The sequence below is a fragment of the Aythya fuligula genome, chromosome 2 (assembly GCF_009819795.1).
Source record: "Aythya fuligula isolate bAytFul2 chromosome 2, bAytFul2.pri, whole genome shotgun sequence".
In the NCBI taxonomy this organism is placed as follows: domain Eukaryota; kingdom Metazoa; phylum Chordata; class Aves; order Anseriformes; family Anatidae; genus Aythya; species Aythya fuligula.
This window is the reverse complement of record NC_045560.1, coordinates 51,954,779-52,243,136: the sequence shown is the minus strand read 5'-3', so window position 1 is coordinate 52,243,136 and position 288,358 is coordinate 51,954,779. Positions and strand designations below refer to the sequence as shown.

The 288,358-nt window shown below is 40.6% G+C and overlaps 6 protein-coding genes across 10 annotated transcripts; 3 read left to right on the top strand and 3 right to left on the bottom strand.

The window, feature by feature from the left end:
• Positions 1-21,781: 21,781 nt before the first annotated feature.
• On the top strand, positions 21,782-43,423 carry RNF182 (ring finger protein 182). Its single transcript, XM_032182224.1, has 2 exons — positions 21,782-21,814; positions 42,450-43,423. The coding sequence occupies exon 2, from the start codon at positions 42,686-42,688 to the stop codon at positions 43,421-43,423; it is 738 nt and encodes a 245-aa protein (XP_032038115.1). The 5' UTR covers positions 21,782-21,814; positions 42,450-42,685.
• A 25,933-nt stretch (positions 43,424-69,356) lies between these two features.
• MCUR1 (mitochondrial calcium uniporter regulator 1) lies at positions 69,357-84,827 on the top strand. Its single transcript, XM_032182601.1, has 9 exons — positions 69,357-69,497; positions 69,779-69,892; positions 71,200-71,303; positions 73,701-73,802; positions 75,305-75,346; positions 77,614-77,685; positions 80,784-80,837; positions 81,959-82,073; positions 83,324-84,827. Exons 1-9 carry the CDS (start codon positions 69,398-69,400, stop codon positions 83,377-83,379), a joined length of 759 nt encoding a protein of 252 aa, XP_032038492.1. The 5' UTR covers positions 69,357-69,397; the 3' UTR covers positions 83,380-84,827.
• Positions 84,828-118,533: 33,706 nt separating this feature from the next.
• RANBP9 (RAN binding protein 9) lies at positions 118,534-156,378 on the top strand. Of its 2 annotated transcripts, XM_032181336.1 has the most exons (14): positions 118,534-118,605; positions 126,057-126,168; positions 137,731-137,783; positions 139,282-139,449; positions 142,520-142,542; positions 144,492-144,676; positions 145,419-145,531; positions 146,878-146,986; positions 148,356-148,546; positions 150,148-150,295; positions 152,013-152,134; positions 154,217-154,368; positions 155,057-155,168; positions 155,564-156,378. In XM_032181336.1, exons 3-14 carry the CDS (start codon positions 137,735-137,737, stop codon positions 155,692-155,694), a joined length of 1,503 nt encoding a protein of 500 aa, XP_032037227.1. In that variant the 5' UTR covers positions 118,534-118,605; positions 126,057-126,168; positions 137,731-137,734; the 3' UTR covers positions 155,695-156,378. The 2 variants fall into 2 exon arrangements, with proteins under 2 accessions (XP_032037227.1, XP_032037226.1); XM_032181335.1 differs by lacking the exon at positions 118,534-118,605 and having other exon boundaries at positions 126,113-126,168; positions 152,013-152,086.
• A 407-nt stretch (positions 156,379-156,785) lies between these two features.
• NOL7 (nucleolar protein 7) lies at positions 156,786-160,983 on the bottom strand. Its single transcript, XM_032181337.1, has 8 exons — positions 160,777-160,983; positions 160,620-160,680; positions 160,474-160,523; positions 160,333-160,361; positions 159,369-159,453; positions 158,324-158,445; positions 158,170-158,247; positions 156,786-157,153 (listed from the first exon to the last, which is right to left on the bottom strand). The coding sequence occupies exons 1-8, from the start codon at positions 160,962-160,964 to the stop codon at positions 157,092-157,094; spliced, it is 675 nt and encodes a 224-aa protein (XP_032037228.1). The 5' UTR covers positions 160,965-160,983; the 3' UTR covers positions 156,786-157,091.
• Positions 160,984-161,261: 278 nt separating this feature from the next.
• SIRT5 (sirtuin 5) lies at positions 161,262-167,137 on the bottom strand. Of its 2 annotated transcripts, XM_032181866.1 has the most exons (9): positions 167,046-167,137; positions 166,667-166,805; positions 165,594-165,727; positions 164,581-164,806; positions 163,459-163,546; positions 162,702-162,755; positions 162,169-162,292; positions 161,519-161,634; positions 161,262-161,418 (listed from the first exon to the last, which is right to left on the bottom strand). In XM_032181866.1, the coding sequence occupies exons 2-9, from the start codon at positions 166,779-166,781 to the stop codon at positions 161,343-161,345; spliced, it is 933 nt and encodes a 310-aa protein (XP_032037757.1). In that variant the 5' UTR covers positions 166,782-166,805; positions 167,046-167,137; the 3' UTR covers positions 161,262-161,342. The 2 variants fall into 2 exon arrangements, with proteins under 2 accessions (XP_032037757.1, XP_032037758.1); XM_032181867.1 differs by lacking the exon at positions 167,046-167,137 and having other exon boundaries at positions 166,753-166,803.
• A 2,631-nt stretch (positions 167,138-169,768) lies between these two features.
• KIF13A (kinesin family member 13A) lies at positions 169,769-283,406 on the bottom strand. 3 transcript variants are annotated; one of them, XM_032180872.1, is made up of 40 exons: positions 283,302-283,406; positions 283,056-283,146; positions 242,267-242,279; positions 231,876-231,936; positions 221,829-221,921; positions 221,074-221,254; positions 219,966-220,053; positions 218,520-218,654; positions 217,541-217,653; positions 212,119-212,230; positions 211,550-211,762; positions 209,840-209,950; positions 208,629-208,763; positions 207,360-207,490; positions 205,569-205,655; positions 205,299-205,465; positions 199,223-199,433; positions 194,771-194,933; positions 193,980-194,120; positions 192,247-192,396; positions 191,526-191,690; positions 190,716-190,889; positions 190,018-190,169; positions 189,776-189,908; positions 189,509-189,655; positions 188,504-188,542; positions 187,055-187,154; positions 186,841-186,967; positions 185,912-185,967; positions 184,534-184,658; positions 183,378-183,554; positions 181,939-182,031; positions 180,948-181,100; positions 179,936-180,013; positions 179,354-179,401; positions 178,792-178,903; positions 177,722-177,873; positions 177,074-177,178; positions 171,941-173,012; positions 169,769-171,058 (listed from the first exon to the last, which is right to left on the bottom strand). In XM_032180872.1, the coding sequence occupies exons 1-40, from the start codon at positions 283,354-283,356 to the stop codon at positions 170,775-170,777; spliced, it is 5,943 nt and encodes a 1,980-aa protein (XP_032036763.1). In that variant the 5' UTR covers positions 283,357-283,406; the 3' UTR covers positions 169,769-170,774. The 3 variants fall into 3 exon arrangements, with proteins under 3 accessions (XP_032036763.1, XP_032036761.1, XP_032036762.1); XM_032180870.1 differs by lacking the exon at positions 177,074-177,178 and having other exon boundaries at positions 283,302-283,405; XM_032180871.1 differs by lacking the exons at positions 177,074-177,178; positions 188,504-188,542 and having other exon boundaries at positions 283,302-283,405.
• Positions 283,407-288,358: the final 4,952 nt, after the last annotated feature.

The window sequence follows — 288,358 nt, the reverse complement described above, 5'->3', positions numbered from 1 at the left end:
TTGCTCCATTGCTTAGACTTTATGCTTTGATAGCCTTCTCTGGGAAGGAGTGGTCACATGGTCAGGACAGTTCAAGCTTTAGATATAAAATTTGTGAGTAATTGCTACTTAGGAATACTTAAAATAGAATGAGAACTACATTTAATATTGATTTGAACTTTGGTTTACTTCTTTTTGAAAAAGAACAGATGCTGTTTGTGTGTTTCCTAAGAGGCAGATTAAAAACACTCTAGAGAGCACACCTGAGCCAAAGGTCAAGCTTTCTCAGCATGCCAGCCAGCTATGAACCGCTCCGTGGTTTTTCAATTTGGTAATGAAGGCTTATAAAGTAGATTGTAAAGAAATTATGTTTTATTTATTTTTATGTAAACTTTTACAAACTACTGAAATATATGTTTGGATTTTTTTTTTCTTTGGTGGCCCACAAGAGGATAACATCTGTTTTTCTACCTACTGTATTATTTAATTTGGAAAATTCCAAGTCTTCCAATAAATTGGTCTGGCAGCTTTCACAGCAGATTTACAAGTTGAGTCGTTTCCAGTACCAGCCGTGCCTACAGTTCTGCCTTTCTGAGAAGCCTATTTCTCTCAAGACTTGAGCTTCTTTCCAATTAAAGTCTGAAATGGCTTTGCCATATCTTTGGGCCACTGTGCTCTTATTGTAAAGCACCTCATTTAATTAATCTCATTGCCATCGGCTTTAAAAATGATGGTGTTCATGCCTAGGACAAGCACTCCATTTCTTCCATGGGAGGCTTGGTTACTCCAGAGAGAGTTGTGCCAATTATGTCAGGGAAAATCATCTCTTCAAAATGCTCCATGCTGGCCCTAAGCAGAGTAGTAAAAATGTGTTGGTGAAATAAAAACAGTGATCTGTCACTATGTACGGCTGGAACGAATTACTGAAAAGCTCACTATGTTCCTTCCTCATCCTCTGAATCCACGTGGGCATTACAATTTAGGCTGTGTATTGCAAAAGCAGAAGAGAAATCAATGTTGCATGAGCATTTAAAATGTCAAAGGGACCCAAGCAAGCAGTGGATGTGTCATTTGTTTATGATAATTTCTACTTAGAGCTTATTCTAAACTGTAAACTGTATCTTAAGCTAAAGATCTGTTTTGCTTATCTTCAGGAAGGATCAGAGCAGTTTTGTTGAGGAATGAAGGGGAGAAGTTACTTTTTTTTCAGGAAGAGCTTGTTATTGCCATTCATCCAAAGACAGAGCAACTGTTAGCTGGTCAGTGTGAGTGATTTTCTTAAATGAAGGTGGGACATAACAAATCACAGGAAGCCTGGCCACGTTCCCAGGAAATGGTATAGCATTTGTCTTACATCTGTCTAAAGTGGCCACCCAAAATGTCAGCTTCCCTCGGCAAAAAAGCAGAATTACATGAATTTTAACATACCACAATAATTTCAGTACCTAGCTACATATGCCATGCAGACTGAGACATTTCCTACTGGCAGTCAAAGCAGAATGTTTAGATTATAAATTATTCTCGATGGCGCTGAAGGATGAATGTCAAAAACAAGTGATACTAGAGGGAAATCTATGCTAGCGGAATTCAAAACCCATTTTGAAAGGCATACTCAGCCTGAAGAAATTGATGGAATGATATTTTTCAGAAGCCCTTGTTTTTCTCCTTTCATCTGCAGTTTCTAAATACAGATCTGTAATATTTTCCCCACGCATTTGAAAGATCGGGATTTCTCCTGAGGTGACTTCCTAACTTTTTCAAACACCACTTCACCCTTGGACAAAAATATTTGTCCAGATATTTTGCCACTCTAAAGTTTTGAATCAAGTAAGTTATCTTTGTGAATTGCCTGGTTGGGCAGCTATAGGTTACAAAAGCTCATGTTTCATGTTCTTTATCTGATAGAGACAGAAAAAGAGACAGGGACCAGACAGTCAGCAAAATGGGCCCAAATATCTCTAATCTCATTTTTCTCTCTTATTTTCTGCCTTAGGAATGGTTGCACTTCAGAATGAATATCACAGTGGTTTTGTTTTGTTCTGGGTTGTGGGTTTTTTGCTTTTTTTTTTTTTTTTTCCTAAATATTTCACCAGTTGTAGTTGCTCTAGAGCTTCCCAAGTTGACATTTGAGTATAAATCATTTCTCAGTTTTTATTAACAATTGATGTGAGAGGAGAGCAGTGAGAACAATGTTGGGATCTTAGTCTCAATTCTCTTCAGTTACTGTTTTCCAATTACTCTGGGTATAAAATGTGAAAAAGAAAAAAAAAAAATGTAGGTGGATAACCTGATTTTGTTTCAGAAGTCTGTGCTTTATTGCCTGGTGTAGAAGTGGACACTGCATTTACAGAAAAGAAGGGTTGTGAATCTGCACTGGTTGTTGAATCCTCACTGGGATTTTACCTTCTGCCAGTTTTCCTTTTCATGTGAGTTAACACAGCAACCAGCCTTCCTAGCCCTGCAGTGGATCAAAATCTCTGTGTGGACAACATGAACAATCTGAAGAAGGAAGAAGGTGTACTGGGTCTGGCTGGAATGTTAACTTTCCCGGCAGCAGCCCATTCAGTGCCGTACTCTGTACTTGTAGCTGGAACAGCAGTGTTATCACACCAGTGATGTGTCTACTGCTGAGCAGCAGTGGCACAGCATTGGGCCTTTCTCTAACACTCCTAGGGGGTGGGCAAAAAAGTGAGGAGAGAAACATCACTAGGGCAGCTGACCTAAACCAATCAAAGGGATATTCCATACCATGTGGTGTCACACTCAGCAATAAAAGGTGGAAACAGGAAGAAGAGGGGAGGGGTGGGCTGTCGTTGAGAAGACGTCGGTCCTCCTCTCGAACACCGGCTGCGTGCGTTGAGGCCTTGCTTCAAGGACGTGGTCAATCATCGCTCATTTGTGGGAAGTAGAGAGTAATTTCTTTCCTCTGCACTTCCATATAGCTTTCATTTATTTTGTTTGTTTATTTTCCTCCCTTTTTCCCCTTTCCCTTTTATTTCCCCTTAGTTAAATTGCTTAGTTCATGGTAGTCTTTATTTAATTATTATAATTATTTCCCTTTAATTAAATTATCCTTATCTCAACCCGTGAGTTGTTCTTTGCTTTACTTCTCCCCCTCCTTATCTAAAGGAGGGGGAGTGAGAGAGCGGTTGTGGGGTTTAGCTGCCCAGCACGGTAAAACCACCACAGAAGGAGGTGAGGTCAGGAGAGAATTGGGGGAATTCTGGCAGGAGCAGGCACAGAGAGAGCTACATTTCTCCAGGCTTCCCAGTGGTCCATTTCAGAACAGGGCAATGCTGGACATTCATGTTTCACCTGCTTACTCTTTTCATGTCCCTAGATTCAGCCTTACCAACCAGCAAAACACCCCAGAAGCCATGAATTTAGCCTTGGCACTGTGTTGCACACACTTACCACTGAGTTGGTTTTGTTGAAAAGACAGAGCTGTGCTTCCACCATCAAAAGTTGGTCAAGATCACTGGTGGGGGCAAGTGGTCCATCTGCAGACCCTAATGAAAACAAGGTTGCTGGTTGCTTGCGTTCTTCAGAAATTCACTGTGAGGTACATAACATGTTGGAAATACACCTCTCTCTCTCTTTTTTTTTTTTTTTTTTTTTTCCTAGTGGAAAAACTGATGCTACGTGGCAGGATGGGAGCAGTCTGGGTATGTTGGAGGATTCCTTGTACCTTAAGTGGAGGCAAAAGGATAACATGCAGAATTCCTATTTTGATGAACTGACTCTAGGTGGCAACAACACGCTGCACAGCCTTCCTAGTCAGTCAAAGACTATTAATGCTGCTTACACAGAGGCAAAAAAAAATGATAGCACTTTCAGTAACGCTTCTAGAAAATATTCCAGCTGACTGTACCAGCTGCAAATTGCTAGAAACGTTTCCAGATTCTGTCAGTTTTCATTGTAACAGAGGACCTGTTTTTCAACATGTATTTTGAATAAGATGCTGCATGTTTCATTTTGTAGACATAATACTGCAGGTGTACAGAGGAAAATTAGCAAACTATTCTCTTTTGGTTATCCCACTTGGATGGGCAATCTCAGAAAGCACATCCTGATTTTTAATGATGCCTGTAAAAGTGCACAGATGGGTATGTACAAATGCAGTTGTGTAGCATTCACCAGCAATGCTCTTGAAATGCCACTTCATCACCTCGTCAAAAAACAGCCACACACATACCTACAGAAATGCTTGCCACATTCTCTGTGTAAAGCAGTATTATCTGCCAAGAGATTCGTAATGCCCTATTTCATTCCCTCTTCACTATGTATCCAGCTTCCTGGGCTTAGCAGTAGATAAGCAAACACTTGCACTCCATAAAAATTTTTAAGTATGATGAATTGCAGTGTTGTGGCATTTTTCTCAAAAGTCAGCTTAACTGTTAACTCCACTGACCCCTAAAATATTTAAATCTGTTATTGATGTGTTCATAGGCACAGGGAGAAAGCAGAGAAAAAAAAATAATAACAGTTTTGATTACCCATTGCAGCAAAGAACTGTCAATGTAATCATACAGTATACTAATAATGACCACAGAAAATCTTTCAAGTGTGATAACATCATGTTTGTAGTAAGGCCAAAGTGTCTGGTGGCATCTACAGGATCTGATAAGTTTCTCTGTCATAGTGGTAAAGTGCGAAGCCCTGTGATTAAATGAGCTTTGTATAATTGACCCATTCACTTGCATTAATCTCCTCTGGGTCTATTTCCCGTACTTCAAACCTCTAATCTGCTTTCAAAGAGAAGAACTGTCCTTCAAAATGTAAAAATGCATCACCTGGAGGCAATTTCTTCCTTTCTTACTGAAGTGTGGAAATTCCCTTTAAATGAGACTGAGTCAGCTTTCCAGATTTACAGTATTTAAAATCAATATCTTATAACCCTCCACAAACCTGGTACATTGATATTTCAAATAAATATGTATAAATGAATTGGTATTTCTTCCTACTTTGATTAAAAATCTTCTTTACTTTAATGGAAGTTCAGTTTGTTACATCCACCCAGTGACTTGATTGTTTTCAGAAAATAATTCTTGTGCAAAAATACTTAGTAGATTTAATATTTTTGAATTATACATGGATAAATACTGTTTCTTCCTATAACAGATGATAATAAAGATGTAATAGAAACTTCTATTTGTATTTCTGTTACTTGAGAAAATATCACACTAATAATAACATGATACTTAATATTTGAGGAATAGCTAGGAATACGTAAACCTATCTGGGATAAGGGTGCTTTGAAAAGGAGAAGTAGAATTCACTGACCCTTTAAGTGTCAAGCTACTTTCTGTAATGCTTATTCTTATTAGTTTTTCTTCCTTTAAATTAGGCAGTAGTTTCATTACACATTTTTCAAAAAGTGGGGATATAAGAGCAAATGCAAGGGAAACACAGTTGGAAAATCTGGTTATATCTGTGATATACTGTCCAAATGCTTATCATAATATATCATTTTTTGTCTGTATGAAAACAGCCCTGCTAATTATGGTGGGTGTTTTCAGTTTTATTTGGAGGAATCCACACTTCATATCAAGATCCTAGGACCATTACTCAGAGACACAGATACCGCCCCAAAAGCTGAGATGTGTTGCATCCTGAAGTATTGAGTGCAACAGCACTAAAGAATTATTTTGGACAAGTGCTGAGATGCTTCTCAACTTGTCTCCCACACAGCTTGAGGAGGCTCTTGATAAAGTATCATTGGGTATAGCTATTGCAACACCTATCTTGCACTAATCCATGCTAACCCTCAAATGCAACAAGTGGAACTTTCATTACATGCTATTGCTATTTCCAGGAGTCCTTCACCTTGAGGCATCTGTGGCAGACAAGGCTTCTCACTTCTGTTCTTTTATCCACAGACATCCCATATATCACCTCTACTTTCACATGTTTGCAGCCTTCATTTCCCTCATGTACGTGCATGTTCATATTTTTTCATGCAAGGTGCCCCATTCTCCCCCTCTCCTGCCAGAGTAGGCTCATCTCACACTGCTTAGAAGAAGTATTTTCATGCCACATTCCACATCTTTTCCCAAAAAGCTGAGTGTGCGTTAATGGTCTCTGCATTGGTTTTCCACCTTGATGGCTTCTCCCATCAGGCTGCTACCCAGTTTCTGTAGCCTTTCTCCCCTCTCAGCATCAGTGCTCTGCTGATCCTTCTCCATTGTACTTAAGCTGCGGTTTCCCCCTTTGCATTGTCTGTCCCTTTCTAATTTTTGTCCCTCCTTCTATTTCTTATTCCTTTCTCTTCTTTCTTTTTCAAGGTTTCAACAGTTTGAACACAACTGGGTTACACAGCCAAGCTAAAATGAGTAATGCATTGAGAGTAATGTGCTTTTCTGCCATCAGCTTGTTCTTTGATCCACAGAGATTTAACAAAGTGCATTGAAAATGCTACCTGTCCCTCATGCAAATAAAATATGTTGCTTGCTGAAAGCCAACAGATTTCCAGATAGAGCTAGCTAAGACATGCTAGCAGCTCACCAGTCTTATCCAGTACTGACATGGGCAAAATCAATGTGACTACAGGCAGTGAGAATTAAAATTGTCGGAACTGATAACTGCTAAATCATGTATTCTTTAACTCTTCAGTATAAAACTGGAGGTTTTATACTGAAAGGGTCTGTACTACCATCCTTTACCTTTTGCAGGGCCCTCCACCCTAGTTTTCATCCATGTCAATGAGCTTTTCCCAGTGATGACTGCAATTTTTCCTGAGACATCTGAATAGGTCACATAACCAAAACTTACCACATCACACCTAAGCTGAAGCTGTCATGAAGTTGTATAAAATAGCTTTGTTTTTTTCAACCCACCATTGAAACATTAAAACCATAAATGACGTCAGATGCCAAGATATGTTTGAAGATGAAGCATCATGTCTTAAAAATAGTTTTTAGTACATTATTAGTATTATTATTATTACTCAAATAAGGTCAGACATTACTTGGTACAGATTAAGGTATCTTATTTTATAGAGGGAGCTGTCTTCTGTTTCCCATGAAACAGTTTGCCACTGTTTAGGTGCAAGATGAAATGCCATTCTCTACAGTTCCAGCAGTCCCAGATAATCAACAAGCGAAACAATATAACGTACAAAATAAAACCAAATGTCTATGTGTCCCCATAAATGTACATTTCACTTTTTTAACCCACCTAAAAAAGTCACTTCAGCCCTTGTTTAAACTCAAGAGCTGTATCCTTTTCAGAAGAAGTTTTGTTCAGCAAACTAGTTCTCACATTTTCAGGAGCTCTTGATCTTACCCAAATTTTATTTGGTAGACCACCATTATCACGGAATACAACAGCCTGTTTGCTCATCATGCACATCATTCTCTTTCAGATAGGTACTCCACATTTCCCTCCTCATTACAAGTTTTCAGTAATGAAATAACTCTAGTTATTTCAGTTGAGTAGAAAACTATAGTGGATCTATATGGTACTCTCTCCACAGGCTGTAGAACAGGACAGAAAATACCCAAAACAACCTTAGAAGAATGTTATTGATTATATACCCCATTTATTTATTTATTTATTTTCTTATCAGGTAAACCTTGAAATGAAAAAAGTGGAGTAGGGGATGTCTCCAAATTAAATTTAGAGTGCATCAGTTGACTCTTCCGTAGAAGAATAGTACTACAAAATTGTGTCTTGTTTTCCTAGCCAATGCCTAATTTTCTGAAGTTCTTTCCCTCCCCTCAAATTCAATTCAAATCATAGAACAAGCCTCTCTCCAAAAATTTTGTCTTTGTTTTTCACTTTGGTTCTCCAGTAGTCTGTTACCATACGGAATTTTTTTCCACAAGGCAAGCAACATTTAACACGAGTTAAATTTATTATATTGCAAAACTAGTTTAAGGAGAGTAGTAATTAATTAATGACAAATCATTGATTCAGATATTGAAATTACTGTTGGGGGCTTACAGATCTTAGTGATGCAGGAACATTTATTCAATATTATTCTGCTGGCAGTGGCCTTCTTACTATATGCATTATTAAATCCTCCTCGATGTGCAGTTAACAAATGAACAAGAAAAGAATGAATTCAAAGTAAAGACGAAGTTGACAGGAAATGCTGAAGTGTCTTTGTTTGGTTTTCAGGTTTTAGTTTTTTAAACCCCAAAGCTGCAGCTTTTTTTATTTTCTTTTTTTTTTAACCTTAAGAAGCAACAAAATGTGATTAACGCAGGTTGTAAACATTAGGGCTTCTTGTTACTCTCACAATCTAATTAACACTACCCTACCAACTCCTTTGCATAATACAGAAAATACAGGATATGTTCTTCCTCTCTTAACTAGTACACCTACAGAAAACTAAGATGGTAGCTCATAATGTGAAATCTACAAATTTCATACCACTTACAGATACGGAATCACATCCCAGGGAAAAGTTGAGCTCCATTAGACTGGTATTTTTCCTTTACTTTCATTTGGGTTCAAGGGTGGGGAGTAATGGTTCATGAACATTTTTATGGAAATTCATCCTAGTTTAGAAAATCAGAACAAAACATTACACAGATAGTGTTGGTGGCAAATGACTACTGAAATGCAATTGCTACACTTTTCTGCAGTTGCTTTAGCGTGCCATCATCTTTCATGATGTGGATGGGAAATGCAAAGGGAAACAGCTATTGCTGGTACCAAATTACTGCACAGACTCCAGCTGTGAGACAGTAATTGTTTTTTTATGTGAGTCAAGACAAGATGGGCACATTTTGAATCTGTTAAAATGTAGTACAGGTTGGTCAATCTACTCGAACAATCTCAGTCTGGTTTATCACACAAATAGCATGGAAAAATAGTGATTTCTGAGTACTGAACAGATAGCTTCAGTCTGAGGACTTGATTGGATGATGTAGTTTATAAATAAGAGGGTAATAGGTGTAGTAGTGCTCTGCAGCACTAGCATCATTAATTCACCATCAAGTTTAAGCATTATTCAAGTTCATCTATAAGTAATGTCTGTGTGAGGTATAAGTAGTTTTCAGCTGTCTAAACATCTTGGGATATGTGTAGTCTCGTCACATTATCATCTTTCCCAAGATATGTTTAAGCCCCCTCTTTTTTTTGCCAGGCACAGTTAGTGTGTGGCTGCACTGGAATACCATTATATGAAAAATGTATCTCAAAAATGGGTTAGTCTAACGTATTATGGAAAAAAAAAAAAAATCTCCCAATGCCTCCAGTAAGATTTAGGGACTCTGTAGGACTAATGTCTGCAAGATTTGAGATTAAAATATTGAAAGTGACTGGGGATTGTAACATATGAAAACAATAGAAATGTTCTTTCTCCAAAGTACCTAGCTTCTGTTGGTTTTCAGCTATTAAGTTTGCATCTATTTGAGGAAAAAAATAAGTAAGCGTTACATATTCAATCCACCCCAGGTCTGAGGTGGGTTAAGGACTAACCACATAGCAGGTTACAGTACTGTATTTGAGTGGTTTTCAGATATGAATCAGCTGGTGGTTGGCAGACTATTTAGAGCATGGACCCAATACAGGACGACACCCGTCACTTTAGATACCTGAGTCCCTAAAGGCCAGATCAGCAACTAAGTTTAAATTGAAGGCTTTGCCTTTTCCCAATATTGCAGTACTTAGATGATCTGTGATCTGTGGAGCCAGAGAGGATACTCACATAGGCACAAATGTGTGCCTGTTGGGGGGCATGTTAATCCCTACTGGATGAGAAAGTGAATCTGCATATCAAATGAGAGCCAGTTTGTTGTGTCTTCTCCCACTAATGGCCAGCAGCAGATACTTCAGAAGAATTTTAGAGAAATTCAGTAATTTGCCCAAGGGGAGTTTCTGTTAATGCTCCTTCCCCTGTCCCTCCTACCTCTGGCTTAATTACAGGCTTCGTGAAGGTTTCTATCCCTTCTTTATACATGTTTTATATAATCTAATCCTTTCTTTAAATTCTATCTCATGTAGCTGAATGCTTTCACTTTAATAGCTACTATTTCCTTTCATCACTTTAAAATTTGTATCATTTTAATTCCACTGGCTGAACTCTTGTTCTTAAATTATGAAAAAAATGGAACTAGAAATGCAGCTTTTATCTTCTCTCTGCCATTCATTATTTTTTATAAAGTTCTATCATGTCCTCTCTTATTCATGCCATTCCTAAACAGGTTTAATCTTTCCAGTTTCTCTATATACAAAATCTTCTCTGTTAGCCTCTAATCATTTTCATATCCTGTCTCTAGATACTTTCAGCATTTGCAAAAATCTATTTTGTTGTTGAGTTCCCATAACTGAAAAAAGAATTCAAGATGTAGCAGATAAGTGATCTGTGGGAATTATAATATTTCCAGTCTGATTTTTTTCCCCACTAGCATTCTGTTCACTTTCTAAACACTGCTGTCCATTGAGCTTTCCACAGTAATGCCAGGATCACTTTTTCTGAGCAGTTGCGCTCAATTAAGATCCCAGTAGGCTGTGTGAATAACACAAAATATTCCAGCCTGATTTAAGTTTTCCTATCATTAATCCCTTTAGCTGCTGTGGTGTTTGTTCAGCTCCTTAAGTGAGGGCTTTGTTCACTATCTCTGAGGCTCTTTCACACCAAGTGAAATTAAACAACGGCATGTGTTCTGTATGTCACCACATCGTTTTACCCCTTCCCAAATCAATAATATTTTTAACGTGTTCTTTTAACTCGCGCATTTCCTCGAGATGCCAGGTTGTCACAGGCAGCCTGTACATGCATACCCTTGGGACATATCTATGCTGCCCCCCACAGTGAGTGCAAACACAGCCAAGCATGCCTGTAATGGTATAGCACCGCACTTCAACTCACACCCTGCCTGCTTCTCAGCGGGTGACCTGGCTGCCTTGTTTAGAGTCGCTTGGGTATCTCAGCATGGCACTACACTGCGAAGGGCAGACATGAGCCTAGTCATGTTGAAAGTCAACCAAATAGTACTAATATTTGCTTTCCAGCAGTTTTGAATTCTCAGCAGTACCTTCTCTCCCACCACAAGGCGCCTTTATAAACCTCTGATAATTATTTTTTAAAGGATATGCTTAAAGTCTGCATGCATTTACACGTACTTCATTTTCCTTACACCAGTATTTCCTTGATATAGTAAAAAAAATGTAACATAGCCTTGAAAAGAAAGGAAATTTTTCTTTTACAAAGCCGGAGCCTAGGGGTTCATCCCCTATCATAGCATATTCATGTTTTATTACTTCCTTCAATTATCAATTCAACTCATTTTCCAGGGACTGAAGTCTCTAATTTCCAAGAGGACTGCCAGCCTATAGACACAGGAAAATGGCTTTTCATTGTCTCCTGACAGAATTATTATTACAATTATTACATTATTTAAAATTTACATTACACATGTCTAAAAGGCTGCAATTAGATTAGGCCCCATTGTGCTAGCCACTATACAAATGTGTAACAAATGGTATTCCAAGCCCTCAGGAAAAATACTTAATTCTAATGTAAACTCCTTGGGGCAGAAAATATGTACATTTTTATTCCATGGGAATACAATGCATGGCACTGGGGTTCTCCACCAGTGCAGCTGCACTGCAATCCTAATAAAAATATTAGTAATGGTAATTAATAAAAGTATTACATATTGTTATTTCAATTCTACCACATCTTAGCAACCTCTTTTTTCTTTTTTTTTTTTTTCTTTTTCGTAATAGTGTCCTAAAAACATATTTAATTCCTTTTGTTGAAGACTTCTTTATTTGTTTTAGTGCTGTGCTAGGAATACTTTGCTCTGCTTACCGGGAAAAAAGAGTCCGATGGAATAAGTATTTGGTGGGATGAATGGTGTTCATAGTGAGGACAAATGGCAAGAGAGAGGGGACACCATCAAAAGCTGTTCTTCTGTGAATGTTAACACTTGTTCAATGTTCCACGATGAACTCCTTTGGTACACTGTGTTACTGGAAAAAATCCTCCACGCTGAGAAAGACGCACATGTCACTACTGAGTCAGAAGTTGGCAGTGGACATATCAGCACACTTTTTTTTTTTTCAAATGTTCTTTGTTTATTTTTTTTTTTAATTATTTTTGTTGTTGCCCTACCCCATGGAAGTATACACTCTAAAAAATGTTGCCAGAAGGCATTCCAGTTGTTGACTTAGAAGTATTGTCCTCAACACAAACTGGGAACAAAACATTAAAACACAAATGCACAATAGCTTAGTGTTAAAGTGTTAGAAAATTGTAATGTTCATTACCAGTGATTAGTAACTAAATTGCAAGAATTTAGTATTTTTTTCTGTTGCAACCCCCCCAACCATAGAAATACCATGACTGCAAACAGTTTGAGTACCAAACTGGCCTATTTGCAGTTAGTGCCCTACCTTGTTACTGTGTTCCAAAAGTTAGGTTCCAAATGACATAAAGCTAGTTAAAATTAAATACATTTCAAGTAGCGTTTTAAAGAACAGTTAAATACTTTACGAGAATGAGAATGGTGAGCTAAGGGTCTGTCCTAAAGCTACAGGTGACATCCATCTACAGAAACAGCTCATCTCTTTCAGTAAAATATCATCATAACCTTGATATGAAAATTAATCTAGAAGGCAAAGATATCTGCACAGTACTAAGAATAAGATGCATCTGATTGTGCCTGCCTGCAAGCCCTCAATTGTCTCAATTGCACCTTCTGGAAATCTTATTAGCTACTTTCAGCCTAGAGAGGGAAACCTGTTTTGAAGCATGTGTGTAAAACTGCATTGAAGAATAAAAGCCCCAAGAACATGTGAAATAATATCACTATTCAGGTGCTTTGTGTCAGTGAAGACTAGAGAGAAAGTCTGTCCTATAATTTTTTTAGCCTATCCTAGGCTTCCACCTGGGAGAAAGTGCTATGAAAATCTTTTGTAAGAAAAATGAATAGGCATCATATCAATAGCATTGTTTCTTGCTGTCAAAACAATGACCATTTATTTCAGCGACATTTGTGTTGATAAAACCCTTTCTTTTTGAAATACATGTTAAGTTAAATAGCATCCTTACTTTTACAAAAGGTTTTAGAATATAAATTGCTTTCCAGAATTCAGGCTTTTTTAAAGAACTCTATTCATTATCAATAGTGTTCTCCCGTGTGATTAAAAGGATGAAAATATTTTATATAAAGGAAAGAGGAGCAGAACATCTCTTACACTACAGGAGCCAGCATGTGGCAGGTCTTTTATTTCTCTCATGCTTCTTCCACCTCAGTGAAAGTGTATTTGCTAAAGTAAATTATTTCATTCAGCTGTGCTAGGCTGACTGGACTTATCTCTTTTAACTCTAGAATTAGTATTTAGCATGCAAATTAGACAGATAAATAATGTGGTGACCCCCCCTGTCTTTCATACCCAACCTTCCGTCTCCCTCTCTTGCGCTGTCATTGTCATTTGGCTGTGTTGTGATCTGCCAGCAGTTCTGCTGTAAGCGCGTTGTTTTGTGAAGAGCTCCTGGGGGGAAGTCTTTCTTGTCTTTGGCAAACTCTTCCTAAAGAGTATTTCTGCAGTGTGCCAGCAGCTTTTGGCACAGATTCATCAGCTCACAGTGACTTGCAGTGCTGATACTTAATAGTCATCCCCAGTAGCTTAGCAGTGGCAGTAGCTGAGATTGATAATGCAGTCTCTGCTCTGCATCTCGCGTGTTGGGTTTCTTCTGTCTGGTAAACTTGGAAGACCAATTTAATCTATATAAACCAGAGATCCATCTTTCACTTTGGAGGATGTTTTATCAACTTTACTATTATTGAGAGAAATTGTGTAGAGAATAAATTCAACAAATTATTACCACTGAGCCTTCGGTAGATGAGGAGGAAAGGAAGAATGAAAGAGGGAAGAAGAACTGCCTCAGCTTTTGCCTGTTGTACAAAGCAGGGAGAAAGAAAGGACATGAAGATGGGTGTCTGTGACACGGAGAAGGCTGTGGGAAAGCATGTTGCCCTCAGGGTAAAACAAAAGAGACCTGAAAAGTCAAAGTGTCAGGACCCAACAATACTTCCCATCCACCTGGCCATGAGGGAAATGTTAAGACCCCTGCCAGAAGGGGCAGATGCCTAAGTTTCCAAGCTTGTCCTTTCCAGGCACTGCTGCACTGGCCAAGCAGATGAACACTATTCGTTTTATCCTGATTCATTCTTGTCCTCTCCCTCCTCTTCCTTTCTACCACACGCATTTCCCTTCCTGCTGCCTGCCTGCATGGCAGCCAGGACAGCCAGCCCTGCTCTTCCCTGTCCCTTAGGCCAGCAGATGAAACAAGCAGCAGTGAACAAAAACTGCATGCTCAGTTCTCACTTCTAAGAGGTGATCTTCAGGGGTCCCAGCACACCCCGAAAGCAGCTCCTCCGCAGAGGATTTGGAGCTAAATCACTTAGAAAATGTCATGTAAATAAGTTAAGAGGCTTCAGACCAAAGGGGCCACGAAGGCCGGGCGGTGGGAGCCCAGGTCAACCCCCGCCATTTCATGGCGCGGGCACCCACCGCCCAGCATCCCTGCCACCCCGGGGTGCCCGAGGGGCTGCTCCCCGGGCGGGTGGGAGTGCGGGCGTGTTTTGGGGTGCCCGTTCCCCTGAGGAACAGCCTGAAGAGCCCCTTCCCGGCTCGGGGCGGCACGTTGAGGCGAGGCTGAAGGCCGGGCTGGGGCGGTGCCTGGCTGCAGGGTGGTGAAGGAGGTGAAGGAGGAGGAGGAGGAGGAGGAGGAGGAGGAAGAGGCCAGGATATTCCTGAATGAACGTCTCCCTCCCTCCTCACCCCACACCTCCGCCCGCTGCCCGCCTCCCGCCCGCCACTCGCCGGCCCCGCTGCGAGGCGCAGCCAGTTTCTATAGCGACGGCGCCGAGCCGCCGCTCCTCCGAGTAGTAACAAAGCCGGCTGCCCGCGGCCGCGCCGACACGGAGGGGAAGCGGCTCCCGAGGCCCCCCGGCCGCCCTCCGCAGCACCCCGGCAGGTAACGGAGCAGGGGGGAGCCGGGCTGGGGGGAACCGAGCGGGCGGCGGCGGTGAGGGGCACGGAGGCGGCGCGCTGGGTGCCGTCGGGCGGCGGGTTGACCTGATGTCCCTCCGAGGGGGGCGTACGGGGAAGCGACCCGGGCTCAGCTCCTTGCTCTGCAAACGGGGGGGCTCGGCTTTGTACCCTTTCCCTGAGGGCAGCCCTGCCAGGATGACCCCTGGTAACGAGAGAAATGCTACTGGTGCTGCCGTGACCCACCCTGTAAAAATAGGCTTTGCCTATCGTGGGGTCGGGAAGTTTAATTTGTTTGGCTTGGGAAAGTAACGTGGAATAGGGTGGTAGTTTTGCAATGTGTTACTTGTAACAGACCTTAAGCCTTGATGTTGAGGAGTAATCGTGAAATTGCTGCTTGGTCTTAGGAGTAACTGTACCGAAAGGTTTTATGCGAGATGAGTTTGTAGCATTCAGAGGTGATCCCCATTAGAAGACGGAGTTGAGGTGTGATGGTAGGGATGCCAAAACATCGTGTCTGTTTCTCTTGGACAGCCAAAGTTAGACAAGAAATAGACATTCTTGGCTCTTGAGGTAGTAATGTCAGTGGGACGACGGGAAGGTCATGAGCAGGACAGTTGCCTGAGCAGTGCTTATAGTGTCCTTGTGTACATACGTGCATCTGTAGCACACGTGTTTTAGCAAAAGTTGGAAATTCAGAGCAACTTCCCAATGATAACAGAATGGCTGTCCTTGCATGATAAGGTCCTAAGGAGCAGCCATTGTGGTTCACTGATGAGTGTTTTAGGAAATAGTCCAGTGGATGGTCCAGGGCAGCATTGTGCCTTGACAGAGATGCAGCCAGGAGGACCCTCTACACAGGATCTTCTGAGACATGAACAAGAAACAAACTGGGACCGGTGTGTGAGTTGAGGAGGGTGTGCTCATCATAGTTACTGATGGATAGACAAGAACTGAAATTTTAAGTAACAAGTGATCTAAATATCAGATGCCTTGAGATTTAAAACACTCTATGTAAGCTAATATCAGGATATTGGAACCCCATAGCTAATTAAGTATCGACTGGAGGAAGTTTTGGAGATACATAAAAAATAGTGACTACTGAATGAAAGGTGGAGCTACCAATACCATTTCAGTAAACAAGGTGAAAATATGTTGTTGGGTAGAAAGAGAAGATACAGCTCTCTTCAGCAATTGTGAGCACAAACAACATATAAAATTCAGGCTCCTTTTCCTGCAAAAAATGTATAACTGAAATTAAATTTTAAATGAGGGTTAATCAAGGTGAAGTGTTTTTACCACATCTATTTGCTATAATATCTCATTTAAGTTTTATATTGAGAATTTAGATCTCTTAAAAGAAAAATTCTGGAATTTCTTATTTATTTGGATTGCAGTGACTTGAACAGTGTTTATCAGTTTTTGTCCTTTGCTTATCGCAGAAGCGTCACGACAATTGTTTTGTTGGAAAAAGTTATAACCTTCTGAACGACCTCTGTTTTTCATGCAACACTGAAAAGCAAACTCTTGAGTTTATTAAGTGTGTAAAAACGTAGACCTCAGATTAGTTTAGCATGATGGAAAATAGTATTTCAAGATCATACCCTGGGCTATCTGAAATTGAATGCACCTAACAGGAAATAAAAGGTCAGCTGTGTATAATAAAGACCTGGGGACTTCTATTCCCTTGCTGCATGGCAGAGAATGAGAGAAACATCAGAACTCGATACAATCCTGCTTTAAAAGCTAAAACGACAGGCAAAATGTTTATGGTTACACAGCTACGTGACATTTCAGTCCTGAAATTGTTCAATGTGGAACAACTGCAGACTCGCCTTGATGAAGTTTAGGGTGGGGGATATAGTAGTTGAGGCAATACCAGAAAGGAACAAGACAGCTCGCTGTAGATGCGTCCCATAGTGTAGCCTGACATGTATAAGGGCTCCTAATGGTCTGAGCAGTTCTAGCACTTAGATCCTGTCTCTCAGACTGTGTCATTTTGCACCTTCCTGACCTGATGCCTCTCCATCCAAACAATTTTTATAGGAATCCTCTTCTGAAATTGTCGTGACAATGCCTTCTAAAACTCTGCACTCCAGCAGTGATATAATGCCACTCACTGCAGGAACCAGTACTCACCACTATTTCTCCTGCCTAAATCAGTCTCAGTTTAATATATGTTTGTCTATATTTTAGGTTTGATGACTACGTTAAGTGGATTTGCTGGAGATATACGTATGCTTGCTGTAGCCAGCAGCTATTTCAGGTATACAGAGACACTTATCACCTGCTGCCTAGGGGGTTGTGATTTCAGTCCTTCCAGCAAGGTTGCTAAGGAGTACCAGGCATCCTCTGAGAGCAAAGCTCAGGAAATTCTCCTGTGGCCTTTGCATGCAATGTGTGCTGAAACACTTATATCCAATATAAACTGCTGTTCCAACAATAATGTAATATAGGCAGATGTGTACCTTAGCACAGGTACATGATACATTACCATACAATAGTTGTGAATTCCCAGTATAAAGAAAACATTTTCAAGTGTGAGAATGATGTTGTAAGCTGCAAAGAACTGAGTCCTCCTGAAAATCTGACTTAGGTTTCAAATTCATTTGCAATGACACACAAAGAAGTACAAGCTTTTTTCACAAAGATGTGCAGCTTTTAACCTACTGCAGCTCTACAATTTTTTTTAACCTCAATCCTTTGTGGTTTCACTCTTTTCCTGCAGAGAAGATGCAGCACAGCAGTTTAGGCACAAAAAATGCCATCATCAAGCATAACTTTCCTTTTCCCATTTTATCTTTTTCACTGTATTTCACAGTCTCTTCACATCTCTTTCACAGTTTAATCTATTTTTTCGGGTCTGGTGGGGCTTAAGCTAAATTATTTTGCAGTGAGTGGTGGATAGATGTTCATGTGAGGGTTTACCTTCAGTAAACTGGCAAATGGATAGAAGTCTTTACTAACTCACCAGACAAGATCCATGTAAACATCCAGTAAAAGTTTAAATTGCACAGCTGCAATGTAAGTTTCATCCAGGTAGCATGAAAACCTGAGATGCTCCAGCATCTGCAAAGTGCTGAGCAGACACTTGAAATTCATTGCAGGTTTTCCAGATGTCTCTTGCAGTTTCTGGGAAATTTAGCTGAAGTGTAGCAAAGTTACGACCTTCAGAGAGCCACAAGTGGTTTGTAGGCATGTATTGCTTTGAAAGCAATGTCTATAAAGGTTACTAGTACTGGTGCTACCATGTTCAGGGATTGAAATTGGAAGGGGCATATATGGATATCTCAGCTTTCTTGCCTCGGTTGGGAGTTGTTTAGGTTTTAGGGAGAAATGGCAACCTGGTAGAAAGAAAGGGATGTGACAGTCTAGGCTTGAGAATAGCTGTAGAAAAACCCGAAAAAAAGCAAAAGGTGTTTTGGGGCTGCAGTGAGGAGCAAGGTAGGGTTTGATGTGCAGCCTGTGATGGAGACATAGCCCTGGACTCATAGAGCATGGTGGGAGAGAGCTACTTGTGAGGAGTCAGGCTGAGGTAGTACTAGATCAGGGACGGGCTGGTGGAGGCCTGGCGAGAAAAATCCATGAGTATCATGTTGTGTGCTCCAGTTCTTTCCAGTATGTGGCCTAGTTAGGGTTAGGGGCTGAAGGCTTCTGATGTCCTTATGCAGCCCTTTGTAAGCATTCAAATAACATCTGTAGCAAAAGGTGTTGGTCAGGAAACCCAAATCTTTCCATGATAGTTTCAGGGCAGGTGGTGCTCCAGGCAGGGGAACCATTTTTGGCAGGCAGTTGACAGCAAAGAGACAAAAATCCCATTTCAGATGATATATGGATAGCCAATCTGTAAACCTCATGCAGATGGGCTGCTATGAACAGAGAGGAAATATTCCACCCTTGGTGACTCACGAGCAGTGACCTGATCAGAGTCTCCTTGAAAAAAGCATCTGACCTCGGAGCTTCTATTGTGTAGAAGAGTTGCATGTAAAAGTATGGGTAGACCCTGCAGCAGCTACAGTGCAGGTACTGAGAGGAAGAGGTTACCAGGAACCTGCCAAAGCCACTTGGTTCCTGATATGTTAGGAGATCTGGAGTATCATCTGCACAACAGTATTCTGTGGTGGAAACAAACCCACTCAAACCTAAAGCTGATCTTGGGCTTTCACTCTTAAAATAATTCTCAAAGTAACTCTTAGAAAAGCTTGAAAAGGCTTGTCAGTGCTTCTGCCACAGTAGAAAATACTTAGCTTAGGTAATTAGAAGTTTACAAACACTTGAAGGAGAAATTTTAGGTAGGATTTGAATTGCCCTGCATCCAGGTGAAGCATTGTATAACATGCATGTTATGAGGGCTTTTATCTTCCTGTATCTTTTCAGTTCGATGAATTACATTCATATGCTGTTAAAGTGACAGCCAAATGGAAGTGGATGCAGAAAGAAGCAGAGCTATGTCTGGTGCTAGATTTAAATGGCATACAACAAGTGAGTTGTGGGGCCACAAATAAAGAGAATAAAACATTCACTGAATAACCACCAGTTATCCTGCACACTCAGCGAAGCCTCCTCTAGAAGAAAATGTTGTGTGTTTGTGTGACTGAAGCTATCGTAATGCGTACACTCAATAGAAAGCTGATGTTTTGTAACTTGGTAGTACTTGGCTCTGCTTTACAAATCACAGCTAAATATTACAGCCATTTTACTGTGTCCACTAAATCAAGGAATGCTTTTGTACCTGATGCTTTGTTCCTGTAATCAAGTTGCCTCTCATTCACTGATAAGCTAAGCAGATTGAGCTCTTTAAAGCCTTCACTGAAAAGAGTTTTTTTCAGTTCATGAATAATTTTTAGTGACTGATCTCACTGTTCCTGACCAATCATTCAGTATCCTTTTAAGCGTGTGAACAACAGAACTGTGCAAAATATCTTAGTTTGACCCTCACCCAAGCATGAATGGTACTGTATCTAGAGGAAAAACAGCTGGTTTTTGCCCCCCTTACCCATCCAATGTTGCCAAATCCTTGTTGCTAAGCTCTCATATGTGGTGATTTGTCCTGTGTGACTTCTAAATACTTTTGGATTATTTGCTTTCCAGTAGAGAGTCCCTCATGCTCAAGGACTGCTTTGATAATTCCAGATTTCGTATCTGGTTGCACTCAGGGGCACCACTAGAGCCCTTCACTCTTATAAATTGTGGTGGTTTTACCCTGCTGGGCTGCTGAACTCCACCACAACTGCTCTCTTATTCCCCTTCCTCAAATAAAATAAAATAAAAAGAGAGAGAGAAAATATGATGGAAAAGACTAAAGGGTTGAGATAAGGACAGGGAGATCACTCGCCAATTATCATCATGGAAAAAACAGACTCGATGTAGGGAAATTGATGTAATTTATTGCCTATCGCTAGCAGACTGGAACAGTAAGAAAATAAAAGCAAACTATGAATACCTTTCCCCCATCCACCTTGTTCTACATCCCTCCCCCACACACACCCCAGACGCGTAGGGGAAGGAGGACTGGGGGCTGCAGTCAGTCCATAATGCTTTATCTCTGCCACTCCTTCATGGTCCCTCTCTGTCCCTGCTCCCCGTGGGGTCCCTCCTACGGGATGTCATCCTTCCCAAACTGATCCTACATGAGCTGCCCACAGGCAACAGCTCTCCAAGCACTGCTCCCACACAGCTCCGTCCCACGGGGTCCATCCCCCAGGAGCAAACTGCTCCAGCACAGATCCCCCACGGGTGGGCGGCAGCTCCCCCCAGCCCCCTGCTCCTGTGTGGGCTCCTCTCCACGGGCTGCAGCTCCGGCCCGGGGCCTGCTCCTGCGGGGGCTCTCCATGGGCCGCAGCCTCCTCCAGGCCACATCCACCTGCTCCACCGGGGGCTCCTCCACAGGCTGCACCATGGAGATCTGCTCCGTGTGGGATCCATGGGCTGCAGGGGGACAGCCTGCTTCACCAGGGGCCTCTCCACAGACCACAGGGGAACTGCTGCTGCCTGCCTGGAGCACCTCCTGCCCTCCTGCTGCACTCACCTGGGGGCTGCAGGGCTGGTGCTCACTCCTCTCTCTCCCAGCTGCTGTTGTGCAGCAGTTCTTCCCTTTCTTATATCTGCCCTCACAGCAGCCCAACGAGCATCGCTCCCTGGCTCAGCTCTGGTTTGTGGGAGGTCCCTTTCGGAGCTGGCTGGAGCTGGCTCTGATCTGACATGGGCCATGCTCACAGAGGCCACTCCTGCAGCCTCCTGCTACCAAACCCTTGTCATGTAAATCCAATACATAAAGTTAGATATAAGGTTGCTCAGTATTGTTCAATATTTTGAAATAAATCTTCCTGTTTCCTCCATGGCAGACCTGAAGTTGTCCCATCCTCCCTGTGGGTGTCTTGAGATAAGTCCTTGATGTTTATGCTATTAACAGTGACACCTTGAATAGCAGTTGTTAAGTACATGGAAATGAAAAATAATCTTTCTAGTCTGATCTATTTAAAAAGACAGAAAAGGAGAGCGTCTTCTGACTGTATAGCTTATGTTCTTCATTGGCCATCAGGTGATATTTTACACTTGAGAAGACAAGCATGGGCACCTGCTCATTTAAAGATCAGCTAATGATGAAAACTTCATTTCTAACCACCTCTGCCTTTTAAAAATTAGGAATAAACATCTATCTACTAAGACAGAAACTTCCCTCTTTATGCTGTAAGTTTCCCTTAGTCTAAAATATAGCAGTTTATGATTAAGGTGTTAATGTCTTCCACAGGACAAAAAGTGCGCAGAGAACATACCAAGGATGAATCATCTGTTTTTATTATCAGTCATTCAGGCAATGTGGTGATGGATGGATGAATAGATAGAGGCCAGATCTGTGAGCCAGCTCGGCATCTGGCAGGTAAGTTCCTGGAAGCTCACCAAAATGTGTTCTCAAGAATCACATCTCTATTTTATATGTTATATTTTGCCAAATAATATCCTAGAATACAAATCATCTTCAGACAATAAGATCATACTTGAGCATACATAATTCCATAATTTTAGTGGAACTTAAGCACGTGCATACTTGTACAAGTGTTCAAGAATCTGAAGAAGGATGCTTTCCTGGATGGGGAGATAGAGAAACAGCTCTTACAAGACTTAAAAAGAGTGAAGCTGAATGGAAAATTAATGGCATGCAGGTGATGTAAAAACAGAACAGTAATATTGGGTGTTGATGGATCCTAAAAAATTCTCAGATGAATTAAGTTTCTAGTAAATCTTATGTCATCTGTCTGTTAAGAAGATATGAATCTGTCTTATGTGACTGCTTTGCCTGTCTCTGTCACCTGACAGGCAAGTTAAAGCATTTTATAATCCTGGAATGGAGAAAAATTGAGTGTAGTGCTACTTCCCTGTCCTTCCCTTGGTGTAACTCCCAAGACAACTTGTCCCATAGTGGTATGCTGTGCTTATGGACTTAGCAACATTTGCATTATAACGATTATTTTTATGAATTTGTTGTAATGTGGCCAACACAACTGAATCATGCTGAAGTGTGTTTGTTAGGGACTGAATATAATTTTCAATGTTTTTATCTGTATAAATATAATGCTTCAGTAATGCATCTTGATATAGTCTTACTAAAATACAAGTTCTCATTGATTTTGGGTCAGGGAGGAGGGAAGCATGTCACCATAATGAAAGAGAAAGAAGAAAGTAAGTAAAAAAGTAAGTAGAAAATAAGTAGAAAGAAACTTCTTGGGGTTATTCTTTTTCATGCAGTTTTCTTATTCAGATGTGGCTAGGAATAAGTTAAACAGCCTTCTGAATTCATTCCATTAAAATCAAGTCTTCTGCTTATTTTTCTGTATCAGTGAAGGAAAAATATTCGATAAAAAAGGTTTGTCAGTAGTACAGGTCTTGTAATTTGTTTTTCAGTATAAATAACATTAATATCATGATGCTTGACTAGCTGTTTGTCTTGTGTGTGTGTATATCTGAAGTTCTGTAGGTCTCTTGAGAGGGCGAGGTAGGTTTTTTGCAGTTATAGTTCACACAGACACATGCACATACAAATTTATATATGCAAATATATATATGCATACAAATTTATATATGCTACCCTCTCAAGAGAGCCATTGTATTTGCACAATTTAAAATACTTGTGCGTGTGCGCACATTTATATTTGCCAGATAGGCAAAGGGTGTCGATTGACATCACAGATACACTCGTTGCTCAAGGCAGAGAAACAGTTTCACACAATGTGACCAGTACTGAGCCTCTTTGGACATAATTCTATGTAGACGTCCAAAAGACAGTGTCTACCCACTGACCTTGAAGTAGTAATAACTTGTAACAAGCAATAATCCAATCCTGCTGCATATTTGCTGCCTCCTCCTTCACTGCTTCACTCTGCATATCTTTCAATGGCAGTTTTGTGTCTTTAAACTTAATTTTGTCACAACTCTTTTCATTTGTGGTCTGTGTGAGTGCAGGAAAGCCAACCTCACGAGAAAACATATTTTTATTTTTTTTTTTTTTGAAAGGATTTTCAAAATCCTTTATTTTAATCCTGTTATTTTAAATATTGTATTTTGCTGCTCACATAGTAGCAGTGTAAAGTGAAACACTCTTAGATCACAAAAAGAAGCATAATATAATGCTATGACAAATAGTAACTCCCAAGACAGAAAGAAAATATACAATGGTCAGTGTCTGTATTGAGAAGTAAGGTCAACATCGCACCATTACTTCTGACCCGGAGCTCTTTTGATTGCATTTGAACATTTATATTTGTATTGGGAAGTTCGGAGAATTGGGGTGAGAGAGAGCTTCAATGAACCCTTGCCTTGATGTTTGTATATGCATAAAATTAAAACTTCATGTGTGTGTTTATAGCCCTTGCTATACAGAATTTAGGGTCTAAACAGGCAGAAGTACAGCAGGTAGGATATGTCAGAAAGTTGCAAAGAATATAAATGATACTTGGCATCACTTTTTAGTTGAAATTGATTGGAATGGTATTCTCTTTTTTGTGCATTTTGTTCTTGTTTTTGTGTTTTTGTTTTTTTTCTATGTAGGAAAAATGGAAGAAATGGGTCTATGGGGGAAAAATACGGATGAGGAGAGGGGGAGAGGGATTTCTGGACTGATGTGTGGTTGAGAATGAATTTCTATTCTGGCAGTATGCGTGTTAAAATGTCTAACTTTGGACAACCAGTACACACTGCAATGATTATAACAAATTTTGTAGAGAATACATTGAAGGAGTGTAGAGCTCTCAGATAATAGACAAAGCCTGAAAGACTTGTTGAAAAATTCAAAGTGAATCCATAGATTGCAAGATCATATTGTTCCGAGGGGAGAAACACGTCTTAGGAAGGCAATTTCATCAGCATTCATAGCACTAAGCAGTGGCACAGTTCCCGCAAAGCCTGCTCCAGGAATGGCGTCATTTGTCCACGCAAGGCCACTCGGACTGGCGTGCAAATACTGAGCAGCTGCCCCGCGCAAACCCAGCGGCCTATCCAGCAAAAGAAGGGTTCCAGTCAGACATGTGAATGGGTATTCAACCCTCTGCAAAAGAAATTCAGCATGCCAGGCAGCAGACAGCGAGCAGCGTGCCTTCAGCAATGGGCAAAGCTCTAACAGGCGAGCCACGGGGAATTGTCATGGTAGGAAATGGGCCTGAGGCCTGTTCGGCCAGCCCTGTGGTTCTCACAAGGACACTGACAGAGCTCCCTGCCTGCCTGCAGCTCCAGATGTCCACAAAGCTGTCCGTTTTTGTCCAGTTTCTCTTTCACAGTAGCAAAGAAGGGCAGTTCCACTGTCATGCTGGAGATGGTCTGTGGAGAGCTGGAGGCCTGGAGCTGGGAGCTGCAGTAGCATAGCACTGCTCTGCAGCACCGCGTGCCCTGGGAAGACTGGGGTTGAAAGCTGTGGCCATTGCTGCTCCAGCAGCTGGTGTATAGGCTCTGGGGTATGTTAGGCAGATATACACACTGATTGAACCACTTTTAGATTTTCTCTTAGTTACCTTTTGAGCCTATAAGGGCAGTCGTTAAGGAAGAGAGGAGCAGAGAGGCATCTTTGATCTCCCCCACCTAGATTGAGTGAATTAGCTAAATGGTGATTATCTTGCATTGTGCAATCATTATTGTTCATCACTCCGGCAGGCCGGAAAGAGCAATCATCATAGTTAACACAAGGCATTGTGATAACAGCATTGCATCCCAGCTTTAAACTGTTTACACTGAGCTTCTCTGTTACTTAAGTAACTCCCTGATAATTCTGTTAAATCTTTATTTTCTTCAGTCTTGAATCAGCATTTAAATAGAGACATCCTGTGTTCTCTGGCTTGGGTTTGGGTAGGAGATAGGTTTCTGTATTTGTGTGCTGTCTCCCTCAATATCCCTTCAGAGTACTGATTGTAGTACACAACTGTGACCAAATACTTTTCATGAAATGTCAGATACAATAACATTTAGCTAGAGGATTTAATATGCTACTTGCAAATGAAAACATTATCAAGGTAACATTTAAAGAAATATATTGAGTTACTTTGGCATTTTCAGAAATGCTGTGTTTTATGCAAGTTGATCAGCAGGCATTAGCAACAGTATTCTACCTTGTGTGATTTCTTTTATGAGGAGATGGTAGTGCTCATTTTCAATGAGAAAATAACAATCTCAGTTTTTATCCTGGAGTATTGTATATCTCTGTTTTCCCCAGTATACAGTAAGGTATTCAGAAACATGGAAGTGTAGAGTGTGGGAGGCAAAATGTTTCCTCCTCTGTAAATGCCTTGTATGTTAGACCTGCTTTTGAAAATCAGAATCATTAAAGAAGTCCTATATTAGAAAAAAAAAATATCTGAAAATGTGAGCATTCATGTAAAATATGCATGCACGTACACACACACTTTATTTGATAGTGCAGTTCATGCACAACGGGTCAGTCTTGTTTGTGTGCATCTTTTAATGTTCTTTCACAGTACCATGAATGTGTGATGAATAAAGGCCCATGGATGAAGACAGGCATACAAAAACTCTACCTTTGCTAAAGCTGAGGGCACTCCCTGAATGGCCAGCCTCTTAGAGGTAGAAAAGAGATGGATAACTTGGAGTCTAATCATCCCTGAGTGTGGCAGTGACCCAGCTGGCAATTCCATATAGTTAAGGGGTAAAACGTTATCTGCCAGATGGACTTGGGGTGTATTTAATAAATCTAGGAGCAGTAGCAGACACTTCCAAGCTGGTGTGCTCTTAATTAGGAATTATTGAGGATGAATTAAGATAGCTTTGTTTCTCCAGAGCAGCACAAAGTGGTTTGTACTGGCCACAGGAGGCAGATGTCAGTACCTCTCAAACTTCTCACATACTCTATTCGACTTCCTGCTGTCTTACAGCCTTGTGTGGCTTTTAAGACCTTCCTCATCATCTCGTTTCCTTTGTGTGAGGGGTAGCTGTGTGGGTATGACAGTTGCCTTTTATCTGCCCCTAGAATCAGTGAAAGAGCCAGCGGGGATATGAGCAGGTTCTTTTCAGTGAGTCAGGCTTTGGAATGTGTGCCTAGCGGGGGTTGTGGATAGGATTGTGGACCTTATCACCGGAGACATTCAAAACTGAAATGGATAAGACCCTGAGCAATACACCTTGAGAACTGTCTCTACTTCCGTAGAGAATTGCAATGGGAACCTTGATTGGTATGAATAGGGTGTGGAAGCACCAGGAGGAACAGCAGGAGTTGTAAGGATAGCTGGTGATGGCACCCAGATTAGCAGATCATCAAGACCACAGCACACATCTGCATAGGTGCAATTTTTTCCAGACACCAATATCAGGGGATAAAAGTCAGTGAGTAAATGCTGATGACTCACAGAGGTGGGACCCCACAAAGAGGCTGCTCTCTGTTGGTGCCTAAAGACAACAAAAGGTGCATCCAAAGCAGCACATGGTTGCCCATCGAAAAGAAATGGGGAGATAGGATGTAGACTGGATAGCCAGCATACCTCATCCACCATGTCATTGCAAGGAATGCATCTTCACCCTGAATGCTGGGCAGACTACCTAGTTACATATATCTTGGTGCAACTGTTACACAGCATTGCAATATTGTTTTCTAGACTTTTCAGGAAGAGAGGTTTGGACCAGGTATCCTCCTGAGGTTCCTTTCCAATACAAACTGTTCTGTCATTTTGTGATTTAACTGCAGGAATTAGTGGCGTATGTTCCACAGACTCCACAGCACAGGAGGTAAGATCAGTATAGCTTTATGGTCCTTTCTTAAATCTCACGTTTGGGATTTTGCTTTTGTTCCAAATACTTATGTCCTCACTGGAAACACTTAAAGCTTTTGGTTTTCTTTTTTTTAGAAATGGTTTTGAGTCACCCAGGTATAAGAAAAATCCTGAAGCATCTTCAGAGCATGAAAGCTACAGTTTCATTTCCCCAAAAGAGATTGTGTTAACCGTCTGTTAAATAATCTCAAGACTTGAAAAAATTCCATTCAGTGGGTCTTTTTGGTCAGAAAGCTGTAAATCTCTGAAGTTCAGGGAGCTGGGACTGAAATGTCATCTCAGTCATTGCCTGGGATGGGATCAGTCATAAACAATGAGGATTATGTAGCCTCTTTAAATATTATATATATATATATATATATATATATATATATATATATATATATAAAATAATGCCCAGACTGAACTCCTCACTTTGCAGGCTTCATCTCATCTTGTTTTTCATTGTGCTGACTCTGAGGCTGGAGCCACAAATTATCCCTACTGTTGGTCTCTGCTGTAATGCTGTAATAGACCCATGTTATTTGGAATCATGCATGTCTGTCAGCTCCACTGCAGCCCAGGTGTTGTGCTTGTTAGTTTGGATGTTTGAGTAAATACTGATTCTTTACAAGCACTAAAAGACTTGCTGTGAATCCCATCATCCACTCCTTGCCCACTCTTCACCCTTAATAGAATTTCCTTTTAAGAGAACCAAGCCATTTGTCATGTTGGCCTGACAACTCAGGGAGTAAGTGCTGTGAATGTGTCTCTTCCCTGCATCACTCCCCTTCCACTCCCAGTCTCTCCTGTGTTTTTTGGTTTTTTTTGGTTGGTTGGTTTGGTTTGGATTTTATACCTACTATTTTGCATCACTGAGCTTGGTTTGGTAGTGAGAGAATTTGGTTATACAACAAAATCTAAACAGCTTTATCCTACATTTTACTTCGGCTACTTTTCTAGCATTTCACTTTTTTTTTTTTTTTAATCTGGTATTTCCAGTATCAAAATGAATTCTAGGTTTTGTTCCTATGTCCCCTCCTGCTTTATCATGTTGGTATTTATCATGTTCATTCTCATCAGCATGGTAGGCAACAGAAGCCATATGATTTCTCCGTTTATTTTTACATTGTTCAATACCATGTTATCCTGTTACTGATTTTTGTATAACACAGAAAATTTTCCTCATCTCCTACCTCTGCCTACGGCTTAATATTGAGGGGTCTGGAGAACAAGTTTTACGAGGAGCAGCTGAGGGAGCTGGGCTTGTTCAGCCTGGAGAAGAGGAGGCTCAGGGATGACCTTATCGCACTCTCTAGGTACCTGTACAAGAGGCTGTAGCAAGGTGGGGGTTGGTCTATTCTCCCATGAGAGAATATTCTCCCTGCCTGGTGACAGGACGAGGGGGAACAGGCTGAAGTTGTGCCAGGGGAGGTTTAGGTTAGATACTAGGAAAAACTTCTTTACCAAAAGGGTTGTTAGACATTGGAATGGGCTGCCCAGGGAAGTGGTGGAGTCACCATCCCTGGAGGTCTTCAAAAGAGGTTTAGATAGAGCTTAGTGACATGGTTTAGTGGAGGACTTGTTAGTGTTAGTTCAGAGGTTAGACTTGGTGATCTTGGAGGTCTCTTCCAATCTAGATGATTCCGTGATACTTTGGTTCCTGTAACTTGTAGCGCAGAACCTGTAACCTACTCTTTACCAGCTGGCTTGACACTTTTATTGCTTCCCTTCCACATACCTAAGCCCCTTCTATCTTGTCTGGCCGTCTTCCTAAACCATGTCATTCTGAATCTTTAAAACTCCCCATAAATTCACCTTGTGTATCAACTCAAACTTGCTTTTATTACATTCGAACCTTCTTTCACTCTGTGGGCTTCTGCTCCATAGCATGCTGATTTAGAAATTTATTTCTGTAGATTTTCTTTACTTGCACTTACCTCCCTCTGTCCACTCGATACATAAAACTCTTTCAGATTTATCATACCACTGCTGTCTGTTTTCTCTTGATTCAAGACTCCCTTCTGTAAGGATCCCAGGAATCTGAGATAGCAATCTTGCAAATTGTATTTTTTGTGTTGCACACACGCAGCATCATTGACTCAATAGAAATGAGTTCCATGGCTTTGCACAGGTATAAGCAAGGGTAAGAATTACTGCAGAGTGCTTAGAAAAAATAGTGGGCATTTACTTTGAAGGGCCCTTTTTGTTCCATTTAAATTCAGTGCTTAATGACATTCTTATTAAGGTGTCATTGCAAGATGTCATCCAATCTTTAAAGCCAATTGTAAAGCATAATACTTAGTTTCCTTTTTTTAAGTGAGTCAAAAGCTTACCAGGTGAAATGGTTATGGATTGCTACTGCTGGTGAGTAGGATCTTTCAAAAGCCAATGGTCTAGTGCTACAGTGGTTCCACCTGCTATATTCACAGAATATGAGACAAATGAGACCAGTGTTTCATTTGGACATGATACCAGTTCTGTGTGAGTGCATCAAATACTGATCGAACATTATGTGAATGAAGTAAGTCCTTCAGACTCGATATCCTGCCAGTGAGGCCGCCACAATTTGTGTATTCATAAACACCATCAGTGAGATCTTGTCTGTTCCTTTCTGCACGTCCCAGTGTATTAAAACAGGTTTATCATTTTGGGTAGGGAACAGTCTCCCCCAGTTTTTATGAATTACTAAATGACATCACATTTCTTTACTGAGGATGTCTCCTGTCTGGATTTAGATACAATAAAGCACAGATGTTTGCAAGACTTCACAATATGCATATATAAAAAAATATAATTGCATGCAGATAACTCGAATATCAGAATACATGCACTGCATTTAGAACAAGAAAGCAGCTTTCTCCTCAGAAGTCAATCTTAGATGTGTATGTATAACTTTTTGTTGTTTAAACACGTAACTTAGCATTTTCAACTAATCTGGAAACTGGATAAGTTGTTTAGAGATAACCTCGTCAAAGAAAAGTTACTCCTGTAAAGTCATAACTACAACAGATCAGTTTGGTCATTTGTCCTGATCTGGCATATAAAGCTGTGGTCATTGCTGTGCGACATGTGGTTGTCTTTTTGCAGCAATCATTTGGTCTGGTGAATCCACCTAACTTAACGTTCCCTCTCTGAGTAGCTGCTTCTCCCTCAATCCACCTTTTGTCTTCTGATCCATCCACATAGCAGTGTTCTGTAACAGCCTGCAGAAATTGCATCTTGTCTGGGAAAAATCACAGCAGCTAAAGTTTCTTAAACCTACCGCAAGCCTTGTTTCTTCAAATATGCAAGACGTTAATTAGCGTAACAGAACTTAGAAGTCTGGCATCTGAATGGAGGAACACCACCAGACATGATATGAATAGAAATGTTAGTATAAAGTTTTGAGTAAGTGCAGATGAAAGTCTCCTCATCAATCACTTACCAAGGATCTGTTGTGGCAAGGGATCTCATATGAGTAAGGGATCTCTGCAGCAGACATGACCTTGAGAGGGATCCCTGCTCAAGGGGAGATCCTGTTGTGCAGCCAGCCGCCATGCCAAAGAGCTCAAAAAGCTCTGATAAAATCATAGATGTACCCGCTGTTGCAAAATATGCCCACCACAATTAATGGGAAATGTCCTTTAGGGTGTGCTTTCTGAGGGTGCCCTCCAGAAGCAGAGGACAGATACGAGCTCAGAAGCAGAGGACAAATATAAGCTCAGATGTCCTCAGGGAATAATTATTTGACTCTGAAGAAGACAGTAGAACTGGATCTCACTCAATTTCACTGAGCTCCTTCTGTCAAGAAGCCAAGCCCAAGGATAAAGGTACTCGAACTTGCTATAAATTGTGGTCCATGTTTGCAGAGATGTGAGAAAGTCACAGGGTCACAGTGGATGCTACGCTGCCTCTTGAACTGATTATTAGTGCAATACTCATAACCTTAACAGCCATGGTCTAGTAGGCTATCAAACAGCAATATGCTATATTGGTGCTTCAAATATGGAGCTTTCCCTGGAAAAGTAATAGCATAAATGAAAGCCAATGCTTCTCACCTGTTAAATAGATACAGTATAGATACAGCTTCAGTATTCTTTTTTTTCTAAATCATCACTTTCTTGCAAATTATATGAATTCAGTACACTGGAAATGAAGGCATATTGAAATATGTGTTATCCTGTAATGTCTAGTAAATAAGGTCACGTACTAACTCATCTTTCTAGTATCCCTTCTTGGAAAAGAGACTTATGTAGTAAACAGGAGTCTCTTGAATGGTCCAGTTGCTTGTGTAAAAGGAGAGCAGAAGAGCTTCATTATTACAATTATTTTAACAAAAGGTTGTCATTTAAAGCAATTGGTATTTTAAAATGTTCTTGGTAATGTTTCTGTTCTATAAAAATATCTTTTCTTAGTTAGTAGAAGGCAAGAAATGTTTTTAATTTTCTGCTTTATTCCATAAGCCTCAGCCAAGCTGCTCAGTTGCGCTACAGTACTAGAAAAACTGATAACCTTGGGAATACTGACTAAAAAGCTGCTTTGTTGCTGGGGTTTTCATTATGTTCAAGGAAATCCAGAATTTGTGGTCTATTTTCTAGTTTGAACTTGCACTAAAATTCCCATTCATCATGTCCAGTTAAGAAAATACCAAGGTCTGGCCTCAGTCATTAATTTACACTAAACCAGGTTAATAGCTGAGTGTAGTAAATCTCAATGGACATTTTATTTTTGTTTTTTAAAACCTTTAGAATTCCCTTTTATTATTTATGTCCTTTCTAATTATTTTAATAGACAAGCCACGTTTCTGAGTATGACTTGATTACTTCCTTAATTCCTGAAGCAATGTTTGCCATTTCTGTATTTTGTGCTTTAAATGTACTCAGTGAGTACCATTCAAACATTTTGATTTAGTTCAACATTTCAACTGTTATTATATAGTTACAAATAAGATCAAAATGCCATGTGCTCTGCTCAAAGCAACGACAATTTCATACCCTCCACAATTTTCCAATGAAAATTGACCAGTCTAATTCTTTTGGATGATGGTAAATTAGGAAAGCCTCGGTTGTCTTTGTCCTACAATAGAATTAGGCAACTCTTGCTGAAACACTTTTTCCAACTGCTTTGCAGATTCAAATTGATCAGATTTAGATTTGATTGGATTAGCTGCCTTTGTGGCAGTATATTCCTATCAGAAACATGTGAGAGGGATGCACAGTCTAAGCTGCTGTTGGTTGTTTAAGAAGATTCCTGTATTCCTCAGTGGCATAAAATAACAGCTGTGCCTATCATTTGATACAAATCAATTCAACTCTTTCATCTGTGTTTTTCAAATATGTTGGTTCTTTATTTTTTCATGTACCAGCGTCTAGAATTACAGGTGTGCATGCAGTAACGTTTCTGAGTATTTTTCTGGTTTCTTTACATGCAGTAACCATGCAACTGTGAATCACTGCTAGGCAGAAGTGGAGTTCCTGTAATACTTCTTCATTTTCAGCTGAAGCACTCAGATTAAAAAAAAAAAAAAAAAAAAAAAGAAAAAAAGGAAAATGATAAAAAGATCATTTTCTTATGACCATACGGGTCATAGATTGTAATTTGCTTACTGTTAGTATAAAAATATAACAAGAAATTTTTCTTTTTTATTGTTTCAGGGAACTTTCATTACCAAAGAAAAATGCTTTTTAAAATTAGCTGAAAATAAGGCTGGTTGGTAAAGGGTAATAATATCAAGTGCTTGGAAAAAATAGGCAGTTAAAAGGAGTTTAGCACGTTTGTAATATCGTTTTCCTTGTACATAAATCAGGCCAAATGGCCCTTTTACTGCAGATATTCAGTAAGAGGGATACACGTTATAGTCAAAGCTAATGTTCCCAATTGATACTTGTGTGTTGTGATCATTCAATTTCCATGAACACAGATGAAGACATAGAATTTAGCTTGTTGACAAGTGGTAAAGCTCTACTAATACTGTATTTTTTCATGTCTGGATTTTTGTGTGCTCGCTCTTTTAAAAAATATAAAAGATTCTTAAACATTTTTTCTTAGTTATATCATTGCAATTCTAATCTTGCATAATGCTGTTGAGTGAAAATGGAATTTCTGCCATTGTTTGACATGCCAACTATTGCTACATTGCCAGAATAATTTTCATCCCAGCCATAACTATTTTTAGATAGGTAAGTGAATTAAATTAAATACTAAAATCACAATTCACTATATCCAGGTTGAATTACTGTTTCCTGAGACCCATCCCTTTTCTTTTCAACCTATTGGAATAATCTGCAATGCAGATTAACTAGGCCCAGAATAGTTGTTTATAGGTGTAAATCTCTGTTGAATACAGATTATTTTCACCTATGTTTTTCAAACTAATTGAAGTAACTAATTGAAGCAGGAAACCTTGTTACCAATTATATGTAACTGACGCGTAACCTTCGGTGTCAGTACTGTCCTGTATAATTCCCCCACCATTTTTATTTTCTGTTTGTAATAACATAGAATAATAAAATCTTTTATATAATCATATCCTCAAAAATGTCTGAAACAGAATGAACCAACTTAAACATCCTTAAGTGTTGGGCAGATTGCTCTTAATGGCAACAGAAGAAGAAAAAAGTACAGATTTGTTCTATTCTGGGATTATTTTTAGTTCCATTAGGACAAAGCTAATATAACATTTCCTATTTAAATCTTATTTTGAAGGTTAATTGGAACTTAATATAATGCATTAAAATGGTTCCCCTGTGTGAAGAGGAATTTCTCATGGAATGATGTAATCAAGATTAATTTTCCGTGATTTTGTCTCACCTGGTTGCTTCCAAATTATGTAACAGAAAATATGCCCAAAGAGAAGAAAACCAGTTCAGTCATGTTTGGGGGATCTTTCATGTTTTTGTGTGTCACTCAACATCTTCTAGTGCAATGGTAATTTTATTTTTTTTTAAGTTATTTGTTTGTACTTCTGGACTTCTTTCAATTGCTTACATTCAAACATAAAATAGCATGCAAAACAAGGAGGTAAACTTCCAGATATTCCAAAATCTAATATAAAATCGCAATGTCTTTTAATAACACGTAATTCAAAGATAAGTGATAGATATATGTGTCATGTATTTAAATATGCCTATAATAAGAAATCTGGGCCAGCTTTTTACTTCTTTATCATTTTGTGTCTTTTCAAGTCATATTCTACAATCAGTGTCCTACAGTCTCTTGAATTCTCAAAAGAGCTTTTAAAGGACACAAAAACTGAAGCAAAATAAATGGAACTACATCTTATTTGAGAAAACTGCCCCAAAACACCCCTGCTATCAAAGAAGAGAATGTCTAACCTTTCTCTAAATTAATGGTTTTAAGGTAATGAGTTGTGACATGAAATATTTTCTTATTGGAACAAATTACTTCTTGGTTTCAGAGTCATAAAGGAAAAGCCACTGGCAGTGAGAAAAAAGTACAAGAGAAAATGCCAGACCAGCCCAAGTAAGCAGGTTGTGAATCGATTAAGACATGTTATAAAAAGTAATTTTGTTCAACAGGCATATTTCTAGAATTAAACTTGTTACAATTTTAGATACAAATTTCAAGCCTTTTCTTTCTACTTATTCATTTAGTATAATTAACAGTCTGTTTAAATGGACAACTATTAAAAGAACAGATCCTTTGTCCTTTAGTGGTTTTATTCTTAAAGAGGCCACAAAGCAACCCACAGCCGTATGTCACATTAAGTAGTCATTCAGTGTATTGCTATATAAATTGCTCATGAATTATATATGAGAAAAAAAAAATCCCAAGAATTATTGGAAGAGGTTTTGCTTGTGTCTACAAGCCTAACTAATAAAGCATTTCTTTTCTACATCATAGTCAATTTTAAGATTCATATCAGTACTGTAGTAGCCTCCAACTAGAATGAAAGTCATTCAGGAATAGTGTGGTTTCAATAAGGCGTTCACTGTTTATTCATACCATTTTCCACTACTACCTGACACATAATGCAAGTTATTGGAATAACAAAAAAGTATTGCAAATGATATTGCTGAGAGGAAATGGAATCTGGTGATATTGAATGCGTACATGCAAAGGCTGTAGAAGGTACTCTAAGAGCCAGTATCATAATATAGAACAGAGTGAACCCTGTGTCAGCTGAAAATATCTCTCTGCTTACTTTCCAGATTGGTGGGGGTGCAGGAAGAAAAAACTCAAACACATTAACTGTTTATTTTTATTATTACTATTTTAGATAATGCACTTATGTTCCATGACTTCTTATGCTAACTGATCAGAGCCCCATTAACTCTGCTTTGAAAGTGAAAAGCTCTGATCTCCCAGATTTGGTATTTTTTTTTCATATTATAGTATGGTAGAGGATTAAGAGAGATCAGGCAAAGACTCCAAATGTTTTAACAAAAACTTCTTATAAAAATAATTGTATTTGATATTAGTTACTTGTGAAGCAGTCAATAATATAGAAATATTTGTTGCGTGTATAGCAGAATCTCTCTTCTGTGTATTTTGGGGGTTTCTCTGAGAAATTACCTCATTTCCTATCCCATTAAAAACTGCTTTCATGAAAAGGCATTTTTCATAGCAGTTTATACAGCTGACCATAAACTAAATGTGGCTCAGTATGCCACATTCTGTAGCTTTTGTGCAAAGTCACACATTGATGAGCGCTGACAAGGAAATGCCCATTGTTAAAACCCATCCAATGTTAGTAGAAATGTGGCATGAAGCAGGTTGGACATGCAATAGCTGCTGGCACTTTTAATATCCTCTATTCAAGTGTGAGATTAGTAAAGCAGTTTGGGTTTTTTGTTTTGGTTTGTTTGGGATTTTTTTGCATTGTGCTTAGCACAAGCTGGAAGAATCTATGCAATGGTCATTTCCTGCTGAGTCAGAATGCTGCAAAGCTGTTTGAATGTGAATGCAGTGGTCCACTGGAGATGGTTGTTTCCTGGTCTGTGCTGGAGAAGAGGTTGCAGTTTGTTTGGGGAAGCCAGAAGTGACCAAAGAGCTTCTTTGAGTTTTCTGAAGGAAAGTATTTTGATATGTTTCTGAAATGCTTCTTTCAAAACACAGTTTCTCTCTTTAGCTGCTTGGCTTTTTTTTTTTTTTTTCCGAGTGAATTTCTAACATTTGTGAATATGTGGTTGCTGGAAGAGATAGCACTTCAGAGTGTTTAGCAGATAATATTGAAAGAGGCTAGAAAATAACAGATCTGTAAAGATAACTCTGGATTACTTAACAGAAGTAATTTTAGTAAATGGGATTTACCCAATATATTTGTCTAAACATAAATCTTAGCATATGGGTATTTCCATCCAAACCAGAGAAGTTGGACTACTTCCTCTCTTTCACCAGAATCAGACTGAAAGATCTCCCAGCTGTATTCCTGCTTTACTACTAATTTTGTTGCCCTCCCTTCCACCAGTTTTTCCCCGTGTGGAGGAGAATTTTCCTTGCAAATGAACCTTTGCAAGAACTTCTTTTTCTTGGAAAGTAAGTCTCTATGTATTTATTTCTCCTTCTGTACTTTTTTCATTCTCCTGTTCCCTAAATAGAAATAGCTTGCATATAGAAGAAACACTTTGAAAACCTTTCAGAATATCACTTTGGGTAGCTCTATGGATGATGATATCATATGCAATTTAATTATTGACCTCGTGTTAATTTGGCAATATTTCACATATAACCTATGGTTACATTAACAGAAATGAAGTGTTAGAGATAAAGGATAAAAGGTTGGCTTGATAAACTGGGCAAGGATGATCTTTCATTAGAGAAGGGAAGCACAAATTTCCCATTTTCTTTGCCAGGCCAGCATGACTGAGCTCTGAGATTGAGAGTTTCATCTACAACTAATTGTTTCTGGCCCCTCATCAGCACATTTTGCCTACAGAATGTTTGACAGGCAAGTGCAAAGAGCAGCCGTAACACACTGAACAGCCCATTCACCTCACTCCACACCTGGAATGAAAGCCTGCAGCCTGCTTCCAAGCCATGATTAGTAGCAATCTGATGGATGGACAACAGCTCGTTCAGGCTGGTGTAGTCCATCACGCTCTGTCTGGCCATGTCTGGGGTGGCACACAAGAACATGCTGTTTTTATTCAGTCTGGTTCTGTGGATGGCCTTCCCTTGCTCTCAGGGGGTGATACTCCCCCTGCTTCTGGGGCAGCCCTCCAGCAGTCTGCTGGATCTCTGCAGAGGCTGCTGTCATTCTGCCATCTGGTCAGGATGCCTCTCTGTCTTCAGCTTTTCTCCCTTTTTAGTAAAAAGGTCAAGTAGATCAGACTTTAAGGTACAGGCCAGGTGGCATGGGGAAGAGAGGGAGTTGGAGTAGCACCAGGACTAAAGTGAACAGGAATGATGGATTCATTGCTGCAGTCCTTACCAAGACAGAACTCTTACAAAAGGCAAGTGCTTGTCATAGAATAATAGATCTGCTTGTTCTTGGGTAAAGTGCAATGGATGCTGTTATCATTGAACACATCTAGCTTTTTTATAGTTTGCTCTGAAAGCTGCTGTTCATAATAGCCACTGGAATGAAAAGTTCTGCAGTTGGACTGTGTTGATCCCATCAGAAATGTTCTGTGGAAGACAGAATAGCAAAAGGTATCTAAGCTTTCTTGTAGAAAGGAATTCATACGTAAAATAAAAGAGTGATCATCTACAAGACATGTTTAGCTACACAAGCAGCTGTTGGTCTGATACCGCAGTCAAAAAAAGGGCAAAGCTGCTCATACAGACCACATAAAGTGAATTAAGGATACCAGAACACTGAATCATGGAATAATCATAATAATAAAAAAGTGTCTTAAAGAAGAGGAAGACAAAACACAAACACACTCCCTTTTTCTTCATACTACTGCAGCTTCTCTTGCTTTCAATACACACAGCAAGCAGATGTATGTGAATTGCTACCTTTTTGGTAGGGAACTGGAATTCAGAGGTGCACCAGTTGATCTGTTCCTTTTTTCCTTATTCTTATTTCCTTATTCCTTATTCTGCCAGTTTCTAGTAAATATTCACCTGGGATACGTCAAAAAGACAAGGCAGAAAATCTTAGACAATAAGTTGCTTGAAGGAGTAATAGTTGGCCATATTTCTCAAGAAATTTCTAATTTTCTCAAGAAATGGGGTCAATTTGATGTCAAATTTCATTAAAAGTTTTCAGTTTTCTAATATTTTTCCATGTCTTTGGTTAGAGAGCTTTTTAGGGTACGTGGCATATTAAGCTCAAAAAGGTATCAGTCTTCAACATAGAAAAAATGAGTGGGAAAGTAGGTATTGAGGAAAAAAATAGAAAATTCCCTAAGAAATCAGGTAAGAGAATAAGATGGAAGCAGGACCTAAACACAACAGATCTGAGAAGGTAAAAATAAAAGAAGTCTGAATATTAATAGGAATCAGTGGATACATTTTTGTTTTCAAAGGAAAGGATGTATAAATGCAAAGTAGCAGTCAGTGCAAATCACGCTAGAATACATAAGGAAAAATGCAACATCTGAATCAAAGAAAATGGCAAACGATCACTGATGTTTTAATGTGTTAATATGTTCTGAAGAGGCTGTGAAGAGAGAAGTGTACTGAAAGTATCTCTGTTGTACAGTACATACAGTAAAAAGTTTGAAAATAATTCGTATAATAGCTTATGAATGAAACTACAATGGGAGAATCATTGTTGTCTGGAAATGAAGCAAATGATCCCAATTTACTAGTTGGGACTTGGAACAGAGTCCTTACTCTTTCTATTAATGCTAAATTTGGCAACATGATGCCAGTCTACAGGGAGGTCAGGAAGGAGGATCCAGAGAATTACAGGCCTGTCAGCTTGACCTCAGTGGCAGGGAAGCTCATGGAGCAGATAATCCTGAGTGCCATCACAAGGCTATCACATACAGGACAACCAGGTTATCAGACGGCCAGTCAGCGTGGGTTTATGAAAGGCAGGTTCTGCTTGACTAGCCTGATTTCTTTCTGTGATAAGATAAGCCGCTTAGTGGACAAGAGAGAGGCTATGGATGTTGTTTACTTGGACTTGAGCAAAACATTTGATGCTGTTTCCCACGGCCATCTCCTGGAGAAACGGGCTGCTTGTGGCTTGGACTGATGTGCTGTTTCTTGGGTGAAAACCAGGCTGGATAATGGGACCCAAAGGGTCACGGTGAGTGGAGTTGAATCCAGTGGGAGGCTGGTCACAGGTGGTGTCCCCCAGGGCTCAGTACTGGGGCCAGTTTTGTTTAACATTTTTATTAATAATCTTGGTGAAGGGATCGAAGGCACCCTCAGTAAGTCTGCAGAGGACAGCAAGTTGGGTAGGAAGACCCTGCAGAGGGATCTGGATAGGCTGGACTGATGGGCCACATCCAGTTGTGTGGCATTCAACAAGGCTCAATGCCAGGTTCTGCATTTGGGTCGTAACAACCCCATGTAGCAATATAGACATGAGGAAGAGTGGCTGAAAAGGTTACCTGGAAGAAAAGGATCAGGGGTTACTGGTTGACAGCCAGCTGATAGTGTGGCCATCAGGACTAGGGAAGAAATTGTCCCTCTGTGCTTGGCCGCACCTCAAATACTGTGTTTGGTTTTGGGCCTCTCACTGCTAGAAAGATACAGAGTTACTGGAATGTGTTCAGAAAGGAGCAAGAAGATGGTGAAGGGACTAGAAAGCAAAATATAGGAGGAGTGGCTGAGGGAACTGGGACAGTTTATTCTGGAGAAGAGGAGGCTGAGGGGAGACCGTATTGCTCTCTACAGCTGCCTGAAAGGAGGTTGCAGCAAGGAGAGTGTTGTTCTCTCTCCTCAGGTGCCAAGCAATAAGGGGCAAGGCAAGGGCCTCAAGTTGTGTCAGGTGAGGCTTACTTTGGATATAAGGAAGAATTTCTTCAATGAAAGGGTGTTTAGGCCCTGGAATAGGCTGTTCAGGGAGGTGGTGGAGTCGCCATCCCTGGAGGTATTTAAGAAATGTGTGAACATGGCATTTAGGGATATGGTGTATCAGTGGGACACAAGGGATCGGGTCGATGGTTGGACTCGATCTTAAGGGATTTGTCCAACCAAAATGATTCTGTGTTACTGATCTGAGTTCACCTCAGGCACAGAAAATTAATGATACTCACGATGTGAAAGTTCAAAACTATAACTTTGTTTGTTGGCTTTTTTCTTAACTTTTCAGCAGTACCTGCCTTCATGTGGGTTGGCATTTCACTTTCTTAGGTCTGTTGTGTGTTTTTTTTTTCTTTTTTCTTTTTTCATCCTTTGGTATGTTAGTATCTGATGACATTTATATATGCCAAAAAGTTATCTAAAAGATGATATTTGGAATGAAATAAAAAGGGTAGTGGAATGAAGAAGGAATCCTGAAGTGTAACGAAGGATAAAGGATAGGTTATAAGAACAGTAGGAGACGTACTTTTTGTCTTGTGGAAAATATTTACACTCTGAAAGTTATGGATCAACCTTCTAGTGTTTGCATTGCCTAATTTGTGGAGCACACTCCAAATATAGTCACAGTATGAATAACAAAAACAGTGGTGAGGTAGAGATGGAAACTAAAAGCGCTAAAATAAGATGGAAGAGGCAGAAAAAAGAAATGAATGGGGTGGGGGCGGTGTCTGTTATAAATTCTTACAGAAATATGTTTTTTCTTCACTGTGGTTTTTTTTTGTTTTGTTTTGTTTTGTTTTGTTTTTTCTCATTATTGCAATGTCTGTAGTGTTAACATCTTTGTTTTAAAATCCAGGAGGTGTGTTTTAAAAATTCAGTCACTAATAGACCTAATATTGTGCAGAGCATTAAGAGACAGAATGGCAAATACTCCAAGCACAGTAAAAGCAAAAAGCCCATGAAAGAAATTTTACTATACATTGTGATTGACAGGTAAAATGCATTGATGAAAGGAGCATACCTCTTGAAAGAGGGAACTTTTTGCCTTGTAGGAGTGAGTAAAAATTTACTAAGGAAGATATAAGTTATACTGAAAGGAACCAAATATTTACTAAAACCAAGAGTCAAGAAACGAGTTTATTGAAAGAGAGCCACTTCTTTCATATTGCATGTGCCTGCAGTTTACTGGTAATACAAGAGGCAGTTGGGCCCAAGTGCTGACCCATTGCCAGGGCAAGTTTCTTGCTACGAAGAGTAGCCTGGCAGTGAAGGAGAGAGCTTGAAAGCCTGCAAAACTGTAGTGCCACACCCATCTTTGTGAGGAAGCATCTGCTTGAATCTGGGAGAAGTTTATATCCTCTGGCAGATATCACCATTTTGTGACTGCTGGTAATTATAACTCCCCATAGCCCTGGCTAATGTTTTGTTTTTAATACACGGATTATTTCCTGAAGTCACAAAAATGTGTGGTTACATAATACAACAAAACATTTGTTACGGGAGGCTGATGTGTCTGGTGGCAAAAACACTGCACAGGACGGGAGTGCAGCGGAGCAAGCATGCTACAGGCCACTCCTTAGCGGAGGTGTGAAACAGCTGTCACAGCCATAAAACTCTTGGAAGCCAGTACATCTGGAAAATGCCCTTGAGAGACACGTTAGCCTTCACCCTAGCGTTTTCATGGTCTCTGATCAGCTCTGTGTTTAGCAGTTATGTGAATAGACAGAAAAAGGAGTTGTTCCTCAAGCAGCAAAATTAATAAAGCCTGATCATTTACAAATTTGACATACTTCCCCATATACTTCTTTACAAATAGCTACAGTCCTTTTCTGTGTCCCCTTCTCCCCCTAAAACTCTTCATTGCTCCAGAGTATCACCAGTTTCCTCCTGTGTTTCACTCTCTGCTTGAACATCAGGCAGCACGTGGCCTGCTCAGAGCAGAAGCTGGCTGTGTGCTGACTGACCATTGCCCTCCGGGAAGAGTGATTGTTATAAACCTCTCCTCCCTCCTCTACACTACTGCTGGTGTTCACTACTTTTTTAGAAACTTAATTATCTTCACTACTGCTGCACCTCCGCCAATTTGTTTGAAATTGGACAGCAGGTTCAAAAGTTATCGAGAAAGACAAAAAGCACCAGAGGCTAGGTCTCATTTCCTTAGGAAACCAGGGTTTAAACAAGCAGTCACAAGTCTGTAATTAGATTGCATCTTCTGCTGAGAATTTCATGGGCTGAGGGAATCAAAGTTATTCACAGAGAAGTTTTATCAGCATGACTGCCACATAGGTCTCATATGCCATAGAAAAAAATATGCTGTGGAGCTATTTTTAGCAAAGGAAGCTAAGCTTGTAAAAAGTATAACTTCCTTGTTTCACCTGCTTTTTCCTTTTTTTATTCCCACAGAAATTCCATGTTGTCTTTTTCAGATGGATGCCTGGCTAAGAGAGGACACACAGTACAGAATCTCTAGCAGAAGCTGAAAATGGATGACTTCTACTGATGCTTTTTGATAGCTTCATCTCCTCTTTTCCTGTCTGAGATGGGTGATACATTCATCAGGAAAAGGTTCTAAATAAGACTGAGTGAAATCTTTTATCCCTTGACTCCTCTTTCCACAAATCTACAAATCACCAGAAGAAATGACCAGTCAACTACCAGAGGAGTCTGTGGAGACCCAGAGCTCAGATGAGCTTGAGTGCAAGATCTGCTACAACCGCTACAACCTGAGACAGAGAAAACCAAAAGTGCTGGAGTGTTGTCACAGAGTGTGTGCCAAATGCCTTTGCAAGATCATAGACTTTGGTGATTCTCCTCAAGGAGTCATAGTGTGCCCGTTTTGCAGGTTCGAAACGTGCCTGCCAGACGATGAGGTTAGTAGTCTTCCTGATGACAATAACATCCTTCTGAATTTAGCTTGCGGGGGAAAGGGAAAGAAGTGCCTACCAGACAACCCAACAGAACTGTTGCTGACTCCCAAAAGGTTGGCATCTCTGGTCAGCCCTTCTCACACTTCTTCTAATTGCCTGGTTATAACAATCATGGAAGTACAAAGAGAAAGTCCCCAGACTCTGAGCTCGACGCCCGTGGTGGAATTTTACAGGCCTACAAGTTTTGACTCTGTTGCAACCGTGTCCCACAACTGGACAGTGTGGAACTGCACATCTTTGCTCTTCCAGACCTCAATTCGGGTGCTAGTTTGGTTGCTAGGTTTGCTGTACTTTAGTTCCTTGCCTTTAGGGATTTACTTACTGGTATCTAAGAAAGTCACCCTTGGGGTTGTCTTTGTAAGCCTTGTTCCTTCGAGCCTTGTTATTCTCATGGTTTATGGATTTTGCCAGTGTGTTTGCCATGAATTTCTAGACTGCATGTCTTCTTGATAACACATACAGTGAAATAAGATGCATTGCCATGTGTAGCATAGTTGATTTAGCCTGTCTCTGTATTCTTATTTATTCTTATTGTTGTCCATACCACTAAATGGAAGCAGTGACCCATGTTACGCAGTTCTTTTTTATTTGATTATTTATTGGTTTTTGTTTTATGTTTTAGCTAAGTAATGGGCATAAAATTTACATGCTGATTTTAATGGGCTGGGTTGTAGAAAGACATAAAGGAAATTTGGTGCCTGCTCCTGCTGCCACTATTCAGATGAGTAACTCTTTGCTTTGTATTGGCTTGATCATGTAAGTTAAAGCTGCAGGATCTGCCATAGAAGAAATTAGTACAACAGGCACCTTCCAGTTCAGAGTACAGCATCTCTTAATGCAAAGCATCTCATGCTCTGGAATATCTGTCATTTCTGGTAGCAAATGAAATCACTTTGTTAGTTAACACTAGATGAAAAATAGCTTACCATTTCTTTTTCCAGTTCTTGTTACAGCAAAAATATTTGAGGGATGCCCAGTGGTCAAAGATTTTTTGTGTTCTGAGACATGAGGAACCTTTTTTTTTTTTTTTTTCCCCATGCTAAAAATGTGTCTCCAAAACACTTTCCCCAAACAGAAGCCCACTTTACTTGTCCTGTAGTTGCAGCTTCATCTGAGAAGCTGCTGCTAATGAGTACTTTCAGGGACCCAGCCACACATTTGCTCTCTTTTAGGGGTGCTTTTTAAGTGTGCATATGCCTTAGTTTTTCTTTGAGGGTTCAGAGATATGCAGACTTCTCCATCTGTGTTCCATAATGATTACCCTCCCTCCCAGCATTTCCACCACCACATGACATTTCTGACCCTTTAGCCCTTGTAATAGGTTTTCTGACCAATTTCATGCGTAACTACTTTTGGGTAGTTAATATGGAAAGTTTCCCTTACATGACTTCAGCTGTCACAATAGATCTTTATTACTGATCACTAGGAAATGAACCTGCAATGACTAATACACATTTCAGAAAAAAATCTGACATGGTTAATGTGGTGTTTTGTTTGTTTTTATTGTTTTGTTTGCTTTCAGAGCTCACAGAATGGGCACTGTAAGGAGGTACTATGACTTCTGGGAGGATTCTGTTTAGTGCGTTGTCCTTCATAATGTTAAATACCCTGAACTCCCTCTGTCTCCCTTGTGAGCTGACAGCACCCTAGATATGGCAATTAGCCTGACTGGACTAGTTGAGTTCAGAAGAATTACTGATGATTTACCATTCCACAAATACAATGAGGCCCTGTGAGGTTTGCCTGTATGTTGCATGGTTTAGGCTACTTTTTCCAACTACTGGAAGGGCATAAAAATAAGAAATGTTTAATTTTTGTGTGTGTAACTAGGTCTAGTCAACACCACAGCTGCAACCTCATTTTTCTGAGCACAGCAGGGTGAAAACTGAGAAGAACCAGTTGATCAGTGCAAGCACAGCTTTTGGATCAGGCGCAAGATTTAGTAATCTCAAGGCAGTGTAAGAGGGAGACGGGTTGGCTGCATGAAGACTGTATGGCCTAACAATATATTCACAGAGCAAACTGACTTTGGTAAAAATGAGAACTGCCAACGGGAAAAGGAGATTATAAGTGGTTGTTGTGTCTATCAATGGGATTTGAAGTCAAGTTGGTCCAATTTTTGTAGATGGTACAGATGGTGTCTACGGTTTCATTCCTATTGAAATCATGGGGAAAATGTGGAAATGTGAAGGTCCTGCTTTTCTTGACACTCGAATTTATAATAGTGCATATATATGTGTGTGTATGTATATATAGACACATATGTAAGAAGAAACCATATAGCAAAATAATAGTTTTCAAGTGTGTGGAGTTACAGAGCTGTGTACTGAATGATGAAAGGAAATGTTTCAGACTTTTCTGTAATCGCTTGATAACAATTAGAACTAAAATACTTTCAGAATTCCTAGAAATGACTATTCCGAAGTAATTGTTTTTAATGTTTGTTGTAAAGCACATATGGTTAGAAGAGCTGTCATCTCCAATCCAGGTATACTGCAAGGTTTGACTCGTCTATGAACTCATAAATTTTAAATATCCAATAACAATCATGTCAAAAAAGCAAGAAAGAAATCTATGTGATTTAATAGTACTTCATAACTTTGGGAGAAGATGTATTTGTAGTGTTAGGGCTTTATGTATTTTAGGGTTTGTTCAATTTGTCTGAATATAATATCTCTAATAAAGGGCTGGCTAATACAGGAAGTAGGTTTTGCAAATGTGTGATGTATCTGTATTGCCTCTGTACAACGTGTCTGCAGTGCTACCTGTTGTCTTTTTTTTTTTTTATTTATTCCATTTGATTATGATTATTTTAGCTCCATCATCAGATATTTTGTACTCTGTTTTAAAACAGAGCCTAATCTTGTCAGGATTGCAGTGGTTACATATCACAGCACAAATAAATACACTCATTATTATACTTCACTATTTTTAAGACTGCCACCCAGTTAAATTTATGCTGTTATTTTAGACCGTGCTGCAATACTAATCCACTCAAAAATGCGAGTGCAGGAAAACATACTGATTGTGTAGCTGTTCCATTGCTCAGCCAGAGCACATTATTAAAGCTTCAGTCTCATAAAATTCCTGTATGACTTATAATATGGCCATTGAGAATTGCCAGGAGGTCTAAATCTCAATTATTTGTAGAAAAGACGTGAAAAGATATTGCTGTGAGGCTGAGGCTAGAAGAACTTCAGCTATTACTATTTAACTGTTTGCATTCTCTGCCATCCTTAAGACTCAGAAGTGAAAACTCATGACCTGTGTCCTCTGTAGTGGAATAGTTCTGCTGAAGTCTGTATAACTGGGGCTCGAACTAAACCCTGCCCACCAGTGTTTCCCTCCCTTTCTGTGGCTTTTTGCTCTCCGTGGACAGTTATGTCTCCTGTGATGGTAAAATCCCGCTACATTTATGCCAAGAGAATCCTCTTTGAGTAGGATCCTGTTCCTGCTTTGCCCAGAGACGTGACTCAACAAGGGACAAGGTGTTATAAATTCATTACCACAGGACTATGTTACCCCAAATAAGGTGTTTGTTACCACAGGATTATTTTACCCTAAAAGGTGTGTGTTTTTTTGTTTTGTTTTGTTTTTCAATTCCTACTTATCTTACCCTGTGACTGCAGACTGCACCCTCACCAGCTGCCGGTTTATGGTACGATATATAGTATAGGCCAAGGGCTGGGGCTGAACGATACAGAAGCAGTCACGGGGCACAGCATCACGAGGATGTTGAGGTGGACCAGGACCTCATGAGGGACGAAGCTCTCCTGCAAACACACCTGAGCCCAGAACATGAAAAATGGTGACCAGAAAGTGTGTTACGTGCGGAGCAGGCTGCAGGGAGCAAATGGGATGGTGCAGGAACGTCAGGGCTGTGACTTACGGGGCAGCAGGCTGTGGGTCCAGCCGTGGGGTTTAGGGCCAGCTGTGGGGATTAAGAGGGACTGTGGGACCAGGGTGTGGAGTCCCAGGGCTGAGGCTGTGGAGCTGTGAAAAGCAGAGAGGGGCCTGTACCTGGGGCAGAGGATGTGCTTTAAATGATTTAGGGATAGAGCTGCCAATACAGGTCAAAGTTTTTCATACTGACCCTTTTATTTTTCAAGTTCATTTAGTAATTAAAAGTTATTTGGTACTGCTACTCTGGTTGAATATTTTCATTTTCCAAATGCCAGAATATTGGCCTTTGTAATTAAAAAAGATGCTTAGATTTGGACACAGGCCCCCTATGACGTTAATGACTTAAAGCTTTGTTCTTGTGAACACAATTGACTGAAATAAGGACTGGTGTCTTTGATTTAGCTGCATTGTGAGCTTTGTCCTACTACACTTGACTATATGCCTGCAAAACTGTATATGCTTATATAAAACACAATAAAATAGGTGAAATCTTGTCCAAATAATGCAATCAGCAAACTACAGGGCTGCCAGCATTTTTTGATGCATCCAAGAATAGACACTCTTCCCCATGGGCTCTATCATCTAAAGATAGCAATGGGTCCAGCAGCACGTAGACAGAGAGACAAGTACAGAAGAGGAGAGCACAGCTTTCCAGCTAAAAGGCTATGGATCACCCTAACCAGAGGAAGGGGAGCTGAGAAGATTCACAGGAGAGCAGCTGATGAGTTTGAGGCACCTCCTTGTGACTAGGGTGTGGGTTGCAGCCAGGGTGTGAGAGTCAATGGGGTGCAGAGGGGAAATAGCAGCAGATTGTTGAAACAGTTTTGACGTCAAAGCAGGCCGAACACATGGCTACATTCTGCCTTCTCCTGGCTGGTCAGAAATGACTGCAAGACTGCCCCACACCTGAAGACCACCACAACCTGACACCCTCCCCTGCCTTTCCTCTGTGGCAGCTCACGGTGGTTGTGGATCTTGATTTCTGGTACAGCAGGTATAAGCCATGGTTTCATCTTCCTGCGGGGATGACGGGTAAAAGTCCACAGTGTTCTGCTCTCAAACTGGTTCATTTTAATCGTCCTAAGTTTTCTCAGATTTTGTTGCAGGATTTCTTCGTATTTTTTATAAAGCAAAACAGTGCAGTTTATTTAAATGGAGCAATGCTTTCAAGCAGGAAAAAAACGGGGCAAGAAGAAGAACTGAGAATTGTGAAATCATTTTAGGACATTCAAAGTGATGGAAAGACGCTTCTGAGAGTCAACTTTTACTTTCATTCAAGCAGATTAGATGTTATCCTTTGAGTGACATCAGTAAATATTTAGTGCTGGAAAGTCCTCATGGAGTTTTTAAGTCTGTCAAACCTTCGGCACAAAACCTCTGCTTTCTGCACAGCATCATTCTCTGCCTTTTGCATCACCCCGCCTTGTCAAAAGTTGAAGCTTCACTTTTTAAAGAGTTCTGTCATAGAGGATAAATCCCCAGCACAGGGATGCTAAATCATCTTTCTAGGGACGTGTGTGGCAGTAACAAAGCTTTCAGTGCTAGACCTTAAACAAAGGGAAGTCATCTCGCAGCTTGAATTGGTAGCATAAATTTCATTTTGAATCAAGTTTCATTGTTCTTGGCAACGCTACAACTAAAATCATTTTATTGTATTTCTGCTTCTTGCCTGTGTTATATGAATGTGGTTTGCATTTAAAAATATATTAAATCATAAAAATCAGAGATGGGTGGAAAAAAAAAGCCTAAGAAGTCATTTTATCCATTTCCTCTCTCCCTGTAGAAAGGACTGCTTTCTCTAGGCTGGTTTTAAATATCTCAAGTGATGAGGCCTCCACCCCTTCCCTTAAGGGACTTTTCAGCCATTTAATAGACATCTTTGTTAGGAAACATTTTCTTTGTACTGAGCCTGTTTTTTTTTTTTTTCTTCTTCTTCATTTTTTTTCCCTTCTGCATCATGTAGTTCCTTTATGCTGTGCCCACTGTTTTAACTTCTGTGAAATCTGTGAAATGTATCGTATTTCTCTCTTTCATACCACAGCTGAATAATTCATAATCATTGTTGTTCAAGCAGTGTAAGAGATAAGCAACCAGTTGCTGAACAGCTAATAATGCTTCCCTGGGACGGCATGCCATGTATCAGTAAACATTTCCTGGCAACTCCTGGCTGACACTTCTTTCTACAGTAGGGAGTGAAAAATGTCAAGCGAAACTTGAAGAAATGCGTCTTCCCAAGGGCATCCACGGCAATCGTACTGGCATTTCAAGAGGTGCTGAGGCAAGCAGCCTACTTCTTTAGATAGAGCTTTTCTTTCTAAAAGTGGATGATTTTAAATTTAAAAAAAAATATGCTTTTAAAAAGCATTTAAAAGTCCTTTTCACAAGGAAACCTCTATGTGAGAACCACACTATATCAAAACTCTTAACTTGTTGGGAGACAAGACTGTATTGATTGCCACTCACTGCGGAGCAGTTTTTGCTGACAGCTTTGCTCAGATGAAAAATTGAATTCAGTGTTAAGGAGAACAGTTTGAAAAGATGCCTTTGCAACTGTGTCTCTGGAATCAGATCTGTGCATGAAAATGTGACTCATCTTGACAACAGAAACATTACATTGCCAATTTAATTACTGCATCCTAGATAATGCTCTGCCTATCTCAAATGACTGGAAGGAGCAGTGTGACGAAGGAAGCCCTAGGTGGACAGGTGTTCTTCATGGGGTTTTGCATTCAAAAGACACTAACTTAAAAAAAAGAAGTACGACGCTTCATGAACAGACGCTGATCCTGGGTCAGGTGAATGATCTGCTGATTCAAGAAAGGTCTCTGACAGTGACTGGTGGTGGACACATGCCAAAAATACTAGCAGCAGCCCCCACAGACAGTGAGCTTCCAATATACCTCCTCACTTATGGCAACGTGCAGTTTGGAGACCTCTCAAGATGGAGCTTAACCAGTGCCTGTGGGTTAGATTCTTGCCTTTCGATTTCTGTGAATTCCTTTAAATGCTGTTTTTAACCCATTTATATTTTTGGTGTCCATGAAATCCAGCAGTGAGTTGCATAATTTAATTACATGCTCTGTGGAAAAGGTCTATTTTGTCTTTAATGCTCCTAAGATGCTAGCTGTGTGTCCTCAACTTTTTTGCTCTGACAAAAACCAGTTCCAAGGGGTGATTACACATTGTTCATTTCCTCTGTGCCATTTCTATAAATTATCCTAGAAATATTTCCCTAGAAATGTTAATGTCATGATTTTATCCTTAGTGCTTCTCAGGCTGCCTCTTCCAAACTGGAGATCCCAGCCAGTTTGACTTCTCCATACATGATACAGCAGCCTTTCCATACCTGGCACCAGTCATTGTGCTGCCTGAACCTGTACTGAACCTTTTCTAGTGCTGCTTTCTTTGCTTCAAGGTGGAGAGAAGCCCTCAGAAACAGGTTCTGAAGGCAATCAGTGTCATTTGTTAGTAAGTCAGGTAGCCGCCTGAGACGTCTGTACTGCATTCTACTTGCTCTGTTTACACAGCCCAGCTCAACTGGGTGCAGGAGACGGCAGACTCCAGGAGAATGCTTAATTTCATTTTGGCACAGGCTGTACAGGTTTTAGCTGTATTAAATACACGGCCTGACGCTGTTGGGCTGAGGAGCCCCTCATGGGCAAGCGCTGTGCCATGCCTTCTCTGCTACACAGGCACACCTACCTCACCCACATGCTTCACCCATCCTAAACTACCACCTAGAGCTTTTCATTGCATAGATTGTTTTGTTTTGTTAAATACGTTTTACTTAATCTTTTATTTCCTCAAGGCTTGAACCCTAATCTGTGTCCTTGGCTGAGATGGTGGAGGTGGCAGGAACAGAAAACACCGTTTAGAAATTAAACCCATTATATTTGGTCCTTCGTATTGCCAGTTAGGGTAAAAGTTAGGGATCCGTGCCTTCGGCTCCCAGGGATGTTAGGGGCTGAGCAGCTCTGTGTGACGGGCCCTAGGGAAGGTCTAGTTATCCTTGCAGCCTCCGGAGAACTTCCTTACGATGCTCTTTACACTGATGTTTTATCTTTATTCCTGCTTTTACTTAGAAAAACTGATAGTTTAAAAATAAACAAATAAACAAATATCTAGTTTTCCTCATATCTAGTTTTGCCCCTTTGCTCATAGGGCTGAGCAAAGAATAAAATTCTGAGCACAAAACTCAGGAACTTCATGAGCTTCCAGGGTCAGCTGCAAATCTGTTTGTTTGTTCTGGTAATAAAGCACCAATAGCTAAATAAAACCAGGTCAGCAAAGGTGTAAAAATCACGCAGGCAGTCAAGAAAGCTTTGCAAGTAGGTCCTGAAAGTGAGGGGGACAAACAACTGGGTGTAACCTGACAGGAGACTGCAGGCATCAAGTGCAATGACAGGCAGAACGTGTGCAGGCTTCAGAGAAATATTGACACACTGCAGTGTGTAACTTGTGGTCCAGCTCTGGAAATTGAGAAATCAAAAGGTTTAAATGTATTTTGCTTTAATGTGTACTTTGACTCCTAGAATCCTCTGTTTTAAGTTGCAGATCAGCTTGAGGTTTACCAAACGTAATACATAAATTGAATTTTATGGGAAGGGTGTGATTGGTGTAAGTTTGCCTTCTATGCTTGTGTTTTTTAGTTTTATGAAGAAAAGTCATAATGTGGGGGGCTTTCTTTTATTAATTTTTATTTCAGGAGTGGAACAATGAAATACAACGTAATCTTTCAGACACAGAAACTATAACTTGAAAGTAAATGGCAAAAGTATAACTCCCTATCTGAAATAATGAAGCACTAATGTAAAATGCAATTGTTTCACTCAATAAAAGTTTAATTTTTCAGTACAGGTTTGTCATGACAAGCATATTTCTTAATGCCTGGATTTGGACATCTTTCACTGCTGTTATTCATTAGATCAGTTTAAAAAACAGATTAAAGGTGGGAATCACGCAGCTGCGATATGCGGTCTTTTAGTAGGGAGTAGAATAGAGAGATGTATTCATATGATGAGTGAGCATGCAGGAAGATCCCAGTGGTTCTGAACAAGCCCTGAGTTGCTAGATTAAGTATTACACTTAGATCTGATTGAATACTCTGTACAATTAATTTAGATTTTACCTTCTCCCGCTTGCAGAACATTGTCCCAGAAGTCACTGCTTAAAAAAATGTTATATTTTTATTTCTCTACCTCGATATATCTTTGAAAATTCTCCTTGATGGAGTGATGACGAATGTTTGCAATCTGAATGACATTGTGGATTACAGCTAGTTAAAAAAACTGGGCTGGTGCATCTTCAGCAGCATGTGACACAAATGCTGGCAATGCCTAGACGTTTATACACAGATTTCAAATTTGTCTGGAAGATGAGCATAAATGAAGATGTGTAGAGTTGGGGCAAATCAGTCTCAAACATTAATGATCATACTTAAAGGAAAAAAAAAATGCAATTTTGATGCATTTGATCCCAGGCTTCTGGAAAGTTGGATATTTACACCCAAGATCCTCAAAGAATGACCAACAAAATGGAGGTCAGAACAGGTGCCAAGCAGGGTTACCCACAGCAACATCCCAGCCAGGTTTGCAGCCAATATCTGCATTAACCCACCTGCCATTTGGGGTGTGCGTATTGAATATGAACGTACTGATCCCAACATCATTTTGTGTTTGAGTTGTTGAAAAATTCCATATTCTTTATGGTACAGGAAAAAGGCCAAGGTGAAGGTAAAAGCATAAATGGAAAAATTTACTAGAAAAAAATGCACTGTAGGAGTTGCATGCTCCTGAAAAATCACCTAAGCTTTATTTACTAACCAATTGTTTCAGCAGTAAAAGAATTTTTCTATTGACAAGTGGTGTTTTTTGTTTTGTTTTGTTTTGTTTTGTTTTTTTCAACTGCTGCCAAGCACAAATCAAGGGATGTTTATTTCAGAGCATTTGTCTGACAGAGAAGGATTATTTCTGGCAAGTACTGTATCTTGTATTAAGAAATCAGTCAAAACAAGAATGTGAAAATTACTTTTTAAAAGTTATTTAAAGCCACCATGCTGGGTCTCAGACATCTAAGGATACAGTGAGGGCAGATTTAGCTGGTCTGAAAAAAATACATCAATGAAAGCAGCAATATATTTGCTTCTTTTAAGTTCCTGAAGTGAGGGAAATTCTTCTGGGTCTGTGGATCCATGGATTTTTGCACAGGGAATACAACTCAGTCCTTACAATGGGCAATGAATATTTTCCCCTGACTCTTGTATAGACACCCCGAACAGTAAGACAGCATGACTGTGCAAAAAACATTGATAGATTCATTATCTGCAGGCATGTCACAATCAGCTCCTTTATTTCCACCATCAAATATGAGAAGGATTACACAGAAAAGGGAAAAAATGGAAGATCAAAGCAATGTTCTTAGTGTATTTTAAATCCTTTTGAGTTAACAATTTATCTCCTCTATGTAACAAATGGTAAATCAAAAATGCTTCAGGCATGTCATTTTTTATTTCCACTTTACACAGTCTTTTTAACATATATGAATATGATTGTTAGGAGATTTCCATAAGCATTTTTCCTTTCAGTGCCTTTTTGCAAGGCTTTGCCTTCTCATTCCTCTAGGTGTCAAAAGCTTTGGTAGCCCCCTGTGCTGGAAGCTCCTGCCATCAGCCCCACTCCAGCACTTGTGAACCAGATATGACAGCTCATCTTTGGTGAGTAGAGACAAAGACAGAAGCAGCAATAGCAGCAAAGAAGAAGCAGGTGGATTCTTCCGGGGAATGCTGTGGGGTTGCATGAAGAGAGCAAAAATTGAAACTAGCATGCCATGGATGCAGGTACGGGAGCAAAAACCACTCCAGTGCCCATCACTGTGCCCATAATGGAGAATCATGGGACATGGGTGGAGAATACACCCATGGAAGGTCTTGGGTGGGAAGGTGTATATCTGTATGTATACGTATGTATATGCCTATGTGTATGGATATATTTATGTTACTGCAGTCTCTGACGTTTTTTACTAGTTTACTTTTCTCTGATGAATTCCTCGGATGCCTGTTACATTTGATGGGCAAAATTAGTGATTACATCCACATTCCCTGCCACCTCTAGGGAGAACAGCAGTGTGTGTTGGTCAGAGGGATTGAAGGCCTGTAGCGAGATCTAGAAAAGGGCAGGAAACAAGAGTCACCTGTGATGGGGAGAATCCCTTGGGGTCAGCATTCCCCTCTGCGATATTTCCTTGAGTATGGGGTTTGCTACATGAGCTTATCATTGGTCTCTAGCTGTCTTTGTTTCGAAGAGCTCCCTTTTCTCTTCAAATTTACTGTTTAGCTTCTATAAGAACAGTGTTAAATCTTCTCTGTTAAGACTTGCCATATTTATTTATTTATTTATTTATTTACTAACACAGTTAACAGAATGGTCTAAAAGGGCAGAAAATTCACAGTCTTGTAGACACCAAATCAGTCCTGAATCTTCACATCTCCATATAGGACCTGACCAGTACGGGTTGTCTTCCTCTTACTGGGTCTGTTTTGGAGAGGTATGTTTTACATTATAACATTGCTATTAAGCAAGTGTTCAGGTAATTTCTCTTTACAGAGATGTGGATTTAAACAGCAGCTTCAGACTGTTTTTGATCCAGGACATAGTAGATAATCTGACCAGATTTCCCTACTGGCATTTAGTGTCTCTAAGCCATTTGAGCAGCTAGTAGCAGGGGGAAAAATAATAATAATTAAAACTCTGCTAGCAATGGTGTTTGTGGATAATGTAAATGCTTCCTCTGTCACCTTCTCAGTGTTTGTGACACTGAACCATTAATTATAGTCTTGTGTAATCTTGAACTAGTCATTTGGTGTAATCTAATTCTTCAAACTGATTTTTTATTTTTATTTTACTAAACCCTGAGGTTGCATAAGCTTTTCATTAGTATTAGTCAATGTTGACATCAAAATTATCACAGAATGATAGAATCATAAAATCATTTAGGTTGGAGAAGACCTCTAAGATCATCAAATCTGACCTTACAATTAGCAAGTAATTTTAGCACAATATGCTAATGTGCAAATAGAATGCTTCTTAATGAGTCTTTGGGGATTTTTTTGATCATGACTTTTTTTTCCTCTTAAAACTACAGAAGCAATACAAAGCATCTTTACCTTCTACAGGTGCTAGCTGCCCTCATGTAGACAGAATATTCTGCTGTGATTCTGCAACAGCACGATGCAATCTTCCCAGTTCAAGCAATAAAGAAATTAAGTAAGCTGTCATAATATTATGATAAGACAGATCTGTCCACAGTTCATTTGCTTTTTACAATTCATCCTCAAATGTTATATGGAACATGTAAAAAACAAAATGTTTTTGACAAGAGATGCAGATGATTTTGGAGTCCTTTGTTAGTGTGAGTGATGTTAACAGGAATAGGTGTAAATCATTGATACGTTGCTGCTCATTATGGAGATCTTTAAAGATAGTAATAAACACTCCTAGAGCACTTAGCATTGTTTAATTCAGCTCAGATAGAAATCAACCCGTAGATTTCTGTGATGTTCTGCCTTAGGTGCTTAAAATGAAAATGATAGAGAACCAGGAGCTGAACAAAAGACTGCTACCTAAGCTCTCCTAGTCCTGAAAGCCTGAAGATTGCAGATTATTACAGTGCTTAAATAATAGGGATATTTTCGATAAATCATTCTTTTACATCACTAAAGAGCCACAGATCAAAAAGCAGGGGATGGACAGTTTAGTCTGTCTGTATTACTTTTTTAGTTTCGTTTAGTTTTGTCTGTCTGAATTACTAAAAATATTACTATTTTTATATCTTTGTTTTCCCAAAATAGGCTCTAATTTTTTCATTAAATGTTCCTGCCTTTGCACCAATACTTCTGAATTCATTTGATTTCTCAGATTTTTTTCTGGATCTTTCCACATCCGACTCATAGGATATAAACACTGCAAGATGCCATAGTGCCTCTTTCTATCCAGAACACATAATCAATATAATTCTTGTGGAAGAATGTATTTTCCATCCTAAAGTGAATGAGAGAATGATAAATAGGATTAAAAAAACCTTCCAGCTAAGAGTGAATAAGAAAGGCAGTTTGAGCTAGGTTTCCTTACATGTTTGCAGCTCCCTCAGGAGTGAAGAGGAACAGATTGACATTACCAACAGCAGAGTCTGCTCCCATTTCCATTCGGTGTTTATAGCAGTTATCACAAATGGGTTCTGGGCACTGACGTTTGTTCAATGACAAAATATATAATCCAAAGGTACAGGTACTACTGAAATAAAGCACAGTTTATCTAAAGTACATGCATACATCATTGGAAAATACTGATTGCAAGATTTCTGTTTGGATGCTATAAATGTCATTAGACCATTTTCTGTGTGTCTTTCAGGAAGAGAATTCACTGTAGTGCTTTGAATCTTCCCAGACATTAATCTATCACAAGATAGATTAGTCTAGAGGTAAATTCATCTTGTATTTCAGATTCCCAGCTCCTCTACCTTTATTTCTGTTTGAGCTACTGTCTTTTTAAAACCTTATGGAAATCAATCACATGGCAAAGAACCCCAAACCAGCAGAAACTTCTGCAGTAATAAAGATGGTACTCTCAGGAGCACTTGAATGCTGCAGAAAGAGGTGGTGCATGGTGAAGAAGCTCCACTTGACGTGAACAGAAGCACTCTGAGACAAAGAAACAACTGCTAGAAGAAACCACTGGCAGTATCTCACAGCCCTGCACATAAACACCTGACTAAAAGCTAAGCAAAATGCTGCAGGTAGGCAGGAGTTTGAACAGTGGTTGAATGAGGATCTAAAACAAAAACAACAACAACAACAAAAACTTGTTTCTTAAACAGAAGAGGAAACATTTCCTATAAAGACCATGGTAAAATCTGTGCAATTAGTTTCTCCGCACAGATGCTACTCAACTGAATTCAGATTAGGGAAGTAAAAATTCCTGTGCTTGCTAGGGTTCATCTTCATTGGAAATATAATCTTCAAATTTTAAGTATAATCTCCAAATGTAGATGATCAAACAACAGCATGATTTAACTGGTAGATGTACCGAAAGAACCAACTCAGAGGTGTGTTTAATGCACACATTGCTTAAAAGCCACTTAATGCAACGTGGTAATTCTGCTCTCTGTAAACACTTCTTCACCTTATTTTTTAATCTGAAGCTTCCTTTTTGTGTCTTGAGCAGTGCACATTACTCATTCATAAGGGGCTCAAATTCCAAGTTCTCAGTTTCTGATTTCCCTGTGTGAATGGCTTACACACTCAGCTCCTTCCTATTCGGGATGAGGATGAGACAATACTGTGTACGTAAGGATATTATGAACATATTCATCTTGCAAAGTGTTTTGTTTGTTTGTTTGTTTGTTTGTTTTTTATTCTGAGACATCTGCAGAAAGCACTTTTAAAGTATTTTAAGTCTAAAACCTTATTTATGAACTGTGGAAAAGAATTACGTTTTTCCCCTAGGTAATTGGTTCTATGTGTGAAAATTGCTGTTCCCATTTCTAATGGTCTTAATGGACAAATATCTTTTCCTCCTGATATTTATTCATTGTAAACAGAGCTTCCTAGCACATCTGAGAAGAGAAAACAAGCATGTACCAGATGTTAGTCACATTATTTGATGCATTATTGTTAGGTACTTGGATATTGTGTTGATGACTGCAGTATGAAAACCTACACAGAATAGAAACTAGCAACCACAAAGCTTTCAATCTGAAGTGAAAATAGGATTAAATTGTCCAACTGTGCAGCACTGGTATTCTGTTTTCTTGTATGTAATCTGATAGGCTTTGCATTGTTCTCTGGAATACTTCATTGGGCCAAATTCATTCTTAGTGTAACTCCATTGACTTTAATAGACTCATACAAGAGCTTAGTTTGGTCTATTGTATGTCAGATGTTTTATGCATGCAGCAGCATTCCTGGGAGAAGGTTACTTAAGGATAAAAATGTTATCTTTTTTTTCTGGTCCATCTTCTAGTTGAGACCCAGGAAAGCAAAATGAAAATGTCAACAAGTTAATTTCCAGTTGCTCAGGAGAAGACGGTTAAATATTTTTTTAAAAATAGCATTTTTTTTCCATAGTTTGTTGAGAAGCATTTTTGTGATGTTGGAGGAAAAGCTGTTTTGTGTTGTTTTTGTTTTTTGTTGTTGTTGTTGTTTATCCTATATTTAATTCATTTCTATATTCATGATTAAAAAGCTTCAGTCAGCTACAAAGACTAATTAGGCTATGCTATAACAAGGATTACTGAACTATAATTATTATTTATTCGAATCAGTGGAAGAATTACTGAGGCTTAGGTTAAAGACAATAGAAGCTAATGGAGAAAGAAGCAGAGGAGGCCAGTAGTGATTTCAACTGCATATTGTCAACCACCCAAGCAGTACAAAAGTAGCCCTCTAATTGACACCCTGAAATAGGGCCTGCTGATATTTCCTCATGAGTCATTCATTTTGATCATATTTTTAAACGCAACCTCTTTCTAAAGAAATATCCTCAGAAGAAGTATATGTAGGGTACGAGCACTAGTATTCTTAGCTGATTGATGAAAGAATAAGCTACAGAGATATATTTGCCTACTATTCTCACTGGATTTATAATGTGGCATTTTTTGCTCATTCTCTGCTTGATTGCTACAAATACCCGTGGCTTTTCCTCTGCAGTTTTAACCCAGCAGTTGCGTTTAAGCTACTACCAAAAAACAGTTCCAGTGGCATTTTTATTGCAACTAAAAGTTTCAGCAACCCCAAAACAAAGCAGTGCTCACCTGAACTTCCATTCTACCTAAGGGCCTCATTCCCCTCATCTCCTCCCCTCCACATCTTCCAGCTAAGGAATTCGTTGGGGCTGGTGCAATCTACAAGCAAATCATGGTGCCATGCAACGTTTTCATCTAGCCTGATCTAGAGATCACAGAAACATAGAATCGTTTAGACTGGAAAAGTCTTCAGATCATCAGGTCCAACCATCAATCAACGTGACCTATCAAGTCCTATCACTAAGCCATGTCCCTAAGCACTACGTCCTCAGCTTTCTTGACTACCTCCAGGGATGTCAACTCTACCACCTCCCTGGGCAGCCTGTTCCAGGGCCTAACCACCCTTCCAGTGAAGAAATTATTCCTGATATCCAGTCTAAACCTCCTCAGTGCAACTTGAAGCCATTGCCTTGCATCCTACCACTTGTCACCTGAGGAAAAGAGACCAACACCCTCCTCACTGCAACCTCCTTTCAGGCAGTTGTAGAGAGTGATGAGGTCTCTCCTCAGCCTCCTCTTCTCCAGACTAAACTGTCCCAGTTCCCTCAGTCACTCCTCATAAGTCTTGTTTTCTATTCGCTTAACCAGTTTTGTTGATCTTATCTGGAATAAACCTCTAAGATAAACTGGCTGGTGCAGCTCTTCAGAATCAACAGCCCAGATTTATCTTATTCTGATCTACAGTTAAATGTTTTGATTCGGTTTTTTAAAAAAATAAAAATAAAAAGGGAAAAAAAAAAAAAAAAAAGAGCTTTTGTGCAAATTGTCTTTGCTTTTACTTGCCCCTTCTAGAAATGAAACCCAATGCCACTTAGGAATTTAGGTGCTGGTAGCATAGAGAGAAGAGGCTGGAGTTTGAAACAGCAGCCTTTTTAAGCTGCCACTTCCTCCAAGCCTTCCTTGCTCTCCAGGCTCTCAGCTACCAGGCCTGTGTTCTTGCTGTCCTCTTAAACTGATTCCCCCAAAGTCACAGGAGGTAAGGAATGTAGGGCATGGGGAGAGGGGTGTTATTTCCAGCAGTTATGTCCCACCTGTGCAGCTGGGGGAGCCAATGGTAGGTGTGACTGTGTCATTTTATCAATGCATTTTTCTTTGCCAAGGATAACCAATATGTAAAATCACACCATAGTTGTTTGTTTTTTTTCAGTAAAGACCCTGAAGTTTCCTGCTTACCTATAAATATGAGAGGTGGCACTTGCCACAGGGATCCATGAGTTAAAAGCTTTTCTCTTAACGAAAGCAGAACTGTCATTTTTGGGCTAGTGAAACCTCGGGGCCCCACCAATACTGCAGATCTCCATCACGGACGTGATGAGATTTGAGAGAAGCATTCTTTCTCCTTCACCTCCAGAAACAGGTGTCCATGGAGCCCATTTATCGGAGCTCTGCAGTGCCTTCACTACTAGCCTGGCAATCGATAACCATTTCCTTGCTCTCATCAGTGTGTCACCTTCAGCTCAGACCTGATGATACAGGTAGCAGCTGATAAAAGTTAATGTCCAGATGGATGATATGTATTGAAAACACAATTTCATATTGTTACTTTCATATAATGTGACTGATTTTTTTGTGTCTGAGCTCCAAAGTGCTGCAACAAAGATTCAGTTTTGCTACATAATCTTCTTATTTGTTTTCTAAATCTTTCATTCAGATTTATGCAGATGTTCAGTCTGCAGCTATGCAAAATTTCAGATGCTTGTAGACATACAAAACATGCCCACAAGTGTTTACATAAGCAAAATCCCCTAGCAATGCTGACTTAAAAACCTGCGCTGAGTGTCCCTGCTTCATCTCTGCATAGTCGGCTGATTAGCATTTGGTTTTTAACTTACCTCTTCAAAGTACAGTAAGTGTACAGCTTGAGTCTTCTTAAGCGCTTAGGAATGTACACACAGTAGCTGAAATGGAAGCTTAGATGTCATAGCATGGTTCCCATCTGTCCTTGAGCCTGCGTAAAAAGAAAGTGCTGATACACACTGCTGTGCTCTGAAAAATGCTCCTGGGTCCTACTGGCATACATTGCTCCGTTTCGACCACTGCTGTATATAAAAACCCCTTGGAGCAAAGACATCCTTTTTATTTTTGTGTAGTACTTAGCATCGTAATGTCCTGGTCTGTGGCTAGGACCCTGAGATGCAATGGGAATAGAAAAAATGTCATAATAAAGGCACTTGGAAAATTCTGCTCTGCTGGCTTTCTCTTGCTGGAATTTGGCTTTGCTCTTAATGAGGTCATGTGAAAGAAGCATTTATTTATTTATTCATTATTTTTGCATATGTACAAAAGGGTTCTGGAAGTGCACCCTCAGCACCTTTTACACAGCTACAAATTATCTTTATAAAAATAACACTCCACCAAAGTGCAGAGCAACCACTCAAAATAAGTAGTTAAAAATACATTTGGCAAATGAAAAGCTGGAATCACATTGCTATATCAGTGAGATTTCGTCCCTATCACGGTCCTCCCTAGGGAAAAATGAGGGTCTTTACACTGAACCCATAAAATCAGCAGGGACTGATTTCTAAAAGAGCTAAATCAGCTTTCAGACTGTGAGACATTGATGAATTCCAGGGCCTGAAGGCCGACCTAAACTCTATGCAAGAATCTGGGATTTCAGGTGACTTTCTTGGCACAGCAAAGAGAGGTGGTATCACTGCGTGTGAGACAATGATTGTGAGACATGGCCATCCTGGGTTCCTATCAATCAATGAACTACATCTATTCTTCCAGCTATTTGTGTGTCCAATATTATACCAAAATAAAAGGACCAGACTCTCACTGGATATGAAATATTTGATCATTTTCCCATCAACAGCTCTGAAAGAAAGTAGAGACAACAAAAAGTATTGGTTCATGTATGTTAGGGTCTCTCCTAGGATAGAAATGATAGCCGTCTGTTTCTGTTGCATCTCAAAGTGTTTTTTTGTTTATTGTTTTTTCTTTTTTTTTTTTTTCTTTTCTTGTTTTAATGATAAGAAAAATCCAAATACTTTATAGAAGTAGTTCTGCTGAAAGTTTTAAAATAACTTCTGTGTGATGTTTTTTTGTGAACCCAGCATTGCAGTCTGGAAAGATGTAATGGCTTAGTCATTCAGGCAGATTAGTTTTGTTTGGCATTGCAAATTGAGTTATGTTCTTTAGGAGGGGTGTTCAGTTTATTTTGCTTTAAGTATAAAATATCTTTTTACCTTGTTTTTCCTTTCCTTTTTTTTTTTTTTTTTTTTTTTTATATGCATCCACATCTGTCTCACTTTGTGGTGTGATTCACCAGATGTCGTGAGCTACATCAGGATGCACTCAGCCTGGATTTCAGAGAAGATGCTCAGCAGGACAACCCAGGCAGAGCTATTACTGATGCTGGAGGCTCCACTGCGACCTTTCAAGGTTGTGGATATCACCAGTGATGGTATGAGAGGTATGGTCATGGGAGTTATGGCAATGGGAGCTGGGAGCACTTGACAGGACCGAAATTCCCACACCTGGAATCTGCTCAGTACTCAGTGAATCAGTGCTCAGAAATGGAATAGGGTCCCATTTAAATGGTAAAAAGCTGAAAGAACTCAGACAGGGTTTAAAAGATTTAATGTCTGGGCTTGACATTCCTCCAGGAGAAAAACATATATAGCAAAAAAAATAAATAAAAATCAAACTTTCTTAGCCATATACAATAACCCTAACAGTGGGCTGACTTAAACATATAATGAGTTTGTACTTGGCCTAGTGAACTCTGGGGATTTGTACTTATTGATAAAAATATCAAAACATCAGAAAAAGCAGTCATTCACTATGATTTGGGGGCTCTACATCTGTAATAGGGGGATAATAATTATATTGCCCTTTCTCACAGTGATGCCAAAAAGAGCATTCATTAATTTTTAGTAGCTTATGTGGAATATATGTCTACATAGTACTTTCTATGAAGAGACGTAAAATGGAAGTCTTCAGTGTGTATAAACTAATAAAAAACTCTTTTCCAAAAACCCGAGCATTTCTCCTCATCTTATGGTCAAATCACAACTGAAATAATTTAATCTCCTCAAATTCAGTATGCAATTTCACTCAGGCACACTGGCAGCATTTCACATTGATTAGGTGCTCATTTCAGCAGCTGCACCTTAAAAGAACATATTACTGTACAGACCACTTTTACCAGATTTGTAAAAATTGACAAGCTTGAGCCTTTCAGCAACAACGTGGGTATTCTGTATGGTTTCTTCTGGTTCTAAACAAGGAATTATCTGCTGACAAGCAATTAGCTTTCTGCTATTATTAAAATTATTTAAAGGTATTCCTTCCATCTGTTACAATGTGTAGTTTCCTTAAACACAATAAAAAATGACACTTAAAGAACAATGTGGGCGAGAAAGGTTTCTACACAAACATGACCTACCTGGAAAACAAAACAAAACAAACTAGACACACAGAAATGTTTGTGTTTTTTTTTTTTTTTTTTTTTTTTTTTTGTAATATATTGCCAAGAATCAGTTGCCTTTCACAGATAATTACGTACTCAAAAGGATCTTACTGATGCAAAATCTTTTTATGGACTGCTTTCTTCCATCTGGAAATTTTAAGAAATGCTTTAAGGTAGATCATTGTTCTTTAGCAAAAGAAAACCTGTTACTTTCTTCTTCCAACCACAGTATGTGTTAATAATAACTATGCAGATGTACTGAAGATATCACCAGAACTAACTTGGCCAATTTACCATTCCTATGGATTATTACACAAAAGAGAAGCCCTTAACCTCTCTATTGCAGAGTTTGCATTATTTCACAGAGGGAAAAAAAAATGTTTAGCTAAAAAGAGGATAATTATATCATTATATTTCAGATTAATAATATCCTGAAAGAATCCACTAACTATCAACCACAGAGCCTTGGCCCAGAGCCAGCCTCTAGTCTAGATGTACTGAAGCATCTGCAACTGGTGGAGGCTGTTAACAGGCAGGTCAGAGCTAAGTTAAGGCAAGCAATTTCCTAAACTGCAAATACGGTCAAAGATACTCATTGCTGCCAGGAGGAAAAACAAAACACAACAAAACAAAACAAGACAAAAAAAAAATACCAACAACACAGGAGTTATGGGAAAGGAAACATGGTTGTTTATTTTCCCTGATGTACTTTTTTGTAAACAAGATTGTACCTTGAGTTTTTCTCCTGATTCATATTGGTTTTCCTTCCTGTCACAACAGCCTTACAAATCTTTGAACGCTGATTAACATCACCAGAGAACAAGGGTGTTATCCACAATGTCAGATATCCCTGCAACTCAGACTCTACTGACAGCTCCTTGGGACTTTGGCATCTTTGTCTTCAGGTATACACATTATTTTCAGGTTTTAGCATCTTCAGTCTTTGCTGGGGGGGATAATAAACAAAGAGGGGTAAACCTTAAGCTTGCATTAAACCTATATGAGATCAAATCCAGCCCAAAGACTGCAAAGACCCAATAGAAGATAATTCTGAGAGGGGGAGGTCTGGAAAGAAACAAAGGTGAAAAAAACACACTCTAGTGACATTGAAAGCCCATTTTGAAAGCAAACAGAGTCTGGGCTATTTTCACATGAAGTATATGCTAGGAGACAGATAAATGATGCTGCACAACAGTTTATGTATTCATTGCTGAAAGCATGCCACAGTTTTGCTGTGCTCCCCAAAGCTGAGTTTCTGGCTGAAACTGAGATGCTTGCTGTTACTAGTTTCACAAATACTTTTTCTATAAACATATGAATAATAGTTAGCACCATGTTTATACCATTATTACCTCTTAACTTCACACTTCTTTACTGGCCAAAACTAATTCTAGTTGTTTTTTTTCTTACCCAAACACTCTAACTTAAGAACACACCATATCAATGTTTTCCTCGCCAACCAACAAACAAGCCCATTAAAATCCTGCTGGATAAGACAATGATTTCTACATTTGAACTTATTGCTCAACTCACTTGTGTGAAACAAATGTTGTAGACCTAAATATGCTGTGCTTGCACTGCAGCATCAGCCAAAGGGGAGGAAATAGGTTTTTGCAGAGGTAGGACAGACCACTTCAAAACTGCTCTTCTGAGCTGCTGTGGGAAATAGCAACCTTAACTTTGTAGGGGTGAGGGAATGGGAGCAGTAACAGTGAGATGTTGCCAGCCAGCTCAAGAATCCAGCTATGGAGTCCAGATTTGGAACAGATAATACTTGGAAGACATCTGGTTCAGCATTTGTTCTGTGTTGGATCCTGTAGTCAACCCAATCTATCACAGAATTAGATGGAAGTGTTGTCTTGTTAAAAGGTTTCAGGACTTAGCTGGCAAAATCTGTGGTTCTTTCAAGGATGCTACAGATTCTTTTCCCTCTTGTAGAGTTTTGTTGTTGTTTGGTTGTTTTGTTGCTTTTTTTGTTTGTTTGTTTGTTTTTTGTCTTTGTTTGTTTGAGCATGGAAAACACTGAAAGAAAATGAAAAGATACAGGATACCATGCTTACTATATAATTTCAGATAATTCATTATTACTGCAGGAATGAAGACTTGGAAATTTGCTCTTCTCCATTGTCTGTATTGCATTTATACCTGTTTAAAGTAAGGCAGCTAGCTCTTGAATCAGAGTGTTTAAATTTCACACCATCAGAAAGTGTCATGTCCAAAAGGCTGGTTGTTTTTTCTCCAGCTATAACAGCAAAGAAAGCTGACAAAACATGCGTTTCTCTGCTGATATGTGACACCTGCTTTGTACAGGCAAAGGAGAGATGCAAGGCAGAGGAAAATCAAGCTTTCAGGCTTTTTGTTAGAAAGCATGGCAAGAAGTTTGACCCTGAGTTATCCTGGGGCCAGGAAGAGACTGAGCATCACTGTACAGGTAAGGCTGCTCCAAAGACCACAGCCTCCTTCTAAAACACTCTTGACAGAGCCCCAGAGTCATCTCTGAACTTCCTTCACCTCTCCTCCATGGCCCCACTGAAGGAACACACAGTGGAAACGAGGCTTCATCTCCTCCATGTCTGCAATAGCTTCACCATCGCAATTCGGATGGCTCTAGTCCAAAGAACCGTGGGAGAGGATGTCACAGAGAAAGTGGCTGAGGACTGGTGCAGGGCTTCCCTAGGAGTGCATCTAATTTCATCATTTTGTTTGGATTTTTTTTTTTTTTCTGTGCATGAAGCTCCCTCAGACATGCCCCTTATCACAAAGGAAGGCTCTGCATAATTAATTCTCTATATAATGGCCCCACTCCATAATTAATTTATTCATTCGCTTGCTGTATAACTGTTTCCCTACTTAACTGACTCACTTTGGTAATAGTTCTCTGTATAATTGATTCATACTGCTGTTGATTCTCCCCATTTTTATTTAATACCAGAAATGATTTGCTGTATAACTGCTTCATTGCTTAACTCATTATCTGTACAATTGCTTGGTATCATAATTGATTCACTGCTTAACTGTCTCACAGGATAATGAACAGCAAGTAACAGCCATCCACTTTTCACCTCCATTTCCCTTCCCTACCATAGCGGCTGCCTCCCTTCACACGGCAGCCCAAGCTGTCCTGACACCCATTTTAACCCCCCAGCCCACTTCAAAAGGTCACTGCTATCACCAGTCTTATTCTGATGACCTTCAGCATCCTTCCCCTTCCCCTCCCAGCAGCATCACACACATATTCAGCTCCGTCTCTCCTATGTACCCACAATTTGGTCTCACTCCAGTTTTAAACCTTCACACTCATCCCCTTTGTCCGTCTTTCACCAGTCTACTCCTCTCCCATCCAGTTGCTTGGAAATTATATTCTGGTCCAAAAGGTCCTGCCTTGATTTAGACAGAGGTGGTGAGTGCATCAATATCTGGTACACAAGGTCATTTGTAGGTTGGGAGGAGGGGATATTGGCCCAAACCGATCCCCATTGTAAGGCACTTGGTTCTGATAGCTTTCAACACAGATTGCATTTGTCTGCTCGTTCTACAGGTACAGCACGCCTGATGTGAACACAGCAAGATTTAATATTCTAATATAAATGCGGTTTCTTATTGCTGCCTACTATAGCACCTGAACACATATTATACCTGCTTCTTCCAAGAAATGAGAAATTATGGCGGGGTTATTTCTGACAATTGGCAGAGCTTCCATGCAGTGACACTCTGCAGGGTTTCTGCAAGGAGCTCGGTGCACGACCCCGATTTAAGACCCCCAAAGTGGCTGTTTAGCAACTTACGGGTTCAGGTCAATTGTTTTAAACCGTGGCAGGGTCCTACGACTTTGAATTGAAGTGGCACCGAGAGTCAGCACTATTAGCAGTTACTGCCATCTATGGGTAGGATCATTTTAGCATTATTCCTCTTGGGAAGCATTATTGTTTCTTCGTTATAAATAATATACCTGTTCTCATACATAAACAGATGTAACAAGATGTAACATGAGAAATCACACTCTCATCATTGATTTCTCTGCTAAAAAAAAAAAAAAAAAAAAAAAGAAAACAAAATAATGTGCAAGGACTTCACTAACATATCCACTGAAAAGAATGGGAAAAGATTTTTTAACACTTAAAATGATGACCTGCCCCAGGCTGGGAAAACAATGCCATCGCTTTTTTTTTTTTTCCTTCCTCAGTATGTTGGGTGCCTCCTTCTCTTTAAATCCATTGGGACAAACTCATCCCTGATCTATGAGCACTGAAATTACCCCAACTGCACATTTACATTTGCATATTAATTTGAATGATGTTACAGCTATTTTTTCTTTTAATTACTTCAAAATGGGAAGGCTTTCATACACCAGTGATTCTCTCTCTTTTCTAGCCTGGGAGTTTTTAGCTTTTCCCATTTAGAATTAAGAGCTGTTCAGGGCATTCATCACCCCTGACAGCTGTTAATCCCCCTCAACTCTGCAGAGTCACTGCGTTAAAATATTTGGAGTAAGTAACAGGACCATTCAATTCTATTTTGGATTGCACCTGTGCTCCTTTCAGCTCATTAGTCTTTCTATGACAGTGGCTAGTTCCACACACTTGAAGGGGAAAGTGAAAAACCTCCACAATGGAAAATTAATGCAAGGGAACAGGAGCTAGTCCCTTGCAATTGTAGGTAACTACATCGTAAAATCCTTTTCATAAGCCAGCCATATCCATATGAAAACTGATTTCAGTTTTTGTTCTCTCCTGATTCTTGTTGGGAAGCTTTTCACAAGGACACTTTTGTTGAGTAAAATCCTTTTAATTTCCAATCTATGGTTATTCATGGCCACTTTATACCATATGTTCCTTTATCAGTAACATTCTTCTGCATAAGCAGTGTTTTTTGTTTTTTCCTTTCTCTGCCTATTTTTACACTCCTGTTCTGTTTACAGATGGAAACAAGATCCCCTTGCCAGTCTCTTTTCAACCTCCTGTGACAGCAAAGTCCCTTCGCTCCCCTTAACGCTCCTGTTGACACGAGGTGATCACTGTGAATATGCACTCATCCTTCCTGTACTGCAGTGACTAGTGCTGTCATTTGCCTTTGAAATGCAGCTATACTGGAGGGGCAATAATACTACTGAAAATACCATGCTTGTTATATCCTAGGGTTGCCTTTGCTTTCTTTGCAGCCGTAGCTGAAGTTGGAGATACCTCACAGAGCTTGTTCTACCCTCCCCTCTAATTTTCACCTGAACAGCTCCCAAAGCACAGCAGATACCATTATTAGTCATTATTTCGTACTTAGCATTACTTTGCCATTTCCATCACGCCGCTTTTAAAAATAATTCCTTCTTTGCCGATTCCATTGTTGTAACCTAGGAGGGGGTTGTAACTCCATGGATTAGTGAACACTGCATGCCTGCGAGGGTCAACATTTTGGGATCCTGAGGGTGCAACCTTCAGTACATCTTTCATTTGTAGCCTCTAATGAGGAGGTATTGACTTCCACGGGACAACACTGAGGAGGCCAAAATGGGGAAAATTGTCCAAGTTGATTCCTGACATGAAGAGAAAAGGTTGCCTGCTCTGGGAGACCTCTGCAGGCAGCGGCAATGACTTTGCTCCCCTTAGAGAAGATGAAGATGGGCACCAGCACGGACTTGACCCTGGATGAGCTGGCTGAAGCAGGTCATCTAGACAACTAGGAGGTCATCTAGACAAGACCAAGACAACCGCTTGCACTCATACATGCCAGGAATTACTGCCATGCTAACGCCAGGCCCCGGGCACGCAGCATCCACGCAGAGGCAATGCCTATTAGGAAAGTTTCTGCTGTGTGCTGCAGGGGTTCAGCTGTCCTCACAAAGACACACACCAACGATTTGATCAGTGTATTGATTTATTGCAATCACTGATTTTGGGATGAGGAAGCAAAGGTGCTGCGTGCTTTTGGTGAACACCTACAGAGGGAAAATAAGCTCCCTGTGAGGGAAGTGCTGCCTGGGGAGGGATGGTGCTCGGAGCACACTTCCTCTCATTTTAACTCTCTGTAAATATCAAGTACATTTCCTTTAAAAGCAGAACATGCACACAATAAGTGATGTCTGTCTGCCTGTCTCTGTCCGTCCCCACCACCCCCAAACTCCCTCAGGAGCTTCCCGCCCGCTCCGCTTTCCTCTCCACCACCGCGCCGCCAACCACAAAGCCAACCCCCGGATGCGGAAGCGGGCGGCGGGTCGTGGCGGAAGGGTAGGCGGCGGGGCAGGGAGCCCAGCCATGGCTTTCCGGTAGCGGCGGCTTCCCCTCCTCCCTCCCCGTCGCCTCCGGTCGGCACCGGGCGCCATGGCCCGGGCCCCGGCGGCCGTGAGCGGCGGGAGGCGGGCGCTGCTGGTGCTGCGGCCCCGAGGCGCCCTCCCGCACCGTGCCGCCGCCGCCGCGTCACGTGAGCGCCGCGCGCCCCTCGCCCGCGGGGGATGGGGGGGGTAGGGGGGAGAAGGGCAGAGGAGGGTGGTGAGGGGACGGGGAGGGGGGGCACGTCTCGGGTTTGGTGGCAAAGCGTGTCGCAGCCTGTCGCGATACCCAAAAGGCGTGCGTTGCTTAATCCACGGCGTCGTTAGGATGCTCATAGGGAGCTCCCCAGTCGGGTGGGTGCCCCTCGGTTGGCTGTTTCCTCATAAAAATGTGGTTTTTTTCGTTGTTTTGTCTTCCCCTCCCCCCCCCCAGGTGTCAGCACCTCAGCGCCAGGGTCCTCGCATGGCAAGGGCAGCGCCTCCCTGCTGGGCAGCAGGAGGCTCTTCTTCGACACTCATGCGCTGGTGTGCCTCTTGGAAGAGAATGGTAACGTGCCCTGAACACGCAGCTTTTCATCCATAAGGGCTTTATGCAGAATTGCCTGGCGAATTGCCTCCCCTTGACCTGTGGTGTTAGAGGTTTGGATTTACGCGTTGTCTTTTGTGCCTTCTGGGTGCCTGCATCTTTAGGGAACAGAGCCTTGAAGCACGGTGATAACGCCCTGGTGGTCTCTCCTGGATCGCCCAGCAGCCTTGTGGTGTCTAGCTGCCTGCCCCACTAAACCGCAGCAATGCACAACAATGTGCTGTAATAGGACTGGAAATGGGCTGCCCCAAAAAAATGCAGCTTTGGAGTGTAGAACAATATAAAATACAGCTCTTCTTATGCTATGACATATGCAGTAGATTATCTTCATTTCAGTGTGATGTTACTGAGGTGGGGAAGGTCAGCACAGCTCGCTTTTCAGGAGAGGTCCCACTCCCTTTCCCCCAAACGTGTGATTGCACGTGTGCCAACCTCGTTCTCAGGAAATTATACAGCTCTTTGCTTGATTAGTATTCTGAGACATTAGTTTAATGAGCTCACAGAGCAGTTGAGTGAGCACCAAGACTCATATAAAGTGGCACGAGGAGGGGAAAGAATAGAGTGAGGAGAGGTCTCTCCTTCTGGCAATGGCAAATGATTAAATCAGCTCAGCTATTGAAAGGAACTTGCTTTCAGACCTCATTGCTGCTTTCTGACACTAACCTGCTACATATTTGAAACAATCACCCTCTCCATAATTATTAAATCTCGTTCATGACACGTTCTCCTATGTTTTGGAAGTAGGAAAGTTGAGAGTATTTCTAGGGACTATGTTTTACAATAGTTCACAACATACTCAATGTAAAGGGCTTTTTCATGGTGACTCAGAGGCTGATAAGACTAAAATCATTGGATTGCTGGGATTTGCATATTGTCAGTGGTATACGTAGGGATACTAAAAGTAGGTATTGGCTTTTGAAGGCCAGGATTCTTGTTGGTAGAAATAACCACGTGAGAGATGACACTGCATAATACTTTTAGAAAAACTTTCAGCACTTCTCTTGCTGGTATTGTAATGGTGCTATAATGGTGCTGTACTACAGAAGTAGCTATATAACGTCACAGATGTCATTCTGGGGTGGAGGAGATTGGGTGTACTGCCTGGTTGCGTTCTTTTGCTAGTGTTACGTGGAGAGAAATATGTTCTTTTTACCTTTTATGGCTGATTTTTTTTTTTTTTTAACCTCATTATGAGTATTAGAAGGTGGTATTTTCATAAGCTGTCTGGATGTTGGTATATGAATCTTGCTATGTTTTGTCTTGCTCAGGGTTCACTACCCAGCAGTCGGAGGTGATCGTATCTGCATTAGTGAAAATCATGAACACCAACCTGGATATGATCTACAAGGACATGGTGACCAAAGTACAGCAGGTCAGCTCAAAGAAGTTGTGGGGTTAAAGTCAACTGAAATCTGGCACGTCTGCTAATGAAATACGCATTGCTAGTATTATTCACTGTTAGACACTGGATTTTAAAAGTTTAAAAGTGAAGAACAAATGTCCCTATTGGGTATTGAGTTTTGTCTTGAATTTCACAAATACTTACCAGTGTTGTGATGGACCTCGAAACTAAGGAACTGTGAGTTGGTGCACGATCCACAGATAGTTTTTTGTTTTCAGCCTTACTGTAGCCTGAAATAGAATTGCTGAGAAGGATTTTACACAGACATAGGAGGTACTCAATGCGTGGATTTGAATAGTTATGGCTACTATGTATATTCTTGTCTAGATCTGTAGCAACAACATAAAGATTTTGTCTATCATTTACCATGCAGTTATGTGGTCTTTCTTGATTTATCTTTCTGTCATAATATTCATATTGTATTAGAATTCAGTTGTTTCTTTATGATGTCTTTTAGGGTGTGGTTGGTATAATTTTATATACTGGTAACATATAGGAACAGTCTATTTTAGATGCTGCTATTGAAAGCTGTCAGTTTCCTTTGTATACATTGTTTGTGGTATCTTCTAAACCCACCCAGCATGTATACATCTTGGTGGAAGTGAAGAAAATTTGCTTGGATATAGAACAATAATGCTGAGTATCTACAGAGATTCCTGGCTACCAGAAAATTTCATAGACTTGAACTGAGTTGTTAGCATTGAGGGAATGGTGGTTTTACCTGTGAGGAATTCCCTGACGTGTAAGCTAGTCAAGCCGACCATGCTGACAAGCAACATAGCTAAAATACCACCTCTTAGGCTGCTCTGTGAGGCTGGGATTCAGAGCCTCAAGTCACTTTCCAAACATAGACTCTTAACTCATTTTGTAGTGACTGGGTCATCATCTTAAACAAGAGAAAACTGCAGCTGCTGTCTTTGTGGTATAATAACCTCTGCACTGGACCGTCTCTTTAAAGAGTAGATTTTGCACCATCTTCCACCCAGTGAGGCTTCAGCCCCTCTTTTCTAGCTCTTAGATTCCAGGCAAAGCAGATATTAAAGCACTTCTTCCTGTACTGAATTTGTTCCACAGCAGATCAAAGAATACAATGTTAAAGGGAACCTTTCCCCCATGGTTGGTTGCGTTTTATGATAAGCAATCATTGCGTCTTTACCTCCATGTACAAGTTTGTATGGCATGCTCAGGAAGTATGTGTGTTGCCCTGAGTCCTGAGTAACATGACAAACCTGTAGTTTGTTACAGTCTGAATGCATAAGGGCTTATGCCACAAGAGAATGAAGAATTGGAAGAGGGTTTGAAAAACTGCAGGTGTAGCTGTTGCCATTAGCCCAAAGCTGGATATGTAAAAGCTGAAGCATTACACTAAACAGATTAAAGCCTTCACAATAAATATGTGTGTATGTATTTAGATGAGGAAGAGATAGAATATGGAAGAAGCTGTTCTCTATTTTATTGGGTTCAGTCAAGCGTGGAGAGAATGATGGGCACTTCATGGAATAAGAGAAAAGGCATCTATGGCAGTACTCTTTTTCTGGTAAATCCAGCATACTGACCCATTGTTTTTTTCCAGTGCTGTAGTCAGATAGGCTAGTGAGGCGTCTCCAGATGCCACTTAGAAATACTATGCCATAAATTAAAATAGCATTACCTGACAAAAGTGAAGTTAGAGTGCACTGTCAGATTTGTAAGGGTGTTAGTCCAGAATCAAAAGCAAGGGCCTACTTTTTAGAGGTGGATGTTCAGAGAAGAAAAAGGAGTCCCTGTTTGCAAGTGGATAGCATAGGATCTAGAAAAATGTCTACAGAGAGACCTATCCATCTTCTAAAGATGTGGAGGATGCTTGTTTTTCTTCTGTCAGTTTGGTATAAAAGACTGAGAAGAGCATTTTAAAGTATGAATATAGTGCATGATTTTGGTTAGCTGAGTAGGGAAGCAGGGTGAGCCTTCATGCAGGGGGAGGTGGAACAGAGGGCAATTACGAAAGAGCATGGTTGCACTGGGGAGTCTTGGCCTGAAAGTCAGCTTTCCTCATTTAGCACATGGACATCTCTGTCCCTAATGCCCTTCCTAGCTTAAGAATTTGAATACTTGGAAGAAACTATTTTCTATGCTATTAATTGAACTATTTTGACCCATGTTAGTACCGCTGATTTTTTTTTTTTTCAAACGTTACTAACATGTGAGCATAACTCACTTATTTTGTCACTCTCGCTTAATTTATCTTGTCTTTTGAAACGGAGATAATTTCTAAAGTTTCAGGGTTACAAATTTTAGAGTACCAGAATACCCCATTGTATTTGCATGCGCATCTGAGAAAAAGCATTGTGGTTGTATGTTCTGAGGCTTTTCTTTCTTCTTTTAAAGGAGATCGCTCTTCAGCAAGTAATGTCCCACATTGGTGCAGTGAAAAAGGACATGATTATTTTGGAGAAAAGTGAATTTTCAGCACTCCGTTCAGAAAATGAGGTAAAGATCAGTATTTTGGAATTCTAGCACTTGCTTATTTTTTCTAATGATGTAAAGAAGAGTTTTGTACCCAGGAGGTCTACTTGAGTGCTAATACGGTTAAACACCTTCGTTGATGACCTCATGAAGGGGCAGAGCGCAACCTTGGCAAGTTTGCAGGTGCTGCAAGGCTGGGAGGAGTGGCTGACCCACCAGACTGTTAAGGTCCCTCCAGATGGCAACACAGCATTCTGTGGAAATAGCTGCAAGAGCTGGGAATGCTTGGCTTAGAAAAAGAGTAGGGTCTCATCAGTGTGTACAAATATTTGAAAGGACGGTATAGTAAAGATGGAGAAGATTTTTCCACTGGTGTCCAGTGGCAGAAAAATAGATAACTGGCCCAGATTGAAATGCAGGAAATTCTGTTTGAACGTAAGAAAAACCTTTTTTACTGTAAGGTTGGTTGAACGCTGGAATAAGATACTTGGGGAGGCTGTGAAGTCCCTATCCTGGAGATAATCAAAACCCAACTGGACATGGCCTTGAGCAGCCTGCTCTAGTTGTCCCTGCTTCGAGCAAGGGGTTGGACAGGATGATCTTTGGAGGTCCAATCTCAGTTCAACGTTTCTGGGATTCTGTGATTATTATTTTTTTCAACTCTTTAACATGATCTCATGTTTTGACTATATTTAGCCAAAAAAGAAGGTGATAGTGAGAACATACGGCAAGAGGAGAGTCGGGTCACATGTTATTTCATCAACTCATAGCTAACTGAATACACACAGAACAAGACAGGCAAAAGGGATCCTTGTAGATCCTTGCAGGTTGCTAGTTCATGCACAATTGAAGGAAACAAAACAGATAATCCACTACAACTACTACTATTCCTATTTCACATGTCTTTTGAAAGAGAGAAAGTGATAGAATAAACTGGGTTGGAAGGGACCTTTAGAGACCATGGGGGGAGTTGCTGGCTGCAGTATGATTGCCATGAGGCTGCCTCTTCTTGAGGCTGAGCAAACCCCTCTGCTTCTCCCTGCTGTCCACACTTACCTTGTGTGCTCCAGCCTCCCATCATCTCGGTGGCTCTCAGCTCGTCTTGCTCCAGCATGTCAACATCTGTCTCGTACCAGGGAGAGCCTAAAGCTGGACACAGCTCGATGCAGACTCAAAAATGCTAGATATGGGGGAATAATCATTTACCTTTGTCTGTGTTTACTCTTTACTAAAACTTCCTATGCATTTGGCCACCTTTACTGCTGTGGAGCACTGTTAGCTTCTGTCTTGTGTTGCTGGTTGGAAATCTGTAGTAATGAGTGATTGTGCATCTGTGTATGTGTGGATATATCTACACGTGTACTGAGGATATAGATAATAAAACCATGTTCATTCTGCCTTCCTTTTCACATGATGCATTGTAGTTTTTCCTACATTCATTAGTATTAGGTGCACATTCATTAGTATTTCTAGATTGAGGTTGTTTGTATGCAATAATAGAAGTGTACATTTTTTTATTTTCCCAGAAAATAAAACTTGAACTCCAGCAGATAAAGAAGCAAGTCATGGTAAGATGCTCTACCAATATAATTAAGAATTAATATCCGTCTGGTTTGCTTTAAAAGTAATTGTTTCTCTTAGCGTCTTATTCTAAAATTTGTGCTTGATTGTTGTGATATATAGGACACTGAAACAGCAATTGATGGTACAGTATGGGCTGCAGCAAGGTCAATTTCATGCATATTTAATTAATGGTGACAACTGTAAACAAATCATCACTAAGTGGTGAAGAAAAAAATTATCTGAATACTTTTTCCTTAACTCAGACTCAGAAAGTAGGTAGCTGGCACATCATGATTAAGGCTGAGTGATTTAACCAGCCCTGTGTTTAGGGCTGGTTATCGTATTCAAAATGCAACACACTTTCAAAATTACAGCACTTAATAATGGGTTACAGTATTTCTCTTTTCCTGAAGATTTTTCTGTTAGCTGTTCAGAACTTAAAATAGTTTTCAAATGACTTCTTTAAGCCACTAAGTTTGGTGCCATTATGTTTGGTCCCATTTGTTTGGGAACAAATAACCTTAGCAAGAAAGCAGACTCTTTGGAGGAAACTTATCTAGGAATTATCTACAGGTTCTTATTCTTACTAGGTTTAAAGATCAATGCTGCTTTTGTTCTTTTTTTTTTCCTCTCCTGAGTAACATTCCAAATAGCTTTCTAACGTCAAAATCAAGATTGTCTCAAAGCCTTAGCTTAAGTCTCAAAATTTAGACGAGTGTGTAGTCATATGCAGCTTTTACGCAGAAAGAAAAAATTCTTGCAAAAAGCATTAAGATTGGAAACCAGGTAACTCTTAACTGTTCATAGGGAATATGGTCCTCTTACTTCAGAAATGTTGTTTCTTCCTATGATAGCCTTCTTACCTGGGAGGATGGAGCACCTTTCCTACCATAGGATTTGCCAGTGAAACTGTCAAAACATTGTCTTGTCAAGTTAGCTGACAATGTGATCAAGTTAAGTGTAGTGCCCTCCTTGTCATTTCTTCCCTATTATCTTCAATTCTTCTTTGCTATGTTAACTCCAAAAGGAGAATAAATTTCTCAGGGTTAGTCTCACGTGTTTTATATAATGCTGTGAAATACTTAATGCATCTAGGCTTTCAGTATACCATTTTTTAAAATGGTTGGCATCTGATTTTTGACTTGTAACTTATTTCTATGCAAGTAAAAAATAAGCTGAGTTAGTATATTCAATGGTAGAATATGAAGGATCTGTCATCTTTTTTTAAAGCAAGATATCTTAAATTTAACTTTTATCTGGAAATATAAAATGATTTGCCCTTGCAGTAATTACATTTGCTCATACTTTTTCATCTGAAAGACAGAATGACACAATGTTGTAAAAAATGAAGGAAAAAAATATTTCAGACTTCTCAATTTCATTGAATTGTAACACGTGCTGTAATGACATCTAATTACAACACAGTTAAAGTTCAAAAATTCTAGCACAGAAACAGTGTGATTATTGTTCATCCTGATTTAATGAAGTCTTGACTAGCTGACATTGGTCTACTTGAGAGATGCTTGCTTGTTTTTAAACTGTAGAATATCCCAGAGCATCATCAAACTCTTGCTTCTCCCACACATTCGTTAGATCAGCGGTTTGCCTCATGACAAACCGTCAGCTGGCTGGAATTCCTGCTGGGAGGTTGCATTAAAGTGGCAGCTGTCACTGCGAGAAATAGGAATCACTTAGAGCTATCCATGAAGTATATAATTTAATGGTAGTGTAAAAAGTCAGAAGTTTATAATACAATAAACGTTTTCTGAGTTCTAAACCTGTAGCTTTTTTTTTTTTTCTTTTTTTTCTGAAAGCCCTAGATATAGTCTTTAGAAACAGATTTTCTTCAAAATTGCAAAGTTGGAAACTACTTTATAACATTATCTTGAGCATCAAGATTCCTTCACAGAAGTCCCTCTTACAAGTGTACTTAGGCATGGATTTCTGAAATCAGTGAGTCATGGGATATGACACATTCCTAGCAGCACTTGTAGAAGGATGTGCTCTCAATCAGCTGCTGTTTTCAGTGTTCTGGTGTAAAAGCAGTTTAGTTTTTGACTCATTCCAGTGAGAATGAGTTCATACTACAGAACATGAGTATTTTCATGGGGGAAGGTTGGAACATTTGTACTTTGGAAGAAGATGCACACTACGTGTCTTGGGAATCAATCTGCTCTCTAATTAAAGAAAGCACAATATATTTTCCTAACTTATTTTGCTCATGAATAAATAGAAATTCATGCTCACTGCTTCATAATTTTTTCCCCATTAGGATGAAATTACTAAAGTGCGAGCAGATAACAAGTTGAACCTAAACCTAGAAAAGAGCAGAGTAAAAGAATTGGTAAGTTTTATTTGCATTCTTCTAGAAGAATCCAAACATTGAATAGTCTCCTAATTTGGGTAAGAATGTGATTTTGATATTAATCTGTAGTGTTGTTTGTTTTCAAGATACTGTTAATCCACATTACTCATCCTTAAGTTTCTATAGTACAAGGTGTAGTAGTATTGTTTGGCTTTTGTATGTCTGTCTCTTGATACTGATTTAATATCAGTGTACTACATTTAAATACAATAGATTTTTGTATTTAAATATGCTGACTAGCCACATGGAGATTTTTTCATGTTGTTAGTATAGCTCTATTTTCACACTGAATTAAGCATCCACGTTTCATTACACTTGTCATCACTGAAGATGTATTATTTCCCTATAGCTAGAGAATTTAGTGTGGCTAGTTTGTCAGGCATTACCTATTGTGAAAATAGTTGGGATTGGTTTTTATTGTAATTGATACTGATTAGGGTTGTTTTAAAGATTTGGGTTCTTTTAAACTTTGAAATATCTGGTAGAGCTGAATTTACATCCTCTTTAATTAGAGTAACTTAGAGGAAAAACTAGAAGATAAGTTTTTGCACTATATGTAGCAGTCTAAATAGAAATCTATTCCCGTAGATCTCTTGAATAGCTTTTAGGATCTCAAATTGCATAATCTAAATTGAAAGATTTTTCAGTAGCACTTTACTGCAAATTGTATTTCTTATTCAGTCCTATTATCACAAGTGCATAGTGAAGTAATATTCATCTGCGGTCTAGGCAATAAGAACTGTTAAAGTAGAAGTCATCTAACTTTTGTGTGTGCCCCTTGAAGTTATTCATAGTGATCAGTTCAGGTAACAGTTGAGTTGGTGAATGAGTATAATGACTAACAGCCTGTTATCCCCTGGTATATGCTTGAATAAAATACAAGTGGAGCAGATAAGGTCCATTTTTAAAGATCAATACTTTATGCTGGTGGTTGTGTGGTTTTTTTTTTGTTTGTTTGTTTGTTTTGAACAACTTCATACAAAATGTATGAACTGTGTGGATCCAAAGCTTTGAAATACTTTGGGCTTCAAAAAACCTATTTAAACACATTTCACAGGTGATGAATTAGGTACTACCATTTCTTTGTATATTTATGTAGAACCCTGAAATCTGGACTTTGTTGCTTATAATACTGCATCACTTCAACTGCCTCCCAGAAAAAGCAAGCCTTGCAGCTGTGAATTTTCTTTTAAGAAAGTTGATTAACTTAGTCTGTCATGCAACTACAGTTTCATAGTTTCCTTCAAAACTACTCTTACTCCCAGCACTCCCCTACTTTAATTGCCAGCTTTGTCATGCATGAACAGAAAAGGAAAATGCAGACAGATATGGGGCAGGTTGCAGCATATATGCTGAACTGGGGACAAGAACATAATCCAGTATTTTCTGTAGTAGAGCATCACTATATTTACTTGGATGCTAACGTGACTTAAGACTGAATGTCTGTCTTTGTGAGAATAAGACTCAGATTATTGAAGTTTACTATGCATTCTTACAGAACTATTATTCAGAAGAGAAATGTCCTAAGTCTAAATTGACTTAACTATTTACTTTAAGTAAAAAGTTCTTATGTTTCAGTTCTGCTTGGACTAAAATCTGAAGGAGAATATCTTAATTTGTCAACACTGATGTCAGTGTTTTTAATGTTTTGAACTGCAAATGCTTTATCTGAATAAGTTAGTTCCACTTTACATTTCCTAGTGAATTCTTTGTTGCTTAATGCACATCTGCTTGTGCCCTGATTTATATCTGCAATGATATAGATGCAATTTAGAAACTTGAAGTACAGTACAGATTTCTATTTATATTCATATTGTTCATGCATCGCAGTGCCTCTAAGCTGGCTGTTTAAAAATATCAAGATGCATCTGACAGAACTGAATTTTCTCTGCATTGTGGAAAAACATGTGGACTTAAGGGGAAATCTCCCTGTTTAATTTCAGGGTGGGGTTAACCTTGCCTTTCCTCTTTCTGTACTTGTGTTATTACAGATTTGTGTTGATTCTTCGTAGGAAAAGGGTGTATTTCACTTTCTTAAAGTGCAATTTGAAATCCCTGTGTTCGACCTAGGGAGCTCTAGCCCCAAGGCAAATTTGAATGAATATGGACATCAAGAAAGATGTTTGCAGAGTATAAATTATTCTAAAAAAGAAGTCTATTTGGCCAACAACATCTATTTAAACAGAAATTATTTCAATCCATTACACTGTTTATTTTAAATATACTACTATTTTTGATAGTGATGACCAGTTTATTAACGAGGCATTGTTCTTACGTGAAATTTTATTTCAAACCTGATTTTAAATTATTCTTTTATAAGTTTTGCCATCTTACCACTTTTAGACATTTTACATAAATATAAATTTCATTTTTTTTCCTTGTCCTTTTCAATCTGTAGAATTTAGCAAAAAAAATGTTTAATGAATTGTAGAAATGCTATTATTTGTCTCTTCTTTTCCACATTTGTAGCCTTGTGCTATTTCTTGATCTTTAGATCAGTCAGAAGTCCAAATATTGCTGTAGATACTGGAGATGCTGGAGAGTTTTTTTCAATGCTGAGGCATTTACATAGATTAATCTGAGTTTAATATTAAGGTGGAATACGCTTCCAGACTGGAGGAAAAATAAAGTGACTTTCCATGTGGGAATGTCAACAGATGAGGTTATTGCTGTGTAACTGAGCATTCTGAGATGGGAGCCCGATGACCTTAATACTCTGCACTGTAGACTGGTTTAGCAGCTGTCCTATGAATAATTGAATTGCTCCAGTAGTGGACAGGAACCATTGCATTCTACCATTATTAATGTATATCAGTGTTGCAGATGATGATTGTCTTGGACTTGTTGCACTTTGCAGTTCAGAAGAGTGGCTGAAAACCTGTCTGAATTCTGCTTTGTGGGATGACAACAGTCATCCTACAATACACTTTCTCAAGTGTTGTCAGACAACATTCTTTTTCAGATCCATTTTTTTTATTTTTACAGAACTTGGAAACCAAGCAATACACATTTAAATGGGGGGAAAAGGTTTAAAGACAATATCATGTTTACTTTTCTTTCTTTTTTCCCCTTTCCAGTATTCACTCAATGAAAGAAAACTACTTGAAATGAGGACAGAAATAGTGGAATTGGTAAGGACTTGGTAGCTAATCGTATAAAAAAAAGCTTTTTATGCTCATGTTATAGACCAGGTATTCTTTGTGAAGTTGCTCATGTGCTTAGACACTTTCATGTACAAAATGTCATTGAGATTTATTATTTCCCCGTGCGCTTCCATATTAGTACAGCTGACTGAAGTGTCTACAGAATAAAAAGGCTTTCATATATATTAATAGGTTTCCTCTGTGTCTATATAAACTGTTCAATGGTCAGTTTGTTTTGAAACTTCATGCATGTGGTATTTTCTCTAGACAGAATTTTACGTTAGTTCTTCTGAAATCAATGATTTTTTCCATGTTCAGTGTGACACACTGCTAGATTGATTTGGCTTCATTTTAGGGGGAGGCTTTTACTAAGCTCTTCGTCTTCATTTTGTTTTATTTCTGTACTATCAGGAATTAGCCATCGGAAGAAGTCTAGCAGTAAATCATTAACAAATCATTAACTGATTGAAAATGTTTCAGTAGTGCTGATTTGAAAATATCAGCACCACAGAAGGTGTTGATCTGAGTTAAAAAGTCTTGTCTTTCAGTCTTCTCTGAGTAATAACTCCATCCCATTTCTTTCATAGACGTTTGTTCTTCTGTCATAATCAGATTCTGAAGTCTGTCTATCGCTGTTTTAGTGGTAGAATTCATTGGAAGATGAAGGCACGCTTTATACATCAGAAGACCAATTCTTAGTATTTCTAATGATCCATAAATTTTCATGCTCCAGTATGTTTCTGTCACAAGAGGCTCTTAGACATCTCAATAGCTATTATAATTGAGCAGTGACTTGAACATCTGTGGGCCAAGTGACAGATTAAAGTTAATGATTATGCTGCTAGATTGAGAGAAGAAGGCATCCAGTTCTGCCCCTTTCTAGATTACATGTTAGGAAGCAAGTAGTCATGTAAGTTTACCAAGTTCACCAAATTTTTCAATTTCATGGATATAATAAGCCAGGAAGGAACTTGTTTGCTTTGAATGCAAATTATTTCATTAACATACATTTAAGGAGAGGTCAGAAATGCAACTTAAAAGAATGGGTTACATTTCTAAATTAACTCAGAACTGTTCAAATCGTTTATGTTTGTTGCTTTGTTTTCCAGCATGCACAACAAGATCGAGCTCTGACCCAAACAGACAGAAAAATAGACACAGAAGTTGCAGATCTAAAAACAATGCTTGAATCACACAAACTCGATAACATTAAGTACTTGGCAGGTAAGGAATCTGATGTTGAAACTATTAAGCCTAACAGCATTTTTGCAAACTTTCAATTGACGGTATTCACGAAGGCCCTAATTCAAATAAAATTCTTGAAGTAGTCACAGTTGATATCAGCAAGGTTATTTGTGTACTTAACTTAGAGAAAGTTTTCTGTGATTTGCAGCTTCATTTTGCATGGGCTGTGTGCTTTTCACTTTCTTTATACTGTAATAATAATGTGTGTGAGAAATCTAAAAGACTGGCTGTCAATAACGGTCAAAAAGTTCATGTATGCCTGACTTATTTTATAAAAGCAGCCTGCTGCATGTGTTTCTAGGGCTTTTGTTGGAGCTCTGTCTACAAAATGGAACAATTCTGGCTTTTTGACTGTTCATTATCACATTCCTTAAGTGCTCATTTTTCAGGCATGTATGTTAGAAAAAATACATTATTGCTCTAGGTAAATTCAATATTTTGACATTTTTCAGCTGCGTATGCAGTGCTATTAAATGAACAAGTTAACAGTAGAAGTTATTCTTCTGATTTAGACTTTTTGATTATTCTTTCACAATAGGTTTTATCATAAGGACTATCATGTCTATTCATAGTACTGTACATCAGGGATATTCTTTTACAGTGAACCATTACTGGAAAATAAAAGGCAATTTATTAAAATGAGAGGAAGTTCTTTTCCCCACTATCTCTATTCAAAAAAGTATTGAATTCCACATGGAAGTAAAACCAAATACATAAAACACAAACTTACTTCAAGTGCTACTGTTTGCAGACAATGGCAAAAATCGTGTGTATATCTAGAAACCAAAAGTTGATGTAATTCAATAGGAATTTAAAAATACAAATCAATAAGCCTCATTAGTTTGCATGTATTTGTGTGAATACTTGACTGTGATTTAATAATCCTGTTATTCAGTTCTTCATTTTACATCTGTAACTTGCCAAATTGAGGGTGTTTTGTTGTTTTTTTTTTTTTTTTTAAAAAGGTAAGCAACTAAGGTGTTTTTCCAATCTTTTGAGTCTTCCAGGCCATTTTTCCTGCATCCTCTTTTCTTCCTTCATCATTTTTGTGCCCCTCTGCCTTGAAATTGTGTTCTGTAAATTAAAAACTGTATTTTCTGACATTGGGAAGGAGTAGCAATTACACCTTTAATATTGTAGCCCGTTGTATACTTAGTTTTCTGTAGAAGTGTTCTAAGAGCTAATGATTCATTGTCTCTGTTTTCTTTCTTGCTTTTATTTTCTTTCAGGTTCAGTATTTACATGCCTTACAGTAGCACTGGGATTTTATCGTTTATGGATATAATAAAGCATCAATTTAAAGGGACTTCTACTGTCGTGCTTTCTGAAAACAAAGAACTTTTTATCTTTGCCTGGACTTCAACCAAGTCTTGAATGTTTTTATGTATTTTTCTGTGAAGCAGACTATATTGAGAATGTAACCAAAGACGTGCCTAGGATCAAATTGTACATATGTTGTGCATATTTTGAAAGTTACCTCTGATCAAAGCATGGTGTAAGCACTTCTGCTGTTTCCCTTCACTCTCAACTGCGGTACACCTTGCTGTTGAAGTGCCACATAAAGACGGGCATTCATACCAGTCATATAGGGCTGCATGCTGTAGAGAAGAATCTGCAGGAGTTACGTTTTGTTGCCTATTTAGACATGCTTACCGGTGTCAACTGCATGTATCGGACTGGAATTATGATTATTAACATAAAACGGAAACTACATTTTGTGGCTCGGAGACACTCTTGTGTAAATAAGATTTGTGTTCACGGAATCACGCTTACTTCTTACTTGTTCATACAGATGTTATGATCGAACATTTGTCTTGCTATTTTTATAATAATAGAGTCATCAGCTTGTTTTTCAGATGACCATTCAGTCAATCATCTTTCACGATAGCAGTATTTTCTGCTAGTTTTGTTTGTAATATATTTGTAGAGTGGTTTGTTTGTTTGTTTACTTGTTTTTACTAACTGGCCTTTGGTACATATTAAAAATCTGATACTCATTCCATATGCTAACTGTTAACCACTGTAACTGGAGGTTTGAAATGCAGTAAAATACACCACTGTTATTCTTATGGTTAAATGATACAAACCGTCTCTGGTGCTGCTTCCTTTATGGAAAATGTTTCTAGATAGGGAAAAGATGTTTAGCTGGTAGTTATGAAGCACTGTCATACATGAGGGAATTGCAATACTCTGGTTTTTGTTTGTTTGCTCTTCTTGTTTTATTTCAGGAAAAAAAATCGTGGTTCTTCAAATGTGGAACTTTGGTAGTGATTATAACAATGAAAGCAGTAATGAAGACTAAAAGGATATTTAATCTCATTCTGTGCAAGCCCATGTGTACTAGTAAATGCAACTGAAAGCTATGAAGGGAAGTGTCCAGTGTATCCAGATACGTACATCATTCCTCTACTGATGAAACAACGGGTTTATTAACAGGGCTGTCATCTGTGCTCCTTCCATTAAGTGAAATTTCCTAATCTTGCCTCTTAGGAGAGGAGAACAACATATGCACTAGTAACAAATGCTGTTAGAGCACAGTCATGGCTTTGCTTTTTGAAAGTAAAGCTGTTTGCCTACTTTGTGCCTGTAATCTAGTAACCATCTAAGTAACCATTTAACTTTCTTGGTGGTTGGGAGTGCCAACTTGGATTGTATCTAAGTGAGGAGGAAGAGATGGATGCCTGTAACAATACTGTACTGGCCTGAAATAAAGAATTTTGGATATTTCGTAGAGTTATGCTGAGTTTTCATTATTAATGAAACTTCTTAAATGAATTTGCAATCTTTTGATATTTTTTTAAAGGTAATTCACTGTTAGTGAGACTTTGAAAGCTAAGAATTAGCAAAGTCAACAACCACTATAACACTGAAAAGGAAAGAAAAGTTGGTATAGATGGCTATTTCACGATAATAGTTTTCCTTGTGCTAACCTAACAAACTCTCTAAATTGAATTAATCTATATTCCAGATTTTCACTTTTTTATTAAAAAACAAAAACAGAACAATATATATATATTTTTTTTGTATCGGACTTGACACGTTCTCAAATAGAGAATCTATAACTTAATTTTAGGAATATCTTGATTCCTATCTTCACAGAACAGTGTCTGTGAAATCTTTACATCTTTACCTGTATGCCTGAGCATCTGATAAATAGTCGCTTAAGTAATTCTTAGCAAAGTCAGAAAAATAGCACTTTCTGGTGTGTTTCAAACAAGCAATGACTTTAATATGTTTTTCAGGAAAAAAACAAAAACACAATTAGAAAATAATTGTTATTTCCTAGCTTACAAAGGCTAAGTTTTGTTACAGGTGGGAAGCAAATACATCAGGGTACTGCTAAATATCTCTTGGAAAGCAACAGTGAGTGTCAAATGATCACTAGGAGACCTTAGTTGGTACTCTTCCCATTTTTTTTCCTGTAATACTTTTTCTGCATCATGCTTTATAGTGTTTAGTATCAGAAGCAATTAGATGGTACAGAAATACTTTTGGTTCTCTGGTTTCAGATTTTGATTTTTCAAAGAATTTCAAAAAAATGTGAAAAGTACTGTTTAAAAACCTGAAGTTGATCCTAAAGGTTCCTTGTGTTTTGTAGAACATCTAAGAGATCCAGAGGTCTTACAAAACTGTATTTATTTGTAATATATTAGTGAGAATATATGGAATTTAACTGCTTGCCTGTCTTGCTTTACCTCTTGTTTTCAGTAACAACCTGTGAGGGAGCCATCTCCAATTTACTGGTATTAACTGAAGTGTTTACTTTCACTAAACTGTTACTGACAGTTATTGCTGTTAAATCACATGCTGCTTAGCCCTTTCTCTACTGCAGGTGCTGATTGCATCATTCATTTCCCAGAATATCGAAGAGTTATTCTTAAAAACATGAGCTGACAAATAAAGACTTATTTTTAATGTAGGTATGAAGTCTGCTTTGTGTTTTTTTTTTTTTTTTTCTACACACGAGTGTTTTGCATACTAATTTCAATACTTCTTTTATAAGCCTTATTCTGGTAGTAAATATCCATTTAACTGAACCCTTCATAAACGTGAAATCCTACCTCCTTGTACTTTTTTACAGCTCCTACTGACTTTGAAGAAAGCATACTTTTACCTGCTTCCTGTGTATTTTGTCTTACACATACTACTTCAGTGAAAAATGGCTTTTCTTTTTTCTTCATACCCTTGCTGCCATCTGTAGACCTGGCACATGAAAACTGTTTCCTTGCTTTTGGTGTGTTTTGTTTTCTGCAGTTAGCTCAATTCCTGTGACTCGTTCCTTTAACCTGCTAGTTGCAAGGTGTGAGCAAAGTTTGCTTTTGCATCTTCCACTGAGTTTCCACTAATTAAGTGGATTATCTTCAGTATGATTTTGAAAATAATCAAAGCTGTGGAATACAACTCACTATTTTACAAAACTGCCACACACAGCCTCTTTTCAAAGAGTAAGTACACTGTAAAATTAAAAAAAAAAAAAAAAAAAAAGTTTTGTGTATTGGGAAAAGCTGTATGCAGAAATTATTTATTTACTGATTAGTTTGACAGCACTTTCCTTTAAATTGCTATTCCTCTACCTTTCTCTTCGAATTGATGAGCCCTTTAGTTGTGGTCTGTCTTTTTTTGTTATTGTTTGTTTAAGAATAAAGCTCACTGCTTGAATAATTAATTTGTTTAGCCCATAAATAAGAGTTATCAGTTTGCGATCAACTCAACTGTGCCTGGAATATGGGGGTTCACTTTAATCAGAAGCAAATGTATACACTACTGGAGATGGAGAACCTGCTGTGTCTTTGTTAGGAAGCTTCCTTTGGCTTAAAACATGATTTTTTAAATTACTTTCTTTTAACCCTGTTAGCACATGTTTTAAAGCAATAGTGTTGATGCTTTCTTTTAGACTTAAATTCTAGGTCAGAACACTCCCCTAATCCTTAATGTGCAGTTTTGTAACTAGATAGAGATCACAGAGGGAAAATAGCAGTGTTTGCATAGCGTTCCTTTGAATTCTCTCCATTCCAAGAAAAGATAGCAGTTTTCTTGGGAGGATACCTAACTGTTATCAAAAACTGGAAATGAGTAATAAAGTATTGATGCAAATAGCAGTCCTGGGCCAATGTTTATGCCTGTAGTTATGAGTGTTAATGTGTTGTAACATTTCAAATGCCCTGCCTCCCTGTGCTGTTCCTTTATGCACCCTATCAAGCTCTCAGAAGTTCACTGGGTGCCCCGCTGTAGTCTGAATTGTATCAGCTTGGTTCAAGCCTTGTGAATAGTTTCTTCTTGCTGTCTGAATAAAAATGTAGTGAGATAAAAGAAGGGTGTATTTCTTAATTTTCTTAAATGTTAAGTGGCACATGTTCTGATAACTTTAAACAGAACTGCATGGTACGTGAATATAATAACAGCATACTTAACTGCAGGCAATCGAATTTGATCAAAACAAGCTTGTGTACAGGGCTCCAGAGTTTGTCTCAGAACCAATAGTGTGAGTAATAGTTATCTTGGCAGGGTGTGGGAAGGGAGGCAGGACAGGTTTCTCAGTGTGAAAAGTTGAGCTCATGATTTGTATTTTAATCTCCAGCACGCTCTGGTCCTTCTCAGTTGTTAGAAATCATGCAGTCCTCTTATGTAGGACTGTCTGCAATGCAGGTTACCTCATGAATAGAAAACTCTTTAAGTATGCTGCTTTTGATTGTGGTTTTGTCTGGATTAATTTGCGTCACTACCATTCTTGTGTCTGTACCCAGGATCTGTTTTATTATGGCAAATGTGTACCAAGTATATATTTATGAAGTTCTATTGATGCAAGAAACAAGTAAGTACAAAGGCTGCTTCAGAAGGGCCTTTTAAAGACTACCTACCACAACCAGACCCAGAGTGTGGCTGGAGATTTTCATAAATCTTTAATATTATGGCTTTCAAACAAGTCAGTTCTAATGCCTTGTGATTTACACACGGGGCTCCTTTGATTTCCTCAGCTGCTAGCTGGGCCTGGGCACTGATCCACCTTGTTGTCTGAGCTGCTGAACTTTTCAGAGAGCTTTCAAAGCCCAAGTAAATCTACAGGCATGAGCCTGCACTAAATAAGCTAATCACTGATGATGTACAGGTGACACTGTCATGTCTAGTGCACATGATGTCGTTTGTAGAGTATTCGTTTAGTATTTAATATAGTGACCTTGTCCCGTGTGTTTTATTGCAGTACTGTTCTGAAGCACTGGATCACAGGAAGCTTTTAAGAAGATGAAATGCTATGAAAGTTGGGGAAAAATACAAAGTAAGATTCATACTCCCAGAATTTCTTAGGAAAATTCTTGCAAGATCTTGCGATTTTAACTGTTTCCTTTAAAAAAGGAGCCTTGTTCAAAAATTAAGCCTTTTTAGAAGCTTCTAAGTTGATTTTTTTTTTAAATCCTCCTAGCCGTGTTCTAGTCAATGCATTGCTGCATGCTTCTTTACGTGGCTTGTTTAACTTTTGGTAATTTGATTTGGGGATACCCATGACCACTGCTCTCAAAAAAAAGCTACAGTCAGTTATAATTCTCTTTTGGCCATTCAGTAAAAATGCACCCAAGACCTTAGAAAAGTTTAACAGTATATTTTGCATTAAGTTATTTCGTAGTTGACTTGTCTCATTTAAACAGGGTCCTATTTTGCCCTAAGGTATCAGACCACGCCTGACAGGTTATAAATGTGATGATTCATAAAGTGCAGTTAACCAGGGGGTTGGGAATGTCTGAGGGAGCTAATCCCGTTTGATAGAGAGAACTGTGGCAGTCATCACCTAACAACGCAAAAATATGCTCACTGTGGAAGGTAAATGTTTAACAGTAACCATGTACCCTGTTTTCATAAATGCCTGTGTTTTAAAAGACATTTTCTGCTGTTGCCTAACAAATCAAATGCATGGCTCTGAACTTGGGCACTCCCAGCGTATTTTTCTTTGCAGCTCCAAACTTCAAATGCTCAATATGTCATCTAACTAATGTATTTTGGATTCTTTTATTTGCTGTTTGTACTTTCAACATTGTTTTCAAGTTCTTCTTTTGCCCTCAGGTTGTAGAGGGATTTGGAAGAGGGAAGGGTTGGTTTTCAGTTTTGTCTTAATGAGGGATTTAATGTGTTTAACAAAAATGTTCAATGCATTAGAATACGACCAAAGGCTCTCTTGCAAGCCTTCACTTGTTCATTGAAGTCAAAGACACATTTATATTAAGGTTTCATGATCAATCTCCTGATTGATGCTTGTTTTAAGTTTTGTACAAATTGTCTTTCAAGTAGCAATTTAAATATTTCTATAAACTCTTAGTACATCACCACATCCAGCAAAACCACAAGACCCTGAGGTACTCAAATATCTGTGAATAAAACAAGCCGCAGGATCATGTACAAACAGGTAAAAACAGAGGGGAAAAACAATTGCAAGGTGCTAGAAGTCAGTGTATTGTATAAATATCTAAGATACCGAGTAGATAAGACTGTAGCAACAGTGAAAGAAAACACAAGCAAAGCCAGTTCCTTCAGACTGTAAATAAAGGTTAACCCTCTTCACTCTTGGACAAAACCCAGCAAGAGAGTCTTCTTTAGCAACTGCCCTTTCAGTATGTGTCTGCGTGTTCCTTGAATGGCTGGTGGAGGTGTGTTTAGTCCAGAAAATGGAGGTTTACCGTGTGTGCTTTTCTGTTGTCATGGAATGAAGCAGTTTACTGCAAATATGTGAAATTTTATATAAGCTGCATTAGGCTTGGTGTGAAAATCATAGCTTCAACATGAGGGGTAGAGGGTATTTGTTTTTAGATCTCTTAAGTATGTTGTTCTAACGTGCTGTGTTTGGGGCCTGATTGCAAACTACCAAAGGATAGTTGCCCCTTGATAATTATCCTTACTGAAGTAACAGGTGGACTGGGTGGTGTGGTGATACATCCAAGTCAGAATGAGCTCTAGGGATGCTCATGAGAAGGAATTACTGCAGAGAGATTACAGACAGGAGAGAGAAGAAGAAGAAAAAAAAAAAAAAAAAAAAGTGAGTTGCTTCTGGAAGCACTGAAACCAAGGGGGGGGAAATACTTGGAATACATACACGTATTGAAATGAAAAATCTCAAGAAATGGTAATGTTAAAGAAGGCCTGTGAGTGATAGCAGGTAGCAAGTTAGTTGCTAAGTTACAAGGCAATTTTGGACAGCAGCTCTGTAGGCAAGGATGGTTTAACAGGCCTGTGCCGAATTTCTCATGTTTGGAGATGACATGGAAGGAGGATGCCAGTGTAAAACCATCACACGCAGAGCGCAGCAGTTGTGTTGCTGGGGAGGATGCAGGGAAAGGAGCTTCCTCGTATCCAGCCACATATAGGGCCAGGGCAGTGAGGAGAGGCAGCCTTTGTGCCTCACTCCATCCCACACTCAGACGGGCTCTCCAAATTCCAGTTCTGACTGGGATAATTGTACCTGGAAATCCAGCTTTTAAGAGCAGAGGAGTGGTTCCTGCCTACCTTTCATGGCACTTAGCAGGGCTGCAAGCACTTAAAAATTCTCTCCTCTCAGACAAGATCCCAGCCTGCCTGAGGATAGGAAACAATGGGCCTTGGCATAATCTTTTCTGCAATGAGGATGAAACAGGACTGCTGAATGATTAAAAAGAGACTCTAATCTTTTGCTGGGATCCTGTGGGCTGAAGGGCTTTTCTCTCTAGATGGATTCTGGCCTTTCCAAAGACAAAGAGCGGTGAATTCGGTAATGAGTCCCTAGCTAGCCAGCATAATAGATTGGCTCTATTTAAGCCTTGTCCCAGGGGACCTGTACGTGGGTTGCCTTTTATTTATTTGTGGTCTCTTTGCTACCATAGAGCTCAGATCGATGGAACTGCTCATCGAATACGTAACTAGTGTTTGTGACAGAGCCTGATAAATATATCGCTAAGTGCAGCTAGGTATTACACAGACTTTGTCTTTTTGTGCTGGTGCCATGGACTGACATAGGCTACTACCAGAAGCCTGGTTTTGTTCTTTTTAGTGTGTGATCAATATTATCAATCTGGACTTAAGGAGCTACATCTTGATCCATATGACAATTACGATTTACTGAGCTCATTTCATCATACATCCAATTTAATTTACCGTGCATTGCTGCCTCAGTAGTATGGGAGACATTTCAAGTAATAGAAAGGAAAGAATTGGAGGTGCAAGAGGAAAACCATATGAAAAGGAAGTATAATACTAACAAGGGTAGATTGTGCTAGACTAATTTGCCATCTTTCTTCGATAAGAACTGTATAACAGAGTTTGTAGGCAAAAGCAATGCAATAGATCTAATGTATCTTGACTTCAGGTTCCACATAACCTTACTTGAAGAAGTTGCAAAGATAATGCCATTAAGAAGCAATCTCATGGTGGGAAGAAAAGGACTTTTCTTGGATTCCAGTGAAGAGGACAAATTTAAACTGGATGTGTCAACAGAAACTTGACTTATTTAGCCCATCAAATAAAAAAAAACAACAATGCTGAACTGACCCTTGAGTCCACTCAAGGGTACAGTGTTAGAAGCAAATGTGAAAAAAGGAGATAATTATCTAAGGTAAAAGACACAGACTTCCCATAAGTACATTTAGGATGGAAACTATAAACATGCTCCTGACCACTAGAGAATTACATATTTGGAATGGCACGCCAATAGAAGAAGTAAGAAGAAATCTGTTTGGAAGACTGGCACAAGCAGACAAGGTCACATTGTACTGTGTGGTACCTACGATAAATACCAAAGCCAGGAGTCCATAGGACACCTACCTCCATTCCAGGTTTATATAAAAACTGGAAGGAAATGGTTGTGGTTTTTTTTTTTTTTTTTTTTTTTTTGGGGGGGGGGGGGGGTTATTTTTGCCTAGCTGAAAACTTTTACCAAAGTTGTGTGTACATTATATACAGTTCAAGTATCAGGACAATGTCAGCATTTTTTTTTTCCATGGTAATTTCAGTAGATCAGAAAAACATGTCAGTGAGTCTTAAAAATATGATTTTAAAGTTTTTTTTCAATCTTCTAATCTTCTGCCAATGCATCTGAGATAATTTACTGTAAAAGTCAAGACAGTGCTAATGGGCTACTCCCCTCTATACAGCGCAGATTTGAAAGGGGAAATGTTTAGATTCTGAAGTGCACTAAGCTTTATGTTCATCCTGAAATCATCTTTTAAATTTCTTTAAAGGTATTTTTAATGTACATGTGCATCTAATTATAGCTAAAGATAATTTGCACTTCAATTATCCTCCCTTCCTGCTAGGTCCTCGGCAGACGAAAAATCCCAGGAAAAATCTTCACTCTGGCTGCTGCCTACCTCAGCACGCTCTGACTGATCTTTTGTCCCACTCCCAGAAGTTCCAAGGCTGAAAAGGGTAAGCATGCATGTACATATATATCTATATGTATGTATATATACATACAATCACATGTGGTGAAGGTGAGGGAGGACCGATCCGCTCTGTTTTATGTTCACGGCACCCAGCCCCACTGCCTCCCTCTGAGATCTGCACCTTCCCTTCCCCGCTTGGCCCCAAGGGGTAGGACCCAGCTCCTTTCACCACCTTGCTCCCTTCCACCCTGAGCACCTTCCCAGTTGCCTCAGCTGTTCCTCACCATCCTAGTACTTGCTGGAGGCCTGAAGAAGAGTTTCAGCAGCTGGCTTTGGCCCAATGAGAGAAATAGGCCATTGCAGCTGCTTTTGGGGGAAATGGACAGAATGGAAGCCTTTCCTGGTGGCACAAGTGACCTCTGCTCCCTTTCCTTTCAGCAGGCCCAGCTGCTGGTCACCACCCAGCTCAGGCCTGGCCATGCCAGCCCCTGCTGTGCCGCAGCTCCTCCTGTGGTCCTGCACAGACCAGGTTTTGGTTTGCTTGTGGTGAAAGGGCACCTGCCCACAGCTCCTGAAGGGCCGCATCCTGCTCTCCCCAGCCACCAGGGCAGCTGCTGTGGCTGAGGTGGTCATGTGTGGTGGGGAGAAGAAGCCAGGCGATTTGGGAGGCGGATGCTTTCACCTTGCCTGCCCTCAGCTATTTACATCTCTGTGGAGGTTTCCCGGGGAGAAAGAGAACTGGCAGCTTGGTGAGGAGGCAGAGGGAGTGTGTATTGAAGAAACTGGAATAAACAACCAAACCAAAGCATAGGGTCATGATTCAAGCAAATGTGCCAGAGGGAGCACTCTGAGCAGATGATGCTTATTGCTCAATGCAGTCTAAAGTCCAAGCAGCGTGCAAATGCAGCCCAATGGAGCTTTCATAGAGCTGGGAATGGAGAGGTGCGCAGAGAGCAGACCACAGAGGAGGCAGCATGTTCTCCTCTGGAAAGGGGCAATAATGAGTCTACAGCGGCCTGGAAATATTTAGCCATATGACAGATCTCAGTGCTAGCAGCAGCTGTAGCAGCTTTCACAGATTTCTTTATTAGAAAAAATAAATCAGATGATAATTTCAAGTGTGAGATAGCAGGTCAGTCACAATAACTTGCAAAAACTGCATTGCAGCTGAAAATGACTGTGGGAAAGTTTCCTGATTAACCCTGTTGGGTTTCTTTGTTTTTTAAGAAGAGAGAAGTAGCTGAACTTCTAGTTTCCTGTGGAAACAAAACTTACGCAATCAGTATTTGTCCCATACCTAATCATTTTTGTAACCCTCTGGCAAATCAGATTTTGACCAAAGTGGAAAAAGAGATAATGTTAGACATAATTATTTTTCTCAAACGTTTCATAAAACTTGGCGGCAGGACAAGGGAGAGGGAGTCAAGTTCCTGCCTTGTCTGAAGAAAAGGCAAGAGGATCCCAGCTGGTCGGGCAGCATCCATGTACTGACAACCAGAGAGTGTTTTTATAGCTCCAGACTGTCCCAGAGCCTGTCGTCTCTTGGTGGTGACGGTGCCACAGGAGGCACGAGGGAAGCTGGGATTCTTGTGGTGAAGGGGAGGGAGATGTGGGACAAAGGACACGAATCCGTAGGAAATCAGGCTTCGTTAGTTCTGCTGCTCAGGAACAACATGTTTGTCTAACAATAGCTTTCTGCCCAAGCACATGCGTCAGAACCAGATTAGATTTCTATTTGCATACCTCTTTACCTTTCTCAGAAATGCCTCCGGCATAAAGCTCCTCAATTTCTCTTTCTTCCTGAAGGCATGGCTCTCTCCTGAAGAGTAACTGTAAAAGTTGCATCTTATTTCCTAATGGATTTATCACTTTGTTTATTTAAAGTCAGATGAACTGGGCTTAACAACAACAGCGAATGTTTTCTGCTTTTTTTTTTTTAATCCTCTTGGCTCTTCAGAGACAACATAACAGAGGGAAAGCAAATGAGCTGGATGCGATTCCATGTTGTGCATGCACACTGAGAGCAGAACCTGAAGACAGTGCTGTTGTGCAATGTAAACAAGGCATAAATTTGTCCTACAGAACCCTCGCAGCCGATGATCTGAGAGGGAAGGAATCCGATGGATTTCTGAAGCATAGGATAAGCCTGCAGCACTGACAGGAAGAACAGGATTTTTTTGTTTTCTTGTAAACCGAACACATTTTGTATGGATTTGTTGAAATAATAATCACACACAAAATAAATAAATAAATAAAAATTTACAGTCACTGTTCAAAGGAATGCTGTACTCTCTAAGGGAGGTTTTAATCTGCAGGGGGAGAGAATAGGAGCTGTGTTCTTCTTTCAGCCTTATGTCGTCTGAGGTCTGTATTACGCTCGTTACAATGATATCAGTGCTTCTAAATTAAAGTAGCAATGCCCACATTCCACGGGGACATGTGTCACAGAAATTCATGTGCTAGTAATTAAAACTGAATTTTGAAACACTGCTTCAGATTCAGACGAGAAGCTTTTTAGGCAGTTGTGTAATGGAGAAGAAAAGAAAACAAGGAAGCTTGAAGCATACTGGGGGGGCAGCCTTGATACATGCCACAGACACAATGGGACAGCCCGCACGCTGCTATCACCCCGGCCACACTGAGGAAAAGCAGTGTTTTCAAAGGGCAGGATGTGTTTCAGGTGCTGAGCTTTTATGGAAGTCCACCCAAACCCCAGCCGCATGCCCCCCACTGCTAGCCACTCTGAAAAGCCGCTCCTAAGAATAACTGGTCACCTGGAAAGAAAATGAAATGCAATTACAGGGAAGCAGACAGCACGTTATTAGATCCTACCACTGGGCTACTCAGCATCCAGCCATTAGTATCATGCCTTTCTGTCCAAAGTATTTGATGCTTCAGGCCAAGAAAGGCACAGAAAGCCCAACAAGCAGTGCTGCGCTTCACAGTGGTACGGGATAGCCCTTCCTGACCTCTCCTGGACATCAGGTTTGTCACAAGAAATACAGAGCCATTACCCTAATTGCAGTCTTAGCAAATGTAATTAATCATCAAATAGTTTTCCAATGTTTGGACAAATCCTGTGTCCGTGTTTTTTTGCCTCGAGTTCCTCCCACAGCAGTAAACTGCGTGAGCTGACAAAAGGCAGAAAGCGCTACCGCCTGTGTCCCAGGGGTGCTATGACTTGATGACATCCAACCTCCTCTTTAGCAGCTGACCTAATTCCTTCTGTTGTTGTACTCCAAGGTGTCCTGGACAAGAAAAAAAAAAAAAAAAAAAAAAAAAAAAAAAAAAAAAAAAAGCCTTTTGTTCATGGTACATTGTTGTTTTAACCTAGTGGAGTGTGTCTGGTGGAGAAACTGAGGATCCTAATTTTAAGGCTTTCCAACTTTGTTTGCCTTGTGTTTATGCATTCTGAGGCTAAAATAAAGCTTGTGCTGCACGTGTACGGCGACTAATGAATTAGCTCCAGCCATCAGCTTAACTGCTGGTGCCAAAACAAACGCATCGGCACGCTTACAACTTAGCAGTTTGGACCCACCTTCCAAACAAACACCTCGAATGTTTCACCACGCACTTGCCAATGGTGCGGCCATGTGAACCCCAGGCTGAGCCAAGGGGACCCTGTGAGAAGCAACACCTCGCCCCGAGCCGTGGCAGAGGGGATGGATGTGGTTCATCCCATGCTATTTCTGCAGGAACTTGCTGTAGTCTGTCAACATTTGCTCAGTCGCACCTAGTCAGACTGGTTTGCATTGTTTCCTGCCTCATCGTTTGTAAGTAATCTTTTTTTTTTTTTTTTTAATTTGCTGGTGCTCACAGGTGTGCTTGGATTGTTTATAGAAAGGACCAAGGTGAAAAAAAATAACAGAGTTCAGGTTTAATGGCTGGAAATCATTTGCTTTGGGGATATGTTCATTTAAACTACTAATACGTACAGCTGAGTGTAGCACAGTGCTCCAGGCTCCTCGCAGCCCTTCCCCACACAGCTCAAGTGCCAGCTCTTTTCTGTCCCAGCACGTGCCCAGCGAGAAACCAGAAGGTGGTTTTGCAATGAGCCTTTGAACAGCACCAGCCGAAACCTTTCCCCTCACTCACATGGCGAGGAAGGCTGGCTTGCAGCGATTTTTAAGCCGGGAATGCAAACTCTGGGGAGATGAGGCCTCTCGAATAGCAGTGACGGCAGCCCTAATTTAGGGTAAAGCACTCCGGGACTAAGCAAATGGCACACCAGAGGGAGAAAGAGGTCTGGAAGGAGTCTGCAGAAACTGTGGATGAGTAACCAAGGTTATTGTGCTAATGAGATTATGTTTTGCTTTGAGATCTGCTCCTGTAGGGAGAGACTGAGTCACTTTGTCTTGGCTTCTGTCACGGGGAGGAGGAGGCTTGGATTTATTTGTAATGCCCAAAATAGCTGTACAGCCTGCAGCCAGCCTCGGTTCCCTGCCCCCAAAGAGCTAGATGCAAAAGTTATGGGGAACTTTTCTCTTTATCCTCCTTCTCTACCACAGGCCAAGCCTCTTCAGACCTCCCTCACATCCCGGTAGCACACAGAACTTCCCCAGGCTTTTTTTTGGGCTTCTCCAGAGCTGTTTGGCAGCATCACTTTTCCTCTAGGGTCCAGCCTGGGGAAGCAGCTGATGGCACCAAATATAGCATTTCGTATCTGTAAAAATGCATACAGTATGTATCCTGTCACACTGATATATCACACAGTGGGAATAGCCTGCTCAAAGTCCTGTTTATGCTGTTCTACCAGCCTCCCTAATAGGAGGCTCATGGTGTTTTAACTACATCGATGCAGCTGCAGCACATGCGTAGTTGTCTGTGTAAAAACAGGATGAGAAAAAAATCCCCTAGGTAAGAGAAATTTTGCCAGCCAGCTTTAGAAAAACCTTCACATGCATAACTTTTGTTTCAGGTGTCCTGCCACTCTCTGTGTGTGAGAGAAGCCCTTGTTTGTCCTGGGCTGATTAGTCATTTGACAAGTAAGCGTGTTTACTCATAAAGCAACCTATCTAGCTGCATGCGTGACCGGACTGAGCAACCACATCATTATATTTCTGTAACTCCAGCCTGCTCTGCTGCACCCCTTTCCTCGCGTGGGTTTGTTTTATCCTCTGCTGCCTGTCGTGCCCATCACTCAGACTGTGCTCTGCTAGCACAAAGCGCGGTGCCCAAGGCACTCTTTGATCACAGATACGTTTGCTATTGATATGTTTTAGAGCTCATTCGTTCTGCGCCAAATTCAGAGGTGATGTTGATTTAAAAAATAAATAAATAAAGGAGAAAATAAAAACTCATCTTCAAGGGTATCCAAACTTATATGCAGGCTCACTCGTTGCTTTGAATATTAGGTAGAAATGTCACTAGTCTTTGTGGTTATGCCCCCTCAAATATGTGCACTCATGCAGACTGTAATAGAGGTGGCAGAGCTACAGCTAAAGAGTATCAGGCTTTGGGGCTCCAAACTTGCAAAATGTCTTTGTTTAAATTGGCATTAACAGAGCGACACACAACACCACAGTTCAGAGGATGAAGCCCTATATTAGAAAGTGCTAGGCAGAAATTCAGACAGACTGGAATTGCTGGAGTGGGCAAAAAAGTGGTTAGCGTGGTAAGTCTGTCTCATCTATTTTTTTCTTTTCTCAGCATGGTACAACCACAGTTTCTTTCCCACATATTGTCCTTAAAATATTTTAATATTTGTTTCAGTGTGCTCCAGGTGGTTGATATGCCCTTTCCTATATTTGTGATTGCTTAACTTTCATCAGCTTGTTTATCTGTTCATTGCACTTTTTATTCCCATAGTGGAAAAACAACAATAACAACAACAACAACATTTTTTTTTTCAGTTTTATCAAATAATTCTTTAATTGCTGGTAGGCATTTTTTCTTTCTTTTTAGTCTGCTGAATTAGGAGTTAACTCCAGTTTCCCATCTTGTTTCATCAAGTTTACCTGAAAGAGGGAGGGTGGAGGGGGAAGATAGCTTGCCCAAGTTTTATGAGAGGTATTATAGCTTTTCAAGCAGAATGGAAAGACGTATGAAACAAGGAGTGTCAACAAATTTCACAAGGATTAATGTTTGCATCACTGATAAAGCAGAAGAAACACATGACATGATAAGAAGTAAAAGTGATCAGGAGAGGGTGGGACAGTGAAGAAGGAAAAAATTGAAAACCTGAAATTGTGATAGCAGAAGGAGTCAAAGGAAGGATTTAAACAGGGAAAGAATATTTGTGTTGACTTTCAGTTTGTTTTAGAGGAGGATGGGGCAATTATGGATGTAGGGGAAATGAAAAGGGAGGGAACGTGCAATAATGCTGAGACTTTCAGAGAGAAGGTTGCAAAACCTGAACCTGGTCCAGATGCCTCTGGGTAGGACTAGCTTTGATTAGTCCAGGCAATGAGGTAGCACAAAAGGAAGGACAACGCTTGTAAATGGAGTAGGGGGACTGGAGTAGCATTTCAGGAGGGCTAATCTGAAGTTCAGCAGCAGCTATGGGAAAGACAAACTGGCAAAGATTCTTTCCTCAAGAAGAAGATATAGTGGCTAAAATGTAGAACTGGATGGATGAAGATAAGAGTACATATCATTGATGGAGAATACTGCCAACATAACTAGGTATTGATCCTCAGGGAGAGACAGAAAAGTGAAAGCCTGGTTAGATTTCCATGGCAAATGAGACTGGAAACAGAAGTCTCAGCTGTCAAAAGGGAGAAGCGAGGATGGAGTTGTGAAAGCCAAGGAGAGAGTGTGGAGAGGAAAGATAAAGTTGGCAGAAAGTCGACAAAAGTAAAAGACACCGACCAGTGAAGATATAAATATAGACCACGTTGTTCAAAGAAGCAGAAGTCACAAGAGCGATTTCAGTGGCACAATGAGGCAGGTACCAAACATCAGACATGCAAGACAGAGCAGAAAGGTTTGGAAGTACACACTGTACATGAGTTGGGGTAATAGTTTTGGAGAGATGAGCCAAGAAGGTGAATAAATGCTGTGCATATTGAGAATAATGATGTGCTTTTCAGAGGAGAGTCAGGGGAAGCTCTTAAGGACAGAGGGAACACGAAAAACTTAGAGAAGCATTGAGTGTGAAAAGATGAAAGGTGGTGTGAGTCTTAATATCTCTAGGAATTAGTCTATAGAGCCTTGCACTGCAGAAAGAGGGTAGTTATAGGAGAAAGAACATGCCAACAAATGTAGGGAAGAAGTTTTCGGAGACTTTTCTTTCCAGTGTCTGAAACCCAATGAATGAATGCACATACATGCTTTAGCTTCAAAGCTGTTTTTCAGACAAGCAAGATGGAAGAGAAGGAGAGAGTTAAGGGAAAGGACAGAAAGATTTTAGTAGAAGAACATGGAACCATCTCATTAGCCTAATTGGCATCATTTATCCTTTGCTACAGCATCACCAAATTCTCCATCTCCACTACTGAAAGCCTCTGTAATGAAAAGGGGATTCAGGTCACTTGACAGGCAGGCTGATGTACCTGCTGACTTCTAAGCTTATGCCTGTGTCTCTTTTGTCAAGAATGAGAAGCAAGGGGAGAAAAAAAAAAAGCAATTTTCAAAGTCAGGGTCAGCAGAGACAAGTACATCATTTGCATTTTGGATTATTAATGTGGGTTAGCTCAGCAGGCAAAGCCTAGCATACTGATAAAAGATTTCATAACAGGAAAAATAGGGTCAGTGACTGCAAATATTTCCCCCCCACACTAAAGAAAATGAAGCATTATTGGGCAGGGGCTGGGCTAGGGGGTGTGGAGAGGTGGTAATGTTCCATTTCAGCCAGGACATAAAGATGTAGGCCAGGCCTAAATGGCTCTGACCTTTTCACTGCAAAAAATAGTAATGATAAAGAGATGGAATGAGACCCTGTCCATCACAGAGGCCAGATCCCAGGTGGTGATGTTCAGCTCCTGCTCTATGGGATCCATGCGTTCGCGCATTCTGTTCCATCTGAACAGTTCACAGTGCTTTGTCCCTGGTTTCTCGCACAGAAACCCATGTGGATATGAAAAATTTAACAGATATGAGACCTTTTTGGGAGCTCCTGTAAACTCTTAAAATATAACTGGTCCTGCCCTTGCCCCATTAGCTCCAACACAGGTTTTGTCCCTCTGCTCCTATAAAGTAACACAGAGTTTACAGTGCATCTCTTCATGGATGAATGGCAGTGGAAGCAATGGGGTGGACACATGCATTTGAAGAGTGTTAGCAGGGACCACACCCTACCTGGGCAGCTCAAGGAATATAAACATATGTGCAAAATAATAATTATTCATATGCTTTTCCCTGCCTGAATCTTCTGAGTTTTTGGGCGGCTGGGGTCAGAGACTTTTAAGCCTTCTGCTGTCCACCAAGTCATTCTTTCTGGATGTGAAGCCATCCCACCACGAGATCACACAAGCACAACCTGGGGGAGGTGGGACTGCCCCATTTGGTGTCAATTTATAGGCTGGCTTGGTTGTATCAGTGCACTGCAGCCTCAGCACTAAAGCATCCACATTAGAGAATCATGGAGTGGTTTGGGTTGGAAGGGACCTTAAGGATCATCCAGTTCCAACCTACATGGTCTGCACTCCGCATCAGAGAAAATTCTTCTGTTCCTGACTCCTGACTGCCAGGCAAATTTGGCTGGACTTCTTCAACCTCTGGCTATCTGACTTTCCAATGATGTTCCCATTTTGAATGGTCATGGTTGAGTTGTAATAACTCCCTGCTTTCTCATCTCTGGAAAGCAGGTGGCATATACCCTGGCACTTCAGCTCTTCAGAAACTTGGTGATTTCTTTCCTTCTGCAGAATACAAAAATTACATTCAGACACTGTCCCCAGATTGTCATGGTGAAACACCTACAAACTGACCCATGAAAGGCTGTTACTTTTACCTGATTATATTTGCTCTGGTAGCAGAACCACAGGACAGGGATAACTGGGTAATGAATTGAGATTAATTTATGCCTGTTTTGTAATGAGACTGACATATGTTTCAGTTTCAAGCACTGAAATGAAAATATTTAAGCTATGCCATATTTTGTATTTCAATTTATTGATGTAAGTGATGTAAGTTTTTTTTATCCTTTGAATTTGCAGAACAAAGTTCACTCAGAAAACTTTTGGCACTTTCTACCATAGCTTGCAGTACGTTGGTTGTGTGTGAGTGTGTGTGTGCACATCTTGCCTGTTTCTTTTCCTTTATGCTTTATCTATTGGCATGCAGCTAAATCCAAACTTCAGCAACCTGCTCTCAGGGCTAACTTGCCAACCTACTGTCTTCTAACTGTAATTCTTTTTTTTTTTTCAATTTTGTGGACCCTGTCTCTGTTATCCCAAACAAGAGAAGTTAAAAGCAGATCAGTATTGCACACAGTCTTTTGCAATACATTTTTATCCTGCATGGGCATGATCATTTTACTTAGATCCAATGTACATTTAAGCTAGCAAATCTCATGGAATATTTAAGAAATGAGAACAAATATTTTGTCTTTAAATCTGATAACTAAAACCTAATCTGTCAAACTAAATATGTTTTATTACGTTGACTCATAGCATAGTACTACAATGTTTGTATCACACAACTACATCTACAGTCCTTTGATTTGTTTTTGCCCAAACTTTAAAAAGTAGAATAAATTTTTCTGGGTGAATAAATGTGCGCACTGACACCTTGTATTGATGAGTATGTTTCTAAATGTAGCTCTGTATGGTCACTGTGAAAGGAAAACAGGCAACTGTTCATTAATTCCCATTTTATCTCAGTTTGTTTACCTAGAGAGATATGGGCATCCCTGAAGAAAGGAGCCTCCTCCTCCTCGAGGAAGTCATGCTGTGCTGTGTCCCACAGGAAACCCTGGCCTACGGGGTCTCTGCAGCATAGCAAAGTGGACACATCTTAGGCCACTGCAGAAATTAGTGGAGTGACCTACTGGATGTGTTTTTCACAGGACCAGGGGAACATTTAAATAGTGGTCTGCAGAGGAACTGCACATAACCTGCAGCCAGCTCAGGAGGTGCTATGCTGATGTGGTCAAAAGGCAAGACAAGAGGTGGCATAAAGCACCTTCCAACCCCCGCTTGCGGAGTGCCCAAGTTGCAGGGTATCTAAACAAAGCTGATTTGTGGTAGTAGTCTTATGAGCCGCCTCTCTAGATTATTGAGAAGACTAAGGGGGAACCTGATGTCAGACAGTAGGTTATGTGGGGTCTTCACTGCAAGATGGAGACATAGCCAAATCCCACCCCAGGATGTGGAACCTAGAAATAAGGTGGATGGTGTAGTTCAGGTTAAAGATAAATTAACTTCATCACAATATTGTTCTTGGATCATATTCTGGCTTAACAGCCACAGAAGCCCTCTCAATTACTATGATAAAGGTGTAATGAAATATGTGCATGGATAATTGAGCTGATATACCTCGTAAATAGAATCATAGAATCATTAGGGTTGGAAAAGACCTTGAAGATCATCTGGTCCAACCATCCCCCTACCACCAATGTCACCCACTAAACCATGCCTCTAAGCACCATGTCCAACCTTTCCTCGAACACCCCCAGGGACGGTGACTCTACCACTTCCCTGGGCAACCCGTCCCAGTGCCTGACTGCTCTTTCTGAGAAGAAATGTCTCCTAACTTCCAACCCAAACCTCCACTGACACAACTTGAGGACATTCCCTCTAGTCCTATCTCTAGTTATCTGTGGGAAGAGGCTAACCCCCAGATCCCCACACTTTCCTTTCAGGTAGTTGTAGAGAGCAATGAGGTGTCCCCTGAGCCTCCTCTTCCCCAGACTAAACAACCACAGTTCCCTCAGCTGCTCCTCACAGGACTTGTGCTCCAGGCCCTTCACCAGCTTTATAGCCCTTCTCTGGACATGTTCCAGGGCCCTGATGTCCTTCTTGTACTGAGGGTCCCAAAGCTGAACACAGCACTCGAGGTGCGGCCTTATCAGAGCAGAGTACAGAGGGATGATCATCTCCCTGGTCCTGCTGGCTACCTATTCCTGATACAAGCCAGGATGCTGTTGGCCTTCTTGGCCACCTGGGCACACTGCCAGCTCATATTCAGGCACTGCTGGCTCATGTTTGGGCCCAAATGCATCTAGGGCAGCTCAGAGAATTCATGAGGGCTGACCAGGACATCTGCATTTGAATAGCCCTTAGAGAGGATCATGCAGGGCTGCTACAGGCAACTCCAGGAGATGCTGGTTGTGGCCTTCCCAAAAGTGTGCCTGATCCATATTCCCTCCTGTGCTACCTGTTTCACCTCGGCCCATGAAGCACCACGTCACTCATCTTCAAATTGCTCCTCAGCACTGGATTCAGAGGTTGTCTGTGTCATTCAGGGTAAACAAAAAATAAAAAATAAAAAATACTCCTGTGCTTCTCTCCCACTGAAGTCAACAGGATTTCAGACTGCCTGAAGACAAACACAGACTTCAGTCTCCTCTGAACACCGCCAAGTAGCCTGCTGATGGTAAAGAGCCGGTAGGGATCTCTTTTCTGTGTGTTTGACTTCACTCCAGCTTATTTCATGTTGCCTGTTTAGAAACTAAGTGCTTTACAGCACAAACTGTCATTTCTATGGACGTAGTGTTTAGCACAGCTGAAGCCTGTCTTGATTGGGAGCTCTGGATGCAACTTGAATGCAGATAATAGAAACTTACAATAAGACTTGAATTAATGCTTCGTCTCCCATGCTGTATGGTTTGACATCAGCGCTGCTTTATCACTGCGAGCATTCACAAAAGCTGCAGTCAGTCTGAGAGGACTCATCGAATGCTGTTGTAGAAGCATTTTGTGCTTTGTCTTGTAGCGAACATTTCCAGAACTGGACTGTTTCTTTTCCACAATGCCAGCATTGCAAATAAAGACCACACGCATTTTATGTGCTCAGAGAAGAGCAAAAGAAATCAACATTTGCTGAACAAATTAATCCGAGTTTAGTTAAGGACTAAAAATAAGGAATAAGAAGACTTTTAGCATATGCGGGCAGTCACTACATCCTTGGGTAACTGCCTTTCCTCGTCTGCCTGCGCATGGCTCTAGTTGCTAGCGGATCCTGGTTGAAATTCAAATCAGTTTCAGCATCGCTGCCGTCTCCTCTAATTGACTCCGTCGGCACAGCCGGCTGGTGGGAGGGACGGAGGAGCAAAGCAGGCAGAAAGGACCAGACGATTTCTGGCATATGCTGGGCTGCGCAGCAAAGCGCTGCGGACGTGGGGGTCTGGCACTGCACAAACGTCAGGGATTCCCCGCACCCTGCCAGGAAACCAAGAGGAATCATCCTTTTTTTTTCTTCTTCTTCTTCTTTTTTTTTTTTTCTTTTTTTAACATCAGAAGCGTTAGGCCCATGCGGTGGTTTATAACCACAGCAAGGAGAGCAGTGCAGCAGAGGAAGCTCGTGGAAAAATTCTGGCTGACTCATCCATAATTCATCTGGTGGCCTGGGGAGTGTGCACGCTGCAGCAGGACCCTGGGCACCATGCAAGGGACAGCCCTGCTGCCCGGCCACCAGGTGGCCAGATCCCAGCCCTCTCCACCCCTCTGGGGCCACAAGAGCATCGTGCTGCTCGTGTGTGTGGTGTCAGCTTGGCTCTGGCTTACCTATTCCTCGCTGGGCTGAACTTCCAGGGGCTCCTGGCACAGGGCTGGCCAGGTATTGCCAAACCCTAATGATGTCCTCGTGCAGAACCCAAAAAGTAGGCGGCTGCAACCCAGGGCAAAGTAGTTTTTAAGCTTGACCTTCAGTTTGGAGGTAGCTAAGCAACATATTCCATGCTGAGGGATTTCAGTCACCTGATTAGGCTATTTTAAAGGTATGGTTGGCCTTAAGAAACTAGTAAAAGGTCTTGCGGGTTGTTTGGAAGAAAAGCAGAAGAAGCAGGCTGAATATCAGTCCGTCTGTGATTTGCAAATGTGTGCAGTAGCCTAAACACTGGGGAGTTTGCAAGGGAAGCTTATGGAAAAGAACAGTGAGAAGTAGTGAGGAAAAAATGGCCTAGAGAAATGAAAGTAAATGTCGATTATGTGATCTACATGCACACTGACTCCTTCAGAACTGCTTCCTCTGATTTTCCAAGAGGTGGAATGAAGTCTGGAGTATTCAAAATACCGGAGGTGCAAAATAAGCTTGCAGGATATATGTGTACCAGCTATTAGTCCTGAGATCTAAATCGGATGCTGTGGGTCAGCCACACCACCAGGCAGGTGGGAGAGCTGAGGAGCACGTGTACATACACAGGCACGATGGCCCAGGGATGCCCAGCTGGATTACACATACCCCAGGATTTCTGTAGATCAAGAGGACCATGTACCATAATAACACATGCTGCAGTTTATAACTTCCACCTGAATGCTCTATAGATGACAGCAAAGAATAATTTGACAAAATAAGACTCGTAACTCATTAGCGAGCGCACAGAAGTGAAAAACAATCAGTTACATTCAGAGTCTGCAAACGTACATTTATTCTATATCCAAAAGCTGTGTTTCAGGAAATTACCAGCTTTCAAGGCTGTAACCATTGTCGCTATCCTAGATGATGAAAAAAAAAAAAAAAAAAAAAAAAAAAAAAAAAAAAGAGAGAGAAAGAAAAAGAGAGACACAACACAGAGACATAATCTAGAAAATATAGTGAGTTTTAATAAAAATACTGCCTTGCAAAAGTAAAGTTTCTTCACTACGTGATGCAGTTTAATCTCACACTTACTTTAATGGTGTTTTCATTTCTTAAATCTATTTACTTCCCCATATTTCAGTGTGTTATTTCTGTTTTCATCTCATGTGCTGCCACTGTTCCCGAGTACACTCCATTGCACAACTCTCTGTATTATTTATTTCGAGGCAGCTTCTGGGATAAAGAATTAGTCCTGGGATTTATCCACAGCCTTGATGCTGGCCAGCTGGGTGAGTTCTGGCCGAGTTGCTGCACCTCTTCACCACTGCCTTCCCAGCAGAAAGAGCAGGAGAATAACCCCTCAGTTTTGAAAGCACAAGGGTTTCTGCAGAAGTGCTACATAATAGGGGCTGTGGGAATTCTGTTTACCACTATGCTTTCACTGATGTGCTAGACTTGCTACTGAATTTTCCTTTTTTACAGATTGAAACCTAAAGACAAGTACCTGTTGAAGTGCAAGCTAAGGTATAACAGAGCTGGTGAAAGCAGACAGTCACTGGTTGCGTCTCTCCTTCAGCCTGTTCCAAACTGGACATTTGTGACCCACTTGGAACAGGTACAACCAGTGCAGACATGGTCATCTGTTCTGATTTTTGTTTTCTCCAGGTGGCCTTGGAGGGAAGGAATGAACCCTTTGTTACGTCTGCAGCCCCGAGGGGCAGGGGTGCTGCTGGGACTGCAGCAGCCCCAGGACGTAGTAGGCCTCCCTTTGCGAGGGCAGCCAGGGCGGCCTGTCTCGCACCCTGACGCTTGCTTTTTTGGTCCTGCCTGAGAGTGCTCTGAACTCTGCACAGAGCCTGTCAGGCTAGGGAAGTTCCTGTAATCTCTGCATTGGCAGAAAATACCCAGCAGCCAGATTAAATCTGCCTCACAGTGACTTTCATGTCATCGGAGGGAGGAGGCTCAAAAGAGATGCAAGCACAAAGGCCAAACAGTTGTGCTAGACGTGCATGGGTGCGTTTTAAAAGATGTTTCCTGTTTCACCCTTTTGCATGACCTTCTCTTTAAAAAAAAAAAAAAAAAAAACAACAAACTCAAATTAGTATGAAATGCATTTTCTTAAATAGTGTCAACTACAGGAAAGGTTCTGTAACATACATATCCAAGATACACTGATTACTCTACAAGAGTACTTACAGTATGTTATCTCTGAAGTTTTGAAGTTCACATTAAAAATGTCCACAGTGGGGGGATTAGTCAGATTACTACTGGCTTGCCTTTTCTTTATTAACTCATATTTATTTCCTCAGTTGCACACTCAATTCAAACATTATGTGCCCCTTAATTAGTGAGCATCTCCACTCCTGTTCCTCAGTACAGGCACTTACTCTGCACCCCAAGGTAAGTTTGCCTTGCCAGTGAGATTGCAAGGGAGTTCAAGATCCTACTCACACAAATTAGGCTGGAGGAACAGGACTAGGGCTTTTGAGCTGATAGTCAGAGATTTTTGCAGCATGAGTGTCAATGCTTTGTCCATCGTCCAAGCCCCAGTAAACAAAGGCAAAACTGTGCAGTGCCCAACATTTTGATCAAGAGTTTTTCTCGTGCATCTGTTGACTTTGCAACTGAAGTACTGTTGATCAAATTGTTTTTCTTACTGCTTTGTAATTGCAGGAAGAAAGTGTGTAAGTGGATTGGAATTAGGCACCACAACAATGACTGTAACCCTCATTTAAGGCACAGGATATGAGATAGAGGAATCCAATGGGAACCAGCTGAGGAAAGCTCTTTTGCGAGGCACTCAAGTTCCCTGAGGAGGATTTTATCCAACCCTTGAAACCTCGTGAAACCTAGTAGAGCTACACCTGTAGTGTAGGCACAGTGCAGACATTTTACCACAGCCAAGCCATGTGCAGCTTGAGTGCACGTCGCTACACTCTTGGCAGCGCCGAGGGAGCATGAAGTAGTGACTTTTTTGTGTGTATGTGTTTGTAAAAGGCAGAGGACTGAATGTTCATCCCCACTGAGGATCCAAAATAAATATATTGTGGTAACGACCTTCGGGATGTGGAAGAGAATGTTATGGCACTTAACAGAAGTAAACAAATGGAATGACAATTCAGGCCTTGTTAATTTGGCAACGTCTTTAAATTCAACACAGTAGTAGTAGCTACCTGGCCCCCTCTTACCATGCTTTGGCACCAGCACTGGAGGCACACTGCATAGGTTGTCCTTTCTTCCTGGTTAAAAATTAAAAGGTCATTCTTGAACATGCTAAGAAACTATAAGGGGTTTTGAAAAATGCAGTGCTAATTCTAGCTGTATACAACCCTTCTTTCACCCCTTCCTACCATCCCCTGCTTTTAGGACCCATAGCAAAAGGAAGAGTTCTCTTTCAGATGGTGTTGGTGTCCCTCTCCAGTACCTCTTGAAAACGTGTTGTTGGGTGTTTCATCGTTAGCAGTCATTTCATCAGAAACGTGGAGGACTCCTGGCTGCCAGAGCCACAAAATGTAAGCTCAGATAACCATCACTTGGCACTTCTTCCCGGCCAATTTTTAACTATTTAAAAATGTGTAATGCATGCTTTCACATGCATTTGTTACCAGCCACTCATTAATGAGGAATGATGAGTTCCTCATTACAGCAGGGGGTCCTCAACTTTTCCTGCATTGTTGCCCCTCTGATGTTTGCTGGTTTTGCCTGCCAGTTCAAATCCCTCCTGCCTGAGCCAACACCAAGCTGTCAGCACACACCTGACAAGGAGCATTTAAAGGATTTGTATGGCTGCACCTATACTCTCTGTGGGTAGGCATCATTATAATACTTCCTTTTCCTGCATTTTTCACTGTGATTCAATATTAATTCTGTACATAAGAGCATGCCACATTAAGAGCATGCCACTTTAATTAGGGATCGTGCTTGCATTTAAGTTGATAAAGGATTTGTATTAAAAGTTTGAAAGGGAAGTTGCTGTCTTCTCTGCTATTAATAGTATTATTGCTTTATGTAACTATGTGATTCCCATACAGTGGATAAATTATAACAGACAAATAAGCATCTCTGCCCACAAGGAACTTTTACTTCTGCATAAAAAGACACGAAAGGATACGAGCAGGAAAGTTCAATGCAGAAAACAAATAGGGGCTTGGAGGGTTGAGAGAGCACTGCAAAGAAGTAGCAAGTCTGCAAGAGCTCAAATCTTATCCTGGAGGTAGAGACGATCAGCGGAATTAGGAGACAACATTAATGCCTCACGCTACCTACTGCAGTTCCTGGATTAGAGATGAAAACTGAGATGCCTGTAGCTGAGGTGAAGAGGCTATGTCTCCTATGAAGTGTTTAATTTTGCAAGTGTATTTCCTCTTGCCCAAGCCGTGTCTCACCTCTTCCTATGAGCCAGGGATGACATGCCATTGAGTCACGTCCCACTTCAGCTGCACCGGATCTTCGGCAGCTCCAGGTCCCTCCTCTTCCAGGGCTCAACCCTTTGCCAGAGCTGCCTTCTGCTCTCCTCGCTCAGACACTGAGCTGCCAGGGGAGTGGTGAGCCAGGCTGCAGAGCCTGGCATGGCTCTGACCAGGTGATCTCCATGGCACCGGGGTGGGCAGGAGGCTGCCTGGCAGTCCAAAGCAGCTCATGTGGGACCCACATGGGACAAAAGTGAAGGCCCTTGTCCTGAGTTGCTCCAAACAAGGGGAATCACGCTGCAGGCAGAGGCTTTGGAGAGCAGAAGCATGCTTTGAGCAATATGCTGTCTCTAGAAGCCAAATATGTACTAAAATAAGGGATTATTAAAAGCAAACAAACAAACCACAAATTATACTATCTAAAATGGCATGGATTTTAATTTCCCATACAGCGAGTTTAAAGTAAATATCACACGCCTGTAAAAATATTGTAAGGACGTTATAAACATTGCAAAGTCAAGCACCCATAGTAATAAGAAACATGTTAATTTGGATTAAGCTTTGTAGCTTTAATAATTTCCTTCTGGGTGTACTTGCATCCTGGCAGTCCTCGTGTGTATGACCGCATATAACCCTTGTGGCACGCTCCTGCAGTGTGTCAGCCACTAGGCAGGAGGCCTGTGGGGCCCAGAAACCTTACATCGAGCAGAGATAAAACATGTGCCTTTATGAGCCAGTTTGCACCCTTTCTGCAATCTGGCAACAACTTTCAGAAACGCATTTTCAGGTTCTTCTGAGTCTCCAATGAACCTTGTTTAAGCACGGACCCTCCTCTAAAAAATCCAGGCTGGTCAGAGAAACAAATGAGAAAGATCTGACTTGAGCTCAGGGTAGGATTTTCATATGTGATCTGTATTTCTCTTGTTAATGACCTGGTTCTGCAGTACAACTTCACACTATGGGTTACTGCTAGAGAGAAGTAATGACCTCCTCTACAACCTCTGGCTGATACCAGCCTCCTCTAGGCTGCACTATTGCAAGGGTTAGTTCGGAGCTGGGGATGAACACTACCTGCCATGTAAATGTGGCACTCCAGGAAACGTGCAAGTTGCTAGAGCTGCGCCCTCGACACTTCAGGCAGCTAACTGGAAGGTGTAGTATAATGAGGCAGTGTTTGCCTTCACACAGTTTGGTCAAAGTTGTTTGGTATCTCAATGCCATACCATACTCGCTGCAGCAAAGAAGGAGTCTCTGACAAGCAAATTTATCCCAGAATTCCTAACCATGGAGCATTAAAATTAAGCAAACTACGTGTTTATCAAAACCTTCCTCTAATTAGCAAGAACTAGCTGAGTGTAACAAATCCATGACAACACCAAATTGTTACCTTCCTGCAATCTTCAAGTATAAAAATAAATTCCTCTCTACCACGAGACGTAACCTACTCAGGCCTGTGAGTCCAAACAACATTTGCCTGTTAGCAAACTTCATTATTCATTAGTTATCACAAGAAACAGAAAAGTGAACCGAAATCAGCAATATATGATGGAATGCTAGTAGAGCTTTTTGAGAGGGCAAAGAATTGCACTCCACACCTTTCTTTAACTTTTATGACTAAATAAATAAATAAATAAAAACAAGTATCTAAGAATACTAAATATGAGGGGATGCTTTTATTCTGTGTGTTTCTCTGCTGGCAGAAGACACTGGATGCCATCAGGTCAAGCTGGATGTTGCTGTTTCTCATGACTTCATTGCAAATCCATCAATACCTTTTTCAGCTGCCAAAGTAAGAATCCCAGGTTTTATATTGTTTTAAACAAGTTTTTAAACCTTCTGTACAGCAAAAGCTTGCAAATATGAAAGAAAGGTCTCCTAAAAGCACAGAAAACAGATGGCAAATAACCAACCACCTACCCATCCTTTCTAAATGTCTTATTTTTAAGAAAATGGGCTTTTAAGCCAATTTTGTTTGTGGGTGGGCATTGACTCATGAGTTTTGAACACTCAGCGTGGCAATGCAAATCCAGATCCAAACTTAAATTTTATGTTTCAAAAAGCACTGTTTTTTTTTTTTTTTTTTTTTTAATTTTATTTTAAAGCAACAGAAATGCTTACATTCCATTTAGTTTTCAGAATATCCAAATTAAATATGTGTTTTCAAACAATTCAGGCATTCCCTCACATTGTTACTAGTCAAAACACAAGCAAACCTGTTAGCGTATCAGTCACAGGACATTTTAAGAACAGTTTAAGCGAGCGCCTGTCAGGAACACTCATGGGGTAGCTGGTCCAGCACCAAGGGGAGTGGAGGTTATGACAACCTCTCCGATCTGCATCAGCATTTTGATTCTTAGAAAGGAAAATGGATTTATTGCTAAGGCACGTATGAGAGGGGAGGTACTGCGTGGCTGCAACAATGCTGAAGCTTTTATTTTTTACAGATTTTCACATCACCCTCTGTGGCATCCTCACACAGGTAAGCTTATAAATTAGAAGAAGCTGCCAAGTAGATAAAATTCAGTCATCTACAAGCTGATTAAACAATATTGTTGATGATGACAGAGGTTAGCACAGGCACAGCTTGGCAAACAACAATAATTGCTGATCATAATAATAATATGTGCTGGAACAGGAAGCTACTCTTCCTCCAATCTTCTGAGCATGCACGTTGCAATCATGACAGCATATATAATGGTAAGTTAATCTTCAAAACAATCACCTGCGAAATCATGACCTTGTTTGAAATATTTTAATTGCTCTGTCATGCAACTATTCCCCAAGGTTACTATGACTGAACAAAGTTAGAAAAATATTTTGCTTTTTGTCAGATGATGTACTTTGTAGATCCATGCTTTTGTACTTTTAAGATAAAGCGAGACAACTGTCTGTACATCTTGGAGGATTCTGGTATATTCAGTATATTCAGTAAATCATAACATAATGCGGTCCTATACAGTAAAATACTACTATCTGACAAGGGCAGCAGATTTTCAAGATTTCAGATTTCGGCAGATATTCAGCATTTCATGCTAGCCCGCTTCCCCTAGAACAGATTTGAAAGGGGCAAGCTACAGATTGGCAGTAGGACTGGGAGCAGCTACAACAACTAAAAATTATTTAAGCTCAGCATTTTCACCTGACAGTTTCATGTTCCTGAAGTCCATTTAAAATCTTCCACTAAGATTAGCACACAGAACATCTGAGTTTGTAGGTGTGAGAGATGCAGAGAGGAAAAAAATAGTTTCTCGTATGTAAACATCTACTTTACCAAAGAGCCAAGTGAGCTAAAGAAAAAAAGCACGATGAAACTCCATCTGTGTGCAATTCCTACAGCCTTACTCATCTGACTTCCTGGTTCTCCTTTTTGGCCTCCTTTCCCCTAGGGCCCTCCCACCTCTATAAACACCACAGCAGTAATTACACTGCCATCGGAGACTTAAACATTCTTGACATCATAACATCTCTTCTAACAAGTACAGGCCATTTCACAAAGGCCTAGCCTGGCTTTCGAGAAGTGGGTCAGCTTGACACATCCCATGTGTTTCTGAAAGCCTGCAGTCTTTGAGCTTGCTCATCTATGGTAATGGGCACCCTACCAATGAACAGGCTGGAAACAAAACACTGTCTGGTTTGCGATGGGAACTTTGCAATGTTTATCAGAAGCATGTAACTTGTAAATTTCCATCCGAAACATCATCTAGAAGACGTCCTGCTAAGCCTTGCAACACGGCAGCTTCCAGACATTGCAGTGGTGTGGCCCACCTGCCCCTTACCAGCTACAAGAGCGCTGGAAAGTGGCCAGCACCTCGCAGTTGTCCGGCTGCCGACGCACCGAGAGAGGGTGAGGGGGAAAGGAGCTCAATGTCAGGCCAGGGAGGCTGGGCAATTAGCTCTTTTCTTCTCTTGTTTCACCGTTTCCCATCCTTCAATCTCACTTTACCCCATTACTTACCACCGAGGAACTTTTTAGTCCAGGCTGACCTGGCCAAACAAACTCTTTTACTGTAGAAATTTTGGCCAGTGTGATTTTTTTTTCATTCAGTCTTCAATGGTTTTTCTTATCTTTCAACATTTAAATGATACCAACTTGCTTCCACCCTTAGTAGAAATCCACAATGAGTCAGAAAGGGATCTTGACCTGTTAGCTGAGAATCGCTTCTCTAACAGTGCAATAGTTTGATATCTATTTTCACAAAAAGAATAAATCAATGCGTCTCATCGTATTTTCTATTCTGCCCCCGCATAAATTTGTCTTGTGAATAAAACACATTTTGTTCAGCTTGGAGGGCATTTCATTTCTGTACCCATTTTGACATTTTAGTTAGAATACGGAGCTTGTAGAGTAGCCCAGACAACAGAGACTATAAAATCCTCTATTTACGATCTATCCCAATGAACAGATTTTCTGTTGAAATGCATTCTATTACTGGACAAAAAGAACAACCCATGCACCAGAAGTTGATCAAAAATAATTCTTCTTCATTGTCAAAAGAGGATATGGTAAAGAGCTACAGATAGCTTTGGAAGAAAAGCATGAAATAACTGTGAGTAAACTTTAAAGTCATAAACAAAACGCAAAGAAATCCAAAGAAATCGGATTAAAGGGATTAAATTTGGTGTGATTTTGTATAAAGCGTAAGTCATACTCTTGTGAAACTTGGGGTCCCTGGAGCTCCCAGTGCCCTTGTAGATACCAGAAAGGTAAGAACAGGTTACAGAAAACAAGCCCGATCTTGCTGTGTATGTTCACTGTTATCCAAGGACCACAACTACACAGATATAATTATATATATGAAATCTCACGAGTGAGGCATTAGCAAACACGAGAGATTTCTAATCACTGTTGGTCTAAGATAGGCACAGGTATAGTTGACTCATATGGCAAAATTATTTCTATTAGCGGATTGCTCAGTTTTATAAAAACAGAAGCACCATGTTATGTGTGAGCAGCAATATAGTAATACTGCAAATTGCAACTTGATTACCATTTGATTCAACCAAGTTAATAGCTGATGATGGCCTATAATTCGTATGATTCATTCTGGCAAGCCTTTTATTTGTCAGTTCATCAAGCCTATCCTATATATGAGCAATTAAATTAGCAGGAAAAAAATAGTCCAAATAGCAAAGGGCTCAGCAAAAAAAAAAATCCTCCAGGTGGTTTGAAGACATCCAACCTTAACACTGTTGAAATACCATCGCCTACTTCTCAGTGGTTTTCTTTTCTCATTAGGACCAGCAATTTGGCACAGTAGGTACAAAAATAAATAACACGCTGCTGATTTCCAAGTATCTTCTTGAAGCGAGGAAAATTAATTCCAAAACGGTTACAAAGAAACTATGCACTGGAAAAACTCAACTAGGAGAAATACTAAACAAAGAACAGCAAACAGTTACCATCACTACAAGTGGGTGATCTTAGATGTCAGAGAGAAAGTGGCTGGAAATTTGGCTGGCTGGCAGCTGTAACAGGCGTACTAAATCCGTATGCAACCACGAGGATCAGTCCTACAGGGGGGACAAAGGACATACACAGAAATAGATTCCCAAGGAGAATCCTGCCTCTGTTCCTTGACGACAGCCAGAGCGCTATCAGCATCACTTGCACAGATGGCCCTAGCCCACTTATGCACTCTTAATGAAAATACAAAGAGTTGCTAGCACAGGATCCAAGAGTTAAATTAACCTCAGTGGCATTGAGGCCATGCAGTTGGCTCTGTTGTGAGGAGAGGATGTGCTTACACCATCAAGAGGCTTTCATTCTTACTGATGCCATCTAGATGGTGTTGGTCGGGGGCTGCTCTCTCCTCTCCCCGAGCTCCATATTCACCAAGGAGAGCTGGTGGGATCACCAGCGGTGCCAATGCCCATGCAGCACCTTTGCCTGGAGGACCAGGGCCCTGGAGTGATAGAGGACACTGAACACCTACAGTCACCTCCAGGCCTGTCCCCAGCATGGTGACACCCCGTTGACATGGCCACAGGAGGCCAAACAAATACCCTCAACTGCTGGAATTCTTGGGTTGCATTTCCTGTCTGAAAGTAAACATAAATAAAAAACAAACATACAGAAGAAAATCTCTGCCTAAGAAATTAGGCCTAACTAGGCTGCTCTGCAAAGCAAAATCATTTCTAGCTGGTCTGTATATTGAAATTCTTTAAACATCAAAAACACACACACACACACACAAAAAAAAAAAAAAAAAAAAAAAAAAAAAAAAAAAACCCAAACCAAAGACATTTTGGTGGACTAGTTTTACAGTGTTTCAAAAGGCCTTTGATTAAATCCCCAAGCCAGAGATGACTCGAGCAGCTAAGTAATCACTGGGCAGGAAGAAAAGTGCTATCGCGGCTCAGAAACTGGAAAAGGAAAACAAAGAGCAGAATTCAACAGCTAGTTTCTGCAATGGCAGAAGGTTAATGACAGCCTGCTTCAGGGCTCTGCAGCAAGTCTCATATTGTTGCTGTATTTACTTCTGATCTAGGAAGAGAACAGTATTGTGAGATAGCAAAATTTGCAGCTGTCATAATTATTTCAGTTAAGAAAAACAAGAGGGGACTGGGATGATGAGGAAGCCCTAATGAAATACAATGGATCACGTAATGGCGAATTAAGTTCAATATTGAAAATGCTAAATAATGCATATTAGAGAGGAACATGAGTACTGCTTCTAAATCTGACAATTTCTAATTTATTTACATTGACTGAAAAGCAGAAACCAGGCATTTATGTAAATATCTGTGTGCTCTCTCAAGTCCTCATGAAGCTGTAGTCAGAAAAGCTAATAAGCGAATAGAACATTGGAGGAATAAATAGCATACTGATTAATATCGAGTACTAAAATACCTCCACATAAAGGAATTTATTTTCTCCTCTAGAATAGTCTGCAGTATATCCTGCCTCAGAAAAAAAAAAAAAAAAAAAAAGTGATGTTAATGAGTCTCTGCCAGGAGCACATTGAGGGGTAAAGGCTTTTATAAAGTGTAATGTTTTAATAGATTTGGATTATTTATCTTACCAAGGTGGTAAATGACAGGCTAAAAGCAAACAGAGTAGTGAATAATGTCTTGGCACGGAAACATGGCAAGCTGGGGGGTGGCCTCTTCTCACAGGTAACTGGAGATAGGAGTAGAGGGAATGACCTCAAGTTGCGCCAGGGGAGGTTCAGGTTAGAAGTTAGGAGACATTTCTGCTCAGAAAGAGTGGTCAGGTATTGGAATGGGTCGCCCAAGGAGGTGGTGGATCCTCCGTCCCTGGGGGCGTTCAAGGAAAGGTTGGACGTGGTGCTTGGGGACATGGTTTAGTGGGTGACAGTGGTGGTAGGGGGATGGTTGGACCAGATGATCTTGAAGGTCTTTTCCAACCTTAATGATTCTGTGATTGTACAAGGCACAGTCACTCGATGGCGGCAGTCTCAAAATGGGCGACGTGAAACATTTTTTCACCAACACCAGGTGCGCCGCGACACCTGCCTCAGGAAGTACCTATGGCAAAAAAAAACAAAAACAAAACACTTTGGAGTCAAAAATGGCTAGATGTCCATTTACAGCTGCACTTACGAACGTAAGAAACACATCTCCAGAGACTTTTTGCCAGCCAAACTGTGTGTGTGTGTGTGGGGGGGGGGTACATATTGGCAGCTGGCTTTTGTCCGGCTGTGGGTGCTGGGCGAGCTGCCGGGACATTTTGGTGACCGTGGCTGGCAAATGGATCCCAGCCCCCTCCCCTCCACCGCCCTCACGCCTCGGGGAGGAGGCAGAGGAGGAGGAGGAAGAGGAGGAGGAGGAGGAGAAGGAGGAGCCGCGGGGCCGCGCACGGCGCCGAGGCGGAGCGAGGCAGGAGCCAGCCCCGCTGCGCGCCCTCCGCCCGCCTCGCTTCCGCCCGGCCCGGCCCGGCTCGGCTCGGCCCGGCCTTCACCGCCCCCCCCCCCGAGCCCCCCGAGCCCCCTGCGGGAGCCGCGATGTCCGGGCAGCAGCCCCAACCCCAACCCCAACCCCAGCAACCGCCCCAAGCCCAAGCCCAGCCGCCGCTCCCCGGGGCGGCCGCCGCCGCCGCTCCCCCGCCGGGGCTCCCGGCCGCCGCCAGCCCCGGCCCCGCCGCCGCGCTGCTGCTCCACCCGCCGCCGGCCACCGCCGCTCCGCCACCACCGCCCGCAGGGAGCAGCAGCACCGGCACCGGCAGCACCGGCACCGGCACCAGCAGCAGCAGCACCGGCAGCGGTGGTGGTGGTGGCGGCTCCTCAGCGCCCGGGGGCGGCGGCGGTGGGGCTGCCGTGGGCCTGCCGGCAGCGGGCGGCGTCCCCGCGCCGTTCCCTCACGGCGACCCGGCCCTGAACGAGCAGGAGAAGGAGCTGAAGCGGCGGCTCAGGAGGCTCTACCCGGCCGTGGACGAGCAGGAGACGCCGCTGCCCCGCTCCTGGAGCCCGAAGGACAAATTCAGCTACATCGGCCTCTCGCAGAACAACCTGCGGGTGCACTACAAAGGTGAGGGCCGGCCGCCCGGCGAGGCGCCCCCTGCCTCCTCCTCCACCCCCCCCCAACCCCCTTTTCCCCCTTTTGCCCCATTTTCCACCCCCTGCCCCCCGGTTGTTATGTAAAGCGCCCCCCACCCCGGCCCAGGTATCGCATTGGGGTTTGGGGGGCGAGGCAGGAGAAGAAAGGCTCGGGGTGATGTGCAGGAAAAATAAGTGTGTTTTCCTCTTTATTTGCCTCTTTATTTGCCTCTTGATTTTCCTCTTTATTTACCTCTTATTTTTTCCTCTTTATTTTCCTCTTTTCTTTCCTTCCCTCGAGAAAACCAAGGGTTAAGCGGAGTTAGAGCAGCCAGCGTTAAGCCATGCAATGCGGAAATGACGGGAGGGGAAAAGCAAGCAGAGAGAGGAAAAAAAAAAAAACAACACACACAAAAAAACACAACACAACAAAACAAGGTTTATTTTTAAACTGTGAAAAATGGAATTAAAAGTCACCCGTCGCAGGCTTGCGGGGTGGCTCGGAGGAAGGGCTGACAATAGGGCTCCTGTCCCTAAAGGTGGCTTTGTAACTTTGTGCCCACGGTTGGAGTTGCTGCGCCCGGGAGGAGAGATAAAAATCAGCGCTACGCGCTCGCAAAAATCCGCGAGAGGCAACAGGAGGAGAAACGTAAGTGTTGGTTGTTATGAAATGCCATAAAACCTGGAAACGGCGGCGGCTGCGCTGACCTGAAAAAACACCGCCACATCTGGTGTGCTAGGCCCCGCGCCTGGAAGAGGAGTGCTGGGGACTCAAAACCACTTCTGAGTTGGCTGCGAAGAACTGGGTCTTTTGTCGGCCCGTAGGCAAATGAGCGGAATGGGAGGGGAGAGAAACAACCTTGCGATTACCCTTTCTCGGAGTCTACAGTGGTGAAATTCAAGTGAAATCTCGATAAACATGTTACTGTTTAATCGGAGGAGGGGAAACGGCAACACAAACACATGGCAGGATTTGGCTCCCGTGAAAGGATTAAATGTACCCTCAGACTTTTTTCTTTTTTTTAATAGAGAGGCTTTATTATTACATACAGAGCACTCTGTTAAAATGCAAAGTTTAAGGCGCCATAGAAAGCTAATAAGGGGGGCAGATGACTAGCCAGAGAGCAAGTTTCTGGGAGGCACTAGGCGATTTAAGGACATGTTATTTAATCATCAACTTTGAGTTTCCTGGCTTTTGTTCAGTTTTTTAAGATCTTGTATTTTTAGAAGCATTTTGTATTTTCTGCTGCTTAGTGGCTGCAGCTTTTTTTTTTTTTTTTTCAGTAGGATGGTTATACCCTTATGGCCATCAAGTTCTTTTGTTGTTTTGCTGTTTTTTTTTTTTTTTTTCCAATTATTATTTTTCATTTGATCTACTCTTCTTGTTCATCAACTAGAACTTAGAGACTCTTGTCTGCCAGTGGCATTGTAGAAATATATTTTCAGGCTTTGTGTGTGCTATCTCTGTTTTTCCTTACCTCTTGCTTACTATTAAAACAGAAATTTGTTCCTTCAAAGAATTTACAAGAGGCTCCACGTGTTTCTGAAGTAGGGGTAACATAGGAAGTACTGTGGGTACTCTAGCAGAAGTCATAAAGCGCAGCTGGTAGGTTATAATAATAAAATACCTTTACTCTGGCTCTTAAGTAATAGTAAGTGATGAAGGTTGAAGAGTTCTTAAATTAGCCCAGAGGACTGTGAAAAGGAGAGGTGCCAATAGAACATGAATAGGTTTTTCTTTCTCCTAACTGCAAATGGGAGTGAATGGCCTCTTAAGAGGTCCATCTTTTCATCCTGGTAATGTCATGAAGGTGGCTGTTAGGACAGCCACCAGCCTGGCACCTGGAGCTGGTACCTGGGCTGGGCGGTGAGCTACGTGGGAACTGGGGGGAGCACTAAAACTTCTCCTTTTTTCCGCTCCCTGGATCCTGCAGCCCTGTGAATATGATAAAAGGGAGAAAACCAGGAGGTTCAGTGAGGAGGACAAGGGAAGAGAGCGTGCAGAAATGTGGTTAGTGTTGTGAAATGTCGCCTCTACAAATCAGTTGCAAGTAGAGGTCTCAAAAGAAAGCAGAGCGTCTTCAGGTAGAATATCAACACTTTTGGTGCTGCAGTCTATGTAGCTGTGACAGAAAGGTAGACCTCTTTGTAAAAACAAAACGTGAGTTGCACGTTGGGAGCGGATTAAGATCTGTTGTATTCTGGACCAAGATATCCAGGAAAGGGGGAGAGGACTGGTCTGTCCAAAGAAGCCAGTAATGAAAATCAGTTCTGTGTGCTATTGTGGTAATTGTACACATGCTCAAGCTTTCCCTGCTGCCTCTGTAGCTTTCTGACCATAGAACTGTTTTTCTGGAGTAATCTCCTCTTGCCTGTGACCAACAGGAGACACTTCTGGCAACATCAGTGCTTCTCTTCACCATGGATGTGTTGGGGATGCTTGCTTCTGAAAAAAATGGTGTGTCAAGGCAGGGAACAATCAGGAAAACAACACCTTCAAAGTCACTTTTTTCATATAGCTTCACCATTTTAATGTGCTGGTGTATTGTGAGCAGTGACGCTTTTTGTTTTCTTGGTTTGTAAGAGAAATGATGGTCTTCTCTGTGTGATTTTGAAGATTCCTCTAATTTTTTTGCATACCAGTGGACAACTTGTATGGAAACGTGAGGTGCAGTAGATGTCTCATTCTACCCATTGGCTGCTGTCATGCTTTGTACTGCATTTCTGGACCTGAAGCTTTTTGCAGGCATCCTAGAGAGGGCTTAAAAGTCAAAAAACTGCCACAAAACCAGGTATTGATCAAGTGGTGAAGATTTAAAATCTATCGCACAGTCTCACTTCAGGATAACAGCTCTTTAAACTTTGTTGGGGTGAACAAACCCCAAGGATCAGTGCTCGTATTCTTTTGTTACCTCTCAGAGTCGCAGTGTTACTTGAAAAGGAAGACCTCCATGGGGAGGTGGTTGAAGGGAAGCTGCACTGACAGGCATGTTGTTTACCAGAACAAGTGTAATTTCTTTCCACAGTGAGTAATTCTGTTACACTTTTACAAATTCTGACTCTTGATTAGGAAGCTTCGTCAAAATCTGGCTATGAAATGCATATGCATTGGCATTAGTGATACTGTGATACATTAAAGACCATACCCAGGGGTATTTTTGGTTTTAGATGGATGGATGGATCTGTCTGTGTTGCTGCCAGTTAGCTGTCCAAGTTGGTAAAGTTAACGCTGTCCTTGTGACTGTTGTTTGTGGTATGTCTATGTAGGGGAGAAGTGAAAAACGGTATTAAAAATAAAATTTGTCTAATCTCATGTAATTGTCATATTAGCAGCACTGAGCTGGAGGTAAGTCCTAAAGGAAACAGGGGTCAGACCAGTGTCTGCTGTGTGTAAACCATTTATTACTCAAAATACATAGCTATTAAGGTAAGACATCTGTAAAAATATCTCGACAGTGTTCAGAATTACTGCATGGATCTTGTGGAAAAACAACAACTTCATAAATGGTGTGTGTAGTGTGAATGTTCCAGTAGGCAGGCAAGCTGTTTCCAGTAGATAATAATCTATGCAATGTAGTATAAGGAGATAAAAATACAGACAGACCTAACCGAGGCTGCAGCCGTGAAGGAAACTGTATACAGAAGTATGTAAACAGAATAATTCATTAGTGATTAAAACCAGGGAAGGTCCTCTGGTAACTTCACTTAACTTGTCTTGTGACGATTGTCCAAAGAAAGCTGAGAAAAGTTATGCAATTTTGAGTAAGCAGCCATTGCGTGAACTCGCTCTAATGTGTCACAGGCCAGGAAATCTTAGCCAGACACTTATTTACAGTTCAGTTGCCTTTGAACTGTCTCTGGTGCCAAACTGAAAGAATTCTATTTTATTTCCCAGTGCAAGCTCTGCCTCTCAACTTCTGTAACAAACAAAAGGGGATTCTATAGCAATAATTGTGTTGTCATTCAGTGAGGCAAGGCTTGTGTCAATTTTGCTGGCAGAAAACACTTGAAGCACATTCAGTACTCAGTGTAAGACACAGTACACCATGTCTGCTTTGGACACCCTCGGAGCTCTGAGATGTCTTCCTTTGTTAAATGGGGGGGGCAGAGTTGAAGCGAAGTCAGCAATTTGCACAAGTCTTTTTTTTTTTTTTTTTTTTTTTTCCTGGTCTCAGTAAAAACTTCTGATGAATTCAACAGAAGATTAGGCCTTGACTATTTTATGTCATCCGTCCGAGGAAGGAATTGAACCACCTGTTGGAAATTACTTCAGTTAAGCTTATGTAAACTTCATTTAAGGATTTAAACTCTATAAACACGTTTACCTTTGAGGTTGACAGTCTTGCAGGCTTCTGTTTGGTGCATATGCACCATGCGCTTAGATTTAGGTTCAGAAAATAGGTTTATAAAAGTTGAGATTTCCTCTCCAAAGATGTTTTATCGGAGTTGTTTTTTTCATGTAGGTGGAATTTTAAATTTAGATTGATTGTTGTTTTTTTTTTTTTTTTACCAAAAGTAGTATCATTAGTCCTTTCGCATGATTAAATTGAAATGAATGCAAATGATTAAAAATGTTTTTTTTTTTTTTTTTTAAAAAAAAAGTCTTTCCTTACGATAGACTCACAGTTGTTGAACACTTAATGAAAACCAAATAGAAAACATTTCTAGTGATTAAACATATATATGACAAGGTTTACTGTGTAAAGCTCAAGCTTTCTTCACCCGATTTCTCTTCTCCCTCCAGTTCTTCTGTTTGCAGAATTCTCATTTTAATGCTGAAAATGATAAATATTTGGGGTTAAACAATACGTGCTTTAAAAGTATTCTCTTTAATACTTGAACTGTAGCTTACGCCTACACAAGAACTCTGCTTTAGGTAACACAGGGCAGTGTTCGTGTAACCTTCTCCGGGCAGTTGGGACCATTCAGAAGTCCAGAGTTGGGTGTCTGAGTTCCTTTGTACTCAAAAGCAAAGAAATGGGGATTCGGATGACCAGAGAACACGGTGACATGATGTCAGGTGTGTTTCCCTCTCGGTTTCCAGCCATTTTAAGGTGAAGGACATCCTGGGCAGAGTGTGGTTTCTCAGTTAATTCTGTCTGTAGGTGTTTGCTCGTTGTCTCCTTGGACACTGGCATCCTTTGGTAAGAAATTCTGCAGCTCAGCAGCCCGACGTGTAAAGAGCCTCTGTCGTGTTTTAAAGCTGCCTGATAACCAGCTTCTCTTGACTCCTCCTCGTGTAGTCCAGCACAGCTTGGTAGTACTGAAGAGCTCAACCAGTGTGTTGGGACGGCGTAGAGGTATTTGGAGTATCTGAAAGGAGTCAACTGTTGGATGCTGATAACTGTGCTGTTATATATAACTGGAAGTAACTGTAAATAACAGCAGCGTGCTCAGGTAGTAAAATGGGATTCATATGAGATTACATTAAAAGGCCAGCAGATCTAAATTTAGGTTGTCTTTTGTGTTTAATGGGATGAAAGTAGTGTTGGGCACTGACTTCCCCAAGCATGTTGCTTCACCACATGAAGTGTTTGGCAATACTGGCAAGGTATCCTGTTACTTCTGCTCCTGTGATGACCTCTTATTTGCACTGTGACAGCTGTGTGTGGCTGCCAGCGGGATCAGGGAACTGATCTGCTGCTTCAAAAATCTGGTAGGTTTTGTAAAGCCAGGGCAGTTAAATCACTCTGGTTCATGGTGTGGCCTTGCACATACCTGCCTGGACTGGGGACGGGGTGTCAGAAGGAGACTAGTTTCAGGAAGAGAGTATCTTAAACTGGTATTGTTTCCAAACACTTTGTGATTTCACACGCACAAAAAGGTCTCCTCCTTAATAGGTATACATTTTCAATAATATTTGGCCAGTTGCTAATGTTTTAGCCTTCTATGTGGAAGACTTCTCCAAATAAGGAGACTGACTCGAAGTGAAACCACACAGATTGTCAAGTGCATAGAGTAACCAAGGGAACTTCTTTTCAGTCTATTTTAAAGTAAAAAGCTAAGGACATTTTAAAAAGCAAGTCTCTTCCTGTTCCCCCATTTTTAAACTAAAATATCATTTAATCAGAGGTACCTACCTGGATTAAAGGGATCTGTCAGAAGTTTTGTGTTCTATCCATAAAGTTTTGGGTGGGTGTTTTGCTGAAGGATTCCTGCATACTTAAGCACGATAATCTACTTTATAGTGGCTAAATAGTGGGCAAGCAGCACTGGAAAACCAAGGAGACTTACAGAAGCTCTGAGATCACGTACTTGGTTATCGCCTTGGTTGACACAGCCTGAGGAAACTTAGCAGTGGTGAACAATAAAGTATTGCATGCTGTCTTGTATACATATGGAGGAGTAAATTACTGCTTTATTTATTATCTGAGACTTCTGAAAACAGCATGCAAAAGATAGATAATAAGCTTAATACAGTAAAACCTGTGAGGTGATCGAAACATCTTTATGTAAAATGTTTATTAATGACATACTGAAGTGAGCAATGCATTCACACCCAGAAAATGAAGGCAGCTGGCTAGTTGCCTTAAGGTAGTAACACACTGAGGCAAGCTAGTCCTATCAGGAAACCCGTGTGGGTTAAACCTCATCTCAATGACTAAAGAGTTTGCTGTGCTAGCAAAGTTTTGCATGCAAATGCAGTCACAGTGAAGTGGAGAGATTTCCTTGGCTGGGGATGTTATTTGTTAAGAGATGGTGGGCGCTAGCTCTACAGCAGAGAAGCGTTTGCTGGTTGAACAACATTTTACACTAGAGGGCTCTGTAGCTGGTTCAGTGGTGTAGGTCAGCTGTGCCTGGTCTTTCTGGCTGGCTAGGCCATTTAGCATTTTTCTGCAGTTTCTTGCTTGCCCTCCGACTGGACTAGCTGCACATGAGATGTTTAATCTGTGCCCGAGCAATAATTCCAGTGTTACCACCACTGGCAGGATGGGTGTTATTTTTTTTTGCATATGCAGATTGATTGCATTTCAGGTGCAGCAGGCCTTCCTGTCTGGGCTGCAGTGCTGAGGCCTGACTGATTCACACAGCACACTCAAAACAGCGTCTCAGATCCACGTCACGACTGGGCAGGGGATCTGCATGGATTTTTTGTATGGCTATGACAATCCTGTGCCTGGACAAAGTGCTGTACTATTGAAATATCTCTTGCCAAAGTCTGATACATGTATACTTTCCACCTTACCTTAGGTGTTTTTTAATGTCTTGTGATCGAGTGCGTGACTTCCACACAATAGTTGAGGGATTTTGATATGCCCAGGGAAGACTGGGCTTGCTTGAACAGGTCGCTGGTACAAGAAGTCACCTGGCCAAAAGCCTGCTTCCAAGTTGTGTTTGGAAAAAAGGGCTGCGAGGAGGGGGATGCGTTTGGAAAAAATCACTCTTAGTGGCTTGCAAGCGGTCTTGGGTTTAAGTTGAACAGCCTGAGAGTAGACAGGAGCAGGGATTGGGCATTTTTGTTGTATCAGATCCAAAATCTAGTGAGATTTATTTAAAAAAAAAAAAAAAAAAAAAAAAAAAGTAGGAGCTACATTAACTCAGTTGCAGGCAATAATGTTAATGCTGTCCTCAACAGCATTCAACAAGTGGAAATGAATTACAAGTCATACATTACACGGAGTGATTGATGTTTATTCTGAAAGACTTTCGAATTCGAGTATGTTTTCAATAACTTGAAGACTAGGTGGCAGTAAGCATTGGAATAAACTTGGTTATATCATTGTTCAGTCTATAAAAATGAGTGAACCCTGTGCATTTGAGAAATCATGCGGTACTTTTAAAGCCAGGTAGGCTTTTCTCAGATCTATTACTTACAGCAGTGAAATATCATTTCTTACCTTTCTTCTAGATAATAGTAGAACATTTTAGAGTAATATATCCAGAATTTCTGATAGCATGCTTAGTTGCAGCGCATGTGCCTACAATGGGAGCTTAATTTTGGAAGAAAATATTCTAGCATAAAAACAGGGCTAGCTAGAATATTGTAAACTGCTTGCTCTCATAAGCCTTTTGTTTTTTGAGTAGTTGGTGTGTGGACTTTTTGACTTACCTTCTGCAGTTACTGAAAATACATTTTCATTACTTTAATTTCTTTTTCAGGTCATGGAAAAACTCCAAAAGATGCTGCTTCTGTTCGAGCTACACATCCTATACCTGCGGCCTGTGGCATATACTATTTCGAAGTCAAAATTGTCAGTAAGGGAAGAGATGGGTAAGCATTGAATGCATTATTAATTATTACTTGAAATACTGTCTCACATCATCTTTCTTTCAGTCAGCAGATGTCTTTGGTATCAGTGCTTTTTTCATATCTTAACACTTTTTATGTAGCTTAATTCATTATTCATGAGAAGTTGCACTCTGATACTTGGCTAAGTGAGTTGACTGTAGTATTAATTATCCACAAATCAGTGTACACGATAAATATCATAACAACATCTTATTTTCTCTCGACAGAGGAGTTGGGGATTGAATGACATAATTTGAGCCTGCCCTTACCTTTAAGGGTGTTTTTTGATTATGTGTGTTTACAGACCTGTAGGTAATTTTTGGGAAGTGTTTAGGGTGTGTAGCAGACAAGCTTATCTCTGCAGTGCAGTCTTTTCACAGATGCCATATACGTTTAAAAAAGGAAAAATTAACCTTAAAGCCACTTGTTAGTGGACAGCAGTAAAAATGAAGGGGAATGCTCTGAATGGATACCACCAGTCATTTGAGGGATTTTGTCACGATAGAAAGAACAAGTTGGTGAGGGAGTACAACTGCTGCTTCCCAGAATCCACCCGAATTACATATTTGTTGAAGCATAGGTGATGGCCAAGTTTAACTCTGAGGCAGACATAATCTTACCCAGGAAAGTCTTTAACTGCAAATAGGGTCTTCGCTAGAGCACTTCAGTTCCTATCACTTCTTCTGGCAGAAAGTGTGTTTTAGTCCCGAGGCACTGATTATGTTGCCTGTGTAGGCCTATATGAGCAATACTTCTTTCTAATAATACGCTGTAGTATTTACTGTGGTGCTGCTTCAAGGTTCCAGGTAGGTTTGAATGACGTTGTCTTAAGTACTGTACGTACATGTTGAGGAAACTTAGGTCCTGTTGTGAAAATAAATGTTGGCAGAAAATATATCATAGCTTTTTGAATGAAGTTTAGTACCCTTATCTTTTCCTTGTCTATCTTGCTGCTGTTTTACTTTCATTTTTCCACTGTTCTATAGGTCTTCTGTAAGTCAAAAACAGTAATCAAACTGTTGTTTATGGTATTGTGCAGGGATATTTTGAAAGATTAGCCTCTCGGTATTACCGCTGCCTTTTATAGGTGGTTGTGATGGTTTGCTGCCAGTTTTGTCCCAACAGTTTTCTCTGGGAGATTTCTTCATAGCAAAGATCTTAAACCTGCAGTTGCTTTTATCGTGCTTTGAAGACCTAAGTATTTTTAAATTGAGACAACAGTAATTAGTGTTTCAGGTAATGCTTTGCTGTCAGTTTTAGGAACAACATTTTTTTTTTTTTTCCATTCCTTAAGCACCTAAAATTCTGGCCTGTTGCTGACAGTGAAGTAGAGATTTGTATTGTGATTTCCTAGTGATGCATGTGTCTCTTCCCAAAATACATTTGTGCCTATTTAGTTTAGAAGCTTTTTTGAAATGATATGTTGTTGTTTTTTTGTTTTGTTTTTTTTTTTTTTAATGCTGCTCGTGTGTATGAGGAAGAGGATGTAATTTTACTGAACTCTTTTGACTTCTTACCCTTAGACCTCTATTTGTTGCTTTTAATCACTTCTAATGCAGAAAGCCAATCAGGGTAATCCTGCAAAAATGGAAGCCACTTTCAAGTAAAGAATTTCAGGATTTTGTACTTGAAATGGTTAATTGTGAGGTGCATGTAGCTTGGACTTGAGAAGTTACCTGCTAAGAGTGTTTAAGAAATCAGAGGGAAAGTTCTTCATTCAACGGCAACACATTACTGCCTTGCTTCACTCTTGTGACCTTTTTTTTCAGTGTCACTTTTTGAAATGTCGTCTGTGTAATGGACCTGCTCATTTTTTTTTAACTTTGTATAAGATATTATGGGCGCTAGGGAATACTATGCACCAGAGCCAAGGCCAAACCTAGCTTCACCCAGGTGGTGAAGAGCAGGAGCTGACATGTGAAGCCTCACTGGATGCATCCATCTCTATAGACCTCGCTTTCAGGATGAAGAGGTCTTTGACTAGATGCAATGCGGATTTAGTGATTCTCTGTTCTGCTGCGTTCAAACTCATAAATTCTTCTGAAGTGAGTAAACTGGGGAATATAATGCAGGGGCATACAAGAAGGTCTACAGAACTCACTTTGTCTGATAGGGTTTATTAGTTCTTTCTCACTCCCTGTTGTGTATCACCTGCCTGGGTCCGTGCACAGTCTTAAATTTTTTTCTTCTTGGCATCTGGTAATGGGAACAGAGTTCACAAAGACCATACCTGTAGGGGAATAGCTTGTAACTAATGTGGTCAATTACTTGAAATGCCCTTACTGTTGCAAAGCATCTATTCTCAAGACCTGAGCCCCACTGTGGAAGCACAACAGACTTCTTTTATGGTATTGTTTAAAATAATAAATCCTAGACTACCAGAGGCAACTCAAGTGTCTGTCTGCAAGCTTCAGTACAGCTTGCAACCTTCATAAATGCCAATGGATAATATGATACTGTTTATTTGGGGTTCCCTTTGGTAGCGGCATTTACTTCTTATATTTGTTTTTATAAGCTTAGCTTAAAGTATTTAATCAGTGAATTATGTTATATGGGCAAGCCTAGCAGCATTTATGTTTGTGTACTCTGCATAGCATGACTTGCCTCAAATCATCAAAACCCTTTTACAAAAAGCCTAGTCTAGGAGATCTATTTTTTTTTTGTTACCATGGCTCTGATTTGGAATATGATTTTGAATATCTCCTAATTCCCCATCAGTCACAAAGCTGATTTCTCCTCCTCCAAAGGAGCACAGCTGCTTATATTGTAGGGCCTAGACGTGACATGGCTTCAAGTGTGGCGTGTTGTAACTGTCTAAGAACAGAATTGTTTTCATTACACTAATGATTTAAGTCCCTAAATTCTGTATGCATTTGGGGGTGACAGTCTTGAGTAGGAATTTGAAAGTGTGTAATATATTAATTTTGCACGTGTTCATAATGAGATCATTATGAAGATCATAGACATTATGGACATACCGAAGAAACCATGAAGGCAGTCTGAGTAGGAAATAAGAAATAGATATGGAGGTGCATGTTGCAGAGCAGCTGAAGAGTGAAGTTGTTTTTTGATACTAAATGAGAAGCCATAGGGCTATGTAACAACTGCTGGTAACAGATGAGAAAAAGGGAAGTGAGAATGATGCTTAATAAAAGGTTGAAATATCTTTCAAACAAAAACTGTCTTGGTATTTGCGCAGTGTTTGGCATGAAGAGTCATAAGATCCTTTCTGTGCTGCTACAGTACAGATATGTGAAATAATTCTTACATTTTTTGTTAGTTCTTGTTAAAAGTGCTAACCAGCTGTCATGTTGTTCTGTAAATATTTTCTGTGCTGCGTTTCTTCAATATTCTTCTTTAATTTCATGCCTCCTTTTGCAGTCTAAGGAGCTCTCTTTGTTTACATTCTCCTTTTATACTCTTTTGCTTTGTTTGGCCTCATGCGAAGCATTATGGACAGGGATGTGAGCAATTAGAGATGATAACAGCAGATGAGTAATGGGCGTAGGTATGGGGAATAGTGCTAAGGTGCTGATTAGAAGGCATGGTAGGAAGAAGAGTATTAACTGCAATAAATTATGCCTGGATCACTATTGAAATCTCCAGTTAATAAAAGCATATTAAAAACAAAACAAATGTGTAAGTCAAATTAAAAACATACAGCTAGACATAGTTGTAGCTTTAAATTAGGCCTTCCTAATCTCATAACAGTGTTCATTTGAAATTGCTTTATCAGAGAACCAGAGGTTGTGTATGTAGGCTATTTCTGTAATTTCTTAATATAGTTCTCAAAAGAGTAAGACAGGCGTTGTGTGGCTTTTTGTGCACAACTCTGGGTTTAGTTTCATCCAAGTTTCTAGGGTGGAGGCTTAATTATACCAAACTACATCAGTGGTCTAGGAATGGGTAAGAGCAAGGGTGTGCTAAGTCCTATGGACCTGTTCTTGTGACTTGGAAATCAGTTGCAATACTAAACTTACTGTCTCCTCGCTTCCCAAAAATGACGATCGTGGTGGCCATTCACTTAGCTAGGTAGCTATATGCAAATGGGACTCTTTGCGGTCTCGCTCAGATCTTGATTTCAGTTTTCTCATGCTGCCTTTTACTGAGTTGAGATGTGCTAACCTTTCACATGTATAACTCCTCTGGCTTTGTGTAAAGGTCTAATGCCTTACAGCCCCACGTCTTATTTCAGATACCAGTAAACGTTTCCTGCTTTTACAGAACTGAAAGATAGTTGCATGATGCTCTTATAGCTTATGTAAAGTACAGATGTTAGTGGCAGTTTCTCAGGGCATCCTTCTGGACCAGTGTAGAGTTGTCTCTTCTCTCTCAGTTAAGAGTCTGTGGGCTTTGCTTTGTGCTCCTCGGGCACACTGTGGGCATAAGCATACCCCAGTTCCACTTTACAAAGGGTTGCATCAAGGGTGTCCACTGGCCACCTGGCTTCCAGGAGCAAAATGCTGTCCTGATGTTTCACATTGTAAACAGCTTGTGTGATTTACTGCATCCATTTCTGCAGGAATTTCAGTCCCAGGCTTGTTGATTCTTGTAATGAATCGCTCCTTTTCCAGTCAGGGCAGTGGTTTTCGAATGTTTCCAATTCTTATTCTAAGCTGTGGTTTGAATGCTTTGTGGTGATTGAGCCACGAGAAGCAGCAGTCTGGGCACTCACTGAGGTCTCTTCCCTTGTCCCAGTTTGTAACTGTTTGTGTTAACTGCTTGATAAACCTGATCAGGTAGCTCATTCTCCAAAGGTTGGCCTCAAGATTGAGTTGTTTTTCAGCATGATTAGTTGTCGGTATGTCTGGCTGGCTGGCTTAATGAGGAGGTATGGCAGCATGAGAGAGAGGGGCTTGGAGCAGAAATGAGCATCTGTCAGGTAGGGAGGGATTGCTACTTTTGGTCATGGTACCGGCCCAATTAGTGTTAGTTGCTAGCGGTGGGCAAATGATACAAACAAATGTCATTTATTTCTTGGCAGTCTTTCATGCTTTTAGAGCCACTGAGGAAGAAGTACACTTAAAATGAAAAATCCTCTAAGCAGACACTTTCTTTTTTTTAAGAATGAAAACAAGAATTGTGTTTAGTTGTCTGGAAGGGGGAAAAAAAAAAAGCTAGGTTTAGAAAGGCTTTAGTCATTTAGCAGATAGCATAGGCTAGCTTACACTTCTGAGAGTGTGGTTGTTTAGTCTGTAGTGTGGCTGTACCAATGCAGGTCTTCATGAACATGCATTGTTGCAGATGTAAGTTCCTCTCAGTGTTCTGTACTAAAATAAAATGTTACTACAGCAACTCGTACAACTATATCAGTGTGTTTCTTGCTAGCCTTGTTGATAAGTCTATAGGAATCTATAGGATTATATTATATTATTAGGCTGTTTTTAAACACTGTCCATACAATCAGTCATGTTTTGGTTGTGTTTTGCAGTAAGCATTGTGTATGTGGTGAGGTGAATGAAGAACTGAGCGACTGTGGGTGAATGAAGTAATAAGAAATAACTATCCAAAGCAAACAAATAACCATCAGAATTAAGTTTCTGTTTCCATGACACCCATACCTATGGTTTAGCCTGAATTTAAATGTGTTTGAGTGATGTGCATTTGAAGCCCTAGTGCTTTGTTGTCTTGTAGAGCACATGTGTAAATCTTTAAACAGAAATCATGCTTTATTGCAAAAATGTTGCTGGCACAGCAGGTTGGCTTTTCTGTTTAGCATCCAGTATGCCCGTGTTCTTGTTCACAACAAACGCATAAACCAATAAACAAAACACAGAACGTCTTCAATTGCTGTTTTGTTTGAATTTGTTTTGTATGCTAGTAATGTAACATAAAAACTTTGTGTGGTCTTAAGATCTATTTTTGTAATTTTGTTATGTCCTCGGAAAGCAGTTATTTGTTACCACAACAGTCACATGTTACCAAAACATGCACACTCACTCTCTCTCTATTTATATGTTGCTATGTCTTTGGGCATTACTAGCAGAGTGCTTGTGTATAAAGCAGAATCTGATACAAAAAAAAGTCTGAAGTAGCTTTCCTTCATTAGTGCCTCCATTTGAAATCCTGCAGCTGCCAGAGGAGGTCTGATCATGAAACAGCAAGTGTATCTTCTCTGAGGATTATTTAAGGTTTGTGTTTAATTGGTCAGAAATACATGGTACTGGAGCAAGAGAGGGTTTTTTTTGTTGGTATGGAAAGTTGAGAGAATGCTTCATTTCTTGGTTGCTGCTCCTTGCAAAGTCTTAAGATATTCCTTTCTTAGAAGGTTCAATAACATAAAAAAGCACATAGATAATAATCTTACCGACTTGCATTATCTTATTGTCTATGCAGCTATCCTTTTTCCACAGCATGGTCACCAGAAAGGCTTTTGTGCTCAGGCAGAAATGTCACTAGACAAAAATTGTGCAACCTCAGGAATTGAGAGGGTTGTCTGAAGGTTAGATCAGTAAATCAGCATCTCTGGGAACATTATCGGAATTACAAGGGAAATGTTACAGGAATAACCATTTTGAACACTACCAGAGATGACTGCCAGACTTATTTTTTTCACCCCTCTCCATGTAGAACTGGATTCATCTGAAACCTGGGTTTATCATATTCAAAATACTGTTTCCTTGGAAACATTCCATAAAATTAAACTTGTTTGCAGTTTGAAATGAAAGCCTCAAACTGTCTATGGCATATTTTGAAACATTTAAGTAGAGAAAAATTTAACAGCTCATATCTTATTATGATTGTGCAGACAATAAGAATCTTGGATTAGCATATTCCTACAAAACTTTAATGCAGACTAGCTTTGTTAAAGATGAAATTTAGATACCTTATTGTACTGGATTTCTGACCTTATAGTGCACTATCTGTAAAGACAGTGTACAAAACTATAGGAGGAAGTCCTTGCAACTAGTACTCTGTTGTGTAGGCCCTTAGAAGATGATGTAGTCTTAAAATTTTTACAGATGTTGCTGATTTTTCTACTTCTACCCTTTTCTAAGATATTAACTCAATAGTAAAACAAATGGCAGTTGTTGTGTAACTGACTTATTTCAGTGCATTTAAAATACTAGGATGTTTTCAGGTCACTTTCATACAGGTGTTATGGATACGGGGGTTTTACCGCTGTATGGTGTTAGGTTCCTTTCTTTATAGCATGTAGGAGATGAGATACAAGCTTGATTATTTTCATCATCACCAATGTAGCTTGGATTTCAAGGCATGACGTAGCAGTTCTGCCAGTTAACCTATCTTTAATAGAACACGCAGGCCCCGTGAAAGTCAGAAGGAATTTGACTCTGCAGATAGCTTGTTCATTGCTGTAGTAGGGAGGCTGTTACATTTTTGTCATTACTTAAAGTTATGCTAAATCATTTTGCTTGCCTTAAAAATAAAGTGTAGAATATTTATTGCTTTTTTTTTTTTTTTTAAGCTAGAGAAGTGGTAATTTAACACTTAAACTTACCTATAGCCACTAGTGAGCTTTCCAAAGTACCTGTAATTTGGTTGAGTTCTTGAGATTCTGGATCCCTCTTTATGGAATGTGGGGGGGAATAGTATGTAATTAACTTGAATTCTGATTATTAGCAACTTTGAGATTGAAAGATATTTCATATGCCTGCCATACAGTGACTAAAAGATCTTCCTGAAGAGCTAAATGCAGAATAGTGCATCTTTTACGTGAGTTGTTGTTTTTTCTTTTTTTCATGTATTTTAGTAGTCTCCAGTTGTATACCATCTCTTCCTGCTATTTTTTCCTTCTGTTTGTTTCTGCTGCTTTTTATTTCTCACAGCCTATTCAGGCATCCAAGCAGAAACTTTGGGCTCCAGCAAAAATGTGAATTTAGGTCTTTGAATGTGAAGATACTTAAGGAGGAGTTTATTGTGAGCTTAGTGCTTCTCATACTGCAGGGAAGCCCAAGCTTTTCAGTGTTAGTGGAAAAAAAATATCATAACGCTTGTATTTTTGGCATTTAATTTATTTTTACTTTGTGGTAAACAATTGAATCTTAATTTTAAACTCTTAGTTTTTGTAGTGTTCCTGAAAATTTGTGTATGTATGACTTAGAGCAGATAAATGTAAGTAGAGGATGTGCTGAGACATTAAAATAGCAATCAATATATCTAATGGACTGGAACAAGAATAAATAAAATTTGAAATGAAAAATCAAGAGTATGTGCTCTTGCTTTCCTATTCCTTGATACTAGTTTGGCTGTGCTTTAAATCAGGTTTCAGCCCTCGTCTCTCCTGGGCTGATGTCAGGCCGTCCATGACTAGTTTTATGTGTCACTCATGGTTTTATCAGCTGAGGTAAGACTTGAGCTCCTCAGTGAGATGATGGGCAGCCGCTGACGGGCCGAAAGGCACGGTGAGAGGGGCTGCTTGTGAAGGGTCCTAGGCAGCTTGGTCTGTTTGTCAACTTGGGTAATCCTCCTGACGCAGCTGCTGCTGGGCTGTGAGGGCAGAGACCTGAGGTGGAGGCACCATGCTCAGGTGTGCCAGGAGGAGGGCAGGGAGGCAGCACCAGAGCCACACCGTTGTTTGCCCTCTCTGCTCTTTCAGACCATGCTCTGGGTCGTGCCTGGCTTGGGAAGGAGCTCGTTGTCGGGGTGAACACCCCTCTTCATGGTGCTTGCACCTCTGCTCCCCAGCGCCGCCATTACAGTGTGCCGTGGCCTACACGGCCCTTCATGGGGCAGCATCGCTGGAGGTGTGTGAGGCACTGACTGGGCACAGCCTGGGCCTGCACGGTGCTGCCGTGGCTGCCTCTGCTCTCCTGCGTTTTTAGCATGGACTAAGGGAAGAAAATGTAGTCATGTAGCTCTGACAGGGGTTTTCTGATCCTGAAACTCTAGGGTAGGAACCTTAAGGAGGCATGCAGGACAGTTTGGGTAACGCTTCTCACTGAAGCAAAGTCTGCAGGCAGTGATGGTGCACCTGAATACGAGCTAAATTTGTTTAAAAAGCAAACAGAAGTCTGTTTAAAATTAGGAAGGTTAAGTATCCCAGGAAAAAAATAAACAGCAGTTACATGTAGCAGTTTGGTATAAATGTAACTTCTGTTCGTGAATTTTATAGCAGCCAAAACCTATGTGTCATGATACCATCCCTCCACTCTCAATTTACAGTGAACTGTATCTAGTTGAACATGTGATTAAATATCCATCAACTGCAACAAATGCTAAGTTAGCTTAGTTGCTCATAATTTAATTTTGGTAACTTCCAAACCATAAGTGGTAGCCATTCCCTTCTGCTTTTGAAAGGTGTCTGCAGTAAATCTGTCAATTAGTTCAAATGTTTTAATCTAATTTCACTCACGTTTCTATTAACATTTCATCAGAGGCATGGTATTGTATTCCATGTAGTCTTAAGTGAATCCTAGGAAAAATATATGTACAGTAAACATCCCTCTCCTTATGGTGTCATCAGTTGTTCTGGTTACTGCCAGTGGGCAAAAAGCCCTTACTTTACCTTACTGTGACAAAAAGTCCTTGCTTGCCTTAGTAGAATTTGGTGGATATCTTAAACAGTAGGTCCATCTTTCCAATTGCTACTGAGTTAGGAGGGGGTTCAGGTGATACAGTGTCTTCTGGGGACATTAGTTAGCAATAGGACTGGGAAGGTCAGGCTGATGGTTGGACTTGATGATCTTGATAGTCTTTTCTGACCTAGATGATTCTGTGATCATCTAAAGGAAAACATAGGAAGTACCAAAGTGTTACCTAGGTGATCGCTTTCTATCTAGCATTTTGGTTTTGTATAACTTTAATCTTGCTTTTGTAAGAATACTGAAATGAAACTTGTATTGTGTTGAAGGCTTTTTTTTTTTTTTTTTTTAAGATGACTTGGTTTGAAAGGCCTTCTGTGATCAATAGCAATCTAAAGAAAAAAATGGCTTAAATTTACTTATAGGAGACTTTACAGTAATGGATTTTCAGTCTTTACATGAGAATCCTTCATGCATCAAACTCTCTACTACCTTAATAACAATTCTGCCTTTATGTTTTAAAACAAAATATATGGTTTTCCACTTGTTCTTTCATTTATGATTGCTTTGACTCTGAACTAGTGGTGCCTCAGTGATGCAATTTAGTGTGCAGCAAAGACTAATCCTTTTGTCTGCTGCCCTTTGCTTCAGCTCTTCAGTATCTCTAAACGTGGTATCAGTAGTATATGTTTCTGCGGTTTTATTTCACGTTGTTGGTATGTTGGAGGCTGAGAAAGATGGGTATCATAGTTAATATTATCCGAGGAGGGCTTTGTAAATATCAAACAAAGAATCAGGTAAGGTTACCATTGAAAGTGATCAATATGAAAAGCAGAAATCCCTTTTACACAATTAATCATAGGACTTTTGTGTTTTCCTGCTCGGTTGTATTTCATGTGGAACATTTTACATAGCAGATTAAATTGTGTTTACTAGTAGAATAGTTGCATGAAAATTGCAGTTGTACTAGATGAGAATACAAAGGTCATGCTGCTTGTTGTAAACTATTTCAAAGTGGCATGGTAGAATATTTTTTTTTTATACAGCTTATTCAGCACTTTATGGCAAATCTGTGTTAATTTGAACTAGTGCCACAATGATTTGCATATTTTGATAATTTAGGAAATGTTAAGTTTGGGTTATGTTTAGATGTTTGTTTTAGTTGGTAGGATCTCTAGTTTGTTTTGGGGGTGCTAGGAAAAGCCTAGCTTTTCATTGTGTTGTTCTTTTGGTTTCCAGTCATCTTGGTCGTGAAGTGACTTTTGATTAACCAACAGAAGTAAAACTGATTTCACCAACTTGAAATAGTGTGATTGGAGGGGGGAAGGAGGGAATCACTCGTTTTGACTTTAAATTATTTGCTATTAAATTGTTAAAAATTGTACCAGACACTGACTTTATTAAAGCTGCTCTTTGTAAAGCTGTTTTTTGGACTTGAATGACCCAGCAATAACTTGTTTAGACTTGAGGTTAGTGGTCAGCAGAACAAATATATTTTCCCTCTTCAATTTGCCAACAGATTTCTAACAGCTAAATAGCGTTACTGGTAAATTTCTTGAGATAGTGTTCTGCTCCATGACCCAGACTTTTAATGTTTTTGTTTGAACTTTCCATAAGTGTCATACAAAGATGGATTTTACTGCTGAAATTATGCACAGTTTTCCATGTATTTTGTAAACTCATTCCAGGTTTTGTTACTCATTCCAGATTACCTATAGAACTGACTAGGTACATTGAATGAAAATGTGATTAGGCCACTTTCTTCATTCATACTCTAAACTTTATGGCTACCATCGGTATTCTCTATAGAAAACCTAGGATGTTTGAAAGAAAAAGTTTTCTGACCCTTCAGAGACAGAAATTCTGTCTATAGTAAACCAGTATATACCAGGAATGACTTTTCTGTTCAGTTCCTTTGCTGTTGTGCCAGTATTAAAGGACCTCTTAGTTGCTTAATTGGTGTATGGTTAATCAGCACAATGTTTCTTGACAGCATCCCACATATATGTCTGCATTTTTGTAGGAAATGTAAATTTCTTTTGTTCTTTTGTTTTTACAGTTACATGGGAATCGGACTTTCAGCACAGGGTGTGAACATGAATAGGTTACCAGGTACGTTTTAATATTTATTACATTTGGTAAGTTACTGATACAGTCAATTTTGGTTTGAAATATGCTTGAGCTTGACAAAATGGTTCTGGTAAGCACCAGGGAGCATAGCATTCATCTCTGTGTTGTATCTATGTATCTGTATTATGTAAAACTTGCAGGTAAAAAGCTTATCTTTTTATCATATTACCGTGTATTTGCTCCTGTACCACTGGCCTCAGCTATTAGCATTATTGATAATGTTTTGCAGGTACTGTTTAAAAAACAAATACATTTTAAAAATTTAATCATGTTTCAATAAAAATTAAGCTATAGATTTTCTTGCTCTGTAAACTGAGTTTGTGATGATAAAGATGAATAGTTCAGGTAAAGACTTCCTTGCCAAACATGAAATGAGCTCTCCAGTTATTTTCCATACCATTACCTTTCCAACCTTACTATTAGGGATGTATAGCACAATTTTGACTCTTCCATTGCCTTACATTGTCAGGGACCCAGTCTTGTTAAAAAAAAAAAAAAAAAAAAAAAAAACTTTTTTTTTTTAATTGTTGCTATTCACCAAGTATAAAATCATGTTGAATTGACCTGTGTTTGTCTGCATTCTGTCTCTTTTGCATTATTTTCTCACCCAAACGCTGTGGTAGAAAGAAACCCTTATGATAACAGCAAGTCCTGGTTATGCTGTTAGCTCACCTAAGGGTAATGAATTATTAGTGGGTGGCATTAAGTCTGAGTATGAGTATTAAGTGTAGATAGATGTTTTAAAATGAACTCAGACTAAAATTGTTTCCTGTGAATTCTCTTGAGAATAGTGCAACAATATGAAGCTTCTTTGCCTACAAAATTAGCACCATATTTGCATACATAACGATTTGCCTGCTGGCTGTGACTTTCACCTGTATTGATGATTTTTCATTATCTTTTTTTTTTTTTTTTGTAGGAGCAGCAAAGCTAGTGACTCTATAGTCTAGAGACTCTGCTATTGTGCAGAGATTGTTTGCTGCTGAATAGTCATTAAGAATAATCAGGAGTTGAAATGTGTTTCCCCAGAGATGCATATCTGGGTTTTAGCCAGGAAGAATTTGATTATGACATATGGTTACAATAGTTTTGTAAGATGAAAGGGAGAACAGGAGGATCTTCACTGCTTTACTGGGACATGTCAGATCTACAGACAGCTTTGAAATTTCAACATTGCAGCTGATGTTATTTTTGGTGTTGATGATTCTGTGTGTTTGCTTAAAGCAAAATCATGTTTTTTGAATTTGTGTTGCCTTTTAAGTACTACAAATGGCATTACCTGTTCAGCCATTTTGATAAAAGAAGCTGTATTTTTTTTTTTTTAAAAACAGGATCAGCTTTGTTAGTTGTGTAAGAAATCTTAGAAAATTGAACATAGTAAATAATCTTAATAACCTCATAGATCTTGCTAGCTCTGCTTAGCCTTTCCACTATTTTGTGGTAAAGGAAATGACTAAATTGCAAATGCTTTGTTCTGTAGGTTGGGATAAACATTCATATGGTTACCATGGAGATGATGGACATTCATTCTGTTCCTCTGGAACTGGACAACCCTACGGTCCAACATTTACTACGGGTGATGTCATTGGTTGTTGTGTCAACCTTATCAATAATACCTGCTTCTACACCAAGAACGGACATAGCTTGGGTATGGAGGATCATTATCTTTAACGATAGCATTACGTCTGTAAATTTGATGCTTCCTGTGTGTTTTAAATCTGAAACTCTCCTTGTGTTAGGAGCAGTGTTTGAACATTTACTTCAATAATCTTGTAATCTATGTACTAACTAAAGAATTGGGAAGAATAACTTCTTACACGTCACTTGCACTAAAATGCTTTGTGAATGTGGAAGGATTTGCCACAGTATCTCATTCCGCAGGATCTGCAGTTTTGAAATCTGCTCCTGAGGCCATAATTAATATTTGATATTTGTAATACAAGGTGATGGATGTTAGAGAATCAGAGAAATGGAGAACAGATATATTTAAAATTTCTGCTGTATGGGGAAAACCTAACCTTCACTAAAACCTTGTATCACGCTAGCATTATTTTTATAGGTATCTTGGAGAACAGTGTATTTTGGATCTCAGTTTGGAGTCCTACATTGTTGGGATAAAGCCACAAATTATAGAATTTGTGCTAAAATTAAGTCCACTAGGCACTTGTGGTAGAGTTTAGCATTATGCAACGCTGCAAGACAGTTTTTGAGTTTGACGATGGCAAGGGGGTTAGAGAGAAAACTTCTAATGATATGTATACAATAGTTCAGTAACTATGTAATTTAATGAGCAAAAATAAGTAGTGTTGCAAGAACAGAACGAAAAATCTATTTCCTGCATTAAGGAGAAAGTAAGGGCTTGGGACTTGATGAAGAGATACTGAAATTGTGCTGAGGGAAGTAGGAGGGTTCAAGGGCTAAGGCTCACAAAGTGGAAATAAGCTGTTTGTCATGGGTAGGAACGTGAAAAGATGAGGAGAAGCTAGCTTGAAATAAGAGATTATTGAGATTATGAAGCCTTAAAGGCACTGTTTTATTTTCTCACATTTCTAAGTGCATAGGAGGTTTGGGAAGTAGTAAGGGGAAGAACAGGGTTCAAATTCTTCTTGTCTCAGAACAAGGCTACAGGTTCACTCAGATCTGAGCAGACAGATCTAACCTGGTAGTTACTATTCCCATACTCTGAGCTGGGCTTAAATGCCTCCAGAGGTCACTTCTAAGAAAATTTGTCTGTGATTCTATCGTGATTTAATATTTCTTCTGAGCAGAGTGAATTTATATACAATTGAATCATCCATTTTGTAGCAGTTTGGTTTTCACCCTGTTTCAGGTATATATCAAAATGGAAGATAAGGGCTCATTTAATTGATTGTAATCTTGGTTAAAGCTAAGAAGGGTAATCTACCTTCATCCGTTTTTGGAGCTAGTAACAGTATGGCTACAGGTAAGTTAGATCAGGTGGTTGATCAAACACGGAGACACTTTTTCTGACTGTTCTTGTGGCCATGTGCATAGAAGAGCTAAGTGGGAAGGGGTAGGACCTTCTCTATCAGTGGAAGTCTTAAAGCAGACTGAATTAGGCCAACAGTTGAATAACACTCCAAAAGATTAAAATCTGTTTAAAGAAAAGAACAGAGAGGTATAGGTGAGGAGAGACCAGTATAGTATCACCTCTCAAACAGAAAATCTGATAAATGCTTCATGGATTCCAGAAGGAAACCTGACAGCTCTTCTGCTGTGGTGGGCTGCACTAGCCTGGTGAGCAGAGGAGCTCTGATTGTTTGTGAAGGGGGAAAAAAACAAACCAGAAATTTTGGCTGTCTTGCTGAGTTGTTGCTGCTTGTTGTCCAGGACTCCCATCGAATTGCAATGTGAAAGACGCCTATTTTTTTTTCTCTGGGCCACAGGGGTAACTAGAGTGTTGGAAATCTCTGGCTCAGCCTGGGATTTGACAGTACAGAAAGGGCTAAGCAATTATTTGTGCATGTGAAAAACCTGAATTGGATGAGGAATGCCCCAGCTACCCCAAAACTAACCAACTTACAAAGAAAAAAAGACACATAGTATTTGTCAAATGATCATCTTTTATCTTAAAAACTGCCACGATCCTTTTGGAAAAGGATGAGTTGGATGTCAAAATGTGTCAAACAGAAAAAGCGGTGTTGTAACTTAAAAATACGTAAATAATAATAACAAAAATTAGGGTGTGAACAGGTAGTAAGTAAAAATGATAGCTTTGAGATGTGACAAGATTCACTAGATGCATCATCCTTTTGTATTAAAGATGCACGAGCTCCAGATGCTATTGAGATTTGAAGTCTTGGTGAAGAATGGAGATTGAAAACAGGGATGGAATTTAATACAAAAGGTTAAAAGCTTTTGTTTTAATCTTAAATTTGAAAAGGCAGTGGTGTTATAGGGAGTTATACAAGTTTGAGGGGATAAGTGGATTTGAATTATGTGCTTGGAAAAAAAAAATTCAACAAGAAAGAAAATTATGGAATACTTTCACCGTTTGGCTATCAGAAGTAGACTTCCTCCTATTTATTTTTAAATGAAAGCTTTTTTCCCCTTAATCTGCTTGAAGTTCCTCAAGTGTATAGAGGTCAGATTTTTCTCTAATCCTGAGACAGCAAAATCACTGTCCTGGTCTTATGGGTGGATAGATGCTTTTAATTATATAACAGGATCTCAAGCTCTTCTGTTCAAAAACCAAAACGCCCTGGGGTGGATTAGAGCGAAACATTTTCCAGCCTGGTTTGGAGTATTATAGTCATGTGCTACTCATGTAAAGATAATGCCTACTTAGAAAGAAAAGTAATAGCACGCAAGAAAAGACACTGCTAAGCCTTGATGTCTCAGTATTAAGACATGCAAGTGAGGAAAAAAAAATCTTCAGATGTTTTTCTTTCCTGTAAATTTTAATCCATAGCAAGAATTTTCATGCTCCTTTGTGTATCTGTATGATGCTTGCTAAATCTTAGGCCCTATTGTGAAAAATCAAGGGCGAACTAAGAGTTTTTGAATGAAAATTATTCTCTGCCAAGTGTTGCCCTTTATTATTCAAGCACATCAGTTGTACCTAAGCCTCATGGATGTCACCACACTTAACTGCTAATTCTGAGACAGTTTGGGTGAGTTTTCTAAACATATAATGATATACTTGAGAAAATGTGACTAGAACCCAGACATTAATCTTTATTTTCTCTTTGTTACAGGCATCGCTTTCACAGACTTACCGGTAAGATAAGTGCATTTTCAAACAGCTTTCCTATGTATTATAAACAGATGTTGAAACGTGACTCACATTTACCTTGTGCTTCTTGGAAATCCAATGATAACCCTCTTATCCAGTTTAATACCAGATACTGCTCATCATATCAGTGATTTATTAATTGAAGCAAAAAGCTTTTTCGTTTTTACACCAAGCTTCACAGGGGTTTTCCTATTCAGGTTTTCAGTGTTTGAGCAGTTCTAGTGGAACTTTGCCAGGAAATTGTAGATACAATTAGTTACTACATCCTTAGTTTGACAGATGCAGGCCCTACATACAAAAATCAACCTTCATTAAACCACCAGCATTGGTTATATGTGTGCAGCTTTGTCAGATGCCCAGAGGCTGGCTACTTAGGTAGCCAGTGGTCAGTGTAATTCTTTCAAAAATCTTTTTATATGCTGTTCACTCCATAAAATCAAACATATCAAAGCATTTTTTTTCTTCAAGAAAGCTGCAGATACTTGAAGACTTCTCTCTTTTTGGTCATTTGAATTGTACCTTCCTTAAAGTCACTGTGTTCCCTGTGCTACAGGTGCAGGTGTGGTACTGCACTTACTTTGCTTTTTCTCATCCACTTCGTTTCTGGTCTAATCTGGTTAGGGCACAGCGTGTGGACACAATTCCATCTGGCCAGATACTGTTAACTATGACCACGGGGAGTGGGGACAGATATTAAGGAAAAACAAAGCCAGTAACCCAGGGCGCAGTGTTGGGTGCTACAAGTAAGCTGCTGCCACTTTCCTGTATCTGTGTGATGCCAGCAGGGGTCCTTGCTAGCCTGTGGTACCAACACAAGAGATCTCTGACATCTCAATCTGAAGCAAAAAGCTGGACCCCTCCTCATTAGAAGTGATTGTTTTCATCTCATTAAAAGATTTGAGACTCTGCTTTGTTGCTTAGTCTAGACTAGATAACACTATAAGCCAGATTTACTTAAGGGTGGGAAAAAAAAAAAAAAAAAAGACCAGGGTGGAGAGGAGGCAAGATAGGCTTTGGCATAGTTTTAACAGCTAATTTCACGGGGTTTCAGCGTTCCAGTGACCTGCATGTTGATGTGTCAACATCATGATAAGTCTTCCTCACAGCTGTCACTTACTTAGTATGCAGTTCTGTAGATCAGCATACTGTCATACCATACCACCATTGACTACAGTGTAAATATGATGTAGGTATATTAAAAAATAAATTAAAAAAAAAAAAAAAAGATTGCATTGCCACTTCTGAGATGCTAGTTGCATTTAAGAAAGTTACTTTAATCTCAACAGGCAGGTTTTACTTTTCTTATATTTGGCATATTTCAAATTTGCATTGAGACCTAATCTCTAAGCAGAAAATAAAACTGAGACAACAATAAATGCTTTAAAGTCTTTTTGTAGATACAAGTCCAGGAATTCACGAGAACTTCAATGCACTGTTACAGTTCTTTTTAGGCGCTACACTTGGACTTTGAGGCTAATGAGTTCTCTATCCTGTCAGTTCTTACCACTAAAATTCAGCGATGTTTTAAGTATTTCACCCCAAAAGGAAAATGGCCCACTTTGTAAGTTTAATTTTTGTTCTCTTTTTAAAAGAAACTTTAATCCTGGTCTTAAAAAAAAAAAAATCATTTAAAAATTGGTATTGAATATTTTGTAAAACTTAAACCAAAAGTTGTAAACGTTAGCACAGCTTAAAAAGTGCATAGAGAATCACTAAGGCTTTCTTATTTCAAAATAAAAAATTGTGACCGCTGGGATAAAATTAATCAGTCATTGTATTGCTGGATTGGTAGAAATTGCTTTAACTACTGGACAGATGATCCAGAGGTATTTGCTTTTTCACACTACTAGCACTGGGGATATTAGTACAGAGTTGAAAAAAAATATGGGGAATTCAGTGTAAGAGGAAAGAACTAATTAAAAATTTTCTTGCAGCCAAACTTGTACCCTACAGTAGGGCTTCAGACACCAGGAGAAGTTGTGGATGCTAATTTTGGACAACACCCATTTGTATTTGATATTGAAGACTATATGCGAGAATGGAGAACCAAAATTCAAGCACAGATTGACAGATTTCCAATAGGAGATCGGGAAGGAGAATGGCAAACAATGATTCAGAAGTAAGACTTCGAATATTGTTCTTTTTTTAAAAAAAAAAAAAAAAAAAAAAAACAGTTTATCTAATTCATAGGTCTTTAAGATATACCTGTTTTCTTACGCAAAAAAAATCACAGATAATATTAAAAAGTAGTACAGAGTTTTGCTGACATAGCAGGCTTGATAAATATGTATGAAATTGAGCAGGAAGAGATGATTCTCAGGGCAGAAATCTGTGTTATTACTTAAGAATTTATAAAAAGTATGAATCTTCCATTCTGATTTCATCTATCCAATTTAGGTTGGTTTGTTTAGAAAAATTGCCACAGTCATAATGGTTGGTTCTGGAAATTTCCATTTGCATTCAGTTTTTGGCACGCCAGGTTAGGTTGTGGCTTGTTAACACATCACATGGAGAACTGATGGCCGTGGCTTCACGTTGTTTATTTCTTAGTGAAAACAAAAATTCACTTCAGAATGTGCAGAAACTGTGCCTCAATGTATGCAATGAGCAATTAAGAAACTTCATTAGCAGGTAGGATTTTAATTGACTCAATTTTGGTTCATAAATAATCGTATTAAAAAATATCATAAAAAAATGTCGGTTTTGTATTGTTTGAAGATACTGGCTCTTAACTGAAGCTTCTGAATTTCAAATGCAATTCTTCAATTCAGTCACTTTTTTTCAGGAGGGATTCATGTTCAAGAGGCTCTCAGTTGCTTACCTGTATTTAATAAGTGTTCCTGCTTTTTGTTTATTTTTAGAATGGTGTCATCTTACTTAGTTCACCATGGATACTGTGCAACAGCAGAGGCATTCGCCAGGTCCACAGACCAGACTGTGCTAGAAGAATTAGCTTCCATTAAAAATAGACAAAGTAAGGCTGGAAAGCACGTTACATCTTTTTTTTCCCCCCTCTCCCTTAATCAGATATTGCATAAAACTTTCTCTTAAGCTTCCTTGTAGAATTTTGTTTCAGCACTATTTCATAGTACAGTTCTGTGCTTTCATGTAAAGCTACACGTTTATGAACAGCTGGTTAAGATGAACTTCTGCACTAATACTTTTGGAATTTGTTTGATGTAGTAGGATGTGATAAATTACCTGTTGTCCTTTTCTTGAATGGAAAATTGTGATCTGTCTTAAGCAAATGTGTGTGATGTCTGTATAGAAGTGTTTGTGACTGACCGTTAGCTCTCACAAACAAGAATTAAAAAAAAAGGTGACAAAAGTTTAGACTTTTATCTCAACTATGAAAAGGGGTAGATGTTAGAGAATGCTTGATAAGTTAGAGCAAATTTTGATTTTTTTCCAGTTCATGGTTGTGAGGGGGAAGAGGACACGGAGAACTAACAGTATACTGTTCACTTCTAACTTGCTGTAGCTGGGCTGTTTGGCAGCCTGATTAAGACAGTGCCTTCCCCCATTCATTTAGATTCCTGCTGTATGAACGCAAGCATTTGTGTTCAACGGTTGTCTGCATGACACACCACATGGGGAAACTGCTCTGGTGGAAAAATAGCCTGGTTGTTGGGCTGTTTTTTCATTTGGATCAATTTCTCTGTTGGTGGATAGAGCTGTGAGACTGTTTGAGGCTTGTGCTAGCTTACAGCAACAGAAGCATTAACTAAAGCTGCTGGGACTGTTGTGGAAAGGTTTAGTCAACTGTAACCTGACTTAAAGCATGCCTTGTAGGTAAGGGAGACGAAATTTTATGTTTCTTGCTCAAAATCGAACCTCTGGGAGCGGGAGGTAATTTGGATTTTCTTGGGTGACAATAGTTTGGTATGTGCTTATGATAAAGCTATGAAAATGAGAAATAAATCACATAAGTGTCTGCAGTCTTAATCTAGCTCTAAACGAGCAATCTGAGTACAAAATAGTTATATGCTGGAAATAAAAGTATTTACTGAGTACTTGTTTGAATACCTGTAGGAGGAGTGCAATTCTTCGATTTCCCTGTTGAGCATTTTAAGGAAGCATGATTTTTCTTTACGCTATTTTTTTCTAATAGAAAACAAAAACACTTAATGATTGCAGTGTCTTTTAATAATTTACATGTATTAATCCGTAAGCTGTCCTTTTAACTGTTGTTTTTGGTGAACAGAAATTCAGAAACTGGTTTTGGCAGGGTGAATGGAGAACCCATTGAAACAACATAACAGCTGTATCCAAGTTTACTAGAAGAAAATCCTAATCTCTTATTTGTTTTTTGGTGAACAGGAATTCAGAAATTGGTTTTAGCAGGAAGAATGGGAGAAGCCATTGAAACAACACAACAGTTGTATCCAAGTTTACTAGAAAGAAATCCTAATCTCTTATTTGCATTAAAGTGAGTCTTCAAATTATACAGATGTGTGTTTATAGATGACACAAGTACCTTCTGAGACTAGACAGTTATTTAAAGTTTTCACAGAAACAGTTAAGCAGCATTTTTTAGAAAATTTGTGTAGTTTTTTTCTTTATGCTGTACTTATTTGCTACATGTTTAACCAGGTTTTGTCATCAAGGTCCTGTTTTGCAGCATAATTCACATCTTGCTGTAGACTTGTCCTCTAGAACTAAGTTTTATATTTTTTGGAGTGAATTTGAATCAGTTTCTCCTATGTAAAGATTAATGTTAACTGATGAATATTCAAGAAAGCTAAAAGTCTCGTGGAATAAGTTGGTCTGTTCCTTCAGATGGCTGACTGACGTTAAAGACCAGTTTAAAATGAGTTGGTCCACTCCTTGTCACTTTATTTGAAACCTGTGGAAATTTGGTAATCCCAAAGACTTCTTGTAGCTTCCCAGGCATGCAATTTTCACCTTCTGGCACTTGCCACCTGCACCGATCCTACAGAATTTTCTATCATGTCATAATGTTTGAGTATGGGGAAAAAAAAATCTGTTCCTTCTATAAAAACAAAATGCTATGATTTTTATGGTCAATTAATTTACTTGAAATGTATTTCAAGTCTGTCACACTCAAGTGCTGAACAGAATTCACCTGATAGTGCTGCAAACTTACCACAGAATTCATAAAATGGGAACGTTTTGGTGTAAGACCTCACTCTATAATATTAAGTGTATGTTTCTTTTTCTCAATCTGTCTTGCTAAATTCTGCCTGTTCTATTAAGACTATCCAAGCCTAAAACAGTAGCGGTAGTTGTGAGCTTCATCAGAGTTCATAGTAAAACCTCCTCATTTAAAATAAAATTGACAAAGAGCAACCACCTCTAAAGGGAAGGTTTGTATGTGATCTTGCTTTTTAAACTGTTCTCCAGTGCAAATGTTTCATGTTAAAAGTTACCATTTAATCCTTACTGTTCCAGGCAGTGAAAGTATGTGCTTATTTACTTTGAGAGGAATGATTGGCATGACAACAGAACTGTGTATCCTTCTCGAGAAATAAACTTGCCCCTGCCAATAAAACAGAACAGTTAAAAAAAAAAAAAAAAAATAAAAAAAAATACAGTTTAGTTCTCTGAACTTTGAGGACTTATTGCCAGAGTTTATCCTCAAAGGATAATATTCCTGTTCTCCTCCCTCACAAATTCTGTAGTTTTGTATTTTGGATGAATACTCCAAGCTTATTGATGATTGGGTTAGTGACACCCAGCATTTCCTTGAGTCAGACTGTATATTTAACGCTAAAATCACTGGTCAACTGAAATGTGTTAATTGTTTTGTTGGCTTAACTTCTTTGTCTTTTGTTTAGGGTGCGCCAGTTTATAGAGATGGTGAATGGTACAGACAGTGAAGTGCGGTGTCTGGGAGGCCACAGTCCAAAATCTCAAGATAGTTACCCTGTTAGCCCACGATCATTTAGTAGTCCTAGCATGAGCCCTAGCCATGGAATGAACATTCACAATTTGGCAACAGGCAAAGGGAGCAGCACACACTTCTCTGGTAAGTTGATGTGGAGGACACTTCACACATTTCAAGCTTTTTCTATAATTTTGAGAAGATTTTTTCTATAAATCTGAGAATTTTCAGGAGAAGTTACAAGTATCAAACCTGCAGATAGACAGTTTGTTTTAGTTGGGTTGAGACTGAACACTTTGCACTGAATGATAGTTTTAATTTATTTTCAGCTGGGGAAATGGAAAGCACATATATAAAATGTGCGGTAGGAAATAAGAAAGGAAATAAGAAACAGTAGGAAATAAGAGAAACTGAGTGGTCAGGTGAGGTTAAAAAACAAAAACACAAAAGAGCTACTTTCTTCTGGCAGCCGAATTTCACTCTGAGTAGCTGAAAAGGTTCTGAGAGTCTGGACTGGTGGTAAAGCTTCACTGGGAAGCCCTGCATGTTCAGAGCTGCCCAGTGCCTGTGGAGAGATCCCAGTAACTTCCCAAACACGGAGAGGAGATTGGGCATGTTAAAATAGTACTTGAAGGTGGTGTCGTCTTTGAACTCAAGACTCTTTTGGTAGCCGGTGGAAGCCATCAACTTTCAGTCCTGTTTCGTTCTTAAATCCAAATCGGAGCAGACTGGGGGCTTTTCTTTCTTCCTCTTGGTAGGTTTGAGTAGGAAGCCAGTGTTGCACAGCCACCAGAATACCAGCTGCTGCTGAATGTGTGGTGTTATGCTCAGATTTTGAGTTACTTCTTGGAGTGCTTCTTGGGATGTGTTGTAGAAGGTACCTCTGGCTTTCTTACTTTGAAAGCAGAGGCGATATTTAATAAGCAAGTTGATGAATGGTATTATTAGCATTGAGATTTGGAATTTCCCCAGTGGCAGAAAGTGGCATGTGCTTGTGGTTGTTTTTATTTTGTTTAGTTTTGTTTTGGTTTTGTCTGTTTGGTTTTTTAAATAATAAACCCTTCCTGTGACCTGCTTCTGTGTTAGAAGATACTAGGGAGCTCTTGCTTCTGGGCTTGATGGAGCTGCCAATTACATGTTTGCTTCAAATAGTAGTTTCTTGATTATATTTTAGAAGGGTCAGAAGAGATTTTAGCCAGACATCAGAATTTCACAGCATGGTGTAATTTTATTTAGCAAAGCACAATATTAGCAATTAAAATAATTATATGGGGAAAGGAGGGAGGTTGTGTTTGAGTAGCAATATGTGAAGCATTTTCAACACTGAATTTTACTGTGTATTTATCAAGAGAATTATGCAGTAAGGAATTATAAAGATGCATGTCTGCTTCCATTCTTAATGATTAAGTGGCCTAGAGGAGATACTTCACATCTTTCAGAAATAATCTTTCCATTCTAAAAAATGATTCTATGTTGATTCATTTTTATATTTTAGTGGTGTATATGCAGAACCAAAACCCCTTTTATTTTGTGTGTTAGCATTTGTTAAATAATGCACTTCTGCACTGCAGAAGCCTTGAAGTTTCAGGTCCCTGAAGCACGGAAGCTAACTATTTAGGATTGCTTGCTTGACAAATGAAGTATTTAGCAACCATGAACAATTAAGCCATGCTTATTTCACTTGTGTAATTAGGTACTTACAAATAAGTTCGTCGATGATTTCAATTATAAAAATTTCTTTTCAGGGTTTGAAAGTAGTTGCAGTAATGGAGTAATATCAAATAAAGCGCATCAATCGTACTGTCACAGTAAACATACAACCACCAGCTTGAATGTACCAGAGCTCAACAACATAAATGTGTCAAGATCGCAGCAGGTTAACAGCTATTCCAGGTGAATAAACCTCCATGCTTCTAACTTACGTTAAGGTTTACATTGTCCACATGCTTTTATTACAGAGAAGAGTTTTCAGAGGAGTTTGATTTCTGCCCCCCTCCCAAGGATAGTTAAAGCATTTAGTGGAGGGTGCCAAGGAGGAGCAATGCTGCTTCCCTGTGATTGCACTTTGGTTTTGTTTTAACTTCTTCAGCTCAGTAGGCTATTTTCTCCCATTCAGTTAAAAGAAATGCAATAAATAAAATACAAACATAAATTACCTTGCTTGTAGCTATTTATGGGCTACTTTGAAGTTGTACAGGGAAGATGAACTAGCTCACTGGCACTTGTGACTTTAGTGTAAACCACTGATGTTAACTTAAGCTTCCTCAAAGCACGTTGTTTTTTTGGAGAGCAGTAACACAAATATACCCCCATTCCTTGCGGAGTTACCCTGTACTGTTTGAATGGCATAGGAAATAGTGTAGGCAATTAAAAGTTTTCCAGATATTTTCCAGTTAGAGGCATTATCTGCAAAGTGAACATAATTGGGATGTGTATGAGGTGTGGATCTCTTTCATTGCACACAGACACAAAGAACTGTTTGCCTGCCACCTGTCACTTGTGCAAAGAGTGAAAATATTAACCAGGGTGTAAATACTAAGCTCTGTGGGATGCACAGATGCAGCAGGACCTAAGTTCCTGTGAAATCTGTAAGTACTTGGCTGTGTTGTCCAAGATGCATTCCCCAAGCTACCAACTAGGATGTGATGGAGGTAACAAACTGCAGTTGGATAGTGATGGCTGGGGAGGGGAGGAAGTGAGAGCAACAATTTCCTTTTTAGCTTCACAATTTACATTTGCGTCAGTGATCACCTCTGCCAAACAGCTTGGCAGAGTCCAGGCAACTTTGGGATTTTTCACAAGATGAGGACAGTTCCTTTGCTGCGGAGCTGCCTGGTTAAAAGAGACATTTCTTGGTTTCTTCTTTTAAACTTTAATATTAAATCTTTTTGCTCTCATGAAAGGTTTTAGGTTGTCCGTGACAAAATAAAACAGGCTTTAGAATGGGAATAGGATAGGATGTAACTGTCAGGAAAGGTCAGCCCCCAGAGCCACACTGGCACTTTCTAAAAGTGCCGTTGTGACCCGCTGTGAGCAAAGTGTGTTGTGGAGTTTCATGCTCTCAGTTGGCCTCTGAATCTTCTTTCAGTGTTGTGATGTTCTTGATATTTGCTTTGAATTTTTCTTCCGTTTCTCTGACATTCCATTGAGAGAGTGAGTTTTTTTTGGAGAGAAATATTTACCTAAATATGGTATTCTCAAAGTAGGGTTTATATTTAGTTAACTGTGTTTAAAAAACAAAATAAAATAAAATTGGAGGAGGGGGGCATGAAATAGTGTATTTCCTCAATGCATTTTTATCTACCTCTTTGTATGTACAGGTACATAAACAAGAGCTTCTTGCTGTGTATTTAGAAAGTGTTACACTGCTTACTGCTGCTATAATGGTGGACACGTTCCATTTTTCAGCATCTGAAAAAGTTGTTTTTACTGAATGCTAATGTTAGCTGGGAGAACCTTAAAAATTCCCTGCTGCTTTGGTCTACCTTGGTAATATCTAAAAGCAGTGTTTCAGTGGGCAAGATAAGGATGTTTTGTGGTGAAGTTGTGAGGAAGATAACCTCAAGTTCTTTAACGTGAGTCCAATTTTTGTTCATTCCTCTCATTTCAGCAATGATGTAGACATGGAAACAGATCACTACTCCAATGGGGTTGCTGAGACTTCATCCAATGGCTTCCTAAATGGTAGTTCTAAACATGATCACGAAATGGAAGAATGTGACACAGAAATGGGTCTGCAGTGATATTTCTTACATTTTTATTAAGTGATGGCAACAAGGTTATGTTTTTACTTGCAATGCTTCCCAACTTGAAAATTAAGGATATTAGCTCAAACCTTAATTTTTGTTGTTGTTTTTCTGCTGTTATGATATGTAAATCTTAAAATTGCTGATTTAGGTGGCCTGCTATCAGTGTGAGAACAGGGGAAAGTGGTAGTAACTCACGGATATTTGAACTAGTATCAATTTTTAAGGAAATACCTTTCAGAATAAGTACCCTGCTTGTGCAGAGTGCCTGGGCTAGGGCTGGCAGGTGGCTTCTCCTGCTTCCAGTCCTCTCAGCACTCGTGGTTCTCGATGGCATCTTTGGAGTCAACAGTAAGAGGAGAAATTGCAGAGCACTTACACAGGGTACAAAGAATGGTGATGATGCTAGTACTGAGTACTCAGGAAAAGAGCTATATTTGGAAACTGGGATGTAACAAAAAAAAAAAATTCCACCAACATAATATGATCTAAAAAGTAACTGTTTTACTTAGCCTGCTTTATGTTCACTCCTAGCTGCTGATGTTAGTGACAAGTGGGTACGTGAGTACCCTCTGAGTGGCTGCACAAGTTAAAAAGAGAGCGTTTACTCTGCCAGTACAGCACTGACTGTCCCTGCCCAGTAGTGCTGAAAGCAGCCACATCACTTCAGTGAGAGCACGGGCTGGAGGCTGGGCAGCGGGTGTTATTCCTGCATGCATCTGGAGAAATGGGAGCACCCAGCCCAACCTTTCTGCATTTGCAGAACCGTGCTCTCAGGCCATCGATTTAAACAGACACCGGTTAATGCGGAGCTTAAGTGAAATACAAAACGCAGGACATTGCTGGTTCATGTGGCTTTGCTGGTAAATACTGCGCAACTGTTCCAGAGCAAATCCAATTCTGTTTCAGCCCTGAAGGGGGGGATACTCAAACTGCCAGGCTGTTTTGCTGCATTATGCTCTGAAACCGGGTAACAACAAGGCCTCATTTCTCTGACAGAAAAAACAAAACGCTTCTTTACTCTCTTGCAGCCTTGACCACAGAGGCTTGCTGTGACAGACGTGAAGCAGCTGCACAGGGAGCAGAGAGGGGTGGTTTTTGTCTTTTTGTGTGCTTTGTTTTTTGATGTAGAGGGGTTTTTCTGCCTTTGTAAAGTGATGCCCTAGATTGGGCTGCAGCTAGCAACAAGCACCGCTGCTTGAAGACTTGCAGGTGCTTCACCTTGTGTAAAAAGGAACGTGGCTCCTCAAACCACATTGTTTATGGCATCAGATTGAGAATTTTGTTCAGCTTTTTGAAATACTTACACGTTTTCCTTAGTGCTGTGTATGTCATATAAAGTAGGCATAAAATTTTGTTTCAAAGCTCAGTTCTGTTGATGAAAAATGGCAAAGAATGGATAAATCATTTTTTTACAGGTATCTCTAGCTGTAAATTTAAGAAAGGCAGAATTTTCAGAGAAGCTAAGGGTTAATTTACTATTCAAAAACTGCATGAATACCTATTAAAATCAGTAGTACTTGGGATTATTGTACCAAATGGTAAAGAAAGTGATAGCAATGTTCCATTTCATTACAAAAGAAGCCCAAGATGTTCAAATCATAAAGCTAGTATGTTGTACAAGGACTGTGTACCTTCTAAACAGCAATGTCTGTCATGGGAGCTAGGGGTTTAGTTCTTTTTATCCTAGTTTACTGGTTCAGGGTTTGGCCTATCTTTAGAAGTCCAATGACAAAGAATTTAAAAGGTAGCTAGAATGTGGGGGCTCTTTTATTTTTTTTTTCAGTAAAATCTGGTTTATAGTCCCAGTTAGTTTAATACAATTTGTTGTAAAAAAAAGCAGTATGTGTGGATGGCTTTTGCCATTAAGTAAATCTTCCAAGTTACTATTAATTAAGGAGCAGTTTAACAGGGTGCAGCACAGGAGTGCTGTCTGCCAAGATCTGTGGCCCTACATGCTTTCCCCCTGAGAAGGCAGATGGTTTTAAAGCGAAATCAGTGCACCTAGATCCCTAGCTTGCTTCTTGTCTCTTTATTAGTGGTGATGATGACGATATCGTTTTTGCAGAAGTAGATTCAAGTCAGTTAAGGCGTCAACTGTGCGGTGGCAGCCAAGCAGCTATCGAAAGAATGATCCATTTTGGAAGAGAATTGCAAGCGATGAGTGAGCAGCTAAGAAGAGAATGTGGCAAAAACACAGCAAATAAGAAAATGCTCAAGGTATGCTTAATCCTGAAATTGTGGTGGTAAGGTGAACAACCATGCTGCCCAGTGGGAACTTTTCACAGCATGCTGCCTAACAGTATTGTTTTGCTTCTCTCAGACAAAAGTCACAGAAGCTTAAGCATTCCAGTCAGCTGTGAGGTAGCACCATCTTGTCTGTGTAGCACATTCATGGGGGAAAATAACTTCATGCTGTAATATTCAGAGCAGAGCTGAATTTGGCACATCCCTTTTCTCTTATTTCTGACCATGGAGCTTGGCTACTGGAATCAAAGTACAGCTTTCAGCGAGAATTGGTGCAGGTGCCAGAAATGTGTGCTCTGTTTAGTATGCTCAGCGTGTATAATTAGTTTACCTTGACTTGAGGCTGCCCTGGAAAATAATTCCCTTACCAAAGACTGACTGCCTACAATTTCCAGTCTGTTTTTTTCTTGCCACTTACTAAAACACTGATTTTATCTTTCCAAGTAATTTTGTTGGGAAAAGCACCACTTGTTTAAACCAACTTCTGTTAGATTTTTTTATCCCTTTGTACTGATGAAGGATTTTTAGGTAAAAATCTGTCTTATAAAACAACTGTCTTCTTGCTTTGGAGTCATGAGTCAAAATGCGTTAAGAAAATGGTCCTAGCAGAATTTAGCTGTGATGCAATAATGATTTTTTTTTTTTAATTATCTTTCCACAGGATGCTTTTAGTTTACTTGCATATTCGGATCCTTGGAGCAGCCCTGTTGGAAACCAGCTTGACCCGATACAAAGAGAACCTGTGTGCTCTGTGCTTAATAGTGCAATACTAGGTAAGGCCTCATGGTTTGCATGTTTGGTATCCCTGTGCCTTTTGTTGAAGAACGGCAGCGCTGCTGCTCACCTTGCGTCATGTGCTGGGTTTAGTACTGGGCTGCTGGCTGAGGGATCAGTGAGGGGTGGCAGTGCAATCATGCTCTGCTGGCTGGACAGAGTTTTGGGGGGGTGTTAGTGCAACAGATGTAATACCTGTCTGGTTGGTTCCAAGCAAAAATGGGCTTTTTTAACATTGGGGCTAGGTGGGGAATTTCAAAATGTCACTTTATTCCTGTTTTATATCGCTGTAAGGGTAAGCTTTGCATGCAAATACAGGAATTTTGTTTTCAGTACATGAAAAATCATGAAAACTAATGAGGTATTTAAACTGCCATTGTGAATCCTCTTTCAGAGACTCACAATCTGCCAAAGCAACCGCCGCTTGCCCTCGCCATGGGACAAGCCTCACAGTGTCTAGGATTGATGGCTCGATCAGGAATTGGATCCTGTGCATTTGCCACAGTGGAAGATTACCTACACTAGCTATGCATTTGAAGATCTGAAAGGTGTTGTGGCATATTCGACGTGGAAAGTAGACCAGCTCTGCTGACTGGAATTTGGGATTTTAATTATGTACTAAGGACAAGTCTGTCGCTTTATGTTGCTTCCTAGTTTACAGCATGATGCAAATGATTTCTAACTTAGTGTTAGGAGAAAATTTCCATCTTTAAACCTCTTAGGCAACTAAGAGTGGAAAATATCACTGATAACGTCAGCCATCCAAATTGACAATTACAAATCCTCTAAACGATTGTCCAAAACAAACCAAAAATCCTGCTACCTTGTGGTGGGACGGAAGGATAGCAAACGTGGATGTGTTAGCATATGGGTGAGACAAACATCAAGCAGGATGACTTGCCAACCTCCACCCCCATTGTTACATAGTTCAATCAATGTAATTTGCAAAATGCATAAACACCTGATGGTTTGGATATATAGTGTTGATGGGAAGAAATGATATTTTTTAATGTGTACTGTAAAACTTGAATTACTCAGGAGCTGAGTGAATATGTTTGTTGCTACTTACAATCCCAACCTGTTGATCTTAGTAGTTTTTTTTGTTTTAACATGGTCTTTTCAACTTTGTTTCCTTGTTTAACTACAGACAGCTTCTGTTGTGTAGACTCACCAGTTTAACTGTTGTATTATAACAGTATTACATGTCAACACAGTGTGGTTATGACCTATTTATATAAAAACCAAATATTTAGTCAATTTACAGTCTTAATTTAATCTTTGTACACCTTGCATTTTTAAAAGTGCTTAAATAGTACTATATTGCAATAAAATGTAGTGGTATCATAATTAACCAGCCATTAAAAACTTACTTCTACATACGAGGTAGCATGGACGTGTATGCTACACTTTCTTTGAGCTGTTTAACCTAGACCAGTGCTTCTAATGTGGCCTGATTTGAGCAGGGTGCTTCAGGGGTCAACCCTGTGCTCCTACTGCACTGCATCAGCGTACCGTAGCAGCTGAAGTGCTGACAGTTAAAAGCTGAGCGTGTTCTTACCATGAAGCAAGCACGGCCAGCAGTTGGAGGGGTTTAAGAAAGGCAGCATCCAGAAGGGTAAGTACAAAGTCATTTGTCTTTATTCTCTCATGAAATGGAGTCCAGCTCTGAGCCCGGCTGTAGTGGCCCCTGAAGGTCACCCTGTCCCTGCTGTGACCCAGCGCTTCGTTAGCTGCCCCCAGTAAGTTCTGAAAGGGGCAGGTAAAGAACACTGGGCAATGGGGACACAGCTCGGTAAAGATCAGTACCTGCTGAAAGAGCAGTGGTGATGGAGAAGGGGGCAGAAAAACAACAGCTGTTACATATGTACAGGTAGTGATAATCTTTAGCCCTAGTCCTTGATGGCATGTCTTCATGCTGTACTTTACATCTTCCTTGAAATCCAGTGTTTCTTAAACTTCGTTGCTTTTTGCTTTTTTTCTAGCCCTTAAAACAGAAACAAAACAGTAAGGCTGTAAGCAGTTCCCATGTCCAGCTCTGTAACCAGCAGCCATGTATTTAATTACTGCAACATTTGAAGCTTAAGACAGGAGAACTGAGGGGACAGCTGATAACACTTTTACTTTCAAAGCACAAGTGAAAAACACTGATGACTAAGGACTGCTACTTGAGTCTAATGTGTTCCTCTGATCTTCATGATCACAGAATGGAAGGGCCCTTAAAGATGACCCAGTTCCAACCCCCCCACCATGGGCAGGGACACCTCCCACCAGCCCAGGTTGCCCAAAGCCCCATCCAGCCTGGCCTTGAGCACCTCCAGGGATGGGGCATCCACAGCTTCTCTGGGCAGCTTGTGCCAGGGCCTCAACCCCCCCCTCACAGTGAAGGATTTCTTCCTAACATCTGATCTAAATCTTCCCTCTTTTAGTTTAAAGCTATTAGCCTCTGTCCTATCCCTACAATGTGATATCAAACTGTGATTGCCACAGAAGCAAATTCTATGACTGATGGGCAAGGTGGGCTAGGATTGACGTGTCCAAGTCTGTCCCCATTCATTTTGGTAATGTCCATTTTTTATAGGGACAAAGGGGCACTACTGCCCTCTGCTCTCACTAAGCAGGGATGCTAGGAAACTAAAGATCTTAATCTGAAATGACTTCAGCAGCTCAAGCTAAAAACCCCCAAGTAAGAATTAGTAAGAATTATCCAATTCAACAAGTAACCGTAGCTCTAACCCTGAGACTGCTGCTTACTGTATGAAAAGGGAGCTTATGCTTGTCCTACAGGCTCTCTCCAGCAAAGCATTCATTAGGCACACTCAGGCTGTACCATCCTGCTCCCCTCCTTTACTATCACTTTCTTCTCATAAGAAGGTAGGAAGCTACAGCCCTGTAACATGCAAAAACTTATTTAAATCTAGAAAAAATAATTCAAGCGATACCTGCATAAAGTAGTACCACCTTCAGTTTTTTTTTGTTTTTTTTTTTTTTTTTTACACTTACCCCAAGATTTGTCCACAAACTGAACTGCAGCTTTTTTAACTGGATCTTTCTTGTTTGCGAGGGAAAAAAATTCATTTGCTGAAATGGAGATGAGCATCAATTACTAGGTTTAACGCAGACAAACCTCGACGCAAACCTAAGGAAAACTGCGTACCACTTGTTCGGTTGGTGCCTGGGCCGTAGAGATGGCTGTACACGAAGTCTTTGGCTGTTTGTTGGTGGAGCCCTGTTAGGCTCTGATCTTTTAAGTGCATAGCTGTGTAGTTTCCTTTTGACCTATTTAAAGAAAGATTTAAATCATTTTAGCATAGTTACTGAACCCAGAACAACACTCACCCTCTAGTCAGTATTTTGCTACTTGAGCACAGCAGCTGTCTGCACGGGCTTCTGATGATCAGCCAAGCTTTGCAGCAGTATTAAAAAAATAATAATAAATGGACTGCGAGCCTCAAACTGGTCCTGCCAGAAGCTCCTGCAACTTTCCGCTACAGAATGAAATCCAGCAATTAAGTCCCCAGCAAGTGGATGTGAGGCAGAACACAGCAAAACCTCTACTGGTGTGCTGATGATGGCCTGGATAGCTCACACCAGGTGAGAGAGGAAAGACAGGATTCTTCTCAAAATTCCAGTTTGAGGTGGTATTACCCAGTAGAATCAAGAAAGCTTACATGTGCACACACACACACTAAGTCTACCTATGCACATGTTTGTAACTGTACCTATACAGCAAGAAGTGAACAAGATAAAGGAAGAAGAATAAAGCCCAAAATGTTTTTTTAGGAGTTCAGCTCTGCCTCTGTTATTGACTGTGTACCTTTATTAAGCATTAAAATTAATTCGCCAGTAGCTGCAAATAAATTCGGAGCTGATCATTACATTCCTAAATACAGCACTTAAAAAAAATTCATGCATGGTATTATCTACAGCCACAATTAATTTAATTAAAGAAAAGCAAACAATCCAGCACACATGTACATCAGCAGGGTAAAGGTACCTACCTGGAAGCCACGTCATAAGATCTGCTGTTAAGATATATTCTTACAAGTACAGCAGCATAACAGGGAATTTAAGCACATAAATTTGCTTCTGTGAGAGAGCGAGCAGGGGCAACACCACCAAGTGCCAAACCTCTGCTGTGACTGGGGGAAGCAGTGCTGTCACACCAAGACAGAAGCCCCACACCTTCCACGTTGGCATACCTGGCACCCCTGGCTTTGTCCTGCTTCACCTGTTTGAGCACACGGCCTTCGCTCTGCTTCTCAGACTTATTGCCAGGCTGCTTGTCTAGAGAAAATTTAATAGACACAACAAAAAAAAAAATATCCAGAACATTATGAATCAAGAGCAGTAAAGGGACCACAACCAGGAACGAAACAACAACCCAACTGAGAACCAAGCTAACTCCAACAAGTGTTTTTTCAGACCCTCTGGCTAGTGAAAGCTAGCTAAGTGTGTTACAGGGAGGAGAAGGAGCACCATCCTGTGCCATTCACTTTTTCTGTTCCTTGGCATCAACAACAACAGATGGGATTAACCACAGGACAAAAATCCAGTGCTACACAACAGCTAAGCATTGCTTGCAAAGAGCTTCATTCTCTACTAAACACATACCACAGACACTGAGCGTTCAAAACACCACACCGAGCTCATCTGTTATACACCAACTATTTTTTTTAAAAACAAAAAATAAGTAGCAATAGTTATACCAGCCATCTAATCACGATGAGAGAATCATTATTAAAAGAACACTCTACAACTTATTTTTGTGTAGTATAAGAGGGGGCTTTCTAGCCCCTTTGAGGAGGGCTAGAAAGCACCATTCGGGAGTACCCTGGTGTCTGATTTTCTAGTTGAGGGTTTGTAAAAATTAAATAACATTTTTCAAGTGTCATCAACTATAGAAAGTATCAAGGCAGCTAAGAGCTCTATCTAAATAGCTTCTATAACTTGAATGAATGCTAAAAATTACCATCTTTCTGGCCATCCTTGCTTGTTTCTGTTTGAACACCTGCCTGCTGCCCACGCTAAAGACCTCAGACCTTTTACCTGAAACCACTCTACATCAAAAAACGTTTGTAAGAGGGCACTGGCGTCAAGATTAAGCACGACCACCACCACCCCGCTCTCTTTCTTTGGCAGCAGCCCAGCGGCGCCTCAGCATACCTCGCTCAGCTGCAGCGGGCTTCTCCGGTCTGCGGAGGGAGGGAGAGAGGGAGGAGGGAAGGAAGGAGAAAGGCGGTCAGCGCCCAGCAGAGGGCTCGGGGAAGGCACCGTGGGTGACCCCCCGCCCGCCCCCAGCCTCACCGTCCTGCGGCCAGCTCCTGCAGCAGCGCCTCGGGCAGCAGCTTCCTCCTCTGCGGGCACACGGCCGTTACCGGCGGTTAGCAGCCGTTAACGGCCGGGCTGTGGGTGTGAGGGATGGGATGGGATGGGTGTGAGGGTGGCGTTACCTTCTGCTCCACGAACAGCTCCTGCCGCCGCCGCCGCTTCTCCTTCAGCAGCTCCCGGTGCCTGCGGGGGGGGCCGGGCCGTCAGGAAGGGGAAGGGGACGGGGACGGGGACGGGGAAAGGGAGGGCAGGGGGCAGCGGGGCTCGGGCCGGCCCTACCTGCGCGCCGCCTCCCCGGCCAGCTGCCGCTCGCTCTCGGCCGCCGCCGCCGCCGCGCCGAAGGACAGCTCCTCGGGGGCATCCTCGCCATCGGAGGCCGCCGGGGAGGGCACCACGGCCGCCGCCGCCGCCACCTCCTCCTCCTTCTCCTCCTCCTCCTCCTGCTGCTTCCTCCGCCGCCTCACCATGGCCGCACGCGGCCGCCCGGCCCCGCCTCGGAAGCGCCGCTGCCTTCCGCCGCCTGGCCGCGCCCCCTCAGCGCCCAACGGCCGCCCCCTGACGTCTAACGGCCGCCCCTTCCCGCCCAACGGCCGCCCCTCAGAGCCCAACGGCCGCCCCCTGACGTCTAACGGCCGCCCCTTCCCGCCCAACAGCTGCCCCTCAGAGCCCAACGGCCGCCCCCTGACGTCTAACGGCCGCCCCTTCGCGCCCAACGGCCGCCCCTCAGAGCCCTCCCCCGGCCATATCCCAGCACAGAGGGAGGCTGCGGGCAGCTGCCGCCTTTATTGTGGAGCCGCCGTCCCCCCTCGCACCCACACACACACACCGACACCCCCCGGCCCCCCTCAGGCGATGATCTCGCTGTGGTGCCGGGCCAGCGCCGGCGGCAGCGTGGTCCCGCAGGGGCCCGAGAAGTGGAACCTGCAAGGGAGAAGCTGGTGTTAGAAGGGCAGGCTGCCTTCTCGGAAAAAAATAATAAAAGGAGGGGTTTTGTCTTCTTTTTTCAACAGTCCAGCCTTACCTGAACTTGTCTGTAGCGGGGGTGGCTTCCATGTTGAACTCCGCAACCGGCACTCCTCGGGCGGACACCTGCGGGGCGAACATGGCAGCGGGGTACACCACTGAGGAGGTTCCCACCTGCAGGGGCGTCAAAAAGCCATGAGCAAGCCCTAAAGCACACAAGAGCCCTACAGAAATGAGGGGAAAGATGTACAGTTAGTGCCACTGCACATTTAGCTACCTGACGTGGTGTAGGAATCAAAAATCGTTTGATTTTTGACCCAAAGAAGCCTGTTTGTTTTTCTGGGATTCACGTTTGTTTGTTTTCTCCTCATTTACAGCTTTAATGCCCCAAATGGCAGACTACTTTCTGGAACGCAAAACAAAGCGTCCCCTCTAGCACTTGAGATTATTTGGTGAGTGGCATGCAATATTCCAAGCAAATGTTTCGGTCAGTGATGCAAAATGTATGTGGCATGTAATAAAAAAGCAGCACTACCATCTTACAACACTTTGTAATTTTTTTTAAAAAGAAAACTGATCATCAAAATAATTCTCGGGGGCTTACAGCTCCCCTGGGGAAGCACAAAGGCATCTCCTGTACCCAAGAAGTGCCACCCTTGGATTTAGCCCCCCCCCTGTAACCTCCTAGGCTATGAGACCTGCACCCACCACCAAGCAGAGGTCGCACATGTCCAGTTCCTTCTCAACCTCCGTGAGGACGTCAGGATCCAGCGTTTCACCGAACCACACAACGTGGGGACGAAGGAGGCCGTTGCAGCCATCTTCCTCACACCTGTTTAAAAATCACAGAGGTACGGCATGATGTTTCTGATGCGGGCATTTCAACCTGCACAGTGGCAGAATGGTTTTCATTCTCGTTTGGACACATCTGCCTTAGTTTCTTACTGCAATTCTCCTACTACACACTACCAAGCCCATGACTCCAGGTGTGTTCTGCCCTCAGTGCTCAAGAACACAAACAAGCAATCCCTTTGGCATCACGGTAACCTTCCAGCACCCACTCCTATTGTCTGGGGTCTTCCTGACGTTAGGTTTAGATTTAGACTCAGTCTCAGGGCAAAAACCCGTGTCTCTTTATCTCGCAGAATGAATTCGTGTCCTTCCAGAATGACACAAACAGTACTTTGAGATGCATCAGGCATGAAGAATCAATAGCAAAAAATAAAGTCATCAATACGTACTGAGGAAGCTGTTCAACTGGAATTGAAGCATCTTCTACATCTGGATCTGGAGCCCTGAGGTTACAAAATTGAAATATTTATTCAATCACACAAAGGGAGTGCACTTCATATATTACTAAAAACTTGGTATTCCCTAAGGCACACTCTCTAATCAAGGAATCTGCAACTTCAGTCAACTTAAACATCTCCTACCACCCTAGCCTTCCACACACAGGGCAGGCGGACTTCTGTGCAGAATTATCCCAGAGCTGCAATCGGCTTCTCAAAGTCAGACAACGGCACAACAACTATTTGTGAAGCTATCTAAGATATGGTGAAATGCAAAGGGACTAAAGGGACTAAAACTTGACGCCTATGCCTATCATCCCCTCCCTGTTTTATTTATTTATTTATTTATTTATTTAAGTTCAACAGTGAAAGAAAAAGGATGCAGGAGCCCACAGGACTGTTCCGCAACTTAAGAAGAAACCCTGGGAACTGCTTTTCCTTCCTTTTTGTTTCACACATCTGCATTTCACGACCTGTAATCCTAAGAATCTCACTGATGCGTAGAAGCAAAAGAGCTACTAGGTGCTCAAGAGATGCAGAAGAGGACAATCCTGTTATAGGCTACAGCAATGACAGCCTGATGTAAGGAATGAGCGCATGATTTGAAATATGTGAAGACAAAGAGGATGGGAGCGAAGAGCTGTTGTCAAAGCGTACAGCAGCCTAACCAGAGAGCACAGGAAGCCTGCACGGCAGGTAGGTGTATTACCCTTTCCCCGCCAGTGCTGGGCATATCGGGCTCTTGTAATTCGCAGTCACGTTTCCACAGTTGGTGCAGCGAGTTTTAAATAAACTTCCTGAAACACAGAAAAAGGAAACATCAGGGATCACACAAGTGCTCTGAAGCGTGGCTGTACAAGCAAGTGGTGATGTTTATCCTCGGTGGCCTTTGTTTGGCTTGTGGGTAACCCACACACGACCAGGACCAGGTGTTGCAACCCGGCAGCCTTCCGACTGAGGCACTGTCTGCACAGCGCACGCACACATGTTTAGTTTGCAGCCCGGGACAGCCGAGTTGCAGTTTTTGAGAGGAAAATCATTCCTTAAAATATTACCAAAGGAGCTGATTTCTGCTTACTGTTTCTTCCCTTGAAAGAGAAACATTGTCCATAAGAATAATAGCAATAACATGCTGGTTAACGCCACTTTTTTTTTTAAATGCAAACTCCCCAAACCCAAATAGTATAACCTGTAAATGTTTGTAGAGTTAGTAATGAGTGCTGTGGAGCTTCTTTTTGTAAAGAATAAGAATAATCAAAATGTAACTATACCCCAGGATCTATCACTGGACCCACAACTGTAAATAAACAAACTGCGTCATGCTCCTCTGCCACTTCCAGTCCCCTCCTCCTCGGGAAGGCGAAGCACAGGCAAGAAGGACAGGACAGGACAGGACAGAGGGCAAGCGGCAGGCAGCACAGAGGGCAGAGCGCCAGGGCTGGCAGCACAGCTCTTGCCCAGAGGCCTTTTATTTGTGACACCACTGCCACCACGCAGCTGAAGCCCTCGATAGACTCTTTTCCCTTTCTGAAGCAGCATCAGCCAGGTTTTACCCTCCGCATGCATTCAGGTGGATGTAAGGCAAACCCGAGCAGGTGGGAGGGGAGAACCAGTTCCCATGTGAGTCAGAACCCATTAAAAAGTCCAGTGACAAATAAATGGGGGTATGAAGAGCCCAAAACAACTTCCAAAAGAGAACAGGGTGATACCACAAATAAACCGGTAACCACTAGCATGCAGTTAAGACAAGTTTCATTTCTCCCAGCAGTCATCCCGCTCCTTCTCCCCAACGTTTTCCTGTCTCGTGGCAGCCAGGTGAGCTGATCCTTACCATGAATTTCAAGGAGGTGCTTGGAGCCTGCCTTCCTGTGTAGCTCGTCGATGTTCTGAGTAATGACCACCACGCTCCTTCCTTGTTTGCTCAGCCGCTTTTCACACTCGGCGATGGCAATGTGCGCGGGGTTGGGGTGCTTGCTCAGCATCACCTCCCGGCGGTAATGGTAAAACTCCCACACACGGGAAGGGTTGCGTGCAAAAGCGCCCGGAGTGGCCAGTTCCTGAGAGAGATGCAACACGTTGCTCTGATAAGGAAGATGTGAGAGAGCCCCGCGCCCCGCCAGCTCGGCTGTGCCCTGCAGAACTGGACAGGCACAGACCACTTGTACCCAGATGCAGTGACAGGAATAAAGGTCATGAGCCATGTCCCACCAGGACCACGAGCCAAGGTATCTTACCAAGAGGAGATAACTTGTGTTGGCCATCACATAGGGCCTGACACGGTACACTGGGACCTCGTTCTGTGCTGCCCCCCAAGCCCCGAGGAGGTTAGTACGGGCCAAAGGATGATGAGATGTTTCCCCACGCACCACGTGGGGCGTTCAGAACTCGTTTACACAGCAGCCATAAAACTCAGTGCTGTGCAGATGCACCTCCTGTGCTAACAATTTCTTTTCTGCTTTAGTTTAAATGTAGCACAGGCCAAATTACAAGCCTAACATCTCTTTAATGTGCCTGTAAAATCTAAAGCCACCATTAAAAGAAAACTAGTTGGTATCTTTGGTACTGCCCTTTATTATTCTGGTAGAAGTTTCTTAAGATTTTAAATTAGGAAGGGCCCCATGAGGCAGCAAAACACTGAGGTGTCCAAACAAGAGCAAACAGCTAAGCTGCAAGGCGGCAAGAAAACAAGGACAGTAGAAAGACCCAGAGCTGTTTGCAAAAACTTCATTTTTCCCCGAATGGCTGATAAACCAAACCACGAAAAAACACTTTTAGCTTCTTCTGACTCTTCACACTCCCATGGAAAAACTGATGGAAAAACACAGCAGTGCCGTGAGTACGTACCTGTGCTTGCCACTTTCTCCAGAAACCTCCAGCTCCTCTGAAGGTGGGAACTCCGCTCTCGGCACTAACACCAGCTCCTGTAATTATGGCTATGTGCTTTGCTTTGGCAAAGACTTCTCGAAAATCAGCCATATCTGGACATGGGGGAGAAGGATGAACAGCTGCTCAGACACTTAAATGCTTACAAAAGAGGCCAGACAGACAGTGTTGGCAACAAGCATCCAGAAATGGCTTCTGCATGCACCTGCCAGGACTTCAATTTCCAAATACCATTTTTTTTCTGAGTTTCTGTATATTGGATTTTGACAGGCGTTTCTTGGAGGGCCTCAAAAATATGGGAGCAAACCCAGTAGGGCAACATGTATCGAACCAGGGATATACTGAGCATTGGAAAGACAGAAGCCTTAAAATGAAGCCTTCAAAATCGAGGTGACCTAATTCCCAGTTCAGGTCGGATCACCTCACTCCACCCAGGAGGATGTTCACCTCCTTGGCCACCAGGGCTCCTCAGCAGCTCCTGGTCTCCTGGGTGTCCACCAGGGCCTTTTCTGCAAAGCTGCTCTCCAGCAGGTCAGCCCCAACCTGGGGTTACTTCAAGTTAAGGCGCATCTTCAGGTTTAAAAATATATACAGTAATTATTTTTTTTTACTACTAGACTAAACAAGGCTTCTGAGGTTACCCAACACCCTGCCCCTGAGCTGCTGCCCATGCTCGAGGCCCTCCATAATTCCCATCCAAAGAAACGAGGGCTGAGTTTTATTGCCCATTAGGGGTATGAAAAGAAAATGCAATAAAGCAGCATACATTTGCATATTTGTTATAAATATTAAACATAAACACGTCAAAGGCAAGGCGCTGACTGCAGCTACGCGAGAGGGGTGCAGCTGTACAGTCTGTAGGCACAGGAGATAAACCTTAGCAGCCCAAAACCAAACCAGCTCCACACTCCCCTGTGCATTTTGAATTAACTGCAGGCTTTGTCTATGACATGAGACTTTCTAGAGTTTTAAATCAAGCTTCTGCTTGATTGTCATCTGTTCGGGACACCGAGGCAAACAAACACGAGTCTTACTTGAGCTAGGCCGAGCCATTTCCAAGCAAAGCTGCTGTTTCTTTGCAGAAGGAGGCTTAAGAGCGCGGGACACCGGGGAGACCAACCTTCTGCTGGCTACCTGGAAGAGACTCATCGGTGTCACCTCCGGGGGCTTCACCTGCGGAGAAACAGCGGCAACACGAGCAGATCACTCAGGGAATCCTCCGTGAAGCGCAGGGCACAAGCGCTACTCGGGTTATTATTTTCTTAGGAGGCTCAGCAGCTCCGCTGCTCGTCCCTCCTGCCTGCAGGGCTACCGCAGCAGCGACCCCAAAAGCCCCCGAGGGGCTGAGCCGGGCGGCTCAGCGCTGCCTCCGGCTCCCCCTGGGGCAGCTCCGTGCCACCGCAGGGCGCTCACCGTCCCCGGCTCCTCACGGTCGCTGCCTCCCTCGCTTCATCAGGCGGCAGCAGAGCGCCGGTACCACCGGTACCCCCAGTCCCGGAGGCGCTGGGCCCGGCCCCGGCCCCGGCCCCGGCCCCGGCCCCGGCCCCGCCGTGCGGCCCCGCACGTCCCCGGCCCGCCCCGCCCCGCTCCGCCTCCAGCCCCGGGCGGGGAAGGGAAGGGAAGGGGCGGCCCTGCGCCGGCTCGGATTTGGGGTGAGAAGAGCTGGTTTTAGCTCGGTTTGCCACGGACCGAGGCACAGCGGCTGCTTGCACCCAGCCTCGCTCGCCCTTCCGCAGCAGCTTCACAGCCCGTCAGTCCCTGGCAACCCACCTGAGATTTCGGGCGGTACTATGAGGCTGTGCTCTCAGCTATATGGTCTGAATTTTGGGGTATGCCCGTGTTGGACCCGATGATCCTCGTGGGTCCCTTGCAGCTCGGGACATTCTGTGATTCTATTCCGCTGTGAGTTTTGTGCCATCAGCAGCTCGAGGGTTTCCTAAAACGCAGCCCCAGACCCGAGGAAGCCCTCCACAAGTACCGCCAGGCTGCAGAAGCAGCCAGGGAGCAGCTTCGGCCTCTGCCCGGCCTGTGCGGGACTGGAAACGCTGCCGGAGGGGAAGGGGGACACCAGCATGGGGCAGGCAGCGGGTCAGGCCGGGGCAGGTTGCTCCTGCTGGATCACACCTCACCTTTCCTCCTCTGCGCTGCTCCGCAGCACTGCTCCTTATGGTGTGACAGCGTTTCGTACTCTGCCTTTGGCTGCAGATACAAAAGGAGCCTTTTGTGGGGGAGTTTTGGGGACATCAGAAGCAGCGGCTGAAGGCCCTGCTTGTGCTCGCTGGAGGGAGCCAGCGGTTCCCTGAGAGCTCTGGCTGAATCTGCATAAAGTGCCGTAAGCTTGGGAAAAAAGCTCATCAATTCAGAAAACAAGATAGAAGGCCACCGATCTAATTTAGCGTTGCAACTATCCTGCTGATTAAAATCACACACTTTTATTTGGAGTAGCCAAACCACTGGGTTGACAGGTTCATGCTGGCAGCTCAGGCGAATGGCAGACTGGCACTGTCAGTTGCTATTGAGCATTTTGATGGGGTTTGGTTTGTTTTTGTTTGTTTTTCTTTTTTAACTTCAGGTCTTAGAATGGATCGCACGTCCTGCTTATTAGGCAGCGTGCTTTAGATGCTGGTTAAGATAGTATTTAGAAACAATGAAAAGCAATTTGCAGTTGGACGCTCCCCGTGGCATTCTTCCACTGGTTACAAAGTTCAGGGCAGCAAGCTGCTCCCCTGACCCCAGGAACGGAAAACCTGCTTCTGTTTAGCAGCCCAGTCCGAGAAGCACATCAACCAGAAGGCCTGCCTGCATTTTCACATTACGTCCCAGCACTCATTAGGCGCTTTTCTTCTAACTTTAAATTAACCTCGGGCAGGACGTGTTAATGTGCCAGCTTCGCAAAAAGTAAACGTCATGATAGCACAGGTTATGCCAAAGGCTTACAGCTTGCAAACAGGTTGGCTTCTTTATGTTTCTCTGGCATTTGTAGACTGTATGCTCCAGGAAGTACAATTATTTCAGTGCTCCTTAAGCACTCATGTATTCTGTATTCTTAAAGGCTGAGAACAATGCACAGCCTTGCTCAGCTGATGCTAACCTGGTATAAATTCTGCATCTTTGCCATACCAGAATGGCTACGTTAACTTTCAAAATTGTTTGTAGTGGCCTAGGACAAATATTTATACAAATGTGCATATACATACACACTTTTTTTTTTAAAAAAAAAAGCTTTATAAAAAGGTTAAGTGGCATCTAAAATTAACTTCAAGATACTTGGCAGTGTTCTAGGATCATCTGTGCCTGATAAAATACTCCTGCCTAAAGAAGTTTTTGCTGTTCTGGTAATTTCCTCCAGCAAGAGTCGTCGTTTACGCAGCAAGAGCAGCTGGACACCACAAGTTCTGTAAAGGTCTTCATTCCGCCAAAATGGATTAACACAAGCGTGTGAGAATCCCGTCTCAGAGCTGCCAGAAGTTATGTCAAGGGCAAGCACACTGAATTTTGCCCGCCCCCCCGGCACACCGCCCTCCCAGCTGCCAACCACGTTCTGCTCAGACGAGGGCCGTACACTCTGAGTAAGGAGCCTGCCTTCCAGGAACCTGTCCAGTCTCCCCTTGGCCCACACCTGCTTTTAGTGCCCGTGCTGTTCCCCGGCAGGAGTTACGCAGCTCTGCTTCCCCTTGGAGCGAAGGGAAGGGAAAGCAGCAGGTGAGGAACGTGTATCCACGTGGGCTCTTCCCATCCTGTGCTGCAGGAAGCAGTTAAAACAGGTTAACGCCACCCCGTGTTCCACTCCAGTCGCAGTCCTTCACCACTGGTACAAAGTATTCTGCATCTGAGCACCAGCCGCTGGTATCAGCTTGGGTTTCATGGTGTCATGAAACCGAATTGCATCAAATACAAGTCAAACATTTTTTTTAAAATCCCAAGTAAACAGTCTGTATTCTAACACACAATACGTCTGTACCAATTAAATACAGTATGGCAGTATATAAATTACAGTTCTTTACAGTAAATAGTAAAACACTAGAGTCCGCTTACTGTACACAACAATCAAAGAAAGAACAGCAGCTTTTCAGTAAGGTCCCAGGTATCGCAATCACTCACTTGCTAAGAACAAAGAGAACAGATACAGCAGGCCATTCACTTCACCCATTTTTTACCATGTCACTTTACAAACATCCAGAACACTTGTACAGGCATCTACAGTATCTACACGTGGAACAACATTCTTAGGAATTCATGAGCACCAGACACAAATCCCTCCATCATTCCCATTATTAAAATAAACTTTACAGATTAAAATTACTTTAGCAGTTTCTATTTCATCTTGATAATAACCAGCAAGTAACAAGTGCAAAGTTTGCAGTCACGATCCATCTACTGCTTCTTTGTTTCCCTGTTTCCCCCACAAACCCCTAAAAAACAAAAACAAAACCCCAAATGTTGTCCTCTCACGCCCTTGCAGTAATACTGTTTCTGCAGTCGAACTGCCCGGCTGGCTTATGTTAACACATGAAACACCAGACTCTGAGCTTCAGGCATCGTTAGTCACTTCACTACAATGCCAAGTCAGCACAGTGGCAGGCCTCTAGGAAGACAAAAAAAATGATGAAGCAGTTGGATATTTCAGTGTGCTTAAACACAGAACATAAGGCTGCACGGTGCCCAGTGACTAAAAGAAACATGGCACCACGTTATCTGTTAAAACATTTACATAGAAAGATATAAACAGCAAATGTGTCAATCTAAAACAAGTTCTTTGGTAATGAAGAACAGCAAACTGTAAGGTTTTTTTTTTTCCGAATACGGATTTACATCCTGTTTTTCCACAATAAAATATTTTTTTTTGTTGTTTAAAATATATCTCCCAAGTTGTTGCGTAACAAATAGTCCAGTACCTCAATTATCTACAGGTCAGCTTTAACTGTATTTTAGTGTGCAGCCGTATCTGCCCACTGGCAGATGAACTATAGATACACATTCATATATATAATATATATATTATTTATAAAAAATTAGAGAATTAAGTCAAGGACTCTGGAGAATACACATTCTGTATGGACAGATTAAAATGTACAATAGCTTCAAAAATTCATAAAGTTTTCTACACAGTGACGCGTGTAGTAAGTGCAAAAATACTGCCGTTTAGTTAATCCATGATTTCCTGTTTTCCTGTTTCCTAGAAAAAGCAGAAGCCGCCGCGTCTCCTGAATGACAGAGGACTTCGCCTGTTTTAGACGTGGAAGATGAGCCTTGAAGCACGGAACTTCTCCGTTTCTCTACAGTGGAGGATGCCTGAGACCGCGAAGTGCTACTCCATTTCCTGGTGGAAGCTGGTGCTTTACTGAGGCGTCCGGGACGAACAAACACGCCGTGTCGTGGCTTGCAGTGGAAGTACTCTTTACCTTTTACAGTTCCGTCGTGCTTCCCTTCGATGAAAATAAATGCACAAAATTAATCATCGGAATTTATCGGAAAATATAACTGTAGCATTGAAGAGGGCATGTTTTTGGCTGTCTGTGAAACAGCCAAGTATTTTAGCTGTGAGTGCTAAAACCACACAGATAACAAGCACTAGTGTGAGCAAAACCTGGAAAGGAGGGCTTGAACTGTGACCAAAGTGGTGACTTTACCTAAAATATTACTTTAACTAACAGTTTAAAAAGTCAAACATTTGTTCATTTTAAAAAATGATCCTCAAAACCAGTTACTTGTAAAGCTTAAAACTTATCTGTCAGAGAAACTTCTAGTATAAGTGCTAAAAGCTATTAAGCTGCTAAAAATACTGTCTGAGGATCTGAAGGCACTTTCTGTTGGAATCTCTTAACACTTACAGAACACTGATTTTCTTCCAGACCCCATCAAGTTAAAGTTAAAGGCAACTTGTACTCTATAATCAAGTTTTTGCCCAGGGGGAAAAAAAAAAACAAAACACAGCAAACCTCTGAAAGCTACAGGCAGCGAACCCATTTGACAGGTGGTGCCCATTGTTAGCACTGCCCATCAACACGCACACTGATAGAAAAATATCTGCCAATCTTAGGCGTTGCTTGTTTTTCTGATCTATAAAAGCAGACACATGATGGGAACTACTACAACACGCAAAGCGTTATTTTGCATTTAGCAAGAAGAACAAGGCTGTAAGAGATCTGAAAATCAATCCTTATCAAAACATCCTTGTAAACAGAAAGCCCAGAATGCTGCATGCCAGACGCCAAGCTATTATGGAATTCGACAGCACGTGGTTGCAATGCAACCTTAAAATAGATCACGCTAACTGCACAGATAACCAAGAGCACATTTAGGCTTACCCAGCTGAACATTTAGCTCAACTCCAACCCAGATTCCAGCTGAGAAATCCACCGTTCCCACGTATCTCACCGTGCCCATCTTGTTACTTCCGACGCAGACCTGTTCACCCACGGCCACCCAGCTGGGCAAGACATGGGTGTGATCTGCAGAAGCAGCCTCCTCGCAGTCGGAGCCATCCAAGTGGTCCTTCCCGCTGAAGTCATCTATGGAAGCATCAGGGTAAGTCTCGTGGTCCAAAGTCTCTTTTGCTAACACAGAGCACAGAGGCCGTTCCCCGGTGCTTGCAGAGCCCGCACACGTGCCCTGCTCCTCGTCAGTTCCTTGGGACAGCTCCGAGGCACTCACTCCGTTGGAGGACGCAAGGGAACAGGACTGCGGGGCTGTCGAGTGGTCAAAGTCCTTTCCGTCTTCGACGCCCATAAACTCTGTAAATGAATGATCTTCAACAATGTCCATCGTGTGCTCAACCGTTGCTTCACGCGCTGAAAATTCAATCGTACGACAGGCATTTTTGCCATCAGAGGAGCTTAGAGCTGAAAACGATCCAGCTCTGGGTAAATGCTGAGAGTCTTTGTCAGTGGCATTGAGGGACAGTGGGACTTGTTCTGTTAAGGCACTGTTTTCTTTCAGTGGCAATGTAGGTAACTTTTCTCTCGCTAACTCCTTTTCTGACTCTCGAAACTCCTTGTTCAAAGAAGATCTTAAATCATGTGCAAGGGGTGGTCCTGAAGAGTCATTAGAGTCCAGCTCCTTGACGTGACTGGCTAGCTGGTCTGTGCTATCACTACAGGGAACAAGCATGTCAGACAGGGTAGCGTTAGAGGCACTGTGGGAAAAGTAGCCACTAGTGATACTGCTAGTGGTGGGGCTGCGGGATACCTCTTTCTCAAGAACACGTGAACTCATGAAGTCTGATTTAGAAGAAAACCACTCCCTGTTTTCCAGGCTAGCATTGTAAACACTGAAGTCAGCAAACTCCTCTGGTACATAAGGTCGGAAATTTTTAAAGTTTTGTGGACTTATCAGCTTCTTATTAATGGCCTCCAGCTCACTGTCTTCCTCCTCAGAGTCCTGCAAAAGAAGAGAGTTGAGTGGGATTAGCATTGTACGACAGTAATCTTTTTCAAGAAAATCAACCTCACTTGATTTTTCCCTTCTGAGCATGGAGAAATATACATGTTTAGTACTCCTCAGCTGAAGAATGGAAGACCCCTCTGAAAAGAACTGTTCTTAAAATTCCTTAACTTAGGCAAATATTTAAAACATTTTACAGATGAGGAAAGCAAGTCGGAGATTCATAAAGCAACTTGTCTTGACATACAGGAAAAGAATCCACGTTACAATAGTCTTTCACTAAAACCTGAAGCCTTTATGGTACTTTATTTTGCAGTCTGAGAACTCAGAAAAAAATCAATTTCTGTAAGACAAAACATACCAAGGTATTTACACACTGCTTGCCTCTGTTGAATCTAAGCTCTGAACATTGCAGACAGTCTGTATGACATCTCTCTTCTGTTCAAATACTGGTATAACAAAGCTTCACATGCATGGATGGCAAACGGGTTTGTTCAGATTGCTTGTATCAGAGAAATCCCAGGCTGGAAGGCAGCTGGAGATCATTTAGCCCAACTGCCCTGCTCCAGCTGGGCCACCTGGAGCAGATTGTGCAGTACAGCGTTCAGTCGGGTGGGTTTCAAGCATCTCCACGGACGGAGACCCCACATCCTCTCTGCGCAACCCTTTTCAGTGTTTGACCACCCTCTCAGTGAAAAAAGTGTTTCCTTGTGTTCTGATGGAAGCTCGCGTTCCAGTTTGTGCCCACTGCCTGCCACCTGCCACGCTACTGAGAAGAACCTGCCCCAACTTCACTCCCTCCCACCAGCTGTTTTTTATGCATTAAGATTCCTCGCGAGCCTTCTCTCCTCCAGCTTGCTCAGCCTCTCGTGTCAGATGCTCCAAACCTTCAGTGATCTCTGTAGCCCTGCTTCAGCAAGTCCTTCTCCTCCTTGTACTGCGGAGCCCAGAACTGGACAGGGTATTTCAGACACAGCCTCACCAGTTCTGAATAGAGAAGCAAGAACCACCTCTCTCAGCCCACTGGCGATGTCTGGTATGCTGTCAGTGCTCTCTGCCCAACACTTTCTCGTCCTTCATGTTTTTGGAAATGCTTTCCAGAAGAATTTTCTCGTGTGTTTTTGAAGTGATCACTACTCACTACTTATCCTTATCTGTAACAGGTCCTTATCTGTAACAAGGTCTTTCCCCAATATGTGGGGAAAAAAGAAGGAAACCTTCTTGTACTGCTTAGGCTACTGGAAGAACCAAAGAATAAAACCCATGAAGAACTGGTAAAGAAACTGTGACACCTCCCTGTGAAGTAACAGAAAACTATAATGAAAAACAGATTTAAGAACTGGCAACAGTAAGAATATCCCAGCAAGAACTAAGGACAGAAGATGATACGTCAGGATTCAGCAATAACAGAAGCAAAGTAAACAAGAACTCCAACACAAAGCAGCTTTCGTGTACCTGCTTAGTTACAAACACACTTCTTTTCTTAGTTAAAAAGTACCTGAGTTTTCAGATTCTGAATTACAAGTAACCTTGAAGATGCTTGTCCCTGTTTTACTCATTTAAAATTAATAATATTTATTTGGTGGTTACACTACTGGTGCTTCAATTTTCACAGCATTAAGTTCATTGCCCACTAGGAGGATTTGCTAGGTAAGAAAACCCTGAGAAAAGTTAATTACAGCCATTAGTGAAATACACTGAGTATGACAACATTTGCTCTGACCTTAACGTATGTCACTGTACTCACTTTTTACAGAGGACATGCTCTTGTGTCAGGCTGCTTTAAAACAGCTGCAGTATTTAACAGATGTGGAAGGGCTACCTGAAATTTCAGGCTGAATGCTCTATTTAAGGCCAATTAAAGAAAAACATTTTCTCTTAACCACCTCAGCCCTCCCCCTCTGCCATCAACAGATGTGTTTTGACTACTCAATAAAAAGTTAAGACCCTGGAGAAACACAAGGAAAGGGCCAAATATCACTCTTATGTCTACTTAGATGCAAAATATTAATCCAGTTAAAATTATTAGCTTTCTGTTTGTTTAGTCATTTTGTTATTTCTAATGCATTTTTACATGCAGTATAAAGTAAAAGATGCAAGTGAGTATCACACCTGAAGCTACACCAGTCACCCAGCTATTAATTAGGAATTAGCACTGTACCATAGAGCAACCATTTAGAGTACTGATTAATAATGTGGAAGCTTCACTTTCAATCAGAGAGGAACAGACTGCTCAATTTTCATGCGGAGACACGATTTCTACCCAAGGGTTATCTCTGAACTCATTCTGAGAGCACTGTTCATCTAAATGTGTGAGATAGATTGTCCTGCCTGGTCAACACAGGCTTGTTCCAGCTCTGTAAAATGCAGAGTCGCCTGGGAAGCCTACACCTTACAAAGGCTTCCTTCCTAAGAGATAAACAAACCAAGAAGAAGCCACAATGTGATAAAACCAAAGCCATAAGCTGGGGTAGCTGTTGCAACCTCCTCCCCACTCACGGCTGCCAGCTCTTGCCTGCCTCCCTTCTTCCCACTCCGGTGGTCAGACAGGGGAGAGGACCCAGCTGAACTCTAACTACCCCTGCACAGCATTTTTCAGCTGGATGGATCAGTTCCCGTGATCTGACTGACTAGGCGACTGAAGGAAAGTCTGTGTTGAGGGAGGGGAGAAGTCAGTGCAATGGCATTAGCAAGCAGCTGAGAATCGAAAGAATGGCTCTTCTCAGGGCCCCGTTGGCTGCAGTGGACCTGAAGTGTTCAGTGAATCGGCTTCAGTGGAATTGGAAAAGCCTGGTGCAGGACGTTGCCCCGTTCCAGCTCTGAAAGCTTCTGCTTGTCTTTGGAAAACAGCACAGGCACAGACTGGGGTGAAGTCAAAGCATGCCTGGGCTGGGACCCTGCTTTCACTCAAGGGATCAGAACTGCTCGGAAGCTGCTGTGGAAAATGTGGTAGCAGATTAGTTTTTACAGGATGTTTTCTGTTTTTCAGCCCAGTGGAAGATTTTGTCTCCCAAGTACTTCGCTGCCATTTGGGGCTGTGATTCAGCTGACACACTGACTCACGCTGCCTTATAGAAAAGTAACACGATGGAAAAGAAAACAGCTGCCACCTGGAAACAGCCAAACTTCCAGTGCATACACCGGAACTCTCAGCAGACTTTGGTGTCACAACCCTAGAAATGGCATTAGGAATAACCAGAATAAATTCTTCTAATGGCCTGGCTATGTGGTAGGAATGCAAATAACACTGAGTAGGAAGAATCCCACACTTTGTAGTAAGATGTCCATAATACTTAAGGGAAATAATGTCGAGGTTCTGAATATTAAATCCAAAGCTCTGATTAAAGCAAGTATTCACAGCCATGTCCCACAGCCCGAAAACCAAGTCCTTCATACAGCAGGATTGATGATATAACGTTTGCTGAAGCAGCAGTGAGAAAAGGATTTGGCAGGTAAATAGAAAAATGAAAACCCTCCACCTAAATCCAGCGCCTGAATTATGATGCAGACAGACTGCAGGTTAATTAAGAGCGGCAATCTCATTTTAGTGACACTGCTCCCACGTCAGGCAATTAGAAGCTTTTATAGTGTACCCACACCTAAATGCACGGTTACTTACACCAAATGGGACCATTCCATTTACTCTGGGGTATAGTCACAAAATCTGGGTAACACACAAGGTATATTAGAGTGGCAACGACATGATTCACTGAACCACACTTTACTTCACCATTTGTGCACTGCAGAAATGAAAGCCTCCCCTCTCCCACCCTCCCCACAAGACAAAACACACACGAATAGTTTTTTTTTTTAAAAAAAAAAAAAAAAACAACAAACAAACAACAAAAAAACCTACAATCGAGTTATTTCCAATTAAAGACTGCATTCACAAATCAGGCAAGCGACCACTCATTATAACCATGAGTTCTGATCACAGGTGATTATGTGCACATTAACCCTGATTTTCCTGCTGCGGTAGCTTAAGTGCTTTAAGCCCACCACCAAACAGCCCCAAGCCCGCCACCAGGCCTCAGAACAGAAGCTGGTAGAAAACTTACAATCTTTTCCTCATGTATGCTATTGCTTTCTACAGGCATGCTGCTGGCATTGCTTCCTGACGGCACAACACAGCCAGCGCAATGCACCTGAGATGAAGGCATACTCTGCAAAGGTTAAGACACACGACACATCACACAAGCCACAACGCTAAATGCATGCAGGGCAGCAACGTGTTAAGAAGTGATGCAAGTGGAACACCCACGATAGCCATATATTACACCGAAATCCAAGTTAACAGGTAGAAAAAATCATGCGCTTCTCTCAGCAGTGTTTTAGGCTGAAGATTAAAAGTCAGGCTTTTAACTACCAGAGAACACTGTTCCACAAAATTACTTTTTATCTGTGAAAAAATACACCAACATCTTGCCGAAGGAAAAATAAAAAAGCAGGTTGCTGTTACTTTAAAATAGAAGTACCCTAATAAAGGACAATACTTACCAAGAAGTTAAAAAAACAAACAAACAAACAAACAATGCTTGAGGTAAAAAATAAGCGACCAAAACCCCACTACATCTAAAGCCCATCCTGATTAATTTTAAATAGGGAATCACAACATTCTACTGCAACAGATACACGTGGCAAACAATTAGCCAAGTATGCAAAATGAACTGATCTTCACTTAGAGCAAGGTAGTTTTCAAAGATTACCTCTTGACTAAGCAGAGGTCGACTTTCCAGTGGGGTCTTCTTTTTATGTTCCTCTTTCACTGGCATTAAGGGTTTGAAAAACTTTGGTGGCTGAGGAGAAAACGCTTTAAAAGGGCTGGCCATTAAAGCATGGGAATTCTCTGACACAGCACCTAGGAGAAAAGCAGAAGTATTGCATTTCAGTTTTTCATATCTTGACTGCAAGAGTGTAACACAAAATAATGGAAGGCTAAGCCATGCATTTGGCAATTCGATGGCTACACAAAGAATGGCAATATTTTAGTATTCAGCCACTGCTCCAAGCATGAGATAGCGCTGAGCTCTAGAAAGGGAGATTCTGTTCCTCTGAGGAACCTAGGAATAGGAAGACAGCAGAGAACAGCATTATCTGCCCCTCCTACTCTGAGGCTCCAGTTTTTCCCTTTTCATCTCAGTCATAAGAAGTGGGAATCATCCCTGACACAGAAACTAATTCTGCACTGGAACCATGCCAGTAATCCTCACAACTGGGATGATCAAAAACGAAATTATAGCAAGGAAGCAACGAATGAACTTTCTGACCCTGCTTTGCTGCTACCTACCTACAGTGTCTCTACCTACATCAGCTGCTCAAGAAGAACAGGCTACAAGTTGACCTAACGAAAATAAGGCATCTGTGACAGCTGACATGGAAGAGCAAATATCCAAAATCATGCAAAAAAATGAAAAAGAGCCCTTCCTGCTTTGACAGAAGCCTCTCTTCATTTTCAAATTCATAGACTAATAGCAGCTCCTCCTTTATTCTCCTCCTTCTGTTTTGATCTACATCTGGCTTGTCTGTCTTCCTTTATTATTATTTTTTTTTTTGGACACCCCCAATTTCCTATCCTTTCCTGAATGTCCTCATGCATTTTTCCCTTTCTCCCCTATTTCTAGATTATGTTTAGCTGCTAAAGCAGGAAGCTGGAGAAAGCATTTAATAGAAGTGAACTGATAAATTAACAGCACAGATATTTAATTTTTACTTTAGTGCAGTAATGAAAAAGAATCACAAACATAGTTAATACGTAGTTGTTATACTTCAGTCTCACCACTGCCATCTTTGCTCTTGCGAGGTGACTCTCTGGGTAAAGTACCATAGCATGATACATCTTGGTAACTGGAAGAACAGTCAGATATATCTAGGTGACTTTCAGACCAACCCTAAGAAACAAAAATACATAAATATGCATGCTGATACAGGAAAACATGGAGAAATTAAACTCAAAAGTAGTTTTGTTGTGTTTTTTTTTTTTTAATACTTGGGAATATAAAGTTTCTGATTTCAAGACAATTTTCTGCCTCGCATAGATGAATTGTTCATAATCTGATTAACTTTCCATTGAAAATAAATTAAGTTTTGCTCCATCTTCATTTAACATTTCTTAAATTTCAATTTCTATCATTCTAATATGAAGAGCAGAGAACAACAAAAGATAATTACATCTTATTCAAGTAAGATGTAATTAGCATTTTCTAGATATATTATGTAAACATACTTTAGGGAAACACTGTTTCCCTTTTAAAAAAAAATCTTAAATACATCTTGCTTTGAAGAGGAAAAAAATCTGAGAATGTGCACCACTTCTTTTAGTGAATTTCACATTTACATACCTTATCATCTTCATCACAGGCAGAAAGATCTAGTCGGCTACAGGATACCTACAATACAGCAACAGGCAGAATGACAAAATGCATCTCTTTCGTTTACAAAATATGTCTTAAGGAGACGTGATCATTTAGTCCAGACAACTTCCATGTTCTCTCTTTTCAGATAAGATTACTTATAAGGACAGCTACATTCGTGGTGTATATGAGTAGGTAAGAGGTGAATGCATAAAATGCACACAAAATGGAAATGATCCCTTATGCTACAAAAAAATTAAAGAGACTTTGATACAAAAGTAAAAAAAGTAATCTGATTCACTGCAGCCATCATTCTCAACTACTTCCAAAACTGGAAGAGTTCTGACCAAACCTCCCACCTCCCTGTCAACCTTCCTCTCTTCCAGGATGCAAAGCTGTGCGCAGGGATTCCTATTAAACGACTGACTCTTTCATTCACAAAAACTTTTCCACAGGTTGGCTAGTCCTAGCTCAGAATAATCTTTACCGTACCACGCTGTGCAAGTATTACACCAGCACACAGACACCACTCAATCCGTACTAATTTAACAGAGGAGAAAGGGTCCTTACATTGTGGACATTTGGAGTGCTCATGCTTCTGCGGATGTTTCTCGCTTTGGTGGAGAGTGCCTCTTTGACTGTGACTGCCTGTGTAGAAGAAAAGATCGTATTAAAATAGTGCTGGTATCAGAGAAACAATCAAACACAACAGAATCACAGAATCTCAGGGTGGTTGAGGTTGGAAGGGACTTCTGGAGGTTATCTGGGCCAACTTCCCTGCTAAGCAGGGCCACCTAGAGCTGCATGCCCAGCACCATGTCCAAATAACTTCTGAATATCTCCAAGGAGGGAAACTCCACAACTTTCTCCATGGCTCAGTCACCCATACAGTAAAGCATTGTTTCCTGATGTTCAGGCAGGAAACATCAGGCAACACCTCCTGTGTTTCAGTTTGAACGCAGGACTTTGCACTTGCTGAGCTTCATGAGGTTCCTGTCAGCCCACCTCTCCATCATGTCAAGGTCCCTCTGGGTGGCAGCACAACCCTCTGGTGTATCCACAGCTCCCCCGAGTTCATGTCATCTGGAAACTTGCTGAGGGAACGCTCCATACAGATCATTAATGGAGACTGATAAACTGCACTGGGCCCAGGACTGACCCTTGTGGCACACTGCCAGTTACTGGCCTCCAGCTAGACACTGCACCACTGATCACCACCCTCTGGGCCCTGCAATTCAGCCAGCAGCTTTTCTTCAGTGTGCCTAATGACAGGAAACAGAGCTTGCATTCACAAACCTTAATTTGCAGACACAACCACCAAAATTTGTATCTGAAATTCATTCTTTGGCCTTTGCCTGATCAGCTTCCCCATTGCCAGCTACAGTTACCATTGCTGGGACTACGTATTTCAAAGAAGTAACTCACATTTACCTGTCCAATGTTTTCTCTCTTAAAAACAAACAAACAAACAAACAAAACACCACCAAGCAACACTTAATACTTATAGAACAAAACCACCCATCATCTCTACTTGGACTGTAATAATTCAGTTCAAAAGGTGCAAGAAATATCTTTTCCTTACCTGTCTGAGTCGTTCGAGGCTCAAAATGTTCTCCACTTGCAGCACACCACGTGTATATTTCTCAATGTAAGTTTCACCATCAGATGTGCCCTCGTTCTCGCTCCTTGCAGCCATCAGCGCTAAGGTCTCACGATCCTCAATTTCTTCTGTAGCCTAAATTGCAAGTTACACTATTTAAGGTTTTCAAATTAAAGCCTGTTGTTTTTAATGTGCTGATTCACTTATTTAGAGCATCATGATCCACAAATTTTAATTTGAATCAGTAAGCCTTAACTTAATTAGCAATCCTAATTATAATCAATAACCCAGGACTTTTCAACACACATGTTAAATGATGCTGAATGAAGAAGAGGCCATGCTTAGGAGAAATTTTGCACATTTCTTGTAGTCTATGTACTTAGGAATAACACGTATCTAACCTGAAATCTCCTGTGTTACAGATTGACTAATGACAACGTCCTAGGCAAGCAAATGCAAATTCCTTACCAAACCTTATACAGTCTATGTGATTTCCCTAGAGTTTAAAGTGAAAGTAATACCACACTAAAGTGACAATTACATGGTGACAAAACTATTTACTTTCTTTTGTCCAGGTTACCTTTACAATCTATGTTAGAGCACATTTCCAATTTGTACAAGTTTTTGATGTAAAATATATAGTTTATGTTCCTGTTGAACTGATTTTCCTAGCTATAGTGACCTGAATATCCCTCTGAGTAGCCTCTTAATTCTCCCTGAAGCAGCTAATACAATTTCAAAAATAGCTCTACTACAAGAACTCAGTTTACACAGTAAAAGAGAAAATAAAATCCCCACAGTTTTCTACTGTTTAAGGTAAAAACAACCTCACCACTGAACAGCAGGATACGTACTTTGGCAAGTTGCCTCATATCAACAAAGTAGGCCATTTACTTTGCAATCAGTGCCACCTACTACAATAGTTATTCTGTTACTTTCAGTGAATTTGCCAGAGAAACACAGTGTAATTTACCTTTGGTATATTGGATACTATTTCATAGGTCACTCCACAGGCATAATATATATTTTTCAAGGATATTCTCCTTTTCAGGCTCTGGGTAAAACTCTAGAAACAAAGTAATTCTCAATTATTGTTTTGATAATAATTATTTATGATGTTCTAAGAAAAAAGGTTGCAATACAAAGATTTATTTTACCACAAAAGCACATTCTCCAGGACAATAATTAAGTAAGCTCCTTTTCAGCATTCACAATCCTTAGAGTACTTTTTAAAGCCTTGTAGTCAGCACAAAATGCTGTCAAGTTCAAACAGTTTACTCCTGTTTTGCACTGAAGCTCTATCCTTGTGTAATAACTCATAACTGAGGAACTGTGGCTGTAAGAAGTCTGTAATGTGCAGGCACCAACACTTCTCACTTTGTCAGCCACCTGTTAAATAAGCAGAAAATTCTTTTCGCTATAGCAAAGCATAGGACTGATCTCTAGCCATAACTGGATGAGCAGCCACAGTTTTCACTATTGTAGTCACAAACCTAGTGTGCTGCATTGTTAGACTCGTTAGGCCTTACATCACTAACTGTAAACTTAACTTTCATCTAATAAGGCATTTGAGACAAATAAAACTGAGAAAGGAAAACATGCTAAATACAAAACAAAACACACACACAAAAAAGCCCAAAAAGCAAACATAATAATAATAATAATAATAATGATAATAAAAACAGAATTCAGCTGTTTAGTAAGTTGCTTAGTAATACAATGGGTGTTTTGTGTCCCACCCCTACATCTCCCTACTACTGCAACATCCAAAGCAATTCTGAGATACGCTCTTGGACCTAATTGTCTGGGAAACAAAAATGAACATGATTTTAGAGAACATCTTGCTGTCTAAACCCATGAAGCAGCAAAGGAAGGGGAACAGCAGCCACTCTTGCTGCCCATGAAAACACCCTATTTGAGATCACCATGTAAAAGTGGGTAGAAAAAATATACATTTGGGGAGTGCAGGGAAACAAGCCTAATTTGTAATTAGCGGAGAAAATAATAAAGAAATGAAAAAGATATATTGTGTTCACACCAAACATCTAAATGCCCCAAAGATGCCGTCAGGAACAGAGTGGGCTACAGTAACCCTATATTAGACAAGCTACTGCAAACTCCTCAAAATCAAACATTTCAAGTATACAACCAAGAGGGTTAAACCACTTTCTTTGCTGTTGTTGCAAAAGTAGTGCCTGTTACACTTTGAAACAAATCAGTTTGAAATATTGACAGGTCAAAAGGCTATGCTAGAAGTGCACAGCATCACTGCAATCTATGCTAATCTGTTTTTCATTTGTTTTTAATAAGAATAGGAGACATGCAAAATGAAGCAGGCAGTTAAGAAAACACATTCATAAAATTAGGGATACCAAACAAAATTAGTAATAAAAGAATATGTAAACTTATTACCTGCTTGTTATAAATATTGGCTGCAATCCTTTTCCGTAATACCAGTTCCATTGCAGCAGGATGACTGAGCTGCACAGTAGTCTTCACTATTAAGTAAATCCTCTCATTTTGTGGAGTGACCCTGTTCAGGTACACTGAATCATGGACAGAAGAATCCCAAGCAGCAGTGGCTGAAACCTATGCAGACAAATCAAATGGAGAAAGGAAAGAAAAATCAAAGTCTCAATCTAACAAATAATTTACTATGATTTAACGCGGAGTAAAACAATTCTTTTATGAAAGAAAAATAAGTACCATTGAACAAAATGGACTAAACCCACCCTTTCGTAGTATGCAATCAGAAGCAGCACAAAAGAGGTGTTAAGATATCAGGAAACACAATAGGAAGCACAATCCCCTACCCCAAAAAGAAGTTTTCACCCAGAAGGAAGCAGAGGAGAGAACAGAAGCAATATTGGAGGAAGAAAAAGGAATCCTATTGCAGCTGTACTAAAAATGTATGGAGCTCAATGGCAAGATTTCCATCTGGATTAGATTAGGTTACAATGGTCTATACAGAATAAATCTGTTCCATCCTGCAGAACATCTTTTTCCATCCCCCCGTCTCTTCCTGAACCTCAGCTTGACATTTATTGTGCAAAGGGACTCTTAAGCATTGGTCTGAGATGGCACAGAAAGTAGAAAAAATACAGTTTAAGCTCCAAAATGTACTCAGAACCGTTAATTTCCAACAATTCCCCTTTTCTTTTTTGAATTTAAAAAATTGTGTACTACGAAGAAAAAAGTTTTTTTAAAAAACATTAAGCTTTGCCTTGTCAGCATAGTAAAGGAAGCAGTTTTCTCTGAATAATTAGGAGCCTACAAGAGGAATGATGAAGGGGCAAGGAAAGAAGAAAAAAAGGAATTGTGAGTTAGGTAGCTGAATTAGACTTTTGCCAAGAGCAAAGACTTTCCACCTCTGCATTAAGGCAGGAGAGCCAACAAGTTTCTTAAACCCTCTTAAATCCTACCCAAACAGGCCAGAAACTGAAGGCAGCACTTCTAATACAGAAACATAATCATAGTGATTAAATACATACAAGGAGAAAATAAAACATAAGAAGAAAGCTTTAATATAAGCTGCAGTTGTCAAGAAGGAGGCTTGCTAACAATTCACCTCTTCATCGCTGTGTTTTATGATCGGCAGATAAAAGAAGGGGCTCCCGTGCTCCTTTGGTAGTATGGAGTTAACTCCTGATGCATGGGGACCTATAAGTTGTTCGTTGGCACTGAGGTCATCAGCTAACAAAACAAACATGCAGAGAATGAAATGGTTTTGCACCAAAGGATATTAATACACAGAGGCAAAGCTGTAATACAAAGTTGTAACAAAATCCTACCCATATTCATAACACATTTAATCCTGATTAATCTTACTACTATGCATTATTTTGAAGATGGCTGCAGCATAGAAAAGTGGGGAGGTAAAACTGGGCCAAGACTCCCTCTGAACATGTTCTCACACGACCTAAACAGAATTCAGAACTATTTCTAGGTATTCAGGAAAGGAATTTACCCAGCCATGAATAAATCGGTTCCTCATTTATACACCTGCCAGCCTAAACAGCCAATCTCTTAGTTAAATCAGTTCTGATGTATCAAGATTGACAACAGTGGTTCTGGTAACTTTAGGCTTTTAACTGAACAAAAAAAGCGTTGTGCAATGATCCATAACCCTGCTTAAATATCCTACTTGGTCTTCTATCTGCTCACCTCTGCTTACAATGAAAATCAAAAACATTTCCTGTGAGCACAGAAAGAAGAGCATATATAATTTTTCAAAAGCAATTTCTAAAGTGGGTATCGATGTACTGCCTGTATAAACAAGCCTAGTAGCCCACTGAAGTGCTGGATGTGACTAGGCTTGTGGATCCTTCCCTACTTTATGTCCAAGTTTATAATTATAGACTTCCTAAACAGTCCTTAAATATAGTGCTAACTCCAGTCTCTTGCTGCATACAGTGTATCTGTGCTCCAAGAACATAAATCCATAGTCTTCCCTCATGTAAAACTAATTGTCTTCAAAGGGAGAACACTCAGATACTCTAACAAAATGCTCGTTATGCTCCTAACACACTCTTAATTAAGCCATCTGTTTAAACCTCTACAGATAAGTCAGTGGAAGAGTTGGAAGATTCTCTATCAGTGCTTTAATGACGTGTGGATTTATACATCAAAACACACACAGGATTTTCCTGCCTGACATTCCATTTAGACTAAGCTTGCTCTTTTATGCATTTTTCTGTTGTATAACCAATCCTTCTACTTGTATGATCCCTGATTATTATCTTAATTTTAAAACAGTTGTACTTAACTATTGCAATGCATAGAATCAGAAGAAAGTACATTCTCCAAGCCATACTAGACAGTGCCATTGCCAGGACATTTTTATATCTTCTGAGACATTTAAGATCCACTCTTCCATCTACCAATTTACTGATCCAAACTAAATGTTATTATTTTCTTTATTTTTTTAATCTGTTGTTACAACTTACCATTCAAATCAAGGAAAAGGACAGGTATATGTGTTTCCATTCCTGCAGGTGGAATCCTGAAACAAAAACTGCTGTCAATACAGAAGGCAAATACAAACCTAAGCTAATCTGGGCAAACAGTTCTCCATGCAAGTTTTCTATTAACTGTGACCAACGACTAAGACTATCAACATTTTGATGGTTACTTAGAGCAAACTCCTGGCAAGACATAGTCTTTATACCAATAAATATACTTCTACCTACATGACCACAGCAGACTTCAAGTGAGTACGGGAAAAAAAATCCTAAATTTGAGAGGAAAAATTATCACTACGTCATTCACCCAATGAAGAAGAGATATTAGGCATTATCAGAGACATCAGTGTACACTTGATTAGAGCTTTTATTTCTTGTCCACACTTTCACAAATTTAATATGTTACCTTTTTAACTTTTCAAAGTCAGTTTCAACAGCCTTAAAACACATATTTAAATGAAATTAAAGAGAAGTTCTGAGATATGTTTCTTCTGCTCCGTTTCAAATTTTCTTTTAAATGCGAATTTCTTCCTTCCTCACCCCAGCTCAATTAAACGATGTGTTCTACAATTAATTTTTGAGCAATTGAGCCTTTTTTTTTTTTTGAAAGGAATCAAACTACAGGATAGCTTTCTCAAAACTAAAAAAAAAAAAAAAAGTAAAATAGTATTAAATTCAAAGGCAATGTTCAAACCGCGACAGCTATCTCAAAACTCCTTTTTGTAGTAAAGGAACTAAGCAAACACTCATTACTTTCAAACAAGCACCTGACCTTCTATTATGCCAGCTCAGTGTAGTTGGAGGTATTACAGGAAAACCTAGAAAGCTATAAAACATCTTGAGAATTTTACGTTGTAGTTTGCAACGTTCATGTAAAAGAAACGAACAACTCCAATGTTTTTTTCTGAACATACCAATTTGCAGGGGCACCGGGAATTCCACTGCCTGGTGCTGGAACAAACACCGCATTCCTCTCTTCTGTCAGCCCTACCCACTGCTCTACCAGCCGGGCTTCTCGTTCAATATCATCCTCAGATTTTTCTACAGTGAAAGAGGGTAGTATTATAAGACACATTTCTGATGATATAGGGAATAAAGTACTTATGAGAGAAATTTTAAGTTTTGAACCTTGCTTATTGCTGATCTTTTGAATCTGCTCATCTAAGTATTCTCTGCGTTTTATCAATGCATCAGACCATCTTTCTCGTACACAGTTTAAGTCTTCTTCCTAACATGGGAAGAAAAATGGAAGTTATTCAGCTTTGCAGTTAAGATCAAATGGCAGGGAAGTTTGTGACATTCATCAGAATCGCTATTAAACAGCTTGCATGATGCAGAAAACTTTTTTCCCCAAATAACATGCACACTAATTAAGTATCTCATCACCCATGAATGGAAGCTTATTTGTTTTCAAGTTTCATATTCCAAAAGGAGGAAAAGAAAATGTGACTAGCTCAGTTGCTGAACAGAATCATACACCAAAGACTAATTACCCACAGAAGTGGCAATCAAACTTTTTAATCACATATGGAATAGGAAAAACAGGTATCATCAGTTGATCATAGGTTCTCCCGAAGATTAGACAGGTCAGTATGCCCTCAAACCTGCACAAAACTCCATTGCTAGCAGCTGCTATCAGTGCAATTAAAAGATTTCTCATGCAAACAAAACCGATCATGCAATCATGCTTTGTGGTATCACAGAAAATCTGGTTCATTCTTCTCTGTGATTTGTCAGGAAGCGCAGAAACAGCCCGCGAAAAGTTAGTACCTAACTGGTATCTTTGAGTTTGCTGTAAAACCTAACCCATTATTTCATGGGATGTCAGCATTCTCACCTAACTGGTTTTAATTCCTTAAAAGCTGCCTACTAGAAGTAAGACTTCAATGTAAGATCTGTAATGTGCTTTACATTTTTAGGTATTTCTTATCCTGGCCCTTGCCATCTTTTTAAATGATTCTTCTTTTAAGTTTTCTAAACTGTGACTGTCCTGTATTTACTTATCACACAAGGAGCCAGGCTCAAGGTTTGTTGGTTTGTTTTCATGTAGATGAGCTTAAAATAGAAAAAATGTTTCACTGAACTTCTGTATTCCCCACACTCACATCCACCACTCTCTCTCCCACTAGCGTTTCAGAAAACTGCACAACTTCAAAGGTTAAGATGTTTTCTTTAGAAAACAAAGCAAAACAGCCCAATGCTGTATAATTTGGTTGACAAGAACTTGTGTACCTTCAGGCTTTGTTTTGTTTTGTTTTGTTTTTCCCCTAAGATAGTCACTGGAAACTATTTCCATTTTAAATTCAAGTTTCTAAGCTTTTATTTCCATAGCAATTCACGTAGCCAGTTAGGAGAGCTGACTGCTGAGTACTAGAGAGAAGAGCACACTGTAAGAGTATAAAGTCACATGGTAAACTGAAATAGCAGTGTTTTATAGCCCAGGTAGCCTCTTAAATGCACAGCATATATTTCAAAGCTGCTTTTGCTTGCACCAGTATGCTTGTTCATTGGAAAGTTGCTGGCTATTAGCATTAGCTGTGCCCCATGCCACAGGATTGACAGCAACAGCAGCAATACCTGGTAACTATCCATATCACCACCATCCTCCTCCTCCTTCTGGTAGGAGAAAATACATTTTGTAAAACACAAAAGAACATGCATTTTTTTCAACAGAAAAATCAAAGAATTACCCCAAACCACAAGTACAAAAGCATCTTGCCACAAACAAATTTGTATAATGTTAAAATTACAACATTCAAATAACCAAAGCCTTATTAACAGGTAGGATCAGATCTTTCTTCAGACTACAGCATCTCAGCCACGATTTTAGCGGTTACATTTAGTAAAAAAAAAAGAGTTCGTAGACTACAGTGCCAGAAAAAGGGCTTAGCAAGCGTATCATCAATATTTTCACTTTATAGTTTCATCTGTACTCATGGCTAGAATTACTTGTGGTTCTGAACGTCTAAAGGTGCCTTTCTTCCCTGGGTGACCTGTTCCACTTGTTCTTTGCTATCACTGTTAAAAGGATCCTTAATTTCTTATACAAATTTATCTAGTAGCAGCAAGAAGCCATTTATACTTCTTAAGACCTTTTTCTGCTAGCTTTAACAGCCCTTTTGCATTCAGTAAATCAGTGATCAAGTAAACTGTTTGAAAAGATAACTAGTATCTCACTAAGACATTTTCCTATCTCTTTTTTTTTCCTCATTCTTTTCGCCTTAATTTTCACTGTCCCACAAGGGACAGAAACTAACCAAACTAGTAACCCCGTATTAATTTCACCTCTACACACAAAAAGTAAAAACAACTTCCATATACCTGCTGTCTTGCATATACCTAAATATTACACTTGGTTCTTTATCAGTTATACATTAACTTACAAGCATGAAAAAAAGCAGATATAGCACCCTATGATCAAATATATGTATTAGACTCAAACAAATATAAAACAACAAAATTAACCTATCATGTACCAGTGTGTGAGCTAAGGTCCCTTTTGGAACTCTGTTGGGCAGGGTTCTAGAGCAGCAAAGCAAAATCAACAAAATAAATCGGTGCATGATAAAGTAACTGTCTTACCTGGTAGCTGTCCAAGCCCCTTTGCAATTTGGTTGATCTGGCAGTCACACCACCTATGGAGACTGAAAGAATTGCTTCTACCATGAGAGGCAACGTTCCCGAATGTTGTACAGGTTTCACTGTCACCTGAACTCTGCGAGAATGACCCTGAGCAGGAAGGCAGCCAAGAGAGAAAGAAAGGCAGAGAGGGAGAGAAAAACAGAGAGAAACTAAGAATAACATTAAGAATCAATGTACGTATGAATAAGACAACATGAAAAGACATACCTGCCTAAGCTGGAAAATCCCCCCTGTGTTTACATCCTTTGCCTGATGGAGTTCAACTGCAGTATACTCTCCCATCTCATTCAATTCTTGTATGGAAATCCACATTTCTATTCTTCGTGTTACTTCATTCCACCTAAAAAGGTATACCAACAAAACTTAATGCTTGCCTCACGGAAGTATGATTTGTGAGCCACAGGTATTAGAAAGCCTTTGGAAAGCTGATAGAAGCATTTTATTTTTACCTGTCTCTCAGAGTCCTTGTTTTAGCATGAAGAGAATCAACTTCCCAAACAGAGGTGCCGTTGCCTGTACATCTGTGACCCCACACCTCAATAGCAAGAGCTCCTTCTGAAATGAACTCCAAAAACTCCTCTGTGACATTCACCACATAGTCCTGGAAATGAGACAAGCTTATGATATCTAATCAGATGAAATAACTGCATCTCCTCAATTGGTTTGTAAGGACACACCAGACAATTACTTACTTGCATGGCTCAACCATACAGTTTGGATGATAAAGCTTGACTCTGGTCAAAAGAGTTGTGAAACAAATCATCTCAGCAACTACTGCTTCTGCATCCTGTGTATCACGCTTGAAAATTTCCACTGAAACCACCTCACAGCTCCATTACCATTTTTAAAGACAGTTAGCTTACCCAACAGGTATATAACAAGATGTCATTCTATAAACTATAGTTTCCCCTGTGCATATTAAAGATGACTTACAAGACCACAAATGACAAGAATGTTTTCCTTTTGCTACATTTTGAAGAGGTGGTGAAGTGAAATATTATAGCATTTAAACTATTGTCAAAAGTCATTATTTATATGACTTGATTCCCTCCTTCTTCCCCCAGGGAAAACAAGGCTTAAATTCTGAACAACTTAGCTCAAACATACCATCCTCCTGATAATACTATTTCATGCAAAAAATAATTACCTGACAGTGAGAGAAAGTCACTGTATAATGAGCATCCTTGCTCTGAGGTGAAGGCACATCTGGATCTACCACTGGTGCTGCTACTGTTGACACGCATTGGTCCCAGAATGTGTATTGACAGAAGACAAAGTTGGAGAGATTGGGTGGCAGTCCAGTTGCTTCTTTTATTTTTACCTGAGGAGATAAGACAGATGTTCTCATGGTAATTTCCTCTACTGTAAACTGTTTAAGATGAAGCATTTCAACCAAAATTATCAACACCTAAGAATTTTTAACAGATAACTCCAATTGCTTTCTAAAGATGTTCAAACTTGGGAAATCTGTATTTTGCATATACAAAAATGCAGATGCAAGAAAAACTGTTACAGGCATCTAACTAGCCCACCCACACACGTTTTCTTTGAGGTTGATACACTTGAGTAAAACACTTCTTAATCACAGAAAAAATGAAATCCAGACACTAACCATAGATACTACATTAGATAATCAAACAAATCACAGGAAGTGGATATCTGGAAAAACTGTTTCCCCTTCTGTGTCTGCCAAGAAAGCCAGTTCTTGTAATGTCAGTATTTGTGAAGTAGACCTGTGCTTACCAGAAACTAATGCTACTTAATTCAGTCACAGGCAACCACAGCCAGTTAGACTGACATACACTGAACTGGAACCAAGAGTAGTCTCCCTCTCCTCCTTTTCTCTTTAGAAAATTTAAAGCAAGCAATAGCTGACATAGCTGAGTACTTTACATCAGACCAACTACATAGTTACAAAGGTCTGAAACTGTTAAATCCATCATGTGTTCTCACTTACCCTGCAGGAGAGCTTTTTTGCTCTGTGAATAACTTCTCCATTGTTATCCATGACTTCCAGACTCCCACTCTCACTGGAGTTCTCAGATGAGTCATCTCCTTCTACTACACGTTCTGGGACAGACCCAGTGACTCGCATTACTTCAACATGCAACCGTCCTGCAACCTAAGGCAAGATAAACACTCAGAACCTACGCAGAAAGGATTTAAAGACATTAAGACAGGAGATATCTAACTCCAGGAGGTGCACAGACAGAAACTGGCAGCTAGCACTGAGCATTAGAACCGAACAGCTCACAACCACCAAAGGAAAAGCGAGAATGACAAAAAAGATGAGAAAGGAACATACAGAAACTGTTTGCATGCAAAACTACTGAGCTTTTTAATTCATACGCTACAGAAAAGGCAAACAGCATCATGACTGTGCATCAAAACTTCAATATGCTGGTTTTTGCTCAGCTACCAATATTGATACTATGAATTTTATTCTGCTATTTTAGTAGATGGGCAACTTTAAACACTTAAACAGAAAACATATATCAATTTTCAAAGCAGTTATTCACTGGGAAACAAGTGAATAAGCCTCATTTTCTCATTAAAATATGGTGCATATTACTAAGTCGCCCTGCAAAAAAACATGCTACCAATGAATGAATGAACTTATGGATGCACAGGTATGGATGCACAGCCCCGCTATACATTAGGGCACTATTTCATATTACCTCCCCCTGCTGGCTGATGATGGGCACAGCATACTGCAGCTTAACATCATAGAAAAGGCACTCCAAAAACACATTTGCCACGCCAATTAAATTGTGATTCTCTTGTGCTTCATAAAAAGGATCACCTCTTTTGCCAATGAGCTTCCTTACCTGTTTTAAAGAGCACAAAAGTTATTTCAAAAACTGCAAGCATGAAAATAAAAATTAAATAACCAAGACAAGAGCACGTCACAAAACCTAAGGGACTACCATTCTTTTCTTTTCCTTCCTGTTAACACAAGCAGAAAGGGACTGGGAGCTATCAGAAATCCGTAATGAAATCTTTGAGATGAGACATTATGCAATCCTTTCTTTACTACAGTAAATAGTAATATGGTCCACATTTTTTAGTGATGTCAAGGTGAACCAGACTTTACCATTGGCAAGTACAACAGACATTGCTTTGAAGAAGTTTTGCCTTACTTTTCTGCTCTGTTTACTCTTTTTAAATGAAAGGATAAATCATCTCCAGGATGAATAGGCTGCTGCTAGGACAAAATGGAAAGTACAGGATGACTCCTGCTTAATCCTACAAGTGTTCCCAAGAATCCTCAAGAGCTGAGAACATGTCTGCAGCATTTTCTACAAGTACCCCATAACACAGCCACAAAGAATTCGCACGGATTCTGGGCATGATAGGCACACCTCAGTGGACGTTAGCTCTTTCCCTTCTCCTCTTTTGTCTTCAACACATGTATTTGACCCATGTGTTTCTATGTAGTACACAAAACACATGCATTATGCCCAACCTATGCTATGGAAAGAATAATTCTGCCTCGGGAAGACATGTTAATGTATTGAAAGGGTGTGTTATCAGTTCTTACTAAAGTCAGCAGCAAAATCGTCGTTTTCTTCAATGGGCACTGATGAAGTGCCTGACCTCCCCTGCGTTACAATTTTAGAGATTTGCAGTGCTTTGTCCAAGGGCACAAAAGCATGACAGTTGTTCAAACATATTTGAGAATGATTCTTGATACAATTAATTCAGATGCTCCATGTCAGCCATAAGACAGTAAGGTATACTTCTTGTGTACGTCTACCTTGATACTTGAGGACATCTTCCGGAACACCAAATCTCACATCTGTCTCTTGCCAGGAAACAAAGAAGCTTTTGACAAGTCTTGCACTCATTTCTAAAGGCTGACCTGTTATTTAAATTCTCATGACATGCCATCAGGTTTTGACAGAGATACTGATGCAGACTAAATATTGATTTATTCACTGCCTTAAGGTAGGGGGATATACAAATGAGATTACAGAATATTTCACATTTTAAAATAAGTTCTGCCCCACTCATGTGTTCTGCACCTTAAGTATATCTAAGCAGCATAAGCACTCTCTAGTCATCCTTTGATACAAACCACATTTTAATCATTCTTTCTAATGCTGTTTGCTGTTTCAATTCAGACTAATGCCTGTCTGCATGGCAGCTGTATTATGGCAGGTAAACATATGCTCTTACTGGTGTCATGAGTCATTAACTCAACACAATTACATCTGAGAATACAACTTAGGATAAGATATAGCTGTGTTTTACTCTGCATGGGCATTTTGTTCATAGCTGTTTCATTTTTTTTTAACCATAGTGCTGTATCCTTTAACATACTAAGTCATTGCACTTTATCTGTACAACATACTAAAAGGGAAACAAAAACTCAGTCTGTGATCCCCTTCATAAAAAAATAAATTAATACCTCAGGAATTTTCTCCTTCCATTCTTGATAGAGGTCTCTCATGTCAATCAATTTGTTCTCTAGTTTCTCAATAGTCCACACTTGAGTAGCTTTTCCTTTTCTTCTCACTTGAATAGCAGGCTCGCTCACTATTGCGCCCCTCTAAACCAGAGGAAAAAATAATCACTGCAGGAAAGGTGCTTGCATGTAAGTAGTTTAACCTCTCACTCAAATTGTGCTCTTAAAAAGGAATGAAATAAAGAGCATACAGCTTCCTTCTGTGTGCCAGCCATACTGCTTTTGTCCTCAAACAGAACATACCCCATACATCTCTGAAGATCCAGACCTCTTTATTCTTCTCAGACAACTTTCATTCACACAGGATCATTAACAACGCTCTCAATCAAATCTCTTATGACAGGTGTATCATTTTAAGTGCTATTTACAGCAACACTACAACTCGAAAATCCTCAAGAAAAATCATAAGAATATTTAACAGAAACCGGTAATTTTTGCACACATAACTAAAATGCAGCATTCTACTTAGGTTTTACAGCAACAGAACACAAATGTCTGCTCACAAACCGAATGCACATCCTTATTACTACACACTTGAAAGAACAGTAGGAGCCATACTTAATGCTACAATCCCACTTTTATCTTATTCACTTTCAATACAATTAAAATCACACAGCATTCATGTTTTGCCTACGTATAATCCAACAAAAATAATCTTTTATGGTCTTAATTACATCTACACACTTTGAATTAGGCATAAAACTATTTCATTTCCCAGCTCTATTTGTTATTACCTTTTTGTTGGCACTGAGGTTTTCAGCAGGGATTTGTAGTGTTACTTGATAATCTGTTAGCTTACTCATTTCTTCTGCTAAGAAGTTTGCTTCTCTCACCAGCGTATTTGCTTTCACTATCTGCTCTCGAAGTTTAGCCAGGCTCTGTCGAAACAATTCATCCCTGTGGTGCAGTAGGTAACATGAAAAATACACAGAAACCTATTTCTATTATTGGAAAGCTGCAAATAGAGGTGCTAACAAAGACTTTTCTGAAGCAAGTGCAAGGAGAAACACTATATGGCACTATGTCAGCAAACACAAAACAGTGTGGGACAGTTTTATTGGGGAAGAACAGTGATCACATATTAAGCAAATATATTATGTATATGCCCAAATAATTAAGTAATGCCCAAATAAAAGGGCACAGCACTATGACAGCTGTTAGAGTGATAATTCGTTAAAAGCCCAAGGGATATTCTTAACTTTCAAGAAATGAAATAATTGCACCTGTCTTTGCCTTTAATCTGTAGTCATGTTCCACAGAAACTACCAGTCCCAACATGTGACTCGTCTTGATAAAAACTGCTTTTCCTCGGGTGGTGATGTTGGAACCTGCAATCACTGCCAGCCACAGCTTTACGTTGCAGCCAGGGCTCTGCAGTGCTACGGACCCCCAGAAGTCCCCGCATATACTTAAGCCATCTCAAGCATGAATATTAAAAGACACATTGAGTCCTATTTACCAGAAGCACCTTTTACCTAATAGATGAATGAGCACTGGGTAAAGCTCCTGCACTCTGTACAGTTAACAGTCTCTGGACAAGTTCCAGAAAGGTTTCTATGGCCTGTCTGAGCAAATCTCTTCTAACCTCAAACCCGGCAAACCTGCTACGACACATCCTGTACCTCCACCTGCAATACCGTGATCCATTCTCACCTGGGGATCTCTTCTTTATTTTGCCTTTTAAAGTATCATGGTCATCGTTTGAGCAAATGGGAAGTCCCCCTTTCTGCCCTTCCTGTTTCTGCCCACCTACTACGCCCCATTATCTCCTGCATAAAACTCCTGATCGAATTTCAGATTTTCCAGTGACCAGCACTCCCTTGTAGGAATTTTCATCTTTTTTAGGAAAGTCCTACTAAAACCTAGTGCGTGTTGTGCACATATACTTCTCATTCCCATGAAATACACTACATCACAGGCAATAAATTAACTCACGGGCCTTGCTGTGAATACAGGCAAAATTTGCCTATTTGCTTTTGCTCAGATAAGCTCGGATCTTTCATGCATCTTTATTGTACAAGCCACAAATTGCTGTTAACAAGCCTTTTAATCCCCAGTAGAATTCTTCCTGAGTGGTTATCTTTTTTCAAAATACCTCAAAGGAACAGCCTGGGTAATTCAAAGTGCCCTCTGATTCTTCCCTGACACTGCATCAAGGTAGCAAACAACTAGCAGCCTTAGCGGGCAGCTCTGCATTTTAGTGCCTTAAACATGCAAAAACGTGCACCTTCATCTCCCTCCCCTATCTGGCCTAAGTTTGTAATAGTGGTGGGTTCCCCAGACAGCTCTAATTCTGGATTCACCCAGAAAATGAAGACAGTTGGGAATTACTCACTGAACAGTGCTTAATGCTGAAAGTACGCTGCACCTGCAAGCACTGCAAGGCAGCTGCCTGGCTTGAGAAACAGAAGCAAGCTTTGATCTCTAAGTGCTTTAAGAGGCACGGGATTCAACTCCAGCCAGTCCCTTCCTTGAGTCAGGAAACCTGCATCTGGCTGCTTTGGTTTGGGGATGCTCCCACACCAATCTCTTCTTCGCTAGATCCTTGAGGAAGGGATGGTTTAAGACTATAAGGAGGACTGCGGAGTGGCAATGGTAGCTCAACCCATTACTATACTGGGTAGTTCCCATTATCTTACACGTATTGCAGTTGTCTTTTTCTGCAGCTGTGGCGGCATCCTTCCAGAAACATAGCTGAAAATGACATTTTTCACACTGGATTTCTTAATTTTTACTACATATAACCCGTATGGCAAACTCCATCAGGGTGTTAGCCAAAGCAAATATCCACCAACCGTGAAATGCTGAAACAACTGTTAGCGACCCTTTCAGTCTGACACTCAGGAAGTGTCTCTGGGATTCCCAGCGCCAGACAGAGAATGCTGACTCCAAACGAACTAAAGCTCTGCTCCAGTTCACCCCCACCCCCACTCCAACAGATAAATTCATTCAAAGTTCAATGGATTTACTTCATGTCAACAGGCTTTAACTCTGCATCAGGTATCATCCGTCCTTCCGCAGTCAGCACAGAGCTAGAATCAACAAACCCTGTAATGTGTTCTAGCTGATCGGACAGATACAGCCATGTGCTTAAATCTGATGCTTATCAAATTCCTTCCACTGGCTGACCCGATAGAGCTCGGCTCCATTAGCAATGGCAACAGAACAGCAGCTAAAACTGCACTCATCAAACCCTGTACAACCCAGAGACCTGTCTCTTTCATGTGTTCTTCACATTGTGTTTTCCCTTGTTTTCTGTACTTCTTGCCCTCTGGCCAGTGGGCTGGCGAAAACCCTCTCAGAACTTTGTGACACACTTTTACAGAAGAAATTCCTTAAATATTTTTCTTAGTTAGCAAGACTCAAAACTTTTTTTTTTTCCAAAGCCCCCAAAAAACATCTAAAAAAAAAAAACAACATAGAAGTTATACCTAAGAGATATATAAAGCATTCACCCATGAAGTCCAGAGCCAGAATGCTTGTCAAAGCACAGCTCCTCATAAAATGCTTCAAACAACTACGGAGGAGAGAAGGCTGGTAGAGCCCTTAGCCTTGATACCTCTCCAGATTCTCATTTTTATGTCATTCCATAGTCACAGTATGTGTATGCAGTTAATTTTAAGACAATCAGTTGCAATTTATTCTTGTCAGCTCTCAGTGACAGGCAAGAAGGTGCTTTTTTTTTTTGCCTTTTTTTTTTTTTTAATTATTTTTACCGCTGCTTCTTCCTTTCTGTTGCATCTTTTATAGGCATTTTATAGGTATCTTTAACCCGTAAGCCCAGTTTTCATCTCTGCTACTGAAATGGGTCATCAGTGATTTCTTGATGGCCTTGCTGTGCTCAGAGCAGTACTGAGCAGCAGTGATTCTGAGCGGCGTGTTTTTTGCTTCACATTCCTTCTGAACCACTAAAGCAGCCTGCAAATCACAACCATGACTCTGCAATGCTTTACATTCAGTTCACAATACAATGATTCCGTTTTTAGCTCTTACGGGGGCAAACAATCATTTTAATTAAAGTTGAAACAGAGCAATGCTTCTCTCCCTATGCTTGCCATGGAAAACATTCTAGTTGTCATTGCTGAGTGTGTGAACAGATTGCTTTTTTTTTTTTCCATGCCAAACTTGGCAGAAATTACAAAACAAAAGCTCACATAATAACTAAACCAAGATCTGTTCTGTTCTATTTTTAACATTCTGAATGTGAAAGCTGCAATGCAATCTTGGCTTCCTTTATTTAGTTAGACTTGTCTTGTGCATGGATTAATTTATTTCTGGTGGAGGATAAAGCAAAAGTAATTAAAATAGGAAGGAGCATTCAAACTCTCTGCATATAGAAAAAATGTGGAGTGAACAATGGAGCTTCTGTTTTAAAAGAAGACAGATTTAAAAGATGCTTACAAGAAGCCCACTAGTACATGTAGTCATTCTTCCCACTGAACAAACCCATGGACAGAATACTCATTTGTACACTGAAGACCTGTCAGCAAAAAAAATGATCTTGCTAGCTGACCCTAGAACTTCTCTCCAGGGAACTGATGGCTTTCTCTCTCCAGTGATACCAAGTGCAAGCTTCTCTCTTTGTCAAGATGCAAACACAAACTTGCTGCTCAAGCTCTGCTCACAACTTCCTGGTCTGCTTTTTAAACTTTCCCTGCAAATCACGTCATGATCTTTCACCAGGGCTTTGTTCAGATGCAATGCTATTCCCTTCCAAAGAGGCTCCTGACTTTTCATCTCACTGCAAGCTTTTTCTTCCTAAACAGCTCAAACATACTCTGTTTGACTGTTCTCAAACATAAAGTAATCCTCTTGTACAAAACTTAAGAATTACCATTTTAAAAATATTTTTTCTTATTTTAGATTGCAAAATACTGTGCTCTCCTTGTATACTCTTGCATTGGGTTTACATGGAAATGTTTTGGTAGCAGGGCAACTGCACGGGTGGCCTCTGTGAGCAGATCCCAAAAATGTGAGCAGATCCCAAAAGCTTCCCCTTGTCAGATCAGAGCCAGCTAAATAAAATCCTAACATCTTGGTGGAGGCAAATCTTGTACTGCAATTTAATTCTACAAAATTAGACAACATCATTTCTTTCTGACAAACTGTTCAAGCCTCATATTTCCCTTAGAGTTCACCCTCTGTAGTTCTTATTAATTCTTTTGTTTTAACTCCAGCATTCTCACCTCTCTTCTGTCCAGAGATTTAGTTTCTGCTGTGCAGTCTGAGCAGTGTAGGACAGTCTTTCAGTACTATGCTGATGTTGCCTTTCTGGAGAGAGCTGCTGGCGTAGCTGCTCTAACTCACGTTCATACATCAGCCGCTGCTCTTCAAGAGCACTTCGCTTCTCTTCCAAGTACTGTTTCTCCAAGATCTGGACCACGTTTTGTACAGGGTCTAAGAAAAAAAACAAGGGGGAAAAATGTGAGAAAATGTGAGATAATGTCGCCTTTTTTATTTATATGGCAACAGCAGTCGAGATCTCCCAGAATCTTTGCAAACACAGGATGTCTGTTGCCCCAAAAAAACAAAATCCAAAATAATAAATAAATACTGAATTAAATAAATAAATCCAAGCGAGAAACAATTTTGGCATGCAACTAAGCTAGAACAATGGTTCTGACCCTCTTCTACTGCATACTTCAGTACTGGGAATTTATAATATGCTCCACAATCCCAGTAGGAAAAAAGAATAAATCGAAAAGGGAACAAATCAGTAAGAAAATAAGGAAACAATGCAAAATACGAAGAGAAGATGATGTTAACCAGAGAAGGAAATGATTTCAGGAAGTAAAAAGCAATTTACTTTCTCCATTTTGGCAGAGAAAGAGACATGTTGAATTGCTGCAGATGTAAGCTGAGACAAATTGTCTAACTGATCATGCATCGCACTGCGCCAATGAACTTCACAACACTGAAGCAGACAAAGCACATTCTGGAGGGGCCTTCTGCATTTAGTACTGCAAAGCACTTCTGGTCTCAGTATCACTCAGAGCAAATACTCATTAGGATACTCTGTCCTGAAACAACAACTGCTGGTGTCAATCAGCAATAGTTAAAACTAAATTACACTCAAATTAAACACAAATGACTTGGTCTGCTCCTGGTTTTAGGTCCAATGACAGGCTGTGTCTCTGACAGCAATTAAGTGGAATAAGCTGCTTCTCCGTACTACCAGCACGTATCTCTTCTTCATGTATGTATGTTTGAAAGCTTAAACACAGCCAAAATCTGGTTTGCAAAAGGACCAATCTAGATGAATATATTTGAGTGACAGCACATGCCCTAAGAGACTGCTGATTATGTGTGCCAGACAGGGAAGGGAGAGGAGGAAGTTCCATAGCTGGAGGGGTGGACAGAGGAAATAACTTTGCAGCTCTAGGACATGTCAGGATTTTCAAACACAAAAACCCTGAGCTTTAAAATAATTGTTTGTGATCTCTTCCATTTTGCAAATATGTATATATATATATATATATATTTTTTTTACATATATATACATATAAAATCATGTTGTGACTTTTAAGGATGCCAGACTGTCACAAAGGAGGGGGAAAATAAACCTACATTTAATTGCACTGCCTTGTTTCAGACTAGGGTTTTCTTCTCAAATATAGAATAATAAAAATAAATAACTCAGTGTGATTTAGTTATGAGTGCCTTCACTACCTAGATCCAGTCTTATTAAGACTTTGTGCAAGTTTTCCTGATACCACAATGCTACCTACATGAAACAAAACTTGGGTTTTTACAGCCTTAAGTAGAGGATTCACATGAAAGGTTCCACAGGAGATCCACCAACAGCACTGTGTGCTGGGCACCATAACAGGCACATACACTCTCCCAAAAACTAGATCCCTTGCATTTTTATGAACAAATGTAGCGTTGCTACATCCAGTAATGTATAACAACTTTCTTAGTAGTTACCTACTGAGACTGATTTTGCTGAACTAACCTCCTGTCTGTGATTTTAACATACATGGATATTTGGGAAAGTCACTTTACAAAACAAATCCTTCATGTTATAAATGTCAGAAGAACAAACAAGATTCTCAGGATTCTGTTCCTACAGTGGATTTGCCCCTCAGCAACCTTTTTGAAATATTGATGTAGAGCACATCTTTATCTCTGGCAGAAAACAACAATAATTACAAGTTGCTACTGTTGCCCAAGCTGTCAGTGGAAGAAATCACTGGCTTCATAAAAACACATCACAAAATACCACTGAAATGGCAATTACAAATCATGAATTTAAAAGTTGATCAATATAAATAGCAACCAAATAGCAAAGCAGTGATCTAAAAGTGTCTTAAAATAACTAGAAACAGTACTTTTTAGTATATGACATTCTCAAAAATATGTTTAGCTCTTTTTATTTTTTAAACAGACAATGCAACAAAAGTAATTGACTGAAATGAGTTCTAATATCATAAAATACAAAGCAAGTTACTTGTGTTGACCTGCACCATCCCCCTCCTCCTATCTCATAGCGAGGATGGCTCATAATGCCAGTCATTTTCATGTGCATAGGTTTCAATGTATAATCCCTAAAACAGTTTAAACTATGTATAAGAAAAGTTGAGAAATGAGTATTATGCAGCAGAGAGAGAAGAGGCATGGAAGAAATTAAAGCCCTCTGTTGTGTTTGGAAACACAGGAAATGAATCTAAGGCTGAGTCATTAAGACAAGACTTTCCTAAACTGCTCCAAGACCAGCCCCAGTGTCAGGGAGCAGAGTTCTTCAATAACAGTGATCTTTTCAGCCACCTGGATTTACAGAATTACAGCTATCCCAGGATCATATTATACCAGGGAAAACAATTGGCACAAGATGCAACAAGCTAGTCTAAAATTTCTAATTTCAACCAAATTCAGTACTACTGGGAGTGAAAAGGGGAGTTATGCTTGTATTGCAATGCAAAATGTAAGCTTACACTTCAGAGGAGCCTTCAGTTTACCTTTTGAAGGAGATTCACACACACAAAAAAAGCCTTTAATACTGAAAAAGCAAAATATGGTGTGAATTATAAAACTTCTAGTTAGAACGTGAAAAAAATCAAGAGTCAAGTGTTTTACAGTTTGGAAGAACTGCAAATGGTGATAAAGCTAGATTTAAACACCATGGTCCACTATTTCGGATTCCTCATGCAAAGGCAAATCAGGGAAGATTCTCCCCAGTGCTTGCCAAGCACCCAGTAAATTCCATGCAGTGTTAGAAGTCCCAAGTCATAACTTTCCACATATTCATGTGGTAAAACAGTTTAATGATCCTGACAAGACCATTCGCATGCAGTTACTTCTCTGCAAACTGTTAGAATATTAACACTTAGCCAAAAGTATGTACTTTCTCCATAGGATGAACAGCACTTGATTACCTTGCTGTATCTTCACTTAATTCACATCAGGAATCTGTTAATCCAATAATAACAATGCTGAATAAAACCTTTAAGATTTCATATAAGTGTCTTTTCCTAAGCAAGCCAGGTGAAAATCCTGCTTTGCTATATTTTATCAAAATCCCTACCCTGAACTATAAATGTTTGTTTGCTTACATGAGAAACTGTGTAACCCAATCACATTTTTTACTTAACCACTGTACCCTATACAAGAATAAATCCTTGTTAGACCAGCATCACAGATTTGTGGTACAAAGCTGATCTGACAGAATCCCACAAAGAAAGTGAATGTGTTGATGTGGGGTGGGGAGGACTGGGATGTCTTCTTTACAGCTGTTTTCAAAGTCCCATGTTTTCCTCAGAGTTTCTTTGGAGCCAGATGTAAAGTGTGACACTGTTGTAACTGATTACATGCTTTGAAATCTAATGTTTGCACTCTGGAGAAACCAGGCTGCTCATCTAAAGAGAGTTACTGTTCTCAACTAGATGACTAGATCAAGGAATTAAAAAAAGAAAAAAGTCTTGCTTCAAGCTACATCAAACCACTGCTGTGAAAGAAAAAAAAAACACACAAACCCACGTATATACCTATATGTAATTATATACCAAATTTAAAACAAACAAAGCTTATCAGAGAATAAAACGATAGAATTAACAGGCTTCAGTCCATCTGCCCCTCACCCCTAGGCTATTTTCAGAGAATCTGAATGGCAGAATTAAGAGGTATCAGTTATTTAGTTATTTATTCTACCTTTCCCGTTTTTTTTTTTCATTTTAAGGGAGAATAAATAAATGGTATTTTAACAAATCTGCTGTACTTCTTACCCAAGAAAATGGAAGCCTGCCAGAAAACCTGTAATTTAGATACAGCATCAAGAACAGAACCTGTAATTGCTATCTAGCTTGGAACCCAAATCAAAAAAGATCATCCAGTGATACTCGTGGCTGCTTGTTTTGTCAGGGTTTTATTATCACTTACTACTCCAACTTAGTTAAGCAATGCCTATGTGGGAGGGAGGGAGGGAGGAGAAGAGGCAAGAAGCAGTATAACTGGGTTACGATGCCTTTGAAACTGCGCGATGTGTGACTGCTAACATCTGCTGTGCTTTAGGGAGGAAAGGGCTCGAATGGGAAAGGAAAGTCTGCGCTGCCCTTCAGCAGGCACGGAAAACAACCCAACTAAGACTAAGACAGGCCTGGACCACAGTCAGAAAATCCTACTGAACTGAAATGCAAAGATGTTTGAAAAACTGTGAAGAATCTAGCAGCTAGACTATAATACATCCAAATCAAAAAAGTGACCCTCTATTCAAAGGGCACTAGCTGACTGCTGACTGCAGTAGTTTATTCAGTCCCCAGTTAGTAACAAGCAGATCAAGCACCAATGAATGCTTCCAAATTTCTCCAGCAGTATCATGCATGAGCCAATCGAGTTCAAAACCTTTGTCCCAGTTTTGGCACAGATACGGGATGGTTTGAGGCCTTAAGACAGGCAAGAGAATCTTCACGAGGGATGACAACACTGAAGACCACCAGGATGGTAGATTCATCTGAAATTCGTCTCCTGGTATGAGTGAACCATAATGAGAATAATTCTGTTATCAAACAGTAATTTCATATTCACTTGAATGGCTCTGTTATCCAACAGCAATTTCATATTAACTTGAAGAGCCTGACTCTGCAACTCACTCACACAAGTAATTCAATTCAATCAAAATCAGAACATAAAGAACTGCAAACTATTGCTAGAGAATCAAGTATACAAAATGATCACATTGTTCTCAAAAGAGAGAAAGATAAAGATTAAGAGGAGACCAAGAAAAATGTGGGTATTGTACAAAAGAAAGGAGTCACAAAGAAAGGAGTACAGAAGAAAATGAAACAATGTCTACTGTATCTTTTTGGTTAGAGACCAAAAACCAAGGCATTTGCCTCTCAAATTTTGTATAGTTTGAAAACTTGTACAAAGCACTCGGTAGCCCACTAAGTTTTTCATCATTTCTTCTTCCCATATTGTAAAACTTGAATTATGACGTGCCTTCTGGAAACCATGAAAATATAATGCTGTTTTATATAGCAAATTTTATATAGGCCATGTATCATACCGTTATTTCATATTTATCACATTTTATCTACTATAACTGTCCAAAAAAGGCATTGAAGTAGGTTTTAATAAACTAAGATTAAAAACAACCTCAGAGTTAAAAATTATACTAGCTGACATTTTGACTACAGATTTATTATGATTTCAGTGCTGTTGTTTTTTTTTTTAATACGGTAAAAATAGTGTCAGTAATATTCAATAGAAAAGAAAGGATAAAACACGTATCTGGAGCACCTTTCTGTCTGCGGTAACCTGTTAAAGCTAGAGGTCAGAAGGACTTAGCTGATGATTTGATTGCCACATGATTGCAATTCAGCTGCACTATAAAGATCAGCACACATACTGACAAAACTGCATGTCAGGTCACAAACCAACTACTTATTGTCTTGGTGAAATTTCTTCTTACCTCATTGACCGTTCATTTGGCATTTAATTTTTTATATTTTAATATGTGTGCATATACACACACACCTCCATACATGCACACACATATATATATTTATACCTATATTGAGGCCTTAATACAGGGACCAGAATTTTCATACAGGATGACAATACCAAAGACCATCCTGACACACCTGAGGGAGGGAGTGAGTGAGTGGATATATTTAACATTTTTCCTGTAAAACATCTTTTGCTGAAAATGCTCCAAAAGCCCCTCTAGTAAGTGTACCACCTGCTTTTAATCTAGAAATTAAGTTCCATGCTGAATTTGTTAAACAATCCAAAAGAACCTTTGGACTTAGCTGTCAATTCCCTTACCATTACTATTCAGTGTCTTCATAATAACTTCCATTTGAGCAAACTCATAATTGTAGTCTGGTTCTGAGGAAGCTTCACTGGCTGCATCCAGATCATGTTCTCCTAACAAAGCTTCTTTCTCAAAGTCTTTCAGCCAATCCCGTCGTTTCCTCTTTGGTAAATTGATTCTGCATAAAAATAAAAAATTAGTTTCTAAAAAGTTTATGCAGAACAGTGGAAGGAAAAATAGGCTGAATGTAATAATGTTAGAGAATAAAGATAAACCATTACCTAAAGAAGTGGTTGTTTCCCCATAATATTCTATCTCCATGCCATAGCTGAGTGACAGAACATACCAGTGCACCATTTACACAGGATCTGAAAAAAAAAAAGAAAATTCGACTTCAGTGAAATCCTAAGACTAAAAGTTTGGAAAGTACCTATAAGATGTACTGTTTCTCACATCTACAGACAGTGATTTGTATCACATAATGCACAAATCAGCTAGGTTCTCATTAAAGTATCAACGGGAAAATTACTGGTCTGATTTCTACTATGAGAACTAAACACCAAACCTCTTTTCCCCTCCAGCTCTGGCTGTTGCAGCTCATCAGCAGGCACACAGACAAAGTTGAATTTAGTTGTATTTTTTTTTTAATGTCTGTTTCTCAAACTGGGTCACTGCCTGTTTCTTATAAACAGTCTGTAAAACTGGTTGCATACAAATCCTATTGATAAGGCTCACCAAGATACAGGTTAATCAACACAATTGTAAAATACACTGTTAGCATACAAGGCATTCAAGCATAAAAAACCTTACGTCCAAGTTTCATTGTCTCAACAAACAGAGTCTGTATTATTAACAAACTTACATTTTTTGTGACCATCTGGTGTATTGCTACATTTGCTTTTATGTTTCTTTGTATTCAAATCCCAAAATTGAAAAAATGAAGCATGTGAGTCACAAAGCAGGACAGTTTATTTGAAAGGGAAAAAAATTAGGTAAAACAAAAATGCCTTGTCAGATGCAGTGTTCTGAATTCAGCTGTCTCAAATAAGTCAACACAAACATTTAAGCATTTGATTTAAAAAGCCTTTTTGCAAAGAAATTCTTGTAACTAATTTTCTTTTGAGAAATATTTTAGGAACATTGACTTAAGCACTGCAGGTCGGGTACAAGTAAAACAAAAGGTATTATATGTTTTTTCCACTGACATGTGCCTTTGTTCTTGCCAGTCAAAATGACTGATTTCCAGTGCAGTAACTCTATCACAAGTTTGAATCCCATCTGTTTGAAATTTTGTACTGTAGGCTGCAGAACAAGAATGCAAATGTTAAAAGGTATTTCACTCAAGTCAGAATGAAACAGATTGTGGATTTTTTTTTAAAGATGTCTCAAGCTTTCCTCATTCTTATAACATCTAGACATTTAGATATTCAGATTGCAGAAAAGCAGTAAAGACCATTAGTTAGGACAATGGTACTGCTTATCACATGTCAACGGACATGAAGTGATGAAGACATTTGGAATTCCATCCAAGAACCCACAATGCTCCCCAAAACAAGGAGTTATTAAACCAAGGAAGCAGAAAGCAGAGGAGAAATGTATCTTCACACATCGGTAATTGTAGTCTTTGGATCTTTAAAACACCTATTTTCTCACAAAACACTGAGCTTTATAACAGGAACCACTCAGAGGCGAAGTTTATCATCCCACATCAAGAACCAACCATCACAGGGTTGGGATAGCCAGCAGCAGCTCAGCCATCTTGTTACCAACCAAGACATAGCCAAGCAATGGTCCCTCATTCCTAATGAGTATCTTCTTGTGGTGGTTTATTCTAAGCCAAACCACTGACAGCCCGTTACGATGCAGTGGTGTGTGTGGGTGTACACGTGTGGGGAAATCTCAGTTCCACCTCTGAATTTCACCATCTAAATATCTAAGTCTCTTATACTGCAGCTACTCACTGATCAAAAAGTAAGATATTTCTGACTCTGCTAAATAAAAACACGTGCAAGTTATCTTCTGGTAATGAAAAGCAAATATCTGCTGGTATAAGCGCTGCTGATCTTCCTTACCTTGCATTTTCTTTTGGTGTGAGTGTAACTTCTCCATCTAAAGCAATATCAATCTCACAGTGTTCTGGTTGGATTCCTATACCAAAGAGCTGTATATCCTGAGAGGTATCTGCACCAACTCTTGTGTGATCCTAGAAAATAAGTTGTTACTAAGAGACGAGCAAACTACTGCTGTTTATATAACTGAGACAATATTAGCTGAAGCACTAAGACTGCACTGAACAGATCTGAGGTCATGCACAACCTGTTCTCCTGTTCTGCACTTTATCTTCCTACAGTTTTAGATAAAGCAAAATACAGCAGCTGATACACAACTTCTGATTTTAAAATATTCCCAGACAATGCTTGCATGTAAGCAATAAATGGATTGCCATGTCATACAGCCATACGGGACAAAGGATAACACGGATAGTAAAACAAGGTGCATGGAGGTGGCTGCTTTTCAGAACACAGCTATATAGCAACTCAACTAAGCATACTGATCTCCACGTAATTTCAAGCCATACTGTAAATCCCACTGAAACACTTTACTTTGATGTTGTTATAAAAGTTGTACTTTATTTACTGTTGTTCAGATATGGAAGCATTATCTCAACCACTAAAGCAGAAAAGTAACCGCAAAATACACAGGTAAGTTTTTTCTATCTTGTTGACAAAGAACTCACCCTTCCAATATACTTCCTACTCAGTCTGTCTGATTAAGCATGATTAAGCATGCAGTTGGAACTATTTCACTCTGAAATGAAGACTATGGTAAATTGAATAATATGGAAGACAGTGGCAGTAGGAAAACACGTTTCTGTTCATTTTTGACAGAGCTTTTTCTCCCTCTTTTTTTTGAAATCTTTTTCTGTCATTGAAGCCTATGTTTATTCCTACTGATTACTAATAAATGCCTTCCTTTCACACTTGACTCATTGAATATTTAAGGAAATCCTCAACTCATTAATAAAAAGAAGCATTATACGTCATGCTCTTACTTTAAGAAGCAATGCTCTTTAGTCCAAAAAGCAATTCTGCCTGGAAAAGCTAGAATTTATCTCAATGCTGGTACATACTGAACATTTCTTCCACTGTTGGCAAGCAGGAGATCAATTAGGTAAAGCTGAACTGCAAGGGAAAACGTAAGCCTGAACAGCAGGAGTCCTATCCTATTTTACTGCAACTAGTCTTAATAATCTAAATACACAGTGACAAATTGAACCAGAAATTCAGAACAACAAACAAGTGCCCTTTCACTCTATATATACATTCTGTTTTCATTCTTACCTTTAAGTAGTAAACCAAAAGCTCATTGAGCGCAGGGTCCGCATTCAGGTTCACCAGATAACACTTGTCATCTCCGACCTTGATACCTGAAGACTCTAGGGAAATACCCATGCTCTCTAGCTGTCTTTGCCTCTCCTGCAAGCACAAAAATAGGTTAACTTTGCCTGCTGCAATATGTGGAGACAAGTACATCAAGTAAGTAAAAGCAGAGCAACTAAAACTGAAGATTAACATTCATTCTTCATATTGCTACAACAGAAAAATAGAACTTAGGACAATGGTTACATTTATTTTTAGTGGAATTTATTTTTATAAACCAATGAAAATGGTTAGACCTAATCCTCAAACATCCGCCTTAATGATTTTATCAGAGGTATTCATACATAACACAATGTGGCCTTGAACCTCTGTGTTAGCTAAAAACTAATCTCAATTGCAACAACTACAAAGGTAATCAGTCACAAATAATTTTGGAAAGAGCATGCCTTTCCAAAAGGAAACCTTTAGGTTCAACCTTTTCTGGTGTTGTTATTAATTCAGCTAAACCATCTACTTGGTCATGCATGTCTTTTGCTCTTGTACAGTTTTGTTCTTTTGTTTGCTTGGTTTTGGTTTGGCCAGTTAGGTTGCTTTTTTTTTTTTTTGTGCCTGTTTATTTGTTTAACAAGGATTGTGCCAAAGCATGCATCTGCTACATTAAGACTAGGAAAGGTGGCCAACAATACTCCTTCTCCAAGCTATAGATAGTGGAAATTATGGAGAAATAGATTGGAATATTTAAGTCTTATTTCAAATATGATAATAACAAGCAAATTCATTTTCTTTCTCTGGTTAAGAAGCCACAAAAAGCAATAGCAAATGTAAACACAAGTACTGCCCAAAATTCTGATCCTTTTGCAATTCTTGATTTTCTTAGTCACTCCAAGGAAAATTACTAAAGATCCCACTGTGGTTTTATAAATAAAAGAACAGCCCAAGTATATTTTGATGTTGTATTTTAAAATGAAATATTAGCTTTTATCAGTTATACCATGACTTAACTACATTTATTATACAGAAATTTAGACTGTTAAAGGAAACAGAGAGCCTACCAAAGGAAAAATACAGAGAAATGCAAAATAACTGGTGGTAAAAACAGCATAGCCAACCAAAGCTCATGACATTCAGCTGACTTGTACTCTGGCCTTTTCTCCTCAGAATTTCTGAAGTACCTGTGCAATTTCTTCTGTTTTCCTTAACTTTTCTTCCCAGGTTACCGTTAGTTCTTTTATTAGTTTTTCAGATTCTTCTAATTTTTCCTTCAGTTCCGGTGCCTTCATGGCCTAAAATATAGAAATTGGTGAAACTTTAAGGTACACTTCATATCGCAACAGGGAAACTTAACAAACAGAATATGAAATGCTGCAGGTACATGACAGGTTTCAACCAGGTTCTTCATGTAAGAAGGTGAAGAAACAGGTCATTTGCAAAGGAAGAGGACAGAATCGACATATAATGGGTTCAGATCTGAAACAGATGAAGATTTACCTAGTGCCTCAGAGGCTAATGCAACTACGCAGACCAATAAAATCTGCAGGGCTGGCCACTCAAGCTTCAGTGTACGTATAAAAAAATCTGAGTATTTAATAACTCTTAATCATCCAAAGCTCAATGCTAATGTCTTTCTTCCAGTAGCAGTTTCAAACACAGATTCCTCTTGATGTTTAGCTTTCCATTCTATCTTCCTTTTGTAACTTTTCCTAGAGCTTCATTAAAGCTTTCAGGACTGACACTGTGGATTACATCTTAAGGGAAGCATACTCTGGAGCTAACACAGGCTTCTTGTTTCACAATAGGAAACAAAAGCAAGGGGCTTGAAAACATTCAGCACCATATAACAACTCAACAGGCGGGCAGAGAGGTTTATACAATTGTTTTCAACAGAGAGATGGAAGAAGAGAAAAAGCTTTTAAAAGTGTTAGTAAAATTTGGAGTGCTCCCTGCCATCCTACGGATTATATTCAGCCACAGTCTATCAACAAAGCTAAGAACAGACTACGAGAATATTTTCCGATTTAAAATATGGAATTAGAATAGATTTTTATTTAGGAAAAAAGTGCATGGCTCCTTTCTCCCAAGGGAGATTTTCCAATTCCAGTTTGTAAGGATCTGTTCCTATAAGCAACAGTATTCCTTAAATGAATGTAAATTTTAAACACCACAAAAATTTAACTTCAGACATGCTTTCATGTTCTTTTTCCCACAATTACTATGTTTTGCCTGAAAATATCAATAAATTTTCCTACAGTGCAGTGCCTAATTTCCCCAGATATCACCAAAAGTACTTCTACCCTGATACTTTTTACTCCGATTAGAAACATTTATCTAGGATATGCAGCAATCTCACACTGTTAACTCTCCACTTCCTAGACTACTGATGGTTCTGGTGTTGCAGTTTTAACAATTCTTGATTTTCACGAATGTCAAAGAGAGAAATGTCACACACATTTTGTGGTCCAATACCAGATTTACAGCTTTTCACACTTTTCCATTTGATGTCAGAAAAGCATCTAGTCCACCAATTAAAAAAATAATAATTATGCTAGGAAGTCTACACAATGAAGTTGTACTGTCGCTCTTATCTGTGCTGCATCATCTACTGCTTGATATGAAGTTCTTCAAGGACAGTCCATTCTGACATGAATTACCACCTGTACAATGTAGTCCTCATTTAAAAGTTATTAAAAATAAGCAAACATTATGTTGGATCTATTTCAGGAAACAAGGTTAATTATTTTAAAAAAGCAAACAAACAAAAAAAACACAAGCAAAGGCCATTTCTTTCCTCATTTTATAAGACTTAAATATAAACCAAGTTTTCCGGATGAAGTTTGACATTTCCTCAGATAATTCAATTAACACTGTAACATGAATTATGTTACCTCGGCCTGCGAGAGCTGCTCTTTCAATTTTTCAACTTCTTCTCGTAATTCTCTGATGACCCTAGCATTTGGATCTTCATTCACCACAGCATGATTAACTATCCTTTTGGCTCTGTCTGCGTATCTCAGAGTAGAGAGAGTTTCTTCATAATTGTCTGCTGCTGGACTAATTGTAGCTATCATGGCAGTTTGGCTGTTTCCTCCCAAATTGTCCTGTAGAGTACATCCACAGAAAACTGAGAATTAAGAACTGTTCTGAGATTATACAATGTCTTAGACTATTTAGACACTGATACATAGTCTGGATGGAAATTAACCAATGTGATCCAGAAATATTTCCAACCACCTTCACCAGCCTAAATTCCAATATAACTGAAAATATGTCAGGAATTTACATACAATTAACAAAGTATATGCTTATCTGCACAAATTACTTGGAATAATTTGTAGCTATGACCGCCTTAGCACATTTCCTTAAAATAAAAGAGAAGCCCGTAAGTACACAGATGTATGCTAGAACCTATTAAGCTGACAGCTTGTGAACACGGTGAACAGAAAATATTAATTACCTTGAGAAGCCAAGTGAGTACAGAGTCTCTGTAAGGCACAAACTTATTCTTCCCTTTCCCTGCTGCTTGATCAGCAAGTGATGATATAACCAACCCCAGTGTTGAAAGGGATCTATGAAGGCAACACAGAAGAACAGCTTTGAATACATATTCCAAATGCATATTTAATAATACACAGAGAAGAGTTTAATTTGTGCTGTGCAGAGGTTCACATTTAATTTTGAAAATATTATAGAATAATTTAAGCTGGAAATGACCACAGTAGATCCACACAAGGCAATTTATCTATTAAAGTTACATATTTGGAACAATATATGGATAACTACAGTGTTTCATCTCATCCGGTGCTCACACCAAGTTCCAGAAAGACTGAGTTGAAATATTCAGGTATTTGAAATAGTTTGAAAAGTGTAAAGCAGCCCACTTCAGTATATGGACAATTACTGTCTTAGCTTAGACATCTACCTTTCCTCAGAGACTACGAAGCCTTCCATCTTGGACACTGCCTCATGACACGATTACGAGGCATGGCTGGCAGCACAGCACGAATTCCTCTTTATCTAGGAACCATGTTTTAAGAGCACTAGCTTAACAACTGACTCAAACCGAGCATTTCCCTACACCTAAGGAGGCAACCTCAAGGCAACACCAGCTGTGGCACAGGAGAACTAGTCAGGCAGGTGAACCAGCAGCTAAGCAGCCATCACATGATAGTGGAAGGCTGCTCATCAGAAGAGACCGAGGAGGAAGTCCCTTGAGAAAGGGATTGTCTTATAACAGACGTGGTGCTTCACTTGGATCTTTTATGGGGAGAAGGGAGGAGAGGAATAGACCAAATAAATAATGTGCCAGTAATAAAAGTGTTATGAGAACACAAGCATGAGAAAAGAAAAGCCCCCAAAACTGTTTACCAGACAACCACGTCCCCAAAATCACTCTAGAATAGTGAAGAAACCAAGAACTTGTTCGCTGTGGTACACGTACCACTTCTACCAACAGGTGCACTTGGTAGACTGCACATTAGGTAGAACCTACACATTATATATTCCAATTGTTATATAATCCTGTGGAAATGTTAAATGACATCAGGGCTCTTGGGGTGAGTATGTTTAAGGTAACAAGCTGGTTCAGGAGCCTGAGAACATAAAACAGATGCCTACAGGGTTATAAAACTGACAACACAAGCTCAAGAGCATACTGGTCCATCATACTCATAAAGGGTAGCTGGATGACTGGCCATAACTACCAGGGAAATCCTTACATCGCGATTAGATAGTTAAATAAAACCTTGGTTCTACTGAGCCACTCCATCCTTTAGAGTTTTTTCAAAGTAGGAGCACTGTTTTAGCTGGTATTTAAACAGTGTTTGCGTTGTATTTGTAAATGGCCTCAACCTTGTTTGAAACTACCAATGCTTCTGCAGTAACATTCTGTAAATGACAAAAATATTGCAAGAATATTTCCAAGGAGACATCTGAGGGAAAGGCAACAAGAACCGTTACATGCCACCACAGGTACCTCACATTGCCACACACAAGGAAACAAAACGGTAAGCAGGTAGTGTAGAGCTGGAAGCAGAATTAAAATGCAAAGAAACTTGAGAAGAGCCTCGTCACTCCAATGTGCCAAGCTACCCCTCGATTTTGAAACTCTGCCTGAAGGATACCTTTCCAAAGACTGTCTGAATAATTCACAGCAAAAAGGACAGTTGGTTTTAGTTTGTTGCCCAAACAAAAGCCTAACAACTCCCCAAGGCTTGGGGGAGGGAGAATTGGGTTTTGTCTCCGATTTTTCTTCTGCACAGATTGGGAAGACGGCGTGCTAAACATGCAAGAGCAAACAGGAGGATGCTGCTGTATGCTGCTCCGTGGCAACCTCCCACAGAACAACTTAAAAGCAGCAACAACACGGTCCCAGTGAAGTCCACCTTCAAGAAGCATAAAATTTAAAAAAAAAAAAAAAAAAAGATCGGAGACTAAAAAAAAAACCACAAACATGACCCAAGCTTATTTGCCTCCAATTCCTCTTGTCCTCCTAAAATGAGACGAAATGTGAAAAGCAAAGCCAAAATACTGGGGGAGGGGGAAGAAAAGGACAGTTTTTCACTTTGAGAGGCAGGAGGGTGGAAAGAGCAGGGATCCTGAAAGGCCCACCCTTGACAACTACTTCCCAACAGGACTGCAACACCAGTTCTTAGTTTCAGGCACTGTTTTAATAAACAGGAAATTATAAGCAACAGTTCACTGACACAGATTTTAATGATGCGATAATATTTCTGCTTCGGAGTTATAACAAAATACTGATTTTATATTACGACCATTAACATCTGCAGTAAAAACCAAACGAGAGTACTTTAAGTATGCTACACGAGATTTCATAACGCAAAGCTGCTTAAAGACTATAAGGAAAGTCCTAAAAGAAATGGCTGCACCATATAATTACAGGACTCAGCAGCCACTCTGCTTTCTGCGGGATGATGCATCAGAGATCTGTCATTACTTTGATCCTATCTCAAACGACTTACCCCTAATGAATCAACCAAAAGGCCTAAGCCACTAAATAGCACACAAAAGACTGAGGCAGTTCAGAAAAAAACAGAGAGCTTACATGGTGCAAGACCATGGGAAAGTGTAATTTCTGCACACTTTCTGTTCTCCCTGACCCTTTTCCTCAAGCATGACCAGGCTGCCTTTGCTCCTGTGCAGCTGGAAACCTATACGCTCCCAACCAGGGAGTGAATGCTGCCATGTCAGCAGCATTCGAGGGCAGGTGGTGCTTCCTTACCACATGGAACAACTGTCCCTAAATGACAGCAATTCAAGCTACTTCTGTATGGTTTTCCTCCAAATTCTTCAGCAAACAGAATCCTTTTTTTCAGAATCCTTTTTTTTTTTTTTTCCTATTAGTTAGCCCTTTGAATCTAAAAACCCTCCCTAAAAACAGCTTGGAGCCAATCTTGTCCCAACCCATCCCCTCCCACCCCACCACTACCCTTTAAAGAGTTCTTTTGGCATTCTCAAGTTTAAATGCCAATAGCTATGATTTTACAAATCAGTTAAAATTACAAACTGTTTGCACAATTTATTTTTTCTTAGACACAAATATACAGCTTGCTTACTCTGTTTTCTCCTGCTATCATACTTTAGAAATTCTTCAACTACACCACAAAGCTATTAAGCACCTGTGTTTCTACACTCAGTACAGAAACCCAACACATCCTGTGGAGCAACAAGCACATCCAGCTTTCTTATGAGTTATGGCAAGTCCCCCAAGGACCTCAATAATAAAGAGCGGACAGCCAGCACCACCTTCATGACCCAAGGCAACTCCATATCAGCCCTGAGAAAAAAGAGAAGTTATCCTTATTGCAGCTTTACAGAGCCATTAACAAAATCACAACTCTCAGCTGTTTCAGTAAGCAGGCGAGCAATCCACCACTTCCCCTCTGCAACGTGCTGTCCCAAGATACCAAAGAGTTTGCAGCAGGGCAAGCCATGGGCAGCAGCTACTTCGGTCTTCAATTGGCTTCATGAAGAAACAAGCAGCAGAGAAACCTGCAGAGACTAGCTGAATGTCACGCTACGGGGTTTTGGTATGCATGGCTGAGCGCACATTTTTCCTGACTTGTAAATACAGAAACAGGTATGTTATTTGCCCATTCTTCTTCAAGGCAACAAAATGTAGTACAAGCGGCAGATTTATTTGCCAGGTAATTATAGCAGCTCTGGTTTTGATCTCATTAAATACAGCGCATGCTACCAATCCAAGTTACTGCATTTTTATAAAAGAATAAAAATGAAAAACCAGGAGCTGACATAGCAGGGTATATGGTTTAAGCATCCTATATTACTCCATAAAAGATTATTGCCCTTTTAAGTACTTTTTTTTCTTTTAAGTATTGCCCTATTAAGTATGGTACATCATACACATTACCCAAAAGAAGATCATGCACAATGTTCTGTGAAGAACCAGGCTGATAAAACATGCATAGCAATTTTGAGGCTTCCAGCAGAAGTCAGACTTCATTAAAGTTCCAAGTAACAGCAGAAGTCTAATAAAAGACACAGCACTAAGAATTCTCTTTTGCCTACCAGTTCCAAAAGAGATTTCACACACAGAATGCTTTTAAAATGGGCTGAGGTAATACAGGTTTATACCATATAAGAACTTAATTGATGGGAAAAAGTAGAGCTGTCAACCTATCTTTTTAAAATATCTTTTATAGAGAGATCTGGTGCTTGCATCTGCAGCATGGGCAAAACAACTTTCCCTCACTGCATTACTGCCTTAGAAGCTTACCAACGAGTAAACATCCTATTAGAAAAAAATAATAACAATTAAACAAAGAAGTATTTCTGTATCTAAAACTACATTTAGAGTTTCTTAATAGCTGTTGGGAAAGTTGGCATTTGATTTTTTCCCCAAGAATTAACAGGAAACATTCAATTTTGCCTTTGTTTATGCAAAAGACAAATACAATTTCTAGTAAAATCAATCTGACTTTAACTAGTAACCCGCAGGGTAAGGGTTCAATACCTGCCATTAGACAAACAGAACCATATAATTTTGATTTACAAGAATGTGGCTACTGATCTGATGCATTAAATACATAATATATTAGAAATTATGCTATAAAGAGCAAGCATGTTCAAACTCTAAAACAGGGAAACTGAAAATCATTTTAAAGCATGAATGCAGTTCAAACACACTTTTTGCTGTCATTGTTAGATTAAAATACCAACACTTTTTCAATTTTAATTTTAAAATGATGCAAAATGTGTAGCTTTTAATGTTACAGCTGAACTGTTTTTTGTTGTTTATTTTTGTTTTATTCTCAGGAAAAAAATTAGCGTGTTTATGAAAGTAGTGATTCTGTGCTATATTCTTGCTTTTGGGTAACAACACAGTAACTACAGTTAAAAAAAAAGTGCCTTGAAACTTGTCATAGCTTGAGTACAAATGCCCAAGGCAATGTTAAACTTAAATAGCTTCATTCTGGTCCGATTTTCTTAAACTGTGAATTATACTCTTACATATTTTAATGCATGTTGGAACAAAGCCATTCAACTCTGCAACTTTGCATTCCTTGAGCATACGATGAGACAAACACAGAAGCCTGGGGACAGGGTGTATAAATGAATCACAAAAGGTATATGCCTAATTAAAGAGTGCTGCTGTCACTTTTTCCAGATAATACTCATATACCTCTCATCTGAGTCAAGTATGAATCAGGATCCCTATGCCAATGTAACAAAACACATGGTGTTCAGTACAGAGCAACTGAAAGAGATATATTAACTGCTCCTGGCTAGGCATATCGTTTGAACCGACTTGCGACAAGCACACCGAGACAGGAGGCCAAGGAAACAGTGGTTGTTCTGACAAGATTAAGGTTTGCAACTTGTGTATGCCAATGTCTTACTTGTTTATGTTGCTGCCTTCCTTCAGACGTTCTCCTGCAGCTCCTGTTTTGGACACTCTCTCACTACCAGCCAAATCCACCAAGCTGACCTTGCTGACCTTCTCTCCAGAATTCTGTGCAAATCAAACGGGGGAGAAAAACAGATAAGAAACCTGAGCGCAAAATGCTTATGTGTCTGATATTAGCGTAATTACACTGCTGTCCATAATAACGTGGGTCAAGCTATCAAATTCAAGATATGAGAGAAGTAATTCTCACAGTTCTTAGTCTTTTAAGAGTCACTCATACACTATACTAAAGGGCTGAACCACTAATGAAGGTGAATCAGCCATGTGGTAATGTCAGTAACTTCACTGACACAGTAGGTCATTAAAACATATTAACGTCAGCAACAGTTAACACCAAAGACAAGTTTAACAGCAGCAATATAATCTTGAAGTGATCCAACTTTTTGCTGTATCTGGTGTGCTTCCTCCCTCTTCCAGTGTTCTCTCAATCTTATGTTCTCACCAATGTTACTCTGATTACCAGACCCCACGGCATGAAAGGCAGCAGCAGAGCTAAACAAATCATGTATGCATACCAAACAAAAAATGGTGAGTCATGCTAAAGTCTTGACATAAAAGATGAACAAATCAAGAGAGCTAACATGTTCTTCTCTCCACTTCAGGTCAAATGCAGAGATACTACAATATCATATAGCAACTCAACTCTGAGACACGGTGGCACTTCAGCAGGTTAAACAGTTGTGAGAGTTGAGGCACCTTCAGCTTTAAAATGGTAGGCCACGTGTGTCTTTAGAGCTTTAGCCCATATTGATACTAGTGATATATCTACAAAAGCATGCAGCTGGATAGCAATAGAGAAGCTGCTTCTTTTAATTGATTGCTGCTCAGAACAAACTGAGAACATTCAGTGGCTGAACAGAATAAAGAAGAATTCACTACAACTTTGTAAATTAACCATCAGAAATACATACACCAGAATGCAGGTCATAAAGTGTCTGAGTCACTATAATATTGAATACAGCATGAGAACGGCTGCTTTCTTCATTCATGTTGGTTGCAGCAACTGTTCGTGATTTGTTTCCCTCCGACATCAGTGACTCAATATCCTAGAGCAAAAAGAGTAGAAAATTATGCCAGGATAAAGCAAAGTTCTGAGCTTGCTGAATAAAATACCCATCTAGATGGAAGGGTGTGTATGTGTGGGAGAGAAGAAGGGAGGGTAGAAGTAATGAGAAAATTCTTTTTATGTTTTGAGATGCAATGGCAGAGAGGGGATGTAATTCCACAGAATGGCATTAAGTCTCAACTCTATTTTAAGCGCTGCACTTAAAAGCCCAGCAACGATATTCAATGCCCATTCTCCTTATCTGCTGCTGGAATACGCTGGCAATATCCACATTGCAAATCATACTGTTTAATGCCAGTAATCAAGCCAACAAGATCTACTTACAGAACTAAACACAAATGCTTTTCTTTACTGAACTGTACTAATACTGTATTCATTGAATTGGACCAAAGGGTTACCTCACTTGGAGTGTGTACCTTTCTACATGTGTGAAAATAAAGACGATTATGTGGAGTCTGATATATGTGCTTACTGAGTCTCCAACACAGTTGCACAGGTCATCAGCCACAAAGTAGGTATGAAAATTTCCAAGAATTTGAAAAAGATGTACTTTCAAAGTACACAATTTACTGTACAAACTGCAAAAGCAGTTATATATCTGCACAGATCTGCACACATATAATATGCACAGATGCTTCAGAGAAATAAAAATCCCCATCAAAAGCAAATTACTTTCCACACAATACTACACAAAGAATGGTTTAAAAACAAAAGAAGCACAAAAAAAAAACATTTCCTACAGCAGCTTCCTCATAAAAAGGGCTATGCAATTTATACAACTGCACTGCTTTAATTAATTCCATTGTAGAAGTCCATTGGATTCTACAATACCGATTTCTTTGAATGCATTCTGGTAACTCAACTGGGCTCAGATGCTGTCGTGATTTAAATGATTAATTATATAAGGCATGCTGTACATTCTCATCCAATACACTTGTATAAAGTAAGAGGCTGTATTCAACAACATCAAAGGAATTCATGCTGGTATTCTTAGTATTCTTATTCTGGAAGCCTCACATTTCCTGTGGCAAGAAAACATGATGTATTATAAAAATTGACAACTGCAAAATATAGAGATACCACTTTCATATTTTTAACCTACATAACAGTGAACCCAAAGCTTCTACATTAAATAAATACTTGTGGAAGCATTACAGGAGATCTTTGTGATTGTCAGAGACTGTAAACACTCTAGAAATTAAACCTCTGGATGGATACTAGTGTATCTCTGGTAAGATTCCTACTGCTTAGGTGTATGTTGTTTAGACACCTTTAATGGGTTTAGATTTACCTCAAAGTTTGTAACAGCCAGCTGAGACAAGCCATCTACATATGGTCCCAACACTTTGTGCTCTCGAACCTTAAGTGACTGCCGACTCCTGTGAAATAAAATAGCCTTTATACACAATCCACTACTGTGAACTTTATTCCAGCTAAAAGACATAAATTTACTTCTACTATGTATAAGATTTTTTTCCTTTCATGTAATATTTTCTTTTGTTTTTCAATTAATAATGAGAAGAAAAATGTCTTCCAGAAAGATTTAACTTAATTAATAAGAAAGGCTCAAATTAATCTAACTGGTTTCAATAAGTATACATGAATTATTTTCAGAGCATCCTCCCACCACAGTATTTGTGGCTGGATCAAAATCTGAAATGCCTTATTTGGCAGAAAGAATACTGACAAAAAGGGAAACAAAAAATCACCCCCAGAAATTTGCTAAAGATTCAATTCTTCATACATTTTCCACACTTTAATGTAATAAACCGATTACATGTAAAATCTATCTTTCAGCTAACTTGCATTCTTCTTTACCGAATGCAATTATGCTTAAGAATAAAAAAATGACACACATATAAATGCTCAGACTAAAAAAAAAAATCAAGATATCTCTTATCTAGAAATCTTCACACCAGAGAGCCCAGCCAGTATTTCTGAGCAAGCAAAACAGAAGTACTAAAGAGTGCCACAAGTATATTCTGAGGTGTTGCACCTTCCCATTCCAGAAGCTCAACTTTTAAACCAGGAAAACCAAGTTGTAAATAAGTTTTGCACTCTTTGTGAAAATTAATGAACTTTTTTACTTGAGCAAGGTCTGGATATCATTGCAAAAATACCTCAGCATTAGCTTCCTGGTGTTAAGCTACTTTGCATAGTCTTTGTTTGCATATATTTTGGTGCTGAATTTAAATCAATACATACTGGATACTACTTCATAGACAAGTTTTACATGGATATTCTCTTCTTTCTGATGTTTGGTATCTGATCCTTTCTAAAGGAGATGTTTGAACATACATTCTGAAAAACCTTCTCAAGGACTTCCAGAACTGATTTTCACTTTTCAGTTTCAAACAAAAAAAGAAAGGAAGATGGCAAGCGAGGGTGAAGCTACTAACCCTTTTGGGTCAAGCAGATCTCTGACTTTCTCATTGTAGATTTCCATATAGGACACTTCAACTTTAAAAGTATGAGATTCATTTTCTTCCACAGAGATTCTCTGAAATAAAGCACAACAGAGCCGTGGGATCAGACCCAGCTGCTCTGCATTGCCCATCATTGAAAAGGATTTTCCTGAACCTAAAGGAAGAAAGGAAAAGAAAATGCTTTAGAATGCAGTTTCTGAGCTACTCAGTTGTTCATGAAGCACGTTTTAATTCTCTTTTTATTTCTCCAGAAGTACATATCAGAACAACACGACATGCTATTCCAGACAGAATGTTTGCTCTTTGCACTATAGGATAAAAGTAAACAAGAAGAGAAATGATCTTAACAGTCTCTTATAACACACACACACGCACAATTGGATGAGCCTTGGGTATGAAGCACTCCTTTCAGGCTTCCAAAACAGTCCCAAGAGGTAGCAGCAATGAGCATATTTACAGGGCTGCATTTACACTGGCACTGGTTAGTAGTTGTGACACTGGCTAAAGTTGCTGTGCATTTAAATGGGACATGAACCTCCAAAGTGAAGCAAATACAAATCACTAAAATGAAACAGAAAACAGCATCCTGATAAAAATGTTTGACATTAAACATTATATATCTACATATAATTTTAAATACTATCTAGTTTAATATTTATGTTGTGCTCTTCCTACTTCATACATGTGCACAAGAAGCATTCCCTTTCTTCAGCACAAGCGACTCTTACCTGTCTGTCCATAGGCAAAAATACAAGCATTATATCCCTGAAAGGCCTTTTCAAGAATTCCTTCTCCAAGGCACTTGAACACCACTTCCTGACCTAAAAAATAATTATTTTGTAAGTTTATTTTACACAAAATGACAGATTAAACTTTACGGAAAACAAGAAAAAAAAGTTTTTGAGATTATTTTTACTATCACGTGGATTAAGGAACAAATGATTTCATATATAACTGAGTGAATAAAGTTCAAAACCGTTGCCTGAAACTGGTGCAACAGCTACCTCTGTGTTTAAAAATACTGCTCATTTTCATGTGAAGGGAACACTTTTTCAAAGGAATCATGTAAGTTGAATGCTTAGAAAATAACGTAGATAACAAGACTTGGTACTATTTAAGTGTAAACTTTGCAACCAGCATGCATTCCTTAATCACAAACTGTATCAAAGAGCTCTGTAACAGAATTGCAACAAATACATCAGTGAGCTAGGATATTAGGCATATAACAAATGCAATGCTAGAAATAGTATGGATCGTTCTCTAGGGAGCTGGCCTCAAGTTTCACTAGAAACCACTGTTATTCACACCACATCAAGGGGATGCTGGAAACCAGACAGAAGCACTCTGAAGACACTAAGGCAGGAAAGGCACATTATGAGTTTGAGAGACTTAAGCAGATCTGTCTGAGGACGTATACTGGCAAATCCATAGTTTGAAACAGCAGCTGCAGAATTCATAGCCTGAAAATCACCTCTCTATGCCAGGCAGATCATAGATGTGCTTCTGTCTTTTACATGTAGGAGATAGAAGAGGAGTAGTGTTTTTTGTTGGTGGTGGTTTGTTGTTGTTTTTGCTTTTTAATAAGAAAGCTCAGAAATTGTACATCACGAACAGGGGTTGTTTGGCTTGAGTTCTGATCTGAGAATTGCACCATCTGTACATACACCCAAAGGAAGCAGAACTGAAGGAAGGACAGCATTTATATATATATATATTCTGGCATTTGGTTTTAAACTTACATACCCTGCCTGGTGACTTTCTGAAGAGTGGTGAACAGCCACACTTCTCAGTTAACTGAGTTTTAGCAGTTGTCTGTTTATCAGTTACAAGAAATTGTACGTTGGATGCAACAGAGACTTCTATAGCTCTCCAAACAGAACCTTGCTGCATCAAAAAAATAAATAAATCTAGCTGCACATTTACATGTTGCTTGAGAATATTTATTTTCTGCGATCCTTGAGTAATTGGTAGGCCACAGAATGCCTGCAGAACAACCCGTGGAATGCCTGTTTGTAGAATGGTTTACACTAACATAAATAAGATTAAGAAGTCTCTATTACAACAATGCCATATAAAATGGTCCACGGGTACCTTTCCAATTGGGTTTCTAAAATTCCAAAGGGTTCCTACTGCTCCTTGGATTAACACCGTCCAGAGTAACTTCAAAAACACTGAACAGCGGAATTCGAAATAGAGGACAAGCTGCTGTACTCTGCAATAATTGCATCTCCTTCCTTGCACATTCATTCACTTCCCATTCAACTTACGACCATTCTGTCATTTAATAATATCTACGTTGATGGAGAACTGTTCAACAACAATGTAGAGAACATTAACAAACTACTGAAGGATTAATGAAGAAAATGTATGAGTGGAAGTGCATAATAAGAGGGTACAATACATAAAAATATGCCTTCCAACCAACTCCTGAGGATACGTTTTGAAGTTAGGAAATCAAAGAGGCAAGGAGCCACTTACTGTCTTGCTGAGCAAGAATGCAAAATCAGGTAAAGATGGATGTTGAGAAAAATTATTAGGAGAATGAAAGCATATAGCATAGAACCATAGAACCAATAAGGTTGGAAAAGCCCTCCAAGATCATCTGGTCCAACCATCACCCTGCTACCAATGTCACCCACTAAACCATGTCCCTAAGCACCAGTCCTGTCAAGCAGTGGCACCAGTTTACTTTGAAAACACTTTGTTCGGCATTTCATGGTTCCAGTCAAATCTTTTTTCCTAATTGTGTGTGTGTTTTTTGTTTGATTGATTTTTTTAATGTTTTTCCCTTCTGCCTAGCAAAGTCTGATGGCCAACATCCATTTTCTACCTCACAACATCTCTACTGTCTAACTAAAATTCACAACAAATTTGGTGACATGATCCAACAAAAAAGGACTGAGTTTTATAACAATGCTTGTTTTTCTTTCTTAACAATTACTTAGAGGAAGAAGTTTTTTTCAGTTTTATAGATGAATGCGTAAGAGAGATGAAGACACTTCAGTACGTTGAAAAGATGGGGATACTGATCCTTTTATGTTTCCTATTCAAACACTATTCTACAAAAGAACAAAAATAATATATTCTGCAATGTTTATGAGTGTAGAATAAAACCACTTGTCAGAAGAGGATGAAAAACACTTATTGCCCACTGCTGACCAGCAATAAAACACAACCTCCTCCATGTTTCCCAAGAAAAAAGAGATACTGAAATGTAACAAAACTGTGCATGGTCATCATTAACCATGAGATGACCTACAGAATCTTCTACTGCTAAATACCACAAGAGGAACAAGTTTAAACAACACAGACAAAGATGGATTATTTATTTATTTATTTATTTATTTTGCAAAAAAGGTTTTTATGAGCTCAGCCGCAAAACATAGCCAAATAGGCCATCCAAGAGTGAGGTTTAGAGTAACCTGTCAAACTACCATGGGATAAAATAAAATTTGGTTCTAAATGAACTCACAGAAAAGAAGAATTTAAACTTCAATTACAGGTATTACAGGTATTTTATTCTTCTGCTAATGCAGTGCACTGTTGAGGGCACGGCCATATCATCTGTGAGATGTAGAGATATTTTCATCATGAAACATCACCTCTTGATTGATTAAAAAATTTGCATTATACAGAATGATGTCTATATGCTCTTAAGGTTAAAAGAAATAATGCAGTTCTGTTGTCTACATTACTGATTGTGGTTTTCCTAAATAATCTTACACTACAGCAATTTATATTTCTGCTAATTTACAGGTTTTTTTGTTCCCCAGATACCTAGTGCTTAAAAAAGAGAGCAGGGCTTTTAACTCAATCCTAATTTGATTTTGTCAATACAGGAAAATTTCCTTTTGTTCACCCCAGCTATTTCGTTACCAGATTTCCCTTACACCAATTTCTACTGTCTTTTAGACAGGGCTGCCCAACCTTCCAGCTGGATAAGATCACGTAGACTCTTACGGAGGCAACTGAGGCCAGATGTTGAAACTCTCTCCTCTCCCATCTTCCATCCCAACACGGGCAAGCCGTAGGTGTCTGACACACACACCACTAGGCTGGGGAAAGCACAGCCAAGACTCTCTGGAAGCCTGGGGCAAGTGTACGAGCTGCCAGTTCTTACAGGGCAGGATCTCCTGCCTGCCCTTTCCTTAAAGGACAGGGAAGCTTTGCTGACAGACCACAGCCTAAATAATCTTGCTTCAAGAGCAAATGCTTCTTTTAATTTGAAGAGCAAGACTGTTAAACTGGAATCAGGCAGTAAGGAAATGTTCAGACCATGTCGCCGTATGCTCTGGGACTCCAGCTACAGCACAATTGCCACTACTGCCAACACTGCAAGGTGGGAAACGCTGTCAACACCCTTGTGGGTGTGCCTCACTAATCAAAACCTGATAAACACCGGTGGATGTACTGGAAAGCAACGTCAGGACAATATGGAAACCTTCTTCCCTTTCACCAGACAGCTGTAACTGTCTTCATAGCTACAGGACATCATCTGTGCATTTCAACAAGTGCAACTACAAGCCTGGTGCCAAGAGTAGAACAAAATCTAAGAAAGATCAAAGAAGTACCTCTCACTGTCTTGGAAGGCCCCTTCCAGCAGGAGACTCCCTCAAGAACCTTTCCACTAGCTCTCAGGACTGAGCCCTTTCATTCACTGCCATTGTCCTACAAACCCCAAAACCAAGACAACCAACATTTCTAAAAAAGATTTCAACAGCCTAGACGGTATCTTCGGCCTACCTGAAGACTGAAGGAAACTCATCTTCTTCTGAGAACTACATTTTAACATACTCAGTTCTTGGAACTTCCCAATGCCCTGCGTGTGCTACTGCTGTGCACCATGGGCACTCAGGATATCACACTGAAGCTACAAAACTTTTTCACATCTTCTCTTATCTATTGAAATGGATGGGTATTTCAAGGGCAAAATTATAAAACAAAGTGAAAACAGCAAAATATGGCAGTGTACATGTTAATAGTGACTATTATATCACTGATAACTCTAAACTAAAACCCTGACACTATCTAATCGCAGAGCTGTGTGAAAATCTCTCAGCTGGAATCTGTGAGTGAGAATGAACTATTAGAAAAATTACATTAGGAAAATATGTAAGATAAAAAGTCCCTGAATTTAGAAAGACAAATCAGCACCCTGACGTGCAAGAATACCACAATACATCATTTTCAGAATGAGATATTTAAGTATTTTATCTCTTGTATCTCTATGCTCTTCCCTCTTCTCTTCCCCCAAATCAATCTACTCATCCAGTTTCCTGAAGCCCTGACTGGGAGATCCAATTTGACAACTTCCCTAAGGATACCTACACATTGCAGAAGAACCCTCAAACACGTTCTCACGATCTGCAAAATGAAGACAACCACTTTTACAAATTAAATGCATATATTCTCATGTATGCATGAAATGGAAATGGCCTCAAGTTATGCCTGGGAAGGCTTAGGTTGGATATTAGGAGAAAATTCTTTACTGAAAGGGTTTTGTGGCTTTGGAATAGACTGCCCAAGGAGCAGCTGAGTCAGCATTCTTGGAGGTCTTCAAGAAACTTGGTAGCATGGTTTAGCAGTGGACTTGTCATTACGAGGTTAAAGGTCGGGCTAGATGATCTTGGAGGTCTTTTCCAGCCTGAACGATTCTATGGTCCTGTGATTCTCGGATCACCAGACTGGTGACTGATAACCAGACAGAAAAGAGGAGAGAGAAGAAAACAACAAAATCTCCTTTAAAAAAAGGCCATTAACATTTATAGCCTTTGCTAAGAGCCACTGTTTTACTGAGTAACTTACAATCAAGATGTACTGAAATAAAACTTAGTTTCATTGTCTGGTTTTTAGATGTCCAGTATTTCCTGTTCTCAGCAGCTTGCCAATCTGAACTCGAGATCTGTCTCAGGCCTCTCCTCAAGATGCATGGATTCATTCAGCCAGCTTCTGACTGCAATGTTAGGACACCTCACTGCTGTTCCTGAACCCCTTGATTCACAGATACAGGGAAAATAACTGGAACCAAATAACACCTTGTTATGTACCACACTGAAAATTCAAGCTGGTTCATGTCTCTATGGCTTAAGCTCTAACTTGGAACATTTCAATACACAATTGCAATTAGTTCCATGATACAGTAGTTAAAATAAAACTTTATTTGCAGAGACTAGAATTATTACAAGCTCTGCTAGATAACAGTTTTTAAAAAAAAATAATATTGGAAGAAAGATGACTATGGTTCATCTTAACAAGAACATAAAAGCACAACAGTTGGTACAGCCTAACTCCTGCAGCCTAATTGCAATATCGACAAAGCACTGAAGTCTTCAAAGCCCTGGATTCAGAAAAGGGTCTCAAGTGCTTCCAATTAAGTGTCACAATGTCTACATTTTTTTAATTGCCTGATCTAAAGTGCTGAACCCGTACCATGTAACCAGGTTTCCCCAAAAATGTACTGGTCAGATGTCAGCTGCATGACCCAAAATCAAGGCCTACATGCTATGTAGCAGCCTCCTCCAAAAAAAAGTCCAGGGAATGGTAAGAAAGGGGTAGATTTCAAGTATATTCTCCTACTTCACAGTTTAAATGGGTAAGCCAGAAGTGCAGACAGACAGACATTCCTGTCTGCTCAAAATCCACAAGCAACAATCACTCAAGAGAGCAGGAGACTACAATTCTCTAAGCCAATTGTGTGGTTTGTCTCCTTTTAAAACAGCTGCTGGAAGAGCAGTAATCAGCATATGGATTTCAAATGAAATTAAAGCTTAGCCTGAAGTCAGGTGTTTAGCCTCTCAGGACAACGCAGCCTGCAGAAACACAGATCTGAGATTTCAGGCCAAATGTGATGCAGATTAGGAAGTTTAGGAAAAGTTTATGGACAAATTGATACAGAGTGGGGTCCTTGGAATGGACCTGTCTAAGTGCTACTGAAGTTATTTACACCATCTCCTGAATCTGTCCCAAGCTGAAGGGTTTCTTTCCTTCTTTTCAAACATCCACTTCATTGCAGACTTCAATAGGCTCTCACTGTTGTCTAGGCTTGTAAAAAGAATTCTTTGTTCTCATCTCTGAGATTTTCTCGGTGTCCTCCCCTTCACCAAAATGTCTTGCTGTTATTTGTTTCCATGAGCTTTTCAAGGCAAGCAGGTGTGCTCTTATCCATGAACTGACTCTTGGCCCATTCAAGTCAAGAAATAAATGGTAGTAAGAAGCTATTTTCCTTATTCTCAAAACACCTTTTATAGAGCCTGTAAGGCAAAGGTCATCTCTTTTCCAGATCAAGTCAAAATCATTCTGTACTAACACCAAATCCCTGCAGCCCGTGGAGAGGAGCCCACGCAGGAGCAGGGGGTCTGGGGGGAGCTGCCGCCCACCCGTGGGGGACCCGTGCTGGAGCAGTTTGCTCCTGGGGGATGGATGGACCCTGTGGTACGGAGCCATGTGGGAGCAGTGCTTGGAGAGCTGCTGCCTGTGGGAAGCCCCCGCAGGCTCAGCTGGGGAAGGACGGCATCCCGTGGGGATGGAGCAGCAGAGACGAAGCATTAGGGACTGACCACAGGCCAATTCCCCCCTCCCTGGCATCGCTCAGCAGGCAGATGTGGAAGAGGGTGGATGAGGAGAAGGTTTAGTTTGCTTTCTTTGTTTCTCACTTCTCCAGTTTGTTGGTAATAGGCAATAAGTTTCTTTAATCTCCCTATGCCAAGTCTGTTTTGTCCACAATGATAATTGTTGTGCGATCTCCCCTTCCTCATCTCAAACCTCGAGCCCTTTCCATCGTACTTTCTCTCCCTTTTCCTTTGAGGAGGGGAACTGAGAGTGGTTGTGGTGGAGTTCAGCTGCCCATCAGGATAAAACCACCACAGCTGCTAACAACCACAACTGCGACCATTATAAAGAAGGAAAAAAAAAAAACGGTTTATTTCTTTGTCCATGTAGAATTATTGGAATACAAATTAGGACCTAAATACATGGCATTAGGTCTTCACAGCAACAACCCCCATCTTTGAATGCTGGAAATAGAAGCTTCAAACTTTAATAAGACCCCTCATAGTTCCTGAACATGGGTTCCCAAAAAAGTTAATACAACAAAATTAGCCTGAGCTCCAGACAAAAAGATGCACACATCTCAGAATGAGTTTAGGGTAAGAGAAAAAGATGCCTGATCCCACCTCAGGGTCAGTCCTGTTCTCCCAGAGCCTGAGAAATATTACCAATTGCCCACAGTGGTAAGTTTTCCCAAATAAGAATCTTCCTCACGTGCAAACAATAATAGTAAGTGCTGATAATACTGTAGATCAATCAGCAATGTGAAAAACAAAAACAGCCCGTACTATGCGTGATAGCTTTAAGGATCCCGTAAGAAATGTGCAGTTTCAGGAAAGTACAAGTTTTGTTGTTGTTGACAGAAAAAAGGAAAAAAAAAGAGGTATCTACACGTCAACACAGAATTCAGACACACGTTGGCTGTGGTGCACACCACTCTGGGTGGGGGCTTTGGTATCTCACGTGTCAATTATTATTATGTCAATATTCTTTCATGTAGAATAATATACTTATCTGTTCAACATAATGCAAAACAACTATGCCTTGGTTTTGCACATGAAGTGATGATTCATACTTGAGAATCTCTTGTTAAGCCTTTCACTGTCACATCTTCCACTGTATTTGTGTGGTGCAGATTAAAGGTGTTTTCAAGCCATTAAATTTGACTCGCATACCTTTTCATCCCAAGAATTTCACTTAAGCTTGAAACTGATATACTACGCACATTTACAAGCACTCCAGACTTAGCTATTTCAAGCTTTGGACATGTTTCTTGTTAATTGTGCAACTAATCGCTGCTCTTGCCAGTGACAGTGAACTCACTCATCCATACAGAGCTAAGCCAGGCAGGAAGCATCCCATGCATCTGCTCAGCTCCTGAATCACCACCCCTCCTGTAGTCCAGTGCCCAACCAAGAAGTTAGTTTGTCTGCAAAAGCTGGCTTTTTTCCAGATACCATACCAGAGACTAGCTCTGTAGCAGTCTCTGGTACGGTATCTGGACCTAGCGTGTATCCTTGAGGAGCCTAGAACAATGGGGCTTTGTTCCATGAGAACAGCCAGTGTTATTATTGAAAACCCTGAGCAAAATGAGTTGCATTTCTTCAGTACAGTAATTTAGGCCAAAGTGTAAAAGAGACTTAAGAGACTTAAATCCTACAGACATATAAAAGCTAAAATCCTACCACTCTGGCACTTGGTTTGCTGGCTCTAGAACAAGAAGCGCTGCTGCAGTACTGGATAGGATCCATTCATGTAAGAACAAGAGAACAAGCCAACAACCCAGTAACAGGGCTGAAACGGATTTTTTTGCTTTTATTTTTGATATTCTGCCAAATTTATTATGTTCTAGAACGTGAGGGCTGGAAGTCACAAGATAGCTTCAAGACCATACAAAAATACAGTGAAAGCATTGTTTTTTATTTGCAAATCTCAAAGCTCACGTTCTTACCATATTTCTGAAATAAACAAGGAAAATTGTTTTCTTTTTTGGACAGGAACATTATCTGAATGGGCAAAACGACATGATTTTGTGAATGGTGAGAAAATACAAGAGAAGTAGCAGCATTCTAGGCTCCTGTCCAACAAGGGGCTCATCTGCATATAGATAATAAAGCTTCAGTTCTCAGTCAAGACGAATTCAATGACAACTTCTGAACGAGGTGAGAGAAATCCAGTTTTGATTCAAATTAAAAATAGGTTCACCTGGAATCCCATCCAATTCACCTGGAGATGGCTTAAACCATGACAGAAACAAGTTTAACTTGTTAGAGGTGTTCCTCTGGTCTCGCTTCTCTTGCAGCAGGTTAGCACTGCGATGCACCCAAAAGGTGCAGCTCCCACCTGCACACTTAAGGCACATGGAGCCAAGATCTGGGTGTGTATCATTACCTCCTTCCTTTAAAAGGAAATCTAGGCATGCAAGCACAAAAAGAGCTGCCGCATGCTCCACGAATCTCCCAGTCTGAACTATGAGTGCTGCACAGATTTATTCTAAAACACAGGTATATGACAATTAATTTATTAGACCACTGATCTCAAGCTTTGAGCTAATTAACCCTATCAACCTTCAAAACTTCTTTCAGATCACAAAATTTCATAATATAAGTATCTTAACAGAGTACTATTTTTTCTTTCTTTGAACCACAACCTTGAAATCCCAGTGTTCAAGGCCGTAACTACCAGAATAGGTTATATTACAAAATATTAATATTGATACACTAATCCAGCTATGAGAAAATCAACCACTGGGATGATAATCTGGTCTGGAATATCCAGCTTTTGGGAGGAAGGTATCACAAGGGTGATCACTCAAAAACATCAGGGATCTGAACAATCAAAATATGAATGTCTGGAAAGATCTGAAATCATCGCACCGAGGAGAACATATATACCCAGGAACAGAGCTGCAATTTCATCTTGAGTGGCAGAATGAATTCTCACAAGAGGCTCTTGCAGGGGATGAAAAAAAGAACACTAGAGCTTATACGTAAAGCAAAGCACCCCTCCCAAGCAGTGTACTGGGCACCTTAAAGCTTGCATTCCTTCTTAACCTGGGAGCTTGCACGCACATGACTAAACCCCTGTAAAAATGGAAGGTCTGCTTTTGCAAAGAAGTCACTCGAGCATCACAGCACAAAACATTAAAAAAAAAAGCCAGAGGACAAAAGATCAAACTCTCATATGTTCTCCAATTATTTACACTGTTGAATGTATAGAGAATAGTTTACCTGCATATTTTGTGGTGTTTGATTCATCCATGGACCAGAAGCAGTGATCAAAGGCAAACACCTGTAGAAGCACATGAAAAGAAGAATGAAAAAATCAGGCTACAAGACATCTCTCAAAGCAGTATAAAGCCACAACTGCTTAATTGCAGACAAGCTCTATTGTTTCTGTAGATCCTGAATCAGAATCGTAGAAGACTTCACCAGCAGGAATACTTTCTGGAAATCTTAAGAGTTGCAGTTATACTTTTTCTACATGTATTATCCACACTGCTTAAAAAAAAAAAGTGTGTATTATAATACCACCAAAGCATGAAATAGTTTTAAAGAGTGCGCGTGAGTCAGTTTTAAAAGTTTTCCTACTGTTCATGAATCCAACCTACTATATGGAAAACATGGAAGAGAGGCAGGTTTACTAGAGTCCCTATTTGAAAGTACATGACAATTATCCCCACTTAAATTTTCATTACTAAAATCCTCTTCGGACTCTACACCACATACTGAGTAAATGCCAGCCCTGTGTGAGGCTATTACACATGGCCAGGCTATTATTTCTCTACCACTACAACTAATAATAATAGTTTAATTCCAGCACTGAGCTCCAGAGTAAAGTCAAACTCTGTAACTGCTGCCCCCAGTTGTTGTGCACAGAGACAGGGACAAGAAGACAGAAAGACAAGGCTGTTGCCACATGCTTCCAACAACTAATTGTTCACATTCAGGCTGTGTAATAAAAGATAGCACCACCTGATCTGAATGCAGAGGACACCAAGTGGGGAGATAAACAAAGTGTAATGCAAACCTGAGGTATTAGGCTCAAGGACAGTTGGTTTCAGGGAAAAAACACAGCATTTGAAGAACCAGATATGAAGGGAAAGAAAAAGAATCTTACTCGAGAACACTGGTAGCAGCTCAGCAGCAAGCCTGTGGACCTGTAAACATCATGCTGCTTCTGTGCCTGTAGCAAAGAGCTCCACAACTGTGATAGCACGTGAGGAATGCATGCCTACAGCAGAAAGGTAAAAGGTGTTCTGCTCCAGTGCAGCTGTTACTCCGTTATGTCACTAGCTGTAGCAGCTGAACAGCCTGAAAGCTACCTGGGAAACATCTGCTGGGTTGATGCCAGCCAGCAGCTGAGCCCCACACAGCTACTTGCTCACTGCCCTCCCTTCTGCAGGACAGCGGAGAAAATGGGAAGTGAACAAGTGTGAAAGCTCATGCATCCAGGTAGCCTGCTGAATAAGTGAAGGAAAGGAAAAACACAGCAAGCAATGCAAAGGCAATCTCTCAGCACCTCCCACGAGCGGATTGATGCTCAGGCAGTCTTCAAGCAACAGCTACTTTGGCAGACCACTCCCCGCTACATTTTTATTGCTGAGCATGAATGCCACGCGGTATGGGATGTCCCTTTGGTCACCCAGGATCAGCTGTCCTGGCTCTGTCCCCTCCCAGCTTCTCGTCCACCCCAGCCTCCTCGCTGTGGGCAGAGGAAGAAACGGGGAAAGCCGGGGAGCTGTGCGAGCACCGCTTGGCACTAGCCCGAAGACTGGTGTGCTACCAACACTGAGTCACACATCTGAACCACAGCACCAGAGGGCTGCTGTGAAGACAGTAACTCCATCCCAGCCAGACCCAGAACACACACGTCCTCCCACTTGCTGTTTTAAAAGCAAGGGGAAGTATCCAGCTTATCCTAGTCTAGAAATTAACCCCCTCTTCCAGGAGCTGCAGGGGACAAGGCCATCTTTGCTGCCAGCAGACTGGCACATGAAGCTCTGCTGTCACAGCACCAACAAGCAGAAGGAAAGCAGTGCACTCGGTCTGTGCCCTCCATCTCTTAAAATAGGTAAGTTTGTATGAACAAATAATGAAAATTTGGTCCATCTATTGGATGCTTAGTTGGGTACCATAAAAATAAAGAAAAAAAAAAAGAGCAGTAACACTATTTAGAAATAGAGGATGTGCTTCCTCTCCAGGACTGTATCACTAACTTTAGCTCTAGCCTACATCAAAGAGCAAGTCTGCAAAAAAATATGTTAAATGTTGCTGTCCATGTGTGTAAAAACAAACAAACAAAATACTTCACATTTCTTCAAGTACAACTTTTGTTATTAATATTATGAGAAGTCTAAATACAGAAGGAGTTAAAATTGGACTGAACATGCTCAAATCCCTGAATGTGAAGTTGTATTCTGGATAAACCTGTCAAACATCGAGAGTATCTTACTAAGGAAAAATATATTTTCTGGTAAATAGATCTTTATGCGGGAAGGGGAAGGGGAAGGGGAAAAAGGGATTTCCCCCAATTTGTGACAAGGAGGTTTCTGTAAGAGTAGGTATTCACGTCTGGAAGATGTCTCCTTTCCTCTAGGCTTGAAGACACAGCCAATAACCAATAAGCTAAGGCTGACTGAAGTTTCTGCCAACTGCAACCAAACAGCACCACAAGGAACTCAACGTGCAGAACTCAGTGAGATGACTGTTTAGCAGACATCAACACAAGATGCACAGAAGTTTTACCATGACTTGGACTTCTAATGCTCAAAGAAGGACAACGTCAGAGCCTTAAGTATCAGATGAGCCTGGGTATAGAGCCTACATAGTATCATATGACCTGCCTAATCTACGAGAACAGTACTACAGCTCAGCAGTGGAAGCTAAACAAAACAAAAAAAGAAAATCTAATTCTGTTAGACAAGCTATGGGAATGCCTGCTTTAATAAAAAGACTTGCTAGCATGTCAGTCAAAGGTTCCAGCTAGGTAGAAACAGAATGAGATTCAATGTTGTGTTCAGTGCGCTTGTAGACCTGGACCGGTGTCCTGTAAAAACACTTACATGCTGTAATTTTATCCAAGTTGCTTTTCCTGCACATCTGAGAAAATTACAGTACAGACACTGAGCACTGGCATTTGGCAGTTTTATATTGGCCAAACACACCGTAAGCTGCAGTGTATTTGCCCCATTTTACCATGGTAAGTCAGTAATGGATGAGCTATCGATAGAAAATCTGTGTGTGTGTGTGTGTGTGTGTGTGCTCTTTTGGGTTCCCAAGTGGGATGGGAAGGAAGCACATCTTTATGAACACTTTGCTTGGGCCCAGCTTTCCCATGCCTGGTCTACCAACTGCTGATCTCCTTAGCGAGACAAACAATGCTGCAGGTCAGTATAGAGTAAGAGCCATGGGATCTTTTAGCAGAAATGCAAAACATCCTGAAACAAACCCTGAAGTGTGGGAGATCGTTATGGATCTTTTCCTTCTGGTTTCAGGAATGCAGAACCTCTTGGATTCCCTGCTGTTGCAGAATTACTGTACGATCTAACCTACGGATGTACTGTAACCAAACTCTTCCTGAAATGTCTGTTGCTGCAAGTATTTCAGGATAAAATATCAGGGTAAAATATCCGGATAAAATTTCAGGTAAGCACAGCAACTTTGCCCCCTCCCTTTCTTCTAATTATATGCACCATACACCCAATGCAAGGTCTGAGAGAAGACCTGACAGTGAGACAATGCTTAGTCCACAGGAGTGAAATGAGTTCTGGAATTTCCTTCTGAAGAGGAAAAGCAAAAAACAAAAAACCCCACCCCATAACAATAATCTAACAGGGAGGACTGAGTCATTTACTGCAGTATAAATAGACAGAGACAACTCCATGAGTCAGGACGTTCCCTGCTGTTAGTCAAAGATGTAGTTTTGCTACTGAACTGTGAACAAAATGCATCCTTTGCTTTCCCTTATCTTCAGACCTCACATAAATAGGGTGCATTTCAAATGACTTCTGTGCATTTGTTCATCTTGCTTCACAACTGAGCATAAAGAACAGGAATGTTCCGACCTGTTTCGTAACTTTCCCAGCCCAAGAAGCAGCGTCTCTCTTCTCCTGTTCCCCTTCTTCTGTGGAAATTTCCCTCTTGGGACTGGGTAACAATACCTAATCTCTCTACAATCAAACTGCAAGCAGGTAAGTTGCAAATGAAGACCTAATTGTAAGGATCCAAATGTAGCAGGCCTATTCTTCCCCCTCGAAACAAACTATTATCTGCGGTGGATCTCACAGCCCAGTTCAGAGAGGCTGCCCAGACACACACGCTCATGTGTAATGACATAAAGGGTCAATACAGGACTACTGTAGGCCGATTTAATCTATTGTCCTACACATTTTCCCCTCAGTTAAGGCTATTCATGAGTCATGACTATTCAATGACTCATAATAATATAAACACTGATTTGTAAAGAGACAAACTAAAATATGTCCTTACAGCCACTTCTCATAGAAGAGCAATTATCTGGATTCCTTTAAAAGGGTAAAAAAATAAAAAAAATTAAAAAAAAAAAGGTCAAACTGATCCTAAAAAGTTCCAAAATGGTTATGAAAGAGGAAGACAAAAAATCTGTCTCAAAATAAAACAAATGTAAATATAGGATTTTAGTATGTTTTCACATCGCACATAAAAAGCCCAGGCAAAGACTTAGTCTATTTATAAAATCCTTCCTGGAAAATTGTCCATTCCTTCTAAGAGAATAAAGTAACAAGATTACTTTAAAAATAAATAAATAAAAGTCAGGCAAAAAAGTGGGAGCTGTTGGGGCATGCAACACCTGTATAACATGTATAGCGACTGCAGAAAAACTCTCTTCTCCATTAAAACAGGTGTAGGGCAGAGTCCTAAGTGAGTAGTGAGACCTATTTAATCTTTTTTCTTTTTTCTTTTTTTTTTTAATTAAATAAAGATGCTAGCTTCTATTTTCCTGTCCTCCAGTGCAGGAAGCTGCAGGACATGCAGTCCTAAGAACAGCACGCAAACTCACCTGGGGTCAGTACAGAGAACCTATGCTAGGACAAAGAATAAAAAATCCCGTTAAGCTCATCTAAGAAGGTGTTCCCTTCCTCCTCCCATCTTCGCTGATTATTCTTCCTTCAAAACAAATATAGGGGTAGTCATTTTTCTTTTGATATAAGAAAAAACTGATTACTCTGCATACTCCTTAATTTTTTACTTCTTCAGACCCAGTTCTCTGAAGAAGGTAAGAAAACCCCTGTCAATATGAACACCAAAGGTATCAGAAGTTCTGCTGATGCTAAAGCCTCAGACTCCATGGCTGATACTCAAACTGGGCATTGAAAATGCCTTTTTAATTTTGAGGAGAATACTCAAAAACAAAAGTCAAAACCCTTATCAACTTATTTCAAAACAATTATCATAACATATCTGATCAAAGAGAGATCTGTGACACAGAAACAGACCTTTTCAAACTACAGGCATCCTCTGTGAATTAGTTTTAAGTATTTTTGGAAAATATATTGGGTGTTTTAACATCACAAGGCAAGAGTTTAATGCAAAAAGCCAAGTGTTTTTCATTTGAAGCTCAACATTTAAAATTGCTACCTGTATCTCCACTAAGATTTCATGAACCTTCTAAGCATTTCAGGAATATCTCTGTGACTCTCTGGGCTACTATTTCTAATTTACTATTACTCTGATGTCAATTCCATAGCCACTGAACCAGGAAGCTTAAAGCATTTTAAATAGGTAAGCAAAATGGGAAAACCATGAAAGACAGGATACACCTACCTACCAGCTAATGCACTGGTTGGTGTTCAACCACAAGCAGACGTAAGTCCACACTGCTATTCACCAGGTCTAACAGCTAGACCCAAAATTCTTCTGCATTTTCAAGTTATGGAGGGAACCAAGAAACAAACCTTACAATTATCCTATTTTTGCAAGATTGTGTACCTCATACTTCATTCTAGCATCTAAAAGAAACAGCTAGATAAAAGGAACCCGCCAAGAACCTGCCATGCTAGGGCAATAGCCTCCACACTAGAAACTATGAGTGGAGATAGACCAACAGTTGTGTTGTTTTCTTTTCCAGCTCCATTATTACAGTGTTGGACATTGCACTGTATTTTCAATCTAAGCAGTGCTACAGTTGGAACAAAGCTTGAAAGTTTTATTTTATGGCTATGGAAACAGTCAAGTAACAGACAGAGCTACGAGTAATAAAGTCCAGATCTTTCACAATTGAGAGTTCAGAGTAAAAGTAAGTATATGAATTGGAGTATGTACTCACTGCATATTCATTATGAGAAATTTAATTCACAAATGAAAAAAGGGGAGTTGGGAAAAAGAGCTGGCCAGGAAGTGCTAGGTCCTGGTACTACTGTATTCAGGGCCACTGCAAGTGTGCACATTACCCTAGTTAAGAATTACTTAGGTCGTTTCTAGGTTAGCAAGAACCATGCTCTGAACGTTAATGACTATTAAAAAACTAAGCAAAAGACCTGTTCTCATGTTTTTGGGAAGCTAATTAAAGAAAAGATATGGGGCTTTGACTCAGATTTCTTCAGCAAAGACCTACAGCAGTTTCAGACAGCTGTTTGTTACTGCTTTGCTAACGGGATGACCGGAGGTTCCACTGCAAAATGAATACTGATGCTGATCAATACATTACGATGTCAGTGAAAAATCTGGAAAGAAAGTTGTCTCAAATTCATCTGTACCTGTCCCTTAAAATGAGATCGATTTTGAAGCAAAGAGCCATTGGGTCTGACTACTATGCAGCACACAAATTCTCACAGAATCAGAAAGGACAGAAAAGGGGTATTCACATTTCAAATAGCCAAAATAACATTCTGCAAAGGTCATTTGTATTAAAGCCTCTAATCAATGCCTTCAAGAATTAATATTTTTAAGGGCTTACGCATGCAAGTGTACCTATGTGAACTACTTACAGGTAGGGAGTATCATATCCAGTATCAGTGCGTGCCTGATTAAGCCATACAGAATCATAGAAGAATAGCAAAAATAAGGTTGGAAAAGCCCTTCAGGATCACCTGCTCCAACCATCATCCTACCCTACCAATGTCACCCACTAAACCACGTCCCTATGCACCACGTCCAACCTTTCCTTGAACACCCCCAGGGACAGTGACTCCAGCACTTCCCTGGGCAGCCTGTTCCAATGCCTGACTGCTCTTTCTGAGAAGAAATGTCTCCTCATTGTTTTAATTGTTGAAGAGCAGTGCTCTTTGTTCAATTCTTTGTTTTAATTGTTGAAGAGTAGGGGCATGATGTTTCCATTTTTCCATTCACTAGGGACATCGCCCGACTGCCAGGACTTTTCAGCTATGATGGAGAGAGGTTTGGCAACTGCATCAGCCAGTTCCCTCAGGACCCTGGGATGCATGTCATCAGGTCCCATAGACTTGTACCTCTTTAGATTCATCTGGTGGACTCAAACCTGCTCTTCACTTAGAGCAGGTGGGACTTTGCTCCCCCAGCCTTCATCTACGGGTTGAGGGAAATGAAATACTTGGAAGCCCATCTGTCAGTGCAGATGGAGGCAAGGAAGTTGCTGCGTACCTCAGCCTTCTCCGTGTCAGTCGTTACCAATTACACAGATATAGAAATTCACTCCTAATATAAGGAACTAGCCACCTATAATTGTTTACACACTACTATTTTCACCCCTCAGCCTATTTTCACACATGTTAAAGGCACGTGGTGGCCCTTGGGGACTCCTCCTGTCACCCCAGCACAGCATCCTCAAGGAAGCTGGGTCCTCTCTTGTGCTCTTCCTCGAGGCTCTGTGCAGAAGGGATGCCTCCTCTCGCACAGGGGCTGGGGGATGGGAAAGAAGCACTCACACAACCCCTGAGAATCGGCAGCAGAGTTCTTTATTGCTGGGACATCCTGCAGGTGAGCCTGCGGGATGTCCGTGGTGTTTGGTGGCTCCAAGCTAACGCTTGGGATGGAGCCTGCACGACGAGTAGCAGTAGCTGCCCTGCACCTCCCATCCTGTGCGTTGGGTTTATTTACTAGAACAAGGAGTTGGATGCAAACACAGAGCTTGATGATGATACGAACATAATTTAGGAAGAAAAGGAAGTGAAGGATGTGGGACAGACTTAAATAAGCTTTAGTTCTTCAAAACTCAAGCGAGGGCAATATGGAAAGTCACCTTTCTTTGTACCTGTACTTCAGAGTCTATCTGAGGGGGGTTACTTCTTTTATTATTATGACTTAATTACTTCAGAAAGGAGTCTAATTTCACATTCATTATTAGTCCTTTTACAGCCTAATCTTCAGTATGGACTAGAGAGAGTCTGGGGCTTTCAGCATTTAGCCGTGCATTACCCAGACTGAAGATATTCCCTACCATACACTGCCTGTATATCTATACGACACTGAAAACGCACAGATAACATTTAACAGTCGTTCCCATCTGACCAAAAGAAGTTGGCCACTGCTTGCTGAGCATCCGCTGTATGAAAAAAACACAAGACCTACCACATAAAAAAGTATAAACAGAAAATCCTAAGGCAGCACTGGGCGCAGCTCATAGGTCTCAGCTTAGAAAAATTGCTTTAATTGTCACAGCATTAGACCGAAAGCCCAAGAGCAGTAATATGCCGAAACATGATGGTTGTAGAAACAGACAAAAACCCTAATATCCTTATGTAACTTTTCCTCTTACAGCTTCATAGCTCTGGAGCTGGACTGGCATCACAATTCACCCATGACTAATGACAAATTAGCTTATTAAAGATTTTTATTTTTTAAAGTTCAACACTTAGGAAATTTCATTTAAAAATCCTAATTTGAACATTGATTATGAAGGGTACCCAAAAAGCCGTATAAATCAAGAAACATCCTACTCTCATAGCATGTCTTTACACACTCATAAAATGATTTCTACTGATGGTAAGAAGCACCTGCCATCTCAAACTGATAAACATTTCACACATCACCATAAACATCAGCATTATAGCTCAGGGATATTAATGACAATCTGACGATACCCAGCAATTAAGTGGCACATATACACAAGTATGCAGCTGGTATGTTTTTGTGGAAGAAACTCAAGGCCATAATTAAGCTTTTACATAATGTAAAAGAACAACTTTACCCGCCTACAATGGAATACGGATGGGGAACTACAGAAAAGAAAGGCTCTTGAAAAAAATAGTTTGTGAAATTACAGCAAAAAATGGGGGGGTGTTGCTTTTTTTTTTTTTTTTTTTTTTTTTTTTTTTTAAATACAATGGTCAAGCTCCTTTGCACTAGAATAACTTCATCCAGAATAGGATAACTTAAGCTAATGCTCTAAAACACCAGCAACAGAGGAACTAAAAACCAGGTCCATCATTTTAAGGGATTCAATCACTCTCCAGAAAGAAAAAAAATCAGTCCACACAGCATTTTAAACTGAAATATCAGTGTTATTTATTGTAATGACTTCCACTGTTGCTTACACCTGCTGTGACCTTAAATTATGTTCGGTTTATACAATTATTTCAATTCATGCTAAAACAGATTTTGTTTCCCTGCCTAATGGGAATACTACACATCACTTACTGGATGATGTTGTCTTCTAACACTTTAGAAAAATACTCGAAAAATAGCTATACGCACTTTATATTTATATACATATACACATACACACACATAAAAATAGCTGTCTGAACCATGAGACGTATATTAGTTGTCTACATCGATAGATAGATCGATATCCACCCCAATTTCGCTTCCCAGAAGGCCTACAAAATATTCTGCTATACCTGCAGAAGACATATCAGACTTGCACATAAACTATTTTTTGAAGATCTACAAATCAAAGAGAATAATGTGAAATAAACTCATTCACAGTAACTACAGCTCTCTGCTATGAAAATGAACATGCAACAGAAACAGAAAGGCCAAGATCATCATTCGACTGCTGCAGCAAAATACCAATGTGCTGTTTTGCATCTGTTGACAAGATGTAGTTGACATGCTCCCTTTCCCTTGTCACTGACACCAGCCCTGTACTGATACTGTATTTCTCATCCCAGTAAGGCTTCTTCTCTAACCCAGCAGATACGTTACACTCATCCTCCTTCCCTTCCCCTGCATTACACACAGAGAATCATTTCTAGACAAATTCCGGTGCTCTCTGGCCACTTTGCAGAAATTATTAAGTCTTGAAGATGGCCAATTACAAACAAGAACAGTTTGTTTCTTCCTAGATGTACTTTACCACCTTTTAAAGCAATATTCACTTTAAAGCAGAATTTTGAGCAACAAAACATTTTTCACACAATACTTACTTCTTTTTTCACAGGTATTTAAGAATGCAATGAAATCACGGCTTATCCTGCTCACAGCTTTAAGAAGTCACGTGCCTTAATCTGCATGTCAATTGGATTAAAATGTAATCTTCTGGAATTATGAAGTTAACTGAGAAGTATGAGGAATAGAGGGCTTGTTTTTTTGTTTGTTTTCTAATATGTTTTCCTTTATCAAAGCTGTACATCGATCACATACTACAGGAACTTGCCAGACACTTTGGCAGCATTCGACATTTTTAAAGCAGGTCCAAACGCAAAGAGAGACAAAACACTTACCTTAGGTGGTTTTCTAGGTGATGGGAAAAAAATCAGCAACGATGAAGAGAAGCACAAATACACCATTCACAGAAACGGAAGGCAGCAAAGAAAAAGAAAAGAAAAGAAAAACAGAGTCAGTGTACTTCATTACTATTATCTCAACTTTTCTGTAATCCGTAATGTATTTAAGAATACTCAAATCAGAAGAAATCAGAAGATATTTATGTGATACACCGTAAGTTTTTAACAAAAATATCATAAGTTACTTTGTCATAGTACAACCACAGACTAAAAAGAAAGGCAGGAAAATGCAATGTTCCGTATAGATATAAAATTTAACATCACCGAGTTCTGGAAAGAAAGCAAAGATCCATTTTCTTTGCCATGGAAGTCAAAGCACACCCCATCTTTTGTTGCAAACTAAAACCGTGTCTGTAAACTGACAGATAAAGGTGCCAGGCTGTGAATCCCCACTGACTTCAGTAGTGCTACAGATCCAAGACCGAGGTAAGGGTCAAACAATTGTTTCTTACTGAGTTTATAGAAATGTGTAGAAAAATAACACCTATATTTTCCCAGGCTACAGAAAGCCTGCAGGGAGCACAAGAAACCAAAGTAAAAGCACCGTTATCCTTTTCATGCACAACTCCAACTGGTGCTGGCAGAAATAAAGCAGAGGTAGAAAACACCAAACTGAAGACACCAGTGCAGAGTACTTCAACTTGTCCTTCCACGCTTTATGCTTATGCTGGCAGCCATGGGGTCACACAGTAAATTAGATCTGTTTGGTTGGTTTTTTTTTTGGTGAAATTGGTTGAGCTGTGTCACTGATGTGCCTCACTGTGCAGCCTCGTGCTTGCTACTGCCAGTGCTGGAGAAGAGGCAAAAACGCAGCAGAGAATTAGGCTGATGTGGGCCACTCATGAAAACTACAACCTTTAAAGGTTTAAATTATGCATTGAAATAAGCCTGAAGTGATGCACACCAGAAGTTTCCATTTGTATTTCACATCAAGAAGAAGAAGTGTACAGATGTGAACGAAGGGAAGAAACACAGCCAAGTTTGAGGTTTCCAAAATAACGACAGTGATGCAGGGTCTCCACCTACCCAGCAAGGCCAGGCACTCTACACTAAATTTAACGATACCAGGAGGCTGATATCTCAGTGCAGAAACACGCGGGACCAAGCCTGGCTTTCACCCACCAGGCTACACACACAAAGTCCACCGAGTCGGAGTGGAAAATAACTCCTTGAGCAATTTTCCTCTCAACCCACAATACAGAGGCTCAGCAAAAAGAAGGGCAAGACCACAAGAGGAGGGTAAGAGAAGCGAGTCCACAAAGACATCTTACACAATCCTTTCTGCCCACTCTCGGCTCGTACCTCAGATGACACGGCTGCCTAAACCAGAAGCTCCGTGGCTGGCACGGGGTGCTGCTGTAATGCAAACACGCGTTGCCTCCGAGCCAACCCACCGGAGGCAGCCCTACCCTCACGACTTCTGCCAGAATCGCTGTTATCTAGTTGGAAAATGCTCTTTAGCTCTACCTTCAATATTTCTCCATTTAAATGGTTTTCAGATGTGATGGAAGTGCCACTTGGCCAGCTTCCCTAGGCAAAGTCTCAGCAGCAGCCCTGAACTTTGTGTTCCTACATCAAAGAGGTGTTCCTACTGAGGCAGGTTACTCACAAGTCTTCAAAATGATTTTCCTTTATTTTAAACGCACTCATATCTCGAGAAATAATTCAAGAAGGTATGAACTTTCCTAGGGAATTCCCAATGGACAGCTGTGGCAGTTCAGTAGGGTCCTAACTACACCGATTAGTTGAAGAAAGCAAAGGCCAGCACAAAGTTTACCAGCTGTGTCTCTGAGTATGTTATTACAAGCCCCAGGTAGAAAGGGGGTGCAGAACATCATTTAAGTAATTTTTTTCATACATTTCTTAGCGCTTTTCCTTAAGCAAGCCTTTTAGGAAATTTCCTCTCATTTCCCTCTGCTGTCTGTGCCAAGAGAAGCACAGCAGCAACTTCTTAAAGCACTGGCGGCCCGCAGAGCTCCCCAGGTGGAAGCAGGATGCCCATCGCATCTCCCCAGGACACCTGCCAGCCTCACCAGCAGCAGCACAAGCAAGGGCCTCTGGAACAAATGGGTTATCTTGCTTTACGGGATATCTTTTTTTTTTTTTTTTTTTTTTTTAAGCTCTTTGGAAATTCCAGCTAACCGAGTCCCTGTAACCCTTGTCTTGGCAACGATTCAGACGGAGATACTGAAATCCTTTCTTCAGTCAAAGGACTCAGACTAGAAAGAAAAAGAAAAGCACTGTTTACAGTTTCACTGAAATCACATCTGTAGCAGCTTAAAGATGTCCTATAAAACCTGCATTAGCCTCAATCAATTTTCCACATCAGTTGGTTTTGTTTTATTTTTTTCAGATGTGCTCCATGGTTTCTTCCCTGTCCCAGAGGCCAGAACCTTTCAGCTTCATAAACAACTGAATTTGTCGCATTTTTTATCAGACGCTGACCATGCAGATCTGGTGATTCAGTGTTAGAGCGTGAGGGGGACGGGACAGCAGAACCCAGAGCCACAGCAATTCACATTTTGACTTCCCAGACTTGTTGCATGTTTCATCATCAGGGTCTAATCACCCACGGTGCCAATGGCAGCATGCAGGAGTACCTTTCGAGTGGCAACAAAACCTCCTGGAAGCTGAGCAGCCAGGAAACACCACAGCTGCCTAACCTTGCAATGTGCCTGAACAGTAACAGATTGTTGCTTAAAATGACAAAGAGCAATATGTACAGTCAGACAGAAGACTGTCTGCTCTGACATGCCAAGAACTTGAAACCAAAGGCATCACCATCTAGAGCCTGAAAAATTCTCGCAGACGGAGGAAGAGTCAATTTCAATGACCTCAAAGCCCACTGTGCTATTAAACTTCCTTCTTTGTCCTTAAGCCATCGTGGCTGTAAGTAAAGTATCACCAGGTGGATTTTCTAACTATGCTGAGGAGTCGGTGTGCTGAGGTCTGCTCCTAGAAATCTGCTCAGGCTTTGTCTTTTGCACTGGTACCAGGCCTCTCCTCTCCTGCTTGACAAACACATGCCAAGATCTCAAATGTGTAGCTACCTCAAATTTTTATCCAGATGGAGAAAAACAATTTCTAGAAAGCTTCATTTCATACACCAAAAACTTTAAAGAACTGGTGAATGCCCCCCTCCCTCCCCAATCCATACAACGTGATTTCACCACCACCCCTTGAGAGCATCTTCAGTAGGGGTGAGGTACCTTTGAAAATGACCCCATAGGCATCAAACCAGGAATTCCACGTGGAAGGAGACAGGGGAGGGAGGCATCTTTGCAAAACAGGTCTTAGATTCCTTGGAATGACACCCACACAGCCTAGTGCACCTCCAATTCAACCATGCTAAGAAGCCAAGTAGGTCACGATCGTGCTATAATTACTTCATTTTTTGGAAAGTATTCTGTGGATTCTTTTCCTTTCTCACTATTAGGTAATGAAGACAAAGCAGTAATGACCAACTACGTTAAGTAACCACATGTCGTATCCACAGTAGCTGACAAACCCACCACGTGGCTTTGCAGCTTGCTCTGCTACGCTGACTCCGACAAAAATCATCATCCAAGGCACTGACTCTGAAATACCTTTTTGTCTCGTCACATGTGCAAGCACAGCACATTCACAGCACTCACTGTTTCCCCAAATATATAATTAAGTGTTTACATGTAGTAGCTATATAGTCATCAAGGTACTCTTCGGGATAACTGGTCAGAATTATTACAAGCAACTACCAATATGCTAGAAAAGGGGGAGAAAAACCTTCAGCTTTTTACACAATGAGTTGAAAAAAACAGTCTCCTTTCTTCCTTCTGTAAGTATAAAGATTGGCAAGGTGAAAAGATCATCTTGATGGACAAAGAAAATGTTTCTAGATTTTTTTCTGAGCCCTCCCTAGCAGCATTTGATAGCCGCAGTCTCCACAACTTCCCCTCTCCATACTCCCCACATGCAGTTTATTCTGCTGAGATTTCTGCAGTCCCAGGAAATGAATGGGCTCTTTTTTACGAGCCTACAGCCTGCCTGTTCCCAGCTACATCAAGTCAGAACAGGTTATCAAACTTGTTATGCTTTTATGTGCATGCAAGGATGGAGCTTTGCACTTCTACCCTCCTCGATTTCAGCCTTATCTTTTCTCTCAGCACCTCTCCAGCCTCTCTGGAAGCTAAAGACAATCTGATCAAAGCAAATAGAATACCATTTTCTGAGATTTCTGGTGGTCATTTGTGTTTCTTTTTTCTTCTTCTTAAATCCGACTGCCAATAATGCAGACCAAGAATATTCCGTCACCTGTGTGCGTCTGCATGATTCAGAGGCAGAGTGCAGGGGAACGAACCAGTAGTAGGATCTTCATAACAAATGCCCCTTGCTTTATTTGATCAAAGTAACTGCCCTCTTTGCCCAGGTAGAAAAGGCTGTCAGCGTTTTTCGTCCATCAGGTTTCTCTTACCCTTCACAGGAAGATCATGCAGCTCTAGGACCCTTCACTGGCATGGTTTATCACTGCAGGCTGTTAATTGCAGGCCTGGTACCAAGCACATTAAAAAGCATGCCCATTTATTATAAATGGACACTACTTCTTAATAAGAGCTTGTATCTGCAAAAGGATTGCAGGCTGCCACTGTAACATCTTCGATGATCACGTACAGCAAACCACAGGCAGTACATCATTTTCTTTTTAAAAAAGGCAGAAAAAGGAGATTTACTTGCACATTTCCTCCTTCCGTTCTCTAAAAGCAGGAGAGGATCAAAGGAAACGGGGCAATGTCCTGAAAGGGAACAGGGCTCCACCTTTGCACTTGGCTGGGGCTCCTCTTGTAGAGCTGGCTAATGACAAAGCCAGCATCACGATTCAACACGAGGGTTCCCAGAACAGTTACTGTACATACTGTAGGAACACATACATGTGCAAGTAACTAGTTTTATATTCTTGCATAAGGTGAGGAACACATACCGTGCATGTACCTGTTTATTCCTCCTACCCAGAAAAGGTCTGTTCTATAGACAAAATAATGCTTTGAAGAACAGCAAAATAAAAACACTTTAACAAGTAAAGCAATTTGACCGAGTGCCTGCCTAATAAGATATTCGCTGATCATAATCAGAAACACCACAAAAACAGAGATGCATACTCTAAAAATATGTTGCTCTCTGACAGCACAGGTTATGAAACTGACAAAAGGTCATTAAAATAAGTGAAAGGCAATGGAAAACAAAGTGACAACTGTGTTGTAACACCTCTCATCCCTAACTTACCTTTCACTACAAGTTCTGACTATTTTTACCGCCCAAGGCATTATTATTCCAATGCCAGTGATTTGTTGATGTGAAGTTCAAGTACTAATCTTTACATAAAAGACTCGATGGTAAAGTGAAAACAGCTTCTATTGACAGCCTGAAAAAGGGCCGATACCTGTCCTACATGCAACAGCACGTCACATTGCAAAAAGGAATTGGCTGCAGAGAACAGCCACGACCCAAATATATGCAGAAAGATTGATCAACCACTTTGGTAGAGGGTTCACTAAGGAAAATTCTCTGTCCACTCTCCTGCTCTCCAACATAAAACAAACTTTTTTGAATTAAAAGAATAAAAATATTATCCCATTTCAGTTAATTTACTTGGTTTTACTGAAAAAGAAAAAACTGTCTCAATAAAATTATCATTCTACTCTGCTATGAAAGAGCTCAAACTCAAATCTGACTGCTGAGCCCCCTATCCAGAATTTATCGTGTTAAATAATCTTTTTCCACAAGTCTTAAATCCTAATCAAAGCTTATCCAAGACTATTTATTCTCATAAAAACCTCCTACCTACTACAATATAACCAATCACTGGTGTGTTCTTAGTAACATCAAAGTAGCCTCGTACCAAAATGCAAAGCAAGATGCAATGATTCCTATCAATGATAGTTGCTCCAACAACTGATTCTCTAAAACTGGTTATTTTTCTCCCCTTTTCAACAAAACTGAATGCAAAAGAACCCAAATCAGGAGATTTTTACTAACTAATCAGACTTGGTGGGATGAGTAAAAGAGGGAGAGGAATAAAATCCGTTCTCAGAACCCGAGAGCTATCAGCTTTCAGACCAGTTTGTAATGACTGATGATGAATATAATGAAACTTGTCTGGGCAAACACACTATGTTTCTGTGAAGTATGTGGAAATACATTCTAGCAGCATTAATAAAATTACTGGGGCATTTATTAGGCACCCATTATTCTTAATTGGTTGCCTCTATTTCTAGCGCTCGCGAGGAGAAAAACACCCCGTGCAATAACTGGCATTTCGACTCCATGCACAAAGTCTATGAGACCATCACACCCAACCAACCAGCCACCTGGGGTAGCTACTCCCAGCAATTAATGGCCTCTTAACTCTCCACCATCAATGGAAAACGTTCCCTTTCAATGTTACCGCTCCGCAGAAACTCCTTCTGAAGCGCTGCCTGCCCGACCCAGCAGCACACCAGGCTGTGCTGAAGGTAGAGCCCTTCTGCAGGCACAGCTCGAGCTGTTTGGAAAAACGCACTGCTATTAATCACGACGCCCAGCACTTATTACAAGACAAATCATCTTCAAAGGCACGTGAAGGAAACTTGCTGAGCAACGCAGCGTATTGTAAATTAACTTCCACTTTGGTAGCAACAGCCTGCTCAAAACTCAAGCTCCGTAATTTGCTATGAAGATACGAACAGCAATTAGCAACTCGGCTGATGAAGACCAAGCCGTAAGATCTCTCAGCTAGTGAAAAGACAATGTGCTGAGAAGAATTAAACCATTGGCATTAACAGGGTGAGAGCTTATTTTCCTCAGTAAACGGAAAAGAAAATCCCTGGTCTTGCTGCAAGGTGAGTCAAACGGGAGAAGGATGTAACTGAGACATTCCTGAAGATGCTCGAGCAACAGTCCTGAGCGTTTGTTCAGCCTGGACAAGAAGGAAGAACCCACAAGTTTCGCTGTCACATTCCATAATCACTCCAGGGAAAATCAGCATTCACATTTCATCTAATTTATGTTACTAATGAGATTTCAAAAGAGATGCTAATTGGGCATGACACTCCATCCTTTCACACAGCTGGGCAAATGTATGTTAGCATTCTTTAAATATCACTGTAGTATAGAAAAAAAAAACTCTTTTTGAAACTCATCAAAAATCACAAATTACTATTTTCATTTCATCCTAGCATGCTTTTTCAGTATCATGAATATTACACGAACCAATCAGATAGAAAACGTTCATTAATTTGTATGTGAAATTAAAACTTTCCGCAGTTTTGATGACATTACACACTAGCACAACAATTTCCACCACTTTACCAGCAAGATTTTACAGAAGAAAGTCTGCATCAGCAGGCTGCAACCCCACACACCATTTGCTTTAACAGACAATGTTAACAAGAGCTCCCATTTGCCAGAAAGTGGATGCAGAGAAAGAGTAGCATAGGATGGAAAAAGTTTGTTGTGGTGGGTAAAACATTGCAGAACCAACGCCAGGAGACTTTATCCTTGTATAGCACCCAGACAAGTGAATTTTTTATTCACTGCTTCCTTTAAATTCCTTTCAGGAATATTCTAGTTAGCTCTAGGGACCTAGCGTGTCATGAAATGAACCACAAAAGTTACCCAAAAGCCAACAGAAATCTTCACAATACGTGCTCCATGTTCATTAGCTAACAGAAACAGGACAGCTGCCGAGACAGCTTCACCCAGGGAAGGCACCAAGCACGAAGTTATTGAACCTAGCAGAGGAAGGCCCAACCTGAACACATTTCTGGACTCTGAGAATTTCCAGCAGAGAAAGGCTGGCAACTGCTAAGACGGATTTTCCACCTGAGGGCTTCAGAGAGAGGTTAGATGCCCTTCTGCTACACAAATTACTTACCGAGCTTAACCCCTTGTCAGAGAACACAAGCTAATGCCCTACGCAACACAGGAGGTGAGACTGACAAAATTTAACAGCAACCCCAATCCCCCAGTGACCTGGAAATTTGTGGCAATTCCTATAAACGTCACCTTACCTTGAGCCACAAACATTTCCTTCTTTCCATCAGAGGCAAGACCTCTCAAGCAGGCATTACTCCAAGCACACAACAATATGCACTGGAAAGCAATGACTGTCACCTCCTCGCTCATGTGCAACAATAAGACAGAAATGACAAGAGCAAAGCACACTCCAGACTTCGTGTAACCACTACGACTACTGCTTCCCTCCCTGTTACCTGTGAAAAAATACACAAGACCCTTCAACTTTCCTCAATTGAAAAATAAAGCACACACTTCTTGTGTGCAACAAAATAGGAAACATTTAGCCCTGGAGCAATGACGAGCCTAACCTTTTTCGGGGTTATAAAAACATCATCTTATGACTGCATGACCTTAATAGCCTGATATTTGTACTCAGTGTTAAGCAAATTCTTTTTCTGGATCTTACTGAATCCTAAATGGTTGAATTCATGCCAGTGCATAAGCCTGGTTTTATATGCTTAAATTGGCATGGTCCTGGGCAACCCGCTCGAGGTGGCCCTGCTTGAGCATGGGGTTGGAACAGGTGACCTTCAGAGGTCCCTCCTAACCCTAATCATCCTGTGAATAATGCTGTTTTTTATGTTATGTTATGTTATTTAAGATAGTGGTGTAGAAGAGCATGAACATCAGTATCAGAGATGCTCTGCAATGCTTGTCATTAGGAATCTTTAATCCCCTACAGTCATCCCAGACCTGTGTTAATAACATCATTACTTTTTAAAGTAATTAAAAAAAACATCTCTGAGAATCTCTACACGATGTGTTCCAGACACCAACTTAAATACACGTTTCCGAGAAATAAGTTTACAGCCCAAAATCTAAAATCTGCAGCAGCCCAGTAGTATTCAGTCGGGTTTCATGTCTGGTTTGTATGCCCATAACTTCTTCATATCTGCAAAAAGATAAGAGTATGTTTGCTGTGAAGAGTATTATCCGTCGTTCCCATCAGGTGATGTTATCAGGCAGCGCCAGGCATCCAGGTTTCACCCACTGGCTATCAGTTAACAAGCTCGGTCAGTACTACTTTCAAACCGCTGTGGCAATGTTTAGTTTGCTCTGGCAGATAAAGGGATTTTCACTTAGTCTCTATTTTCTTTAGTACTCAGAAGAAGGTCAGGGCCATTACTAAGAAAGTGATAGTTCTGTATAGCTCCAGCACAAATGAAAGGCTGAGACAACAAGCAGAAATAAAACTCAGTAAGGGATGGAAGGCATAAAGCACAAACTCAAAGGACTGCTATAAAAGCAGGTTTGCAAGTGCAAGTCAGAAATATAACAAATGGTTTGAAACAAAGCTGACATTCTGCTGGTTTACCTAGAAACTGTCGGTGAAATAAAGGAAATACAGAGCCAGCTTTCAAGTGCCTCGGCAGAAAATCAGTGCACAGCTAAACGCTAGCAATTGAAGCACCAGTCAAACTCTGCAGAGGGGCATAGCATACAATTTGTGTTTGTTTTGTTATGCTACACTTCTTTTTTTTTTTTTTTTTTTTTTTACAATATACACAGAAGAGCTGGCCTCTGTCCTATAAAAATTGCAATTTGTTTGAAAACAAACAGTGCTAGAGTGTAAGTGAGAAGTAAAGTTTGGGATGAAGTATAAGAAGCAGTTCTCGATGTATGAAATGTTGGTGTCAGACAGTTAGCATGGACACAAGTCACAATTTCACAAACACAGCCAGAATGAAGTTTCAGGACACATTCTGAGATAACACAAAAGAAAGAAGCCATCTCAGGCTTCTTAGACACTGGAGGTTAGGGAAATCCAGAGAGAGGTCACGGCGCTATGGTGTACAAGCCATTAGTGCAATCAAAGAATGAGCCAAGAACTGAAATGGATAGCGTTTCCTAAGAGAAACAAAAAACTGAGTTATGTCTAGTCTTACAGCTAAAGGGGAGGGCACACCTGCCGATATATAAATATAAAATAAAGATCTCCAACACATACAGTCTGACTGTCACAGGCAATAAAGCCACAAAGCCTTTAAGTCTCCGGATTGAGTCTAAACAACTCAAAACCAGTTATGTTGTTCTGCCTCACGGAAAGCTGTTTCTCCTACCACCGTCCAGAAGGTTTTCCTGATTCCCCATGTTGTACAAATGAATGAGGTCCAATTTCTCCATGTGCCAACTCTACCCCGTAAGTGAATGCTTCAAATTAAGTTAGCTTCCTACATAGGCTCGCTCTCCTGCTACACTTCCCTCCCAGCTCTTCGCTTTCCATCGGTTCTGTGGTCCTGCAGCCACCTCAGTAACTTGATAAATCACTTTGGATCCGTATTTCTAAAAGACAGCAAACCTGAAATGTAGAGAATATTCCAGAAGTGGTTCTACCAAATGCCTTTTAGAATGGCATCGTTCCGATGTTACAATTACACCGAATTGCTTAGGAAATAACATTTGCATTCAACGAGTTTGGAAAACATGCATGTTCTTAGAAATAAAACCAACTCTCCCTAGCCTTTGTCACAGCCGTGCGGTACTCTGGAGGAGTCAGTGTTTAGGTCTGCTGTGGGTTGCAGAGCGAAGAACTACAGCAGGCTTCAGTTTGTATTGGAGAGCAGAAAGAGCGAGGCATGAACCACAGGAACTTGCGTTTCTGAAAGCCCAGCTGTGGCCAACAAACTCTTTCAGAGAACATCTCTGAAACAGAGAAAGGAAAACTTTGAAAGCAGAGCCTACCTTTAATTAGGCCATGGGTGAAACAGTTTTTATCTCTGCAGGGAAAGCGGGAGGAGGAAAAACAGGTAAGGTTTCAAGTGCACACACTCTGTGTCAGGTCTGAGGCACAATGAGTAAGCTTCAGCCTAGCAGGCAGCGGCAGCGACTGCCCTAAGAATAATTGCTCAAGAGGCAAAGCCAGTTGAAGAGTTTCTGCCCATCTCCAGCCTCTTGTTCCCAGGTCCTGGGCTGCAGGTGGTCACACTGGGCTCTGCCTCTGCCAGATAAATGCAGAGTGCTGGTGGGACAGTGCTGCTTTGCCATTTGCTGTTTTGGAAACAAAGTTTCACCAATTTAGTTCGCAGAACCAGAAAACGGGTGTCTGACTGCAAGGAAGGTGCACGCTGAATGTGAACAGTGCAGCTGGGAACACGAAGGCAGAGGCAGAGAGACGAAGCCATAGCTCACGGTCAGGCTGCTGGCATAGCACAAAGGAGGAGACCCTGCCTCTGGCAGTCACCAAACCTTCAATTGAGCCACCTCACTGCCCCCAGAGCAGGGCAGAAAGGAGCCGCCTGGCCGTGTCAGACCACAGGTGCTCTCAGCAGCAATAAGCAGCGAGATGGAGTTGTTATCTTCGGGCTCAGTGGCCTTCCAGGATTTTTCTCCCACATTAATTTGCCTAACCACCTTTTAATTGCATGGACTTTCAGAAGTCAGAGCATCTTGCAACAAAGTGCACGCTTTAATTATGTGCACGTCCTTTCACTTGTTCTGAACCCAGCTGCTGCTAAATTAAGGCGAAGCCTCATAAGATAAAAGATAGCAAATCATTCCTCCTGCTGTTCATGGGCAGAGAGGGAGCAGCAGATGACAGTGGCAAGGACCAACTGCAGCCCCCAGTCCCTGTTCTAGAGAGGTGTTCTGGGTGGAAGGATGGGGGAAAGGCATTCATAGGTTGCTTTCGTTTCTCACTTCTCCAGTTTGTTAGTAATAAGCAACAAATTACATGAATCTCTCTATGCTGAGTCTGTTTTGCCCATGATAATAATTGCTGAGCAATCTCCCTGTCCTTATCTCAACCCTCTTCCCCAAGCTCTTTCCATCATATGCTTTCCCTCTTTCCCTTTGAAGAGCAGAAGTGAGAGTGGTTGTGGTGGAGCTCAGCTACCCATCAGAGCAAAACCACCACACATATGCTAACAGCAGCAGTGCAGCGACATTAACATACTGTGATGCCAGCATTCAAGCCTTTTTCATTCATTGATGAAAAGAAGAAATACCAGAATGAGCACAGATCTCTTCAGGACTCCATGTGTGATATGCAGGGGTGGGGGATAAGATTTTAACTGAGCACATGGCTCATCTCCCATGGGATTTGCAGAAAATTTGCAGAAAGAATGTCCCTTCCAAAGGGAACAAGAAAGTTCTTGTGCACAAGACCTGTCTAAACTATCCACCTAATACCACTCATGTAGGAACTGCTGAAACAAGACTAGGAAACATTTATTAAATTAAATATTAAGCCTGACTTTAAAACCCTGTCAGTACTTATGATAGACACTGGTGTTTCTGTGGTGTTTGGTTTTACTATTTTTTTTTTTTAAACTTTGTTGCTAACAATTGCAGAACTCCTTGGTCAGCTTTCTCCAGTTACCTGAATAGTTTTACCAATTTACCTTTGTTTCAGAATAAGAAGTTGTGGATTGAAAACAAATCAATGTGAAAAAAGGTGATCCAGAGGCCCAAGACCAAAATGATGGTACTGTGATGTGAAACACACCAAAGCTATCCTTCTACTTTAGGATCTGTCTGGGCAGCAAAATTCAAAGCATAGGGACATGAAGCTGCCTTCAGTACTTGTTTTTGTATGTTCCAAACAGATTCATGGCATCACCCATTCAAAAAACTGCATTCAGGAAGTACTAAAGGAAAAAAAATAATAATCAAGACTCAAGATTATTTTTCCATCGTCATCTAAAAGAGTAACAGAAAATATTTGCTTTATTGTTAGCTGTCTTCACAACAGAGGGAAACGTAAAATTTTACAGGCATCTTAGCTTTTCTAGCCCTCCCAATTTACATACTGAGAATGAAGGTAAATGTAACACGTAAAAGCTTCCATCTTATACAGACACGTTTTTTCTATCTCCATTACAACACTATAAACCAAGTGGTTGCATTTGGGGATAAGCAGCTGTTTCTACTTGATGGACCTTGTGCTGCCTCCCATAAAAAACAACTTCTGCCTCGCAGGATCTGCTTGGAGCAGCGTGAGCACTACTGAGCGGAGGTCCTTGCGTCTTCAGCCAAAGGTAGAGATGGCCACAAATGCACCACCAGCCCCTGCACTGAAATCTTGACCCACAACACCACAGTGACTGCACTGTGCATGCATGTTTTGCAGATATGGAGCTAGCACCTTTCCTGTTCCACGTGTGTGCGACTTCAGAGGACGAGCTTTCCCTTTGTGCACAGAAGAGATGCACAAAGAGCAAGCATGAAATAAGTCTCTCTGAAGTCTGCATGGACAAACGCTCCTGTCACAGTGCTATGATGCTGAGTGAATGGTAACAGCACCAAGATGCTGCTCTGCACATCTCTGGCTGGGAGAAATCTTCACAAAGGCAACTGTAAAAGCCTGGACATAATTAGAAAATCATCGTTTAGGTATAACATTTACTCTTGCCCTAAGACAATCTGGTCAATGTTGTATCAATATACTGCTCTCTGAATCGCAGGTGGGAGATTCTCCTCATAACTGCTGGGAGAAGAGATCTTTCAAGTGACTGAGATTTTTAGAATATCATTAGTAAGCTTGCATTTCTTGATTTTTTTTAATTCAGATAAACTTTTGAGGCTGCTTTTGGAGCTTTAAGAGAATGATTAGAGAAGAAGGTGGGAGATATCTTCAGCTACCCCCATCCTAGCATTTGTTACTGGGGTTAACTTGGCAACGAACAAAAATTCTTTGGAACAGAACACTGGTGCTCATGATCCGAACCCTTACCAATTTAATTTTTTTTTTTTCCAAAATTTAAGCAAAACTTCAGAAGGACCAGGTTGATTTGTTTGTAAAGCCTAGATTTAACATACACAATTATCCTCCATTATACATAGCTGCTTCTTCACCCCTTGCTTGGTTGTAAATTCAACTGGTGGAACAGAAGGCGAGTAAACAGAGGACACAACATTCAGGCCTGAATATTTTATAAGAGAAAACAGGGAAGCTTTGCATCATGTATCAAACAAACATCAATAGCCTGAAGTGGAAAACAAGTAACTAAAAGCATTTTAGAAAAGAGGAGGAAAAAAAACAGGATAGGTAGAACAGAGAAAAGCTCCATCGTGCAGTTGAAAGGGGAAAAAATAGTTTTCACCTTTTTGCTTAGACATATTTTACTGCTCTTCACAAAAGTGGTACTCTTCCTGCCAGCTTCACTATTTTTTCTGCTCACCTAAAGGCAGTTACTTAAAATGACTGTGCTACAGAATTAGAGGGAAGTGTAGGCCCCCTTTAGGTACTGGAAGGCCACTATAAGGTCTTCCCAGAGCCTTCTCTTCTCCAGGCTTAACAATTGCAACTCCCTCAGCCTGTCTTCACAGGAGAGGTGCTCCAGCCCCTTGATCATCCTCACAGCTCTCCTCTGGACTCGCTCTAACTCATTTTAACCTCTTTGTATTTTAATATTTGTTGTAGCAACATGATGATGAAACGTAGAAGTGATTGTGATCACGAATCTCTCAAAAATACAACGGCAGCATTTATTCCATTTGTAGAGGAAGCACATCCTTAATCTCCATGCCAAACAGTGTTAGGCACGAGGTATACTGCTTGGAAATGGAACTGTAGAATGGAAATAGTGAGAAACTCTTTGCCATAGCATCGCTGGCAATATAAATAACCAAGATTACAAACAGGATCATCATGTGAGCATTCCAGGCCAGCCTATAAATAGCAATTGAGAAAGAACTGGCCTCTCACAGCTACAGTGCCCCAGTACAGTGTGCCTCTGCTAAAATAGCAATAGATATGTTCAGTAACGTGTGAATTTTGTGAATTAAATAGCCATTTGCACAGCTTATCTCTTTGAAACTGATGGATTCACAGGACTAAAGCGGTAGACTTGTAACTGAACATAACTGTACACTTTGCATGTGAGTGTAGTATTCTTTGATTTATCCTACTTCAGAGCTTCTTCAGAAACAGCACAGCAACATGACTGCCATGGGTCCTCACACTGCAATCAAAATTTATGATTCAAGAATTAGTTTGGGATTCCAGCTATAAAATCAGTTGCATTTGTATATTACGCAAAATGATTCTTAGAGATAAGATGCTCGTCTGCATCTACCTACAGAGAAAGTAACTGCTTTGTACAAGCAAATATACTGTTTTGATCCTGCTAATTATTTTTCCAGAAAGAAACTGAACAACAGCTTCATATTAATGGTTATACCACGTGCTTATACAATAGAGGGAGTGGACACATTCCTCAGGTAAGAGATCAGTAGCTTGCAAGGTCTCAGAAACAATCAGAATTTCCTGAGAGATAATGGAAACGATAATTCATGGATTACTCAGGATTGGCTTACTCATTTGGCTTTGCCAAAAAAAGGACGGTGTTAGACAGCGTTAGGGATGAAAATGACAATTTACTTGAAAGTATTAATGAATTCCAAGTTTATCAATGGCTGCAAACGTCAGATTTCAGCAATTCATAACAATATAGCCAAAGAAAAAATTACTTCTGTGTCTCCACAGCTCGCCTTACCCTGCCTACTTCCTATACTTCAGCCACTTCGGTTACACTATGCCATAAGTCACTGTAACAAACAGGTAACAAAAAAAATGAATGAATACAAGAAGAGAAAAAAAGATGGTTTATATGTGTTTTCAATGTTTTTGTTTTGTTTTGTTTTTGTTTTCTGTCCCAGACTCTTCTTCACTTGCAATGGCACCTATCAAGCTGGGAGCACCATGACTGAACTCAGTTTTCTCGGAACATGCGTCCCTCGGCCTTGTCTCTTAAAATTTTATTAGAAATGCATTTGCCAAGCCTGTTAAAAAACTTTTACAGACCTAGTTTTGATTTCACCCCCACACAGAAGCAGGAGCACTCCTGACGATGACACTGATGAATTCACATCGCTCAGCGAGCAGCTCTTTGTTGTCAGACCAGCACTAGGACAGGCCACGACAGCTCAGAAGCAGCTCCGGGAAGATTCCCAGCAAACAGAAACCTGTCATCAGCAGCACCCTGCGCTAGCACGCAGGCGGGTGAGTGACCCAGACCCACAGCTGAAGGCTGGTGAGACCCACAGGGTTAATGAGCTGGATCCCCAGCGCAGTGCTAGGGAGTGGTGGCAGCCCTGCATTGCTGCTGATCACCTGCTCTCCTCCCACTCGGCTCCAAGCAAGGATGAGGGAGCTGCTCCTGGCCACACACATTTTTGAAGGTGATCTGTAAAGAGACAACACTTGGGAACCTTTAGCAAGCAGCTTCTAGAGCTGGGATGAGAGAAGACAACAGCAGCAGTACTGCACAGCCAGCTCTGCCTGCCACTTCTTTACTCACAAAGAAGTTTCATTCATTTAACCACATGGCACTGAAGATTTAAACTTACCAGACAAGTTTGTTTTATTCCCCCTCAATTCACACTTACTGTAAGTAACCATACAAGACAGAAACCCACTTAGATCAGTGACAGTGCCAAACCAGTGCCATATAATTTTGCGGTATTTTTATATTTAAGTGGTTACAAGCCTGCTTCAAAGACTCGAATACTATGCAGATGCTAGAAATACATGGAAAATAAAACTAGATATAATTGGAAACTAGAGCATTCTGTTTTAACACAAGTAATTCAGTCAATATGAAAGACAAGGAGAGCAGGATACGTACTAATCAGTGGGGTTTTTGGTTGGTTTACAAATCCATGCAAAACCTTTACAAGAGTTCCAAAACACCTATCCTTGTAACTATAGCAGTTGAATACAGACTATATAAAGGAAATAATAAAAGTCTATAACCTGAAATTGCTATTATTTAATTAGCAGGACAGATCTGCATACTGTAACAGAAAGTGCTCTACAATGTATGTGAGACAGTTGCAGTTTCGAAGTTGCATGTTTAAACAGGAATGTGCTCTTTTGTTCTATTTTCTTCCCCTCGTTTAATCATAATGAAGTCACTTGTGACATTACAACAGTTTCCCGAGCTACAGTCCAGTCAGATGTGATGAACACAAGATAAGGGTGTGTGCAGGAGTGAGCTCCTAACCCACCAGTGATCAAGATGAGGAATTCAGCATAAATGTGAAAATATATTAGGTGTAGAACCTAATATATATATACACCAGGGAAAATACATTAGGTGTAGAAACAAAGCAGAAAAAGCTACTGTATCACAACACTTGCTGTTGCAGTAACACGAATGATACCCTAATGGCTGGCTGGCCTCATCATCCTGATTCAATATTTGGCTATCGGGTTTCCCAAGAACTTGAAGATATAATGGATTATGTCTGCAGAGCAGAAAGGGTAAGGTCTAAGTAATAACCCCAGATCAAGCCAAGTGCACACCCAAACCAGAAACAGTCAGAAATGAGAAACAGAATTAATTGTACATTGGAAGGCAGGAACCTAAGCATGAGAAATGCAGCCTTAATTCATCCAGGTATATACTTAGTCCTGTATCAATAGACAAAACACCTGTAGGGGTTTCACAGAGTGTCTGCAGTTTTTCCAGAGAGCTTGAAATGCCATGGGTTAAACAGTGTTTCTGTCCTGGGACAACTACGCTTCATATTAATAATTAACCCAAGGCACAAACAACAAGAACTGCACAGTCAGCAAGTTTTAAACACATAAGGCACAGGAGCAGAGTTTGTTTTCTTACATTGGAGTAATAGCTTGGAGGTAATTATTGTTTCCAAAAGATGCTCCTCAGAAAAACAGAGGTAGAAATATGCTGTAGTAATACTCCCTTCTCCTCTAAAACAGCTCCAAACGAACATTTGAAGGAGCCATTATCAGCAAAAGCAATTGTTTCCTTATTGGCATCGTATTAACTATCGGCATGAAAGCTAACCAGGAGTCCTGCTCCAAAAGCAAACCAGTTCTTGAACAGTGCTCCTTGTCCTTTTGTTCCTACGAGAGCTTCAAATTTCAGATTTAACCTAACAATGAACGATGGTAAAAGGGAAGCTCTGTGGGTGTGGAGGTCCACTAAAAAAAAAAAAAAAAAAGCTGTAAACAAAAATCCTTATGACATAAAACCTGTGTAAACAAGTGATACAACTCAAGTTTATTTACTATGCTAATGAGGAAAATCAAGGCAATGCAACCAGGAAAAAAAAAAAAAAAAGGAATCATTCATTTCTCTGCTTATAAGGGTGAGAAACAAGTAACAGTTAACTTCAGGGAAATAAGTTCTGCATTGTACAACGAGCATGGCCACACAGCACAATTCGTTTAATTCCTACCCTACTGATATTAATGCCAGCGCAGTCTTCCAGCAAACACAGGCACCTATCTACAAAATCATAGGACCGCAGAAAGGGACAGAGTTTCATGCGTCATGTTAGGTCCCAAAGTAATGTGAACTTTAATTTGAAGTCATATTTTATAAATTGCAAGTTTGGGGATAAATTACTACACCAATGACAGCGCCCTTGGTAAACTCAGTATCTCAGTCACTAATGTTCCAAGGAAGAAATAAAATCCATTCAATGCTAGTCCTAGATGGTATTTAGTATACCTAAATTAAACCTACTGTTACTAAAACATGAACAACCAGCTCCTTGTTAAGCTTTCAGAGGGGCAGATAAGAAAGTGACTGTGAACAGGATTTTGGAAGTGGCTGTTTTAATTTGGGGAGGTGGTAGCAGGGAAAAAAATACAACAGAATACTGTATGAAGTAGTCACTTCCAACTAACAGGAACACTTAAAGGGTGATTTTTTACAGACTTAAAATCTCTGTAAGCCCATTTCTGGAAAAAAAAAAAAAAAAAAAAAAAAAAGGAAATTACTAAATTACTACGCACTCTAGGGCCAATCTGAAGAGCTGCCTCAAAAGTTTTTCTTGGAAGCCTTATCCAGCAGCAACTGTCTTCCAGTAACTTTTCACATGTGAAGAGAAAAAAACTATAATCACAAGAGAGGAAGAAAAAAGCTATATTCTGTATCTGGCTATCCTTCAGCAATTTGCCAGTCCCCACTGAGCTTCCGCAGTCAGATCTGATTTGTCCCCAAGGAAGCCACATTGCGATTCATGCCAGGATGCCTGGGGTGTAAAATTACTGCTCTGTCTCTCAGCTCACCTGGGCACCAAGACCTGGCACAGCCTGGAAGCCAACACCAGAGCTGGAATTTAATCCTTCACACTAGCTGTCCTTCAGACAGGAGGCACAACGCAGCAACATCAGCTGCAGCACTGGGTGTCTGTCACCCGGGGTGGCAGATGCAACAGCACCCAGCTGACCTGCACCCTTCTCCCATTGCTAACAGCAACATCAGATTCTCAAGCACCTCAGCACTGACACGTCCTTCCAAGATGCCAGCCAAAAGACTAACACCTTATGTGAACAACTAACCCAAAGCTTATCAAACAGGCTTTATCTGCAGTGTTGTGTGAAGTCCTAGAGCCTCTGAATGCAGAACAAAACCCACGCTGCTCTACAGCAAGGAAATGCTTCACGATTCTTCCAATGAGAAACTGCATCTCTGTGAGCCTCGCTCAGTTGTTTCCTCTGCCCACCTCCTGCAAAAAGCCCCAGAGCCTAAAAAATTAATGGTTTTGTATCATTCGCAAAATAGCTTTGAAGAATAGTTAAGTCTTTGCTTTTATTTATTTTTAAAGAGTTACCACTGTTTCCATCTGGTCATTTTTGTACATCTTTATCATTCACATTGTTACTCACTTTTCTACACAACTCTAGTATCACCTTGTATGGAAAGTTATTTAAAATGATGGTATCTGTGGATGTAAAGCAGTGCTGAAGAACAGAAACACTAAGATGCTAAACACGACGAAGTTATAAGATACCAAATACGAAGGACTGAAGATTTAGAAAGAGCACAACGCACAGCTGCAGAAGGCCAACTTTCTCGTGTTTTAGAAGCAAAAAATAAAAACAAACCCAAACCCAAAGATGCATTGCTTCAGAGAACACATTTCAAATGTTTCGACATGAACTACTTTTTTTTCCGCAAACCAATTCCTGAATTCCTGAGAAGCTTCTGAAAGCTGTCCATTCTTCATTACCATGAATTACTTCCATAATCTCTGAAAACTGTGCTAAGGGATTTACAGCAATTTTCCCTTCCCAGTAGGAACCAGTGTCTTCTGACCCAATTCCAACTAAATCACCTCATCTACAATTCAATCTGAATCAGGATTTTTTTCCTCCAATGCTAAACATTGCCCATTCTATCTGTAATCTCCTGCAGCCCCTACACAAGGCTTTGCCTCTATTCTCTACCTCCAGCACGAGCTGATGAACAAGAACACGTTTCCCAACTATTATGTCCCCATTTTCTCCTCCAAATCTGAGATGGAGATGATTTTAATTTACAGTACCTACACACGCACACTAATCTGATCCATTACCTCTTGTTCCTTTCTAAACTCTTCATTTCCCTGTCTTCTGAAATATCTATTAATGTTAAGAAAAGCATTTTAATAAATAAGATTGTCCATAACAACGGTGTTCACAAAAATATAACATTTTATGCTTCAGAACTTGTTCTTACATTTACTCAATACATTCTTAATAAATCGTAGCAAATTCATAACTTGGGATTTCTATTCAACTCTCCTCCATGTTTACAACAGAGCAGACATTTATCATTGCCCAGTGATGGAAACTCTTACTGCCATCTGTGCTGACTCCAGCTGGTATAAGACTAATATAAAATTCCTTTAGCTGCTCTGAGCTGCTTATTCAGCTGGCAGTAATAAAAGTCAAGCTCATTAACAACAGCCTTCCAGAGCAAAGTTTCTGCTTATCTCTGAGCAGCAACTAAGCATCTCCAAGATCCTTTTCACCATTGAAAAAAATACAACTCCATTTACTTGGCACCTGCTTTTAATAACGATCCCAAGGCTTTACAACTACTTCCTTTGAAAAAGTATCTATCAACCTTGCTCAAATTATTCAGAAAATGAAAAGCAGCTACATCAACGCAATGAGCTGCTTCCTGTACACACACTGAAATACATTTCTAAGGTCAGAGGCAGCACTTCAAGAGGCGGTCAGACAATGAGCACCTCCAAAGCAAGTATTTGGGAAACGGTTTTTGTGCGACTCAAACAATACTTAACTGAGCACTGATGATAATTTTATACAGCCTTTTTTTTTTTTTTTCAAAGGGACAAGAAACATGGACTGTTATTAAACATGTTATAAGCATATTTAACTGAAGCATACTGTTATCTTCGACACACCAGGCTATTTTGTGCCCTCCGTCTTGCAAATTGCACAACTCGGGGAGTATGACTGAGATACTAAAAATGGAATTTAACCATGGTTTAAGAGGGTTTTCTATCCCCCCTTCTCATTGAAGTTACACCAGTCTTACCAAAGGCATTAGTAACCACCAAATGAAGGAAACAATTTCAACAATTTCATTAAGGATGTCCAGTTTTTTGGTAATTCATTTATTAAATTACCGAATTATTAAATACTGCACATGTGCAGTAGAATTATATATATATATTTTATATTTCTTTTAACAAATACAATTTTATCATGGCACGTGCAAGAACATTTTCTTTTCTTAAAGGAAGATACAGAAAAAAAATGCCTTGCCAAATGAAAAGGGAGAAAAAGTTACATAAGTTCAATCTGCTGACTAGCTGACCAAACTGATATGTTCATTTCTACCAGAATTCAGAGTATCATTATCTAACTGAAAAATGAATTATGAATTAGAGATGGAATTAAAAAAAAATAATGGTTTCTAATTCCATTCCAGCACATGCTACAAAACCTGAGTAAAATCTCTCAACTACTCAGGCACACAAAGGAACCACACAGATCGACTACACCTGCCTGCACACGAGTCAGACAACAAAAGTAGGAAAAAAAGACTTCCAAAACACAAAGGTTACCCTAGCCCAGACACCTGCACCAAAAGTCCCCAGTAACATTTAAGGGGTTAACCATCTTTCTGTGACTCATCACATCATGTATCAACACGTAACCTGGTGTTCCTTCAAAAAAAATCCTCACAAAATGCCCAAAAAGTCATAGCCTACCCCAACTTTTCCATCCATGCCTATGAAGGTGCTGCAAAGAGCACGATGCCACCACAGCAGTGAGGGCACCTCCTGTACGCTTCCAGGCTCAGAAGCCCATAGACTAAAAATGAGATTGCACACCTGGCTAAAGATTTCTCATATATACAACTCAAGTGTAGGTGCCAAGTCTTGTCAGTACTCACAGAAATTCTAGGTAGTTCAAAGGATAAATCATAGAATATCCTGAGTTGGAAGGGGCCGTAAGGATCATCAAGTCCAACTCCTGGCACCGCACAGCTCTACACAAAATTTTAGACCATGTTGGGAGTTAATATCCTACCACTGATGAAGTGTGTATCCCATGTTAAGGAGCTGTGTACAGGTGATTCATAAATACAAGTGAATCAGCTTCAGGACCCTCTCCAACAACCCCCCGTCCCCCCAAACAGCCACTATGCATATTGAGGCCCTGCTTCCTGGGATGCGGCCGAACGTCGCTCCCTCGTTGATGGGAAGTAGAGAATAACAGTGTTCTGTTTTTACTTCCATGCAGCCCTTCCTTGTCGCTTTTCCCCTTTAATTAAATTATCCTGATCTCAAAACCTGAGCCTCCACACACACACCAATGTACTGCACTGCCTTCCCCAACCTCCCCTCCTCTGAGGAAGGGGAGCGAGAGCACAGTGTGGAGGAGCTGGAGTTCAGCTGGCCGTCAGTGTGAAACCACCACATTCACATATATTATACATAAATATTGTATATATTCTGTAGAAGTTTCTCTTTTATAAGCTATTGTTTTAGTATGAGTTTAGCACAGAACTTAGAGAGGTTTTATGAGGCTTCACAAGCTCATTCTGCAGGTCAATCTTCTATTCTCCTTAAAGGCTGAGGAAAAAAAGCACGAACGTTGCTAATGGAAATAACACTGAACTAGCAACAGAGCTTTTAGAAATGCTGCTCTGCTTTCATGCCCAGTTTTCTAAATGATGAGAAATCCTCTCGTAAATTGTCATTATCTTCTTTCTCACCTACCTATTTCCTAGCAAAGTCTCCTGAAACTGTTCATAATCCCTAACGCTCTCTTCCATCCATCTACAGCTCCCAAAAAGCAGAACTTCTCTCAGAGCAGTCAACTCTTTTCTGCCTGTACAGTTTTCCAGACCTTCAAGTCATTTCTGATTCTCATCTTTCAGTAAACTGTACAGCCCAAATACACAAGGCAGGCAAACACCAAAGAAAAAGCTATTGTTAAAAGGTGGTCCTAGTTCATAGGCATGGACAACAACAAAAAAGGTTAATTAACCGTCTTATTTGATAATTGCAGCCTAGATTATTGTTCTACATCTAGTTAATTTTACTACTCGTACTCAGTAATTGAGTATTCTAGCACTGAAATTCTGCCTAGTGTCATATTTAAATAGGCATATCAAATTTTCAACATCACTGATTCGCTAATCTTCTGAGAAAAGACCTATGAATATGAAAAGCATCAAAATTCAGGTCAAATCTTCTGCCTTCTACAAAGTCCTTTATTTACATCCATCAGTTTCCTTCATTATTTCATTTCTGAAACTGCCTATTTGCAACTCCAAGCAGATGGATTATCTTGTGCATGGGCTTCCGCTCCTAACTCCTCCACAGTGCTCAGGTTTCTGCTCCTTGTGTTCCCCCCCCCTCCCAAAATCACTACTGCAGCTCAGTCATTCATCCAGCAGTTGTGCCACACTGTCCACAGCAGGAATCTCTGTGGAAGACCAGTAATTCCAATGGCTTGCTTTATCACTTTCACTTTATCACTTCCGAAAATAGTCTTTCCAGAGCTCCAATTTCCCACTGAGTATCAAACAGCTTAAGAATATTAGGTGCTGCACCACTTGTGCAGAATACTATAATCCATGGCTGAATTATAAAAAGTTAAACCCAGCCCTACAAATATGCATGATTACTGAACTGTGTGTACTACAACACAGGATTTTTGAATTTGAGGCATTTCTGTAAAGCACATAACAGCAATCATGAATGCTTATTTTCCATTTCCTCAGTATAATCATGGTAATTCAAATCTAAAATGCCTTATCATGATACTTCTCCATTATAGGCAATGGCTTTCATATTTCTCTTAAAATCTATCAAGAAAACTTTTATTTTCTCCAGATTTTTTTATTAAATTTAAACACTTTAAACAACTTCAGAATACATGAAGAATAATTTGAGAGGAAAAAGAGATAGGTATCGGTATTAACATTTTTTTACTCCTTGATATTCTGGCAAACAGTCAAAGAAATTCCTTCCCTGACCTTTAAGTTCTGTGAACCATATGGTAAACTACTTGAAGCCAGGGTTTGACCTGGGTTTGTTTGTCGGAGTTCAAAATATAAACAGAGTTAAGCAGGGAAATGGTAATGAAAATGTTAACATCCCCTTCAGAGAAGTGACTTACCAGTTACGTCCACTTTTGAGATGTTAAGAAACACTATCACACAGCATAGAGCAGGTTAATGAAAAAGATGAGTAAAAAACATAACAGTAATTATGAAAACACAGAAATCAGAAAAAAAACAAAGACATCTAGAAACTAAGCATTTTACTTGCCAGTTAAAGACTACCTACTCTGGAAAACAAACAAACCTGCTGCCCATGAAGCAAAGCATGTCTTTGAAAGGATAAAAAAAAAAAAAAAAAAAAAAAAAAAAGAGCAAAACTGATTACCTGGCTTCTACAAAGAACCACAGGAATTGTTGCAGGAAAAGAAATAGAAACAAAGAGGAGTGAAAACCTCAGGACTACCTCGACTACCAAAGAATAGAAAGCCAAAATTACAACTTTAAGGAGAGAGGGAGGCTCCCTGAATGGGAGGCAGGCTCCCTTACAGACAGGCCTGACAAATTTAAAGATTCAACACTATGCAAACCTGGTGCTCAATGCATAAAGTGCCTTCAAAGAATATTTCCTTCATAGATACTATCTCTGCATAATTTATTATATATTGCATAGTCATGTTTGTAAACAGCCATTAACTTTCTGTATCTCAATACTTTTAATAAGCTCAGACTTAACCAAGTTACCAAGAATCAGCTGAGCCACAGTAGCTGCACAGGGCAGTTGCAAGGCAGCAAAGTTTTCCTGGCCCACAGACACTTACAGCCCACATTGCTCACACAACTGTAAAAGAAAAAAAATCAACCTAAAGCAACAATTTAATGTATTTTGTACATTGCCACTTGTTCCTTTGGGCAACTTCATATTTTAAGTTAAAATTGAAGCACAAAATAGCTTGGAGGCCCAGGCTTCCTTACAGTTGTGTGTAAATTAAAAAGCTACACCTACAGAATCAAAGTTAGCTGGTATCTGCTAAAAAATAAGTTTTTATACCCATTTTATACTCATTACTATTAACATATTACAGTAAGAGTCACACACACACAAAAAAAACAACAAACACCACTTATTGGGTGGATAGCAGATGTATGTCTACCAGAGAAGTCTCCTGAAGCAATTTGTGACCTGCATTTATTCGTGAGAGAATATATTTTACCTCTGCAGGTGGCTTGGAAAAGAATTACAATGGGCTATGTTCTCCCTCATACTTTTCCGATGTACACAGAGGAGCTGCACAATGACAAGATTGTCATTTCTTTGTTGCTTTGACCGACTACTTCAAGTGCTTTGCAATGCTGTTCTTCACATTTATTGGTTGTGTGAAAGATATTCTGCTACCTAAGGTAGAAATTGTTAGGAAAAATTTGAACACGTTATTTGTTGAATTCTAACACTCGCTCACACGCTGATCTTAACTCTAATGCTCAACATGCAAAGCCATCCACCATACAGTTTTCTTCCCCAGGAACAGAACTTCAGGTCTGATCTGCCATATGAAAAATTAGACTAGAAGAGATTAAATAACCTTCATTTTCAAAAAGAAAGCTCACCCATCATAATCTGATTTGTCTCGTTAATTACTTGTAATTGAGTGTATCTTTACTGTTCTATGAAGACAGCTGGAACAGTTTGTTCAAGGAGAGGAGAACACAATGAAAACTGTCCTTCTATCAGCACGAACATGCTCAGGGCTGCCCATTCTCATCTGCCTTGGAGTTTGCCAGAGAACCAAGTGCTCAGAAACTCTGAAAAGATAATTCTAAAAAAGGGACGGAAAATATGTGCTATTTGATGTCTTCCCTTCAAAAACATTAAGTCAAATATTAAAAAGAAAAAGAAGAAAGGGATCTCCTGCTTCTATAAATCAAAACTTGTATACAGCCTACAGAGCCCTCTGCTTAACTTGTTACATTTGAGTGTTAAGATCCTCAGAACTAGGAATTCATCAGCTCTGAGAAAGATTTAATATTTTTCAGCCTTTGATACCAAAGCCAATGTAAAGAAAAGCATGAAAAACTTATCTGAATTTTCAACTCGAGCCTATCCCACTCCCTAAAAAGCCAGCATTTCACACAAGGATGCCCAGCCCACTTACTACAGCTCCTTTCACTTGCTGCACCTGCTGCACCAAACCCCTGCTCATCAATTAATCCCACGTATTGCTCTGCATAAAGACACGGTAATATACTTGAAACAGTCACCAAGCAGATTAACTTAAAGATAGTTTTGCTTTGGAAATGTGACTACCTGAGGCCAACCTCTCCTCTCTCCACAGAGCTTGCCCAGTGACTTTGCACTGACACGTTGCCTTTGGTAGCAAAATAACAGCTTTGAGTATGAGAAAAGGAAAGGGAAAGGCTGGCAGATCTACTGCTTCCCAGCTCGCCAACAAGCATTAAACTCCAAAAGAAGCGGCGATGGACAATACAGACAGAGCTTATTAACATAAGGAGATGGAGAATCTGGCCTCTAGAATTCCAGATGACTTATTAAAAACATGAGTTTGCATCTCTCCATATCTTAGTGTAGTTTAAGGGCAACAGAAATGTATAGACAATATGCAGAGATAATTCATAATTATATATACACATACAGACAGATAACATGTAATACATATGAACTAAGCAATTTTGCTACCAAATTCCAGGGAGAGTTTGGTCAAAGACTGCCAATGATCATAATCATCATCCCAAATTGCCTTGCTACACTATGCAACTCTTACATGTACCGATAGCAGACTTCATCACCCAGGAATCTTTACAAAATACACAAGTGGAGACATCCCGAACTCTGACTAGCAGCCTGCACAGTGTACCAGTGTCAGAAAGTACTTGCTTCCTTAACAAAAAATGTGTTTCTCTCCAGACATCCTTCTACATTTAAAACACGTCCAAGCAGTATTCTCAATGGAGTTTTACTCAAATAGCCCAAAGTTCATATGCAGCTCAAGTATTCTAAAAAGATGATTATTCTTTCTTGAACAACAACTCATTTTTTTCCACCCCCAAAGCCTTCTATGAATCTTTTTCTCCCTCCTTGGCTTGCAGCCAACAGCATTTATTCCCTCAAAGTGTTTTTTGAGCTGTGATCTCAGACTGCAGAACCAGGTTTACATCCACACAATTCATTTTACGAACATTTGTTTACAGAGAGCAGAACACTACTGTATTATTATAGAGAAAGGTATAATTGGTTTGGATATCTTCCTTCTACCATTACCTGTGAGAATTTTATCCATGTTCCAGGCTTATTGTGTAGACAAAAAGCAGGTATTTCTTAGCTCCAGGCACAAAACAAAGCAAAAACTGATGAAAAGACAAGCTAGCTTCTAAAAATAGAGAGGCAGCATGGACATTTTCACGTGGTGGAGAGCGCCTGACCAGGTACCAAACACATCCACAGCCCCGCCTGGATACGGTGCTGGCAGGGTACGGGGAGCAAAGGAGTGCTCGGGGGGGGAGAGTTTGGGAACAGGAGACTCCATCCTCCTGCAGATTCACTGGGGTCTAGCTGAGCATTTTTGCTCCAGATCTGCAGCAGTGTGCAGAACACACACAGCTGTGCTTCAGAAAAAAAATAAAAATAAAAAAATAAAGATTGCTTTTCACTAAGATTTGTCTACATGCAGCAGAAAAAAAAAAATCTAAATTAAAAAGCGTGGTCATCTTACAATAAAATCAACCTAACAGCCCTGACAAGTTTCAGAACAGGAGGGATATATTAAGCTATTAATACACAAACACAAAGCAGTTGATAACAGCAGAAAAAAAAAAACAAACAACACTGTCAGTGAGCACTACAAGGTAAGTTACTAGTAGAGGAAGCAAGGCACAGAAAGCAGAGTTGAGACACAAGCAGCACACAAGCTGCTGTACCAACTACAGAAGACTAAAGGTAATCAAAGCTTCCAAATTAGAAAAAAAAAAAAAAAAAAAAAAAAAAAAAAAAAAAAGCACAGCGCTGCTGGGACTTGCTAACAGTACTCAATCTTTTAACTCAGAAATGCCACCATTTCTGGAGATTTTAAATAATGTATTTGAAGAGCATGGGAGAATGCAGGTAGCAGGTCAGGAAGATGAATGGTAGATGAAAGAGTAAAACTGACCAGAAGAGAGAAAGGCACAAACTTATCTATGGGCATGCTTGCACAGAAGAGATGGGGTTTACCATAAAGATTAGCTGCATTTATTTACAGAGCCTGAATGCTGATGTGTCAGCCTTGGAAACTGGCCCCAGCCAGCTGCCTGCTAACCCAGAGACCAAAGGACACCGTGGCCTATGCTGGCGTCTACTCAGAGCCAGGTAAGGACAATGATCCACAAATGATCCTGTACCACAGTACCACGATGGAAGATCTCTTTCACAGAGCAGACAGGGAAAAAACATGTTCTTTCCTGTCCAGTGCTGTTGCAGGTACTACCAATACCCCTGCTTTAAACCTAGCATTCAGCAAAATCGGTAAGGTCAATAAGCACATTTAATTTAAACTGGGAACTTCCACCCTGCTTTATTGCAAAGTACACCAACTACTTTATTTTTAATCTTTAATGAAGTACTTTTAGTTCTCCTTAAAACGTGGATACACCCCTTCCTAGTCCCCCCGAGTCCCATCTGCGCCGCGATCTGCAGTCAGCTCTCCGACTCCTGTTACACACCCAACGGGAAAGCCCAGCTAACAGAGGGCACACCCCAAGGCCAAACCAACGCTGCAGCTGGTCAGCTCTGCACAGCCAGTCCATGGACTCCAAGTTTTAAAATTGGCCATCACCACCAATCTCCTTACCTGAGCATGTGCTCCTTCTGCAAAACATGCTAGTAAAAGGGTAGCAGAGGCCTCCAGCCACCTGCGGGTGTCCAGGGCTGAGGCCGTGCAGGAGGAGGTGAGACCCTGCCAAGCTCCCCAGCTGGAGTCCCACCATGCTGAGATTAAAGGAGAATGAGGAGTCGTATTAAGGAAGAAGATTCAGAATAAGTAGGTCGGTTTGAAATACTGTGTACCCTTTCATAGGGCTTCCCACAAGTTTCTCTACTCTGATAAGCACTCCTTCCCTGAGTGATCTGAGAAGGCAAGTACTACCAGGGTCAGCAGTTTGGGGTTAGTTAAACTGGGATGAGAAAGGGAAGACGCAAAGTAGGGATGCAGCAGAACTGCAAACGTATTTCAGGTTTGGCAAATGCAGAATTAAATTCAAAATTGTTCAAATGAAAGTTATCGCATCAATTTTCGAGCACAGCTTTCCTACTTTGAACATCAACACTAATAAAGGCAGCAGCAGCACTCAATTATCAGCAATTTTCAATGTAATAAGGACACAGCTGCCTCCTTTTTGCTTAAATAGCTGTTCTACTTCAGAAAGGGGTGGAAGTTCTGGTGTCTGGCTAGTAACTCCAGACCAGTTCAATTCATTTTGATCTACGCCTGCAAACTGAGACATGAAAGTAAAGGATTAACAGCACTGAGGCAAAAAAAATGATCTGCCTCGTATGGAAAAACAGTTGAGGGAAGAGGAAAAAAAAAAAGGTAGTAAAAGTATTTTTAAAGGAATCAAGGACTTGCCCCTTTAGCCCTTTAAGAGCAAAACAAAGCACACAGTGTCCTTTTCTTTCTCCATTTATCAGAAAAGTTCTGTAGCAAATCTGCAACACACCATTTTAGATATGAAAAAGAACAATAATTATAAAAAATACTTCAAGTGCATAGCTTTCCACTACTATTTGGAAAAAAAAAAAGTTTCCTAGTCTAATCAAACACTCCCCTTGAGCTTACTCAACTCCGACACTGCTCATTTTCCCACATAACAACAGCATGTTATCACTAACGTTGCTATTTTCTTTCGTTTATACACGCTGCTGACAAAGTACTCCTCCCTCAAAACTCAGCTCTGCAATTCCATATCCTAAAATCTCACTACAAGCCTACAAAGAGATAGTATTTACTTTTTTTTTTTTGATCACTACAAAGGCAGACAGGCAAGAGGTCACTTACGTGAGTACCTTTTTCTGAACCACAACAGAAATTCAGCGACCTTCAAAAAAGTGCAGGAATTTCAAATTCCACTTTTAGGACTGTGAGGGAGTTGCTCTGCAACACCCTTCTTTACAACAGATGACAGATTAAGATTGAGCTAGCTTGGAGAGATTTTACAAAACTCATTTTAAACACATTGGTCATGCGAGTGCCAGAACGTTTCCAAAGCATATTTGAGTGTCTTGCACATGAGCCACGAATTTCTGCCTTATTGAGTAAATTCTCAAATAGCAATCAATAGCACGGGTCAGAGCACGCAGCAGAAGAAACACAGCTCGGAAGACACGTGAGAACCACACAGCATTAAGGGCATTCAGCCAGCAAATCTGCATTTCTGGAGCTGGATCTGCATGTCTGCGTTTAAACTAGCACAGAGTTGCAAGATGTCACTCTGTAATGATCAGCTGATACCGAAATTTCAAATAAAGTAACACCGCGTCCCTTGAGGCATGTGCAAAGCTTCTCTCTGTGAGCACAGAAGGCAGTAAGGAGAGATTACACTAAGGGCACAAAGCTTGCATACCTTCACTGTTTCTGAAAAAAGCTGCCCTCCCTCCCAGAGCCACATTCGCATCTGCAAAGCAAACTCCAAAAGCTATTTTAGAGGATGCAGCCTACCCTAAAGAATGGCTAGACAAAAGAGGAGAGATTAGACTGATGTCTGTCTAGGCTCAGCACTCATCTTCTCTGCCCCGCTGAGCATTTTAAAACAGAGCTGGCACAGGCTAACCTCAAACTTTTACCACAGGGGAGTCGGGCATTCCCTTCCTTCAATACGCTGCTTCTGACAATAAAAAGCAATCAAGACGTGGGGCTGGGATGCTGAGAGGAACACAATATCTACTGAATTTATTAAAAAAAAAAGTAATCAATGTAAGGTCTCCTTCAATGGAGTGGTAAGACAACACTCAAGTGCTACATCCTCAAAGACACTTTAGCTATCTTAGCTGGGCACGAGCATTTACTTCATAGCCAGTTTCTGCAGATTCTCAGACATGATGGTCATTTAATAAACAGTAAATAAAAAAAACTGTTAAAATTCATGTTACAACTACACACTGAAAATTAGGAATACAACACAAACTTCACTACGACGTGATAAACACCTCACTAAAAAGACAAAGGACGTGGAAGCTCCTGACAAGCTCCGAACATGGTAAGCTCTGTCCTGTGTTCAATGGCCTGTTTACAAGATCTGACCTTCCTTTTTGTTTGCGACTTGGATCTCAACCAGAACACACATGAATAACATAGCATTTCCTCACAGAATGCCAGTTTCTCGTACATACTTTCAGCAGGATGGGAGAAAGCTCACAGGCTACTTTTGTTTTGGCCTGGCTTCCCCCCCAATACGTACTTTGTGGAGTTTGTAATATTGTTAGGCACCCAGTTCTGTACCTCTCACCTGCCTTTCGTTACCCTTCCAGTCCTGCTCCCCAGCTATCCTTTCCCTCTATCCTGCCATGTCAGCAGCCAGTTGGTTCAGGAGCCATCTTCTGCACTTCCTAATGTTTCAGCTTCCCTGCAGATACTGAAGCAGCATTTCTCAAGGACACTCCAACCAAGAATACAGGTACAACTGAGGCTTACTTACACCAGAAGAACGTCAACTATCCAAAACTTTCTCCTTTTTAAATTTAACAGGCACTACAGAAAAGGCCAGATAGTTTTCTAGACAGTTTGTTCCAGAACTGCATGTCCACCATGGTCGGGGTAAGAAGCTCTGAAATGGATGTGATGATGATCCACAATACACTTCAGACAAAGCTTCCAGAAGCACTTCTTTATACCAATGCAGTAAAAAATATGAGAGATCACAAACGATTTCTGCTCTTTTACTCTATTATATAACTGCAAAGTAACCAAACTCAACTACTATTTGCTGAGCATTCAGAGGATAGTTCAGTAAAATACGTTAAGCTCTTCAACTGCACAAACCAAATACAGAAACATTTCTTTATTTTACCAAAGGACGACTTTCTGTTTCGGCCTGATTTCATTAGATGAAGTTATGTGAAAACATCTATCAGGTCTAAAGGAAATTCAGGAACATCTCGAAATAGGGAATGACGACATGGCATGACAGAAGGAAACAAAAACTGTATCAAAACGCTCAGGACTTGCATCATTCAGGGAGGGAACACTACTGAACCAACACAAGTCTGGAGCACTGCAAGCTTACATCACACTGCATACGTAAAGACTCACATCAACAGATACTGACAGAAACTTTCCAAAGCAGACCAGGATGCTTCTCATTCAGGGCCATAAAGTGGCTTCGCCAGCAGAAAACTTCCACCAGTTCCACTGCAACGCTCTGCTGGCTTATCTTCAGGAAAAGCTCAACTACTGTAAAACAAGCCTTGGCTTTGGAATCACAAAGCCAAAGTGAATTTGAAGTAAAAATTCAACAAAATAAGAACTAGGAAGTATTAAAAACCACACGGCAAACGGTGCTGATCACTGTACAAATCCATTCGTTTTGCAGATGAAACCTTCCCTTGCATCACACCCAGTCCTTTACCCTTCAATTCTGAAGGAATCAAATTTGTGAAAGGCTTTTTCAGCTACCCTGCACATGATTTGATTTTAATCAGTCAGACAAAAAGTGGAAACCACATGGGAAACAGGATCAAGTATTGCAGTTTCTTATCAAAGATCTGCTGTTCCTTGTCATCATAGAAGAAATATTAAGCAAAACAGACGGCTCCACATACTTATACTTCATACTACAAAAACAGTGGCTGAAGAGACAGACGCAGAATTTTGAAGCTCTATGCTAGAAGAAAATTTAATCTCATTGGAGGCTTCTGAACTCTGCTTATTTAGGATTGATGTTTGTGTATAAAAAGGGATGGCAAAACAATAAACTAGAACTACACGTTCAATAAACAGGATATCATGTACACTTTTTATCGCTTCATCTGCAAGTCTAAAATGTTCTCTAGAACAGCAAATTTGAAGAGAAAATATTTAAATGCTGACAGTTTCAGCAATCTGTTTTTAATGTAAAGCACATTACTCGGACAACGGCATACGTCTTATAAAGCTGACAATTAACAAGGCATCCTGGTAGTTTTTAACATATTGAACGCTATCTTCATAAACACACGCAGAGATAAGCGTGCCATTCCAGCCACAGCAGCTGCTTTGATTCATGTTTTTGAGATGCTTACAATTCTTGGAATACACATACACTGCAAAAAGAAGATGCGGTGACGCCACAAATCTCAGGAGAACCAGCAGCAGCCTGCTAGCTCTGCTGCTCCTAAACATGACCAGGCAGCAGCACGGGCTCGGTGGGAGCTAGCTCGCAGAACAGAGACCACAAGTATCTTCCCTGTTGCTTGTGAACAAAAAGCCTCTGCTGTATCTTCAGCGTCATCGTTAACTGTGAAGCTTACCAGAAGCATATAGAAATATTTCAGACACCTTTCCGCTGCTGGGCTGATACACCTCAAAACAGGTACAGTGCAATTAATAAACGCCAAAATATATTCAGGGCTTAACATTAGTTGAGGTACAAGTCTTCGTCCTGAGCTGTAACACTCAAATATCAAATAAGTGACTGCAGGACAATAAAATCATTAGTGACTAGGGGCTAATGACATACGATACCCCTATAGTGATCGATGTGAAACGAGAGTACATTTAGGTTACCTCCTAGAGGAAATGTTACACCTCACAAGTCGCTAACTTAACATCTGAGGAAGATGCAGCTGTATTTGGTAGGCACGTACATGCCTCAGGATGTCTCTGCTTAGGATATAACAACACACCAAACAGAGGTTGAGGCTGATGACTAGGAATTTATTAGTTCAGGAAATGGCTATGAATTTCATTAGACTGATGACCGAGGGCTGCTTTTTCTTAAAAAGATAGTTGGCTTTTAATCTAAAATAAAACCGTAACTGTAGAAGCTATTTAGCACTAACCAGCACAACAAGACATTCATTCACTTTTCTCCAAAACAGTAAATGAAATGAAGGGACACCCTCCCGTCAAATTAAAAACAGCTTATCTAACTCTTACTGTTCACCAGCACAGATAATCCTGGGCTTATGTCACTGATTTGTGACCCCTGTCAGCAATGCATTTTTCAAACTGAAAATTTACTGTATGAACGTCAATCTGCCTGTTGTGCACTTCCTAGGCTCCTCCCTCAGCTCCCAGACACTGTCCAACACACTCCACAGAAGGGTCATGAAGATATTACACAAGAAGCTCAAGCTCCAGCAAACATTCAGCTCCAATGCCCAACTTCCTATCAACATAGCCACATACTGCTGGAACAAGCTCATATGCCTTCAGCTGCTTCTTGTAAAAAGAGACACAGCAGCATTACTTCCAGGCAACAGCACGACTGTTTTAGTTAACACGGTGCTTCAGGTCTCAAGTTAATTTGCTGCCGAGTCCTGCGGTGCAAATCATTGCTCGGTAGGGGCCTTTTCTTTGCAGGCTGCACTTACTGAGCACGTACAATTCACCGTCTCCAGCCGGCACTCTGACACTTCCGCAGCGCCCGCTCCGCGCTCCGCAGTTGTTCACAGGCAGCCTTACAAAACACGAGGAATTAAGCAATTGGAGAACTTATTCAGTTAGGCAACAAAATCTGCCCAGCGCTGCTGCGGCAGCTGGCATTTCACTAGAGTCGGCAGTAATTGTTTCCATGAATAGACTCGCACCATGGCCAGCCCAGGCCAAATAAGCAGAGCCACCCCAGGACTTTCCCACCACTGCATGCAGCCCTTCCGTGCGAGGGACATGGCAATGCAGTCGGGCAGCTGCCCCTCCTGCTACTCAGCTTGCCCCCAGCTTCGGAGAAATGAAGGACTTCAAACACGGTAATGTCCCAGAACCAAAGCAGCGACGAGTACTTTTTGTCAGTTTAAGGATTTAGCTCTAATCTTATTACTCCAAGTATCGCCACAACGGCTCCCTCGATGACAGATGCCCGCCGGTGCCTGCTGCACTGCCGGCCTGAGACAAGGAAGGAATTGACTTCATCACCAAAAACGTGTGCAGAGATTTGCAGCCCAGTGCCCTGCAGCACATAGCCCTGCACGGAACGCATGCTTGTGCACGCTACTAGATGCACAGGGCAAAGGTAATCTTGTAGAGACAGTCTTCTTCCTTTGAAAACAATTTATACCAAGGGTGGGCAAAGGAGGTGAGAATAAAACCTGTCCTTCAGTCCCAATCTCCCCAAAGAAAAGGGAAAACAAATCCATTTGAAAAGAGCAGCTTTTTTTGTTTTGTTTTGTTTTTTTAAAATTCATAACTTCCATAAACAACACCACATACTGCTAGCAGCGTACCCACAGCCTCAACAGCATCCAGTGGCAGTTTCCCCTAGCTACGCCTTTTCAAGACCAAAGCACAAGGTCCCGACAGCTGCCTGGATTTTATGAACGTGGCAAGATAACAGGCCTTCCATTTACCCGTGGCTCAGGCAACCTGAGAAAGAACCTAGAGCCACGCCACAAATTCATAATCCCAAATACATAGAAAATCCAAAATACAGGAATTTGAAACCAAGCGTTAGAGTAGCAGTTTCATGGAACCGCATCTCGTATCCCACCTGAGGCATGGGTGAGCTGCAGCAATGCAAAAACCGTTCTGAAATGACATTTGCCAGCCATACATTTTATCACTCCAACACACCTCTTCGACAAAGATCCCAAGTTAACAATTCACATCCTGAACACTGCTGTCAAACAGGAAGCTAACCAAAGAGGTCAAAGTCAGATTGCTTTTACAATTTCCCCTAGACCAAGATAAAGGTTGCTGCCTGCTCTTGTTTCACCAGTAAACTCAGGTGAAAATTCAGAGTAGATGCAGCAAGGACACGATCTTCTTGATCATGCCTTCAGATACAGAAATAATTAACAGTCGTCCTGTTTCAGCTTCCCACAGTTCCAGTTTGAAACAGGGACCATTACCAGAAGCGCACATCCTCTCCCTGCAACCGCGCTCCTCTCTCACCTCTGATGCTCTTTGAAGCAACATCTCAAAAAATAAACAAATGCATCCCAGTGACCACAAAAAGGGCCATCTATTAAAGACCATTGAAAACACTGTTTTCCCCAAGGTGGGGAGGAGGCAACAGCTGCTTTTTGGAAACAAGAATTTTAGGACACGCTAACTAGGAATAAATCTGATTTTATACCTAGTTAGCATATCCTAAATAATCCAATCATTATCTTTGGAAGCATCACAACCTACAAGAACTGGATAGGCCCCATACACATACCTTCTCCCAGCTATTGTTTTTTATTAAAGTGCTTAAACCTACTGGGAAAAAATTATATATATATATATTTATTTTCTGCCACTCTGAGTAATTTAAAGATACAAGAGCTTTAACTAAGTATAATTTGGCATTGGGGCTATTTGTCTGTTATGTAAGTAATGATGGCAGAAGATTGAGCAAGCAAGTCCTAAAATAGGTTTAAAAAGCAAATATAAGTCAGACAAAATAAAAAAAAAGATACTTTCTGGGGAAAGTGGTAAGTTTAAGTTCAGCTCCACAGTCTGATGATTTCTTTCTGATTTTTTGACCCAAGATCTTTAATAAGGCAAAGTTTGCAGAAGGCTACTGTGCTTTAAGGTAATAAATTGCCCAACAGATGCCTTCTGTTTAGTCAAAACTACAGTTGAAACAGTATTGCAGTTCTACTGTCTCTGTAGTTCATTATTTCTGTCAATACAGATCTTTTGTTTACTAACAACGGAAAGATCACGCCATGAACTGTAGCCAGGGAAGCAAAATAAACTTTTCAGATCCTACACGTTTAAAAAGTGTAGCTGAAAGGCAAGGTTGGATAGAGGAAAGCCTGTTTCAACAGTCAGAAGCACAGGTAGCACCTGGCAAAACCTGATTTGTTCTCCTAAAAGGATAGCAACTCTAACGTCAAGAGAAACCTTTGACAGACTTAGAGAGGGGCGTGATACTTCCATCGTAAATAATAATTACTCAGATATTTTGAAAGACTGTCTGTAAGCTCATGCTCTCATTATTTCATAGTTGCAATTTAATGCTGTACCTTAATGCCAGCCAGATACAAACATTTATAGCACGACAGTAAGACATACAGGAATGTCTTCTTTCCGAAATAGCTATTCCAACAACTCCTGAAGAGTGTACTTTGATAAAGGAAATTCAGATTCCCAGGTGACAACAAGAAAAATTAAATAAGAAATCACAGGGATCCCGGAAACAAGACATTATTTCTTTCTGGAAAGAAAGAGAAATCCATACCAATTTCGGGGAAAAAAACGTATGGAAGACCAAGAAGGTAACTAAAACAACACAGAAACACCCTTAGGCAGACATAAATGAAACTAATGCTACTAGTAACACTAAAACAAGGGCTATAGGCATGAAGTGCAACAAGTCAACCTAGAAAATCTTCGCCAGCACCAAAAATATACCTGACACCAGCTAATGAAAACTGGTTCTTGCTGAACTGTCTGCTCTTCCCACAGTCAGGAAAGACTTTCCTGTCTTTCAGACTCAGCTTGTTAGGTTTTACCATGTTTTGTTTTTTGGTTCTTTGTTAGTTTAGAAACCTAAAACTGTTTGCCTGTAGGGAATGAAAGGCCTGCTGTTTATAAAAAGATAAAACATTTAATAACAATTACCATTTTGTAGCTGTGTTTGTGAAGGTAGCCATGCTGTGTGGTCTAGTTGTTAGAAGAATTGAGAACCCAGATCTAACTTCCACAACACTGATACAAACTAATACAAAAGTGGAAGCTGAACAAGCACTGTCTTGGATTTTAGGTATTTTTTGCCACTTGTAAAACTGTCATAACTTGTCTGTCTAAAATCCTTCAGAAGTATCTGTAATAAAATGTAGAGATCTATTAACAGGATGCATCTGAAATCAGATCTAATTTTAAAACTCCTTACAGGATAGGAAAAAACAGTAAAATTCGATCTTCCTAAACTTAACGTTTGCTTTTGGATGAACAGCACTTTGATAATTATTACAGATTATCTCATTTTACTTCAGAAAATTCCGTCAATACATCGAAAATTACAAGTAAGAACACAAAGCAAATAAAGAGCATGGTCCTGAACTCCCCTCTCCAGACCTCCTTCCCCCCCCCAACAACTACAGTTTCTCTGCTTCAGCTCAATCAAGAAAAGCAGCCCTGGAAACCAAATTTGCTTTAGAAGGCTACTTATTCTCATTCCAAAGCACAGCACAAACTTGTACTTTCATTCCTCCGGAAAAAAAGGAAATCTCCATATAAAAAGAAAAATGTAAAAGAGTCTAAACAGAATATTAAAATAATGCAATATAGCACAGAAAGACCAGTTAATCAGCCAACAAGGGAAGTAATTTTTGCAATGACACGGTTGCTCTGAAAGAAAAAATCCAGTTGAGCTATATAAAAACAAGCTACACAAAGAAAACCAAAAATCCATTTGACATCTCTAACCCTGCCAAGGCACCAGTCCAAGTACAAGCAGCAACTACTCAGCAATTCAGAGCCAGTCTATATAGACGTTTTATTTGGGTACACACAGAAGAAGAATAGAATTCATTCTTCATCATGAGAATTAAACTCTATCTTGACGGGAAAAAATAAAGCAGAAATCAACAGTTTAACACTGAAAAAAAAAAAAAAAAAAAAAAAAAGGAACTTCAGAAGGCAGTAGATGGCCTTTAGCCATCTCAACAGTCTCCACACAATCTCTGCCATTTAGAAGGTACCCGAACCATATTTTTGCATCAGCGTGAGTTACTTCCGATCAGCATTTCCAATCCTCTCACGTCACGCAGTTGCTTCCCTCTAGCACACAAGTTAAACATTCACCAGCCAGCCAAGTCCCACCCTCACAGGGGGCTGGCTGCAAGCAGGGCAGCTATCACCTGCCAGCACTGCTATCAATAACGAGGTTGCACACAAGCGTCACAACTCACCCACAGGGCTCTTGGCACACCATCAGAAGCCAATTCAAACTAGGTAAGAGAGTTTATAAATATATATATTATTTTTTTTACAGGTATTCAAGCCAGACAAACGCAAAACTCAATCTCTCAGAGGAGTCCCTGCATTGTTTCCCTGAATCCCCGCAGCCAACACGCACAACGTTGCACTTTCTACCTGTCAAACCCACTCACTTTAAAGAGTTGATATTATTCTTAGTACAGCAGCATTGTGATGGACACCATATAAGCAGCTCAATAAACGTTAGAAAAAGCATACTTCCTAAAATAGGCTCAAGAAAAATAAGATTTCCATTTTTCAGATGGATGCTAAGACGCACAGAGGCAGCACGACTTGCAGATCGCGCAAAGTCTATGAAAGGGACTGGAAACAAGCACAGATCTTCCAAGACCCAGGCCAACACATTAGCCAGAACAATGATTTTGAAGACAACACAGGTTGAATTTAAGTTAAATTGGCACGATTACCGCTGTATTCCAGTATTTGGATTAACGTGAGAGGGCCTTTGCATCTTGGACATTAAAGAACACAAGAGGTGTAGACCTTTCCTGCTGGAAAACTATAAAAGCCAAGACACTGCCTTTGAAAAAAAATACCAACATATCCTCACGCTAATTTTCATAGCTATAACAACCTCACAGATACTTTTAATAAAACCTTAAGTAGCAAGAAATCGTTCAGATGAAAATCTCTATAATCATGCAAATGAATTCACAGTCCTTGGCATTAAAAATATTTCACAGATCGACCGAGCTGAGCTGTCAACAGGTAATCAGAGAGATAAGCAAACAACGTAACTACTCCCCTTGTGCCTCCCCGTCTTTCCCCACACTCCCTCAAAGGAAAGAAATCTTTTCCTGTTCTGATCTATTTTTACAGCCCAGTGCCTTGGTATTTTGGACTATTTCCAAGGGTATTCTTTAGCGGGGCATCACAACCAGACGCCAGATTCCCAAATTATTGCAGCGTATTCCCAGCCTATTCCACACGACGGCAACCGAATTAATAAAGGAACGGGTAACCACCAAACGCAAGCATGTCCAAACCCAGCAAACAAACAAAAAAAAACAAACAACAAAAAACACCATGGCTAGGACAATATCTAAATTCAGCTTCGTGTTTCCACAAAGGTTACGCTCCGGGGAAATTCCTGTGAGCAGCAGCGTGCGGGGCCGGTGTCCATCCATCCATCCATCCATCCATCCTCACCCAAGCAATGGGTTTTTTAAGCGATGGGCTCGCTTTTTGAGCATTCACCCAAGAATGGGTTCGCAGGCTGAGCGTGACCACCTCCAGCTCCCCTCAGGACACGAAGCCGAGGTCCTGGGGAGCCCCCTGCCCCTCACAGACCCCTGTAGGGGGGTCGGGGGGGGCTCGGAGGGGGTGTGTGTGTGTACAGGTTGTGTCCCCGCTCCTCACCTCTCTCCCTGCTTGGCGTTGGAGGGCGGCGGGTGCAGCACCGTCTGGTTGCCCTCCATCTCCACGATGCACTTGGTGTTCAGCTCCAGCTCTGCAAGGAGGAGAGGAGGCGGTGAGGGGGGGGGGGGGGGACGCCCCCCAACACCCCCCACACACACACATAGGGTCGTTAAGGGGCCGGGGGGGGGTCTGAGGCGCTTCCTCAGCCCCCTGCCCGCAGAGGGGCGGCGGGGAGGAGCCGGTTACCTCTCCTGTTCATGGGCCGGACCCTGACGGCGACCTTCACCTTGGTGTCCGACATGGCTGCCCCGGGGGGCGGCGGGCGGCCCCCGCCTCAGCGGCACCTCGCAGCCGGGCAGCGCCGCGCACAGCCACCCCGCGCAGCGCCAGCGTCCATGCCGGGGGAGGGAGGAGGAGGAGGAGAAGGAGGAGGAGGAGGAGGGAGGGAGGGAGGAAGGAGGGAGGAGGAGGCGCAGCCCCACAGCCGCCTCCCCGCTCAGCCGCGGCCGGCGCCGGCCCTCAGCGCGCCCCCCGCCGCCATTTTCCGCCCGCAGCGGCCCCGCCGCCGGGCAGCCGCGGAAACACCCGAGCGGCTTCGGCACCCGGGGGGGAGGGGGGGGTGGCGGAAACACCCGAACGGCTTCGGCACTGGGGGGGGGGGGTGGCGGAAACAGCCGAGCGGCTTCGGGACCGGGTACGGAGGGAGGGAGGGGGAGGAGGGGGTTGGATGCCCCCCCCCGCCTCGGGCAGGCGCGCAGTGAGCATGCGCGATGGGGGCCGCGCCTTGCAGTGGTGCTAAAGGGCGGGGAGGGGGCGCTGTGGTGCAGGGCGCGCATGCGCGGTGCGGGAGGGGGAAGGCGGGCGGTGCGTACTGCCCTCAGCTTGCCCGCCGTTAACGGGCGGCAGGCGGCCGTTAAACGGTCGCTGGGAGAAGGGGGGGGGGGTTCTGTCGTGCTCTTGTTTTGTTTTAACGGTGTGTGTTCTTCAAGGGTGTGCTCGCTCCGCAGAAAAAAGACGAAGGGGCCCCAAAATGGGGGAGTGGGCAGCAAAAGAGTGAAAAAATGGGGAAAAATAGGGTTTTGAGGGCAACAGAAGGGCTGTGAGGGAGCCCGGGCAGTGCCCAGAGCCCGGTGTGGGGTGCAGAGCAGGGGGCAGGCAGGGAGGTGTGAAGGTTTGTGCTGTTACCACAAAGGAGCCTGGGTATCAAGTTACGTGGAGTTTGGGAAGGGTCACGAGGAGAAATCCACAAACTGCCCAGAACAAAGTACTGACCTCTGGGGAGTTCTAGGACTAAAGGTGCTCTGTGATCATAGAATCAGAGAATGTCTCAAGCTGGAGCCCCATCCAGCCTGGCCTTGAACACCTCCAGGGATGGGGCATCCACAGCTGCTCTGGGCAGCCTGTGCCAGCGCCTCACCACCCTCATGGTGAATGATTTCCTTCAAACATCTAATTTAAATCTCCCCTCTTTTAGTTAAAAACCATTCCCCCCTTTTCCTGTCATTATCTGAATAACCAATAACTTGCACTCCATCCTTTTATAAGCCCCCTTGAAGCACTGAAAGGCTGTGGTGAGGTGTCCCCAGAGCCTTCTCTTCTGCAGGCTGAACACCCCCAGCTCTCTCAGCCTTTCTTCACAGGAGAGGTGCTCCAGCCCTGTGAGCATCCTCAGGGCCCTCCTCTGGACCCTCTCTAACAGCCCCACATCCTTCTTGTGCTGGGGGCCCCAGACCTGGATGCAGCACTCCAGTGGGGCCTCACAAGGGCAGAGCAGAGGGGCACAATCCCCTCCCTCCACCTGCTGCCCACCCCTCTGTTGGTGCAGCCCAGGACACAGTTGGCCTTCTGGGCTGCAAGTGTGCACTGCTGGCTCGTGTCAAGCTTTTGATCCAACTGAACCCCCAGGTCCTTCTCTGCAGGGCTGCTCTCAAGTGCAGCACCTTGCACTTGGCCTTGTTGAACCTCATTATGTTCACGTGGGCCCACTTCTCAAGCTTGTCCAGCTCCCTCTGGATGCCTTCCCTTCCTCCTGTTGTATCAAGTACTCCACTCAGCTTGGTGTCATCTGCAAACTTGCTGAGGGTGCACTCCACTCGATCCCACTGCCTATACTAAGTTGATCAAGTTGAAAATAATGAATTGCCTGGTGCTTTCCTGGTGCTAGTACTGATGCCCCAGGAGAGCCGTGTTTTGCACCTCTGGAGGGTCTGCAATCAGTGCTACCTTGGTGCTAGACCTTAAAGAAGGGCAGAAACTGCCCCATTCCCAGGCTGGAATTTGTGTCCTTTGAAAAGGGCTGCCTGTGAAACCCGGAGCCTGCTCAAATGGAGCTGCTTTTCCAAACAACTGACAATTGTTAACAAGTGCCTGCCCAAATACCGCAGGAGAGAGTTGTGTCCATTCACTAAGAGCGAGTTCAACATCAGGGAAAAGCATTATAAACAGCAATGCATTATCCCTGCAACCATGAGCTCCAAGGATGGCCACGCTTTCAACGAATAAGCCAAGAAAGATGTTTAGTAAAACGGCAGTAGGCTTATGATCTCACGACAGCTTTCCTTTGGAAGTATCTTGTTAAAGCTTTGTTTTCTCCCCAAAAGTGTTTCCTTAGCTTCAGGAAAATATTTTCCAAAGAATAAATCCTTATTGTCTAATGCAGCTAACTGGCAGGAATCCCAGACGCAGAACCAGTGATATCTGTAACGTTTTGCTTACTGAAAAGACAGGCTAAAATCCAACTGGGATTATTCTGTCTACTTTGGGGCTAAGCTACTGCAGGGAGAATGGACTAAACAGAAAAAAAATGACGGATAGATAGCTGCACTGAGAGACAGCAGAGCTTTCAAAAAGAGGTAAAAACGTCCAGTGGTGCCGCGAAGGCACGTCCCACCCCGCTGCCTGGCACATCAGCCAGAAGAGCCCTGAAAAGGGGCTCAGAAGAGCTGTGAGCAGAAAGAAGCCTGGACGTAGATCTGTTGCCTCTGAATGGCCACTGGTCTGAGGACTGATTAAAGGAGATGTGAGACATGCATTCGATGTGGTGAGAGGGAGACTTCACCAAACAGAGCCGGGTATCTAAAAAACGTCACTAGCAGAAGCTGGCACACACAGATTTCTTGCCTGTGGAAGAAGGCATCAGGAATGAAGTTTGATATGAAATGCATCCCAAGTATGTGGTCCAACCAGGAAGGAAAAGGAGAGGTGTTGAAACGAGGCATCCTACATATGGCTGCGGACTGTAAGGAGACAGATCAAAGGAAGCGCTGGCTCAAGATAAGGCGCGATGTCTGCAATGGCTGTGCACAAACCGAGTTGTTCTGCAAAGCTTGGATGTTGTTGGGAAGCAAAATGCAGCCAACAGACAGAAGGGAAAACAATCCCTTCCATCTCTATTTTCCATCTCTTAGTGGAAAAGCTACATCATTGCAAAATGAAATAAAAACAACGATATTAGATAAAGAGACACTGAAGGAGCCTTTATAAGATTGCCTGTGATTTTGGCTGTGGGAAGGGTCTTGGGAAAGAATTTTCCTCAAGTCTGGAATAGGCTTGTGGACGATATTCAACAATTTGCAAGTTCCGAAAGCCAACCAGGCTAAAGAGTTTGAAAAGGAAGCTGCAACCTAATTTGTTCTCACATAGACTGTAGCTGCTGTTCTCTTCTTGAGAAATCCTGATTTTTTTTCTGGTGTTAGGTAGTTGGGAAAAGGATTTTTGCTCTTTCATTCACATCAATGCACCCTGGGAAACAACTGCCAAGACTGAGGTGCTGATTCCACCAACATTAGATATCTTCTTGGGGAAGTGCTTTTGGCAACACCTATAATGCGACTTGACAACATCGGTTAGGTAACAAGCATGTAGAAGAATATATTTCTGGTCTCCCCAAAACCTTTGGCATTACAGCAGAATAGAAAGAGAGTCATGTTATAGGGGCCCCCTGAGATCATGAGGTAGCCCAGAGAGCAATCTGTACTTGTACAGAAATATCTTCTTAACATGCCTGACAGAATCATCAAGCCTGAAAAAAGTTATTTGCCTGAAAAAAAAATATTTCTGATGGGCCTGGATGTTAGAACTGGTGTGTATATATATAGCTTGCAGTCTCGGAAAGCAGGTTTTTAAGATCCTGTAAATAGAAGAAGAAGTAATGGACCTGATGTAAGAGGCTGTGTGTGTGCCAGGATATAAAATTCCTGGCTGCATGGGTGTGGGTATATTGGCTCTTTCATCAAAAGACCCAGTGGAAAGGAGTTCACCACTACCATCTCATGAGCAACAACAGCAAAAAGCATTATCAAACCCCAAAGGACTGAAGATCCACAGAGTCAGACAGCCTCCGCCAGCATCCAGAACTGAACCAGAAGCCAAATAACCGAGGACATACTTGCAGATTTGCAACTTACCGTTCTAGTACAACCATGCTGATTACAACTAATTTTAGTTTTGGATAAACAACTAAAAATGTTGGTGTCTGATGACATGATTAATGAAGCCCATAGTTTCTGTGAAAGGACTTCATCAGGTACTGTTTAAGCTTACAAGTACTTCAAAAATATTTAAAACTGGTTGATTACATACACTAAAACTCATTTACTCACTTTCTGCAAGACGTTCTGTGGTGTGCCTACCTCTAAGGTACAGATCATTATGTGACAGCATATTTGGAAACTTCGTTTACATTTATATAAAAAGTTAAGGTAACATCAGCGTTACTATGACTATTTTTGAGCATCATGCTCACCAATGCAAGACTCTCTTGTTGCTTTCAGAAGTTTGCTTTTAAACCAAGGTGCCTGTGGTGGTTTTACTCAGCCAGGCAGCCAAGCTTCACCACAACCATCCTCACTCCCTCTCTTCAAAGGAAAAGGGAGAAAAAATACAGTAGATAAGGCTCAAAGGTTGAGATAAGGACAGGGAGATCACTCAACAATTATCATCACGAGCAAAACAGACTCAGCGCAGGGAAATTGATGTAATTTATTGCCTATTACTGACAAGCTAGAGCAATGAGAAGCTAAAAACAAACTAAAAGCACCTGGCTGCCTTGTATCTGTAGTAACACCCAATTTGAAGAAAAGCTTCAGATACTTTGTAAGAATTTGAATCATTCTGTAATGCACTTAATATACAAGAATGGCAAAACAAATGATCAGTTATTTTAGCACAAGTGGTGTATTGCAAACCTATAAATTGATCTGAACAGTTAAAAATGTTTTTTTTTTACCTTTTTTTAAGAACAATGAAAAAAAGAAGATGCAGAAAAAAAATATAAAAAGAAAAGAGAAGGAAGGTACCTCAGA

What these genes read in the sequence shown, in the direction of transcription:
- KIF13A (XM_032180872.1), bottom strand. Translation starts at nt 283,356, where the DNA reads ATGTCGGACACCAAGGTGAAGGTCGCCGTCAGGGTCCGGCCCATGAAC. An exon ending in GGGGCTTGGACAGCTACCAG is followed by an intron (nt 188,543 to 189,508) that starts GTAAGACAGTTA and finishes TTCTCCTACCAG; the next exon opens with AAGGAGGAGGAGGATGGTGG. An exon ending in CAAGAGCAAAGATGGCAGTG is followed by an intron (nt 177,874 to 178,791) that starts GTGAGACTGAAG and finishes CTTTTCTCCTAG; the next exon opens with GTGCTGTGTCAGAGAATTCC.
- NOL7 (XM_032181337.1), bottom strand. Translation starts at nt 160,964, where the DNA reads ATGGTGAGGCGGCGGAGGAAGCAGCAGGAGGAGGAGGAGGAGAAGGAG. An exon ending in GACAAAGCCAGGGGTGCCAG is followed by an intron (nt 158,446 to 159,368) that starts GTATGCCAACGT and finishes TTCTTTAAATAG; the next exon opens with GTCAAAAGGAAACTACACAG. An exon ending in GTTTGTGGACAAATCTTGGG is followed by an intron (nt 157,154 to 158,169) that starts GTAAGTGTAAAA and finishes TTCTGTTTTAAG; the next exon opens with GGCTAGAAAAAAAGCAAAAA.
- MCUR1 (XM_032182601.1), top strand. Translation starts at nt 69,398, where the DNA reads ATGGCCCGGGCCCCGGCGGCCGTGAGCGGCGGGAGGCGGGCGCTGCTG. An exon ending in TGGTGACCAAAGTACAGCAG is followed by an intron (nt 71,304 to 73,700) that starts GTCAGCTCAAAG and finishes CTTCTTTTAAAG; the next exon opens with GAGATCGCTCTTCAGCAAGT. An exon ending in AGATAAAGAAGCAAGTCATG is followed by an intron (nt 75,347 to 77,613) that starts GTAAGATGCTCT and finishes TTTCCCCATTAG; the next exon opens with GATGAAATTACTAAAGTGCG.
- RNF182 (XM_032182224.1), top strand. Translation starts at nt 42,686, where the DNA reads ATGACCAGTCAACTACCAGAGGAGTCTGTGGAGACCCAGAGCTCAGAT.
- SIRT5 (XM_032181866.1), bottom strand. Translation starts at nt 166,781, where the DNA reads ATGAGTCTCTTCCAGGTAGCCAGCAGAAGGTTGGTCTCCCCGGTGTCC. An exon ending in CCAGCACTGGCGGGGAAAGG is followed by an intron (nt 162,756 to 163,458) that starts GTAATACACCTA and finishes TTGTAACCTCAG; the next exon opens with GGCTCCAGATCCAGATGTAG. An exon ending in CCAGTTGAACAGCTTCCTCA is followed by an intron (nt 162,293 to 162,701) that starts GTACGTATTGAT and finishes ATTTTTAAACAG; the next exon opens with GTGTGAGGAAGATGGCTGCA.
- RANBP9 (XM_032181336.1), top strand. Translation starts at nt 137,735, where the DNA reads ATGGGAATCGGACTTTCAGCACAGGGTGTGAACATGAATAGGTTACCA. An exon ending in TTCCATTAAAAATAGACAAA is followed by an intron (nt 145,532 to 146,877) that starts GTAAGGCTGGAA and finishes TTTGGTGAACAG; the next exon opens with GAATTCAGAAATTGGTTTTA. An exon ending in GCTTAATAGTGCAATACTAG is followed by an intron (nt 155,169 to 155,563) that starts GTAAGGCCTCAT and finishes ATCCTCTTTCAG; the next exon opens with AGACTCACAATCTGCCAAAG.